Here is a 288,358-nt window from a genome sequence, read left to right as displayed (position 1 = left end):
TGTGCAACCTAATGTGACTAGATCTACACAAGTGAATGCTCAAAGGGAAACAAAAGACACGACCACTTCCGATTGGCCTAAGGACTTGACACGACAATCCACCAATAGTAGCCAGTCCATCGAACTAGCTACTACTACTTCCAATCATGAATCACAGCAGTCACTGTTTACCGCAGCACAGAGGAAAGAAAAATGGAGCAGAAGTGCGGGAGAAATGGAAGAAGGAGACAACCAAGAAGACACAGGACAAAGAAAGGAAAAGGCGTCTTGGATGGAGGTCAGACTCTAAAAATCTGAACGACGGTGTCACCTCGAGAAAAGAAAAGAGTAAAAGTACACCATTAAATATGAAGGCGCTCCCGAATCCCGATAAAAAGAGCGTTGAGCTCACTCCCGTGCCAATTGTATGCATTAGTGGGAATGTGATAAGTTAGAATGGTGGGAAATAGGAAAAGAAGGCCTAGACTGATGGCCGGCCATGTAAAAAGTGGGGATGACCGCCCAAAAAGTAAGGCATGTATATAAAGTTCAAAAGTGAATGAGAAGTTCATTCTTGGGTGTGGCTAAAGCTTCTTCTTCTTCTTCTCTTGCTTCTTACCTTCTTTCTTGTGCTTGAGTGAGGGATTGAGGGAGTGTGAGGGAGTGAGTGTGTGTGTGTGAGGGATCGTGGAGAAGAAGCTCCCCATCTTCTCTCTTTATCTTTCCTTCCCTTCTTCTCTTTTCTTGTCTCGCGTGGCTATGGAGGATGGAGCTTGATGGAGAGGGATTGAGGTTTCTTAACCTTTCCACAAGGATCGTGGAGCTACTGGAGTGCGAGAGAGAGGAGGGAACTCGATTGAGCGCATCAAGGTAAGCTCACTACACCCACAAGGTAGGCATTGCATATCGGCTATGTGAGAGGTAGCCATAGTAGCTCGGCTTGAAACGCTTGATCAATAAGCGGTCCGTAGGTCTCGGGGTAGAGCTCTGTAGCTCCCCCACATTTTGGTTCAGTTGTCGGGACCGACGGAATCAAGCCTTGAGCGCCACGCGCATCGTATTGAGCATGGCAGTAGTGTTTGTAGCCTGAACCGGTGCTCGAGATAGTTAGGAGGATTAGGAGGTTTTAATCCCTAGAGCAAATAAGTATTTTGATTTGTTGCTGCTGAATGTAGAGTAGGACTATCTATCTTTATTTCTGTTTCTGTTTTCTGTTGCAATAGGTTAAGGGTAGGATAGGAAAAATAAAGGGAACAGAAGGATTCTACTATTACTGGAGACAGGGAAGTTGGGGCGTAGATTCAAACATCTGGCTGGTGGAGTGTATGAGATTAGTCTCTAAGTCTACAATAGACTAAGGGAGGTAACAAGGGGCACAGCAGACTAGGGTGCCCACATTTGACACCTTGTTTTCTGAGACGACTGTGAGATTGGGAGCCCGGGAGCGAGCGAGAGAGAGAGAGAGCTGCGAGAGATCGTGAAGTGCTGACCGATCAAGCGCCCCATCGCTTCGAGGTATGCCAAACGTTTCCCTCTGTTGCTCGCATTGATTTGGAAAGTGCGGCACGATTTGATAGAGTAGGCATTGACCTAAAGGCGTCGTGCGCAACTTATGGGCTGTCAGACCAGTTCGTTCAATTTCCAGAATCGGACCGTCTGATTTTGAGAGTCGGACCGTCCGATTTTTAGTCCGGACCGTCCGATTTCCATAATCGGGCCAGTTGAAAATTGGACCGGTTGAATCTGGTTCCCAAAATTGGACTAGCCCACCAAGTCGGGCCACGTGTCCGAGTCCCAAACTTGAGCCACTCAACCCATTGCAATGGTCGGACTGCCCCCGTCCGACTAAGGAAAGCCGGACCAAAGTAAGAGTGGTCTTGCCCGTCCGATTCCAAGAATCGGACAATCGAACCAACCCGTCCGATTCCCAGAATCGGACCAACCCGTCCGATTCCCAGAATCGGACCAACCCGTCCGATTCCCAGAATCGGACCAGATCCATCTGATTCCCAGAATCGGACCAACCCGTTTGATTCCCAGAATTGGACCAACCCGTCCGATCCCCAGAATCGAACCAGAGCACCAGAACTTGAATAGAAGGTGATTCACCTAGGCCACAGTCCTGGGTGCCCTGGTGACGCCTCTGACCCCCCCAGGGAACCCATTTTGATCTTGGAAGTTGGATACCACACAAGGTGACCGAAGATTCACCCCAAATAACTAGACACCGGGCTAACATAATTGGGATTGGATGCAATGTTTGGCGACGAGCCAACCAACTAACCAACCCTAAAGCAAGATACGGAATGCAGCAGGGTCTTTCTGTAAGACTTTAGAGTGGCCAGGACCTACACCAAAAGCCACATCAGGCCACAACCATAGGCAGTGAGGTGGAGCCTGCATCAGGCATTTAGTGCATCCTCACCTCACCTTCTGATTTCATCACCTAGGGTGCACTACAAGGAAAGGAAAAGCTTGCTTCCACACTGAGCACTAGAAAGTACTAAGCACAAGTTGTGGATAAGATTAACGACGATTTTTAGTAATAAGGATCTTAACAGGAAACATAATAATATCAAGGAGCCCATTACTAGGAGAGGATCCTAGGGCATAGCAGGCTACTAGGGAACTCCATCTGTAGGGCCCTGAGAGGACACGAAGATCCGGAGGACCGCAACATAGAAAATCAGACGCCGGCACAAAGCTACTCAAGTTGATCAATGACCTAGTGAGACGGGAAGCGGAAGCAATGTCAGGATCCCAAGGCGGATCAGGAGAGGATAGACTAGACTTGGGAGAATTTCTAGTCATGGTGCAGGAGTTGGTCAACGAGTATGACTTGCTAGCTAGGACGGTAGTTTAGGGTAGGCCAGTAGAGGAAGTGGTAGCGACCCTAGAAGAGGAACGAAAGGCAATTAGAAGGGCGCTAGAGAGCATGATTGCCTATAACCACTAGCAAAAGGCTAGGAAACTCCAACAAGATGTGGATATGTACGAGGCCCTTGGCCTTGGCTGGAGCAGCAAAGGCAGGACCAAATGGGGAGAGAGAGCGGGCAGTGGAGGCTGACTTGTCATTAAGTGAACTTGTAGCCAGGTGGCTCATGGACAACATGTCCGCTGAGCAAAGCGCGGTAGCCTTAGCCACAGCCTTACTCTCAGGATTAGGGGTCACACAAGGGGCAAAGGGGCAATCTAGGATCCCTATAGTGGCAAAACAACTGGACAAGTACGAACCTAGCAACGACCCATATAGCTTTGTGAAGCAGTTCGAACAGGTTTGTGAAGCAAACGGCCTCACAAACCCTACGCAACGCTCCCAATCTTTTGGGTTGTGCTTAGGTGACAAGGGGAGGGTGTGGTACACCAGCCTGGATGCAGCTGAGTGCGGGAAACTTGCCCATCTTAAGGATCACTTTATCAAGAGGTTCTCTGAGGTAGGATACTCTGACAACCTCATCGTCCCCTTGATGAATGTCAGCCAGAGAGAAAAGGACGTAAGAGAGTACGCCACACATGTACGTAACCTCTTCAAGAGGATCCCGGCCAATGAGTGACCTAACGAAAAGGCTGTGTCTACAGTGTTCATAAATGGAATTTGTAGCGAGGAACTCTACAAGGCCTTGGCTAGTAACTCCACACTACACAAAGATGTGTTGGCTAGGGTTTTTGATGAAGCAATAAGGGTAGATGACTAGCTGAGGGAGCAAATCATGAGGAACGCCAGTCAGAACGATGCAGGCGAGAGGGCTTCAGAGGAGTCAATGACCTTGGGTGAGAGAGAGAGCTCTAGTGTGTAGGATAAGGGAAAGGGAGTCGACCAAGGCCAGGACTTGGCTGAGGTAAGAATGGAGCTTGCGTGTTTTCAAGAACAAATAAGGAAGCCTACACGAGCCCACGTGTAGTGTATATACTATGGTGGAAACCACCTCCCAGCCGAGTGTCAAGATCCTAGATCTAGACTATGTTCAAATTGTGGTAGGTTCGGACATGACGCGTTGCACTGCAGATTGCCCAGGAGGTTTCTGTATGCGCAACAATACAACCCTCCTTACCTAGGCAACAGGCCATCTAACTTCCTTGGCAGGGGAGCCTAGCTAGCACTCCTAGCACCAAACAACATGAGACCAGTCATCCCTAGGCTAGAGATGAACCCAACAGGTATACCTAGACCACCAGGACCCTATGTAACCCAACCACCGAGTGACGCTCTTGTTCATTATGTGGAGGAACCTAGTGAAGAAGAAAGCTACGTAAACCCATACATCTCCTATGATAAGGAAGGCAATCCAGTCCTGACGGTGACTGGTGCAGGTGATGGCGCTGGGCAGAGGAAGAGGCAGAGGCTTTGGAGGACCAAGCCAGGACCCAATCTCATGTTGGAACTGTGGTCATCCAGGCCATATATCATCACGCTACCTAGAAAGGAAACATGCAAATCAAGACAAGGTTGACCTTAGGTGTACCAAATGTGGGATCACACACTTGTTTCCTGACTGCCCTAGGTGAAAACCATCAGCTAGTTCGGCCAATGTGCCCTCTATGCCCTTGGGGCTATTTGGCATAGAGACCTTTGGCGGAGAAGACACACCCATCCTGCTGCATGTCATGATGCAAGCACAAACAAGACGAACATGCATCTCATTGCCTGGGCCAAGTAACCTGGATGCAGCCTCGCTGGGAAAGAAAAGCCAAAGGAGAAGGAGAAAGAGAGCAAACACAAGAATCACTCTTAAGACTGAGGAAGATACAACCTTAGTGGTGGGAAGAGGGGTCACAGACGTCGAGGCAGAGACCTCCGCCCCCAAGACGGTGGAACTAGGTAGTGCCAAGGTGGGGGAATACCCTCATCCTAGGCGGGAACTCGAGGCTATCGCCAAGGTAAAGGAGTGGTTCAAGGATTCCCAAGAACACCTTAAAGATGTAGAATCCATATTGGAGGATCCGATGGAGGACCTTTCTAGTGCAAGCACGCCCGATTCGCCATCGCAGCCTCAATCGGAGAATGCACTAACACCACGAGAGATGCCACAAAGGCAAGACTAGGAAGAAGCTTATCAACAAGCTAGCCACGAAATGTGGCCGAAGAGTGGTGACCGAGAAGAAAGCCAACTACCTAGCAACCTCCTCACCACCGTAGTAACCACCCCAGTGACCATTAATTTGGGAGACCTGCTTCGGCAGCACCCTTCATTGTGGCGAGAATTGAGGCACTGGGTGGAGGGAAAGGGGGAGCATGCTGCCGCTGACTTGCGCGAGCAGGACGCAGTCATGCAAATTCCAAGCCTAACGCTGCACTCGGCTCCAAGGTCATTGCACATCAACACTTTCTGGGAAGGCACGGAGATGCATGCAATCCTACTTGTCTTAGCCTTAGGGAACGGAACCCGGAAAGGAATTATGGACACCAGTGCAGGGGTCAGTGTCTTGAGCCACGCAGTTCTACAGGCTTGGAGAAACCCACCTGTGGAAGCGACTAGGTTCAATGTTACATTGGCCAACGGAATGAAGGTCAGACCATTCAGGATCTTAAAAAACTGGCTAGTGAAGATCGCAGGAGTGCAGTTTTCCGTAAACTTCATTGTCATGAAGGGGGTGGACTACGACATACTACTAGGCCGACCATGGATGAGGAATGCACGAGTGGTCGAATACTGGGGAAACAACCTCATATTCTTGGGGAATAGGACGGAGGCGGTGAGAGTTGAGATGGACACATGGAAGACTACCCCAGATGACCTCGATGCCATCTCGACCATGCTAAAAGACGATGCCGAGGCGCGCAAGCACTATGGGACGCTGACCAAGTATATTCCGTGCCCTGAGGACAAGAGGGATTGGATGCACGTCTTGGCAACCATTGACCTGCCATTCTCAGATGAGGAAGAGTTGTATAAGCAAGTGGCTGAGTCATCGAGCATGCCAGCAGAGGAGCCCACTGTGCCACTTTGCATGATGGCGGGGAGACCGGTCCCGTTCCACACACCCACGAACAAGCTCAAGCTTCAAGGAATCATAGGTTACCTAACAACTGAATTGAAAGGCAGCAAAGTGGCTAATCTAAAGCCCCTAAGTGATCTTTTGGCTCGGCCTGAATGGGAATGGACCAAAATGCATGATCTCAACCTATCATACAACTGGGCTTTAATCACCAACGAAGAGGAGATCGGAGAGGAAAACCTAGGGGATGATGAGCAGCCGGAGAGGCAAGATTTCGATGATGAGGAGTATGAGCACTGTCGCTCTCAGACGGATGAGAGCGAGGAAGGGTTTAGCACGATAGATTATGACAGTGAAGGGAGAGCAATCGAGCAGATTGAGACAGACTCTAGGCCAAAACAGGAAAGGGATGGAAAAGGAGTCGTGAGGATGGAATGCGATAGGACCTGGCTGGAGCAAGTGGGAGCTATGGACTATGAGCAGGTAGGGGTGGCACAATCACTGGTAGTCCCAATACTGAAGACGTAGTCACCCACTGAACTACGACCCCCGGGCGAAACCCCTTCCTCAAGTGAGGGATGCAAGTTTAACTCGGAGTTTGAAGTCAGTATAGAGAGTGATCCCGAAATACCCCAACCCTCTAATGTCAGACGCACTAAAGGGGACTTGCCAGTCCACTTAAGGCGCAAACAGATTAAGGAGGGGACCAGGAAGCAAACTAGAGACTCAGAAGGAGAGAGGCAAAAGAAACCACAGGACCTACCCAAACGCTTCACAAAGTTTAAGAAGGGTGATAGAGTGGTGGTTCTGCTAGGAGCAAAGAGACAAGGGCAAGCCAAGGAACCAATTGAGGGACCTGCCAGGGTCAAGGAAGTCGACCTGGCAGAGGAGGGCAAGAAACCACGACTCGTGTTCATTGCTGATGACCTGACCAAGGAGGAGGAGGCTAGGTTGGTTGCTCTCCTACGGGAGTATGTCAATGTGTTCGCCTAGTCCTTGGAGGAACTGAGAAGAGTCAATCCTAGGGTTGTGACCCATAACATTCCCATGGTTCCAGAAGCAGTGCCAACGAAGCAGAGACCTTACCCTATGAATCCCAAACACACTCATGCGATGAAGGAAGAGATGAAGGCGGGATTTATATATGAGATCGAGCACAGAGATTGGGTATCGTCCATAGTGATAGTTATGAAAAAGAACGGCAAGATTCAAGTGTGCGTGAATTACAAGAAGGTGAATGCTGCTACGAAGAGAGACAACTATCCTTTGCCATATACTGAGCACATGCTGGAGAGAGTAGCATGCAAAGAAGCTTACAGCTTTCTGGATGGATTCTCAAGCTACAATCAAGTGCAAGTGCATTGTGATGAGACATGCACAAGATTGCCTTCGCCAGAGAGTGGGGTATCTTTGCCTACATTGTTATGCCCTTTGGGCTAATGAATGCTCCTATAACCTTCCAACGATTAATGTGCATGATCTTCAAGGATATGCTGCGATGCGAGCTAGAGGTGTTTGTGGATGACCTATGCGTACACTCCAGTTGGGCTGAACACTTAGAGAGGCTGGGAGCCGTCTTCGAACAGTGTCGACTACACAAAATCTCGCTGAACCCCTTGAAGTGCCAGTTCTAGGTGAAGCACGGATGCATCCTAGGGCATGTAGTGTCACGAAATGGCATTGCCACTGACTTTTCAAAAGTCAAGGCCATTACCGACCTCCCACCGCCCACCAATTACAATGGTGTCCATTGTTTCTTAGGCCACATAGGATACTACCGATGCTTTGTACTAAACTACGTGCTGATTACTAGACCATTGTACAAGCTATTGATTTTATTCGAGTGGACTGAGGAATGCCAATGCGCATATGAACAGTTAAAGAAGACCCTCACCACTGCACCCATCTTACGAGCCCCAGAATGGAATGTAGCATTCCATGTACACATAGATGCCTCCAAATTTGCCATCGGAGCCGTTCTCTGCCAACCTGGCGAACATAGTCTTGATTACTCCGTGAGCTTTGCTAGCAGGCAGCTCACTGAAATAGAAATGAACTACTCCACTACAGAAAGGGAAGGGCTAGCCATGGTGTTCGCCGTGAAGAAATTTAGGCATTACCTGTTGGCCACACCCTTCCTCTTTTACGTGGACCATCAAGTCCTACTATATCTCGTAAACAAGCCATGCGCCACAGGCCGCATAGCAAGGTGGTTACTTCTCCTGCTGGAGTTTGATTTCTTAGTGATTGCGCGTAAAGGGAAGCATCACTACATGGCGGATCACATGTCCCGCATACCCATCAGGGAAGCTACTGGCCAAGGCATCCCTGATGATTTATCGGACGTGCACCTCTTTGGCCTGTCTAGTGTTAGAAATCAAGCTAACTGTCAGTGTGTCTTTATCTATGACCGACATCTATGACAGCTAGAGTGTGTAGCTATCTACATGTGACTACATTAAATAAGTCGGGTTAGTAGTCAGTTAGTGACTTGACTAGAGTTAGTCTGTCTAGTCTACACTTACAGTAGGTCACTTTATCTTTGTATTGTGTGTGTTTTTCAGTGTTAGTATGTGGAACATGAAGAAATGACCTTGAGAGCCTAAAGGCTCATGACAATGGAGTTTCCCTGTCTCTCTCGCTCTCAACTTTGAACATCTAGCAAAGGGGACTTGTTTAGAGCTGATTTGACACCCTATTGGGCAGATGATGTTGTCCAACTGTTAGAAAACGGCTTGCTAGAAGCCAAGCTAAGGAGACTCATCTTAAAAATCTATCCATACCAATTAATTACTGGCCAACTCTATAGGTTGGGACATGACAGGCTATTACGTAGATGTGTGTGTGAGCACGAGATGCATGATGTATTGACAGAGGCACACGATGGGATAGCTGGCAGGCATTTTAGTGGGGACACGACTACCCGTAATGTATTACAATCCCAACTCTGGTGGCCCACCCTATTCTGCAATGCCACTAAGTTCGTCAAACACTGCAACAAATGCTAGAGGACTAAGATACCTATGTGCAAAGATAAGATGGAGCTAACCCCCATAATAGCTCGACAACCATTCGAGAAATGGGGCATTGACTTCATCGGACCTATTAGTCCAGCGACTCAATACTCCCAGGCGCTCTACATCATTGTGGCAACGGACTACCTAACGAAGTGGGCGGAGGCGCGAGCCACCAGAAGGAATGACAGTACGAAGTTCCTGTGGGAACAAGTCTTTTCACGGTTTGGGTGTCCAATTGAACTAATGAGTGATCAAGGTGCACACTTCAATAACGAAGTAATATCCCACCTGCTCTCAACCTTTTTAATCATTCATAGAAGGTCTTCCCCCTACTACCCATAGGCAAATGGCCAAGTGAAGTTCACAAATAAAATCCTAGTCAACGTGCTTACTAAGGTAGTATCCACATCACAAAGAGACTGGGATAATAAGCTGATGGCTGCCTTGTGGGCTTATCAGACAGCTTATAAGATAGCTGTCGAGCAAACACCCTTTAGGTAGACCTACCGGACGGAGGCCATTCTACCTCTAGAATTTTTTGTCCCTAGCTTGAGAATAGCAGCGCAGGAGCGTTGGGAGGGGAGAGAGGCTTGGACTAACCTCTTAGAGGAACTAGAGTGTCTCACAGAAACTCGGCTTTTAGCCACCCACGCTCTAATCTGCGAAAAGGCACGATGAAAGCTGTGGTATGGCAAGCACATCAACCAGCGCAACTTTGATCACGGGGACCTCGTGTTACTCTACTCGGTGAAAGGGCATGAAGATAAAATGAAATTTTGAGGGCTGGGGCCTTTCCGGGTGCATGTAATTAGCAGAATGGGCAATGTCAAGTTGGAGACACTCGAAGGGGAAGGAATAGGCTTCTTCAATGGCAGTCGCATGAAAAAGTACTATCCCCCTTCCCATCTGCTGCACGAACCACCGATGTGCGAACCCCCCGTCGCTGTCTGCATGGCCACAATCACCGAACTAACCAATCACAATGAAGAAGCAGTAGCACCTGCCTACCTTCGAATCACGGTCACTGCAGAGTGGACATATTCTTTTGATGCTCTGATTGACGAAGGGGCCGACCGGAATGTCTTGACACATGACCATTGGACACGCATAGGTCAGCCCAAATTACAGCCCACGAACGCGAAACTTAGCCCATTTGGGGGCAACACTTACCCTCTCTTAGGGAAATGCCAAGCGGTTGTCTCCGTCGAGTTTGGGAGTATCCCAATCATCTTTTATGTGTTCCCAAACACTAAAGGGGCCGGTGATAAATCACTACTAGGGCGCACTTTCAAAAAGCAGACAAGTTGCAATGTGGACTACAACCTAGACCCCATTCACCTGACCATGGGTAGTGTGCATATAGTAACTCCTTTCAGCAAGGGCCATCTTACACCTTCTACAATTGCAGAGCCACCGATGGAGACCCCCGTAGCCAAGCCTAAGGAGAAGGGTAGGGATACCTTACCCCGTACCCCAACCGCCAGAGGAAAACCCACCCAAGCCGTCCACATGGCCAGGGAGCCCACACACATATGGGTGCCAAAACGGTGAGCACCGCCTCCTGCTAGACCACAGAAATACGCTCATAAATGCAAAAATTATCAGTCGCGGCCTAATAGACAGCCCATGCACCATCGAAATGGGTGCATCACCACGCCATGATGGATGCCGAAAGATCTCCTGCGAGCACAGGGATACTATGAGGGCAACCCCTGGATATGGGTGCCTAAGGTCAGACACCCAAAAGAGTCAACTTTGGGTAGCCCCACTCCAGCTGGACGAACCGACACAGGCAAAGTACAAGTCACACGGAACGTCAAACCAACAATGTTGACGGTTAAGGCCACCCAGCACCTTCAGTGCCCCAAATCGGATGATCCAGCACCATCCAGATCAAACAAGGTGCACACCCCCATGCCCGCTCAAATGAATTGCAGTACACTCCCTAGGGCACGGGAGCTCGCCGCAGCATTTCCAAATGATCCAAAGTGCACAATTCCATTAACGACTCCTGCAAGGGAGTCACTACTGTCTAGCCCAACTGTTCCATCGCCACCAGTGGGTCTGAAACCTTTGTACGAAAGACAATCCTTCCTGTCAGTGGCCAAGGATCTCGCTGAGACCTCCGGAAATGACGTAGTGACGTGCATCAAGGAGTTGGACGACACCTTCACTACATTCGCTAGAAGCTACGAGAGACTTGACCTAGGACTTTTTGACGAACCCCTTGCTTCCGATGTTTGCTCGTTGCCATGCACTTGGGAGGACTACGAGTTCATGACCATCAAGTTTCCCAAAATTGCAGCCGAGCTAATCGCTAATGGAAAGATCTCGAAGGAACATGCTGTTCTGAGACGACTAGTCACCTCATACCGCAAGCCCGCTCGCTCTATGCCGCAATGTGAACTGGAGGAGCTTGTGTAGCTTGCCAGCTCTGCTTCTCCATTCCTGCAACTGTGGTACGCCTTAGGACTCCAATGGGAGAAAAAAGACTGCAAGATCATGACTAATGCTGAGGAAAGGAGGGCAATCAAAACAATTGAACACGACCCTATGTACATGTCACCTCTTTCATTCAGAGTTTTGGCCATTACACGCAACTTACACTTAGATGATCAGCTACTAGCCCACCCGTACATCAACCAATTCCTCATATAGGAGGAGTTGCACATTGCTAGTCGCCTCAACTTGGGAGACATATTCCATGACGTCTTAACCTACATCACTCAAGCTTCCCTGCAACTAGGTGAACTTGATTGCCATGCCCAGTTTGAATACAACCCTAACCTGTATACCTGGCTTATAGCCAAGTAGCCCACCCCACACAGCCCATGCGAGACTTCTCTCCCCCATGCCACTTAGAAAAGAGGGAAGAAGAGCCAGTGATGATCAAGGGACTGACCAAGTGAGGTAACAAAAGGGTGAAGGCTAACAACGCTCTATTATACTCAAAAGAGGAAAGGAAGCAAGGAGGAAAATATGTTGGTTGTTAATTATTTCTAAAAAAGTTTCATCTCCTTAAATCTGCCCAGTAAATTGGCACACATGTTTTTTCTTGGTATATGCTAGGAATGAATCAAATTGTAACTCTAACATTGATTGGGGTAATGACAGGCACATACCATGGCAGGACACGGTAGACTTCCATTTACGGAAGCAGAGATGATGAAATATGGAATCAGCATCGAAACACAGGGATTCAGCCAATTTACTTTCAAGCATACCATGAACCTAGATGAGGCTATCTCGGAGGAACCGGCCGTAAGAGAGTTGGTGAACAAATGTAGCCTCCAAAAGTACGTAGAGAAAGTGACTACAGCATGTGCGCAGAGTTCTTGAGAAATTTCAATGAAGAACGAAGCTCTAGCACGGTCATGGTAAGGAAAGGTAATCAAGAAAGACACTGCCACTATTGAAAGAGCCTTAGGACTCGTGCCCAAAAAGGAAAGACGCCCAAAAAGGGATGTATACGCCATGCTGGGAGTCAAAAAGGAAGATGTACACACAGTCATCGATGGAATTAGTCTAGTCGACATTCCAGACCCGGTGACAAGGATGCAGGCTAAAACGATCCATTCTCTCTTCTCCAGCCCCACAGGTACAACACCCTCATGAATAGGATCAGCGTACCACTGTTGGAAAGCATCGTGGTAGGGGTCCCAGAGGAGGTGGACTGGAACGGTTTTGTCCAGAAGAATATAAAGAGTTCAACTATCCTTCTAGCTCCAGCCGCAACGCTAGCCGGTGGGGAATCCCCAGCCTCCATCGTGCGATCCACGAGGAAAAAACCTGCCATCAAGGCCTCCACAATCAGGTACGGAGGTATACTTACAGCAATCATTGATGAGGCCATCAAGGGTGCTGGCATGGAGGGAGAGCAAATTAAGCACCAAGACTCACCACGTCGAGAGGAGGAAGTCTCAAGGGAAAGAACGGCTAGTGATGTAGGGGACCCTGAAGTACCACCCCCGCAAAAGGCCGGGCCTCAAATGCAAATGAAGGACAACAAGGGCCAAAAGAGGGCGAAGACACTGAGGAAAAGGGAGCGAGGTGAGGTGAAGAGGGCTCAAAAAGAGTCATGTGGGTTGGAAGAACAACTGCAGAAGGAGGAGGAAGAACTCGCAAGAGTTAAAGAGGAGTAAAAAAGAGCAGAAGCGGAATGACAGAGAAGGGCAGAAGAGGAAGCCTACAAACTGAGCATGAAGGAATTGGCCGAGTTGGCTGAGGCCACACGCAGGTCTATTGAAGAAGCTCACAAACCAGGAGAAATCAACCCCTATGGTCCTCACCATGAAGCTGAAGCGAGTGGCAGCGCGAGGGCCACCCCAATGACCGCAGGCAAGGGAAAGTCACCATTACATCCCCTGCCTCCCTCCTTCATGCCGACGTCAACAGATACCCCAAATGTCCCATAGTCCGTGCCTTCTCCGAGCACGGCCCAACTAATGAGCATGATGCAGATGCTTGTCAGTAAGGTGGCAGAGATTGTCCCAGAACCTTGTGCGAAAAGACCTGCCACCCCTGATGTTGAATCCAAGAAAGACCCTAAACGACAAAAACTCAAAGCATCTACCACCACAGCTCCCATCTCCCTGTCACCGGGAGCAAACTACGACGCCTACATGGCCGAGCTCTTACCACAGCTAGAGGCAGCAAATGAGGAAAAGAAGGTGGCCCTATTGGAGCTAGAGAAAGAAAGGGAAAACTCGACGGCCCTAAAGCTCAAAGTTTCAAAGCAAGAGGCTAACCGACGAAGGGAGATCAAGGCCTTACAAGACCAGCTTTGGAGTCAAAAAAGAAGGAGGCTCAAGACAATGAGAACCACCTACGACAGAGGCTGGAGGACAAAGAACAGAACCTGGTGGCCGAGCAACGGAGTTTAAAGTTACTGGTGCAGTAGTATGCCGACTAGAGTAAAGAACGGCCAGACTAGAGGGGTATGGCCTATTGGCAACTCAAGAAGGTGAACCAAGCGAGGGGCAAGGGGATGCCATGGCAAAGCTTCAGTATGAGCTCGAGGAGCAAAATAGGCTAGAAAGAGAGATAGAATTCCTGGTACAGGGCCGGTCCACAACCCTCGCAATGGAAGTGCAAGAACAACAACAGGAGGTACAATGGCTGCAAGGGGCGTTGGAAGTTGCCAATGAAGACAATGAGGCTCTCATGGCCATGGCCTTCATGCAACAGAGACTGCACCTTACAGAAATCCAGAGCCATGAGCAGCTGACACAGGAGAGATCAGAACGAATTAATGAGGTAGAGCATAAATTCAGTATCAAAACTCAAGCAAAAAAAATCGCTGAAGCGCAGCTGGCTTGGAAGTCCAGGGAGTGGCATCAACTCTGGGCTTTAACGAACGAACAACAACAGATGATGACCACACTAGCGAGTGCGATGGAAGAGGAATGAAAAAAGATGGATGAAAGGGGCCAACGCTTGGGAAGCAAATAACTTTGACAGAATCAGGCAATTAACAGAGCACTTGGTGGTGGCAGAGTGCGAGAGAGTGCTTGCCGAATCTAGAGCTGAAGCAGCCAATGTATCACCCACGTACAAAGGCAAGCCTTCCTCAGCACCGTGCTCCATGTCATCCAAGCACAGGGTGATGATTTAGTGGAAAGGGTGAGAAGAAAATCGGAACTGACTACCCGGGTGCTAAGGTACGGTCTTCAGGAATGGGAGCTTCCCCCCAGTACGGGAATCACCAAGGAACAACAATTCAGCTACCTGCGCAGTGCCGGTCTCTCCACTGTTGAGCTCAAGGACCTGGGAGTCGAAGAGCAGGAGCTGCTCGCACCACCATCGCAAACAATCCCAGCTGTGGCCGAATAAGATACTGAGGAAGGCCTGGATTTGGACCAAGAGGCCGACAAAGAACTACGGAAAGTGCCCAGTCCCCCTCTACCAGACCTCCCACCAGACGAGACTGAAGATGCCCACATGCCGGAGCACATTGTGGCAGCCATAAGAAGGAGATACGAGCTGGCAGAGGATGCACGATGCAGAGCCTGGTCATTGCCAAGACAATTTTCTGACGAGCTAGTACCACTACGAAGGGACCTCAACCCCATTGATTGGCCGCAGGAATTGGGCATTTGGCGTGACCAGGAATTTCAGACGAGGCCTTTTGAGATGTCCTTCTCCTACCCACGCTCACTGGACCGGGCATTGCTGCTTAGTATCCTATCCAAAATCAAGGAGCTAGCCAATGACCTAGCAAACCATTGGCTGGAAGAAAGGAGCCTAATTATGACCCGGTGGAGGCAAGAACCTGCAAACTACTGGGCAGGACAAGGTGAACCAAGGCTAGGAGGTGCAACCAAAGTGGCGGCAGAGGATTTGGGACACCAATTTTGACGCCTGGACCGCCTTCTGCAACTCACTCCTCGAGGAGTGAAATGACCCCTCCCACATGCCCTACCCCCCGCTGGCATGGAGTGGACTATGACCGTGCCATTCACGGGGATTTTGACTTTCCTAAAATATATAATGTAAATTCCCAAACTCCCGAGGAATGCTTAGTCTTTAGACAACAGGATATTCTTCCATCCATCACCCGCTTCCTCGTGGACTTCTCCTCCTGCCCGGATCCTACCTTCCTAACCACCTGCAACTATCTTAGGTTGCTCAAATTCCTATTACTACAAAAGCCTACCACTGAAGAAGCTCACTTCCCCCCCTTTTTTGACATCAATCTAGGCATCGATAGTAGAGCCATGACTCGATTAATGATCAGGGCATCCCTCCTCCCCTCCTTTGCTTGGAGCTTTTTTCAAAACATGAATGACACCCACTTCACAAGGTGTAACCACCCCTTTTTGTCATCCACACCTCTGAAGGCCTGAGCTGCAATTAAAGAATATCTCCAAAGCCGTGCCTTTCTATCCTAATGCCTGCGACCTCCCCGTGCTTCAATTGACGGTGATCGGCACTAGCCAAACGCCTTCCAAAAAAAAGAGAGAGAGAGAAGCCCACACTTAACTCACGGCACCTAGGGATCACCCCTAGCCCCTCTCCCCACTCCATGCTTAGGACACATCAAGGGCAGGACTTTCAGACCTATCACCCTAAGCTCTGCACTGCACTACACCTCCAACAATGCACGAACTGGGTCCTCAAGTGTGAGACATTACCAAGGGCTTAGACCCACCTCCCAGTTCCACTACAGATGCACTTACACCTCACCGTGAGATAGATACCCCCTTAGGGAGTGCACAACTTTCTCTTGCAGCATGTTCGTAACTCAGTCGAGCCGCCATTGGCTACATCTTGGCACCATGTGTTCTTCAACTGATAATGGAGCCTCGGTTTTGGCAGTCATTGCCGAGACGACAAATTCCAATTGTGTAAACAAGGCCGAGCATCTTCATGCAGATCAAAGCAAGCCGGAACCTCTCCAAATCACCAGGAACAAACACCCCACCATCTCTCATTGCAGCACCGCCTTTTCGACAGTGGTCATCTACCTGCCATTTGCACTTAGCACCAATCCCAACTACCTTGTTGCTCCCCACCCCAATGCCATGGGACTGGCACTCCATTAGGAGGGGGTAATGTTTACCGCAGCACAATGGAGCCCCGAGAGGAACACCAAGGAAAAGGGAATTCTCTTGCAAGAAAATCTATCTTGTAACATCAACAAGCTTGTTTATCATGTTTCATATTATCACAATGAAGAAAAGAACACCAGGCACAACAAATCTTCATGCAGCATCATGTAAATCTCCCACGGTTTTTAATAGAATCAACCATATTCTTCAACATCCTCACAAAATCCATCAATGGAACAAAGGAATCAAAGAAGTACACCATCTTTGAATGGAAATACCTCACATAGTATTCATCTTCAATATCTTCATAGTCTTCTCTCTCAATCTCTCATATACAATCACTCTGTTTGAATAAAATTGGCTATCTCTGACTCTCTCTCACACACTCCATCAATAATACATCATATCCTCACTACAATCTCTCAAAAATCACACTCAATAATCACTCTTAGGTCGTGGATACCCCTCCCAAGAGGTATGTCTGATATGAAGAGTCACCAGAGCCACTACAGTGTCTCTTCACAGCTCACTACTGTCACTTCACTCTAGTCTTCACTTGAGTCTTTAACAGCTACTTCTTCCACTTCCTTCAGCTCTTTTGCACTTGTATTCACCTCTTTCCAAGGCTAGAAAACTTTTCCCCAAAGTCACACATACATTCCACAGAACAGTCTACAGAACAGTACCAGAACAGAGACAGTACAGAAGCAGAACAGAAACAGAACAGAACAGAACAGAAGCTCTACAGAAGACCTACAGAAGGTTATAGAAGGTCATCAAAACCTCATAACTCACTCTCAAACCATTTCAAACTCTCACAAACCATTCAATAAACTTTCACAATATCTCATTCTTCATCAATCAATACTCTATCCCTCCTTACAGAAGACAATCAGATCAAAACAGACCAAAACAGAACAAAACAGAAGGTATACAGAACCATTCAGAACCTATCAGAACATCACAGAACCATCAACAAACATCATGAACTTCCAAAACACAATCAATATCATCCAAAACACTCTCAAAACACTTCTAAATCAACCAATCATCCCATAAAATCAACCATTCAGCTCTCAAAAACAACAAAAAGCAGCCAAAAAACAAGTCATTTCAACACTCAACATATCCCCACACTTAATAAGGAAGCGTCCTCGCGACCCAGGAAAAAGGGAATACAAGTTCAGAGAAAAGCTTCACTGTGATCTTCATTATCTTTTCAAAAAGAATCCATCCACCACGACCCCAACTTATAACATGTTTCTGATATAAAAATACAAAGAAAGGAAAACCCTTTATAGATTAACACCTCTTATCAAACTAAAAAGCATCACAAATTTGTAAAGGATATAAAAGTTTTCTTCTTCTTCATCTGCATCATCTTCAATTCTCCAACCACGACCCCATCTCTACAAATCTCCAAAACATAGCTCGTACACAAAATCCAATAGGAAACCACCACGTTCGTTTGACATAAATGAACTCACAACACAAACACTAATACACAACACAACCATCTGAATGACTTCTTCAAAAAGAGAGTTGTTCATAAAAAGCTTTCAGTATACATTGGAAAGGTATCAATGAAGATGATCCCTCTTAAAAGATTGATGTTGTCGGAATCGATCCATAGATAAGGATTCATCTACAAAGTTTTTAGGAGGATTTTGAAAAAATTGGAGACAGCACATCCTTTCCAACAGGACCAAGTATCTGTTAGGCAAACAGAGGGCATGAAAATACAGTATCTCCAACTGTTGGGAATCAATGCTAACATTGACATTCATGCACAACTTTGGAATAGGCTTTGAATCAGTATGAGAGTGCCTATGCATATACGCCAGGTACAAAGCAAAGTGAGCAGTTAATCTCACTGAGGGATCTGCAGACTGTGAATATTGTTGGGCAAAATGAACATAGTTTTGATAAGCTTGACTTGAAGCTGTCCATTCCCCTGGAATTACTGGCCAATTAATATGCGGTCCTGTAAGGCAATCATCCGAACTCCATCCCCTTCTTCTGGAAATCTGAGTATCAAAACCGTCACAGTCACTAACCAACTAAGGTGGTTGAGATATGGAAGTGTTAGGAGAGGGTAGTGGAATAAGGGAAAGTGGATGTAGGGAAGGATAGGAAAAATCATAAAAGGAAGAAAAGGTTAAAGAAGGAGTGGCAGAAATTTGTAAGGAATCACTAAGGAATGGTGTTAACTGATAAATAGGAAATGTAGAGGGTACATTTATGAGGGGTGAAGGACAGGGTGGAGAAGGGGAAAATACCCTATCCTCAATAAAGGAACAGTAAGTGAAAATGGGAATTTGAGGGAAATGGGAAGGTTGGAAAAGAAGTGGTAAAATTACTGTGGAATTAGTTTGACAAAGGGAAATATATATAGCATAGCGGTGAGCCAATTGTTGGTAATAGAGGAGGGTAGGAACAGAAGGTCCCAAGAGAGATCGTCTATGATAGGCATCAAAGAAGGTAGCATCAAATGGATTATGTTTGGAAAGATAGGTTAAGAGATCCATCCTCAGTTGGTTAGTACTCTGGGCAAAGGTAGGAGCTGTGTTTTGTCTTTGATTTAGGACCACTGACTCAATCATGGGATGCCACGAATTATCCTGACAATTAGCCACTTTGGAGGAATAACTCTGAAACATATCAGCTATGCGCAACTCCAAATGATTGACATATAGAACAGCCTGTAAGACCACATCCCCCACATACCATGCCATATCTACCTCATCTGGAATTAACAAATCTCCTCGGAGATACATGTATGACATCAACATGGTGTCTGGCGTGACAGAATCTTCAAAAACCATTCTAACTACCTTTGTCAACAACTCAGCAGACCAAGCCCCACTCCAGCCATCCTCTGGAAGAGGTAAATCCATCGTGGAAAGCTTCATATAGAAGACCAACTTCTGTAAGTGATAGTGGACAAAGAAAGAATGGTCTGGTAAGACACATTCCTGAAATTGTTCAAAGGTAGACCATAACAAGTCCATTCTGGACTGCAATCTTTCCACTTTGTCTTGGAATAGAGGGCACAAAGTAGCCTGTCGCTGTAGGGCAGCCAAGTCCTGCTGTGAAAGAGAAGGAATTAATGAAACAGGAGGGCTTGGAGAAACAGAGCGGGACTTTGCAAGCTGATCTTGCAACTGCTGGATTTGGGAGGCTTGGTTGGCCACTGTATCATTAGCCATCTGTAAAGCTGAAAGCTTGTCATCTAAGAGAACTTGGAATTCTTTCGCTTCGCTGGACATCCTCTCCTTCTCTACTGAAAGGCTAGTAACCTGTGACTGAGCCTCGAATAACTGGGTCTTGAATGAAGAAATCTCATCACTTTGAGTGGCAACCAGTTGGGTTTGCTGTTCCATTTGCTTAAATAGATCTGCTAGGGTATCCTTAGCAGAAGCTAACTCAGATGTTGCCTTATGCAACTGGTCTTTGGACTGCATGAGCTCTTCATAGAAAGATGCGTACAGCTGTTGAACACAGGCTGTCACTGACAACTCAATGGAACTTTGAATATCCTTGCAGAGGAAAGGAATGGCATCTCCTGAGACGAGACTGTTCAGGGAGGGAACTGAGATCTCCAAGGATCCTTCTCGATGTGCTCTGAACAGGTTATTGCAAGTGAGATACCCAGGGAGTTCACTGCCAGAAGTAGCAGGGATAGGCACTGAGGGAAGTACAGTAGGGGCTTTGTCCGCTACCCTCTTCAAGCGTTTGCGCTGTATGACCAGGGGAGGCGGAGAATCATCATCCTCAATGTCAATGGGTGCTGACTCTTCTGAAGGTGGAGGAGGAGGTACTGGATCTGATGGAGGAGGTGGAGGCACAGTCTTCTATAAACCTGAATAGGTCAAGAAGGCAGACAAATATGATCCATAGGTAACATTGGTAACATTACCCCTCGTGACTTTAACAAAATGCTGATCCATTTTAGTAAGGAGGTATGTGCTCCAATCAATGGCAACTCCTTTTAGCACCATCCTGGAAGCTGTGAAAAGCTCTTTGGACAAATAGTGGGATGGCGTTTTGGCAGGCATGAACCGGTCCTGAAGGAACTGACACATCGTCTTCCATACGGGATCAGTGATCATAGAAAACGAAACTCCTGAAGAGTTTATCACTTTCTTAACATCAAGGACTTCCCTTGTCTGCTTCTGCAACAGCTTGAGAATCTCTTCATTAGAGAAGAGCTGACGAGTGGTCACAAAAGGTTCTCCTTTGAAGGGTAAAGACAGAGCCTTCCCTAAGCCGCGAGACGTCAATGTCATAGACATGCCTTGGACTACTCCTGTCTTCTTGCTGTAAGAGGCCAGGAACTCATCACATACGGACGGATCCTCTGGAAGTAATGGAAAAGGAGTGGCCACAAAAGCAGCAAGTCCTGCCTTCGTGAGGGGCTCAAAAGTAAGTAGGGACGAGTAATCCCTACTAACTAATGGGACGTACTGGATAGGGGGAGGAGCATGAGAAGGCGCCATTCAGATGGTTACACACACACCACAAACACAGACAATCAAGGAGAATGCCTGCAAACCAACAGACAAAAAACCAAGGATAAGAGAATTACCAATCAAAACGTGACACGACCTACTAACCCCAAGCAAACCACATCCTAGAAAAAATTTGACATGACCTTGAGACAAATGCGACCGAAAGCTTCATGCGATGCATCAGACAAACATCGTGAACCCCGTATCAGGCAATAAAAGAAAAAAAAAGTGCATACCGTACCCTTAACCGTAACTAAGACATGAAACCAAAACCATACCATATCCAACACATATCAAAACTACAGCTGTGATAGAACCAAGACTGGACCATGGAAAATAACACTAATGACTGCGCATACCCATCCCTCGAAACGGTTCATTGAAAAGGGAATTAAGTGCAGTGAGGGGGAATTAATTTAATGAAGAGTTGATTTTAATCAATTATTAAAAATGCGTGAAGTTTTATTAGGTGATAAACCTTAACAAGAAAACGACGGTTCCTTATTATAAATTTAATTACCAATTATTAGGTTAAACGGTGCAGTTATGCGATTCCCGGACTTCGATTCCCGACTGGGTCTCTAAATGCAATTCATTGATTATAAATTAAGGTGATGTGGAGCGCTTTTTTGCCAGCGCATGCTCATGTGACGGCTGGTTTATTTTATTTAAAAAAAATTAAAGTGCCTCTTTAGCGCACGTAGCGCGTGCTAAGTGAACGGCTGGTTGATTTTAATTTAAAAAAAATGTGTGTATTTAGCGCGAATGCGCGTGCCATGGTGGTAGTTAGGTTTGATTTAGGTTAAATATTGGTTTGTTGGTTTGTGTGTTTGTTTGTTCTCTTGTTGTTTTGTTTTGTTTTATTTTTTTAAAATTTAAATAATAGTAACCGTGGGTTTTGGGGTAGCTTGTGTGTATGTTTTATTTTGGTTTTTATTTTTAAACAAATAAAAAGGGCAATACCTGGTAGTGGGTGTATGAAAATGCAAAGAATGCGCTTCTCCGCTATCCAAAAATATCTGGATGTTTGCTCTAGACGGTTAGTTGGTGTGTTGAAGGAAAAAGGTTTGACTGATTATTGTATTGTATTTGTAAGGAATTTAGGGGGGAAATTAAATATTATGATAGCTAAGAAAAAGATACCCAAAATAAATAAAAATGTGAAGGGAAGTGTTAGGAATTTTTCAGAAATTAATTTGAAATTTTTTAGCATGTTAAATGAATTTTTAGCATATTTTTGGGTATTTTGAAGGATTTTGGAATTTAAAAATAGGCAAAAATATTTTTGTTGAAATTTATAGGTTGAGAAAAAGAGGGCCATGGATTGCAAAAATAAAAGGAAAGGTTTCTAGATTTTCTGTAATTTTTCAGAATATAAAGTGGTTGTTTAATGATTTATTTATATTTTTCAATGTTTTTGTGTGTTTTTTATTTGTTATTTAAATGGAAAAAAGAATGTACGGGTATGTTAATGAAAAATGTGGGAAAAATACCCAGCAACAGGCCGCGTGGCAGCTGCGTGGTCAGCAACCAATTATCAAAATCCGGCAGCCACGGACAATCAATCACGAACAGTCTCCAGCTCCCACACGTGCGTACACACTGGCACGTGTGTCGACGTCGCGAGGGAGAACGGGGGTGTATGGGGATGTCTGCGGGGGGGACGGGGGTGGTAGTGTGATAGGGAGTTCTGCAGTTTTGCAGGGGGGAACAAGGGCCTATGTAGGTGTCCGCGGTTCTGCAGGGGGAACAGGGGTTTAAGAAGGGTGGTTTCTGCTGTGTTGTAGGTGTGCGGGGGGAAGAACAGGGCTTAGGGGGGGATTTAGTGTGTCTTCGGGCCTTGGGGGGGGTAGGGAAGGTGTCTGAATGGGGGTTTGTGAGGTGGGAAGGGTTGTGTGTGTGGGAATGGGGTATTGTGGAGGGGGTATTTGTGACGGGGGGGGGAACAAGGGTTTAGGGTGGGGGCGGGAATGGGGCAGGAAGGGGGGCTTGTAGGGGGTAGTGGGAAGGGGTTAGAGTGGAATGGGCAGGGGGGTAGTGGGGGGTAGTTTAGTGGGTGGGAAGGGGGGCTAGTGGGGGGGTAGTGGGAATGGGGTTAGAGTGGAATGGGCAGGGGGGTAGTGGGGGGTAGTTTAGTGGGTGGGAAGGGGGCTAGTGGGGGGGTAGTGGGAATGGGGTTAGAGTGGAATGTGCAGGTGGGCACGTGGCAGGCGGGGCAGGCGGTCAACGGGCGTAGAGCGGGCAGGCGGGAGGACACCACCGTGGTGCTAGGCGAGGACGGCGGGGGACACGGACGATGTCGGCGGCGACAACGGGGCGCGAACGGCGGCGGCCAAGGCGACGGCAGGCGGCAAGCCAGGCGTGATGGCGTCGAAGGCGGGGACGGCTGCAGGCGAGGCGTGAGGGCTGGAGACGGGACGGGCGGCCCAGGACGAGCGGGAGGCAGGGCAACGTCGTCCGGGCACGACGGGCTGGAGGCAGGGCGGGCTGGAACCAAGGGCGGGGGGCGGTGTCGCGGGCGGGAGCTGCAGAGGCGGCGTGACGGCGGAGAAGGAGGCGGCCGACGAGGCGTCCAGGAGGCGGGCCGACGACGACGATGTTGCAGTGTAGGAGGGAGAGGAAGGAAAGGAGCAGGATGAGGGGAAGAAGATGGAGGAAGGAAGGCGGGAGAGGAGGGAGGGAGGAGAGGAAGGGAAGAAAGGGAGTACGCAGGGAAAGGAGAGGGAGAGAGGGGAGGGGAAGGAGGAGAGGCGATGGAGGCAGGGAGAAGAGGAGAGGGAGGTGGAAGCAATGGAGGGAAAAGAAGGGGAAGGAGGAGTAGGAGGAGGGGGGAATGCAGGAGGAGGAGGGAGTGGGGGGAGAAAGGAGAAGCACTGCGGGGGGCAGGGAGAAGAGGCAAGAAGAGAGAGAGAAAGAACGCACAGAGAGAGAGAGAGAGAGAGAGAGAGAGAGAGAGAGAAAAGAGGACGGGAGAAGAGAGAGAAGAGGACGGTTGGGGGGAAGGGGTGGGCAGTTGGGGGGGAAGAGGTGGGGGGGGGGGGCCCATGGGGGGGGGCCATGGGGTGGTCAGGTGGGGGGAAGGGATGGGAGGCCCATGGGGGGGCCATGGGATGGGGACAAAGGCGCGTACCCCCGTCCCGCGCTCGTGCGCGGGGCAGGGTAAAAAAATTTGCCGTGACGGGATTGAAATGGCACCGGGAAGATGGTACGGGTTACGCGGACACGACCGGGGCGCGTGAAGACGCGTTAAATCCAAAAAGGGCGCGTTCACACGCAAAACAAGCGCGAGAAAAAACGTAAAAATAAAGAAAAATTAATAACTCCCAATCCGGATGTCAAAACGAAATAGCGTAAAAACAAAAAGTAGGCAGGACGATAGGGAGAAAACAAGAAAAATACGGGACGGGGGTTCCGGGAGGGATAAAGGGTGGTCACGTGCAAAAAACACAAAAAACGAACCAAAAACGCAATTTAAAAATTAATATCGAAAAATCTGTGCATCGGAATGAAGTGCAGAAAAAAGGAAAACTGTGCAGAAAGATGTGCCCGACAATCGTATCACGTCAAAACATAATTCCGACTAAGGTAAGACGCGTTCACATGGGAAAAACCCAAAAAACAAACCCGAAAATGGGATCGGAAATTAATATCGGACAAACCATTCACCGGAATGACATGCAGTAAGAAGGAAAAATGTCTGCAGGAAGGAGGACACAGGGTTATCACGTTAAACTATAGTTCTGGTGGAAGGAGGAGGGGTTCACATGTGAAAAAACTCCAAAAAGACTCCCGAAAACGCATTTAAAAATGAATAATAAAAAATCCAAAAGTCGAAAGAGGGAGGAGGAAAAAGGAAAAAGGTAGGGGAAGGCACAGGAGACACGGCTGTCAAATCAATTTGGAATGCTGATGCAAATAGGGCAGGTTCACATGGAAAAATGTCAAAAATACGCACGAAAAAGTCTTAAAAACCCGGAAAATTAATAATGGACAAACCATATAGCGGAATGATACGGAATAAAAAGGAAAAATGTTAGGGGAAAAGCGTTGGTCAGGGCTATGACGTCAGATCACGGTTTCGAAGCAAGAAAAGTGCGTTCACATGGAAAACCGTCTAAATTGCGTAAAATGCTTCAAAAATTAATAACTCAAAAACCATGCACCAGAACAGGGGTAGGTAAAAAGGAAAAATGATCAGTTCAATGGGGGGAACAGGGCTATGAGGTTGGATGAGGACTTTGGTGAACGTAGGATGCATTCACATAACAGGACCTCAAAATCAGGGAATGAAGGAAAACTGCAGGGGAACAGCCCCAAGGGTGGGTGGAACATAACCGGGCGGGTGGGAAGGGACCCCAGGAGGGTAAAAGCAAGGCAAGGCATTCATGCATGAGCAAGATAAGGCATATGCAAATGAGTATGCAACATAGACGCGCAGGGACGCGTCCCCACACTTAAGACCTTAACGGATAGGGTTAACCGAGCATTAGGAACCTAGGACCACGCCACAGACCATCCACTAACGTCCCCACACTTAAAACATGACCAGCACGAAGAAACCAAAGTGTAGGGTTAGATAAACTTGGCCCGTTTCGTCAAGAATCAAGGTTGAGTGTCGATGGCACGTCCAGTGTTGTTGTCGGCGTTTGGAGGTACCAAGGCATCTTCACAGCACACGTCCGTCATGGAAGGGACCACGCGGCAGCACCCAGGGAGGCAGCTGATAGAAGGAATCGCAGGAAATTCGTCGATGATGAGGGATATTGCACTCAACTCACAGTCACTCAAATGAAATGAAAGAACAGTCACTCGCCCCATGACTAATATCACTTAAGGAAAAAGGATTGAAACCCGTATCTCATACCCGGTTGAGGAATCGACAAGGGGGAAATGGTGTAGAAAGGAGTATGCCAGGGTGCACAGTTGATGGTGCATTAGTGCGTCCAACCCGTCTGGCATAGGTGCAAGGAGGAAGGCAAGGGAGCCTTACAGTGCAGTGTACAAAATAGGGTGATGTGTCTTGTGATGATGGCAAAGACCCATCCCGTGGGTGCATAGGGAAACGGGAACATACCTGACTCCAAGTGTCGTAACGTCCCTCAATCTCACCTCTCGGTAATTGATTGAAGAAACTCCAGTCAAACTCAACCCACCCTCTGTCTCACGCTCTGTGGATAGATACAGCAGGGCAGCCTTTTCCTGAAACCCATTGATGTAATCCTCACAGTCACTTGTGCAAAGGTTGTATGCCTTGTGCGCATTTGATGGTGCAATTGTGCATCCCGCCCTGTGCCGGCATACGGTGCGAGAAGGAAGGCCAGGGAGCCTTATGGTGCAGTGCACAGAAACAAATCGTGCTTTGTGCTTTGAGAGGCCCATCCCGTGCATGCAACACTTCATTCACACTTCTCACCTCTCATTCGATTTGAAGGGAAAAGACTGGTCTCTCGCCCCACCCTCTGTCTCACTCTCTGTTGATAGATACAGAGGCCAACCCATACGCACTTCCCCATCCGGTTAGGATGAAAGCTCACATCACTCAAGGGGTGTGTCGATGAAGATCGCATCATCAGTTGTTGAAGAGGCGTATCCAGGGAGGTAGCCATCAAATCGAATATTGTGTTGAATAGGACATGTCATCCGCTAGAGGACAGTTAGTCACTTTGCAAAGAGACCCAGGACACAGCGTACCAAGGGAGGCAGCGTCGGAATTGGATCCTAGGGATATCAATTAATGAATCCACTTTCTGGACTGCTGGGTGTTACCACCTTTTCCACAGCCAGCTTCTCGCCCAAGGGTGTTTACCACCTTTCCTTGGAACGAGGCCTGCTATGACAGGGAATTGCTTCCTTTTCTCTCATAACAGATTTGTTTATTTATTTGTTTTTTTTTTCTTCTTTGTTTTTTTTTCTTTTTCTTCTTTTCTTTTTTCCCTATTCCCGAGGGTGTTTCCACCTTTTCTCGAAGAATAAGTCGGCATGACAGGGACCTAAGTCCTTTTCTCCCATGAACCAACCTCGCCACTGATGCTGGTGGAAAATAGAGGATAAGAGATCAAGACTAGAAGGGGGTTTGGAGGGGACAGAGGGTTGCACCCTCTTCATCAGAAGTGATTGAAGAACGGCTATCAGAAGTAGCATCATAACAAGTACAGTGCCGCGCCAACGAGGGAAAAGATCAAGTGTCCGTAATTGTCAAGATCCCCAAGGAGGAAAGTACTTCTTCAGGCGATATCCATTGATCAGAAAGGGATCATCAGAGGCATCCAAGGTCTGTACTTGGACAGAGCCATTAGGGTTGACTGCAAGTACCTTATAGGGGCCCATCCACCGCTGTTGGAGCTTGCCAGGAAACTTGCCAAATCATGAATCATAGGCTAGGACCAAATCACCTTCTTTGAACTCCTTGTGCTTGATGAAACTGTCATGGTAAGCCTTACGTCGAGCTTGCGTAGCTTCCATGCACTGTAGAGCCATCCGACGAATTTCGTCCAAACATTCCAAGTGCAGGAGACGGCGTTGCAGTGAATCATCTTCCCCCAAACGCTCTTTGATAGCCACTCTCAAAGAGGGTAGTTCTAGTTCAACAGGAAAAACTGCTTCTGTACCATACACCAACTGGAAAGGTGTCTGTTCCGTTGCTGCTTTATGGGAGGTTCTGTACGCCCAGAGGGCCTCTGTAAGTCGATCGTCCCAATCACGACGATGTGTGGCAATTGTTCTTGTCAGAATCGAGCAGAGGATGCGATTGGTGACTTCGACTTGGCCGTTAGCTCTGGGGTAATAAGGAGTGGACTTGCGATGGCGGATCTTATACAACTCTGTCAACTCTTCCATGAATTTGTTAAGGAAATGAGTGCCTTTGTCACTTACCAGCTCTAAGGGACTACCAAAACGGGTGATGATATTCTCGTACATGAACAGGGCCACGCTGTTACCATCGTCCCACTTGAGGGCTTTAGCTTCACACCACTTTGTGACATAATCCGTACATACGAGGATGTATCGGTTCTGTTTCCTTCTGGTAGGAAGATCGATTGGACCTACGAAGTCAATGCCCCACTTCTCAAACGGCTTCAACGGAAGGATAGGTTGCAATGGCATGGCACTTGTCTTCGTGGGTTTCCCCATTCTTTGACAAGCATCACATCTTTTACAGTAATCATAGGAATCTTTGTGGATGGTAGGCCACCAATATCCTGCTAGCAGAGCCTTCCTGGCTGTAGCTTCTCCTGCAAAGTGACCTCCACATGGCTCATCGTGGCAAGCCTTCAGAACAATCCCAATCTCTTTTCCTGCAACACATCTTCTGAGCACTTCATCTTTGCCTTTCTTGTACAGTGCACCGCCGAGCAGGGTGTAGGGGGCTGATTCTAGCATGAGCTTCTTCCTTTCCCGACTAGAGATACCCGGAGGGTACTGTTGGGTTGCTAGCAGATTAGCAATGTCCGCATACCAGGGAGTGACAGTTTCTACCAAAAATAGGGAAGCATCAGGGAGGTCTGGATGATCCTGCTCCTCGTCTGCAGTTTGTGGGATACACGACAGATGATCAGCCAGAACATGAGAACGACCAGGCTTAGTAATCACCTCAAAATCAAACTCCTGGAATAGAAGGAGCCATCTCATCATTCGTCCTTTCACATCTGCTTTGTTCATCAGGAAGGACAGGGCCTCATGATCCACATAAAATTTAAAGTGGGTGGATAGGAGGTAATGGCGGAACTTCTCCAGGGCAAACACCATTGCCAAGCACTCCAGCTCGGTCACTGTATAGTTCCATTCCCTATCAGTGACTTTTCGGCTTGCATAATAGATCGGTTGATCCAACTTCGAGGAGCCCTTTTGGCAGAGGACAGCACCTAAGCCTTCAATTGACGCATCAGTGTGTACGTGGAACTCTTTCGTCCAATCAGGAGGTTGCAGAATGGGTGCCTCTATCAGACACTGCTTCAGAGTGTGGAAGGCTTTGTCACAATCTTCCGTCCAAGTAAACTCTGCATCTTTCCTCAGAAGCTTGTGCAAGGAAGTTGCCTTTGTCGCAAAATGGGCTATGAACCTTCTGTAGTAACCCACATGGCCTAGGAATCCCCTCAACTGTTTGAGGTTGGTGGGTGCTACCAGAGCTGCAATCTTTTCGATCTTTGCAGGGTCTGTTGATATCCCTTGTGCAGAGACAATGTGGCCCAACAGAACTCCAGAAGAAATCCCAAAGATGCATTTGTCGGGGTTGAGGGAAATCCCATACTCCCGGCATTGGTCAAAGCATTGTTCCAAATGTCCCCAATGTTCACTGATCAAACTATAGACACAGAAGTCATCCAAATATACCTCAATGAAGTCGTGCAGATGATTTTGAAATGTAGCCATCATGACTCGTTGGAAAGTAGCAGGGGCATTGCAGAGCCCAAATGGCATCACTCGATAAGCGTAGGTCCCCCATTCTGTGGTGAAGGTTGTTTTGGATTGGTCTTCTTCTGCGATTTGCACTTGGTTGTATCCGCTGAATCCATCCAGAAGAGAATAAAGTTCATGTCCTGCCACTGTGTCCAACAGTTGGTCTGTGAAAGGGATAGGAAAGTGATCCTTCTTTGTCTTGGAATTAAGCTTTCGAAAACCCACACATATTCGCAATTTTCCATTCTTCTTGGGTACAACCACGATGGGTGAAACCCATTCACTATTTGCCACTGGATAAATGAACTCGGCTTCCAGAAGCTTCAGCAGCTCTGCTTTCACCAATGTGGAATAATTCGGGTTCATTTGCCTCTGTCGTTGCCGTACTGGCTTGGCATCAGGCTCCAAGTCAATATGATGTTGACATATTGTGGGATCAATCCCCTTTAGGTCTTTGTAAGACCATGCAAACACGTCCAAATTTTCTTTCAACAAATTGTACAAGGTTGACAACTCCTGTTCTGGGAGACTGCTACCCACCTTCAAGTGGCGTTCAGTGCCTTCTGAATCCACAAAGGTTAACTGCCTTTCACCTTCTACTTCACGGATGAAGGTCCCGCGGACTGCTTCTGGATACAGATCCAACTCCTTCAAGGGAGTGATGTCCTCTTCTGATGTCCCACTAGAACCAACTTCTTCTTTTGGTGGAGACTTAGGTTGCTCCTTAAGACGTTGGAATGGGATAAGCGCCATTTCGGATTTGGTTTCAAAATTAATTACCTCTTGGCTTGAAGGCTCATCTTCTGATAATGACACATCCAGGAACGTCACATAACAGGGACCCTCTGATGCTTGTTGGGTTGGTGGGACTGGTGCTTGTTGGCATGGTGCATCATCATCATCTTTCTTTGGCAAGGATTGGTTAGGACGGCAGGAGCCACTGCTGAAAGACGGCTTGCTCTTCTTAAACCATTTCTTATAAAGGTTTTGCATATGAGAAGATCCATTTACCAGACCAAATGGTACCATCACCATTCTGTCCCATAGCATGAGCTCGTCTGCTTCTGATGCTTCTGGAACTTCTTCCTCAAATGTATCCTCTTCGGGTGGGATAGACTCCTCTGGCTCACTTTCATAATCTTCTTCGTCCATATCATATCCATCCTCTTCTGTCTCTGTCTCTGTCTCTGCGTCTGTTTCTGTTTCTGCTTCTGCTTCTGCTTCTGCTTCTGCTTCTGTCTCTGTAGGAGCTCTGTAATAGAAGAACAGATTCTCTGGTTTCTCTCCTGTCTCTGTCTCTGTTTCTGCTTCTGCTGTGACCATGTAACAGGGAGAGCAGTACATCCATGCTTCTATCTCACTGTCAAAAGTGATTTCAGAAGGCATTCCTGATTCAGGCAGGAAGTATTCACCCAATGATAATGGCTTTGCATCTTTTGGAAGTCGGCTTACAGTATCCACTGTTAAGGAATGTGCCACTGTTTTCTTGGGAAGGATCTGTTTGACAGCATCTTCGTCTGCTGATGTTCCATCTGTAGCCTCTTTAGGGGAATTAGAAGATAATTCCAAGGAGGTGGAGCCATGTCCTTTTTGAGAACCATACAGTTTCAGCACCACTTTGTTGGGTCCTCTGCCCAAGGTCAAAGCTCCTTTAAACCAATCCGTCCTTGCTCGGGCTTCAAAAAGCCATGGTCTGCCCAGTAACAGAGGATAGGATGTACCATAAGAGTTTGGCTTCACCACCAAATAGGTCAACCAATAATCTTTTCCAGCCACTGTAGTCTTCACATATGGAAGAATGCCCAAAGGCTTGATTCTACTCTGATCCGCCAATCTGATGAGCCATTGGGTTGGTTGCACACCTTATAGGCCTAGATCCTTCATCGTCACATCCGTCATAATGTTCACTGATGAGCCTCCATCAATTAGTGCATTTGCGATGAAGTAACCTTCTATCCATACGCCAGTCTCTGGAGTACCCGGATCTAGGAAAGCATTAGCCACATCCACTTCTTTTACAGGCTTTGGAGCCTTGTTGGACTTTGTTGCTGTTGAGGGAGCAATCCTTAAACCACGTCTTTTCGTCAGTATACTTTTGAACCGTTTTCGGCAACTGGGAGACAACATCAATAATTGTCGGAATGTAAGGTTTAGTTTAAAGGTATCTAGATCTCTGACCAGATCGTATTCCTTAATAGGATCCACTGGCTTTTCTAATCGGTTAGGGAATGGGGCAATACCCATTTTCATTTTCCCTCTTTCTTCCATCAGAGGAATTACAGGAACTTCTTCTGCCACTTGTGGCACTTCCTCCTCTTCTGTATCCTGGACCTCTGGTCCTGTCTCTGTAACTGTCTCTGTAACTCTCTGTGGCACTGTAGGGCTCTGTACGGCACTGTTAGGCTCTGTTCTGTTCTATTCTTCTGGTGGAAGATTGAACTTCACTATTCTGGCAGGAGGGTTATTCTCTTTCTGGATAGGTGGTTCCTTCTGCTTTGCACGCGTGATGGCAGCAACTTCCAATTCTACCAAATTGGAGGTAGGCTCTTGGGCCTTGGACGGACTATCAGTAGCACTGTTTTTCACTGGGGCTGGGCTTGGACAATCTTTTGCAGTGTGGCATTCTCCTTTGCATCGACTGCATAAGGGCTTGTAATCCACTGACCTTCGAGGATTTGGACAGTTTGGTGAGATGTGTCCCTTTTCTCCGCATCTGTAACATTCCACTTCTGATCTCTGACCACCGCCAGACTGTCTTCCTCTGTAACTTTGAGAAGGAAATCTTCTGGGTCCGAAATTAGGACCAAACTCTCTAGGCTTGGGTCCAATATCTTGTGTTGTCATTTTGGATTCCAACAAGTTAAATCTTGCGTCTTCTTCCTTTCTTCTCCTATCATGCATCTCCTTCAGAGAGCAAATGTCCTCTGTATGATTCTTCCGCAAACAGTAGGAACAAAAGGCTCCAGGGATGGTTGGTTTTCGTGTACATTCAGTGGCTAAATGGCCTGCTTGATGACACTTACCACACCAAGTATTTGACCGCATCACATCTCTTCCTGCTCCTGCTACATTGGATACGCTAGCGGTATTCACTTTCAACGTCTGTAGTTGCTCTGTGATCACATCCATCAACTCCTTTTTGATGTTTGCAACTGAGTTGGATAAATAATCCTTCAAGCTTTCTCCTCCTGAGGCACTGGCAGGAGGGTTTTGAGGAGTTTCTATAATCACTGCATAAACTGGTTGGGCTGGTACAGAGGGGTCTCTGTTCTGGTTCTGATTCAGTGCTCCTGTTTGAACTGTTGGCTGTTGACTCCAGTTGGTAGGGTTCCACTGTTGCTGCTGATTTGGCATTGAGGAAATTGGTTGAGACCATTGTTGTTGTGGTTGAACCATCATTTGAGGCATGGATTGTGGCCACTGTGGATTGGGTGCACTGTACTGTGATACCGGGGGCATCTGTTGGTAGGGGTAGGGAACAGTCCCTGGGACTGCATTTGGTGGGTACATCATTCATGGCACCAGAGGAGGTAGGACTCCTCTTCCTGTATTCATTGCTAATCTAGCTTCCACTTCATCGTACAGTCTTGCACCTTCTGTTGCAGCTTGCAGGGTGGCTGGTCTTTGTAGCTCCACAAACTTACGGACTTCTGGTTGTAATCCTCTGAGAAACACTCCCTTCTGAATGCCATCATCTAGATTATGGTTAGTCCATCTCTTCAGGATGGATTCCATTCGTGAGACATAGGCTTCCACTCTTTCTCCAGAGGACTGACTTAGGTTCATAAATTCCTCTCTCATCCGCTCTTCAAAACCTTCACGCGTGAATTTAGTGAGGAAGGCCAACTTCAGGTCGTCCCATGTGCCAAAAGTTCCTGCTGCTTGTCTCTCATACCACTGAAACGCTGCGCCCTTGAAAGTGGTGGGGAATATCGCTAACCAATGCTCAGGGGTTCTGGCATTGTTAGCCACACACGCTACCATAAACTCTGCTATATGAAGATCGGGGTCTTCATTGTACTCTCCCTTAAAAACTGGCAATGGGACTACATTCGCTGGTCTGTCATCAATATTTCCAGGACGGATCTGGCTTGGAAGTGGACCTCCAGCAGGAGGAGGAAGGGCTTGATGTGCCATTGGGACTTCTGTAAAGAGTTCCGCAAGGGCGTCAAAGGCGGCTTCTACTGCGAGCTCGCTCTCAGCTTTGATTCTTGCTTTCTCTCTTCTCACGTACCTCTGGACTCGTTCTAACGCTTGCCTTTTTATTGCGTCATTCATCAGGGGGTTGACTCCACTATGTTGTTAGTGCTCCACAGAGGGTTAACAGAAGGCCTCAGTCTCTTGAGGACTCTCTTGCCAACATTTCTTCTACTTCTTTCCTCTCAACGTCCCTGAATTCTGCTTTCATGCCACTACACAGGGGAAGGTATTCAGTTCTGAAGGTGTCAAAATGCATACGTCTGAGCATTGTGGTAGTGCCATCATCATAGTAATGCCAACTTCTGATGGTTTCAATAGTGTATGTTGTGAAAAACACTCTGTCTACCAACTTCCAGTGGGTTGCTAATTGAACAAACAGAAGATTATCAGTACACCAAGCATCCCATGTATCTTGCTGTTGAGCGTCCACGAACAAATTCCAACTCTTTTCCTTCTTGTCCCTGTGAACCTCTACAGACCAAGACTCCTGAAGCTTCTTCACAATCTCCCACTTGATGTTGTCTGGAAACTTCTCAATGAATGCCAAATCTTCCATGGATGGTCATTCTCTCCGCTTTTGCTCTTCAGTTTGTTCCCAAACAGTTTGCCACCAAGATACAAGTTTCTGCTGCTTCAACAGGAAGAGGAAACTGTCCATCACATAAAGCATGCATCATGATGGTGATATGTTTCCGCCATTGTGGGATGAACTTCTTGTGGAAAGTGGCTTTGATTATGAGAAATTCCAACTCTTCAGTGGAAGAAGGAACTTTACAATCATCCATTGAATTCTTCTCTTCTTGGCAATGCCAATTCCTTCATTTTCAGCCTCTTCTGGTGCTTGTTGATGGCAATTTTCCCCGGCTGCGCACCAAAAACATGGAGCCCCGAGAGGAACACCAAGGAAAAGGGAATTCTCTTGCAAGAAAATCTATCTTGTAACATCAACAAGCTTGTTTATCATGTTTCATATTATCACAATGAAGAAAAGAACACCTGGCACAACAAATCTTCATGCAACATCATGTAAATCTCCCACGGTTTTTAATAGAATCAACCATATTCTTCAACATCCTCACAAAATCCATCAATGGAACAAAGGAATCAAAGAAGTACACCATCTTTGAATGGAAATACCTCACATAGTATTCATCTTCAATATCTTCATAGTCTTCTCTCTCAATCTCTCATATACAATCACTCTGTTTGAATAAAATTGGCTATCTCTGACTCTCTCTCACACACTCCATCAATAATACATCATATCCTCACTACAATCTCTCAAAAATCACACTCAATAATCACTCTTAGGTCGTGGATACCCCTCCCAAGAGGTATGTCTGATATGAAGAGTCACCAGAGCCACTACAGTGTCTCTTCACAGCTCACTACTGTCACTTCACTCTAGTCTTCACTTGAGTCTTTAACAGCTACTTCTTCCACTTCCTTCAGCTCTTTTGCACTTGTATTCACCTCTTTCCAAGGCTAGAAAACTTTTCCCCAAAGTCACACATACATTCCACAGAACACTTACAGAACAGTCTACAGAACAGTACCAGAACAGAGACAGTACAGAAGCAGAACAGAAACAGAACAGAACAGAACAGAAGCTCTACAGAAGACCTACAGAAGGTTACAGAAGGTCATCAAAACCTCATAACTCACTCTCAAACCATTTCAAACTCTCACAAACCATTCAATAAACTTTCACAATATCTCATTCTTCATCAATCAATACTCTATCCCTCCTTACAGAAGACAATCAGATCAAAACAGACCAAAACAGAACAAAACAGAAGGTATACAGAACCATTCAGAACCTATCAGAACATCACAGAACCATTAACAAACATCATGAACTTCCAAAACACAATCAATATCATCCAAAACACTCTCAAACCACTTCTAAATCAACCAATCATCCCATAAAATCAACCATTCAGCTCTCAAAAACAACAAAAATCAGCCAAAAAACAAGTCATTTCAACACTCAACACACAAAGGAACAAAAAATGGAGCAGAAGTGCGAGAGAAATGGAAGAAGGATACAACCAAGAAGGCACAGGACAAAGAAAGGAAAAGGCATCTTGGATGGAGGTCAGACTTTGAAAATTTGAACGACGGTGTCGCCTCGAGAAAAGAAAAGAGTAAAAGCGCACCATTGAATATAAAGGCGCTCGCGAATCCCGATAAAAAGAGCGCCGGGCTCACTCCCATGCCAATTGTATGCATTAGTGGAAACGGGATAGGTTAGAATGGTGGGAAATAGGAAAAGAGAGCCTAGGCTAATGCTCGGCCATGTAAAAAGTGGGGATGACCGCCCAAAAAGTAGGGCATGTATATAAAGTTCAAAAGTGAATGAGAAGTTCATCCTTGGGTGTGGCTAAAGCTTCTTCTTCTTCTTCTCTTGCTTCTTAACTTCTTTCTTGTGCTTGAGTGAGGGATTGAGGGACTGTGAGGGAGTGAGGGAGTGAGTGTGAGTGAGTGAGGGATCATGGGGAAGAAGCTCCCCATCTTCTCTCTTCATCTTTCCTTCCCTTCTTCTCTTCACTCGTCTCGCGCGGCTATGGAGGATGGAGCTTGACGGAGAGGGATTGAGGTTGCTTGAGCTTGCCACAAGGATCGTGGAGCTACCGGAGTGTGAGAGAGAGGAGGGAACTTGATCGAGCATCAAGGTAAGCTCACTACACCCACAAGGTAGGCATTGCATGCCAGCTATGTGAGAGATAGCCATGGCAGCTCGGCTTGAAATGCTTGATCAATAAGCGGTCCGGTCTCGGGGTAGAGCTCCGTAGCTCCCCCACAGTCACAGCCCTTGACCGTGACAATGCCCCTTGCGGAACGTGTCCTTAGCTATTCACTTGTGGAGGAGGTGTTGCAACCAACATTCTTGACAACTCCAGCACTTCCAAAGCACCTAAAGCCTAGCCTTGAGGAGTAAACAGAGAGGCAATTGTATCCTCAAAACCCTAGCGAAGATGTTCAGCAGGCCACATTGCCCCATAAGGACACACTAGAGAAAGAGAATGCTAAGGCCCAACCAAGCACATCAACGAGACCTAGTTCAAGGTCCCCAGTCTTCTAGGGATACACCTCGAATGCCTAAGAAAGAGAAGAGAAAACAACGAAAACAACAACGGAAGTTGCAAGAGGTTGTAGACCCCAAGAAGATTGAGACCAAGCGTGCCGAAGAGCTGAGGAATAAAGCATCGAGTCCACCCATGAATGAACCCATTGCCATCTCTCCTAGTAGTGGTGAAACCTCAAACACATCCATGTGCTCTGAAAAATCAAAGCAACCATTACCATAAATGGTTGCTTGCAACATTCAATCCATCAACAACAGAACTCGCATTGACCAATACAACATTGTCACAATAGGGTGATAAGACTATACCGGTCACATCCAAGGAAAACCATGACACAATAGAAGCAATGCCTCAGGAGAAACATGGAAACCCCAAGAGCATAAGAAATCCTAGTGTTGACCAATCTTGCTCATCTAGACCTGAGCCCCCAGCTATGCTAAAACCTAAGGAAGCTCCTAGAACCTTGCATGAGATAGCAATTGAGCAAGTCCCCATTGAACATAGAAGTTTCATAGAATGCTTAATTGAGTTGGATGCTAAACTCAAAGTATTTGCACATGTCTACGTCCTTGCAAACATGGGTTTATTTCCCAAGAAGCAGCTTGGGGAATGCTTGCCATTTCCCCTATCTTGGGAAGAGCAAGAACATCTTGACGAGCACTATGACATGCTCCTACATGAGCGCATACGACTCACCTCTGAGGAGGAAGCCGATGAACTACGCTTAATTGTCACATTTAATGATGTACTTTGCCAACCAAATCTCTTAGAGATAGAGCGACTAAATCAACAATCAAAGGGTTGAAGTCAATTTGAAAAACGTTGGTTTGAAAACCGTGTTGCAATGGCCGAACTAGGAGCCCAGATTATGACAATCTCAGAGGAGCGATTGGCTGAATGGCGTTCTCAAAGAGACCCAACCTATGTGGTGCCGACTTCCTTTCAAGTACTAACTGCCATTTGGGGTATGGACTTAGTCGGAAATATCCAAGAGCTCTCTAGCTGATAAGGTTCTCACCACTGAGGAGGAGTTACATGTTGCCAGTAGACTTGGACAAGGTACCATGCTACTCGATGTTGCAAAATATCTATTGTTATTGAGTAAGTTGGCATGAGTACTGGATGCGTGTGCCAACATCCAGTACAATCCTGAGTTCTATAATTGGTTTTTTATCCTCATGAAGTGACATAGATTCAGAAATATGTACATAAATAAACAATGAGTTTTGTGACCCTATATAGAAAATATCAACACACCCAAGCAATGATTGTCAAGCACAGCGAGAAGAGTTGGATTTGACAGGCTAAGCTCCTCAGGCCCTCCTCTCACCACACATCTAGAAGTTGTGTGACCATTTCCGCCTCTAGGTGGAGGGCATGCAACCCTCATTACCGCCATAGGAAGCCCTAACCAATACCTCTGCAAGCGTAGACGGGGCGTCGTTCCTTTCTATAGGCTCACCCCCATTTTTGATCTATCCTTCTAGGGATGAGACCTGCTCCACTCCATGACAACCAGTCCATGCAACTTAGCATAAGCCAAGATTTGCTAATGGCTGGAATATGCCCCACAGTCCAAGCAGGACAAACATCATCACGGGGGCCATCCCTTTATAATAGACACTGCATGCCTGACCTCGCCCCTCCTCCTCATATGTGCTTGATAATCCACTATTTAATCCCTTCCATGCAAATAATTCTACCCTGCCTCAAAGCCTAACCTTGGTTCACATTTTGCAGGTTCCTCTACAGTAGCCGTCATGGAGCACCTAGTGCAACTGGCTTGCAAGGATGCTATCCGCCATTGGAGGGAGCATGCAGCACAAGCTCCTCCACCAGAACGTTATGTGCCTACCCTTAAGAGGTATGCAAAGAAACGAGGCCCCAAGTGACAACGCCCCGAATGCAGGCCAAAAACTTCCCAGGCCAGGAAAACACAAGCTCAAGGGAGCACCCAGGGTGTGGCAACACCAGCCATGCAGGTCCCCACCAGACGCTTGAGCACAGGTGCTCGAAAGAGGAGAAGGAAGCTAGAGACAAGCGTGAATTTAATGAATTGTTTAAAAGCATTCTTGAAACACCTGCGGCTAGGGACCACACCATTCGGGTCCTGGTCGATATCTTCCCTGCTCAGCCTACTAGAAGCCCACCACCGGCACATCCCCAATCGCCTGATCACCCAAATTCACCCCGCCTTATACAGATCAAGTAGGACCTATATTGTATGAGCTGCTTGCCAAATGCCATCGTGCCACAACTTTGTGTTTTTAAGTGGTTAAAGGGCCAAGCCTCCCCCAACTATACAAACCTTCCTTACTATTAATGCATGGCACGTCTTTAACAAGCTCATATGAGATGCATTGCAATCAACACCATAGGGTTTAGATGAAGTAATATATTTTTGCATTGCAACTGTTCATCATAATTGACGCATGTGATTTACATATACTCTCACGAAGCGTCAAGTGGATGCCGGACGACACATGTCTTTGTACGAAAAGTGTTCAATGCCCAAGTCACCGTAAGACCACCAACCTCACAAAGAGTCATGACAAAGCCACAATGCCGAAAGCGAAAAACACCCTTGCTAATGGCCCATATCGCATGGCCCAAAGCATGATCAGTGTGACCACTCTCTCTTTCTGGGTCAAACTCTACACCTGGCACTTACGACAAGTGTTACCTCAATTGTACCAACATTGCACGTTACAAAGAGGTTTTACAAAATCTCTAGTGTATCTCCCCATCTCAACGACGGTTTCTCTAGCAACGAGGCTAGGGCACAATCATCGATATAATATCCATTTCCAGAGCCTTCGAATCTCGACATTTTCCAACCCATGGAAAGGTTGTGGCCTCAACGTATTGCAATGGTTGTACTCATGTTATTCTTTTATTTTTAAAAAAATGTGTGGGAATCAAAAGGAAAGAAGAAAAAGAAAAAGAAAAAGAAAAAAGAAAAGAAAAGAAAAGAAAAGAAAAAAACAGAAGCACTCACAAACACAGCATGACACTTAGGGATCCTCAAATTAAGTACGCCCAGCGACCTTGGTCGGCTGGCTTCGTCTCTAGTTCCCTAGCCCTCTACACATCCCCCACAATTGGTAAAGGCACGTCAAGGGTAGGACATACTTAGGGAGATTGTCTCACCTATGGTTAGACCTGTCACCCTGACCCATTTGCACGATTCCTTTTTGCACTCTGCCTTAGTATCATTGCAATCGATCGTGGTAAGCACTGCACGAATGGCCATGAAAAGTACACCATACTCGTCGAGCATGCCCAATGGCTACCAACGACCGAAAGTTTGGTGTCAATGTATTCGATTATGCTACATCCTGGTGTCACAACGCAAAGGATGTCTCATACACCTTCATGTATACTTCTTCTCAACATGGACAACTTTGCTTTATCCACATGTTGTTACGAGAAATCAGCCTACGGTCTTCTAATTATGGAATATCTAAGTATGCACGAGCACTCACATAGTATCTGCACTGAAATATATACATAGGTTGGGTCCTCGAGTTCAGGACAATACTCTCAGCTTACTTAGAGCTTGACCTGTATCCCAAACTAATTGAACTATGTCTTGTGCACAATAAAGAAGACTAGCACTATCCCAAGGGAGAGACCACATATGATAGGTTTTCAATTGCAGGTATTGAAGACTCCAACGAAAGTGTCGTTTGCTCTTCATCAACACTCAACTTTGAATTCTTATCCTTTATCATCCTGCAAGCCTGCCAAGAATCTTCATGTGCAGAATCTCCAGAAAGCCAATACCTGTGCCAGCCCAGTGCAATTCCCAACAGTGAACAATCCTACCCCCAACTCCAACCACTCTACCACCATCCCCCCATGCCAACAATGTGGCTCCAACAACCTTCATTTTCCCACCACTAGAAATCCTCCAAGGCAACCACAGATGTCCTTGCCACCCACTTCTTCGGTCATGCTAAAGCCTACTATCTACGACTGTGAGTGCCATGGGACTGGCACTCGTCTAGGAGGGGGTAATGTTAACCCTTAGACAAACAAGGTGGAAAATCTGGAAAATCTAAAGCAGAAGACAAAAGCCAAGGCAAAAGTGAAACGGAAGACGAAGGTACGCCAAGAAAAATATGGAAACATAAGAAGTGCAAAAAAGTCCTAAATAAACAAAAAAGGCGCACACGAAAAAGTGCAGGTTAATACTTTTGTAAAAGAGAGCCAGAGCATCATGATTTAATTTAAAGAGCTCCGGGCTCTCACCTGTGCCATTTGTAAAGGTAGATGGGCGGTAGGAAGGAAGCTAGGAGAATAGGAGGACAATGGAAAAAAAGGCCTAGGCCACGGTCGTGTTGAGATATCGAGCTCCACTCGTGATATGCCAGGGTAACCATTGTGCATTTATGTCACTGACTTGTTAGCTGCAGATGTGATTGGTACACCGCCCATGAATAATAACTAGATGACAGCTATCCTTATCTACTTTAGTTCGTGGCTCAGTTAGTATGCCACCTTAGTTAGTTGAGTTTGGTTTGAGACCCATATATAGGGTTCTTCTATTTCTCTGTACTAGAGTTCTTTTTGGCTTACACAACTAAGAAGAGGAAAACTGTTTTCAGCCTCCACCTGTGTGTGTATTCCCCCATTGTGCAAGTGAGAAAGCTACAAGTGAGACTCCTTCCTTCTCTCCCACAATCTTGAAATGGTATCAGAGTCTGGTTTGTGGTAAGGAGCTCAAGAAAGCAAACCAAGTTCGCGGTGTTCTGGTAAGAGGACCAATGTTGCTTTCATTTTTCGATTTTGGGAGCAAGTCTTTGCAGGTAGCACAGCTGAAAAGTGCAAGAGTGCATTGTCTCAGATTGAGACGCCCTTCGCTGTGTAGCCCTGTTTTTTTGATTTGAGGCCATTTCGGGGCCTGTTTTGGAGGCGAAAGTTTTCTGCACGCACTCAGTAAAAGGCCCTGTTTTTTGCTATGCAATCACTATTCTACAGGTCGGTGAAAAGTTACCGTAGAAATTGCATTGTATGCCTGTGCGCAGAGACATTGGGAGTTACAGAATCATCCTTGTTACTTGTTGATGCAAAATCGTCACTAGGAAGTGACTGTGTGGTCAAATACCACTTTCGTCAGTTTTGTAGATTTGCCCTTGTGAGGCTGAAGTTGTGTTTTTGCAGTGACAGAATTTTTTACAGTGTTTTGTAATGGCATCTGATTCTCTTTCACAGATTATCACTAAAAAGCTTGACAAGAACAACTTCCAAGCATGGAAGTTTAGAATGACAAATTTCCTTATGGGAAAAGGATATTGGGAATTTGTTGCAGGAAATGAAGAAGAACCAATTCTTCCTGATGTTCCCAATCAACAGCAAATGCAAGCATTTAAAGGATGGCATGAGAGAGCCAGAAAAGTTATGTACTAACTGTCTATCAGTATTTCAGACTCTATGATTGTGCATATTCAAGATGCAAGTATGCCAAAAGAGGCATGGGATACTTTGTCAAAAATGTATAGCACAAATACGCAAGCCAGGAAAATGCAGCTCAAGCAAGAGTTGCACAATGTGCAAAGAGAAAGTATGAGCATCAATGACTACTACATGAAGCTGAAGAAGATTGCAGATGCACTTGCTTCCATTGGGTTGCCAGTGGAAGATGATGATTTAGTTTCTGTGACTTGAATGGTCTAGGAAAGGATTATGCACAGTTCCGAACACTCATTTCCATCCGTGAAAGATTTCTTGATTTTGAGGAGTTGATTGCTCTTCTAATTTCTGAGGAGCAGAGAAATGGTGGTGCATCTTCTTCAGGAGGAATTTCAAAAGAAGCTGTCTTCTACTCAAATGCTGGAAGAGGTACAGGCAGAGGTAGAGGAGGCCGATTTGGAGGCCGTGGTAGAAATCAGAATATGCAGCATACTCAAGAAAACCAGTCCTATGGAGGAGGACGTGGTAACTCTAGAGGCAGGGGAGCCAAAGAGGTCGTGGTGGATGGCAAAGAGGGAAAAATGCAAACAGCAATGTTGAATGCTACTACTGTGGTAAAATGGGTCATATGGCTAAAGACTGCTATAAAAAGCAGAATGACATCATGAATGAAAAATTGCAACAAGGGAATTATGCATCTTCTAGTAGACAGGGTGATGACAGAAATGAGCATTTGTTTATGGTGCAGCACATGACCAATTCTGTGACAAGTGCAAAAGAAAGCAACGATGTGTGGTATGTTGACTCAAGTGCATCAAACCACATGACAGGTCATGCAGAATGGATGCAGGATGCAAGGAAAATGGAAAAACCAGCATTTGTGGAGACTGGTGATGATACTGCACATCCTATTGTGCAGATTGGAAAAATTTCTTTGTCTATGCAGGATGGGAAAAAGAAATACATGTAGGATGTATTTCATGTCCCGAATATCACCAAGAACCTGGTTTTTGTTGGTCAAATGGTTGAGCAGGGCTTGCAGGTCAGATTTAATCCTCATGGATGCTTTGTTGAGGATATGAAAAATAAAGGTCGCTTGATAGCAAAAGGAAAGAAGAAGGGCAGAATGTTTACGTTGGATGCAGACATGCCTGAATTGAGTGTAGCAATGTTTGCACATGGGACCGGTGTAGTTGCAGATATTGATATCTGGAATAAACGCATTGGTCATGTTATTATACAGCGACTTTAATCAATGTAAGCCCAAAATATCGTTGTAGGATTGCCTAAATTCAAGGTTGCAGAAATGCATAAGGTATGTGAAGCCTGTCAATTTGGAAAACAGGCAAGGAAACCATTTCCTAGACATGTTCGAGAGTAAGAAGCCATTGAAATTAATCCACTCTGATGTGTGGACTACTAAAGTTGCATCTATTGGAGGTTGTCATTGTTTTGTCACTTTTATTGATGACTATAGCAGAAAAGTTTGGGTGTATTTTATGAAAAAGAAAAGTGAAGTTTTTGGGCATTTCAAAACTCTTAAAGCTATGGTTGAAAAAGAAATAGGCCTGCAAATAAAATGCCTAAGGTCAGATGGAGGGGGAGAGTACCTCTCAAATGAGTTTGCAAGGTTCTTGCAGGAGCATGGCATAAAGCAGCAATATTCATGTAGTCATACCCCACAACAAAATGGAATTGCAGAAAGAAAAAATAGGAATATTGGACAGGTATCTCATGCCATACTCAATGAAAAAGACCTGCCAAATTTTTATTGGGCTGAGGTAGTTGCTACAGCAGTCTACATAATGAACAAGACTCCCACTACAACAATACATGGCATGACTCCAGAGGAGAGGTATACTGGTAGGAAACTAGATATTTCTCATTTGAAATTTTTTGGTTGCATTGCCTATATTCATGTTCCAGATGAGTTGAGATCCAAGTTGGATCCAAAAGCTGGGAAGTGCATCTTTATTGGTTACTCTCTGCAGAGCAGAAAGGGTATAGATGCTATAATCCTTCTACGCATAAGTTTACAGTGAGCAAAGATGCTGTTTTTTATGAGATGAGTAGTTGGTATAAACTAGTAAATGTGATTGATAATGTAGATGCACAAAATGGTAATGCTGCACAGAATTCACAGCAACAGTCACAAGATATTAGTGGACCTCGAGTGTCCTCTAATAGTGGTTCACATTCTTCGCCATGGACAGGCAGATTAAGATCAGGAGAATCTCCTCAAAGCAATCTAGATAGTAGTATGCAGGTATCACAAAAAGGAAAAGAGAAGATAGATGAGCCCATGTTTGATGTGAATGCAGGTCACTCTTATGTGGATGGTGAATCCAGTGGCTCAGAACAGAGCATTGATGATGAGTTGGGTATTCCTTCTATTAATACACCTGGAGTAAGGAAGACAAGGGATGTTTTGAGAGCACTTGGAAGTTGTAACGTGTCCACTAGTATCATCCAGGACACGTCTTAGCAGTCCATCGGAAAGGATGTCTAGAAAACTCCGCCCGGCACTCCCATGGAATGTTATGGGTTTTGCGATCTAGGTCTTCCCGCGTCTGCCACGTAGCGGAAGTATCCTGGCCGTTCCCACTTAGGATCGACCGGAATTAGGGTTTTCATGATTGGTCATTAGCTAACAGCAACTAGCGTCAGACCCGAGCAAACTACTTTACGTAGAAACGCCAGGTCCGAAGCGGATTCACGCTGCACTTAGTTCAAGGAGAATGGGAAACGAGAGGGATGCAAGGCTCAACCTCTCTGCCATAAGGCATAGTCCCATTCCATTCCCCTAAAACAGCGTAAATCGGGTAAGAGGTAACTCTAGGTCATCGCTCTCGTTATTCATTTTGATGATGATGATCATCCCGCTGTTCTTCGAGATTTTTGAGAAAAGTTCCCAGCTAACCGGGACCACCCAACCGTAGGACGGACCCATGGCCCATCCTCCGCACTTTCCTCGGTTTGGTTTTAGTTATGTAATTATCTAACACATTAATTTGACATATAACAATCAGCTTCTTTAATTAATCCTGTTAAGCACTGGTTCCTTCACGTAACCTTATCACGTGACATAGAAAAACAATATCAAGAAAGTTCTTTTTTTTAACATTTCATCATTTTATCTTTGAAATACAAGAAGTTCCGCCCGTAGGCTTGTCCATAATCCGCCCGAGGGCTATCCATTGATTCCCAGGGATCACAATTCCAAGCTTCCGCCCGTAAACTAGTATGCGGGCCTCGAGATCCAATCCCGAGTCACATTAGCCTCTTGTGCAGGACCCGAAAGGCGAGGGATTTACGGCCAGAGCCCCCCCTGGCACCCAAACGTCCTCCTACTCCAAGTAGAGCTCAACGGAGAGACCTCTCGTGGCGGGTTCAGTCCACGTTCCTGGCACGGTGAACAACCCCCTTGGTTAGGGTTAGGCAGATAGTCGGGGGTAATTGAAACTGCCTCTTCCTTCAGGCCTTTCACCTGAAGTATAGGTATTCATTTAATTTGTAATTCATAATTCAAACAGAGCCCTAAAATCTCTAGCAAGGACAAACATTTTCATTAATCAACTGTGTTGTTTGGCAAACTGCTAAGGAAGTGTTATTTCCTTTTGAGTGTATCAGCACTCGTTCCCAAGGTGTCTTGTAAATTGGCAAGATCCTTTACATTCCGGTGTAGGGCATACCTTATTAACCCAACTTGGTCAACCCTAAAGTTCCTTAGGTATGCTAGTTTCCGGTTTACAACTTTCCTTATTTAGAAGGATATCCAAAAATACGTCCTTTTGCAAGATAACTTGCATAGGGATCTGCCATCCTTATTGAGGGTTTTTTTTTACCCTTTCTCCTTGTGAATCAATCACAAGACTAAATGATTTCGTACTTGCTGTGCAAGTCCTGCGATGGAATAATCCATTTTAGATCCTTTAAGTTGATGTATGTCGAGCCTAGGGTTTCTTTTTAAGGATCTCGGGAATAGCCCTAGTTCTTTATCTTTACGAATTTTTTTAAACCCTACAATAAGGGAAGTAGTCAAGTGCTGGGGTATGAATATTTCTATGTTTAGATTGGTTTGGATATCTTTTGGAAGGTAATATTAATCGTCTTGTCACAGTTTTTCTATCCTTGTGACAATTTACTTTTCAGTCAATACAGTTCAAATTAAACTTCCTTTTTCCTTGCAGATGAACTCATGCCAAATAACAAATATTTCCCTTGCTACGATGTGCAATTAGCAATGATAACTTCCTAGTAATTTGAGCAACGAAAGAAACCTTTCATGAATTTAATCATTTACAATGATTCGTTGCGATAAGACTAATGGTGCAAGATATAATTTCTATACCTTTAGGATTTAACTAAAATATACTACTATAGTAAATGGATAATCTTGCTCGTAATTTATAATGCTTGATGCAATTCGAAGGAAACTAAGTTCTATACATTACCATTCACTCAAATAAGCTAAACTCCTTCATTACAAATAACTCGGACAAATATATCCTATCCCTAACAATTTCTCTTTGCATGATCGACTTAAAACCGAATTAAAGCCAAGAAGAAAAACCTGGTTTTGGGGTGAGATATCCACATGGATACCGGGAGATGACCCTCCCGCGGCACGCCTTGGACTTTCTTAGGAGGCATCGCAATTGTAGTTTTTTGAATGTGGAAGCAGCTTTACAACTCCTCCTTAGAATTCCACTATCGCTCCCTTGCACTAGTAGTTTTTTTGAAAGGCTCCCTCCTTGAATTCGGGAATTTGAAAGGGTGTTTTAGAATCTTTTACAACTAAGACCCATTGAATCCATGGGGAAGGCTTAATGGCCTTTGTAAGCTCGCACGAACGGGAATAAAAAGGTGTGGAAAAGAGACAAGGTGCAGGAGAGCTCTAAGGAAAACACGGGGGTTGGGTTCCAACTATGGGAAGGGGTATATAATGCTTTAAACACGGGGGGGTAATAAAAAGGGTTTCGTAAGGCACAAGAAGGGGGTCTTGGGAGGTTTTAGGACACAGGGCGTGAAAGGGGGCTTAAGGGTTTTAAGCACAATGGGGATAATAAGACCTTTAAGGCCTTAGATCTTTTGGGGGGACTAGGGGCTTATTAAGCTCCTTTTTAGAAGCTTCTAAGAGCTTCCATGTGTGGTAGGAGGAAAAAGGCAGTGGAAATGTGGACCCGTGCTGACGAAATGGTCACAGGCTGCGATGGCAGAGGCCAATGATAGCTTGGCGGTACGCGACGTCTCCACCTCTCCCATCTCGCAATAGCCGCGGCAGCCTTTCCATCTCCCTCATGATCCTCTCATAGCAGTAGCAGGTGCAACCCCTTTTTTTTTCCTTCGTCTTCTCTCCTGGCAGAATCAGCGGGCGGCAGCACTCTATTTTTGTTCCCCCCCCCCCCAGTGATTTAAATAGGGGGAGGGAGAGGTTCCTCCCTCCCCTTACGCGGCAGCACGCATGGCTAAGGCTCCACATGAGCCCCATCGTGCTGCTTGAACGTGGCTTCCCTCCCTCCCCTCCAGCATGACGTCGGCTGGGGGAGAAGGAGGGGATTAAAAAAATTTGTTTTTATTTTATTAAAAAGGGTTTTTCTGTTCTGAATTGTTACATTCTCTCCCCCTTAGAGGAATCAAGATGTCCTCATCTCGAGATAAATTGGGGATACTGATGGTTGAGAGTGCCTTCATCTACCCAGGTGGCATCATCTTTGGAATAATCTTTCCACTGGACGAGGCATTCTCTTAAGGTTCTAGATCTTAACTGTCTCTCCCTAACATCTAAGATCCTATCCGGCCTTAGTTCAAGGACTCCTTGACTAGGCATTACAATTTGTTGGTCATCAAGTACATGATTAGGGTTGGGTGCATATTTTTTTCAATAGGCTGATATGGAATACATTGTGAACCTTTAGGTTCTTAAGGAGTTGCAATCTATAAGCATTGGGTCCTAGGCATTTGAGGATTTTGTACGGTCCACAATACCTTGGACTTAGCTTCTTGCATTCTCCTAGGGATAGAGAACTCTTTTTAGGGCGTACACGAATGAAGACCATGTCTCCTTCTTCGAAGACTCTTTCTTGACGTTTCAAATCTGCGTATGCCTTTTGTCTATCCTTGGCCGCTTGTATATCTTGTCTTATTGACTTTATTTGATCATCCATGTCTTCCAACATCTGTCTTGACGCTTCAACTCTTAGGGTTGGATCAGAAAAGTTTAGGGGACTTCTGCAATCATGACCATATAATGCTTGAAAAGGGGTCATCTGAATGCCCTGCTGGTAAGAAGCATTGTAGGCAAATTCAACCAAAGGCAAGTATTGAATCCACCTCTTCGGCTCTCGACAGCAGTATGCCCTAAGCATATCCTTGATGACTTGATTTACTCGCTCTGTTTGGCCATCCGTTTGGGGATGGTAGACGGTGCTAAAACAGAGTTGAGTCCCAATAGCTTCAAAGATAGCTCTCCAGAAGTGTGATGTGAAGAGAGAATCTCGGTCACTAATGATTCTTCTGGGTAAACCATGTAGCTTGAATATCTCCTTGATAAATAATCTTGCAATGTCTGAGGCTTTATAGCTTGTCTTTACTGGAATAAGGTGTGCAACCTTAGTAAGCATGTCAACCACAACCATGATGGAGTTGTATCCTCCCTGGACTTGGGGTAGGCCTACAACAAAATCCACACTAATGAATTCCCATTTCATTTGGGGGATGTCAAGCGGTTGTAGTTTCCCTGGCATCATGACATGTTCGGATTTGATACGTTGGCAAGACAAACACTCAGTGACATACTTGAGTAGAGTTGTAAACTCTGCAAATTTGGTTGATATAGAGGATGACCAACGTGCTCAAGCAATCATAATGTTACACTTAGATGAATCCCTCATTCATCATGTTGATCAACTAAACACTGCTAAAGAAAAATGGGATGAGCTTGAAAATCTCTATGGAGCCACTAGTAAAAATACTAAAATCTTCCTTAAAATTGAATTCTTTAGCTTGGAATATCGATCAGGAGAAGATTTGGAAAAATTCATCTCTCACATCATGAAGGGACTTATGGCACAACTTGCCTCTGTACAAGCTCCAATACATGAAGAAGATGCTATTGCTATTCTCCTAAAAGCTATAAAACAGGTGTTTCCTATTGTTGTAACCACTCTCACCAACATTCCAGATCCTACATTGGCAAGTACCATTCAATCCTGTTTGGATGAAGAAAAGAGGAACCACAAAGAAAACAACAACGGTCAGGCATCTTCAACTTCCCGTGATCAAGTATTGGTACATACAGCTCTCACTAGATGTTCTTTCTGTAAGAAAAAAGGACATCTTGTAAACAACTGTTGGAAGATGTATCCCGAGAAGATGAAATGTAACAAATGCAAGAAGACAGGGCATATCACTAGTAAATGTCCCAACACTCCTGATATACCCAAAGAATTGGTGGCCAACTATGCCTCCAATCCATCTGAAGATCGACTGTTTTGACTCTTTAAAATCATCTACCTAAAAACAACCTTGTAAGCCTGATTTATAAAGGCATCCCAAGAAGGGGGGGAATATCTTACATGCCTTGTAATCCAATGCTGCCCTGGCATTGAGGGGGGTGTTAGAAGACAGGCATAGAAACCCACTATAAGCAAGGGAGTATAAGGGCAGATGAGTGTGAATAGCCCTAGGGGCAAGGAAAACCCTAACCCTAGCTTGGCAGAGGCTATATAAATAGCCTATGGGTCACTATCATGTGTGGGAGAGTGTACCCAAGTTGTACTCTAAGCAACTTAGTAAGCAAGATTTTGTTCTTGTACTTTGAGCTCTCTTCTCCCTCTTGTGCACACATTCCAATGCTACAACTCTAATTTCCAACACAAACAGTAGGGTTACTACTATAAATAGGGTAGAATAGGAAGAAAAAGGGACTTCAATGCATTGAGAGAGCAAAGAGAGAAGAAGCAGAGTGGAATACTAAAGAACAAGGGTTTAAGAGGCAAAGAGAGCAAAGGGGAGATCATTTTTGCATTCAGAGTTGAGAGAGAGAGGGATCTAGACAAGTTGTTTGCACGGCAATAATCAAGCAAGGAGTGCTTTGATTCACGCGACCAAATACATTCGTGGGCTATTGGTGAGTTGGCTTTGATAGATGGCCGATTGATCTTTAGTAGAGATGCTAGACGTGTAGTAGTAGATGCTTACCTTGAATCTCCTCAAATTGAGAGAGTTCATTTATCTTCGTCAAAGTTAGATATATTTGATGCTCCATCTACTACTGAGTCATCATCAACAAGTGACGAATCCAAAGAGGGGTCCACTGCAGAGAATATCTATCAAGTTACTTTGAATGAGCTAATAGAGGCTTAGGAGAGGATAAGGAATGCAAATATAATTGAGCTAGACCTTGGTATGATCAATGATTCATAGCCAATCAAATTAGGGTCCTTGCTCAGTCTGGAAGAAAGGAAGCACTATGTGTCCTTGATTCTGGAATTCCATGACATCTTTGCGTAGAGTTATTATGAGCTGAGTGGTATTTCTCCTAGCCTAGCTATTCATACCATTCCTCTAAAGGAAGGTAGCCACCCTATGCAACAAAACATAAGGCGTATTCCTTTCAAATTAAGGGACATGCTATTCAAAGAATTGACAAAACTACGAAAAGCTAGCATGATATTTCTGGTTCAACACACAGATTGGTGTTCACTAATTGTTATCAGGAAATGGAAGGATTAAAATATTTAAACTTAAGGATTGAGGTACCATGATGGAGAATCCTAGCTACAGTGTGTCCTCCTGTGCCGTGATGACTCCAACGCACCCCATGGATGTTGGTCCAAGCATCAACGCAATGCTGTAAATAGCCGTGAGCAAAGAAGAAGAGAAAGGGATCATGGCATCGTTGCAAGGTCACTAAAAACAAAGTCAAGGGATGACATTTTCTTAGTTGTGGAATGGTGATGGTGTAAGCAAACTCAAGGTCTCCTAGTGGGTAAGCTAGAGGATCTACTCTAGCTACTGCACTGCAAACAACCTTCTAGCTCTACAAAGCACGTGTATTACCTCTGGCATATTTGGCTGGGGGGAAATGCTTTTCTCTTTTCAGGACATCTCAAACCTCTCTGGCATCTAATATTTTATTTTACTTTACAAGGATTGTATCCATTTTTAGTTTTGCCTTTTGGTTCTTTTCCACAAACTTGGAGGGGGTTTTGTGTCTCTTTTTATGCCTTCGAAGAAACCCATGTAACATAGAGTTGAAATTAAAATGGAATATGAAAAATTGAAAGAAGAAAAGCTCGAATAGAGACACAACTGCCCAAGTGATTAGATTCTTGAACATCCATGAGATGACAGGCTTCAAGATTCACATGAATCAAACATGGCTATCCATGGGATTAGACTATCAAGTGTCCATGGAATGATTGGGCTTCTTGCATTTCTTATTCTTTCAGGTATGTTCTTCCTGATTGATCTTCTATTCTTCTTGCTTAGTGAGGACTATTGCATGGAGGGTTTTACTTCTTAGCATGGTTTGTGTCAACTAAAGGTGAAAATTTTCACACTTTCAAGATTCCATTTTCCACATTTGTTATGAAGCCACCAACACTCAATCACGCACTGAGGGTGAGCCCCAGAACCATTGCCCCGACATGGGAGAGGACATACAATCCCTTTGGTGAGACCATGAAAAACACCTCGTCTCAATAGCAAACATGTCAACAATGAGGATGAGGAACAAGTAGTTGCATTGTTGCTTGCATGATCACATATAGTTAGTTATAGGATAAATTTTGGGTGCTTTGCAGCAACTAATTAGATAGTTGTGCATTACAAGGACAAACAAAAGGTACGAGTATCCAGTACTCAACAAATTCTACTTTACAGCACAGGAATTACACTAGGATTATGGCCTGATCCTTGAGGGGAGGGTTTCTTGGGATGATCTCCTTAATGAACAATGGCTCTCACTATTTAAATTGTAGCATCAAAAGAATGCCAAGATATACCTGAACCATCTTAAGCCTAGATTTTTTGAGGACTACAATCTACTCTTCCACAAGGTATATCAAGTCCCCCCCATCGTGTGGGGAGATCAATGGCAAAGTTTTCTGGGCGTTGTGCATTTGAGAGGTGTAGTGCTGCAAAAGAAGACCCTTCCATGCATAAGATTGCATGGGCAAAGTTGGAGGCATCCATTCTATAAATGTTAAAAGCGAGCTTGGACAGCTAGAAAAGAAGTTGGACAATTGGAGGAGAGACATAGCGCAATTCAGGGTGGCCAACAAAATAGAAAGACTGATTACACAACGCAGGATGCAAGCAACATGTGCACTGAAGATGATAACATTTTCAAGTTAGAATCTTCTAAACTAGATTACATATTCAATTTGCAGGGCATTGCTGAGAGGGTTCTGACTAGCTACATGTAGAAGGTGAGCAAGTTACATGGATTGAGGATATCTCTTCGATGAAAGAAAGAGATCTTATCGAGGGTTGAGGGCTCTAATGCGGTGGCTAAGAGAATTAAGGATGGCATTTCCATATTTCAACAACACCTAGAGAACCTACACTAGCAAGGACCGCCTGATGCCAAAGAGCTAAATAAAGTGGAGGTCAATCTAAATACGTCCAAGTGCATGCTTTGTCAACTTAGCATGATTGAGGTTTCATATCTTCTTGCTGAAGATATGGAAGTTCAATAGGTACTTTTGCCTTACCTTTTGGCATCATCCTTTTCTTTTGGTAGTTATTGTGCTCTGTTGGTCTAGTATTGTATTTGTTTTGTAGTCTTTTGAAAATTTTGGATCATTTTTTAATATTTTTTGCACATTTTTGCCAAAATATTTTTATACATCTTTAAACCGATGGTAGATCTTGGTATATTAGGCTTTGTATTTAAATTCATGTGAACTAAACACCTTATGGGGTCACCACCAAACGAGGGGGAGCCCTATTGCAGCGGAGAGCACCCACATTGCTTGGTGGTGACCCCCATGTGCACTGAACTCCCTATGGGTCAGAACTAAGTGAGGGAGGCTCCTCACTAGAATGGAGGGCCCCCGGTATTGGTTGGTGGTGATCCCTATGTGTGTATGGGTCACCACCAAAAGATAAGGGGGGCCTTCAATGTGACAAAGGGTCCTCCCTCCCTCCCTTATGGTTGCTTGTGGTGGTGACCCCTGTGTGAATTTTATGAAGGATCCCCTATCACTTGGAGGACCACCCCCATCACGTGGTACCCTTAAGGTATTTTTTGTGCTATTTTTTACTTTTATTTTTAATATAAAATATTATTTGGTACTTCCATCACTTGGCTAACCACCCATCCCTTGGAGAAGGCCCCGCCTTGGTGGTGACTAATGAGAATGTTTTTAGAGGATTGGTACTTTGTTTTTCAAATATAAAATATTATTTTGTACTTCCCATCACTTGGCAGGTCCCCATCACTTGGTTGGTCCCCACGCCCTTCAAGGGGTCCCCCATTGCTTGGTGGTGATCATCGTGTGAACTTTATCGAAGGGGCCCCATGACTTGGTATTTTGTAGTATTGTTTGGTCCTTTTTTATTATTGAATATCAAATATTATTTGGTACTCTATGGTACTATTTGGTACTTTTTGCACACCTTTATTGCACACATTATAGTGCATTTTGCACCAACCTATTTGTGCATTTTAATACCTCAAGAAACATTTTAGTAAAACTTTTTCAATGTATTTTGGTACATTGTGATTTACCTTGTGGTTCTTTTTTATAATATTGGTATTTGTTGATACTCTTTTGATGACATTTTCATATTTTTCCTACAAATGGAATGTGATTCACTTGCAGTTGAGAGTTAAGAGGCTCACACCTAGAGTGATTTTCTTAAAATTTTGATTGTAGAACTAGAGGAAGGAAGAAGGTTCACATTGTTTCCTAGACCCCAAGATGTTGATAAAGGCAACACAATCCATGTTTTAGAGACTTGCGCTGCTTACGGGGAGTCTTTGGACACTACCTATGTGGTGGGTTCTTTCACGTTAGCCTGCAAGCACTATTACCACCCCCTTTGTTTCACTATCAATCTCATGAAAAATCAAACTTGTGTAAAGCTAAATACAATCATCAAATCCTAGAAGTAGCAAAGAGTTGGGTGCATAAGGAATATATTCAGGAGAGTTAATAACTATTGCTTCTTTCTCAAATTGTCAGCCTTTTTCTTTTCCTCTTTTTCTATGGGTCATCTTGTTGAACTTTGTAGATATGAGGGTGCTAATATGGCATATGTAGACAACCATGCTGGAGACAAGGACCCAAAGGGTCTCGGACATGACTTTAGTGATGTCAAGGAAGAGGTGCTTTGCGACCCTAAAGAAAGCAATGACTCAGGGGATGTCTATGAAGAGCAAAAGGGAGAGGTGGAAGGAGAGGAGGATCCCGCTATGGTTCCTCTCTTTGGAGAGATGAAGGGAGAGCTGGAAGGAGAGGAGGAGCTTGCTATGATTCCTATCTCTAGAGATTAGAAGGGGGTGCCAGAGGGAGAAGGTGAGCCCACTATGATTTCTGAAAATGAGTAGAGACCAAGTGAAGATAATATGTAACTTAGCCACTTTTGAGTTTAGCTATTTGTTTAGTCTTCTGCACACACCTAATTTGTTAGCTTATTTTGTAGACCTAAGAGCCTAGTGGCTCAAAGAGAAGTCTTCCGTGAAAAGTAAGCTTACATGTGATGTTATTGCAACCAAGGGCATATTGATAATCATTGATTTCAATGCAGTTCTCTTGAAGGAATCAAAATGGCATTTTAAATAGGGCTGGCTATTGTAGAGGTCCAAACTAGTTTAGGTTAGTGAGGATTGTTACTATATATTGAGGCCTAGAGCCAAACAGTTCCTACTGTCCTTGGGGGCTAAAGCAACTATCATGGTTTGGAGCTATTTTAGCAAGCCAATGCTGATGCTGATTTTGTTTGCATGCTTCCCCTACACAATGAAAAACGATAAAATTCTTACAAATAAAGCTACTTGGAGGCCGTTGATATTTCTATGTCATTCTATAGCCTTCCTATTGATTAAGTCTTATGTTCTTGTTTTCGTATGAGCAAATGTATTCTCTTGGAAAGATTGTAAAGTGTGGCGAAAGAGTTTTTTCCATATCCCTCATGTTGATGAGGAACATTGGAAGAAGCCTATGTTATTGAAGAGCTTGCAAAAAGTGTGGAAAAAACATCCTTCATTCGACACCAGCAATGCCATACTCTTGGAGGACTATTGTTACAAGTCTCTAAATAATGAATATGAAATTATTTTTGCTATCCATTCCTATATGCTACCAAAGCCTCGTAGTAGCATTCCATCATATCTAATGGTGGGTACTCTTGAGCCTTGGCTTCAAGGGTTGATCAAAAATCCCTACCCACTAGCCTATGGAAGGATACGGCCCATGTGTGATGTCGAAGAAGACTTGTCTTTGGTAGTGACAAATTACTTCATTCAGATGTATGAGTTATTCTAGTTGATTGTGAGGTCATTAGTGTTAGATCTATTCCTTTCTCAAAATTGGCCAAGGTGCTAGTTGTTGACAATCCCAACTAGGTCTTTAGTTCGTGTACACATATATTATTCTCTCTTCATAATACTAAAATTACCCCTCAAATGCTAACTATAGCATGAGCTTGTTAGAAACATATCTTCTTAACATTTCAAATATTGGAGTTGAAACTTCTTTGCAATTTGTAATAGAGTTCCATGTTATTAGAAGTGATTGCATCTCAAGGTTATATTTAGTTGTGGAAATATTTATAGGAGGAAAACTCTAGACAATGTGTTTAGGGCCATGATGGAATGATGCAATATATCTCCATCATTAAAAGGATTGAGTATATATTCTTGTTGAATTTCCATGGAGCTACTGGCAACTTCTCTTAATATATGCTTGTATATCTATTCAAGTTAGAATAATTTTCTTAGTGGAATGAACATTCTATTTTTGCTAACTTGCTATAAAGCACATTGACTTTACTTGGTTGGATTTGGAATTACGTGCAATTGTAAGTTTATTTGAAGTTGTGTTATTGCCAAATTTTGGAAACTTCTTCTTTTGGTTAGGGTAGTGAGGTAAGGGTTTACTTTGACCTCATTTTTATTTAATATGAGCAAAAAATTATCTAATGATTTTGCATGACATTGATGAGCCTAGATTCTTATGTGGTAATCTTTTCTAAATTGACCTATCTTGTTTGAAGTTCTTAAGTAATAATGAATGCACATGGAAGCTAATGTCAATACAATAGTTGATGAACTCTAATCAAAGAGAAGCATTTTTCTATAGAAAAAATGAAGTGAAGCCATCACCATGATTCACAAATGAAGATACATATTGGTATGTCCCCATCACTCGTGAGGGGTTGAAGTTGTTTTTGGTGGAAAAGGGACCCATAGTAAAAAGGCCCCTAAAATGGAATTTTGTCAATGCATTTGGGATTTGAGTGGGCTATAAATCTCAAGCATCAACCAATATGCCTATCTATGCATTTGAAGAACTATGAAGAAATATTAGATTCAAACTTGAATCAATTGAAAAGGGACCTATTCCTCCATTCGATGGACTGTAGTATTTAGACTCATCCCAATTGTATTGTAGTCCCGTGAAGGCTACCTTCATCTATGCTTGAGTTTGATGAGCTAACATTCTTATCTTTTCCATATCTAGCTAAGCCACATGATCTTTGATATGGGCACAATTAGTTTTTTTTCCTTTTTCTCATAACCTCAACTTATGGTTGGTGACTAGCTAGTGGCTCGATTGATGGTGCTATCTTTAATACTTAAAAAATGGATGGTACCAACTATAGCTACTACTAGAAGTCCCAATTTTGGCAAGTTTTACCATAGATAATGCAGGTTAAAGCCTTTCAAATGTAAGGGTATGAAGCCCAAACTTATTGATATAGATGATTGGGCTAAATTAGATGAGCTATATAAGTCCACCATCATATTATCCCTCTCTAAGTAGGTATTCTATAATGTTGTCTTTGATGGCCTATCTGCATGGAAATCATATAATGTTGTCTTTGATGGGCTATTATATTATGTATTGACTGAAGCAACTCATGAACCTTCACATGAATGAGAGCACTTCTATATCATCCAACTTAAATGAGTTGTATTCTATTATATCTACCATTTGTCTTCATAGGAGATTTAATTCAATGGCACTCTTCTTCCCTTGTTCCTCTTAGTTACACTACTGAAACACGAGATACATTTTGTAGTGCTATGTGTGCCAACATACCTACTGATGGGTTACAATTGTTGCAAGACGTAGAGGATACACTCTTTACTGAAGAGGTTAACAAGAAGAATATTGATGCTTCCCATACCTCTTATGCTTTGAAAGTTAGAGGCAATAATGGTACGTGTGGTAATGATCACTATGGCAGAGACTCTCAGTAGTCTTGCTCCGAGTTATGTGGATAGTCTTGCAATAAGTCCCATAGCCATAAGTCCTCATTGACTTGTCATCATTGTGGAAAAGCAATGTATATTCAACAAAAATGCCATAAAATGTAGGAGTACAAGTGCAAGGAAAAGGGAAAGGGTAATTGCAGCATTGTTCCTAGCAAGTTCAGTGTTAAGATTAAAGAGATTAATGTTGTGCAGATTGATTCTCATGACGATTTGATACTTGCAACTTGTTCTCTTGATAATTCACAGTTGACTGATGCTTTGTTAGTATATACTCAGTGTTGGTTGATAGATTGTAGGGCTCGTTTTCATGTGACCTCTTATAGAGAGTGGTTTCACTCTTATCGCAATTTGACTGGATCTATCCATTTGGATAATGACTTGGTACATGAGATAGTTGGTATTGATGATTTGCAGTTGCTGTAGTTTGGTTCAGGTTACATGTTTACCCTTCATGATGTATGTCACGTACCGGCTCTCATAAAGAGCCTTATCTCTGTTGGCACTTTGGATGATGCAAGTTATATGATTTCTTTTGGTGATTCCTCATGGAAGATTACCTTTGGGAATCTTATCATTGCACGTGGTGCTAAGTCCAACACTTTCTACCCCTTTCTTACATTTGGGTTAGTTGACCCTATTTTGGTAGTGGATGTAGTTTCACATGTATCTCTTTGGCATGATCACCTTGAGCACATGTCCTTGAAAGGAATGAAAATGCTTATCATTTGAAGTATCTTTCGCTCCTTCACTATAACTGCTTTAAGTCTTGTGATCATTGTTTATATGGCAGGTAGACATGTAATATGCATAAAAATTCTAGCATGATATGCATGGGTGAGCCATTGACTCTTGCTCATTCGGATGTATATGGTTCCATACCTTGAAAGTCATTCGGTGGCATAAAGTACTTCCTTGCTTTCATTGATGACTATACACATAAGGTTTGGGCTTATCCTATTAAAGGAGAAATCAAAAGTCTTGGCTACATTTCAACATTCTCTTAGTTTAGTTTAGAACCATTATAGGTAAATTTTGGAATGCCTAAGATCAAATAATGGAGGTGAGTATGTCTCAAAAGTCTTTGAGTTGTTTTGTGATTAGATAGATATCAATATGGCTTTCCTTCACGGGGACTTCCACAATGAGATTTACATGGAGTAGCCTAAGGACTTTGCAAAACATGGCAAGGAACACCTAGTGTGCAAATTGAAAAAGAGTCTTTATGACCTTAAGTAGGCACCTAGGGAATGGTACCACAAGTTTGATGCCTTTATCCATTCATAGGGATATTCCTACAATAATATGGATCCATGTTTATATAGAAGAAATCTCATGATGGTAGCCTTATAATATTGATCCTCTATGTGGATGATATAGTGATTGCTAGGAGTGCTCATGATGAGTTGGATGCCTTAAAAGATCAGCTCAAGAAGAGCTTTGAGATTAAAGACATGGGACAAGCCTCACATATCCTTGGGATGCACATTACATGTGATCACTCTAAGGGGCTCCTCTACTTGTCATAGGAGTACATCCAATAGGTCCTTGAGCGGTTTCATCTATAGGATATTAAGCCTATTGGCTATCCTTTACCTTCTTCCATGAAGGTTAGTCAGGCCGATTTTTCCACAGTCTATGTCCACTATTTGATGAGAAAAAGGCTAAGATAGCCAAGATCCCTTATGCATCCATAGTGGGCAGTTTGATGTATACCATGAGAGCCACTCATCTTTACATAGCATTTGCAATGGGAATTATGGCATGCTATATGGCTACACCTAGTACAAAGCATTTGGATGCCATCAAGCGTATCATGAGGTACTTAAAGGGAACAACGTATGTTATGACTTCATATGAGAGGTCATTAAGGACGAGTCCATTGAGCCTATCAAGACCTCAATTGACCAAAATCCTATAAATTTTCTCAATAAAGGTCTCTTAGTAGTAGAGAATTTTACATTTCTTAGGAAAATGATGGGTGTTGGATGAGATGACATCTTTCCTCATCTTGTCATACTTTTGTACATTTGCACTTTGTCACTATTTTCTTGTTCACTCCTCACTAGGGACACATTTGCCTTTAACTAGGAGTTTTATGGGGGTAAAGACACCTATGCCTACTCACCCATGTATTAGTTGAACTAGCAACACTCGCATATCCGCACATCTATACATTGCAGGTGGTGGGCACCCATCATTGTCACCTCATTCTATATACTTTCCCTAACATTTGAATAAAGAGAAGGCGGGTCACACATTGTGACTATTGGAGTTCCCATATTATGTGTCTTTCTCTCTCTTGCTCTTGCTTCTTCTACCATATCTCTTGCTTTCGCTCCATGCTTCCACTTCAGGGCTCACTCCCTTTAGGAGCTTGGTCATGAAGGAATGCATACTCTGAGAGTGTTTTGACCTTGATTTAGTATACAACCAAGGCATTAGAGGCTTGGAACGTATTGAGGAGCTAGTACAAAACATGAAATCAAACAAGAATTCATAATTTGGAAAATCAACTAAAAGAAAAGAAGTTTTCTGAAGGAGAGGCAACTCGAGAATTCATCACTCGAATTAGGAATCTGCATGACCAGATGGTTGGCACTAGGATACAAAAGACTAGTGATGAGCCAACTTGAAGGTGCCTTCAAATTTTTCCACCAAAATTTTATAGACTTTTCCACCAAAGTTTGATGGATGGTTCCTCTACTAACACTGACAAAAAGAAGAAGGGTGGTAAGAAAAAGTTTCAAGGAGGGCACTTCTACTACAAGAAAAAAGGACATGTAATTGCAAATTGTTATGTCAAGAAAGTAGATGAAAAGAATGGCATCCTGAAGACTAAAGGGAAGGAGACAATCAATACAGCTAAAGCAGAGTTAGATTTTTTGCCTTAGATACAGCACAGGGGAAAGATGCAACAATTAGAGTTAGCTATTGCAAGTCAAAGAATACAAAGAGAGATTGGTAGGGATGTACTACTAGTATGGACACTTACTCAATTTATGTCTTCTTGACAATGACTCAGGGAACCAAAGTATAGGTAGAGAAGAATAGTAGATGAGATGATGAGGCTCCTAGTACATCAAAAAAGTCTAGAGGGAGTGAGTCTTCTACTCTTCCTTCTAGGCCAGTTCTAGAGTAGGTTATGGATTATGTTTAGCCCAATGAGAAGAAGCAAGATACATGGCCTAAAAAATAGATTGGTTAAAAATTATTTCTACCATTGAGAATGCTACAGACCTCAAGAAGGTACTTGAGGATCAGATTTTAAATTAAAAAGAGGAGTTTACCCTTGGTGAGATCTTGGGCATCACTAAGAGAGAATTTCATGATGAGATTATCAACATAGTGAAAAAGACGAGTTGTGCAAACTTCTGAAGGACAAGGAATTCAAATAGAGGAGTTGTTTGAAAAGACTGGTGATGAGTCGCATGAGGAGTTCTTTTATGCTCAAATGCAGTCATAGCCAATTTTGATGAGGACATTGACACACCTATCCTTGTATCTCGTAGTCACTTTTCTAGGCCTCATTGGGCTTGGGCTACTACAAAGACTATGGTGAAAATTGGAGAGAGTGCTACTCCAGGAATTGCTTTACTAGACCATGGCTTTGATATTAATGTTATTGTACATAAGATTTATGAGAGTGAGAGATGGCTAGTGGATGTGGATCATGGTTGACGCATGACAACATCCAACAATATAGTAGGAGATTTATATGCAACATGTCCAAACATAGAAGTATCCATAGGTGATGTGTAGAATGAGTTTCATGTTTTTGTAAAGGACAATTATTCATATAAAGCCACCTTGGTTAGCCATTCATTACAAAGACCCACATGGAGACAAAGGTGATGGACGATGGCTCCATCTATGCACGAGTCCATAGTAGAGATGGGATGAGAGGAGTTTCAATTTATGATAGTATGTGTCAATCATCCACGGGAAGTTCACTATATGTATACCCTCTATATCATGTGTGTTCAAGGCCTATTTATAAATATTCTTATATGTGAATTTTTTCTTAATAAAATATAAGATTTTTCTATTCAATTTTTAAGTAAACCCTTTATATGGGACCCTTCTCTATATGTAAAAAAAAGTGTAAAATTTGTATTTCTAAAATCCCTTATGTTGAAGCCATGTGATACATACATATATTTATGATTGACGTCCTTGGGAAATCATCCAAGGAATAGGGACTGTTTACAAGATGCTCCTTTGCGAGTGGTAGACATCAATTTCTGTTACCCTGCCTTCTAAGACGATAGGAGTACGAGGTGGTGTGAATTCAATTCTCACCTCCTAGCAGTGGTGTATTTGCTTCTAGTTTTGATAGGTTTTATGCACATAGTGTAGTCTCTTATCAAAGGGTTTCCAACATGTCAAAGAGTGCTAGGAAGTACATGCAAAAAGGGAGAAAAGTATTCAGGGAGACAAGTATTTTACCAGATGATGAGTGTATAGATGGCTTATTTGATGTCTTATCTTAATGTAGATACAATTGCAAGATTTGAGATCATGCTAAAAAATGGGGACTTAGATTGTTCTAGTAATGTCTTAGTACATTCTTTGGAGGTCTATTGTGAGATTGCTAGCTAGAGGCTGAGGCAGCTCAACTAAATGAGTATAGAGCTTTCTATGTTCAATCCATAGATTTGTATGGGATGGGATGCTATAAGATGTAAGAGATGGAGAACATATAAAGACCAAGGTGTTCACTAAGTATAAGACTATGGGACAAGAAAATTAAACCGATTGCATGTATGCTACCCTCAGATAGTGAGGATCAGGTGAGGAGGGCTACATGGTAGCCAAGTTTGCAAGATCTTGGACAAAGTGGTCACAAGTTCTCAGCAAAGGCTTTAGCAAAGTTGAAAATTGGAAATGATGAGTTTTTTCTTTCTAGAGAGGCACTACTTTTTATGGATATGTTGGAAAATCATGGTAGGGTGTTTGCATTTTTTCCTCAAGAGATTGGGTGTATTAATCCATAGGTAGTAGCTCCAAAGAGTTTCTTTACTAGTCCCTATATTCTCTAGAATCTTTGGCCCATTATAGTGCCAAAGATGCACCTACTAAAGTTGATAGCATTGTTGAATGAGTAGTTCAAATGAGCATTCTTGAGACTTCCCAAGTGCCCTATTCAAATTGATGGCTTACTGATCCTAAAAAGAATGGTGCTTTGAGATTCATATAGGATTTGCAACTAGTTAATAGAGTGATGATAAAAAATGTTGGTGGAGGTCTAGTTGTGGATGATTTTATAGAGGCATTTATAGGTCAATCTATCTAATATCTTGGCAATTTGCACTCTAGGTATGCTTATTTTTATCTTGCCTTAGAGAGTAGGGACTTGATCACTATGAAGTTGCCATTGGGAGTTGTTGAAGAAGCCTATGCCCTCTTCATCTCGGGTTCTGAGCTCTACACATTGTTAGTTTGGCTGATAGTGTGGACTCAAAAAGGCCCTAATCCCCTAAACTTCATATTCTGTTAATGGCCTTTTACTGAGTATAGCAACACTAAGTCACCCTAATTGAATTCTCGTTGCTTGATGTGTTCGTCAAACCAACTCTTTGCATCATGCCTTTTTGCAAATCAACACATTGGTGGCTAGAAGTTGAGTCTTTGATAAGCGTTCTAGCTTTATTAGGCACTCCATCCAAGCCTCCTTTGAACAGATTCACATTGTCTTTGATATATTGCAAGAAAATCATTTGTATGCAAGTCTATTATTTTAATATAAAGTAGAGTATCTAGGATGTAGTGTTGGTTGAAGAAATAAGTATGGGTCCTATGAAAATTCAAAGCATAAAAGAGTGGCCTACTCCTAAGAAAGTTCATGAGGTTAGATTATTCCTTGGCTTGGTTAGTTTCCATATGAAATTTGAAAGGAATTTCTCACTCATGTCTCTTTCTTTGACAAATAATTTTTATAAAAATACTATGTTTGGATGGGGAGCTAGTCATTAAAGGACTTTGATGCATAGAGATATATTTAGACTCGTGCACCAATTTTACAATTACGTGAGTTGGAGGAGGTTAATTTGACCTTATTAGGAGAAAAGTCTATTTTTTAATAACTATGTGCTTATAATTGGACACATGTGTGGTTATTATGGCAAGAAACCATCTCCAACTAAAGTGGATGCCATAAAGAAGATTGAATATTTTTGTATATCAGTTTTTGAGGTGAGGAGATTTCTTGGAGCACATGTGTTTTATATGATATGGATTTTTTGCATTTTTCCCATGTTGTAGATGTTTTGTATCAGTTGCTTCGTAAGGGGAAATTTTTCTTTTGGATTGAAAGTCATGCTAGGGCTATGAGATAGCTTAAACAATTATTGCAACTTGCTCCAACTCTTAATAAGGGGGATTATACTTATGGGAGACATATTTTGGTCACAGTTGACACTAGCCCTATTGGGATAGGATGGGATGTTGGCCAAGATGATGAGAAACAACACATGTATGCAATTTTCTTTGGAGCAAAGGCCTTCAATAAAAAGCAATGCACGTATCCACTATTAAGATGGCAAGCTCAACACGTGTAAAATTGATGATGGACCACTTGGCTAGATGGGTATGCATGTCTACACTTAGCATGTTAGTGGTCATTACAATCCTCACATGACCACTAACTCATCACTTATTATATTTGGTTTGTTGCACCTACCTACAACTGGCATAGTTATAGCATTAGTCGATTAGTATAGTCAATCATGCACTATTTGACTTAGCATGCCACTTTTCTTTATGTTGTATCTTATCTATAATTTATGTACATTGTATTGTGTGTGGAAGAAGAAAAAAAAACCAATAAGAAAATGTTTTGGTCTTCATCTCTCTTCTTGTGTTCTTAAGTGAGCTTTTTATTATGTGTATGGTGTGTGTTTGGTACAGCAGCTGAAGTAGGTCCCCCCACCACATGGTTCTTGTGACATACCCGCCTTTGATTTTATGACGAGTAATGTTTTAGTAGTCGCCTAGAGTTTATCTTCCAGCCGTCGCCATCCGTACTCTAACCAGAATGATCGGATTTTGTCTAGCTAGTTAACCCTAGGTGTACCCCGCAAGGGAAGTGTCTTGTCGTTACCCACGGAGGACCAACCTAAAGGTTCCTAATTGACCTAACAGTCACCTATCAATAACTAACTCACATCTGGAGGTGTCCTTGAGAGACTTCTTGTCTGGAAGGAGCAACTGCCATTACCCTTGGTTCATGGAGTACAAGTTTTTTTCCAGTAGCAGGTATGTCAACGAATTTATAGTTCTATCCAGTAGCAAGTTCGGGTTCTGAGACCAAACCCTAAGTAAGTCAACGAATCAGCCCTTCCTAGAGTTTCTTCCTAGTGTTTGTTTTTGGGGAAACCTCTTAGCTAACCGAGACCACCCTGCCATAGGATTCGATTCGTTAGGAATCCATCCACCCGCTTCCCTCTCTGGAAGTTCTTAGTTATCTAATTACCTACCACATTATGTGAAACATATAAAAACAACTTTATTAATTAATATCCTTATATGTACAGTTGTTCATTTACGTAATTTACTCATGGACATACAATCATAATAAAACAATTCATTGATTATATTCCATAATGTGTATTCTCCCACCCATACATGAGAAAAATTACAATTTCACGTGCTACCTCATCGGGCGTATCTGCACGTCATGTGTTGCCTCATCTGGCGCATCTGCACGTCACCAAGATCAAATCCACCTATAGCTAGCATTCATAGGTGTCCCAAGTAGAACTCGGGCCATACAGGGGACCAAGTAGTTCTTAAGTGTGAAAAATAATTTACTAGCCAGAGCCCCCCTAGCACCCTTCCACCTCCTACTTAATATGATCCCTGCTGGGAGACCTCTCACCATCGGAGCCAGTCCATGCTTCCACGGTAGTAAAAACATCCCCTCTTGGTATGGGGATTCAGCACCTATCCTTGGGGGAGGCATAGGGCTCCTCAATTTTTATCTATTCCAATATCTAATTCAATCAGGATCTAATCTAGAAAATTCACAAACAAGGTTGATGTCTTCAAGTGGTTATGACTTCAATCAATCATGCAACTTTCAAGTTCAAGTGATGCTTAATCTGGTAGCAATCGACACTTGAGTTTTAAAGTAATGAACTCTTCCCCTTGGAATTTAACTAGAGGTATCTAAAATTTGAGTCTCTAACTTCCCAATTCTTGTAACCAAGTTTCATGACCTTAAGTCAACATTTCTTAAGAGACTTATCTGATTTCTATTGAACTTGAATAGAACTATTTTAGAAAAAAAAACCTATGGTATCACAGTTAGTAAAGGGTTGTCATCCGCAGCTGCGACTCCATTTGTGACTCCCGTGCTCGCAACTCCAACTGTCTCTTCTACATTAGTAGGGTTATTTGTGATTTCCGCTTCTGAATTCTTTTTCTTTGGGGCCATGATAGAATAGAGATGAGAGTAGAGGTATGATAGAATAGGATAGAGTTCTTCAGTGTCTTCTCTTCTCGGATCAGAGTAGAAGAGGATGAGAGACCTTCAACATATATCGGGCAGAGTCTCCTCCTTCTCAATCACCGTCTCCTTCTCGTCAAGATTGCTCTTGTTGCTCCTCCTTCTCGATCAGCGTCTTGCCCTCGTCAAGATTGCTCTTGTTGCTCTCTATGGTCATTCCCAAGCCCTCAATTTATAGTTTTTTCCAGGGGGTAAAGAGAGGGCGCCTGCTTTTTGGCATTTTTGATTACATCATTAATGACAAGATTTCATTTTCTTTTTCTATCTTGCAACTTGTTTGGATCATAACTTCGTCGTATGAACTCGAAATATAGATGTTCAGGTACTTAAAATGATTGGAACACATCTAATCAACAAGCTAGCATGGGAAGAATTACAAAGATCCATCAAAATTAGGTGAAAATGATGATTTTTATAAGTCGTGTTATTTTTATCCATCTTTTGTCTTGGACGACTTATTCCCTTCAAAATAAGTCACAGTATATATTTGAATCCATCTAAAGTGGAAATTAAGTCATCTAAACATGATACTAGAGATTTTAGACTATTCTAGTCAACCAATCCTGCTTCCTATAAATCCTATAGAGATTCTGCATTTTTTGTTTTATAAAAAAATGTGTGGATATACAACACCACATATACACACCTTAAAATAAACTAAGTAATGGGGACATTACAGTTCTTGACATGGTATCAGAGTAGCGCCACTAAGAGAGATTCGTTTTGATGGGCTGAAGTGAAGCAAAAGAAGCATGTATTCGAGCAAACAAGAAATTGATAAGAAGCTCTCCCATTCTTCCACTCTTTCGCTTGGAGATAGTGCCAATGGAGGCATCGGAAGCAAGGTATTGTGAAAACCTCAGATTGCAATTATATTTTGTAAGATTTTTTAGAGTATCTGAGGTTATTTTGGGCCCCATTTTAAATTTGCAAGGTTGGTGACAATAGTTTCAAGATATACTACAATTTTGATTGTATCAACCAAAAGTGGGTGTACAAGTTGCAGATTTCGAATGTGTATCATTTTTGTGATCATGGAAAAGAATAGTGGAAATCCCATCATTGAGAAGCTAGACAAGAACAACTACCCTTCATGGAAGTTTCATGTGACAAACTTCCTCGTTGCAAAGAGCCTTTATGAGTTTGTTTCAAGTGAAGAAAAGGAGCTAGAGTTGAGTATCCTCGTGACTACAAATGAATTAAAGATGTGGAAAGAATGGAATGCAAAAGATAAAAATGTGATGTATTGCAGTGATTTATGATACTATGTTGGGACATATCAGAAATGCAAAAACTTCACATGCAGCTTGGCCAATTTTTGAGAACATGTTTTCGGTAAATATAAAGGCATGAAAGATTCAACTCGAGAAAGAGTTGAATACCTTGAAGAAAGGAAAAATGTTTGTCAATGAGTATGTTTTGAAGGTGAGGAGTACTGCATATGCTTTAGCAATGATTGATGCAATGCCTAACGATGATGATTTGGTTTCATCTACTTTGGGTATCCTTAATAATGAGGAGGCTTGGAAACCATTTGTAACTTCTATATATGTACAGAAGCCATTTTCACATTTTGATTAGTTGGTCTCTCTCATGATTACCAAGGAGATCAATATGAAGGGTAACTCATTTGAAATAAATGGTGAAAATTTCCAAGAATTTTACTCAAGTTTAGAAAGGGGATGTGGTAGATCCTCTTTGAGAGGCCATGGTATAGGATATGCTAGTGACAACCAACAAAATATGTTAAATCAGTAGTTTGGTAAATTCAAGTTTCAAGAAGCTGTGGAAACTTTAGAGGGAGGGGAAGCTCTAGAGGAAGAGGTGGATAGTAGAACAACAAAGGTTTTGGAAATTCTACTATTGTGAGCCATTATTGTGGAAAAACATATCACATTATAGCCCATTATTATGCTGGGAATGATAATATCTATAGTGGTAAATTGCAACAAGGAAACTATGTGTCATCTTCATGACAAAATGAAGACCAAAATGAGCATTTTTTTGTTATGCAGAATATGATGAATGTTATTACAAGAAAAGGTACACATGATGATATATTCTATGTTGATTTAGATGCATCTAATCATATGACTAGTCATGGTGAATGGTTTGGAGGGATGCAAGACTAAAAAAATCCAGGTTATGTTGTGCAAATGGGTGATGATTCTTCATGCCACCCAATTTCACACATTGGAAAGGTTTCCTTGTCCTTGCATGATGGCTAGACAAAGAAACTATCAAATGTATTACATGTGCCATCAATCACAAAGATTTTAGTGTCTATTTGTCAAATGGTAGAATGAGGGTTGTAGGTTCAATTTAATACAAAAGGTTGTTTTGTAGAAGACTTTAATGATAAGTGTAGGTTGGTCGCAAAAGAAAGTAGAGTTGGTCACATGTTCAGTTTAGATGCTAGAATTCTTGCAATGAATGCTACTATGTATGCTAAAGGAAAAGGAGCTGTTGTAGACATTGAAATATAGCATAAATATATTGGACATGCAAATATACAAAGGATAAAATTAGTGCAATCCAAAGGATTGGTTACAAGGTTACCTGGTTTTAGAGTTGTAGAATTTCATAAAGTGTGTGAAGCATGCCAGCTTGGTAAGTAGGCAAGAAAACCCTTTTTTCATGACAGAGATGTGAGTAGAAATATACTTGATGTTGTGCATATAGATGTTTGGTGGCCTACACAGAATGTATCTCTTAGTGGTAGCAAATACTTTGTCACTTTTATTGAAGATTGTTCAAGGAAGCTATGGGTATATTTCATGAAAGAAAAGAGTGATGTATTTGAGCACCTTAGATCTTTTAAGGTGGCTGTTGAAAAAGAAATGTGCTTGAAAGTTAAGTGCTTGAGATCGGATGGAGGGGGATAGTACCTCTCTAATGAGTTTAGTGGCTTCTTGTGATCTCAAGATAAAGAGATAGTTTACTTGTAGATAATATCCCACATCAAAATGGGGTTTCAAAAATAAAAAATATGTATATTGTAAAAGTTGCATGGGCATTGATGGCCAAAAAGAATATGACAAATTATTTTTGGTCTGAAGCTGTTCATATTGCTGTCTATATTATGAACAAAACTTCCACAATTGCAGTTTATGGGATGACAACCGAAGAATGCTTTAGAGGCAAGAAGCCTGATGTATCACACTTGAAAGTGTTTGGTTGTATTTTATATGTTCATATGCCTGATGAGTGCTAAGATTTGTAGTCACATCCATGCTATCTCTTTGTATGAAGCATATGGGAAAAATATATGTAGGCTACTTGAATCTCATAGGCATAGAGGGGAAGACTTCCACCTACCCTGTTCTATATAGCATTGTACTTGGATGTCACTTTGTATATGATGAATGCAATTTCATTTTCTTTTTGTTCTTCAACTTAGTGTACTTGATTTGCTTGTCTTTGTACTTCCAGTCAAGTTTTGATTTCTATAATGTCTAAGTACTCATGAATCTAGTGTTGGTGGTCTATGAGCCATCATAGTTGCCATGCTCTAGATCCTTGTTTTTCACATGGTATCAGAACATATCTAAGCATGGATTAACATGTTTTAGCTCACCTCTCAACTCCTACAGGTCTCCTCTCACTCCTCTTAGCTCAGGTCCAACTTGGGTTGACTGCATGAACTCATTTTACACCTCCATCTTTACTTTGTCCTCTTGTCTGCCATAGCCAGCTCACTTGGAGCTTCTTGATCTACTCCTACATCACATATCTCTTCATGCTTCCTTCTAGGTAAATGTTTGTGAAGTCAGGGTGTAGCTTTTTATTATGAAAATGTTTGACATTGATCACGATGTAGTCCAGCATTATGGAAATTTGTGTTCGCAATCCCTGAACAAGCACAACCCGTTTATACCATCTCTGCGCTTCCTGCATACTGCGATCTAGGCTGTCACCATGGGGCTTTGATAGCCTATGAGATATCTTTCTATCCATTGGAAAATAACCAAGTCTACAATACACACAGAATAAAAAACCAAGTGCTTCTTGGCACTTGTGCTCAACTCTTCTGCTGCTAAAATCTAAAATTTTTGGAGCTGATTTGCTACTGATCTTACAGCCTCAACATGGACAAGGACTCACTAATAGTTTGATTCAAAGGGGTCGGGTTTTAGACCTAGCAAACACATGTCAAGCTCATCCTAATAATGAAGAAGGGTCCCTAGGCCATCACAAATGGCAAAGAGAAGAAGCCTCGAGATGGAGACCTTGCAGTCACATGGCAAAAGAATGATGCTAAGGCACATGCCATTATCAAACTATAATTGGATGACAGCTACATCCACCATGTGGATACTTATGAAACCTCTAATGATACATGGAAGAGATTAGACACTTTGTTTGGTGCATAATCAAAGTCATCTATGGATTACTGATTGAATTTTTCAAGCTAGATATGAAATCAAACACATCTCTTGCAACTCACTTAAACTACATGGAAAGTCTCTTAACTCACCTTGTAGGAATTGATCTTAAGATGGATGAAGATATTTGTATTTGTGTGTTGTTAAAAATCCTGCCTCTCTCCTGACTATAATAATGTGTCAACTACATTGATCAAACATATCTAGTCCTAAACTAGTTGACATTAGGGGCTTCTTGCTAGAAGAAGAAAATAAGGTAAAATCCAAAGAAGAACCGAGCACCTCTAAAGATGAAAAAATGTTATATGTAGGTATCAAGTACAAGGGCAAGAAAGATCAACTAGTATGTGACTTCTGCAAAAGGATCGGGCATACATAGAAATTATGTCATGCCAGGAAGAGGTCCCAAAAGGCCTATCTAGTTGCTATTAAAGAAGAAGAAGAAGACCATGGAGCAACAACAGAAGAAGAAGAAGACCACCAAGAGAAGGACAAACCTCATCAGTCCTTCTATTCTGATAGACTTTTTTAGCCTTGTATTGCATAGCCTTAATGCTTCTAACATAATCTTGTAAACTCCTTATGTAACCTTGTACTACAGCCTCTGTACACTTTGTGAGGTCCCTATTACAACCTCTAGATGTCCACCATGTCATTGGTACCCACACTTAGCCTTTTCTGCAAAGCCTCTAGTGTTTACCATGTTTATGGTGTGTGCCCACACTTTTCAGGTGGTTGCTCACTGAAGCCTCTACACACTTTGTACTTCTCTAGTTGTGATTGAGGAGCGGTGTTGAGATTTGTAATCACATACATACTTCCTCTTTTTATGAAGCAAATGCGCAAAGGATATGTAGGCTACTTGAATCCCATAGGCATAGAGGAAAAGACTGCCACCTGTTAGATATGATCAATGCCCCACCCTCATTAGGTGCTACCAATGATCCATGGTGCTCAAAGTTGTAAGGCCCCCATTATGAGGAGAAGCCAAATGTGAGCCCGGACATTGGTTGAGTCCTGACTTGTATATCAGATGAGGTCTATGTGACCGGATGGCAAAAAGGTGACTGTTGTGGGTCTAATCTTTGGGTTAGACGGAGTGGTTAAGCTGGTAGCAACTCGAGGCACATTGCATTGAGTTGCGTGGTAAGGGAGTTAAAAGGGGCCCCGGCCCGATGGTAAAGGGAATATTCCCTAGCCGACTAGTGGAGGCTCATATGGTAGGTCGGTCAGCAGGCCGACCTAACGACCTTCGCGGGCTATAAAAGCTAAACCCCTTCGCAGCCATCTCACACTCATCTTTCACCCAGTCAGAGTTGTTGTTCCAGCTAGCCTTAAGCTCTTCACCTATCTTCTGTCTAGATCGCCATCTAAGCTTCACACAGTGGAAGCGCACGGGTGGACAGAGCCATCTTTGTATCAGTTGTTTGGAGTTAAAGAATTTTACTGATTCTCCTCTTATCTGTTGTGTACTCTCTATCTCTTTCTCAGATTCTGTTCGCTGCGCCGTGTAATATTTTACATGGTATCAGAGCCCAGGGGGCTCTAGAGATCGGAGAGCGTGCAAGAGGCAAAGGCTTCAACAGCAAAGAGAAACGATGTCGACTCCGGGAAGCAGTTCTGGCGCATCAGGAAGCAGTGCAGGAGGTGGTGCTGCTGTACCGGCTATTCAAACACTGAGGATTCGTCCACCAACCTTCAGCGAAGGCAAGTTAGATGGTACAAACTACACCTTGTGGAAGTTCAAAATTACAACTATCCTTGATTCTTATGAGCTTCTGGAGACTGTGCTGGGGACTGACGCAGAACCACAGCCTACCCCCGACCCATCAAATCCTAGTGTGATGATTCCTCCGAATGCAGATCTTCTACGAGCTTGGAAACGAAGGAATGCAGATGCATTGTGTGCCTTAGTTACAAGCTGTTCTGATAGTGTTTTGACTCTGATTCAGCATACAACCAAAGCGTCAGAGGCTTGGAATGTACTAAGGAGTCAGTATGAAACACGAAACCAAACAAGGATTCAAAACTTGGAGAATCAACTAGCAGCGGAGAAGTTTGCTGAAGGAGAGACGGTTGAAGCATTCATCACTCGGATTAAGAATCTGCGCGACCAGATGGCTGGCGCTGGGATACAAAAGACTAGCGAAGAGCTAGCTCGGAGGTGTCTTCGGATTTGTCCACAAAAGTTTGATGGACTAGTAACTGCCCTTAATACTCAGGTGAGACCTCAAGCTTTGACTTTTGAGGAGTTTTGTGCATTATTAATGGAGGAGGAGTTGAGGCTGAAAGCCCGAGAAGGAAGCAACAATGGAGATGCTGCATTCTCTGCCAATGCAAAAGGCAAAGGTGTTTCCTCCACCAAAAATGATGGTGACAAAAAGAAAAAGGGCGGCAAGAAGAAGTTTCAAGGAGAGTGCTTCTACTGTAAGAAGAAAGGACATGCAATTGCAGATTGTCGTGTCAAGAAGGCAGATGAAAAGAATGGTACCCTTAAAACTAAAGGGAAAGAGACAGCCAATACGGCTGAAGCAGAGTTGGAATTATTCATGGCGACCATTGAGGAAGTGTGCTCCTCGGCGCAAGAAGAATCTACCACTGACTCTTGGGTGTTGGATAGTGGGGCCTCCCGTCACATGACCAACAAGAAAGGTCTATACAGTTCTATGCAGCCTCTACAAGAATCCATCACTGTGACGGTTGGAAATGATGCTAAATGCCCTGCTGCGGGCACAGGTACTATTTCTTTTGTTGCTGCAAATGGTGAAGTCAAAAAGCTTTCAAATGTGTTGTATGTTCCCGAAATCAGGAGAAATCTCTTATCAGTTGCTGCCATAACTGATCTTGGTCATGAAGTGAGGTTCAAGAAGACAGGTGCAGAAATTATTGATAGTGCTGGCACAATTGTTGGCAAAGGAGAAAGAAGGAACAACCTGTATGAGCTAAGTGCTCTTACAGCCACCGCTGGAGTGGGCACAAGTAAGCTTTGGCATGAAAGGTTTGGACACATCGGATTTGCAGTATTGAAGGAGATGCAAAAGCAAGGTATGGTTGCTCACCTACCTACAATAACTGAATTGAAGGAACCATGTGAAGCTTGTATGATGGGCAAGCAACAGAGAAAGGCATTTCCACAAGAAAGCAAGAATAGAGCACATGCTCCTCTAGAGTTGGTGCATGCTGACTTGTGTGGTAAGATGCCTACACAGGCCTTGGGGGGATCTTCTTATTTTATGTTGATTGTCGACGACTACAGTAGGAAGATGTGGGTGTACTTCCTTCGTGATAAGGCTCAAGCTTTTGGTAAGTTTAAAGAATGGCTAATACTTGTTGAGAATGAAACAGGGAAAAGTGTGAAGAAATTTAGAACAGATGGTGGTGGTGAGTTCAACTCAAAGGAGTTTGAAGGCTTTTGCAAGAGCAAAGGGATCAAGCGTCAATTGACGACGCCTCACACACCTCAGCAGAATGGTGTTGTGGAACGCAGGAATCGTACCATTGTGGAGATGGCAAGATGCATGCTAAAGGGCAAGGGATTGCCTAACCATTTTTGGGCTGAAGCTGTTAATACTGCAGTCTACATTCTAAATCGGAGCTACACAAAGGCTCTCAAGGGAAAAACACCTCATGAGGCTTACACTGGTAAGAAACCATCTGTTTCACATTTCAGAATTTTTGGATGTGAATGTTATGCACATGTTCCAGATGAGAAGAGAAACAAGTTACAACCAAAAAGCAGAAAATGTATCTTCTTGGGTTATAGTGATGAGCAGAAGGCTTACAAGTTATATGACCAAGAGGCAAAGAAGATCATCGCGAGCCGTGATGTGGTGTTCAAGGAGGAGCCGCATACAGTGGAGGAGGAGAAGGCAAGGTCTTCCACTTTATCATCAAGCGAAGAAGTAGTCCACTATGAACCTGTCCCGAGAGCTATCCCTATCCTTAAGGAGGAGGAAGCATCATCTTCAGATGATGAGGAAAAAGTTCACCAACCTGACATCACCCCACCGGAAAAGCCATTGCCGCGCTGGGTGAAGCAGCTCTATGACCACAATAATCCTATGCCTGCATCTGTTGAGGAGAAGGCAGACGGACCAAGGAGGTCTCAGAGAATAGAGGAGCAAAGGAGGGCTTCTGCTCACATAGTCAACATGGCCTTGATGGTTGAGATTATGAGAGAAGTAAAGGAGCCAACTGACTTAGAAGAAGCACTTGCAGATCCATCATGGAAGGCTGCTATGCAGGCGGAGTATGACAGCATAATGAAGAATGACACTTGGGAGCTAGTGGATCGGCCAGCAAAGCGGAAGATTATTGGCACCAAGTGGATCTGGAAGGTAAAGTACAAGGCTGATGGTACCTTAGAAAAGTACAAAGCTAGACTGGTTGCCCAAGGATTTTCACAAGTTGAAGGGTTTGATTTTCAAGAGTCATTTGCCCCAACTGCCAGAATGACCACTATTCGCACGGTACTTGCAGTGGCTGCCCACAAGAAGTGGCCAGTGTACCAAATGGATGTTAAGTCAGCGTTCTTAAATGGTGACCTCAAGGAGGAGGTGTACGTGGCTCAGCCACCAGGGTTTGAGGCCCCCCATTCTGAGAACAAAGTGTGTAAACTGAAGAAGGCATTGTATGGGCTGAAACAAGCCCCCAGAGCATGGTACCAGCGGATAGATAGGTTCCTTTTAAACCTAAACTTCAAAAGATGTGCCTCAGATGCTAACTTGTATGTTTACAGGGATGGTAAAAAGTCTGTAGTGATTGTCCTATATGTGGACGACCTTCTTATTACAGGTGACTATGAAGATATGATCAACCAAACTCGAAAGGCTTTGAGTTCTGAGTTTGAAATGACAGACTTGGGCTTGCTGCACTATTGTTTGGGGATTGAAGTCTGGCAAGAGCCAGGAAAGATCTTCATCTCTCAGAAGAAGTATGCATGGGAGATCTTGAAGGCATTTGGCATGACCGAGTGCAAGGAGATAGCTACACCTATGGAGGTGAATGTAAAGTTATCCGTTGAGGATACATCAGCACTAGCAGACATTGGGAGGTATAGGAGGTTGGTCGGCAGTCTAATCTACTTGTGTAACACCAGACCAGATATCAGTTTTGCTGTTGGTGTTTTGAGCAGGTTCTCAAACAAACCTCATGAGAGTCATTGGAAGGCTGGGATGCGGGTGCTCAGATACTTGAAGAAAACTCTTGACTATGGTATCACATACAGTTTCGGAACTTCTCTTGTGGGGAACTGTGACTCAGATTGGGCAGGAGACATTGATTCCAGGAAGTCAGTTTCTGGTTATTGTTTCTCTTTGGGTTCAGGAATTTTCTCTTGGATTAGTAAGAAGCAACCAACAGTGGCATTGTCTTCTACCGAAGCAGAGTACAAGGCAGCATGTTTTGCTGCATGTGAGGCCGTATGGTTGAGAAGGGTTCTATGGCATATGGGAGTGCAGGATGAAGAACCAACTGTGCTGAGATGTGACAATCAGAGTTGCATCGCCATTGCCAAAAATCCAGTGTTTCATGCACGCACCAAACATATAGAGATCCAGTATCACTATGTGCGTGATTTGATGGAGGATGGGATAGTGGAATTGGTCTACTGTCCAACAGAGGAGAATGGAGCAGATATCTTCACCAAAGCACTTACGAAGGATCTGCTTCAAGTTCATCTTCATAGACTCGGCATTGGGCCGAGGAGATAGTTCACCTATGGGTGGACATTGAGGGGGGGTGTTAGATATGATCAATGCCCCACCCTCATTAGGTGCTACCAATGATCCATGGTGCTCAAAGTTGTAAGGCCCCCATTATGAGGAGAAGCCAAATGTGAGCCCGGACATTGGTTGAGTCCTGACTTGTATATCAGATGAGGTCTATGTGACCGGATGGCAAAAAGGTGACTGTTGTGGGTCTAATCTTTGGGTTAGACGGAGTGGTTAAGCTGGTAGCAACTCGAGGCACATTGCATTGAGTTGCGTGGTAAGGGAGTTAAAAGGGGCCCCGGCCCGATGGTAAAGGGAATATTCCCTAGCCGACTAGTGGAGGCTCATATGGTAGGTCGGTCAGCAGGCCGACCTAACGACCTTCGCGGGCTATAAAAGCTAAACCCCTTCGCAGCCATCTCACACTCATCTTTCACCCAGTCAGAGTTGTTGTTCCAGCTAGCCTTAAGCTCTTCACCTATCTTCTGTCTAGATCGCCATCTAAGCTTCACACAGTGGAAGCGCACGGGTGGACAGAGCCATCTTTGTATCAGTTGTTTGGAGTTAAAGAATTTTACTGATTCTCCTCTTATCTGTTGTGTACTCTCTATCTCTTTCTCAGATTCTGTTCGCTGCGCCGTGTAATATTTTACACACCTATACCCTGTTCTATATAACATTGTACTTGGATGTCACTTTATATATGATGAATGCAATGTCTTTTTTTTTTGTTCGTCAGTTTAGTATACTTGATTTTCTTGTGTTTTTACTTCTAGTCAAGTCTTGATTTCTACAATGTCTAAGTACTTATGAATCTAGTGTTGGTCTATGAGCCACCATAGCTATCATACTCTAGACCTGTGTTTTTCATAATGAGCTACAAAAGAAGCTTGATCCAAAGGCTGAAAAATGCATTTTTATTGGGTACTCTTTAGACTAGAAAGGGTATCATTGTTATAACTCTGTTAGGTGAGTTCAGAGTAAGTAGGGATGTAATTTTTTATGAGATGAGAAGTTGGTATGCATCTATTGGTAATGTACTGGATGATGATAATGATCATGATAGCTATGTGTAGAAAGAAAAGCAATAATCACAGAGCATTAGTGGACCAAAAATATCATCTAGTACTACACCTAGAGTTAGTGCTTCGTTTGAGAGACTAAGGAGTAGCCCCACATCTTCATGTGGATTTACAAGTATTGCAAGTAAAGACAAATGAAAGAAGAAAGTGTTGGATGGTAATGATGCATATACTAGTCATTTGGGATTTGATAGAGATTCTAGTGATTTAGAGAGTTTGGATGATGAGCTTAGTATTCCTTTAGTCAAGTCACCACATGTATAGAGAGTACATAGTAATGTAAAGGCTCCACTGAGTGATCCAATGGTACATAGGTCTAGTAGGGTCAAATATCATGTTAAAAGATTTGGATTTTAATGTTATGCAACTCACCATTATGCTTATGTGGTGAAGGTAGTTGAGGATGTTGAGCCCACTTGTTTTGAGGATACTCCCAATGATCATGCTCATTGGGATGCAACAATGGATGAGGAGATGGTTGCATTAGAAGCCAATAAAACTTGGGATTTGATACCCTTGCTTAAGGGCAACAAAGCTATTGGATGTAAGTGGGTTTACAACATTAAGCATAATGCAGATGGTTTGGTTAGCAAGTATGAGGTTAGGCTGGTTGCAAAAGACTATGCTCAAACATATGGCATAGATTACGAAGAGATGTTCAGTCCAATTGCTAGAATGGCAATTGTTAGATAATGATTGCTTTGGTAGCACCGCCACAGGTTGGAGTTTGTAACAAATGGATAATAAGAATGCCTTCTTGTATGGTGAATTGCATGAAGAGGTGTAAATGGAGCAAGCAACACGTTCTGAGAATTCAGAGCATCTCACATATGTGTGCAAGTTAGAAAAGGTGCTCTATGGGCTAAAGCAAGCACCTACAACATAGTTTAACAAGATCAGAGAGTATCTTGTCAAAATTGACTTTTATATTTTTGATGTTGATCACTCACTTTCTGTGAGAAAGGGAGATGCAAGTTTGGCCATTATAGTCATCTATGTGGATGACTTGATTATACAAGTGACAGTGACTATGGGATTGCTGAAGTTAAGGATTTTTTAAAGAAGAAGTTTGAGATGAAGGATTTGGGTGAGTTTAGATCCTTTTTTAGTATTGAGGTGATCAAATTTGATGATGGTACATGGCTATCCCAAAGGTAGTATGGCTTGGATATATTATCCAAGTATGGTATGATAGTATGTAAACCTCTTTCAGTACCATTGGAGAAAAATGTCAAGTTGAGTGTTAACATTGGGGATGAGATAAAAGACCCTATTATATTCAAGAGGATAATAGAGAGTCTAATTTACATGACTATCATACAAGTAGACTTGAGCTATGATGTTGGCCTTGTCAATCAATTTATATAGATGGCTAGAAAGACTCATTTGGATGAAATTAGATGCATATTGAGATATTTGAAGTCCACTTTACATTTTGGACTATTTTATGAGGTAGTTAAGGATATACGGGTGTTTGGATACACATATGCAAATTAGGTTAGTAGCAAGTCAGACAAAAGATCTACTAGTGGATTCATGTTTTCCCTTGGTATGTAGCAGTTACATGGAGAACCAGAAAGAAACCTATAGTTTCTTTATTGAGTGCACAGGCTGAGTATAGAGATGTTGCTATATGGCAACACGTGAGGTGGTATGGCTGTAAAAGTTATTGGGTGATTTTGATGTGTAGGGAGACGCTCTAGTTGTCATTCACTATGACAACATGAATAGCATACAACTAGCTAGAAACCTAATGTTCCATGCTAGGACAAAAGACATTGAGGTGCACTACCACATTGTGAGACAGAAGGTACTTGCAGGAGAGATTTGTTTGGTATACGTCAGTACACAAGATTAGATGGCTGACCTTTTCACAAAGGCATTGGGTGTAGAGAAGGTTTGAAAGTTTTGAAGCTTACTTGGATTTGCAGAGATATAGTTGAGCTTGAGGGGGAGTGTTGAGATAGCAAGCTCAACACATGCGAACATTGACGATGGACAGCTTGGCTAGATGGGTCCCAACATCTATACTTAGGACATTGGTGGTCATTATGATCCTCGCATGGACATTGACTTATCACTTATCACTTATTATATTTTGTTTGTTGCACCTACCTACAATTGGCATAGTTATAGCACCAATCAATTAGTATAGCCAGTTATGCATTATTTGACTTAGTAGGCCACTTTCCTTTATGTTGTATCTTATCTATACTTTGTGTACATTGTATTGTGTGTGGAAGAAGAAGAAAAAAGTAGTACAAAAACATTTTGGCCTCCATCTCTTTTTTTGTATTCTTGAGTGAGCTTCCTCTTATGTGTATGGTGTGTCTTTGGCATAGCAGCTCAAGCAAGTCCCCCCAGCACCACGTGATTCTTCACATCCACAAATCAAGTAAAAGATTTTGGATATTGTGATGACTGCACTCAAATGTGATAATGAGTATTTTATTTGTGCTTTAGTGGTTTTGAAGACTAATTGCTTGCCTCTCTTGGGGACGATTACTAGTTGTTCTACTCGCAATATAGCAATGCTTCATTGGATTGCATATATTAAGTCAATGAATGTAATATTTCTGCATGAAATATTAATGATCCTAGAACCCTCATACCCCGCGCAAAAAGCGGTTCAAAATAATCTCCCGCATTAATAAATGTTGATGGCTAAGTGCTCCCTCCACGTGCATTAATAAACTCCAGCTCCATGTCGCGTATGGAAGACCGTGGCTAAAAACCCATAGTTCCACGCAGGAACACGCTTCACGAGAAAAGGTAAATGGATAAAGGATAAAATTTTGCAATTTTTTTTTACTATTAATCCTCTCGCCTTCAGGTTATCGAAGGGTTTTCGAAAGCAAAGTCGCGTCCACCACAGAGGACCTTGACAAATTTCAGGATAGAAGATTCAACATGTGAATATTCCTATTGACCAATTTTCCACACAGCAACAAGTTCCAGACGGGTTTGTTTTATGGTTGTGAGTGTATGCTCAAGCATATGATTATGGGGAGCATCTTCCATGGAAAAGTCAGTTAATCCTTCAGATTTCATGACAGCATTACAATATGAATGGATTATGGCATCTACACATGGCTCTTGTAAGTTTCGCAACTTATCACCTCTTTCACTTTCCTCTGATTCTCTTCCTTCCTCTCTGCAACTTCTCCTTTTTTCGTCGAGCTTTTTCCTCTTTTCATAGCGTGAGTAAAGCTTGTCAAACTCCTCACCCCAGCAATCTGCCAATCCAGGTGCTTCATTCGGACAAAACAAAGACCACATGCCATTGTCTTGCACACGCCTTATGCACAAATCTGGAGTCCATAACCCGTAAACAAGTCCCTGGCTCTTGCTTCCTCCTCACTTAGCTTCATTTCGGCCTCCTGCTGTCGTCTTTTCTTTTCTGACTCATCTTCTTCGCTTTTTCTTTCTTAGAGCTTCCTCTATCACACTTTCTACATCCCTATCGTCTACAATCTTGCACCGGATCTACAAATTGTGTGGCCTTGTCTGACTTGTGCTTCAGTGAGATGAGAAGGTAAGTTCCCTCTACATCTTCCATACTACAGTGCCGACAAGGGATGGGGAAGAAGGAAGTAAAAGAATTGATGCAAAGGCGGCCTCCTCTTCAGGCTCCTCCCTTTTTCCAGAAAAGCTGCCTTCCCCCCACAATAGCCATCAGAAAAGCAGCCTTTTTCCCCCATCTTCTGTTGTAGCCTCCCAAGCAATGGCATCAGGTCATCTATGCTCAACCTTTACTTTGTGCATCCAAATGCAATGCTTGCCCTATGATCAGTGCTATTGCTCTGCTCAACTGTCCTGTCTCAGCCATGGCTTTATCCTTCTATGTTAGAATGCCACATGCTTGAAGCTCGACCACATATGTCTGTAAAACTGAAGTGCCTTCTCCCCCCCGGTCTAGCTCTACATAGGTGGTGAGCACTGCAGTCCACGAGACAACATCCGGACTTGATAAGCCATCAAACACTATCTCTGCTTTCGCAATGCTTCCACACTTTCCATACATAGAGATCATGGTATTCTCAATAAGTATGTCTAGATGAATATTTCTGCAAGCATCAGCATCTGGTAGGTTTCTATACTCGACATACATGCCAACTAGATAAGTTCCTCTTGCTCCAAACTCCTCTCCACTATACTGCCCACGCAGAACAAAAATGCAAACATAACTACTAAGTATGTACAAAATATCAAATCCCACACACAACTTTTGGGTGGATTTCACACCTCAAATGCGCACCAATACGACACCGTTGCATGGCAGGGAGAGGGAGTATGAGTAGATGTGTGGTGGGGGAGCATGGGGGAGGGGATCATGCACCGCCACTTGTGTGGCTACCCCCCCTTTACAAGCCTATAAGACCCCCCCTTGCAGCTTGAGGAGGGAAGAGAGGGAGGGATCATCGTGCTACCTATCGCCTACTGCCGCCATAGCTGCTGCCATCATGTTGTCATGCCGCCAGGCCACGCCTCCACCCATCATCATCATTGTCAGTATCATTATCATCATCATCCTCATCATCATCCTCTTCATCATCCTATCCCAATCATCCTTTCTCTCTCCACATCATTTTCTATCACAAAAGCATTAGAAGCTTCTAAACAAGGCTTCCATAAACCTTATTCATCCACACCTCTCGAGCTTTTCAAAAACTGCGACTGTAAGGCCCATTCCTGCACAGAAGAAGGGAACCCTGGGCAGAAAGAGACTTCGGAACGCATACAAAGCTGGGGGAAAGTTTGCTAAGCCAAAAAGCTACTACGTCAATGGCTCTGAAGCTAAAGGCCAGAGGAGCACATGTGGGAGCTTCCACCCCGAGCACGCATGTGGACAATGCTCCGAATCTTAATGCCCAAGTTCCGATTGTATTCTCGCATGAAATGAATGCATTAAGTATGCCATTAATTCTCGTAGGTAAGTTTGAACACATTGGAAAATTCATATACTCGCATCCAATTACCAAGTTAAGTTGCATGACGAACACTTGCATGGTCAAGAGTAGCTGCAAATTTCAAACGCATGATGCATAAGTTATATTACGAAATTGTGCAAAGTCCTCCTTGTGGAACCTCGCAAGGGATAGGATATATAACTCGTAACACATTTATGTAATTAATTCTTGGTTGTGTCTTGCGATTAAGGTAATTCATAGACGGACATTAAATGTTGTCCAAAATAGTCGCAATGCATGGAAAGGAAATTATGAACTTTGCAAATTGCATGATAGTTCATTTTGGGTTGGGTTAAGTGCTAAAAGAAGGATTAAGTCAATTATGGACTCATGGTATTCGCTTGTGCATATAGTTTCTTTATCAAAGTTTGAATGCATCTCATTAAAAAAATATGAAAGCTTTGATTTCGTTGCATCAATGTAGGGTTTATACGAGTTAGCACTGAATTGTCAATCATTACAGTTTAGGCAAGGAAAAGAAATGATCATTGTAAATCTTATAGTTGCATTGAAGGAAAAAGGTTTATAATCCTGAAATCGCAAGTTTGCATGAGATGATACATCGCATACATCTTGTAGTTCCTTGCATATTTTAGGGAAAAGTACTTGCAAATCTAGAAGAATGTAATAGAAAGATCATCTTAAATCGTGGGTTGGTTAGAGCAACTAAATAATTCGCATGAAAATCATAGAGGTACGATTAGATTGCAAAAACAATCACCTCAAAGTGCTAGGTAGGGTTAAGTTACATTAAAATTCTGCCTAGTATCGCACTTGGGATGCCAATTTAGGACTTTCGATCCCAAAGATCCTACCCACATTCACGGAATGTTAGGGTTAGCTAAACGTTCGTGCAAGATTGATCTAGAGTTCTTACCCTAAGGATTGGATGACCAAATGCTAGATTTTTGTATGAAACTAGGAGCTCGGTTTGGATTGGGGCAAGAGGACTCCCAAACCCTACATCTTGACCAAAGGTATTCTTGAACAAGGAATATCGTGTGATGGGAAAATTAATCCCACAAGTTAGGTGTGACACTTGTCTTGTGCAATAAGTTGCAACGTCGCATGATTTTGTGACTAAATCACAAAATAGTATTGCCACTCCTTAGAACAAGGTTGGCAAGTTCTAAATGCAAGTCTAATTTGCAAGAGGATGAGTAGTCATCCTGCTACATCACCCTTCCTTGAGGCTAATTTACCAAGTTAGGGTAAATATGAATTGCCTAGCAAGATATTGACCAATCAAGTGTGGACAATGGGGTTGTCCAGGATTTATTGACCTTAATGTCAGGAAACCTAAGGTATTGATAAATTAGGTTAACAGGGTATTAACCCTAACCCAAGGAAAGAGGGTAAACTAGCAACACAGTTTACAAAACCCTTGGGACCTTGCCAAGTCGTGATTGATCCCGGATCGAATGCTGGATGTATTCGGAGAGAAGGAATTATACCTTAGTAGTTGGCCATATAAACGACCATTGGAGTGCTTGTGTTTGTACACTTAGGAGCACTGTTTGTTCTTCTTTGCTCAAGGAACTAATGCTGAAAAATAACTAATGCTTCAGGTTGAAGGCCTGGAGGGAGAGGCAGCATGAGTTACCCCCAACTGTTTGCCTGACCCTATCCAAGGGGGTTGTTAGCTGCGTCGGGTACGTGGACCAAACTCGTCGCGAGATGTCTCTCCGTGGGTGCTACTTGGAGCAAGAGGGCGCTTGGGTGTCAGGGGGCTCTAGCCGTAAATCCCTTGCCTCTGGGTCCTGCACAAGAGGCCGACGTGACTCGAGATTGGATCTCGAAGCCGGCATACTAGTCTACGGGCGAAAACTTGGAATAGCGATCCCTGAGGATTGCTGGAATAGCCTTCGGGCGGATTATGGAATTGCCTTCGGGCAGATTATGGATTAGCCTTTGGGTTGGATTATATGATATATTCCAAAGGCTGATAAATAAAGATCAAATGTTGAAAAGGAACTTGCTTGACATTGTTTTTCTATGTGAGTGCCTAAGTTACGTAAAGAAACCGGTGATTAATCGGTTAATTAAGAAAGCTATTTTTGCTTGTCAAACTAAATGTGGTAGGTAATTAGATAACTAAAGCAACCTGAGGAAAGTGTGGTGGATGTGACCATGGGTCCGTCCTATGGGAGGGTGGTCCCGGTTGGCCGGGAACTTTTCTCAATGGAATTGACAACAAGGTAACGATGACCTAGAATCTAGAAAGCTAGAGTCCCGATTTATATTGTTTTAGAGGAACGGGATGGGACTATGCCTTATGGGCAGAGAGGTCGAGCTTCGCATCCCTCTCATTTTCCATTCTCCTTGAACCAAGTGTAGTATAAATCCGCTTCAACCCTGATGTTTTTGCGTAAAGTAGTTCGTTTGGGGCTCGACACTAGTTACCTTCTAGGAACTTGACCATTAGGAAAAACTCGATTCAGGTCGGTCCTAAGTGGGAACGGTCGGAATGCTTGCGCTTCGTGGTAGACTCGAGAAGACCTAGATCGCAAACCCCGTGACATTCCATGAGAGTGCCGAACGACGCCTTCTGGACTCTCTTCCTGATGGGCTGCTAGGACATGTGGATAGGGAAACACGTTACATTTGGTATTAGAGCAAACCATCAGATCTAATATTTACAAGGAAACTTAATGAGGAGAAGTAAAGCAAATGTTGCTGTTAAGGACATTTTCTTACTTATTGATGCTGGTTTGCTGAATCGCGAAGCATGGAACAAATTCTTGGTGTTCCAGGTTATGTTTATGACTGCGATACGTGCTTCGGATTATTGACGAAGGCTAGGTATGATGAATATCCTAGACCGCATCTACAATCCTTCACCCCTGTACATGGAACGAAGATGGACGGGTGATTCAGGAATTTATTACATAGCTGCCCACCGACTTGCCTACCTTCAGACCAACTTGAAGAGAATCAAGCGGATGGAGGACTTAAAGATCGTGAAGATGTTCATCTTTGTTGAGGCTCACGCAAACGCAACCCTACATCCTGGTGGTTGTTCCCATGCTTTTAGATTTTTTTCGGGCCCACTCTCTTGTAGGGCGCCTTTTCCTTTTTTTTGCCTTGCGCTTTTCCTCTTAATGCCTCGTTTTCTTCTTCTTTCACTTTGCATTAAGACACCGCATATGTTGATGGAATATTAGTGGACCATGCCATTGTGGACATAGGATCCTCTGTCAACATTATGAGTTCCAAATTGATGGAGAGACTAGGGTTGAAAATAAAAAAAGATGCCTCCATGATTCTTAGAATGACTGATGACAGTTTAAGACAACTCAAAGGTTGCATTACTAAAGTCCATGTGACCGTTGCCAATGTAGAATGCATTCTGGACTTTAGGGTCATTATTTTAATGCTTGTACAACTGCTAATAGTTCCTTGTCATAAGTGGAATATTTGAGCTCAGAGGGTTTCAGCTTAGAACTAGAATATGCTATTGGATGGTTGTCTTGCATTAATACGGCTCCTATTCCTGATCCGCTAGCATCGGTCACAACTAGAAAGAATGGTCTGTTAAAGTCAAGCAATTGTAGAACAGGGGCATTGGTTAATGCACGTTTCAGTAAGTCAAAGGATTTCTGCTGAGTTTCAGTCCATTGATAAACAATTCCTTTTTTAAGAAGTTTTGTTAATGGTAAAGCAAGTAATGAAAAATTACGTACAAACTTCCTATAGAAACTAGCAAGACCAAGGAATGAGCGTAATTCATGTACATTTTTAGGAACAGGCCAATGCAATATTGCATCAATTTTCTTAGGATCAACTTTAATTCCTTCTTTTGATACAATATGACCTAAATATTCTATTTCTGTCTTAAAGAATTCACTCTTGTCAGGATTTGCAAACAATTGATTTTCTTTCAGTAATTGAAAAACTAATGATAAATGCTCATAATGCTCTTTTTCACTTTGACTAAACACCAAAATATCATCAAAGAAAACAATCACACAATACTGATATTTCAGAAAGATACGGTTCATCATTCTACTGAAAGTAGTAGGTGCATTAGTTAATCCGAATGGCATGACTAAGAATTCGTAATGGCCAAACTGTGTCCTGAATGCAGTCTTAAATATGTCGGATCTATCTAGCCTCACCTAATGATATCCAGACTTAAGGTCAATTTTACTAAATATAGAAGATCCTTGCAGTTTGTCCATAAGGTCATCAACTCTAGGTATAGGATACCTATTCTTTACAGTGATTTTATTTAATGCTCGGTAATCAATACACATACGATAGGTATTATTCTTTTTCTTGACTAAGAGTACAGGTGCACCGAATGGAGAACTGCTAGGTCGAATTAAGCCTCTATTTAGTAATTCTTCAACTTGACTCTGGATTTCCTTTTGCTCTATTTGATTGTGCCTATATGGTGCTTTGCAAGGTGGTTGTGTGCTAGGTATTAGATCAATCTTATGGTCTTCTGGACGTGAAGGTGGTAAACCTGGTAGTAGGTCTTCTGCAAAACAGTCCTTAAAATATGCAAGAAATTCCTTATGCCTAGGGTGCATATGATTTTCCTTTGCGTGCAATTCATTCACCCAAATGAGATATGATTTAGTATTCTTGCGTAGTGCACGTTTTGCTTGAGTATGCGAAAGCAGTGGAAAAATATGAGATGCATGCATACCATATAATGTAATAGATTTTCCTTGAAAATTAATATTCATTGTGTGTGTAGAATAATCTATATTTGGATTATGCTGGTGTCTCCATGGCATTCCTAGAATAATGTCGCTTGACTGTAATGGAACAACTAAGAAATTTCTTCTTTCAATATATGAACCAATTTGAATTTCTAAATCTTGTACTTCTTATGTGCCATTGTACCTAGTGCCTAAAAATGCAGCTTTTATGCGATAATGCATAGGTACTGTATGCAATTTTAATTCCTTTACCAATTTTGCTGAAATAAAGTCATGGGTACTACCATCATCATGCAAGATAGTTCTTTCTTTTCCATGCACCATACATTTCATAGTCAACAATGAATGTGAAGTAGGCATACCTGGTAAAGTGTCGGAAGTAGTAGTAATATCATCCTCTTCTTCAGTGAAATCCGGCATATCCTCATGCTCGTCTTCGTCCATAGCTCCAAGGTAGTTGATATGTGCTGGTGGCTTCTTTGAGTGACAATTTGCTACGAGATGCCCTGGTTGGTGACACTTGTAGCATACTATTGGCTTGGCTTTGGTTACATTATTTGCAATGGCTGGAAGTCTAGGTACATTTGGATTTGCTTGTGGAATAGGCTTTGGATTTGGATTGACAATGGATGGTAATGCAGGTGGTTTAGGCCAATTCTTGCGGAAAGATGGTGATGAGAAACGACCTGGATTAAACCTTCTAAAATTGAAATTGAATTATTTAGATCCATAATTACCGTTGGCTTGGAATTGTTGTGGTCGTCTATCTCTTCCGCGTAACTTATCTTCAGTGTCGTGAGCTAAGGAGATGGCGTCTTCAAGGATAGCAGGCTTGAACATGTTCACTTCAGCGTAGTAATGTCCAAGAAGTCCAGACATATACTTCCGCTTATGCGTCGTCTCTGGTACGTCTTCAAGCATGCGTAGCTGTAAGAGTGCATTCCAAAAACGCTCTGTATACTGTGGAATAGGCTCACGATCTCGCTGTTGAAGTAAATCCCATTGCTTAATAGCCTTCTCATGAAATTGCGGTGGAAGGAAATTTTGCATGAACTTCTTCTTGAAATCTTCCCAAGTAGCAGGACATTCTATGCCCTTGCGGACTACAGTCCACCAAAGTGATGCTCTGTCTATCAGATGATTAGTAACACACTTGATTTTATCTTTTTCGGGATAAGTTTCCTCATGGAAATAGTCATCAAACTGGCTAATGAAAGATAAAACAGTCTTTCCTTCTCTTATGCCATTGAAAGTGTGAAACTTGAAACTTCGTTTACTTATCTTGGATTCCTTGCGAATGGTTTGTGCTTCAAGAGTGGCGTCGATGGTACGGCGAATCAAATCTTCAGCTTGTGGTTCTTCTTTGTCAGTGGATGCTCTTTGTAGTTTTGTCAATTGCGCTTGCAATGCTTGCCTAGCCCTTCGCTCTTCTTCCAATTGTAGCATGATTAGATCCAGCTTTTGTTCCATGGTAGGCTCAGGTAAGTCGTCTTCAGTCATAGGATCATCCATATGTGGGGTCGTCATCCTGTAAAACTCAATAAACCTTTCTCACTCAAAATCAGATTAGCGGGATGAGCGTAGCTCAAATTCGGGGTTACAAGGCTATGTATTTTTGGGTATTTCTTCTTCAATTTTCAGAAAATCTGCAATATTTCTGTCTTCGTTTGCTGAAAGTACTTCAACGAACTTGTAGATAGGTAGAACAGCTTGCTGCGAACAACTTTCCAGTTCAAAGTTTTTGCATACGAACAAGTCTTCTAGGAGTTTTAAGCACTAGTCAGTTCTGATTTAGTCTGACTTGCAGAGTTGCAGACTTAGCAGACTTGCAAAGTTGTTGACTTGCTGAACTTAGGCCGACTTGCAGAACTTGCAGAACTTGATTTCACCTGACTTGTAGAACTTGACTTTGGCAGCGCAGGACCTGGAGTTTGCCAACTTGTCTGCCCTGTGTGACTTGCAGTGACTTAAGCTTAAGTGATTAAGCTTAAGCTTAATAAGCTTAATGGTGGACTAGTAGGCGGCGTCAAATTTTCGTGGGGGGGGGGCCCGTTTTTTATCGCGCGGATTTTTCGGGGCCACACTTTGACATGCCGAGGTGAATTTTGAAGCACTAAGCTTCCTTTAAGCTTATAAAGCTTGATAATTAAGCTTTTGATTAAGAAGATTAAGATTTTTTTTTTTTCACTATTTTCAACGACTTGATGAAGGAGATGTATGCGTGGTCCTCCGCCTGCAGAGCTTGGTCCTTCGTGATCTGACAGTGGAAACAGGGGTTCTTGATCACTAGAGGTCTGCCTGTATCGACGGTTCACGATGAGATTGACTGTAGAGCCCGTTTGTTCCTGGAGCTCCGCCTTCGCCCGAGATTGGTAGCGATTGGAAGCTCTTGATCTCTGCTCCGCTCTGATACCACTGGTGCGCAGATCGGTCGCAGATAGCTCACGTAGTGAATCCTTGAAGGTCCCCAAAAACAATGAACTCTACCTTTTTGCACAAAAAACAATGTAAAAGCATGCACGACAAGAGGCAAGAGATAAATTGGGTTCAATCTCCCCCATGCCTTGTGTGAGCGCTTCACAAAGCATGTATTTAATGTATATTTCCAATCTTCATGCTCAATAATAGCCCAATTACAAAAATATGACAAGCTTTTTAGCTTCTGAGTTTGCTTTCTACAAAAATAGGAAAATAAAGCTAATGGACGGTGCCCTTAGAGTCTGGCACGCCCAATCTCAATGTCCAAATAGAAATAACATATCCGGGCGCATAAGCGCATACAAAATAATAATCAATAATCGATGTCTCAATAGACATAACAAAATATAGGCGTGGCGCCTATCAAAATATAGTCCAAATGTCGAATACCCGCTAGACTCCAATGCTTTCCTCCGCCACTGCTGCTATCTCTACACATCATCTGAAGCATTCACAATTGTTAGTAAAATAATACAATTAAACCGACAAAAGTGAATACCTAGCAGTCTTCAGCTACATAAATAAATCAACTGGTTAGAAATAAATCCTAACCTTAATTTATTACGAGTGCGTACTCTAAACTCATAAACGTTTAATTTAATATGCATTTTGCGGAATCACCCGCTATGGAATCACCCATGTACACACTAAATTAATGAAACGCCCGAAAAGGACAGGCGTCCCCATCAACTTCTCGCACAAAGAATCCTCTTTGTGTATGAGCCCCGGTCATCTAAGTTTACGGAATCCACCGTAAAACCTCACGGAATCCACCGTGGAATATGCCTCTTGGCATCAATGCTGTGGGCAAGGGCTTTAGCCCTTGGTTGCCCTGTTTTTTTGATTCAAGGCCATTTCGGGGCCTGTTTCGGAGGCGGAAGTTTTTCGCACGCACTCAGGAAAAGGCCCTGTTTTATCTGTGCGACCACTGTTCTACAGGTCGGTGAAAAGTTACTGTAGAAATTGCATTGTATGCCTGTGCGCAAAGACATTGGGAGTTACAGAATCATCCTTGTTGCCTGTTGATGCAAAATTGTCACTAGGAAGTGACTGTGTGGTCAAATACCACTTTCGTCAGTTTTGCAGATTTGCCCTTGTGAGGCTAAAGCTGTGTTTTTTGCAGTGACAGAATTTTTTGCAATGTTCTGTAATGACATCTGATTCTCTTTCACAGATTATCACTGAAAAGCTTGACAAGAACAACTTCCAAGCATGGAAGTTTACAATGACGAATTTCCTTATGAGAAAAGGATATTGGGAATTCGTTGCAGGAAATGAAGAAGAACCAGTTCTTCCTGATGTTCCCAATCAACAGCAAATGCAGGCATTTAAAGGATGGCATGAGAGAGCCAGAAAAGTTACGTACTGGCTGTCTATCAGTATTTCAGACTCTATGATTGTGCATATTCAGGATGCAAGTACGCCAAAGGAGGCATGGGATACTTTATCAAAAATGTATAGCACAAATACGCAAGCCAGGAAAATGCAGCTCAAGCAAGAGTTGCACAATGTGCAAAGAGAAAGTATGAGCATCAATGACTACCACATGAAGGTGAAGAAGATTACAGATGCACTTGCTTCCATTGGGTCGCCAGTGGAAGATGATGATTTAGTTTTTGTGACCTTGAATGGTCTAGGAAAGGATTATGTACAGTTCCGAACATCCATTTCCGTCCGTGAAAGATTTCTTGATTTTGAGGAGTTGATTGCTCTTCTAATTTTTGAGGAGCAGAGAAATGGTGGTGCATCTTCTTCAAGAGAAACTTCAAAAGAAACTGTCTTCTACTCAAATGCTGGAAGAGGTAGAGGCAGAGGTAGAGGAGGCCAATCTGGAGGCTGTAGTAGAAATCAAAGTATGCAGCAAACTCAAGAAAACCAGTCCTATGGAGGAGGACATGGTAACTCTAGAGGCAGGGGGAGCCAAAGAGGTCGTGGTGGATGGCAAAGAGGCCAAAATGCAAACAGCAATGTTGAATGCTACTACTGTGGTAAAATGGGTCATATGGCTAAAGACTGCTATAAAAAGCAGAATGACATCATGAATGGAAAATTGCAACAAGGGAATTATGCACCTTCTAGTAGACAGGGTGATGATAGAAATGAGCATTTGTTTATGGTGCAGCACATGACCAATTCTGTGACAAGTGCAGAAGAAAGCAACGATGTGTGGTATGTTGACTCAGGTGCATCAAACCACATTAAAGGTCCTGTAGAATGGATGCAGGATGCAAGGAAAATGGAAAAACCAGGATTTGTGGAGACTGGTGATGATACTACACATCCTATTGTGCAGATTGGAAAATTTCCTTTGTCTATGCAGGATGGGAAAAAGAAATACCTGTCGGATGTATTTCATGTCCCGAATATCACCAAGAACCTGGTTTCTGTTGATCAAATGGTTAAGCAGGGCTTGCAGGTCAGATTTAATTCTCATGGATGCTTTGTTGAGGATATGAAAAATAAAGGTCGCTTGATAGTAAAAGGAAAGAAGAAGGGCAGAATGTTTACGTTGGATGCAGACATGCCTAAATTGAGTGCAGCAATGTTTGCACATGGAACCAGTGTAGTTGTAGATATTGATATCTGGCATAAACGCATTGGTCATGTTAATGTACAATGACTTAAATCAATGCAAGCCCAAAATATTGTTGTAGGATTGCCTAAATTCTAGGTTGCAGAAATGCACAAGGTATGTGAAGCCTGTCAGTTTGGAAAACAGGCAAGGAAACCATTTCCTAGACATGTTCAAGAGAGTAAGAAGCCATTGGAATTAATCCACTCTAATGTGTGGACTACTAAAGCTGCATCTCTTGAAGGCTGTCATTATTTTGTCACTTTTATTGATAACTATAGCAGAAAAGTTTGGGTGTATTTTATGAAAAAGAAAAGTGAAGTTTTTGGGCATTTCAAAACTCTTAAAGCTATGGTTAAAAAAGAAGTAGGCCTGCAAATAAAATGCCTAAGGTCAGATGGAGGGGGAGAGTACCTCTCAAATGAGTTTGCAAGGTTCCTGCAGGAGCATGGCATAAAGCAACAATATTCATGTAGTCATATCCCACTACAAAATGGAATTGCTGAAAGAAAAAACAGGCATATTGGAGAGGTATCTCGTGCCATGCTCAAGAAAAAAGACTTGCCAGATTTTTACTGGGCTGAAGCAGTTGCTACAGCAGTCTACATAATGAAAAAGATTCCCACTGCAGCAATACATGGGATGACTCCAGAGGACAGGTATACTGGTAGGAAACCAGATATTTCTCATTTGAAGATTTTTGGTTGCACTACCTATGTTCATGTGCCAGATGAGTTGAGATCCAAGTTGGATCCAAAAGATGAGAAGTGCATCTTTATTGGTTACTCTCTACAGCATAAAGGGTATAGATGTTATAACCCTTCTACTCGTAAGTTTACAGTGAGCAGAGATGTTATTTTTTATGAGATGAGTAGCTAGTATAAACCAGTAAATGTGATTGATGATGTAGATGCACAAAATGGTAATGCTGCACAGAATTCACAACAGCGGTCACAAAATATTAGTGGACCTGGAGTGTCCTCTAGCAGTGGTTCACATTCTTCACCATGGACAGGCAAATTGAGATCAGGAGAATCTCCTCAAAACAATGCAGATAGTGGTATGCAGGTTTCACGAAAAGGAAAAGAGAAGGTAGATCAGCCCATGTTTGATGTGAATGCAGGTCACTCTTATGTGGATGGTGAATCCAGTGGCTCAGAACAGAGCATTGATGATGAGTTGGGTATTCCTTCTATTGTTACACCTGGAGTAAGGAAGACCAGGGATGTTTTGAGAGCACCTAGGAGTGAACCTACTTTGCGCAGATCTACCAGAGCTAGGTATCATGTGGATAGATTGAAATATGATGGATTTACAGCCATTCACTATGCCTATATGGTCAAAGTGATATAGGAACCAGAACCCGCTTCTTTTGAGCAAGCCATGGGAAAAGAAAAATGGGAGAAAGCCATGGATGAAAAAATGGATGCCTTGGAAGCAAATGCTACATGGGAATTGGTTCCTTTGCCTAAAGATAAGTATGCAATTGGTTGTAAGTAGGTTTATAAGGTGAAACACAATGCAGATGGTTCTGTGAATAGATACAAGACAAGATTAGTAGTCAAGGGGTATGCACAAACATATGGCATTGATTATGAAGAAACATTCAGTCCGGTTGCAGGGATGGCAATCGTAAGAGTAGTCATTGCTATGGCTGCATCAAAGGGATGGTCTTTACATCAGATGGATGTAAAGAATGTCTTCTTGCATGGTGATTTGCAAGAAGAGGTCTATATGGAGCAGCCACCAGGTTATGTGCATGCTGTTCATCCTGAGTTTGTTTCCAGGTTGAAGAAAGCCTTGTATGGCTTGAAGCAAGCACCTAGAGCATGGTCTGACAAGATAGGACAGTATCTTGTCACTATTGGCTTTCAGATTTCCAAGGCAGATTTCTCACTTTATGTGAGAAAAACAGAGAAAGGTATTATGATACTTGTCATTTATGTTGATGATTTGATTATGACATGTGATAGTGATGAAGATATCCTTCATGTGAAAATGCTATTGAAGCAGAAGTTTGAGATGAAGGATTTGGGAGAGCTGCATTATTTCTTGGGCATTGAGGTGATTAGATCACCAAGTGGGATACGGCTCTTACAGAGGCAGTATGGATTGGACATGCTATCCAAATATGGGATGATAGGCTGTAAGCCTATTTCAGTTCCTTTGGAGCAGAATGTGAAGCTAAGCGCAGATGCAGGTGAGCTTCTGGAAGACCCTACTATGTACAGACGCATAGTAGGAAGTTTGATTTATATGACTATTACCAGGCCAGATTTGAGCTATGATGTTGGATTGGTAAGTCAGTTTATGCAGGCTCCAAGGAAACCGCATTTGGATGCGGCTAGATGCATACTCAGGTATGTGAAGTCCACTTTGCAGTATGGACTATTTTATGAGACTGGGGTTCAGATACAGTTGCATGGATACACTGATGCTGATTGGGCGGGTAGTATTTCTGATAGACGATCTACCAGTGGATATGTGTTCTCTTTTGGGAGTGCTGCAGTCACTTGGAGGAGCAAGAAACAGCCTACAGTTTCCTTGTCGAGCACAGAGGCTAAGTACAAGGGTGCAGCAATGGCTGCATGTGAGGTAGCTTGGTTGCATAAGCTACTTTATGATATGCATCAGCCTACAAATGGGCCAGTTGTCATTTATTGTGACAACATGAGTAGTATACACTTGGAAAATAACCCAGTCTATCATGCTAGAACAAAGCACATTGAGGTGCATTATCACTACGTGCAGGAGAGGGTTTTACTAGGTCTTATTGATTTAGTTTATGTCAGCACAGAGGATCAGGTAGCTGACATATTCACGAAGGCATTGGGCGTAGAGAAGCTATGCAAGTTCAGAGACCTGCTTGGTGTGCAGGAATTGGGATTGAGCTCGAGAGGGAGTGTTGAGATATCGAGCTCCACTTGTGATATGCCAGGGTGACCGTTGTGCATTTATGTCACCGACTTGTAGTGCGGTTGGTACACCGCCCATGAATAATAGCTAGATGACAGCTATCCTTATCTACTCTAGTTCGTGGCTCAGTTAGTATGCCACCTTAGTTAGTTGAGTTTGGTTTGAGACCCATATATAGGGTTTTTCTATTTCTATGTACTTGAGTTCCCTTTGGCTTACACAACTAAGAAGAGGAAAACTATTTTCAGCCTCCACCTGTGTGTGTATTCCCCCATTTTGCAAGCAAGAAAGCAACAAGTGAGACTCCTTCCTTCTCTCCCACAATCTTGACACATATTGCTTAATTTTGTTCTAAAATGACAAAATATGACAAATTTAAAAGCCGAATGAGCTTCACAAGAAGCCTTTGATGCCACAGCATGTGAATGGAGAAAATAACTGTGAAGTATACCATCATAGTATTAAAAATCTCCAATCCCTTGGCATTGCTAATCTCTCTCTCCTCTTATTCTTCTAGCTAATTGCATGTCTCTTTACATGATGGTCACGTGCTTGGCATGAATTATACACAAATATATAATCTTAAAAAGAGTGATAAAATTCTCTTTTGTAGCTTCCTAAATAGTCTCCATTGCAATCAATTGCATGCAGAATGGTATATGTAGTGAGAGTGAAATGTTTTCTTTACTGAGCACACAAAGGGAACTTTCATGGTCAATAAGTTATGCTCTACTCGTACTTGCACATCTCCCTAAGGGCTACTAGGTGATAGTTCTTCCTTTGCTTTAGCCTTTTCCCTAAGACTCATTCTAGTTGACCTCACCATGGTTGTTGTCCCTATGCTTGTCGAGGCTGAGGTTGGGAACTAGATGCAAGTTGCTCCACCAAGGACTAGGTTTGGAGCAAGGAGGAGGGGTAATCGAGGAGGAGGAGGAAGTACTATGGATCATTTTGTTAGTAGCTTGGTGAATCACATGGGGCCATTGGCACCTATTGTGTGCCCATCAATTGCATATGCACTAGTCTTAGACCAACTAATCCTATCATGAGACCTATTGATGTTGTCATCAATGTTGTCCTCATCATTATTATTTTTCACCTTCTTCATTTATATAAGCATTACCCTCATTGTTCTCTAGCTGGTTGTAACCTTCCACATCCTAGCTTAATTCTTCCTCTCCAAAATGATATTCTTACTCATGAGCTCTTTTCAAAGACTCCAAGGGTGACTTTGGGAGGGTCTTCCAACCTTTGAATGGATGGTGGGTGAAATGACTACAAGACGGTGAGGTTGTGTTACTATTGGAGTCCTCCCACTAGCTAAAATTGGGGATCTCTTTGCCTTTCCATGGTGAGTAGGTAAATAATTGCCTTTGGACTTGGCTTGGTAGTGGATGTCATCGAGAAGTTTGCTTGGTGCAGGCCATGAGGTGGATTGGAAGATGAGAAGAGAAGACAATAATAGAAGCATGAAATAAGAAATGAACTAAAATATCTCTATTAATTTGAAACCTAGTATTAGAGAGGATTGACACATGGTTTTACATATATGTCCATTTTGACCCTTTTCTTCACCTTGTCATGCACCATGCTACATGTATATTCACTACAAATATGTTTCACCACTTTTTCTTATTATAAACATGGATTTCTTTCCTAAGAGATTTATTCAATGCGCTTGGAATTCTCTAATGTGATGGAGTGACTAAAGATATATCTATAAACTAATCCAATATTTCTACAAGGTAGCTTTTCTTAACGCGACCATATCCATGGCAAGTGTTCTTGAAATATGCACCACTAATGAGACTTCTCTATACCTTTGGTGCTCCACAATTCCAAATACTCATACTTCTTCAAAAAATATGATCCATGAGCATATAATATATGTAAGAAAGGTATAGAGCACATAATATAAGGACAATGTTGGCTTCTCCCTATGCATTTACAACTAGCTTGTGGGAGCTCTTCAAGCTCTATCCCGAGACCTACGGACCACTTATTGCTCAAGTGTTTCGAACCGAGCAGCCATGGCTACCTCTCACATAGCCGACGCGCAATGCCTACCTTACGGGTGTAGTGAGCTTACCTTGATGCTTGATCGAGTACCCTCCTCTCTCTTGCACACCGGCAGCTCCACGATCCTTGAGGCAAGCTCAAGCAACCTCAATCCCTCTCCCATGAGCTTCATCCTCCATAGCCACGCGCGAGACAAGAGAAGAGAAGAGAGGAGGAGAAGATGAAGAGAGAAGATGGAGAGCTTCTTCTCCAAGATCCCTCACTCTCACACAATCACTCCCTCACACTCTCTCAATCCCTCTCTCAAGCACAAGCAAGAAGGCAAGAAACAAGAGGATAAGAAGAAGAAGCTTTCTGCCACACACAAGAATGAGCTTCTCATTCACTTTTCAACTTTATATACATGCCCTAATTTCCATGGGCGGTCATCCCCCTTTTTTTACATGGCCCATTAGCCTAGGCCCCTTTTCTCATTGTCCTTCTATCTTCCTAGATTCCTTTCCACCGCCTGTCTACATTTACAAATTGCACGGGTGAGAGCCCGGCACTCTTTTACAATATTTCAGGGTGCGCCTTTTTATTTTAAAATGCGCCTTTCCCCTTTTGCAATTGCCTTGGACTTTTAAGGTTACCCTTGCCCTTTTGGTTTTTTTTCCTATTCTTTCTTCAGTCGGGCTACCTTTTTTCCGCCTTTGCTCTGCGTCTTTTCCACTTTCTTTTGCTTTCTTCGTGTTGGAGTTAACATTACCCCCCTCCTAGACAAGTGCCAGTCCCATGGCACTGTGGTGGAAAGTAGTGGGATAGATGATGCTATTGCTAGGTGTAACTGGTGGGTAGAGGACACTGAGGCTTGTGAATGAGAGGTGATAGAGTTTGATGACGATGAGACCAGGAGAGATTCCAGCGTGCTTTAGACTTCCTGACGATTCTCGGCATCTTTCTCACTGTTCTAGCGCCCCTATGGAGCCGGTCGTCTTTTGAGTATCCAAAATGCTTGAAATAATAAGCAATCCCTTAGGAGGATGGTATTGGAGGGATTTATTTTGGAAAAACCCCCCGAACGCTGTTTGCCTTGAAAAGCTGTGGCCTGGGCTGAAAACCCTTGTCTGGGAGTAGAGGATCTTCGGTTTTGAGTTGAAAGTCTTCAGGCTTGTGGTGCTAATAAGCGATCCGTAGATCTTGAGGCGGTGGGCATGGATCATCGGACGGTGAGGTTCCAAGATCTATGCCAATGGCAGCCCATCACGGGGTTTTCCTTCGGCTTGATTTGGTTCAGTCATGGCAGCCCATCAGTAGGCGGATGATTGGCAACATGAAATCTGTTGAGCCATTGAAACCTTCGCAGCGAAGCTCCTGAAGTGGCAGTAATGGGGTCATGTCGAACTCCTGGAAAAATTCCTTGTCATTGGAGGATGTAGTAGATGATCGCCTTCAGCCAAGCATCCCGTTCTTGAAACATGAACATAACCTACAAGAGAAGTGGTGCACTTCCTAGGGGGTGTGTCTGTCTCACTGTGTAGTGCATGGTGCCCATGGCAGTGGAACTGGGGGATGGGTCTAACCTTGGGCAAGCCCTTGGTAATGTCCCACACTTGAGGACCCAGTTCATGCAGCTTCTGAGGTGTAGTGCAAAACTCAGGGTGACAGGTCTGAAAGTCCTGCCCTTGATGTGCCCTAAGTGTGAAGTGGGGGAGGGGCTAGAGAGGACTCTAGATGCAGTGACTATGGTGCACCATAATAGTGAATGAAGACTACAAGCACTTTCTTTTCTTTTCTTTTCTTTTCTTTTCTTTTCTTTTTCTTTTTCTTTCTTTTTTCTTTATTTCTTTTTTTTTTTGTGAATGAGAGAGAGTACATTGGGCAAGGTATGGGGCACCTATTTAGTCACGGGGCGGTCACAGGCATTGTGATAAAAATGCGCGACTTTGTAGGTATTCCTTAATACCGGCTCTAGCTCTTAAAGGAGTGGTGGACAAAAAGGGGTGATTACACCTTGCAAAACGGGTGTCATTCATATTTTCTAATAGCTCTAAGCAGAAGGCAGGGAGGAGACTAGCACACATCATCAACCTCATCATGGCTCTACTATCTATTCCTAGGGTAAGATCAAAAAAGAGTGGAGGGAGATGGGCTTCCTCTGCTGCAGGTTTCTGGAGTAGCAGGAATTTGAGAAGTCGGAGGTAATTACAAGTGGTTAAGAATGTTGGATCGGGGCAAGAAGAGAAATCTACAAGGAAATGATTTATGGAGGGAAGTATATCTTCTATCCTAAATACTAACCACTCCTCCGGGCTTCTAGCATTTACATTATAGATTCTCAGGAAGTCAAAATCCCCATGCAAATCTCTGTTGTAATCCACTCCATGCCTACGGGGGTAGGGCATGTAGATGGGATCATTACGCTCTTCGGGGAGGGAGCTACAAAATGCAGTCCAGGCATCAAAATTGGTGTCCCAAATCCTCCTCCACCATTTCGGCTATGCCTCGTAGCCTTGGACGGATTTGGGAACCAGACTGACCTTGTCTTCCCAGTATTCTCGTGGCTCTTGTCTCCACCTAGTCATTATCATGCTTCTTTCTTCCACCCATCTGTTTGTGAGTTCGTTAGCCAGATCTTTGTTCTTGGCTACGACTCCTAAAGGTAGGGCCCGGTCCAGGGAGCGTGGAAAAGTGAATGAAAGCTCGAATGGCCTCTTATGTAGCTCTCGCTGGTGCCATATGACCAACTCTTGGGGCCAATCTACAGGATGTGTATCATTTCTCAATGGCATGGGCTCCTCACGAAGTTTTCGTGGAAGTATGTGTGCTCGATGTTGGGCCTCCTCTGCTAACTCTTGCCTCCTTCTCCTTGCTGCAATTATGTGTTCAGGTAGCTCGGCATCGGTAGGTTCCTCCCGTGGGATCTCGGGTTGAGGCGGACTCGGCATCCTTTGTGGCTCTTTGTCATCATCTTGCTCGAAGCCCGAGCCCTCTTCGACATTTCGCTCTACCACAGGAGGAACGACTGGTGGCGGTGGCGGTGGCTGCTCCTGCTCCTGAAAACCCAACTCCTTGAGCTCCGCAGTGGAAAGGCCCGTACAGCGCAGGTAGTAGAACTGTTGCTCTTTAGTTATTCATGTACTTGTTGGAAGCTCCCGCTCTTGAAGACCGTATCTTAGCGCCCGGGTGCTTAGCTCCAACTTTCTTTTTACCTATTCCACTGCATCATCGCCCTCGGCTTGCGTCACGTGGAGCACCGTGTTGAGAAAGGCCTGTCTTGCTGGGTCTTAGTGGTTATCTCTGCAGCCTCAACCCTAGCTTCGGCCAGCATTCTTTCACATTCTGCCACCGCCAGGCGTTCTATTAAGTCCCTCACCCTGTCAAAGTTTTTTCTTTCCCACTCCATGGCTCTCTCCTCCATCTTTTGCCTTTGTTCCTCTAGTTGGCCTGCTAGGGTGGTTAACACCTGTTGCTGCTCATTTGATAAAAACCATAACTGGTTTCTTTCTCTTAGTTTCTGAGCAAGCTGTTCTTCATCGATCCCTCTTGCTTGATCAACAATGCTGAGCCTGTGGTGTGCTTCGGCCAGGATTTCTGATTTCTCTTGTACCAACTATTCTTGGCTCTAGATTTCAGCGCGGAACAGCCTCTTCTGATTAAAGGTCATGGCCATGAGGGCTTCCACGTCTTCCTAGGAGGTCTCCAGCGCATCTTGCAATCTCTGCACTTCATCCTGTAGTCGTTTTGCTTCAGCTGCTGAGACCCCTGGCCCTTCATTTTTTAGGAATTCGATTTCCCTTATTAGCCTGTTCTGTTCTTCTTGCTCGTGCCATGACTAGGGCTCCGTGGCATGTTCTTGTGGAACAGTGGCTTCGCCAACCTCAAACCTCCCCGTAGAGCTTTTTCACTTGGGCCACCCTTTGCTGGAGATCACTGTATTATTGCATCAATAGTTTTAGGTTCCTTTGTTCCGCCACCAGGCTCTGCTCCTCATCCTCTAGCTTTTGCCTAAGGCGGCTTTCATTGGTTTGGGCTTCCTTCGTTTTCTCTTCTAACTGGTCTTGCAAGGCCTTTATCTCTCTCCATCTGTCAGTTTCCTGCCTTGAGACCTCTAGCCTGAGGGCCGCTGACGTCTCCTTTTCTTTCTCTAGTTCCAGCAGGGCCACCTTCTTTTCTTCTTTTGCCTTGTCTAGTTGTGTCAGTAACTCGGCCACATATGCGTCATAATCTGCAGCAGGCATGGGAGTATTGGGCGTGGTGGTGATGCCTCCAGCCTTTGTTGTTTGGGGTCTTGCCATGACTCTGCATCTGCGGCGACAGGCCTTTTCAATCGAGTTTCAGGGACAATTTCGGCCACCTTGCTCACGAGCATCTGCATCATGGTCATGAGCTATGCCACGTCGAGAGGAGGCGTGGGTTGTGCAGCGGTTGCGGTCATAATTTCAGCTGTTGTTGGCACAAAGGAGGGAGGGAGTGGATGTAGGAGGGACTTCCCTTGCCTACGACCACCGGTGCTGCTTCTACACTTGCGCTGGCTTTGTCTTTATGGCGAGGGCTTGCGGGTTTGAGTTCTCCGCCCCCATGGGTCTCTTCCACCAACCTTCGGGTAGCTTCCACCAGTTCGGCCAATTCCTTGAGTCGCTGCTCCTCGACTTCTTCCTCTGCCCTCCTTTTCCTGTCCTCTTCCGCCTTCTTCGACTCCTCTCCTATTCTGGCGAGCTCCTCCTCCTCCTCTTTCCTCCTCCTTTCTTCCTCGGCCCTTCAAGACTCTTTTTTAGCTTTTTTGATGTCAGTCCGTTCTTCCTTACTTAATTTCTCTTTCTTCTCCTTCTGTCTCCTATCACTTTTGCTTTGTTCTTCGGGTTTGCTTGCTCATGGAGGCGGCACTTCCTGCTCTCCCTTGTTGCTTACTATTCTTTCGCTTGATTCCCCTCCTTCGTGGTGAGCTGAGCTTTGATGCGCCGCTTCCTCCTCCATGACGCCCTCATTCTTTATTGCTTCGTCTATGATGGCTGTCAGGATGCCCCCGTATCTAATTGTAGCTGCTTTTGATGCAGGTTTCTTCCTTGTGGAGCGCGATGTTGAGGTAGGGGACTCTCTTTTTGCTGGTGCTTTCACCGGAGTGAGGAGGGCAACTAAACTTTGAATGGTCTTCTGTACGAATCCATTCCAGTCTATTTCTTCAGGGGCTCCTGCTGCTATGCTTTCCAACAGTGGGACCCCGATCATGTTCATCAGCGCATTGTAATGTTGGCCTGAGAAGAGGGTATGGATCATTTTTGCTTGTAGTTTCACCGCTGGGTCCGGGATGTCAGCCAAGCTGATTCCATCCATAGTATACACCGCTTCTTTCTTGACCCCCAGCATGGTGTAAACATCTCGCCTTGGCCTTCTCTCTTTCTTTGGCACAAGCCCTAGGGCCTTTTCTATGATTGTTGCATTGAGGGGCACTTCGATTCTTCTTTCTTGCTCCCCCGTCCTTACTGTGACGGTGCCACAGTTCCTGCTTTTGTCGAAATTCCTCAGGAAGTCCGCACACATGCTGTAATCCACCGCCTGCCCCACCTTCTCCACGTACTTGTGGAGATGGCATCTGTCCACTAAGTCTTTGATTGCGGGTTCCTCCAGGATGGCTTCGTCTAGATTTAGTGTGTGCTTGAAAGTGAAGTGACTGAATCCACGTGTCTCGATGGTGATGCCGAATTTGGTCATCTCCTCTTCTGAGAATGGTAGTTTGCCTCCTTTGTCCTATCCTCCCATGGTGGTGACCTGTCAACACACCATGCCAACATTAATGCCTAATAATTGGCTTATTTCTAATTAGAACTAAGTTTGAGAGAAAAATATATGGGCCCAAAGTGGGTACACTTGCTTAGAGGCTTGACCATTGCTACTATTTTATTCTGCAGTATTCTTCCATAGAAACTTTCTTAATTATAACAATCTGCTAGCTAGATAGCATAACTTTTCATCTTTGCTCTGCTCTTGCTTACCTTGCTTCCCCCCTCCGTCAGGGATCTTTCAAAGAATCCTTCCTAGGATTAGCACAGGAAGGGTGAGGTAAGCACTATTTCGTGTGGGTTGACTTACCTAGGCAATAGCCAATCATAGAAGCTTGGATTGTATTCAAGTTGGGCATGACAATCCAAAGTAGATGGTTGGATGGAGACTTGGGAAATGTAGGTCAAAACGTCGTGGAAGAGATCTCCAGTACTGAGGCGACTGGCAACATGTAATTCCTCTTTGGTGAGGAATTGGTCAATGTAGGGGTGGGCGAGCACATGGTCATCCAAATGCTAATTACGGGTGATGGCCAAGATCCTAAACGAGATAGGTGCCACATAAGTGGGGTCATATTTGATAGTTTTGATTGCCCTGTGTTGCTCAGCATTGGTCATTATGCGACAACCTTTTTTCTCCCATTGGATCCTTAGCGTAAACCACTGCTGCAAGAATGTGGAAGGTGAGCTTGCCATCTGCTTGAGCTCTTGCAGCTCCTATTCAGGAGAGCAGAACGAGAAGGCTTACGATAAGAAGTGATAAGTCTTCTGAGTGCAGCCTGATCCTTCGAGATTTCATTGTTTGCTATCAGTTCGGCAGTAATTTTGGGAACTTTAGTGGTCATAAGTTCGTAGTCCTCCCAAGTGCATGGTAATGCACGAACATCCGAAGCAAGTGTTTCATCAAGAAGACCTAGGTCTAGCCTCTCGTAGCTTCTAGCAAATGTAGTGAAAGTTTCATGTAACATTTTGATGCAGGTTATTAAATCATCCCTAGAAGTTGCGGCAAGGTCCTTAGCCAAAGAGAGGAAAGGTCGTATTGTGTATGAAGGTTTAAGACCCGCTGGTGGGCCTGGTGCAACTGGACTGGATAGTTGTGACTTGCTCATCGGTGTCACTGGTTGGGCCTCGCATTGTGAAGCACTTTGAGATGCTACAGGAAGCTCTAGAGTCATGGGGGTTGTACTAGGTTCTGAGTGAGCAATCATAGTGGTTTGTAAGTTCTCAGGATTAGGTAGGGTTAAGGCCTGGGGAATTTGCTTTGGTCGATAGATGAGCTGAGGCTTGCTAGCCACCGCTGCCCCTGGCCTGCTAACTGTGTTCTGGGAGCCACTTGTGCAAGCCTCTCTCGTTAGGGTGAGGTTTCTTGTAGATGAGCTTCTTAGCTGGCCATTTTTAGACACCCAAATTTGGGGATTGCCCTCGTAGTATCCTTGTGCCTGCAAGAGGTCTTTGCGAATCCAGCGCGGCGTGGTTGTGCGTCTACGGTGATAGTGCCTAGACTACTTCTTGGGTCGGGACGGTTGATAATTTGGACGTTTAGGATCATACTTGGGTGGTTTACCCAGATGTGGTTTTTACCGTTTTGGCACCCATAGAAACTTGGACTCTTTGGCCTTGTGAGCGCTCTTGGTGGGCGTGGGTCTGGGGTTGAGAATTCGGCACGAGGCCGTAGTTTTCATCTGTTTAGACTCGGGCTGAAGCGTGGTCGTAGGGGTTTCTACCGGTGGCTTCGTAAAAGTGGGGGAGTTAAGACAGCCCTTGCTGAAAGTCGTCACTATGCGCACATTCCCGATAGCAAGATGTATGCAATTTAGGTTGTAATCCACATTACAGTTGGTTTGTTTCTTGAAAGTGTGACCTAATAGTGATACATTACCAGCTTCCTTAGTGTCAAGTAACACATGGAAGAAGGCTGGTAAACTTTCAGACTCGATGGAAACGACCACCTTGCACTTCCCTAGGAGTGGGTAAGCGGTGCCCCCAAACGGGGTGAGTTTAGCGTTAGTGAGCTATAGTTGCGGTTGACCAATGCGTGTCCAATGGTCATGTGTTAGGATGTTGTAGTCAGCACCTTCATCAATTAAGGCTTCGAAAGAATACACCGCTCCTGCTGCAACTGTGATCCGCAGGTATGCCGGTGCCACTACTTCTTTATCCTGATCTGTAAGGTCAGTTATAGTAGCCATGTAGACGTTCAGTGGGGGTTCTAGCATGGGTGGCTCATGTAATGGATGTGAAGGAGGATAGTACTTCTTAATGCGGCTGTCATTAAAAAAGCCTATTCCTTCACCGTCAAGTGTCTCCAACTCGACACTCCCAGTCCTACCGATCACATGTACTCTGAAAGGCCCCAACCCTCGAAACTTCATCTTATGTTTATGTCCTTTCACCGAGTACAGCAGAACAAGGTCCCCTTGTTCGAAGTCCCGCTGCGTGACATGCTTGTCAAACCACATCTTCCGTCAAGCCTTTTCACAAATCAGAGAGTGAGTGGTGAGGATTCGGGTTTCCGTTAAGCGCTCGAGTTCCACTAAGCGGTTGGTCCAAGCCTCTCTTCCCTCCCAACGCTCCTGGACTGCTAGTCTCAAACTAGGGATGAAGAATTCTACGGGCAAAATGGCTTCAGTTTTGTAAGTCCGCCTAAAGGGCGTCTATCCTACAGCCGTTTTATAAGCTATGCAATAGGCCCACCAGGCCGCCATTAGCTTGTTGTCCCAGTCACTTCTCGAAGTAGACACGACTTTTGTAAGAACATTGACTAGGATTTTTTTTGTGGATTCGGCTTGGCCATTAGCCTGAGGGTAATAGGGAGAGGACTTCCGATGAATTATTAGGAAGCTAGAGAGCAAGTGGGCAATCACTTCATTAATGAACTGCGTGCCTTGGTCGCTTACAAGTTCGATTGGACAACCAAACCGTGAAATGACCTGCTCCCACAAGAACTTTGCGATGGTCCTAGCATCGTTCTTCCTCGTGGCTCATACCTCTGTCCATTTTGTTAAATAGTCGGTCGCCACTATGATGTATCGAGCTTGGGAATATTGTGTTGCAGGACTGACAGGCCCAATAAAATCGATGCCCCATTTTTCAAAGGGTTGTCGGGCTATGACAGGGGTCAACTCCATCTTGTCCTTTCACACAGGCACTTTGGTTCTTTGGCACTCATCGCAGTGCTTTACAAATTTAGCTACATCGCGAAATAGGGTGGGCCACCATAGCTAGGATTGTAGCACCTTTCGGGCTGTTGTGTCCCCACTAAAGTGTCCTCCAGCGATTCTTCCATGTGCTTCGTTTAGTGCGTCGTGCATCTCGTGCTCACACACGCATCTGCGCAATAAACCGTCTTGTCCCAGCCTGTAGAGTTGACCAGCTATCAGTTGATATGGCTGAATTTTCAAGATAAGCCTCTTCAGCCTGGCCTTCTCAATGGGTCGCTCTGGTAGTCCATTTTCTAGCACTTGCACTATGTCATCGGCCCAATATAGCATCAGATCCGCTCTAAATAATTCTTCTTCACTATACAAGTTAAAAAGATGGGCATCCGGTAAATCATCATGCATGCCTTGTCTAGCGGTTTCTCCTGTGGGTATGCGGGATATGTGGTCAGCCATATAGTGCTGCTTTCCTTTGCGTACAACCACAGAGAAGTCAAACTCCAGTAAAAGGAGTAACCATCTAGCTATGCGCCCCGTAGCGCAAGGCTTGTTCACAAGATACAATAGGGCTTGATGGTCAACAAAGAAGACAAAGGGAGTGGCCAACAGGTAATGCCTAAATTTCTTTACCGCAAATACCATGGCCAACCCTTCCCTTTCCATCGTGGAATAGTTCATCTTAGTCTCTGTTAGCTGCCTGCTGGCAAAACTCACCGGGTAATCCAAATTATGCTCACCAGGCTCGCATAGCACGGCTCCAATAGCGAACTTAGAGGCGTCTATGTGCACATGGAACGTTACATTCCAGTCTGGGGCTCGCAAGATTGGTGCAATCGTAAGAGCCTTTTTCAACTCCTCATATGCGCTCTGGCATTCTTTCATCCACTCAAACACTATCAATAGCTTGTACAAAGGTCTAGCTATTAATGCATAATTTAGCACAAATCGTCAATAATATCCAGTGTGTCCCAAGAAGCACTGAACTCCCTTGTAGTTGTCGGGTGGCAGTAGGTCAACAATGACTCTGACTTTGGAAAAGTCAGTAGCAATGTCGTTCCTTGATATGACGTGCCCCAAGATGCATCCGTATTTTACCCAAAACTGGCACTTTATGGGGTTTAGCGAGAGGTGGTACAGCCTACACCTTTTAAAGACAGCTCTCAATTTCTTCAAGTGTTCGGCCCAACTAGAGTGTAAACATAGGTCGTCTACGAACACTTCCAGTTCGCGCCTAAGCATGTCCTTAAAGATAGTGCACATTAGGCGTTGGAAAGTTACAGGTGCATTCATTAGCCCAAAAGGCATGACAATGTAGGCGAATACACCCCATTCCATGGCAAAGACAGCCTGTCGTCGGGGTGCACTTGCACTTGATTGTAACCCGAGAAACCATCCAGAAAACTGTAGGCTTCCTTCCCTACTACCCTCTCCAGTATGTGCTCTGTGTAAGGTAAAAGATAGTTATCCCTTTTCGTAGCGGCATTCACCTTTTTGTAGTTTACGCACACTCGGATTTTTCCATTTTTCTTCATGACAATCACGATAGGTGACACCCAGTCTGTGTGCTCGATCTCATATATGATACCTGCCCTCATGAGTTTATCAATCTCCTCCTTCACTGCATGGGCGTGTTTAGGATTCATGGGGTAAGGTCGTTGTTCTGTTGGCACTGCATCTAGAACCATTGGGATGTTATGAGTCACGACCCTAGGGTCAACTCCCTTAAGTTCGTCCAATGTCTAGGCAAACACGTCAACGTACTCTTGCAGGAGCGCAACAAGTTTGGTCTCTTCCTCCTCCGCCAAGTCATCTGCGACAAACACCGGTTTTGGTTTTTCGCCTTTCCTAGCCAAGTTAACCTCTTTGACTTTGGCGGGTCCCTCGATCGATTCACTAGTTTGACCTTGTCTTTTTGCACCTAACAGGACCACCACTCTATCACCATTTTTAAATTTTGTAAACGGTTTGGGTAGATCCTGTGGTTTCCTCTGCCTTTCCGCCTCCGAGTCCCTTGCTTGCTTCCTGGCCTCCTCTTTTAGCCTCCTGTGCCTCAGGTGGACTGGCAAGTCTCCCTTAGTGCGTTTGACCTCAGAGGGTTGCGGTATCTCGGGATCACTCTCAATGCTAAGTTCCGACTCTGAGTTGAACTCGCATCCTTCGCTTGAGGAAGGTGTTTCCCCAGGGGGTCTTAGTTCCGTAGGTGAATCTGTCTTGAGCACTGGGATTACCCATCGTTGTGCTACTCCAGCTTGCTCGTAATCTATGGCTTCTATTCGTTCCAGCCAGGATCTCTCACACTCCATTAGCATGACTCCTTTTTTGTGTCGACTGATCCCTTCTTTCATAGGCCTTAAGTCTGCCCTGATTTGCTCTATCGCTTTTCCCTCCATGTTGTACTCTATCGTGTCTACTTCTTCTTCACTCTCTTCTCCCGTAGAGCGACAGTCCTCATACTCGTCATCGTCCGAGTCCTGTTCTTCTGACTGCTCATCATCCCCTAAGCTTCCCTCTTCAGTCTCCTTATTGTCAGTAACTAAAGCCCAGTTATATAACAAGTTCAGGTCGTGGACCTTGGTCCATTTCCATTCCCGTTTAGCTAGAAGGTCACGTAGAGGTTTTAAGTTAGTAGCCAAATTGCCGTCCAATTTATCGGTCAGATACTCTATGATTTTCTAAAGCTCTAATTTGTTGTTGGGGATGCGGGATGACGCCTGTTTGCTTGGGTTGAGTGAGCTTCCTACCATCATGCAAAGTGGCACAACTGGCTCCTCAGTTGGCATGATAGCGGTTTTAGCAGCCTATTGATGTGGTCCTTCCTCATCCGAGAATGGTAGGTCAATGGTTGCCAACACATGCATCCAATCCCTCTCATCCTCAGGGCAAGGAATATATCTAGCGAGTGATCCATAGGGCTTGGTCATTTGAGTATCGCCTTTTAGCATAGCCGAGATGGCAGCTAGGTCGGAGGGTGTCGTCGTCCAAGTGTCCATTTCTATTCTCACTGCACTAGTTCTGTTCCCTAGGAAAATCAATCCATTTCCAATTCTTTAAGACCCCAAATGGTCTTACCTTCATTCCGTTTGCTAGTGTGACATTGAATCTAGCAGTCTCTACAGGAGGGTTTCCCCATGCCTCTAGGACTGCATGGTTTAACACACTAACACCGGCGCCTGTGTCTACAATTCCCTTCCGAGTCATGTCTCCTAAGGCTAGGATGGGCAAAACTGCATGCATTTCAGTGCCTTCCCAAAAAACATTGATGTACAAGGACTTAGGATCTGCGCGTGCAGAGTTAGGCTTGGGATCCGTGTAACTGCATCATGGTCTTGCGGATTAGTACCCGCAAGTTCTGTGTGTCCCTCGATCGAGTCTTTTAACTCCTGCCACAAGGAGTGATTTTGCCTAAGCAGATCCTCCAGGCTTAGAGTTACTGGGGTGGACAGCAAAGTTGTGAGGAGGCTATTGGACCCTTGTCTTCCTCTGAGGCTGGCAGTTCTAGGCCATGCATTTTGTCTGCCCTGGTAAGCTTCCCCCCGGCCTTGCTGCTGAGTCACTCCTAGTGGTGCAGGCATGCTCCCAGCCTGTGGTTTTGAGGGTCAGACTAGTGTGCTAACAATGGAGAAGTCGTCCATAGGGTCTTCCAATATGGGTTCAGCATCTTCGAGGTGCTTTTGGGCATCCTTGGCCCACTCCTTGACCTTGGCTATAGCTTCGAGTTGCTGTTTGGGATGGGGATATTCCCCTACCTTGGCACTCCCTAGCTCTATTGTCTTAGGAGCCGAGGTCTCTGCCTCTGCGTCTGTGACCCTCTTTCCCGTTACCAGCGTAGTCGTTTCCTTGGTTTTAAGGGTTATCTTCGCATCGATTCTCTTTTTCCATCTCCTTCGGCTTTTCTTCCCTATTGAGGTTGCATCAAAGTTACTTGGCCCTGGCAAGGAGATGCCAGCTTGTTTCGTTTGAGCTCGCATCATAGCATGTAGTGGGATGGGCGTATCCTCACTACCGAAAGTTTCAACTCCAAAGAGCCCCAAAGGCACCGATGGCATGTTGGCAGTGCTCATTGATGGCTTCTGCCTCGGACAGTCAGGAAACAGATGTGTGATTCCACACTCTGTGCATCGGAGATCTGCTTTGTCCTTGTTAGCTTGTTCTCACTCTGGGCAGTGTGATGAAATGTGGCCTGGGTGGCCGCAAGTCCAGCATGTGACTGGATCCTGGCTTGGCCCTCCAAAGCCTCTGCCTCGTCCTCTTCCTAAAGCCATCACCAGCACTGGCCGATAGTCCATCAGGACTGGGTTGCCCTCCTCATCATAGGATACATAAGGATTGACATATGCCTCTTCCTCATTAGGCTCCTCCACAAAGTGAACAGGAGCATCACTAGGTGGTGTCACAAAAGGCCCTGGTGGCCTAGGTATACCAGTTGGGTTCATCTCCAGCCTAGGCACGACAGGTCTTGGGTCAGTTGGTGCTGGAAGAGCTAACTAGGTTCCCCTGCCAAAGAGATTAGGTGGCCTATTACCTAAGTATGGAGAATTGTACTGCTGCGTATATGGGAGTCTCCTCGGCATTTTGCAATGCGTTGCATCATGTCCGAATCTACCGCAATTTGAGCACGGCCAAGATCTAGGATCTTGGCACTCCATTGGGAGGTGATTGCCGCCGCAGTACACACATTGTACATGATATCTCACCAGCTTTCTAACGAGCTCTTGTAACCGCGCAATCTCGATTCTCATCTCTGCCATCCCTTGGTCGTGGTCTGCACTCTTTCCTTTGTCATGCGCGCTAGCAGTTGCTTTTTCCCCTAAGGGGGTTGATCTCTCAGGGTCTCTCTAGCTTGCATTATCTATGTTGGTAGCCCTTATGCTTCGCTCCCTAAGTTGATCACTTGGGCCTCCCCATGCCTCATATTTATAGTGAATTAGAGAAGAAGGGTTGTGGGTAAGAAGAGGAGCTCTTTGTGGAGGGGATCTTGGAAAAAGCAGTGATCTGGTGCTCAAATCATAAATCTGATGGTTCAATTGGCTTTGAAAGGGGGGTAAAACCCCAAGACACTTGATTAGAAATCTTTCAGATCACTCCTTCTTTCTCTCCCTGTTCAAAGTGTTGTCTACTGCCTGTAGACTACGATCACAGCGCACACGATTTCACCAATCTCTCTCTTTATTTTTATCTTTTTATAAAATCTCCAAAACTAACTAAAAAATCACTTGCTTTTTTTCTCATGACATCCAGTTCTAGAAATTTCCATCTCTCTTTAGGATATTTACAATAAGTAATATCCAAAATATCTAAAATATGCTAGTTTCACCCAAAATCTAATATATTTGGACCATCCATACTATACACATTAATACTAGTGATTAATATGGCTCATAAGTCTGGTTCACATTGTAACTTCCGTGAAGGGTGGCTACCGTATTGGCTGTAATAGAGTTGTTCCATTGAGCTATAGATGAATCAAAACATTTTGATTGCACCTCTATCCATTTCTCATGAACCTATAACTCCCTACAACCTCCTTACTTGAACTCTCATGGTTAAGGAATTCTTCCTTATATGCCCTAACACCACCACATCAACATGCTTACATGGGGGCATGGTAGCTGAGAAAGGGTGTTAGAGAGAAGAGAATCATAGGCAAGGTGTTAGCATGCAAACACATGCTATCTCCTTATCGTAAAAATTTATGGCCTCTTGTTAATCTCATATTTTTTACTCTCCCATTGAATCTCACTCTCAAGAGTAGCCTCCTCTCAACATTGAGATGAATTGTGAATTAGTCAAGGGGAGATTTTTTTTTGTTACCTAGGGGCGATTTTTTTTGTTTATAAGGTTTAGAAAATGAGAAAAGTCCTTAACGATAAGGCAAAACTTTTTCTTCCTTTTTTCCCTAGTGTTTTATTTTGGGAGGAAGGGAAGTCAACATTCTTTTCCCTAGAAAAAGGGGGCTTTTATGTTTTATTAAGGGTGGATTTTAGACTAAGGTTTTTTTCTCTTTGAAATTTTTTTATGTATGTTACATTCTCAAATGGAATAAGATAGAACCACCTAGAGACCTTGAGGAACCTTAATGGCTTAGCAAATACGCTACATAATGGAACTTATCCTAACCATCATGATATTAAATTAACCCCTGGAGCTGAGCGGGTTGCAAAAAGGATCTATAAAATATCTATTCTTGAAGCCCTTGAACTAAAGGAATGACTTAAACAACTATTAGAACAAGGATTCATCTAGCTTAGCAACTCACCTTGTGGTGCCCTTGTGTCTTTTCCAAAAGAAAAATGATGGAACCCCAAGGCTTTGCATTGATTATCATAGATTGAATCAAGTAACCATCAAGAACAATCATCCTATCCCTCATATTAATGATTTACTTGATAGGCTTGAAGGAGCATAGATATTTTCAAAGATTGATCTAAGACCAAGATGCTACAAAATCGAAATAAAAGTTGAGGATATCCCAAATTCTATATCTTTCAACACTAGGTATGGCCATTTTGAGTTCATAGTTATGTTCTTACTTTAACGAATGTTTCAACTACTTTCAACAAATTAGTATATGATATCTTCAACCTTCTTTTTCTACATGTTCAAGAATCAAGATTAGTTTACATGAATAGTATTTCATGATATAGTATAAGTCAACATTGACAAAATCATTATTGTATTCTTTGATGACATTGTGACTTATTCAAAAGAAGGAGACAATTGAAATCGCCTCCAAATCATCCTTGAAACCTTGAGGGGATGAATAACCTCTATGCAAATGAAGTAAATGCTCATGGAGATTAGTTATAAATATATGTATGTATAATGTGGGTTTAATATAAGGGATTTAAAAAATACAATTTTTACATAGTTTTTATATACAGAGGGGTCCCATATAAAGGGGCTACTTACATATTAAATAGAAAAGGGTTATGTTTTATTGAAGGAAAATTCTTTTGAGCTTGTTATAATCCATCCCCACTGTGTGGAGAGACTAGGGATAGTATGCAGTCCAGAATCAGTTTGCTAAAGTAAACTGGTCATAACTTTTGATAGGCCGCTCCAAATAGGGCGCACCATATGTTGAAACAGAGCTTATGACAAGTACTTTCAGCTATGTAGAATGCACATGCATGTGATTTGAGTAAGTAAAAAACTTTTCTAAAATAGTGTGCAGTCTGCGGGTAGAGGGTGGGCAGTTTAGGGCATGACCGGCTAGTCTTCTAGCCGTTGGGGTTCACGGAGGTAGGGAAATTCATTGAGGATAGTGGCTGGGCACCAAGAGGCTTCTTCCAAGGGTAGGCCTTGCCATTTGATGAGGTATTCTTTGATGGATCAGGATCATAAGTACTTATCTCACTGCCCAATGATTGCTTCAGAGACATATTGAGTGATGCCCTCTTCATCTATGGGGGGAAGTTCTTCCACATAGTCCACTGAGGAGCCTACAAAGTGTTTGAGCTGACTGACATGAAACACATTATGGATTTTGGTGGTAGGGCGGAGTTCTAAGCAGTAGGTCAAGTCGCCAACTCTCTTCAGGATTCAGTATGGGCCATAGAAGCGATGGGCTAGCTTGTTATTGCTGCCCTCTTTGAGAGTTGAGTATCCAGACTTAGGCACTTTCAAAAGGACCAATTCCCCCTCTTGGAATTCCAAGTGCCTTCGTTTTTCATCAGCATAGAGTTTCATGTGTGTTTGGGCCTTCTAAAGATCCATTTTGCATTGCTGAAGTAAAGCTTGCATGTGATCAAATTCAGCTTGACTCTAAGGGTTGATCTTATCAGTAAACAAGACTGTAGGCTGTATAAGGCCTCAAAAGGGAAAAATCCAATGCTAGAGTGTGTGGAGTTATTACATGCAAACTTAGCCAAGTGAATCCACATATCCCAACTGTGATGTACATCATGGCAAAAGTGCCTCAAATATGTCTCAAGCCATTTGTTCACTATCTCAGTTTGGCCATCAGTTTGAGGGTGGTACGGAGTGGATGGAGGAAGCTGTGTCCCCATGGAGGTGAAAACTGTCTGCCAGAAGTTGCTCATAAACTTTGCATCCCGAATCATGTACTATGAATTGTGGTAAGCCATGCAGCTTGAAGACATTTTCCATAAACTGACTGGCCACCTAAGAGGCAATATATTGGATCTTAGTGGGGATAAAGTGGGCAGCTTTGGTGAGGATAGGGAGAGGCTGCAAGAGGCCAGTAGGACTGAGTGTACTATCCTTGTTCTGTTGGCATGGAACACATTTGGTCAGAAAGTCCTTGACGTCCCTCCGTAAGCCTTTCCAATGAAAGCTCTTGGCAATCCTGTCATACGTTTTGAAAACACCCAAGTGACCGACAGTGGGGCAAGAATGCATTTCTTCCATGATCTTTTGCATAAAGGAGGAAGTGTGTGGCATGACAATCTTGCCATGGGATCAAATAAGGCCATGCTTGAGCTGATATTGGGAGTTTTCAGCCATAACCCCATGCTGTAATTTTTGAAATGTGTGGCTAAAATGATCATCTAACAGGTAAACCTCTTGGAGCTCCTCAACCCAATCATTGTGCAATTCTGAGATAGAGGACACTATACATGTCCACATTCGAGAGAGAGAATCAGCCACAATATTATCCTTGCCCCACGGGTGTGAAATGTCAAATTCATAGTTCTGTAAGGTTGCCACCCATCGCCTTTGCTTAGGAGTCAAAATAGATTGAGTCAAGAAGTATTGGAGGACTGCGTGATCACTTTTCACTTGGAAGCAGCTGCCATACAAATAGTGGTGCCATTTCTTGAAGGCATGGAGGATGGCCAACATCTCTTGGTCATATACATTCATTTGCATCTCCTTCTCATCAAGCTTGCGGCTTTCAAATGCAATCAAACCATGCTCTTGCAACAATACTGTACCAATACCCTAGCCACCACTGCCATCACAATGAATGGTAAATAGCTTAGAGAAGTCAGGACAAACAAGAATGGGGGTTGAAGTAAGCACATCCTTTAACTGTTTGAAGCTATGATCCGCAGTGGCATCCCAAAATAATGACTCTTTTTTTAAGCGATCAATCAAAGGTGCTGCAATGGTGGCATAGTGCTTAATGAAGCGTCTCTAGAATGAAGAGAGACCAAGGAAGCCACGCAAGGAAGTGGTGGTGGAAGGAGTGGACCAATCTTTAACACATTGCACCTTTTTTGGGTCAGCCTGTATACCATTTTTGCTCACAATGTGTCCCAAGTACTCCACAGATGTCGATGCTCTCTCAATATGTCAAAGACCCTCCGAACATGTGTCAAGTTCTCCATAGATGACTTGCTATAGATGAAGATGTCATCAAATAAAAAAAGCACGAACTTGAACAGAAAGGATTGTAGGATTTTGTTCATGAGGCTTTGAAAGGTGGCAGGGGCGTTAGTCAACCCAAAAGGCATATCAAGAAAATGGTAAAGTCCACGATCAGTCCTGAAGGTCGTTTTGATCTCATCTCCTGCCCGCATACGAATCTGATGATAGCCAGAGCGCAAGTCAATCTTAGTGAAAAATCATGCCCCTTTTAACTCATCCAGCAAATCATCAATCTGTGGTATGGGGTAGCGGTTCTTCACTATAATTTTGTTTAAATCTCTGTAGCCAATGCACATGCAAAAGGAGCCATCTTTCTTCTTGACTAAGAGGACAGGGGATGCATAGGGAGAGGAACTCGGTTCAATGAAACCCATCTCCAACAACTCCTTGATTTTCTTTGCAACGTCTTCATGCTCACACTTGGAGAGTCTACAGGGGGCTTTGTTCACTGGCTTGGAATGGGGCTCTAGGTCAAGTGGGTGGTCCACTTGTCTCTTGAGAGGGAGGGATGTAGGCATCTGAAATAAGTCATTCTATTCCTCAAGTAAGGCCGGCAAGGCAGAGTCGTGAGATACTGCAGAGGGCTGATCAGAAGTGTCCTTATTTAATTGCAAAACAAAGATTTGTGAGTTTTTCTTAAACTTCTATTTGAGTTGCTTTGCTGTAATGAGCTGAAAATCAACATGATCTCGAACTCCCTCTAGGTGGATAGGCTGTCCATGCATCATAAACTCCATGTAAAGCTGAGAGAAGTCCATAGAAAATTTCCCCAATTATTTCAGCCAATCACAGCCCAAGACAACATCAATGGGGCCCATATCTAGGGCAATCAGATCAAACAATGTCACATAATTTTTAGCCAAGCATAAGGGAATTGCGGGACATACATGTGTGCTGATTTCTTCTTCTCCATTTGCTACTTGGACCTTCAAGGGGTGGTGTAATGCCATAGGGGTACATTTCAATCGATCAATGGCTGATTTATTGACAAAACTGTGAGTGTTTTCACTATCCACAAGGATAAAAACATGCTTTCCATTGATATTGCCTTGAATGTGAAGGGTACTAGGGCTGCGACGAGAACCCATCCAAGCATCCAAGGAGATCGAGAAAAGGGAAGTGGGAGGTTGGTGGGATGTCAAATCAAGCATCTGTGAGGAAGCATCGCCTGGGTCAAAGGGAAACCCATCCTTCGGGTCATAGAACTACTCATGATCAACATCCTTCGTGGGCTCAGCCTGGTCAATGGCCAGGTCATCCTTCTCATTGTGCCAATCTTCCATGACATACATGCTATGAACTTTGACCTTGGCTGTTTTGTACGGGCATTTGGAGGCATGATCAACAGTATACTTATCTCCGCACTTAAAGCATAGGCCATTTTCTTTTTGTTTCTGATGCCAGGAGGCATATTTCACGGTGGATTCCGTGCCACGGTGGATTCTGTGAGGTTTTACAGTGGATTCCGTAAACTTTGATGACTAGGGCTCATACACAAAGTGGATTCTTTGTGTGAGAAGTTGATGGGGACGCCTGTCCTTTTCGGGCATTTCATTAATTTAGTGTGTACATGGGTGATTCCATAGCGGGTGATTCTGCAAAATTCATATTAAATTAATAAACGTTTATGAGTTTAGAGTGCGCACTCGTAATAAATTAAGGTTAGGATTTATTTCTAACTAGTTGATTTATTTATGTAGCTGAAGACTGCTAGGTATTCACTTTTGTCAGTTTAATTGTATTATTTTACTAACGATTGTGAATGCTTCAGTTGATGTGTAGAGATAGCAGCAGTGGCGGAGGAAAGCATTGGAGGATAGCGAGTATTCGATTTATGGATTATATTTTGATGGGCGCATACCTTAGGCATGGTGCCTATATTTTGTCACGCCTATTTATTAAGGCATCAGATATTTATTATTATTTTGTATACGCATGGGCGCACGATTATGTTATTTCTATTTGGACATTGTATTGGGCGTGCCAGACTCTTTGGGCACCGTCCATTAGCTTTATTCCTATTTTTGTGTTAAAGCAAACTCAAAAGCTAAAAGCTTGCTATTTTGTAATTTGGGCTATTATTTGAGCTTGAAGATGAATAATACATAAAATACATGCTTTGTGGAGCGCTCCCACAAGGCATGGGGGGAGATTGCACCCAATTGGTCTTTTTCTCTTGTCGTTCATGCTTTTTACCTTGTAATTTGTGCAAAGAGTAGAGTTCTATTGTTCTTGGGGACCTTCCGGCATTCACTACGCGAGCGTACAGCATCCGATCTGCGCATCAATGGTATCAGAGCAAAGCTGAGATCAAGAGCTTCCAATCGCTACCCATCTCGTGCGAAGGCAGAGCTCTTGGAACGATCGGGCTCTACAGTCAATCTCGTCGCGAACCGTCGATACAGACAAATTTTTGGCAATCAAGAACCCCTGTTTCCATCATCGGATTGCGAAGGACCGGTGTGCAGAGGCGGAGGACCACTCCTACATCTTCTTCATCAAGTCGTGGTTACACAGAGATAAGTCACCATTTTCATACCTTCCAAGCTTTAAACTTTAAAGCTTAAAAAGCTTAAGAGAAGCTTTAAGCTTCAATTCGTCATCACGAGGTATCCAGCTATCTCCGAAAATTCTGCCGCGTTCAGAAAAACGGCCCCCCCCATGAATTTTGCCTTTGACAGTAGCCTTAAGCTACCAAGCTTAATCACATAAGCTTTTTAATCAAACAAGTCCTCACAAACTTCAAGTCACACACCACCAATCAAGTTCAGCAAGTTCTAACAAGTCAAAGTTCTGCAAGTCCGACAAAGCAAGCAAGTTCTGCAAGTCAACAAACTCTGCAAGTCACATTAGTCTGGTACTCTGCAAGTCAGACAAGTCAACTGGAGTCAAAACTGACTTCTGTACAAAACTCATAGAAGGGCTGTTCCTGTGCAGAAACTCCGAACTGCAAAGTTTTTCATTGGAAGGTACTCTACCCATACGCAGGTTTGCTGAAGCATTTTCAGCATACGAAGAAGGATAAAACACAGATTTTTCGAAGATTGTGAAAGCCACACCCAAAAATACATAAGCCTTGTATTCCCGAACTTGAGCTACGCTCATCCCGCTAACTTGATTTTGAGTGAGAAAGGTCTTTTGAGTTTTGCAGGATGATGGAACCACATATGGATGATCTTATGGCTGAAGGCAACCTACTTGAGCCTATGATGGAGCAAAAGCTGGATTTAATTATGATGCAATTGGATGAAGAACGAAGGGCTAGGCAAGCATTGCAAGTTCAATTGGCTAATCTACAAAGATCGTCTACCAACAAAGAAGAACCTCAATCTGAAGATCTTATCCGATGTACCATCGATGCAACTCTCGAAGCTCAAACCATCCGCAAGGAATCAAAGATAAGTAAAAGAATTTTCAAATTCCGTACTTTTAATGGCACTCAAGAGGGAAAAACTGTTCTTACATTCATTAGTCAGTTTGAGGACTACTTTCATGAGGAAACCTATGCAGAAAAAGATAAAATCAAGTGTGTCACTAATCATTTAGTGGACAGAGCATCTCTTTGGTGGACTGTAGTACGCAAGAGTATAGATTGTCTCGCTACCTGGGAGAATTTCAAGAAGAAGTTCATGCAGAATTTCATTCCTCCACAATTTCATGAGAAAGCCATTAAGCAATGGGATCTTCTTCAGCAACGGGATCGTGAGCCTATTCCTCAGTACACAGAGCGTTTTTGGAATGCACTACTCCAGCTACGCATGCTTGAAGACGTACCTGAAGTGACACACAAGCGCAAGTATATGTCTGGACTCCTTGGGCATTACTACGCTGAAGTTAACATGTTCAAGCCTGCTACTCTTGAAGACGAAATTTCACTAGCTCATGACACTGAAGACAAGTTGCGAGGTAGAGACAGACGTCCACAGCAATTCCAAGCCAATGGTAACTATGGATCTAAGCAATTCAATTCCAATTTTAGAAGATTTAATCCAGTTTGTTTCTCTTTATCATCTTTCTGTAAACATTGGGCAAAACCACCTGCATTACCAACCAATGTCAATCAAAACCCTAAGCCTATTCCATAGCCCAATCCTAATGTCCCTAGACTTCCTGCCATTGCAAACAATGTAACCAAAGCCAAGCCAATAGTATGCTATAAATGCCACCATCCTGGACATCTAGCAGCAAATTGCCATTCAAAGAAGCCACCTGCCCATATTAACTACCTTGGAGCAATGGAAGAAGACGAACATGAAGATATGCCTGATTTTACAGAAGGTGAGGACGACACTACTACTCCTTCGAATACTTTACCAAGTATTCCAACTCCACATTCTTTATTGACTATGAAATGTTTGGTGCATGGAAAGGAAAAGATTATTTTGCATGATGACAGTAGCACTCATGATTTTATTTCAGCAAAGCTAGTAAAAGAATTGAAGTTACAGACTGTATCTACGCATTATCGCATCAAAGCAGTATTCTTAGACACTAGGTATAATGGTACACAGGAAGTGCATGACTTAGAGATTCAAATTGGTCAATACACTGAAAGAAGAAATTTTCTAGTTGTTCCATTATAGTCGAGTGACATTATTTTAGGTATGCCTTGGCGTCACCAGCATAACCCAAATATAGATTATTCCACACATTCAATGAATATTAATTTTCAAGGAAAACCTATTACATTGTATGGTATGCATGCATCTAATGTTTTTCCACTGCTTTCGCATACTCAAGCTAAACGTGCATTACGCAAGAGTAGTAAATCTTATCTCATTTGGGTGAATGAACTGCAAGTAAAAGAAAATCATATGCATCCTAGGCATAAAGAATTTCTTGCACATTTTAAGGACTGTTTTGCCGAAGACCTACCACCTGGTTTACCTCCTTCACGTCCAGAAGACCATAAGATAGATTTGATTCCTGGCACACAACCACCTTGCAAAGCACCATATAGGCATAACCAGATAGAGAAAAAAGAAATTCAGAGTCAAGTTGAGAAATTACTAAATAGAGGATTGATTAGACCTAGTAGTTCTCCATTTGGTGCACCTCTTCTGTTAGTCAAGAAAAAGAATAATACCTATCGTATGTGCATTGACTATCGAGCTTTAAATAAGATCACTGTAAAGAATAGGTATCCCATTCCTAGAGTTGATGACCTTATGGACAAACTACAAGGATCTGCTATATTTAGTAAAATAGACCTTAAGTCTGGTTATCATCAGGTGAGACTAGATACGTCAGACATATTCAAAACTGCATTTAGAACACAGTTTGGTCATTACGAATTTTTAGTGATGCCATTTGGATTGACTAATGCACCTGCTACGTTTAGTAGAATGATGAACCGTATATTTTTGAAATATCAGTATTGTGTAATTGTCTTCTTTGATGATATTTTGGTGTTTAGTCAAAATGAGAAAGAACATTATGAGCATTTGTCATTGGTTTTCCAATTATTAAAAGATAATCAACTGTATGCAAATCTTGAAAAGAGTGAATTCTTTAAAATAAAAATTGAGTATTTAGGTCGTATTGTATCATTTGATGGAATTAAAGTTGACCCTAAGAAAATAGATGCAATATCGAATTGACCTGTACCTAAAAACGTGCATGAGTTACGCTGATCATTCCTTGGTCTTGCTAGTTTCTATAGGAAGTTTGTACGTAATTTTTCATTACTTGCATTACCATTAACTAAACTTCTGAAGAAAGGTATTGTCTATCATTGGTCCGAAAATCAACAGAAATCCTTTGACTTATTGAAACATGCATTAACCCATGCTCCTGTCCTACAGTTGCCTGATTTTAATAGACCATTCTTTCTAGTAGTGACCGATGCTAGTGGATCAGGAATAGGAGTTGTACTTATGCAGGATAATCATCCTATAGCCTATTCTAGTTGTAAGCTGAAACCCTCTGAACTGAAATATTCCACATATGACAAAGAACTATTAGCAGTTGTACAAGCATTAAGACAGTGGAAACACTACTTAATGGGTTCAGAATTCATGATTAAGACCGATCAGCAAAGTATTAAACATTTACTTAGCCAACCCCAAATCTCTGACCGACATATCAAATGGGCATCTTTTATTCAAAGTTTTCATCCTATCATTTAATACCAACCCGGAAAAGAAAATGTAGTGGCTAATGCATTAAGTAGAAGACCTGCCATTCATAATATTTCTGTTATATCTTTTGATTCTTTGATTGCTATGAAAGATACTTATCATCAGGATATTACTTTTCATGCTGACTGGAATAAATTACTTCAAAATAACTTGATTCCTATTGATTCATTGTCATATAATGATGGATTTATGTTTTATGAAAAGAGATTGTGTGTTACAATTCCATTCCGATCTTTTTTTTTGAATGAGATTCATTGTTCCCCATATCAAGGTCATAGAGGTATCATATCTACTTTACGTACATTAACTGAAGATTTTTATTGGCCGCATATGGACACTGATGTATCTAGCTTTGTTTCTCAATGTTTGATTTGTCAAAGAGTTAAGAGACATCATGGTAAACAGTATGGATTACTTATGCCTTTGTCTATTCCATCTAAACCTTGGAACAAATCTCTATGGATTTTATTACTGGTTTACCTAATACTAAATCTAACCATGATATGATTGGACAGTCGTAGATAGATTTAGTAAACAAGCATATTTCATTCCATGTAAGAAAACTTTAACAGCATCACAAGCAGCACAATTGTTCTTGAAAACTGTTTTTACTAACCATGGATTGCCAAAAGTTAGTATTTCAGATCGTGATTCTAGATTTTGTAACAACTTTTGGATTACTCTGTTTGCTAACCTAGGCACAAAGATTGATTTCTCATCTGCATTTCATCCAGAAACTAATGGACAAACAGAAGCCACTAATAGCACTATTCTAGATCTCTTACGTGCATATACTATCTCTAAACCTCAGACATGGGACACACATTTGCATTTATTACAGTTTGCATATAGCAATACACCACACACATCTACAAAGAAAGCACCGTTTGAAGTGATTTATGGATATAGATTATCTACACCTATTGCATCTTTGTCAAATAGAATTCAGAGTGCTGATGATATTGCTAGTATGCATAATACTATTTTTGATGAGGTTAAAGATATGATTGCCAAAGCCCAGCAATCATATACCAAACAAGCCAACAAGAAAAGACAAGCAATGAATTTTAAAGTTGATGACTATGTTTGGTTGAGAATAGAAAAACGTAGACTACAAAGTGTAGATAGACACCCGGTTGTGAAATTAGCCCCTAGATTCTATGGACCATTTAGGATCATTCATAAAATAAATGACAATGCATTCAAGTTAGAATTACCACCTCACTGGAAAATTCACAACACATTTTACATTAGTTTACTAAGACCATTTAGAGGCCAATTACCTGTACACCCTGTTTATGAAAACCCACCTTTGTTAGAGGAAGAGACTGAAATACTTGAACCTGAAGCTATCATAGACATTGACTTTATGACCACTAGAACTGGCCGAAGATATTCTAGATATCTAGTTAAATTTAAGAACCATCATGTAGAGGAAGCACAATGGATGCACGCTAGAGACTTAAATGCTTTCCCCACTCTGTTAGCTCCACATTGAGCTAATAGCAATTGAGGTCAATTGCTATCCCACCTTGGGGGTATGATGCCAGGAGGTATATTTCACGGTGGATTCCATGCCACGGTGGATTCCGTGAGGTTTTACGGTGGATTCCGTAATCTTTGATGACCGGGACTCATACACAAAGTGAATTCTTTGTGTGAGAAGTTGATGGGGACGCCTGTCCTTTTCGGGCATTTCATTAATTTAGTGTGTATATGGGTGATTCCATAGCGGGTGATTCTACAAAATGCATATTAAATTAATAAACGTTTATGAGTTTAGAGTGCGCACTCGTAATAAATTAAGGTTAGGATTTATTTCTTACCAATTGATTTATTTATGTAGCTGAAGACTGCTAGGTATTCACTTTTGTCAGTTTAATTGTATTATTTTACTAACGATTGTGAATGCTTCAGTTGATGTGTAGAGATAGCAGTAGTGGTGGAGGAAAGCATTGGAGGATAGTGAGTATTTGATTTATGGATTATATTTTGATGGGCGCATACCTTAGGCATGGTGCCTATATTTTGTCATGCCTATTTATTAAGGCGTCAGATATTTATTATTATTTTGTATGCGCATGGGTGCACGATTATGTTATTTCTATTTGGACATTGTATTGGGTGTGCCAGACTCTTTGGGCACCGTCCATTAGCTTTATTCCTATTTTTGTGTTAAAGCAAACTCAAAAGCTAAAAGCTTGCTATTTTGTAATTTGGGCTATTATTTGAGCTTGAAGATGAATAATACATAAAATATATGCTTTGTGGAGTGCTCACACAAGGCATGGGGGGAGATTGCACCCAATTGGTCTTTTGCTCTTGTTGTTCATGCTTTTTACCTTGTAATTTGTGCAAAAAGTAGAGTTCTATTGTTCTTGGGGACCTTCCGACATTCACTACGCGAGCGTATAGCATCCGATCTACGCACCAGTTTCTTCACAACATCTAGGGAGATGAACCATTGACTACTGGATCCATGGGCAGGTGATGCAGTGGACTGTTTATGTTCAGCATACCTATTTTTAGCAACAAAGCCCGATGTTTTCCCAAAAGTGCCCATTTTTCTTTCAGCATGGAAGGCGGGGTAAGTGGGTACTTTGGGGCTATTATTAGGCATAGAAGTGCCTCGAAAAACACCTCCATATGGGGCTGATCGTGAAGGGATGCAGGGAGGTCCAACACCTTGCTGAAAATGCTCATTCTTACGATACTTTCTTGCATATCTCTCAGCCAACCGTTCTTTTTCCACAGGGGACACAAAAACTTGGATCATATATTCATTTTGAAATCTTCCCAATCAATGAACTGTTGATTCTCTTGGTTGATATAGCACCATCCAGTGTGGGCAAAACCTTCCAAATGGAGAGAAGAAAAAAGTATTTTCTGATCATCGGTGCGGGGGTAGATGTTGAAGTAGGACTCCAACTTGGACGTCCATTCTTCTAGGTCAGATGGTGAGGGGGATTGCCCATTGTACTTTGTTAGGATGACCTTGTCACGCAGATCGTAGGCGCCATGCTACCCATGAAATCCTTGTTGTCCATGCAGTCCGTGGTGGCCATACATGCCCTGCTGTCCATACATCCCTTATGGTGCATTTAGCCCATGTTTTCCATTATAACCATGATGTCCATGATTGCCAGGCTGGCCATTTGTACCATATTGTCCTTGATGGGGCTGATTCATATGGGGTGCATGGGGGCTCCTAGGTAGAGCGGGTGAAATTCGACCCAAGGTGGGAGAAGGCCTCAAGTGAATGTTGCCAGCATGGTGGACGGGGGAATTTAATAGGAGCTCATCATGCATATGAGAGGGTTCCCCGATCTCATAGGTAGAAGGGGAAATTCCCTTAGTGACAAGTATACCCTATGGGCCATGCGACGGTTCCTGATGTGGAGGACGTCTAGACTCATGCCTAGAGTCATTGGTCTTCTCTTGGGATGAAGCAGTCGTTAACTGAGCAACAAGAGCAGCGAGCTGTTCCAAGGTCTGCTGAGTCTTTGAGTTTGAGATAGCCATGTGCTCGATCGCTTTATCAAACTTGGATATCATTTGGCAGTGGTTGGTGACCATATCATTGTGGCGTTCCATATGACAGAGCTCATGTTGGTAGAGGGTGTGATTGAGAAGGGTATATGGGTGCGTTTCAAGCATTTCCTCTTGTATATCACCATTGTAATCTTTCACTGAGCTTAGTTCCTCATTCATGGAGGTCTGGGAGTCTCTAATCTCCCTCTAGAGTTCCTCTTGAGCCTTGCTTTTGCCTTTCTGGCCAACCATCTGGATGCAGTCCACAGGACCTACTGTCAGTAAAAGGGGCGTAACTCTTTGTAGAAAACTCCGATTGATGAGGTTTTGAGCTCAAGTTAGAGGGGACAACGGCCTCTTTGAGATGAGATATTAAACTTTATGACAAAAAATGATCAAAATTTCCTGTAAGGGTTTTACTGTGCCTTGTCTGCATCCTGTCCATAGTGACCCTAGTGCACAAAAATGGGCATAACTTTCATAGAGCAGAGCTCTGATTGGGGAGGTTTTCAATTCAAACTGGAGAGGACAAAGCCCTCTTCGAGGTGAGCTATAGGGTTTACCCCCAAATTCAATACATAATTTTTTGCAATGGGATCTTTGTGATAGTCCTATAGGATTGTGACAAAAAACACTGCTTGTGCCTTAGTACCAATGTCTTACATGGATATAGCAAAGTTCAAGGGGCCGGATCTGCCACATCAATAGCATCTTGAGCATACTGAACAAAATCGCGAGCATCATTGCATACCCATCAACTCTGACATTAATGCATAAGTACATTCATTGTCATACATCTCCTTTGACTGCATGTACTTCAAGTGTCATACATGGGTGCCATTATCATTGTGGGGTATCCAAGAAGGATCATTGGGGCAGGGGATTGGAGCTCATGAAAGTACCTACACTTGCATACAAGTATTGGGCTTTGGATCACCGGGAGGTGGGCAAAGTTCCCCCCAGGCCGGGTTGTGCACCCCTTGAGGGTCTTAAGTGGTAAGGGAGGGTCATCTCTCTTTTGTCTTACCACCTCGCCTGGCATCGGCCTTTTTCCTCAGCCGGAGTATACATGGCAGATATTTTTAATAAGAAATCAGCATGAGATGAATTGGAAAGAAGACATTGGGCCTTTTCATGATATGCAAGGAATGATAAAGGTTGGGGTAGGGGTTACCTTGGCAGTGGAATGACTCACTCGGTGCTACTTACCCAATTTACAATGCTATTATTCATCCAAGATCACAAGGCAAGGTAGGGGGTCAATGTGAGCCATTACAATGAATTTTAGGAAGAAGTATGATGCTTGCACACGAAGAGGATTGAACTATTAAACCTATGCAATCTTGAATCTCTCCAACAATGGATTAAGCTCAGAAAGTGGCTAGATTGAGAGATTAAGATTAGAATGGCGTACCTCTTTAGTGCTTGGGAAGACTGTTGAAACATGAATCATCGCAATGCCGCTTGCTCCCTTGATCAAGTCTAGTTGTTGGTTGGGCATCCGTGGAAGAGTACTTCAGCATTTGAATGCTCCTGCTGATGAAGAAGGCTCCCATGCTTATCCCCGAGCTTGAGCTTCAAGAATGGGAAGCTTCAAGTAAAGCTTTCATGGTTGCCCACAAAACTCCCATGCATGCTAAACTCAATGTCTTCATCCAGGCAAGAGGAATCATTCATGGGCTAAAGGGATTGTGGGGTATAAGCTCTCAAGGTCAAGGATGGATTCAGCTTGAAGAATCCATGGCTGCCCCAAACTGTATCAAATAGTCCAGCTGCTGTCCATCTTGAAGGTTGAATCCTGAGGTCAAAAATGCCAAGGAAAAAGAGGAAGATCAGTTGAATCAATGTCCAAGAGTGGCAGGGAGTGGCTACGCAGTAGTGGAGGAGTGGCAAGAGGGCTAGGGAGGGGCAGGACAGCCAGCTCAAAATGCGCCGAAAATTACGGGGCTATCCTATAGGCCTTCCTGGCAGCAAATCCCCCCAGTCCACTACTTGATCAGTAGCTTGGGGGGCCAAGGAAGGAGTCCCAGGGCTACTTGATGTCGGGGAGCACCCTCAGGTAAGATCTTGGGGTTTCTTTGGATTGGCAGCCATGGCAACTTGCAGGAGAAGAGAGAGAGAGAGAGAGAGAGGGCTGGGCAAAAAGTGACTAAGGTTTTGCCCTCTTCCAACTCTTGGGACTCTGAACTTGACCTGGAACCCTTAAAATTTGCATGAAAAGAAGTGACGACCTGCTATTTTAACCATTTTACCTCCAGATATGTCTGAGTCTCCAGCCATAGCTCCTGCTTGCTCCAAAAAGCTGAAGTTAACTGCAGTCCTTCTTGCTGTACCTGTACCTATAAGCTGAGTAACAAGGGTTTTTTGGGATTTGAAAAGGGAGAAAGGGGGAAGAGGAAAAAGATTAAAGCCTAAAGCTCTGATACCACTTGTAATGAAAGAAGCTGAGAGGAGAGAGAAGAAGTGTTGAGGAGAGAGAAAGAGAACAAGAAGAAGAAGAGAGAGAAAGAGAGAAGGAAGGAGGAAGTCATGGAAGCTGGAGATGAAGGTGAAGAGTATGATCTTGATAATAACTGCTTGCCCTAATCTAGGGCTCTTACACCTTAAATACCCCAGTCAGTGTGACGGGGTATATAAATCCTAGTCGGTGTGTATCCCGCTTGTTACATAATACTCCTATAAAGAAATGTTAAAGAGTTTGAAACTTGTTGTATATTGTTGTAGTATGAGTTCAAGGTCGCAAAGAGTATGTATATGCTTTGATTGATAGAGTTTTGTTTGATATATTGCCTTGGCTACAGTGGCTAGTTTGTAGAGGGTAACACTAAAGCGTTTCTCTTCAGTAATCATAATACAAAAGGACTCTTACATGGCATCAATTGCTTTCCTTCTTCTTTCTTGCTATCAAAATTAGAGTAGTGACAACTCTTACATCAACAAAAATAATGCAACAGTTGCAATTGCAAGCTAATGCACTATATGAGAATGCAACAACTAAAGTTATGGAAGCTATGGCTAATGAAAAGAAATTATTTGATGGCATGAATGTCTCTAGTTGCTTAAAATTTTAGAAGGCACAAATGAATTTCCTTGGGGTCCCTACACATTTGATGAGTCAGTATTTTATTCTTATGAATTTTGCATTGAAGATGCACATAAATGAGATCTACGAAGATAATGAGTGATAGCCTTGAATCCAAGCATAGAGATTGTGAATCATTCAGGGATGTTTTGCAAAAGAATTTTGTTTTTTGGCAAGATGGGAAGATCTATGCATCCTTGACAAGTAAGCCTATTGTTATCAATTTTAGTAAAAGAATAATAATAAATATTTTTAAGGATATTCCTACTCAAAATTGTTATGTAGCCACATGAGATACTTTTGATTATGGTATTTAGATTGAGAAGAAACTAAAATGTAAGTCATAGTTATGGAATTTTTCTTTGCAGGCTAAACTAAGGGCAAAGTGTAGTAAGTTGATTTATCTAGTGCAGGGAGAAGCACCACATTAAAGACTAGGTGGAATTCCCTAGTTGACACTATTGAGAATCTGCCAATCACACCCTATGTATGCCCCTTTGTATGGAACAGCTAGGCTAGGAAGATGCAGTTCATTCTAGGAAGAGAGACAGATCCCATAGGCACAGTGGATGTAGTGTGCTACCAAGCAATCCTATAAAATGATGTACTTGACTATCACTTTCATATATGATGACAATGCAATAGTACTTGTCTCTTTCTATCAAGTGTCTGTGCCATTGTTAGTCCTATACAAGAATGTGTTTATGAGTTCAAGTCTCAATCTTGAAACCTAATTCACTTGTGTTACAGTCTTGTCTACATTGTCATGTCAACATGAGTTCTCTCTTTATCTTCCATCCTCCATAGCTTCCGCCTCTGCCATGCTCTAGATCCCGCATCTCTGACATGGTATCAGAGCACAGCTGAGCATGGCTTAACTCTCCTCTACTCTCTCTTAGCTCATCTTAACCTCAGGTCAGTTCAAGTCCAGCTCATGGTTCCATTTCTCACCTCCATCTCTACTTGACCTTCCTTGGCAGCCATAGCCAGCCTACACCCTGCCTGCTTCAAGCTCTTGTATCTCACTCCACAGGTCAAATCTCTTGGAGCTTCCTTCTGGAAAAGTGTTTCCCTACTTCCAAAGGTTCTTCTTGACACCTCAATCAGTGAATTGGGCTCCTATAGCTCCAGCATTGTCATTCTTCTTTGCCTCTGTGCTATGGCCACCATAGTCAACCTGGACATACCTCGGATATAGGGCTGAGATCTCCCTTTACAGGTCAAATTATCTTATGACCTCTTCTTGGAAGATGTTTTCCAACATTATGCGCAACTCCCTATCACATTAATTGATGACATTGTTGCTCTCTGGCCCTGGCATTGGAGAAATCGACTGTGCCTGTCCTGATCTGCGCCCGATCTGATTTCGTCACTCTACATGCCCTGCGTGCGACGCAATCATGACGAGTACTATAGGGATTTGACATTTCATGAAGTAAGCTATCTTTCTATAAATTTTTTTTTGAAAATCATCAAGTACAACTACTACAATCTGCAAAAAACTAGGCCCTATCTAAAACCCTAAACTGTCAGCCATAGCCATTCTCATTAAAGCTCAAAAATCTCATCATTTTCTCTCTCCTGCCACCTGAACCAACCCACTGCCACTCTGATCTACTGTCCCAGCACCAAATCAAGGAGGGGAAGGACCTGGAAAGATTGAAGGACGACGAAACGACCCCGAACAAGAAGATTCAAGCTCAACATCAACACAGACATAGTGTGTTTTCACACTCTCATTACTTGTGTCTCTTGACACATTGTAATCTGCTCTTCCACTGATAAAATCTCAGAATTCTGGAGTTGATTTGCTACTCATCCTTGGTCATGACAATGACGAACAAGAAGATCTTAATGCAAAGCAACATAGAAGTCTTGTTTTCATCACTTGCAGGTAATGATGGAGCTGCCTACACTCAAGTGCAATCAATGATTCCATCTGAAGACTTTCAGGACACTCCAGCCACCTTGGTCATCATACAAACCCTAAAAAAGAATGAGATGTCTTTGCTTGAGGGGGACATAGACATGAAGATTGAAGCAGCAAAGTCCATGGGGAACCAGACCAAGAAGACCATAAGATCAAAGAGCAAAGGAAGAAAGACAAGAAGATTTTCCATGCTGACAAAGAAATAGCAGATGCTGAAAAAGACCACAAGGGCCTATCGGTCCTTGTCTCTCATTTTTTGTTTTAAAATCATTGTACCTGCCTTAATGTTCCTTTCATAAGCTTGTAAAAACTCCTCATGTAGCCTTGTACTACAGCCTCTGTACACTTTGTGAGGCCCCTGCTACAGCCTCTGGATGTCCACCATGTTTATGGTACCCACACTTAGCCTTTTCTGCGACAGCCTCTGGTGTTTTGCCATATCTGTGGTATGCCCACACTTTGCAGGTGTTGCTCTCACTAAAGCCTCTATACACTTTGTACTTTCAGGTTGTGATTGAGGAGGGGTGTTGAGAATCTGCCAATCACACCTATGTATGTCCCTTTGTATGGAACAGCTGGGCTAGGGAGATGCAGTTCATTCTAGTGCTACCAAGAAATCCTATAAAATGATGTACTTGACTATCACTTTCATATATGATGATAATGCAATAGTACTTGTCTCTTTCTATCAAGTGTCTGTGTCATTGTCAGTCCTACACAAGAATGTGTTTATGAGTTCAAGTCTCAATCTTGAAATCTAATTCACTTGTGTTATAGTCTTGTCTACATTGTCATGTCAACATGAGTTCTCTCTTTATCTTCCATCCTCCATAGCTTCCACCTTTGCCATGCTCTAGATCCTGCATCTCTGACAGACACATATTCGGTTTATCCATCACGAGTGGAGCTCAATATCTCGACACTCCCCCTTGAGCTCAATCCCAATTCCTGCACACCAAGCAGGTCTCTGAACCTGCGTAGCTTCTCTGCGCCCAATGCCTTCATAAATATGTCAACTACCTGATCTTCTGTGCTGACATAAACTAGATCAATAAGACCTAGTAAAACCCTCTCCCGCACATAGTGATAATGCACCTCAATGTGATTTGTTCTAGCATGATAGACTGGGTTATTTGCCAAGTATATACTACTCATGTTGTCACAATAAATGACAACCGGCCCATCTGTAGGCTGATGCATATCATAAAGTAGCTTATGCAACCAAGCTACCTCACATGCAGCCATTGCTGCGCCCCTGTACTCAGCCTCTGTGCTTGACAAGGCAACTGTAGGCTGTTTCTTGCTGCTCCAAGTGACTGCAGCACTCCCAAAAGAGAACACATATCCACACTGGTAGATCATCTATCAGAAATACTACCAGCCCAATCTGCATCAGTGTATCCATGCAATTGTATCTGAACCCCAGTCTCATAAAGTAGTCCATACTGCAATGTGAACTTCGCATACTTGAGTATGCGTCTAGCCGCATCCAAATGTGGTTTCCTTGGAGCGTGCATAAACTGACTTACCAATCCAATAGCATAGCTCAAATATGGCCTAGTAATAGTCATATAAATCAAACTTTCTACTATGCGTCTGTACATAGTAGGGTCTTCCAGAAGCTCACCTGCATCTGCGCTCAGCTTCACATTCTGCTCCAAAGGAACTGAAATAGGCTTACAGCCTGTCATCCCATATTTGGATAGCATGTCCAATCCATACTGCCTCTGCAAGAGCCGTATCCCACTTGGTGATCTAATCACCTCAATGCCCAAGAAATAACGCAGCTCTCCCAAATCCTTCATCTCAAACTTCTGCTTCAATAGCATTTTCACATGAAGGATATCTTCATCACTGTCACCTGTCATAATCAAATCATCAACATAAATGACAAGTAGCATAATATCTTTCTCTATTTTTCTCACATAAAGTGAGAAATCTGCCTTGGAAATCTGAAAGCCAATAGTGACAAGATATTGTCCTATCTTGTCAGACCATGCTCTAGGTGCTTGCTTCAAACCATACAAGGCTTTTTTCAACCTGCAAACAAACAGAGGATGAACAGTATGCAAATAACCTGGTGGCTGCTCCATATAGACCTCTTCTTGCAAATCACCATGCAAGAAGGCATTCTTTACATCCATCTGATGTAAAGACCATCCCTTTGATGCAGCCATAGCAATGACTACTCTTACGGTTGCCATCCTTGCAACCGGACTGAATGTTTCTTCATAATCAATGCCATATGTTTGTGCATACCCCTTGACTACTAATCTTGCCTTGTATCTATTCACAGAACCATCTGCATTGTGTTTCACCTTATAAACCCACTTACAACCAATTGCATTCTTATCTTTAGGAAAAGGTACCAATTCCCATGTAGCATTTGCTTCCAAGGCATCCATTTCTTCATCCATGGCTTTCTCCCATTTTTCTTTTTCCATGGCTTGCTCAAAAGAAGTGGGTTCTGGTTCCTGTATCACTTTGACCATATATGCATAGTGAATGGCTGTAAATCTATCATATTTCAGCCTATCCACAGGATACCTAGTTCTGGTAGACCTGCGCAAAGTAGGTTCACTCCCAGGTGCTCTCAAAACATCCCTGGTCTTCCTTAATCCAGGTGTAACAATAGAAGGAATACCCAACTCATCATCAATGCTCTGTTTTGAGCCACTGGATTCACCATCCACATAAGAGTGACCTGCATTCACATCAAACATGGGCTGATCTACCTTCTCTTTTCCTTTTCATGATACCTGCATACCACTATCTGCATTTCTTTGAGAAGATTCTCTTGATCTCAATCTGCCTGTTCATGGCAAAGAATGTGAACCACTGCTAGAAGACACTCCAGGTCCACTAATATCTTGTGACTCCTGCTGTGAATTCTATGCAGCATTACCATTTTGTGCATCTACATTATCAATCACATTTACTAGTTTATACCGGCTACTCATCTCATCAAAAACAACATCTCTTCTCACTGTAAACTTACGAGTAGAAGGGTTATAGCATCTATACCCTTTTTGCTGTAGAGAGTAACCAATAAAGATGCACTTTTCAGCTTTTGGATCCAACTTGGATCTCAACTCATCTGGCACATGAACATAGGACCAAAAATTTTCAAATGAGAAATATTTGGTTTCCTACCAGTATACCTCTCCTCTGGAGTCATGCCATGTATTGCTACAGTGGGAGTCCTGTTCATTATGTAGACTGCTGTAGCAACTGCCTCAGCCTAGTAAAAATTTGGCAGGTCTTTTTCATTGAGCATGGCACGAGATACCTCTCCAATATGCCTGTTTTTTCTTTCTGCAATTCCATTTTGTTGTGGGGTATGACTACATGAATATTGTTGCTTTATGCCATGCTCCTGCAAGAACCTTGCAAACTCATTTGAGAGGTACTCTTCCCCTCCATCTGACCTTAGGCATTTTATTTGCAGGCCTGTTTCTTTTTCAACCATAGCTTTAAGAGTTTTGAAATGCCCAAAAACTTCACTTTTCTTTTTCATAAAATACACCCAAACTTTTTTGCTATAGTCATAAATAAAAGTGACAAAATAATGACAGCCTCCAAGAGATGCAACTTTAGTAGTCCACACATCAGAGTGAATTAATTCCAATGGCTTCTTACTCTCTTGACCATGTCTAGAAAATGGTTTCCTTGCCTGTTTTCCAAATTGACAGGCTTCACATACTGCCCTTCTTCTTTCCTTTTGCTATCAAGCGACCTTTATTTTTCATATCCTCAACAAAGCATCCATGGGAATTAAATCTGACCTGCAAGCCCTGCTCAACCATTTGACCAACAGAAACTAGGTTCTTGGTGATATTCGGGACATGAAATACATCTGATAGGTATTTCTTTTTCCCATCCTGCATAGACAAATAAATTTTTCCAATCTGCACAATAGGATGTGTAGTATCATCACCAGTCTCCACAAATCCTGGTTTTTCCATTTTCATTGCATCCTGCATCCATTCTACAGGACCTTTCATGTGGTTTGATGCACCTGAGTCAACATACCACACATCGTTGCTTTCTTCTGCACTTGTCACAGAATTGGTCATGTGCTGCACCATAAACAAATGCTCATTTCTATCATCACCCTGTCTACTAGAAGGTGCATAATTCCCTTGTTGCAATTTTCCATTCATGATGTCATTCTGCTTTTTATAGCAGTCTTTAGCCATATGGCCCATTTTACCACAGTAGTAGCATTCAACATTGCTGTTTGCATTTTGGACTCTTTGCCATCCACCACGACCTCTTTGGCTCCCCCTGCCTCTAGAGTTACCATGTCCTCCTCCATAGGACTGGTTTTCTTGAGTTTGCTGCATACTTTGATTTCTACTACAGCCTCCAGATTGGCCTCCTCTACCTCTGCCTCTACCTCTTCCAGCATTTGAGTAGAAGACAGTTTCTTTTGAAGTTTCTCTTGAAGAAGATGCACCACCATTTCTCTGCTCCTCAGAAATTAGAAGAGCAATCAACTCCTCAAAATCAAGAAATCTTTCACGGATGGAAATGGATGTTCGGAACTGTGCATAATCCTTTCCTAGACCATTCAAGGTCACAGAAACTAAATCATCATCTTCCACTGGCGACCCAATGGAAGCAAGTGCATCTGCAATCTTCTTCACCTTCATGTGGTAGTCATTGATGCTCATACTTTCTCTTTGCACATTGTGCAACTCTTGCTTGAGCTGCATTTTCCTGGCTTGCGTATTTGTGCTATACATTTTTGACAAAGTATCCCATGCCTCCTTTGGCGTACTTGCATCTTGAATATGCACAATCATAGAGTCTGAAATGCTGATAGACAGCCAGTACATAACTTTCCTGGCTCTCTCATGCCATGCTTTAAATGCCTGCATTTGCTGTTGATTGGGAACATCAGGAAGAACTGGTTCTTCTTCATTTCCTGCAACAAATTCCCAATATCCTTTTCCCATAAGGAAATTCGTCATTCTAAACTTCCATGCTTGGAAGTTATTCTTGTCAAGCTTTTCAGTGACAATCTGTGAAAGAGAATCACATGCCATTACAGAACATTGCAAAAAATTCTGTCACTGTAAAAAACACAGCTTCAGCCTCACAAGGGCAAATCTGCAAAACTGACGAAAGTGGTATTTGACCACACAGTCACTTCCTAGTGACGATTTTGCATCAATAGGCAACAAGGATGATTCTGTAACTCCCAATGTCTCTACGCACAGGCATACGATGCAATTTCTACAGTAACTTTTCACCGACCTGTAGAATAGTGGTCGCACAGCATAAAACAGGGCCTTTTCCTGAGTGCGTGCAGAAAACTTCCGCCTCCAAAATAGGCCCCGAAATGGCCTCAAATCAAAAAAATAGAGCAACCAAGGGCTAAAGCCCGATCCCGCAGCATATACTACCCTCTTGCTACACCGCGAAGGACGTCTCAATCTGAGACAATGCACTCTTGTACTTTCCGGCTGTGCTACCTGTAGAGACTTGCTCCCAAAACAGAAAAATGAAAGCAACACTGGTCCTCTTACCAGAACACCGTGAACTTGGTTTGCTTTCTTGAGCTCCTTACCACGAATAAGGCTATGATACCATGTCAAGATTGTGAGAGAGAAGGAAGGAGTCTCACTTGTAGCTTTCTTGCTTGTACAATGGGGGAATACACACAAAGGTGGAGGTTGAAAATAGTTTTCCTCTTCTTAGTTGTGTAAGCCAAAAGAACTCAAGTACATAGAAATAGAAAAACCCTATATATGGGTCTCAAACCAAACTCAACTAACTAAGCTGGCATACTAACTGAGCCACGAACTAGACTAGATAAGGATAGCTATCATCTAGCTATTATTCATGGGCGGTGTACCAACCGCATCTGTAACAACTGACAAGTCGGTGACATAAATGTACAATGGTCACCCTGGCATATCACAAGTGGAGCTTGATATCTCAACAGGTGTTCCTAGCACTTCCAAGGAGACTAGAGGGAGTGAGATTACAACACTGCCTTCTAGATGAGGGCATAACCAAAGTAAAGAAGATATACAAAAGAACGAGCATGCTAGACTGAAGCAATAACTAGGCTATAAGCTTGCTTCAAACATTGAGTGTGCGATAGATCTTTAAAAAGTGCTAGAAGAGAGGATCTTAAATAGCAATAATCTCACATAATTCCAACCAGTATCTTATAAGGTCCACATCGGGGTTGATTGCATTCCAACCTCGTTTCCTTGAGGTAGTTTACCACCTATTGAGAATAGCTCTTTACTTGCCATTTCTAGATTTTGCCAATCATTCCTTCTTTAAACCATTGGAAGTGTTTCTTTTGGGTGATCCCCACACCTATAGGGTAGCCCAAGTATCTTATGATCTTTCCTTTCTTAAAAACCTTGCAATTGTACTATTGAACCAATGTAGATTACCTTCAAGGCCGAGGTACATTGGCTCTAGTTTTTTGTGACTCAGCTAAGATCCCAATAGATCAGAGAAGTCTTGAAAGAATTTCAACAAGGATTGAATTCACCCTAGAAGAGGTTTTGGGGATTGCACCTAGGGAGTCTACCTTATACAACATGTAAGATACCACATGAGTTCAAACAAAAAGATATTTTATTTAGTAAAATTTACATGATTATATTTGCAAAAGAGGTTTTTTAATTATAATTTGAAAAAAAATTATAAGTTGAGTAAAATAAAAGGGGTCATTTTATGGTCTTATAGCATGTAAAAAAAGGGTATTTCTTAATATCCTTTGAACACATGTTATATAGATGATTTTTTATAAGTGCATCCCTCGAGGGATTACATAGAGGAAAAAACACGTGATTCAGACTACATAGGTACCTATCATGTAAGGTATCATGATTGATAAGCTGAGTGAGCTGAGTGATGATGCTACTCTTGTTGAGGATTTTACAGAATATCTAAAGATTATGAAGAATGTACAACCAGTGCACTATGCAAAGGACGATGCACATGCAATGTTTTCTCCTAAAACACCATATTGAGGAATATGGAAATTTCCCATAAGTTTGGAACATGTGGTCAAATCTTTGGATTTGTCATAACTTGAACATTATAACTCCAAATCAAGCGCTTTATAGCTCAATAGATTCCATTTTTCAAGTGTTTTTCAATGATAGGTCACATCATATGGTTTTGAGAAACTTATGGGCATGTTATCTGTGTGCCACCTTTTCAATATTCAAAAAATGAGAATTGGGAGATTCCCAAACTCACTAATATTGTGCTCTAATCATTTTTCTAGAAGTCATTGGGCACAAGCGATCACATTGAAATTGAAGTTAAGATTGGAGGGATGGAGAGACCATGTGTTACCTTGCTAGATCCTGGAGCAAAGATAAATGTTATAGTTCATAGTTTGTATGAGAGAAAGAAGTGACCCTTAGATGTTGAGCATGGCTCGCGAATGAGAGTTGATAATAATATTGTAGGAGAGCCATATGCATCATGTCTCAATGTCAGAGAGTGGACTAGAGAGAGAGAAAGAGGAGAGAGAGGACTGTATGAGAGAGAAGGAAGAGTGGAGGAGAGAGAGAAATAGAGTGACGAGGAGAGAGAAGTACTAGAATAGGAGAGAGAAAGATAGCAAAGAGAAAGAAGCCATTGAAGTTGTGAGCAAGGTGAGAGAAGAAGGACAATAATGTATTAATGTGTTAAAAGATAGGAAAAATTACATGTCCTCTCCTTTTATACCAATGTTAGTGTGACATGGCATACCATCAATATTATTCGCACACTAAATCCTTATTCTTCCTATCTTCTTACAATCCATCCCATCCCAAAGGTTTTTGCCTCAAAAACAAATGTAGAAAGACTAGAAAAGGATAGATAGAACAGAGTACTACTTACAGCTTTACAAATGGGAAAATCAATGAAAGATGATTAACATATGGACTAGAATGAAAGAACCAAAGTGAGCCTCAGCTATATACATGATGAGGAATGCTTTAAAGGTATATGGAGCCATAAAGTATTCAAGTGATGAGCCCAGAATGAAGTAGACAGCTTGCTATGTAAACAGACCCTATTGGACCAAATCTACCATAACTTCTAGTAGAAGTGTCCAAATGAGGCATGCACATGTCAAAACATAGATCTTGAAGAGTAATTTGACCCTATGTAAGTGGCTTAATTCTAAAAATTAGGCCCCACAATAAAAACTTTTCTAAAACATCGTGTTGTCATGTCCCTGTCTGCACCAAAACTAGCTCCATAGGCAGTAGGCTTCAGCCACCAATGTGTCCCTTAGAAAAGGAAACTCATCTAATATAGACTCAGGACTCCAAGAAGCTTCTCACGTGGTAAACCTCTCAATTTGATCAAATAGTCAATGATAAAACGATATCAAACCTTCTTCTCATGCTGGCCTATGACAGCATTTGGGATGTACTAAATAAGACCTTCTTCATCAATAGATGGCAGCTCATTAATTGTATCAACTGGATCACCATAGAAAGGCTTGAGCTGACTAACATGGAAGACATTATGAATCTTTGTGGAAGAGGGTAACTCCAATCTATATGCTAAGTCTCCAATGCACTTTAAGATCCGATAGGGGCCATAAAATCAGTTAGCAAGCTTGTTACTAGATCCATCTTTCAAAGTAGAGTACCTAGACTTGGGCACCTTCAATAAGACCGATTCCCCTTCTTGGAACTCTAAAGGCCACCTCTTCTCATCAGCATACATCTTCATTTGGTCTTGAGCTTTCCTAAGATTCATCTTACACTGCTAAAGAAGGGTTTACATTATTCCCAACTCTTCTTTCCCATGAGGATTGATTCTTTCACTAAAGATGATTGTGGTAAGGGCACCTTATAGCCATACATAGCCTCAAAGGGAGAAACTCCAATGCTAGCATGAGTAGAGTTGTTGTAGGCAAACTCAGTCAAGTCTAACCAAGAATCCCATGAATTTTGGATATCATAGCAGAAATGGCGAAGATAAGTCTCTAACCATTTATTCACCAGTTTTGTCTGTCCATTAGTTTGTGGATGATAGGCTGTAGAAGGAGCCAATTTAGTGCCCATAGATGTAAATACCGCTGCCAAAAGTCACTCATGAACTTTGAGCCTCGATCATGAACAATGACTTGCGATAATCCATGTAAGCTAAAAATCTACTCTATGAACTGACTGGACACTTGAGAAGCAGTAAACTAGGCCTTGGTTGGAATGAAATGGGTGACCTTGGTGAGTCTATCCACCACCACATATATACTATTCCATCCCTTCTTGGTAGTAGGCAAGCCAATAATGAAGTCCATAGTAATGTGCATCCATTTCCCTGTAGGAATGGGTAATGCCTGCAACAAACCACCTGGCTTATGGGCACTATCTGTATTCTACTGACAAGGCATACACTTCATAACAAAGTTCTTGACATATTTCCACAACCCTTTCCAATAAAAACTTCTACTGATCTTTTCATAGGTCTTGAAAACTTCAAGATGTCCAGCAAAATGCAAAGAATGTAGTTCCTCCATAGTTTTCCATGTAAAAGAAGAGGTAGAAGGAATGACAATCTTGCCATTTAATCCAAATAAGGCCATTTTTAAGTTGATAATGTGAGTTTTCTTCTATGAGACCTTGCTGTAATTTCTGAAAGATATGGCTCAGCTCTTCATCCAAAAGATAAGCCTCATATAGTTCTTCAATCCAATCACTATGTAGTTTAGTCATTGCTGAAACTTTGCAAGTCCACATACGAGAAAGAGAATCAACCACTATATTGTCTTGACCCCTTGTATGAATGATGTCAAAATCATAATTTTGTAGTGTAGCTACCCACCTACACTGCTTAGGAGTATGATTGGACTGAGTAAGGAAATACTTAAGAACCCTGTGATGACTTTGGACTCTAAATCGACTGCCATACAAATAATGGTGCCATTTCTTTATTGCATGCAAGATAGCCAACATCTCTTGGTCATAAACATTCATGGCCATTTCTTTATATGTAAGCTTACGATTCTCAAAAGTAATGACTCCATGCTCCTGAAAAAAATAGCCCCAATGCCAAGGCCATTGGCATCACACTGTATAGTAAATTCTTTGGAGAAGTTTGAGCATACTAAAATAGGAGTGGATGTAAAGAGTTCCTTTAACTGGTTGAAGTTACTATCTGCAAGAGTGTCCCAAAAGAAAGCTTCCTTCCTGTCAGTTAAAGGAGCTACAATATCCGCATCAATTGGCGGTAGAATGAAGATAGACCAAGAAATCGTCTAAGAGAAGTAGTAGTAGGTGTTGGCCAATATTTTGTACCTTCTTAGGATCAGCTTGTATCCCTTTTTCACTAACAATATGTCCCAAGTATTCCACTTCAGTCTGCATGAAAGAACATTTCTTCTCAATACATCAAAAATCTTCCTCATGTGTGATAAGTGATCATGTAAAGTCTTGCTGTAAATCATAATGTCATCAAAGAAGACTAAGACAAACTAGAAGAGGAAAGTCTGCAAAATCTTATTCATCAGGCTCTAGAAGGTAGTTGGAACATTTGTAAGCCCAAATGGCATCACTAAGAAATGATAGAGCCCTCGATCAGTCCTAAAAGCAGTCTTGATTTCATCACCCTCTCTCGTGCCAATTTGATGATACCCTAACCTCAAATCAATCTTTGTAAAGAATCGAGCCCCCTTGAGCTCATCAAGCAAATCATGAATCCTGAGTGTTGGATACATATTCTTCACTATGATCTTATTCAGATCCTTGTAGTCAATGCACATCCTGAAAGATCCATCTTTCTTTTTTACTAATAAAACTAGAGATGCATAAGGTGAAGAACTTGGTTCAATGAATCCCATCTCAAGAAGTTCCTTAATTTGCTTGGCTACTTCCTCTCACTCACACTTAGACAATATGTAAGGTGAATTATTGATTAGCTTTGAGTTGGCTCCAAATCAATAGGGTGATCTACTGCTCTCTTGGGGGGTAATGAAGTAGGCACCTCAAACAAATACCTATACTCCTCAAGAAGAGCGGTCAAGGCTAGATGACTTGCTAAATTATTGGCATTTCTTTATTCAAATGCAAAACAAACATATGTGAATGCCTCTTGTACTTCCTTTTGAGTTGTTGAATGGTGATAAGCTGAAAATCTAATCTACTAGGAATTTCCTATAAATGGATGAGCTATCCATTGAAGATAAACTCCATATACATATGTGAGAAATCCATAGTGATTTTGCCTAATGTCATCAACCAGTCACAACCGAGTACAATATCTATAGGCCCCATTTCCAAGGTAACCAAATTTACTTTTGCTTCAAAATTTTCAACTAGTTGTAAAGAAACCTATGGGCATATTTGTGTGCTGCTTTCTTCTTCACCATTGGCCACTTGAACTGGTGTGGGATGATGTAAATCAGTGGGAAGATAATCCAGCTTGTCCATAATGGACTTATTCACAAAACTATGGGTAGTACCACTATCTATCAAAATGAACACAGCCTAGCCCCTTCATACGGAGCGTATTACGGCTCTTAGAACCTATCCAAGAACCCATGGAAATAGAACAACTAGTGGCAGCAAGTGGCTCATGATAAGTCCCACCTAGATCAAAAGAAACACTCCCATGTGGATAAAAAATAAAAGAGTCAACTAGATCATAAAAATACTCTTGCCCTGTTGAGATGACAAGCTCAACACATGCGGACATTAATGATGGACCACCTGGTTAGATGGGTCCTCTACATTTAGCACGTCAGTGGTCATTATGACTCTCACATGGCCACTGACTCATTACTTATTATATTCAGGTTGTTACACCTATTTACAGCTGGCATAGTTATAGCGCTAGTGGACTAGTGTAGTCGGTTATGCATTGTTTGACTTAGTAGGCCACATTTCTTTATTTTGTATCTTATCTATACTTTGTATACATTGTAAAGTGTGTGGAAGAAGAAGAAGAAACTAGCAAGAAAACGTTTTGGCATCCATCTCTCTTCTTGTCTCTTGAGTGAGCTTCTCCTTGTACATTTTGTGTGTGTTCGATGCAGCATCTTGAGCAAGTCCCCCCACCATGCGATTCTTGACATAGTATTAGAGCCGCACCACTAAGAGATGCTGATTTGGAAGGCTGAAGTGAAGGAGAAGAAGCAAGGTTCGAGCAAGCAAGCCACGGGTAAGAAGCTCTCCCATTCTTCCACTCTTTCTCTTGGACAGTGCTTGTGGAGGCACCAGAAGTAGGGCAGAGTAAAAATCTCAGTTTGTAGTGAGATTTGGTGTGCGCGATGTAATATATTAAATATATATAGTTCGCCTTCGCGGCGGCGCTTCGAGCTGGAGCGTGAGAGGGGGGATAGAGGGGCCAGCAAGCTCCTTGCTGGAGCTTGCTCAAGCCCCTCGCCATGCAGGCGGACAGCTCAAGGGGGGGAGGATTCCCTCCCCTCCACTATTTAAAGAGGGAGGGCCACAGGGTTTCAGGGAGAGAAAGGACGAAAGGAGATATGCCGCCACCCTGCTTTGTATGCTACCGCCTGATGTTGTCGCCATCACCGCCGCCTGCAGTCCATTTTTCCCCTAGTCGTCGACGCTAAGATTCTTTTCCCCACCCACGTGGCTCCTAAACAACCCACAGAAGCTTCAAGAAGCTTCTTGAAGCTTCTAAAGGGGGGCCTCTCTAAGCCCCCCTTCCTATACCCATCACCCTTCTACTCCATTTTTTCTCGGGTTTTTAAAACCCTCAACCCCCCCTATACTCATATTCCTTTTACCCTTCACCCCCCTCATAATCTTTTTTTCCCTTCCACCCCCCATACTCCTTTTAACACACCCCCTAAGCCCTTACCCCCGTGTACCCTTTTTCCTTCACACCTTCTCCCCGTGCTGTAATCCCTTGTGTTACCCTTCAAATTTTCCCCTTAGGTTTGAAAACCCCCAAGTCCTTTCACTCCCATGCCCAAAAATCTCTCAAGAGAGATGGTGGAAATCCGGAAGAAAGAATAAAAGCTGTCTTCACGTTCGAATTGCAATGCCGCCTAAGAAAGTCCAAGGAGTAGCTGCGGGAGGGTCATCTCCCGGTATCCATGTGGATATCTCACCCCAAAACCAGGTTTCTCCTTCTTGATTTTATATCGGTTTTAAGTCAATCATGCAAAGATGAATTGTTAGGGATAAGATATATTTTTCCGAGTTATTTACAATGAAGGAGTTTAGTTTAATTGAACAAATGATATTGTATAGAACATAGTTTCCTTCAAATAGCATCATGCATCAAAACGAATTACGAACAAGATTATCTATTTACTATAATAATATATTTCGGTTAAGTCTTAAAGGTATAAAAACTGCATCTTACACCATTAAACCCTATTCTTTTTTTGCAACATAGAAGATAAAATTCATGAAAGGTTTCTTACGTTGCTAAATTCTAGGAAGTTATCATTGCTAATTGCATATCTTAGCAAGGAAAAGATTGTTATTTGGCATGAGTTTTGTTTGCAAGGAAAAAGGAGGATTAATTGAATTTACCTAACCTCAAAGCATTAAAGTTTAGGACTGAAAAAATCAATTGTCACAAGGATAACAAATCGTGTGGAGGTGATCTCAATATTACCTCCTAAAAGATAACCGATTTTAATGTAAACTTAGAAATACCTATGCTGCGAAATATGCCTTGGGAATGATTTAAAGGCCAAGAAACGTTTATACCTTAAACACTTGACTATCTTCCCTGATTGTAGGGTCAATAAATTCGTAAAATGTAAAAGAACTAGGGTTTGTCCCTGAGGTTCTTAAAAAGAGACCCTAGGTCCAACAAACGTCAGCTTAAAGAAACGAAAATGGATTATTTCATCATGTATGAGTATGCAGGACTTGCGCAACAAGTACGAAGTCATATAGTCTTGTGATTGATTCACAAGAAGAAAGGTTAAATACCCTCAACAAGGATGGCAGATCCTTACGCAAGTTATCTTGCAAAAGGATGTATTTTCTGATATCGTTCTAAATAAGGAAAGTTAAAAAAACGGAATCTAAAGTATCCAATGAACTTTAGGGTTGACCAAGTTGGGTTAATAAGGTACGCCCTAACCCAGAATATAAGGGATCTTGCCAAGTTGCAAGACACCTTGGAATGAGTGTTGATGCATTCGAAAACAAAGAATCATTCCTTAGCAGTTTGCCAACAACAAGATCGGTTAATGAAAGTGTTTGTGCTTGCTAGAGAATTTAGAGCACTGTTTGATTTATGAATTACAAATTAAATGAATATCTACGCTTCAGGTTGAAGACCTGAAGGGAGAGGCAGTTTCAGTTACCCCCCACTGCCTGCTTGACCCTAACCAAGGGGGTTGTTGACCGCGCCGGGAACGTGGACCGAACTCACCGCGAGAGGTCTCTCCGTTGAGTTCTACTTGGAGTAGGAGGACATTGGGTGCCAGGGGGGCTCTGGCCGTAAATCCCTCACCTTCCGGGTCCTGCACAAGAGGCTAACGTGACTCGGGGTTGGATCTCGAGGCCCGCATACTAGTTTACGGGTGGAAGCTTGGAATAGTGATCTCTGTGGATTATGGATAGCCTTCGGGCGAATTATGGACAAGCCTACGGGCGGAAACTCCTTGTATTTCAAAGATAAAACTGATGATATGTTAATAAAGAACTTATTTGATATTGTTTTTCTATGTCACGTGATAAGATTAAGTAAAGGAACCAGTGCTTAACGGATTAATTAAAGAAGTTGATTGTTACATGTCAAATTAATGTGTTAGATAATTACATAACTAAAACAAACCAAGGAAATTGCGGAGGATGGGCCATGGGTCTGTCCTACGGTTGGGTGGTCCCGGTTAGCCGGGAACTTTTCTCAAAATCTCGAAGAACAGCGGGATGATCGTCAAAGAAAACGAATAACGAAAGCGATGACCTAGAGTTATGTCTTAACCGATTTACGCTGTTTTAGGGAAACGGAATGGGACTATGCCTTATGGCAGAGAGGTTGAGCTTTGCATCCCTCTCGTTTCCCATTCTCTTTGAACCAAGTGCAGTATGAATCCGCTTCGGACCTAGCGTTTCTACGTAAAGTAGTTCACTTGGGTCCGATGCTAGTTGCTGATAGATAATGACCAATCAAGAAAACCCTAATTCCGGTCGATCCTAAGTGGGAACGGCCAGGATACTTCCGCTACGTGGCAGACGCAGAAAGACCTAGATCGCAAATCCCGTAACATTTCTTGGGAGTGCCGGGCGGAGCTTTCTAGACATTCTTTCCGATGGACTGTTAAGATGTGTCCTGGATGATACTAGTGGACATGTTAAAGTTGGTATCAGAGTCGACCAACAATGGAATTGTTTTTATGAGATCTCAATAAAATGAAATAAAGAAATTGTTGCTGTCCAAACATTTTCTTACCTTCAATTCTGTCTTGCAGAATTATGAAGCGTGGAACAAGTTTTTGGTATTTCGAGTCATGTTTATGACTGCAATGCGTTCTCCACTTTATAGACAAGGAATTGGGATGATGAACATCCTGGAGCAAATTTATAATCCATCACCTTTATACATGGAGTGAAGATGGACGGGTGCTTCAAGAATCTACTATATAGCCGCCCACCGGTTTGCTTATCTATAGACCAACCTAAAGAGGATCAAGTGGTTGGAAGACTTGAAAGTCATGAAGCTGTTCGTTTTTGTGGAAGCTCACGTAAATTCGACTTTACATATTTGAGGTCGGAGGGTTGAAATGAACTCATATGTATATGAGGAAGTAACCCGTGTAATCCCCACCGACAGGGTTTAAAGTGTTGGGCCGCCATGAGAAGTATGGATTCCAACGAAAAGGATATCCTAAACTTCTAATGACTTATCAATTCCTGAAGATCCATGACCCAAAACCCTACTATTACACAGTTCCTGTAGATAAATGCAATACAACGTTGTTCTCCCCAAACTAAATGTAACAATTGACTTATCATCACAGGGAACGTTGTATTCGAAATGGCTATGCCCATGTAAATACAAATAAAGATTTCTTTTTATCAATGTCTGGCTGTGCATAAGAGTTGATAAAAAGTTTAGTAGCTACATTGTTTACGAGATAGCTAAGCTAACGTCGATTATCGTATAATAACGTTCAGAAAACCTTTATTCAGGCACAACCCCAGGTACAGGTTCCAAACTCGCCTCCTACATCAAGTACTGTTGTGATCCAGGAGAAGAAGTTCCTCCTCAAGCAAATTAAGCCACCCGAGTTTGACGAGAGAGGCAGATTCGTTCAGGCTGATGCTGAAATTTGGATTGAGTCCATGGAGGATTACTTCTAAGCAGCCGGTACTACACCCACCAATCCGGCTATGCTCACCAAGTTAAAACTCACTGGTGAAGCCAGACTTTGGTGGAAGCAATGGTGCAGGGATCAAGGGATTGCAGAGGGATCCGTTACCTGGGAGAAGTTGAAGAAAGCCGTGCAGGAAAGATACTTACCACCTGCATATTGCACACAGAAAATGAACGAGTTCTACGAGCTAAAACAGCTAGGACTCACTCTTCACGCATACTACTCTAAATTCGTTTCACTTTTAAAGTATGCGCCACAGATGGACATGACGCAGCAGGTGTCCAAATTTTGTGCGGGCTTAAATCCACCAGTAAATACCCGTCTCAAATCTATGCGTCCATCAGTTCTTCACGATGCACGCATTCCAGCGGCGCCTATAATTCAAGAGGTGCAAGCTAGACCAAGGGGTAACAAAACTTGGTCTTATAATGACCCGAACAGAGGAGCATTCCATCCTCAAATGAAGAGAGTTCAAGGTCATAATTTGGGACAAAGAAAGAAAGCAAGGATGAATAACATCAACAACTTTGTTCCTACTCAAAGTAATGGCCGAAACCTCCGTTCTTTCCACTGCAATGAACGCGGTCACTTCAAGAGGCAATGTCCCAAGCTTGCTGGAGGACATCGCCAAGTACCTTTTCAAGAAATAGGCCGTGGTCAAGGAGCCGCTACCCGTGGAAGAGGAAGAACCACCTGCATTGCCAATAGGCAAAGATGCGAAGAAGAAGAAGAGGAAGATCCGACCATGAAAGCAGAATTCGAAAGAGCGACAGTCCATGCCGCTTTACACAAGAAAGGGCCGAATCGCCAGTTCTCGGTGATTCAGACATCGTCGGACTATCAAGATAAAGGTTTCAAAACCTTGATTGATTGTGGCAGTACACATTCCTTTATCTCACCAGCATGTGCAAAAAGATTAGGAATAGCCACAGTAGAAGCACCTATCTTGCTTGTGGAATTGGCAAATGGTCCTGAAGTAACTTGTACCAGGCAAACTGCTAAGGTGGAATTCTTTCTGGGAGGAAAAAAGACTTCAGTCAAATTCAGAGTCATGAATTTAGGTATCCATGAGTGTCTACTTGGAATGGATTGGCTTAAGCCCAATGACGCCCACATTCACTGTGGAAAGGGTCAAGTTTCCTTTTGAAACTCTGAAAGGGAATTTGTCATAACTCAAGGTGAGGCAGGAGTGCCAAGAATCCAATTGGCCAATGTATCTCCGATCATAAAAGGAGTCAGAAAAGGATTACCCATTTACTTGATCAAACTCAACAAGTTAGATCAAAAGCAAGTGTCTCATGAAGGGCCTTCTTGGCTAAAGGAATACGCAGAGGTATTCCTTGAAGAGTTGACCGAACTTCCACCTCAAAGAGAAGTGGATCATGAGATTAGGTTAGTGCCTGGAGCTGCACCAATTGCAAAGAGACCTTATAGAATGTCCATACCAGAAGTAATAGAGTTGAAGGAACAACTCAAGCAACTGTTAGATCAGGCCTACATCCAGCCTAGCAATTCACCGTGGGGAGCTCCAGTACTATTCCAGAAAAACAAAGATGGGACACTTCGACTATGTATTGATTATCAAGGGTTGAATCAATCAACAGTCAAGAACAAGTATCCTATTCCTAGAATAGATGAGCTTCTTGATCGTCTTCAGGGTGCAAAGATCTTCTCCAAGATTGATCTCAGGTCAAGTTACTATCAGATAAGGATCAAGGAAGAAGATATCCCAAAGACGGCCTTCAATACAAGATATGGGCACTTTGAGTTCCTGGTTATGTCATTAGGGCTTACGAATGCACCTGCCACCTTCAATAGATTAATGCAGGATATCTTTAGACCATATCTTGATGATTTCGTACTTGTCTTCTTCGATGACACTTTAGTCTATTCTAAACAGGAAGAAGATCATGAACCTCAACTTCGGATTGTCCTTGAGACAATGAGGTCACATAAGCTGTATGCAAAAATGAAGAAGTGTGCATTCTTCAAGCGTCAGATTGAATATCTGGGATTCATAGTATCATCAAAAGGAATATCAGTAGACCCAGCCAAGGTCAGAGATGTGCTTGAATGGACAACACCAGTATCTGTCAAAGAAATACGCAGATTTCTTGTATTGACAGGATGGTATAGGGTCTTCATAAAAAACTATGCTTTGATTGCAGCACCTCTGACGGATTTACTAAAGAAGCAGACTTCCATTACATGGTCAACTCCCGAACAGAATAGCTTCGACAAATTGAAGCAAAGTTTGGTATCAGCACCTATTCTAAAACTTCCAGACCTCAATAAAGAGTTCGAGGTAGTAACAGATGCTAGCATTCTTGCCTTGGGGTGTGTACTTATGCAGGAAGGTCATCCAGTAGCGTACTCTTCAAGGAAATCGAAGAGTCATGAAAAGAATTATGCCACGCATGATCTGGAATTACTAACTGTCATCCATGCTCTAAAGCTTTGGAGACACTACCTACTGGGTAACAAGTTTACTCTAGTAACTGACCATAAGAGTCTCAAATGGATCTTTACCCAGAACGAGCTCAACATGAGGCAACGTCGGTGGATTGAAGTGTTGGAGGAATATGATTTTGAAATCAAGTATCGACCAGGGAAAGAGAATGTAGTTGCCGATGTACTTAGTCGCAAGGCATTCCTAAATTCCCTAATCTTGTAGAATCCATCAACGGCCAGATCTCTAGCTACAAAAGTATCTATGCCAAACAACCCTATACTTGAATTAGCTAGAGAGGAAGCATGCCATGATTTGGCCTACCAAACAATGCTAAAGGAAATATCTACCAAGGGGCAGAATCAAAAGTTGCAAGCTAAGTATCAGGAATTTTCCATTGATAATGGACTTGTCTACTACAAAACAAGGTTGTGTATACCAGCAAGCCAGTCACTTAAGCAAAAGATCATAAAAACAATTCCATTGTTGGTCGGCTCTGATACCAACTATAACGTGTCCACTAGTATCATCCAGGACATGTCTTAACAGTCCATCGGAAAGAATGTCTAGAAAGCTCTGCCCAGCACTCCCATGGAATGTTATGGGATTTGCGATCTAGGTCTTTCCGCGTCTGCCACGTAGTGGAAGTATCCTGGCCGTTCCCACTTAGGATCGACTGGAATTAGGGTTTTCTTGATTGGTCATTATCTATCAGCAACTAGCGTCGGACCCAAGCGAACTACTTTACGCAGAAACGCCAGGTCCGAAGCGGATTCAAGCTGCACTTGGTTCAAAGAGAATGGGAAACGAGAGGGATGCAAAGCTCAACCTCTCTGCCATAAGGCATAGTCCCATTTCATTCCCCTAAAACAGCATAAATCGGTTAAGACATAACTCTAGGTCATCACTTTCGTTATTCGTTTTCTTTGACGATCATCCCGCTATTCTTCGAGATTTTGAGAAAAGTTCCCGGCTAACCGGGACCACCCAACCATAGGATAGACCCATGGCCCATCCTCCGCACTTTCCTTGGTTTGTTTTAGTTATGTAATTATCTAACACATTAATTTGACATGTAACAATTAGCTTCTGTTGCTGTCCAAACATTTTCTTACCTTCAATGCTGTCTTGCAGAATTATGAAGCGTGGAACAAGTTTTTGGTATTTCGAGTCATGTTTATGACTGTAATGCATTCTCCACTTTATAGACAAAGAATTGGGATGATGAACATCTTGGAGCAAATTTATAATCCATCACCTTTATACATGGAATGAAGATGGACGGGTGGTTCAGGAATCTACTATATAGCCGCCCACCGGTTTGCTTATCTATAGACCAACCTAAAGAGGATCAAGTGGTTGGAAGACTTGAAAGTCGTGAAGCTGTTCGTTTTTGTGGAAGCTCACGTAAATTCGACTTTACATATTCGAGGTCGGAGGGTTGAAATGAACTCATATGTATATGAGGAAGTAACCCGTGTAATCCCCACCGACAGGATTAAAGTGTTGGGCTGCCGTGAGAAGTATGGATTCCAACGGAAAGGATATCCTGAACTTTCAATGACTTATCGATTCCTGAAGATCCATGACCCAAAATCCTAGTGTTACACAGTTCCTGTAGATAATCGCAATACAACGTTGTTCTCCCCAAACTAAATGTAACAATTGACTTATCATCACAGGGAACGTTGTATTCGAAATGGCTATGCCCATGTAAATACAAATAAAGATTTCTTTTTATCAATGTCTGGCTGTGCATAAGAGTTGATAAAAAGTTTAGTAGCTACATTGTTTACGAGATAGCTAAGCTAACGTCGATTATCGTATAATAACGTTCAGAAAACCTTTATTCAGGCACAACCCCAGGTACAGGTTCCAAACTCGCCTCCTACATCAAGTACTGTTGTGATCCAGGAGAAGAAGTTCCTCCTCAAGCAAATTAAGCCACCCGAGTTTGACAAGAGAGGCAGATTCGTTCAGGCTAATGCTGAAATTTGGATTGAGTCCATGGAGGATTACTTCTAAGCAGCCGGTACTACACCCACCAATCCGGCTATGCTCACTAAGTTAAAACTCACTAGTGAAGCCAGACTTTGGTGGAAGCAATGGTGCAGGGATCAAGGGATTGCAGAGGGATCCGTTACCTGGGAGAAGCTGAAGAAAGCCGTGCAGGGAAGATACTTACCACCTGCATATCGCACACAGAAAATGAACGAGTTCTATGAGCTAAAACAGGTAGGACTCACTCTTCACGCATACTACTCTAAATTCGTTTCACTTTTAAAGTATGCGCCACAGATGGACATGACGCAGCAGGTGTCCAAATTTTGTGCGGGCTTAAATCCACCAGTAAATACCCGTCTCAAATCTATGCGTCCATCAGTTCTTCAGGATGCACGCATTCAAGCGGTGCCTATAATTCAAGAGGTGCAAGCTAGACCAAGGGGTAACAAAACTTGGTCTTATAATGACCCGAACAGAGGAGCATTCCATCCTCAAATGAAGAGAGTTCAAGGTCATAATTTGGGACAAAGAAAGAAAGCAAGGATGAATAACATCAACAACTTTGTTCCTACTCAAAGTAATGGCCGAAACCTCCGTTCTTTCCACTGCAACGAACCCGGTCACTTCAAGAGGCAATGTCCCAAGCTTGGTGGAGGACATCACCAAGTACCTTTTCAAGAAATAGGCCGTGGTCAAGGAGCCGCTACCCGTGGAAGAGGAAGAACCACCTGCATTGCTAATAGGCAAAGATGCGAAGAAGAAGAAGAGGAAGATCAGACCATGGAAGCAGAATTCGAAAGAGCGACAGTCCATGCCGCTTTACACAAGAAAGGGCCAAATCGCCAGTTCTCGGTGATTCAGACACCATCGGACTATCAAGGTAAAGGTTTCAAAACCTTGATTGATTGTGGCAGTACACATTCCTTTATCTCACCAGCATGTGCAAAAAGATTAGGAATAGCCACAGTAGAAGCACCTATCTTGCTTGTGGAATTGGCAAATGGTTGTGAGGTAACTTGTACCAGGCAAACTGCTAAGTTGGAATTCTTTCTGGGAGGAAAGAAGACTTCAGTCAAATTCAGAGTCATGAATTTAGGTATCCATGAGTGTCTACTCGGAATGGATTGGCTTAAGCCCAACGACGCCCACATTCACTATGGAAAGGGTCAAGTTTCCTTTTGAAACTCTAAAAGGGAATTTGTCATAACTCAAGGTGAGGCAGGAGTGCCAAGAATCCAATTGGCCAAAGTATCTCCGATCATAAAAGTAGTCAGAAAAGGATTACCCATTTACTTGATCAAACTCAACAAGTTAGATCAAAAGCAAGTGTCTCATGAAGGGCCTTCTTGGCTAAAGAAATACGCGGACGTATTCCCTGAAGAGTTGACCGAACTTCCACCTCAAAGAGAAGTGGATCATGAGATTATGTTAGTGCCTGGAGCTGCACCAATTGCAAAGAGACCTTATAGAATGTCCATACCAGAAGTAATAGAGTTGAAGGAACAACTCAAGCAATTGTTAGATCAGGGCTACATCCAGCCTAGCAATTCACCGTGGGGAGCTCCAGTACTATTCCAGAAAAACAAAGATGGGACACTTCGACTATGTATTGATTATCAAGGGTTGAATCAATCAACAGTCAAGAACAAGTATCCTATTCCTAGAATAGATGAGCTTCTTGATCGTCTTCAGGGTGCAAAGATCTTCTCCAAGATTGATCTCAGGTCAAGTTACTATCAGATAAGGATCAAGGAAGAAGATATCCCAAAGACGGCCTTCAATACAAGATATGGGCACTATGAGTTCCTGGTTATGTCATTAGGGCTTACGAATGCACCTGCCACCTTCAATAGATTAATGCAGGATATCTTTAGACAATATCTTGATGATTTCGTACTTGTCTTCTTCGATGACACTTTAGTCTATTCTAAACAGGAAGAAGATCATGAACCTCAACTTCAGATTGTCCTTGAGACAATGAGGTCACATAAGCTGTATGCAAAAATGAAGAAGTGTGCATTCTTCAAGCGTCAGATTGAATATCTGGGATTCATAGTATCATCAAAAGGAATATCAGTAGACCCAGCCAAGGTCAGAGATGTGCTTGAATGGCCAACACCAGTATTTGTCAAAGAAATACGCAGCTTTCTTGGATTGACAGGATGGTATAGGGTCTTCATAAAAAACTATGCTTTGATTGCAGCACCTCTGACGGATTTACTAAAGAAGCAGACTTCCATTACATGGTCAACTCCCAAACAGAATAGCTTCGACAAATTGAAGCAAAGTTTGGTATGAGCACCTATTCTAAAACTTCCAGACCTCAATAAAGAGTTCGAGGTAGTAACAGATGCTAGCATTCTTGCCTTGGGGTGTGTACTCATGCAGGAAGGTCATCCAGTAGCGTACTCTTCAAGGAAATCGAAGAGTCATGAAAAGAATTATACCACGCATGATCTAGAATTACTAGCTATCACCCATGCTCTAAAGCTTTGGAGACACTACCTGCTGGGTAACAAGTTTACTCTAGTAACCGACCATAAGAGTCTCAAATGGATCTTTACCCAGAACGAGCTCAACATGAGGCAACGTTGGTGGATTGAAGTGTTGGAGGAATATGATTTTGAAATCAAGTATCGATGAGGGAAAGAGAATGTAGTTGCTGATGTACTTAGTCGCAAGGCATTCCTAAATTCCCTAATCTTGTAGAATCCATCAACGGCCAGATCTCTGGCTACAAAAGTATCTATGCCAAACAACCCTATACTTGAATTAGCTAGAGAGGAAGCATGCCATGATTTGGCCTACCAAACAATGCTAAAGGAAATATCTACCAAGGGGCAGAATCAAAAGTTGCAAGCTAAGTATCAAGAATTTTCCATTGATAATGGACTTGTCTACTACAAAACAAGGTTGTGTATACCAGCAAGCCAGTCACTTAAGCAAAAGATAATGTGGGAAGCTCATGATTCCCCTTTCGCAGGACATCCTGGCTATGCTAAGACTCTTAATGCAGTTAGAAAGAGCTACCATTGGGAGAGGCTCAAAGGTGACGTTCTCAAATATGTCACTGAGTGTTTGTCTTGCCAACGTATCAAAGCCAAACATGTCATGATGCCAAGGAAACTGCAACCGCTTGACATTCCCCAAATGAAATGGGAATTCATCAGTATGGATTTTGTTGTAGGCTTACCCCAAGTCCAGGGAGGATACAATTCCATCACGGTTGTGGTTGACATGCTTACCAAGGTTGCACACCTGATTCCAGTAAAGACAAACTATAAAGCCTCCGACATTGCAAGATTGTTTATCAAGGAGATATTCAAGCTACATGGTTGACCCAGAAGAATCATTAGTGATCGAGATTCTCTCTTCACATCACACCTCTAGAGAGCTATCTTTGAAGATATTGGGACTCAACTCTGTTTTAGCACCGCCTACCATCCCCAAACGGATGGGCAAACAAAGGGAATAAATCAAGTCATCGAGGATATGCTTAGGGCATACTGCTCTCGAGAACCCAAGAAGTGTATTCAATACTTGCCTTTGGTAGAATTTGCCTGTAATGCTTCTTACCAGCAAAGCATTCAGATGACCCCTTTCGAAGCATTATATGGTCATGATTGTCGAAGTCCTCTAAACTTTTCTGATCCAACCCTAAGGGTTGAAGCGTCAAGGCAGATGTTGGAAGATATGCATGATCAAATAAAGTCAATAAGACAAGACATACAAGCGGCCAAGGATAGACAAAAGGCATACACAGATTTGAAGCATTAAGAATGAGTCTTCGAAGAAGGAGATATGGTCTTCATTCGCGTACGCCCTAAAAAGAGTTCTCTATCCCTGGGAGATTGCAAGAAGCTAAGTCCAAGGTATTGTGGGCCGTATAAAATCCTCAAATTCCTAGGACCCAATGCTTATAGATTGCAACTCCCTAAGAACCTAAAGGTTCATAATGTATTCCATATCAGCCTATTGAAAAAATATGTACCCAACCCTAACCATGTACTTGATGACCAACAAATTGTAATGCCTCGTCAAGGAGTCCTTGAACTAAGGCCGGATAGGATCTTAGATGTTAGGGAGAGACAGTTAAGATCCAGAACCTTGAGAGAATGCCTCGTCCAGTGGAAAGATTATCCCAAAGAGGATGCCACCTGGGTAGATGAAGGTACTCTCAACCATCAATATCCCTAGTTTATCTCGAGATGAGGACATCTCGATTCCTTTAATGTAATATATTAAATATATATAGTTCACCTTCGCGGCGGCACTTCGAGCTAGAGCGTGAGAGGGGGGATAGAGGGGCCAGCAAGCTCCTCGCTGGAGCTTGCTCAGGCCCCTCACCATGCAGGCGGACAGCTCAAGGGGGGGAGGATTCCCTCCCCTCCCCTATTTAAAGAGGGAGGGCCGCAGGGTTTCAGGGAGAGAAAGGACGGAAGGAGATACGCCGCCGCCCTACTTCGTATGCTACGCCCTGCTGTCGCCATCACCGCCGCCTGTAGTCCATTTTTCCCCCAGTCGTCGATGCCAAGATTCTTTTCCCCCCCACGTGGCTCCTAGACAACCCACAGAAGCTTCTTGAAGCTTCTAAAGGGGCCCCCCCTAGGCCCCCCTTCCTATACCCATCACCCTTCTACTCCTTCATTTTTTCTTAGGTTTTTAAAACCCTCAACTCCCCCCTATACTCATATTACTTTTACCCTTCTCCCCCCTCATAATCTTTTTTCCCCTTCCACCCCCCATACTCCTTTTAACACACCTCTAAGCCCTTACCCCTGTGTACCCTTTTTCCTTCACACCTTCTCCCCGTGCTGTAATCCCTTGTGCTACCCTTCAAATTTTCCCCCTAGGTTTGAATACCTCCAAGTCCTTTCACTCCCATTCCCAAAAATCTCTCAAGAGAGACGGTGGAAATCCGGAAGAAAGAATAAAAGCTGTCTTCACGTTTGAACCAGGTTTCTCCTTCTTGATTTTATATCGGTTTTAAGTCAATCATGCAAAGATGAATTGTTAGGGATAAGATATATTTTTTCGAGTTAATTACAATGAAGGAGTTTAGTTTAATTGAACAAATGATATTGTATAGAACATAGTTTCCTTCGAATAGCATCATGCATCAAAACGAATTACGAGCAAGATTATCTACTTACTATAATAATATATTTCGGTTAAGTCTTAAAGGTATAAAAACTGCATCTTACACCATTAAACCCTATTCTTTTTTTGCAACATAGAAGATGAAATTCATGAAAGGTTTCTTACGTTGCTGAATTCTAGGAAGTTATCATTGCTAATTGCATATCTTAGCAAGGAAAAGATTGTTATTTGGCATGAGTTTTGTTTGCAAGGAAAAAGGAGGATTAATTGAATTTACCTAACCTCAAAGCATTAAAGTTTAGGACTGAAAAAATCAATTGTCACAAGGATAACAAATCGTGTCGAGGTGATCTCAATATTACCTCCTAAAAGATAACCGATTTTAATGTAAACTTAGAAATACCTATGCTGCGAAATATGCCTTGGGAATGATTTAAAGGCCAAGAAATGTTTATACCTTAAACACTTGACTATCTTCCCTGATTGTAGGGTCAATAAATTTGTAAAATGTAAAAGAACTAGGGTTTGTCCCTGAAGTTCTTAAAAAGAGACCCTAGGTCCAACAAACGTCAGCTTAAAGAAACGAAAATGGATTATTTCATCGTGTATGAATATGCAGGACTTGCGCAACAAGTACGAAGTCATATAGTCTTGTGATTGATTCACAAGAAGAAAGGTTAAATACCCTCAACAAGGATGGCAGATCCTTACGCAAGTTATCTTGCAAAAGGATGTATTTTCTGATATCCTTCTAAATAAGGAAAGTTAAAAAAACGGAATCTAAAGTATCCAATGAAATTTAGGGTTGACCAAGTTGGGTTAATAAGGTACGCCCTAACCCAGAATATAAGGGATCTTGCCAAGTTGCAGGACACCTTGGAACGAGTGCTGATGCATTCAAAAAGAAAGAATCATTCCTTAGCAGTTTGCCAACAACAAGATCGGTTAATGAAACTGTTTGTGCTTGCTAGAGAATTTAGAGCATTGTTTGATTTATGAATTACAAATTAAATGAATATCTACGCTTCAGGTTGAAGGCCTGAAGGGAGAGGCAGTTTCAGTTACCCCCCACTGCCTGCTTGACCCTAACCAAGGGGGTTGTTGACCGCGCCGGGAACGTGGACCGAACTCACCGCGAGAGGTCTCTCCGTTGAGTTCTACTTGGAGTAGGAGGATGCTTGGGTGCCAGGGGGCTCTGGCCGTAAATCCCTCGCCTTTCGGGTCCTGCACAAGAGGCTAACGTGACTTGGGATTGGATCTCGAGGCCCGCATACTAGTTTACGGGCGAAAGCTTGGAATAGTGATCCATGTGGATTATGGAATAGCCTTCGAGCGGATTATGGACAAGCCTATGGGCGGAAACTCCTTGTATTTCAAAGATAAAAATGATGATATGTTAATAAAGAAAATTTTTTATATTGTTTTTCTATGTCACGTGATAAGATTACGTAAAGGAACCAGTGCTTAATGGATTAATTAAAGAAGCTGATTGTTACAAGTCAAATTAATGCGTTAGATAATTATATAACTAAAACAAACCGAGGAAAGTGCGGAGGATGGGCCATGGGTCCGTCCTACGGTTGGATAGTCCCGGTTAGCCAGGAACTTTTCTCAAATTCTCGAAGAACAGCGGGATGATCGTCAAAGAAAACGAATAATGAAAGCGATGACTTAGAGTTATGCCTTAACCAATTTACGCTATTTTAGGGGAACTGAATGGGACTATGCCTTATGGCAGAGAGGTTGAGCTTTGCATCCCTCTTGTTTCCCATTCTCCTTGAACCAAGTGTAGCATGAATCCGCTTTGGACCTATCATTTCTGCGTAAAGTAGTTCGCTTGGGTCCGACGCTAGTTGCTGATAGATAATGACTAATCAAGAAAACCCTAATTCCAATCGATCTTAAGTGGGAATGGCCAGGATACTTCCGCTACGTGGCAGACGCGGAAAGACCTAGATCACAAATCCCGTAACATTCCATGGGAGTGTCGGGCGGAGCTTTCTAGACATTCTTTTTGATGGACTGTTAAGACATATCTTGGATGATACTAGTGGACACGTTACACGCGAAGAGCGCTGTGTATTTTGCAAATAAAGCCCTTTAGGGATTATCCATTGCTATTTTGGCCATCCGAGGTCATTTCAGGCTCGGTTTTAGAGTCGCAAGGTTGCGGACATATACCCTGCAATTTTAGTTGTGTCTATCGTATACAGGTGCACAGGTTACATATTTCAGATTTTAAGTTCAAATATGTTTACTAGCAAATAAACACAAGGTTTATCTGCAAACTAGTTGCATATTGCATGTATTATTGAGCAGACAGTGAAAAAGGCTGTCCGGTGTATTGTTGTGCACTACAAGTCGAGGGTTGTAGAAGATTTGCTTACTATTTGGTATTAGTTTTATGATAATGGTAGAGAACAGTGGAAACCCCATCATTGAGAAGCTCGACAAGAACAACTACCCTTCATGGAAGTTCCGTGTCACGAACTTCCTCATTGGAAAAGGCCTCTACGAGTTTGTGTCAACAAGTGAAGAAAAGGAGCCAGAGGTGAGTGATCCTCCAACTGCAGAAGAGACAAAGGCACGGAAGGAATGGAATGCAATAGACAAAAATGTCATGTATTGGCTGTCTGCAGTAATTGACAATAATATACTAGGACATAACAGAAATGCAGAGAATTCATATGCAGCTTGGACCATACTTGAAAGTATATTTTCCGTAAATATAAAGGCACGAAAGATTCAACTCAAGCAAGAGTTGAATACATTGAAGAAATGGAAGATGTCTGTCAATGAGTATGCACTGAGGGTAAGGAGCATTGCAGATGCCTTGGCAGCAATTGATGCAATGCCTGATGATGATGATTTGGTATTGTCTACCTTGGGTGGACTTAACAATGAAAAGGCTTGGAAGTCTTTTGTAACTTTCGTATATGTCAGAAAGCCATTTCCCGATTTCGATGAGTTGGTCTCCCTTATGATCACTGAAGATATCAACATGCAGAATGAGACATCTGAAAAAAGTGGTGAACAGGTCCAAGTTTTCTACTCTAGTTCAGGAAGGGGACATGGTAGGTTCTCTTCAAGAGGCCGTGGTATAGGACGTGGTAGTGACAACCAGCAGAACAGATTGAATCAACAATTTGGCGATATGCAGGTTTCAGGAGGTTGTGCTAACTTTAGAGGCAGAAGGAGCTTTAGAGGAAGAGGTGAATGGCAGAATAGAGGTTCTAACAACTCTGGTATTGTGTGTCACTACTGTGGCAAAACAGGTCATATTGTAGCCCAATGTTATGCTAAGAAAGATTATATTCGCAATGGTAAGTTGCAGCAAGGAAACTATGCATTGTATTCACGATAGAATGAAGACAAAAATGAACGTCTGTTTGTTATGCAACATATGCTGAATACTGTTACAGGAAAGGGAACACATGATGATGTTTGGTATGTTGATTCAGGTGCATCCAATCATATGACCAACCATGTAGAATGGTTTAGAGAGATGCAGGATTTGCAAAATGCAGGTTATGTGCAGACGGGTGATGATTCATGCCACCCAATTTCACACATTGGAAAAGTTCCCTTGTCCTTGCATGATGGTAAGACAAAGAGTCTTTCAGATGTATTACATATGCCATCTATTACAAAGAACTTGGTGTCAGTCAGTCAGATGGTAGAGCAAGGGCTACAAGTCAGATTTAATGCAAAGGGCTACTTTGTAGAAGACTTCAATGACAAGTGTAGGTTAGTTGCAAAGGGAAGTAGAGGTGGATGTATGTTTACTCTAGATGCTGGAATTCCTACTATGAATGCTGCTATGTATGCTAAAGAAAAAGGTATTGTTGCAGATATTGAAATTTGGCATAAACGCATTAGACATGCAAATGTATAAAGGCTGAAATTAATGCAGTCCAAAGGGTTGGTTACAAGTTTGCCTACATTTAGAGTTGTAGAATTTCATAACGTATGCGAAGCATGTCAGTTTGGTAAGCAGGCAAGACAACCCTTTTCACATGATAGAGATGTAAGCAGAAATATCCTTGATGTTGTGCATATAGACATTTGGGGGCCTACACAAAATGTATCTCTTGGATGCAGTTCATACTTTGTCACATTCATTGATGATTGCTCTAGAAAGCTATGGGTATATTTTATGAAGGAAAAGAGTGAAGCATTTGAGCACTTTAGAACTTTCAAGGCTGCAATTGAAAGAGAAACAGGCTTGAAAGTAAAGTGCTTGAGGTCAGATGGAGGGGGAGAGTACCTCTCGAATAGTTCAATGATTTTCTGAGATCTCATGGAATAAAGAGATAGTTCACATGCAGGTATACCCCACAGCAAAATGGTGTTGCAAAAAGAAAAAATAGGCATATTGCAGAAGTTGCATGGGCATTAAGCTGAAAAGAATATGCCCAAACATTTTTTGTCTGAGGCTGTCCATACTGCTGTCTACATTATGAATAGAACTCCCATAGCTACAGTTCATGGGATGACTCCTGAAGAATGCTTTACTAGCAAGAAGCCTGATATATCGCACTTGAAGGTATTTGGCTGTGTTGCATATGTTCATGTGCCAGATGAGCTACGGAAGAAGCTTGATCCAAAGGCAAAAAAATGTGTCTTTATTGGATACTCTTTAGAGCAGAAAGGGTATTGCTGTTATAACCCGGTCACATGTAAGTTCAAAGTGAGCAGAGATGTCATCTTTGATGAAATGAGCAGTTGGTATGCATCTAGTGGTGATGCATTGGATGATGATGATGATCATGACACTCATGTGCAGGCTGAAAAGCAAGAATCACGGACTCTTAGTGGACTAGAGACATCATCTGGTAGTCCTTGGTCTGGGAGACTAAAGAGTAGCTCTACATCTTCAAGTGTATCTAGTAGCACTACATGTAAAGACAAAGGAAATAATAAAGTGTCATATGGCATTGATGCAGTTCTTGATGGAGACTCTAGTGGCTCAGAGAGCTTGGATGATGAGCTTGGCATTCCTTCAGTGAGGACTCTAGGTGTGCAAAGAGCACACGTCAATGCAAAGACTCCATTGAGTGATCCAGTGGTACGCAGGTCTAGCAGGGTGAGATACCCTTTTAATAGATTTGGTTTTGAAGGTTATGCAGCTCATCATTATGCTTATATGGTGAAAGTGATTGAGGATTTTGAGCCCACTTGCTTTGAGGATGTTGTTGGTCATACTCATTGGGATGCAGCAATGGATGAGGAGATGGCTGCATTTGGGATCTAGTATCATTGCCAAAGGGCAAGAAAGCTATTGGATGTAAGTGGGTTTATAATATTAAGCACAATGCAGATGGTTCTATTAGTAGGTACAAATCTAGGCTGGTTGCAAAAGTCTATGCCCAGACATATGGCATAGATTATGAAGAAACCTTCAGTCGAGTTGCTAGGATGGCAACTTTCAGATGTGTGATTGCTTTGGCAACAGCCAAAGGTTGAAGGTTGCAACAAATGGATGTGAAGAATGCCTTCTTGCATGGTGATTTACAGGAAGAAGTGTATATGGATCAGCCAATAGGTTATGAAGGTTTAGAGCATCCCACGTATGTGTGTAGGTTGAAGAAGGTGCTCTATGGGCTCAAGCAAGCACCTAGAGCATGGTCTGACAAGATCAAAGAGTATCTTGTCAATATTGGCTTTTATGTTTTTGATGTTGATCACTCACTTTATGTGAGAAAGGGAGATGTAGGTTTGGTCATCATATGTGGATGACTTGATTATTACAGGTGATAGTGATAGTGGGATTGCTGAAGTCAAGGACTTTTTGAAGAAAAAGTTTGACATGAAGGATTTAGGTGAGCTAAGGTACTTCCTTGGCATTGAGGTGATAAGATGTGATGATGGTATATGGCTGTCCCAAAGACAGTATGGCTTGGATATGTTGTCCAAGTATGGTATGACAGTATGCAAACTATTTTTAGTCCCGTTGGAGTAGAATGTAAAGTTGAGTGCTAATGTTGGGGATGAGATAGAAGACCCTACTATGTTCAGGAGGATAGTGGGAAGTTTAATATATATGACCATTACAAGGCCAGACTTGAGCTACGCTATTGGTCTTGTGAGTCAGTTTATGCAAGCACCTAGAAAGCCACATTTGGATGCAGTCAGACGCATATTGAGATATGTGAAGTCCACATTACATTATGGACTTTTCTATGAGGTGGGTACAGATGTACAAGTTTTTGGATACACAGATGCAGATTGGGTTGGTAGTATGTCTGATAGAAGATCTACCAATGGATACATGTTCTCTCTTGGTAGTGCAGCAGCTACTTGGAGTAGCAAAAAGAAATCTATAGTTGCTTTATCGAGTACAGAGGCTGAGTATAGAGGTGCTGCTGTTGCAGTATGTGAGGTAGTATGGCTGCAAAAGTTATTGGTTGATTTAGATGTGCAGGTGGAAGGTCCAGTTGTTATTTATTGTGACAATATGAGCAATATACACTTGGCTAGAAACCCTGTGTTTCATGCTAGGATAAAACATATTGAGGTACACTACCACTTTGTGAGAGAGAAGTTACTAGCAGGTGAAATTGACTTGGTGTATTTCAGCACACAGGATCAGATAGCTGACATCTTCACGAAGGCATTGGGTACAAAGAAGTTTCAAAAGTTTTGAAGCTTACTTGGAGTTGCAGAGATACAGTTGAGCTTGAGGGGGAGTGTTGAGATGACAAGCTCAACAGATGCAGACATTAATGATGGACCACCTCATTAGATGGATCCACACGTCTACACTTACCACGTCGGTGGTCATTATGACTCTCACATGGCCACTAACTCATTACTTATTATATTCAGGTTGTTACACCTATTTACAGCTGGCATAATTATAGCACCAGTCGACTAGTGTAGTCGGTTATTCATTGTTTGACTTAGTAGGCCACTTTCCTTTATGTTGTTTCTTATCTATACTTTGTGTACATTGTAAAGTGTGTGGAAGAAGAATAAGAAACTAGCAAGAAAACGTTTTGGCCTCCATCTCTCTTCTTATCTCTTGAGTGAGCCTCTCCTTGTGCATTCTGTGTGTGTTCGGTGCAGCATCTTGAGCAAGTCCCCCCACCACGCGATTCTTGACATGCCCAACTTCTTCCTCAAGATCTTAATTTTCGAAATTAGGTACAATTGCATTAGCTTCATCAATCTCATCTTCAGGATTGTCAAGGACTAACATACTCTAAATTTTGGCTTTGGCATACTTTTTCCCACACTTGAAACATAAGCATTTTTCCTTTCTTTCCTTATAGAGGTCCATAGGGATAGACTTAGGATTCATGTTGGTTGAAATGGATTTAGGCATGCTATCCTCTTGTTTGAAGTCAACTCTAGGACTGCTTGCTATCCTGAAATTACTTTGAGATATTGAAGCATTGAACTGTGGATAAGTTGGCATCCTTAAGCCTCCATTGGCGCATGATTGTTGCCATAAATGTTGCCAACTTGTCCATGTTTTAAAATAGTTCTTAGCTATCCAAAACCAGGCTAAAATGAAAACTCTCTTCTATATTTCCTTCCATAGCGCTCTGTAATCTCAATAGCTTTAAAAAGAGAAGTAGGGTTTTGTGCCATGACATCATCTGATAAAGATGGATCTAAGCCATACATATACTTGTGGAGCTTACCCTCATTACTGATGCTCTCTATATACCTAGTTAGGTTGAGAAATTGGTTAGTGTACTCTCTTACACTTAGGTCTCTTTGCTCCAAACCATACCATTTCTGTGCTAATTTGTCCTTTTCAAGAGGAGAGACAAAGACTTCAGCCATAAGTGTCTTGAAAGCTTTCTAATTCTCTACAAATATATTCTCCTTTTTAATATACCTCCACCAAGTATGCGCAAATCCCTCCAAGTGCAAGGAAGAAAAATGAATCTTCATGTCATCAGTTCTAGAAAATATGTCAAAGTAAGATTCCATTTTGGAGATCCACTTCTCTAAATCAGATGGTAAAGATGACTTACCATTGGACTTGGCCAAAATGATAGTGTCTTTTAGTTCTCTTTCATGGAATGGTTGTTGTCCTAAAATAGAAATATCATGAGTGCCAAGCATTGAACCCCCAAATTGAGATGGAAATCTCCCAATAGGTGGCTAAGAACCACTATGCAATCTTCCCATTGGTAGAGAACCTCTAGGAAGTTGAGTATTCGGCCCAAAAGCTTGGGAGTTGGCTCCATTCAAACTGCCCAAATAGTCATCATGCCTTTCTGAAGTCTCACCTACTTCATATTGGCTATTTGGGATATCTGTTTGTCTAATAATTCCATGACCTTGACCATTTTGGTTGGGTGGTTGAAGTGGAACTGAAGGGTCACTGTTCGAATAAGCTTTCTCCTTTGCTTCTATAGATCCCATTTGCATTTGCATTTGCATTTGCATCCATTGGGAAAATTGAGCCATTATTTGAGCATTGGATTCCACCAAATTTTCAATAGAAGCCTTTTTTTGAGATGTTGAATCCACTAATTTCTCAATAAAAGACTTCGTTTGATCAGTAGATAAAACCATATGTTCCACTCTTGATAATAGGTCCATACGACGTTGTTGATGCCTTTGTTCATGTGCACACAAGGTATTATTAAGTGCTCTAATTTCTCCATGTTGTTGAGGCTCTTTAGGGCTCTCCTCGAGTATATTCTCCAACATAGAATCTTTGATTTTCTTAGCATAATCATCCTAGACCTTATTTTTGCCTTTATGCCCTACAATAATAGTGTTGTCCTGCAATACCCCTTGTCAGAAACATGGTTATCACTTGGGCTGGGAAACTCCGATTCCAAAATTTTTTAGTTTAAATCAAAGCTAAGAATGCCTCTTTGATATATGAGTTATAGCGTACTATAATAGGTTTAGGATAGAAAATTCTGCAACTCAATCTGAGTTTGAACTATCTAGGCCTACACCCTGTTTTAACTAATGAATGCCATGTTTCCACCCTGTAATGTAAAATAGTAACCCCAAATGGCTACCAAACCATGTAGAAGGCTAAGTATGACCTATGGGTACCCTGTAGTGCCTGCACTTGTACTTCAGTAATGAATTTTGTACCTGTAAGGACCAGTAAATGCCCTACAATGTCCTGTAAAGTCCCTGTCTTACCTTATTTTGCTCTTGCAAGTACTTAAGCCTTTGGAAACTCTTGAATCTTTAATTATCCACTTGATGTAACTATGTGAGGGATAAAATGGCAGGACACGCTCCCTACACGGGCTCCAAATCACTAGGAGGTGGGCAAAGTTCTCCTTGGGTCGGTTGCTTGCACCCCTTCGGGATCTTCAATAGTGGGGGAGGGTCACCTCTCTTTTGTTCCACTATCTCCCCCGCATCCAGTTTTTTCCTCGATGGGTATATAAACATGGCAAAGACATTCTATTCTAATCAACCAGCATGAAATGCATTTCTAAAATATTCATTCAACCCCTTTCATGAGATGCAATTAGATGAAATATGGAAAAACTGGATAAGGTGAGGATCTTACCATTGCAATTCAGTGACTCACTAATTGCTAGTACTTATCATTTTACAATATTTTAGCTTGGGAAAAAGAGTTCAACCAAACAAATCAAGGTTATGCATCAAACTTGGTAAATGATATCTACGATGAGATATGCTTGAATCAATGCTGAAATTCAATGAAATGGACTAAAATTAATAGGAATAACACTAATCTCTCATCTATTGATCAATTCAGAGAATCAATTGATCAATAATCTCTCATCAACAAGTGGAAAACCATTAGCAAGTGGATTATTGAGAGATTTCAGAGATTAAGCAAGATAAATACCTTGATTAAGCTTGAAGAGGATGGTAAATGTTAGCTCCAATCCCATTAATAAAAGAATTCTCCATAATCCACCATGAATCCACCATAAAACTTGAAAGATCCATGAAATCAGTCCATATGAGCTCCAATATGACCAAATCCGGGAAGAATTGATAACATGAGCTTGCTTGAACACTTGAATACCAAAGATTCAAGCCTCTTGAAGAAAGGCCCCAAAATAAGCCTTCAATATGAGCTCTAATGTTCTCCATGAGCTGAAATCTTTGCAATTTGTTGAAGAATCCTCATTGAAATTGTACCATGGGATAAATTGATGAAGAATCGTCAAGAAATTGTTGAGACATGAAAGCTTGGGCTGAAGCTTTCATGGTTGCCATAGACTGTTCATCTAGGGTTTACAGGAAGGCTAAAGATTCAAAGATAGAGTACAATCTTGAGAGTTTGTTGAAGGATTTCACTTGCCAAAGGTCTAAAGTAATGTCAGGAGCTAAAGAATAAGCATGTATAGTAGGAAGCAGGCTGAAATTAGCCTGAAAAATACGTCACATTTTTTGGGGTTGTTCCTGGCTCCATACCTAAGCTCTCAAGTGACAAATGGATTATCATGCAGACGATCTTGAATTAGGAAAGCTATATCATGTGTTGCTTGACCAAGAAGAACATGGATTTGGGAGTTATGAAGAGATCTTGATGGTAGACTCCATGAAACTTGTAGGAAGCTCCGAGAAAGGGGAAAGAGAACCCTCTCTTTTCTAAGTAACCACAACTTGTTCCCAAACTAAGCCTGGTTAACTCTCATTTAACCTTGTTACCTCCAGATTACATGAAAATTTGATGACGACCTGCTACATTAGCCATCTTCCGCCATATCTAACCTTGAAGATAGTCTCTTGCTAACTGTAGATGGTCTACAACCCTCCACTAGTCACTGTCTTTGCCAAGTACTTGTCTAAAATTGATTTTGATGAAGAAAAATAGGATAGAAATAGAAGGAAAAATGGATCAAAGACCAATGCTCTGATACCACTTGTTAGAGAGTGGACTGGAGAGAGAGAAAGAGGAGAGAGAAGACCACAAAAGAGAGAAGGAAGAGTGCAGGAGGGAGAGAAATAGAGTGAGGAGGAGAGAGAAATACTAGAATAGAAGAGAGAAAGATAGGAAAGAGAAAGAATCCATTCAAGTTGTGAGCAAGGTGAGAGAAGAAGGATAGTAGTGCATTAATGTGTCAAAAGATAGGAAAAATTACATATCCTCTCCTTTTATACCAATGTCTGTGTGACATGGCATATCATCAATATTATTCACACACTAAATCCTTATTCTTCCCAGCTTCTTACACTGAATATGAGGGTGACAAAAGGGGATGTTGAAGATGATTATCATTTTTTTGCGCAAGATTCATAATGTTATTATGTTATTTTGGACAACCATTTATCACTGAGTCATAGATGGAAACAAAAGTTATAGATGATGGTTCTACATATGCATGGGTCCAAAGCAAAGATGGAAAGAGTTGCACATTTTATGACAATCTATGTGGATCACACAAGATACAAAATACATTGTGATATTCCTCTCTCACTGCCACTACAAAAGAGCTAAATTTTCACTAGGTACTATTGTCCAACAGAATGAGGTGGTATAGCAAGGGAAAAGTTATCCCTCTTCATAATGATGCTTTTTCTTCAAGATTTATTGATCTTAGGGTTAAGAGTTCTATTTATTTCCATAAGGTTGCAGAGCTCGCTAAAGCTACCAGAAAATATGTGTGCAAAGAAGAGAGGGAGTTGAGAAAAGCAATTTTACTGTTGAATGATGAGTGTATTCATGGGCTGTATGATGGGTTGTCTTGTGCAGATACTATTAAAGATAATGAAGTTATGCTAAAAACTGAAGTGTAGAGTGGTTCCACTTTTGTGCAAGTTTATTTCTTGGATATTTATTATGAAATTACAGACTTTATGCAACAGAAAGGGTTGGATCCTGAGTCTTTTCAACAAAAAGAGTCATTGGCCAATGTATTTTAGCAAACTAAAAAGTAGATTGAATTATTTCAACCAACAAGGTTGTAGGTGGTTGAGTTATTTCAACCAAAAGATTTTGATCTCAATTCATGTCAGCATACAAAGTTTAGGGTTGGTTGTATGCAGCACAAAGAGAAGAGGAATGATTTATTTTATCCAACATAGTTGGGTGCTGCTCATTTGTAGCAAGAGTTGCATGTACTAGGGAAAAATAATGAAGCTAGGGCTCAACAAACCAAGCACAAAACTATTGATAAGAAAGTACAACATATTGCATGGCATTTACGTCCTAATAGTAATGAGTAGATAAATAGGGTTGCAAAAAATAGCCAAATTTGAGGAATCCTAAAAATGTTTCTCCCTCTTCAATGTCTCTTTTTCTCCAATTCTCTTTCTAGCTCTCTTTTTTTTCCCACTATCCTTCTTCTCTTTACTTCACCCTTTTATCCACCTCTCCCTTCACTCTCCGTTTTGTTTTCTCTCCCCCATCTCTTTCTTTCTCTCTTTCTTTTTCTTTGTTGCCCCTCTCTTTGTTTCTCTCCACCCCCTCGTTTTCTCACTCATTCTCCTCTCTCTTTCCCTTTCTCTCTCTCTCTCTCTCTCTCTCTCTCTCTCTCTCTCTCTCTCTCTCTCTCTCTTTCCACTATCCTTCTTCTCTTTACTTTATCCTTTTATCCACCTCACTCTACACTCTTCGCTCCATGTTCTCTCCCCTTCTTTTTCTTTCTCTCTTTCTCTTTCTTTGTTGCCCCTATCTTTGTTTCTCTCTGCTTCCTCATTGTTTTCTCACTCATTCTCCACTCTCCCTCCCTTTCTCTCTCTCTTTCTCTCTTTAATCTTTGTTATCTTTCATGTTTACTCTCTCTCTCTCTCTCTCTCTCTCTCTCTCTCTCTCTCTCTCTCTCTCTCTCTCTCTCTCTCTCTCTCTCTCTCTCTCTCTCTCTCTCTCTCTCAATGCATCTCATTCTCAAGAAAAACAAAAAAAAGAAAAGAAGAAAGGACAAGAACAAGCCAAGTGGAGGCAATGTACTTACCGCAAAGGCCCGAGGATGGATTTTTCGTCTCCTCTTCTTGACATCCCCTCTTTCTCCTTCATGCACTTGTCCCTCTTCTTCACAAATGGTGGCAGTGGTGGCGGCGGTGAGAAGCTCTCCTTCTCTCTCTTTCTCTCTTTGAGAGCAGAGTTTTGATGCAGATAAGTGCTTAAAAATAGCTAAAAATTACGAATATCAAGGGAAAAATATTCAACGTCGAAGGCGGCGGCTCCAGCTAGGACAATTTTAAGCGTCAAGTGCTTTAAAGGCGCCCGAGCAACACTTGTTGATTTTTGATAATTTTTCAGATTATCGTGCGGGTTGTCAGGATTTTCCGGCCAATGCGGGATGTCAAGCCAGACGCGTAGAAATTTACAGCACTCGATTTGGAGCCCGGACGGGGAAATGGCCACAAATGGGGCAAGATATGAAAAGGTGGAGATTGGAGAAGACCAAAAGGGGTGCCCTTTGGGACATTTTAACCCCCCTTCAAATTTTTGATCAAGAAGCATGAAAAAACGTGGAGAGAGAATGAAGGAAGAGAGCGCCATTTTCACGCCATCTTGCGCCTCCATGGATGGAGATGGAGATGACAGGCTGTGAGTACCCCATACAACCGATCTTGGGGCTGATCTTCTCCTTCTTGGCCGATCTTATCGCCTGTCTTCGCCCGTCCAATGGTGGCCTGAATGAAGAGAGCCAATTCTAGTCTTTCTCTCTCCTCCCTCTCTCCCTTAAGGGGCTGTTCTTGTGTGGAAGAAGACAATGAAGAATGGTGGAGGAAAGTTTGTATGGATGAGACCGGATTGCTTTCGGATGGATGAAGACATAAAGAGTGCTGTTCTTGAATATGCTGAGCATTGAATGCATGCTGGAAATCAGTCCCATAATCAAGACCAAGAAATCAAGACCTGAAAATAAGCGGTAATGCTATTTTTATAAAGAAAAATGATCTTTTTATACTATTTGCTTTATGAAAACTTGTTCATAAGGGATGAAAGTTCATTATGATATTTTTTGCCATGATTTTGATCAGTTTATGCTCTGAAAATCAGAAAATATAAGGCTACATGGCCGGAATTAGTGTTAAAATACATGAAAACATGTGTTTTAAGGGTAAAATTGGGGTTTTTGCTATATAAATGAGAAATATGATATGTCACACCAACTACATCTGAGTTTTGGCTATCAATGAACCTAAGGGCCACATCCCACAATCAATTTTAATTTTTAGTCATTATTTATTAAAGAAAAATAGGAAAAAATGCCTAAAAATGGGAAAAATAGGTTTAACATTAGGGGAAAATGGAAAATGGACTGAGGAAAATTAGGAAAAATTATATCTATGTTTGTGCAATGTATAACAATGGAAAAGCACGAGGTTGGCCTCGGTTTGTCCCCGTTTCTATGTTTTGTGCATATTTATCGTTCTTTTAAGAGGAAAAAATGCATAGAAACCCTATCTAACTGATCAATGATGCAAAATGCTAAGAGTTGGATGAAAAGGGGCTGAAACATTGAAAGATAAGAAAATATTTGATTTATGCATTACACTTGGAAAATAGGAAATGGTTTAAATAAAGAGGATGGTAGCATGAGCACATGGCTCAGTGCCTCCTTTTAACGCAGCACGCGTTAGTGAAATTCATGGAAAGAATGCTTTGTGCACCATGCACGATGCTGATTTTTCTTTTGTCTGAGCACATAGCCATACACGATTTACATTAAGCATAATAATTAAAAGGTATCAGAAAAACCTCCTGGATGCATGGCACCTGTCTTCCTTAGGTTGTGACCAACGATGAGCGTGAGAGGACGTCCCAAGCTATAGGTTACTCGTTGGGTCCTAAAGGGAAATTGTTGTGAGGAATGGTACATCCTGGAATGTAAAACATTGGTACCTTGAGAGGAGTTGGTGCTCGTATGTGTTATATGTCTAGTAGCGCATCAAAGGGCCAATCCCTGAGATATAGGAGAGCTGCAGTGGGGCTCCGACTATTAGTCGGTGGAGTGCCTCCTATATGTGTGTGACGAGGCATTATGCCTAAGTACTTTGGGATCTCCCTCTGAGGAGTTTAAGGGAAATGTTGGACTATAAACTATAAACACATGAATTAAGCTTTAGGGCGGTTTGTTCTTTAGCATTAGATTGACGCTCCTGGTCCGCGAGGCCGTGAGGGTGTTTGTGTGTCATGAGCATGAGGTCTGGCTAGTGCTATAGCCAGCGCCGGCCCATTTCAGGTCCCATCAGTGGTGCGTCTGTCGGGAGCCGCCTATAAGTGGTGGTTTTTGGATCTAGGGTTTCTAGGGACCAAAAGAAAGTTGGTTTATGTCCTCTGACAAGGACCGTCAAGCTGAAATCCAAAAAGCAGAACGTGCTGAGAGGGCTAGACGGCGGTTAGAGATTGTAAGTCATTATTCTCCTCAAAGGAGTAGCCCAATACATATAAGAAGCAGTGGTCTTAGTCACCCAACTGCTCCACATATTCCGTTAGGTGCAGGAGGAAGCGTAAGTTCTTCCTCTCCTCCACCAAGTCTACCCACTTCAAGTGGGGGGGTGAAGGCACCCGTTCAAGCTCCTGTTGTTAATCCGATTGTCGCCATGGCACAGCCTATTGTGATTCCTGCAGGGACACCGAATTTACCAGCCTTAGGAGTTCCCTTGCCCATTTTTAATGGGTTAGTGGAAGAGGATGCATAATTTCACATTTGTGAATTTCAAAGATTGATGTTCAATTATCACATCCAAGACGAGGGACATCTCATGATGTTCTTCAATATGACGTTAAAAGGAAGGGCTGCGGTATGTTATCACAGCATAGAGTTTGGAATCATAACCACCATTGATCAATTCTATGCAGCTTTCCGAGCAGAATATGCCCCTGAAAGAGGTGGCCAATTTTGGTTGCGGGTCTTGAATGTAACACGCCAAGACCCTCTGAGAATGTGAAAGCTTATGCCAAGAAGCTTAAAGAAGTATTCCGTAAGTTACAAACTTACATTCCCATTTCGCTGGCTGCCCAATTGCAATACTTTTTGCATGGGTTGGATTTTAACATCCAAGTACAATTGAGCAGTGTGGCCTTGGCAGATATAGACATCGCTATTATGCGGGCAGAGGGAGTAGAAGCACGATTACAAACGGCCTACTCCTCTCGAATGAATGTTAATGGGGGTTTAGTACCTGGCAGCAATCCATCATTGACGAATGGAAGTCAAGGGATGCCTATGACTAACCCTAATGGGAGAGGGAGTGTGGTTTCGAATGTACCTTTACTACCGGCTCCTCCCAGTGTGACTATGCCTATGGCAAGTTAGTTGGCTCCATCAAATGTTGGAGGCCAAGTTTTGAGTTCTAATGTTGTTCCTGTGGGTCAATAGCCAATGCCAAATCAGATTGTTAGGCCAATGGAATGACGGGTCGACGATCGAGGCTACAAGTTGAGTGCATCTAATGTCCTTGGCAAAGTTAAGGACATGATGAAGCATTATACCGATATGATTTCCGAACAATATCGACAAATAGCTGTCGACGTTAATTTCTTGAAGAAGCAACAAAATCTGATAGGGAGTCAATGCTCTGAAGAGGGTGGACCCTCAAGATTTAGCTGTAAGTGGTGTGGTGGACAGCACTTCCCCAGAAACTGTCCAAATGTGAAATGTGACATTTGTGGGAAGTCATGCCACTTAGCTGCTACCTGTTGGAGTAAGATTAGTTCCCTCCAACAAGGAAGTAAACAGAAGGGCCCAATGAATCATAGAGCACAAGAAAATAACTTGCAGCAGAATGATGCACCAAGACAAATATTGCAGAGGGGAAAAACAACTATAGAAGAGCTGCCACAAGGCAACGGAGTCAGCCTTATTGAGGCTATACGAGTCAATGATGCTAAAACCTCTAACTTAAGAGCCGTGACAAGAGGCCAAAAGGCTAAAGAGGTTGACAAAGATAAGGAAAAATCGATTGAGGCAAACCCTAAACAAGGGGATAAGGGAACGCAAGTCCAGAGTCCTAGCATGGAAGGGGGACTGCTAAGGTCAGTTGATAAGAAAGTTGACCCTAAGAAGGATGAGGAAGTGCTAAGAAAGAAGGCAAGAGCAAAGAAAGAAGCACCCAAACTAGTACAAAGACCAAAAGAGAGAATGGTTTGGCGAGAAAAGAGAGCTTTGGCTACTTATCATGATTTTGATTTAGCAAGTTCTCTTTGTGAAGTCAAACCAGAGAACCTCTTGCAATTGATCAAATTATCTCCAGGAGTACGCAAGGAATTCAAGAAGATCCTGCGTATTGGATATATTGTAGAACCTGTAACGTGTCCCCTAGTATCATCCAAGACACGTCTTAGCAGTCCATCGGAAAGGATGTCTAGAAAGCTCCACCCGGCACTCCCGTGGAATGTTACGGGTTTTACGATCTAGGTCTTTCCGCATCTGCCACGTAGCGGAAGTATCCTGGCCGTTCCCACTTAGGATCGACCGGAATTAGAGTTTTCCTGATGGGTCATCAGCTAACAGCAAAACTAGCATCAGACCCGAGCGAACTACTTTATGCAGAAACGCCAGGTCCGAAGCGGATTCACGTTGCACTTGGTTCAAGGAGAATGGGAAATGAGAGGGATGCAAAGCTCAACCTCTCTGCCATAAGGCATAGTCCCATTCCGTTCCCCTAAAACAGTGTAAATCGGGTAAGACGTAACTCTAGGTCATTGTTCTCGTTATGCTTTTTGATGATGATTTCATTCCGCTGTTCTTTGAGATTTTTGAGAAAAGTTCCCGGCTAACCGGGACCACCCAACCGTAGGACGGACCCATGGCCCATCCTCCGCACTTTCCTCGGTTTGTTTTAGTCATGTAATTATCTAACACATTAATTTGACATATAACAATCAGCTTCTTTAATTAACCTTGTTAAGCACTGGTTCCTTCACGTAATCTTATCACTTGACATAGAAAAACAACATCAAGCAAGTTCTTTTAACATTTCATCATTTTGAAATACAAGGAGTTCCGCCCGTAGGCTTGTCCATAATCTGCCTGAAGGCTAACCAGTAATCTCCAGGGATCACTATTCCAAGCTTCCGCCATCAACTAGTATGCGGGCCTCGAGATCCAATCCTGAGCCACGTTAGCCTCTTGTGCAGGACCCGGAAGGCGAGGGATTTACAGCCAGAGCCTCCTTGGCATCCAAGCGTCCTCCTACTCCAAGTAGAGCTTAACGAAAGACCTCTTGCGGCGAGTTCGGTCCACATTCCCGGCGCGGGCAACAACCCCCTTGGTTAGGGTCAGGCAGGCAGTCGAGGGTAACTGATGCTGCCTCTCCCTTCAGGCCTTTTTAACCTGAAGTATAGGTACTCATTTAATTTGTAATTCATAATTCAAACAGAGCCCTAAAATCTCTAGCAAGCACAAACATTTCCATTAATCAACCCAGTTGTATGGCAAACCGGTAAGGAAGTGTTCTTTCCTTTTTGAGTGTATCAACACTCGTTCCCAAGGTGTCTTGTAACTTGGCAAGATCTCTTATATTCCGGTGTAGGGCATACCCAACTTGGTTAACCCTAAGGTACCTTAGATATGCTAGTTTCTGGTTTACAACTTTCCTTATTTAGAAGGATATCCAAAAATACGTCTTTTTGCAAGATAACTTGCGTAAGGATCTACCGTCCTTGATGAGGGTTTTTCCCTTTTCTCCTTGTGAATCAATCGCAAAATGATTTCATACATGTTGCGCAAGTCATGTGATGGAATAATCTGTTTAGATTCTTTAAGCTGACATATGTCAGGCCTAGGGTTTCTTCATTTAAGAAGCTTAGGGACAAACCCTAGTTTCTTATCTTTATGAATTTATTGTCCCTACAGTAAGGAAAGTAGTCAAGTGTTCAGGGTATGAATGTTTCTATGTTTAGATTGGTTCAGTTATCTTTTGGAAGGTAATATTAATCGTCTTGTCACGATTTTACTATCCCTGTGACAATTTACTTTCCCAATCAATACAGTTTAATTTGGCATATAGCATAATGCCAAGGTGATACAAAGAGCGACAATACTCCTTGGGACAAAAAGGCCTAGCTGAGAAATTGGTGTATACACACTTTATTAGTCCCAAGTCCTCAAATATCAGGGGAAAAGTGTTAATAGAGTGTCATCCAGCAGTCCCCTTTTACATTTTATTTCCAAATGAATTCGTATATCTAATTTTTATACTTGTTAATTCCTAACATTTAACTTCCGCCTCCTTTAAAGTTGAACTCATGCCAAATAACAACAATTTCCTTGCTAAGATGTGCAACTAGCAAGATAACTCCCTAGTAATTTGAGCATTGAAGAAACCTTTCTTGAATTTAGCTATTTACCATGAATCGTTGCGAAAGGGAATAAGACTAATGGTGCAAGATATAATTTAAACAGTTTAGGAATATATTACTATAGTAAATGGTTAATCTTGCTTGTAATTTTATAATGCTTGATGCAATTTGAAGAAAGCTAAGTTGTATACATTGTCATTCATAAGCTAACTCCTTCGTTTAAAAATAACTCGAACAAATATATCCTATCCTTAACAATTTTTCTTTGCAAGATCGACTTAAAACCGAATTAACACCAAGAAGAAAAAACCTGGCTTTGAGGTGAGATATCCACATGGATAACGGGAGATGACCCTCCCGCAGCTACACCTTGGACTTTCTTCGGCGGCATCGTAATTCGAATGTGAGATAGCCTTTTCCTTTTTCTTCTTGGAATTCCACCGTCTTCTCCTTCCTTTTCTTTTACCTTTTTCCCACTCTTCCTCCTTCACTCCCTCTTTTCACTCCCTCTACTTCCCTCCCTATCTTTTATCTCACGGCTATTTCTTCCTTACGGGATACCATACGAGGCCATGATGATGAATTGGATTTTTAGGACATGGGAGTGTGTGGACACCGGCTTGTTTGATAAAATTAAGAACAGAAAGCTCAACTAAGAGAGCACTTGCACAAAAAGATCTAAAAAGTGAGTGAAGGAATTAATGCAAGAGAATGGAAGTCCCCAAGGTAGCCTAAGGACAAAGTAGGCCTATGGGTGTGACTTGAATAGTCTAAAGAGCTAAGAGGGGGGGAAAAGAACAAGGGCTTAGGGGGGGGAAATTGAAACCGGGAGGGGAAACAAGGGGGCTTGGGGGGGGATTTAAAACCCGGGGGGGGGGGGGGGGGGGGGGGGGGGGGGGAAACAAGGGCTTAGGAAGCCCACCTTGGAACCTTCCAAGGAGCTTCCTGGAAGGGCCACGTGGGGGGGGGATTGACTCCCCCAGGCGATGATGGCTAGGAGGTGGATTGTATCAATGTGGCGTGGGGTCTTTAGGCGGCGGAAGGGTTGGCGCATACGGCAGCATCCAACGATTGATGGCAGCGATTCCTGGTCCACAGCGGCACAACAAACTGATGCCGTCTCCTCTCTTCTCACAGGGCTCAGCCCCCCTTTTTTCAACGGCCCGCTCCCCTCGTTTAAATAGTGGAGGGAGAGGGATCTTCTCTTCTTGCGTGTCGACACGCATGTCCTCCATCCCTCCAAAGGCTCCACCAAGGAGCTTAGTAGCTCTTTCTATTCCCCTCCCCCTCCAGCTCGTCAGTTGGCTGGAGGGATAAGGGGGGAATAATAATAAAAAAATTTCCATTAACTAATTCATTTTTATTAACGCGGGATATTACATTCTCTCCCCCTTGGAGGAATCGAGATGTCCTCATCTCGAGATAAACTGGGGATATTGATGGTTGAGAGAGCTTTCATCTATCCAAGTGGCATCCTCTTCGGGATAATGTTTCCACTGGACAAGGCATTCTTTCAAGGTTCTAGATCTTAACTGTCTTTCCCTAACATCTCAGATCCTTTCTGGCCTTAGTTCAAGGACTCCTTGACTAGGCATTACAATTTGTTGGTCATCAAGTACATGATTAGGATTGGGTACATATTTTTTCAATAGGCTGATATGGAATACATTGTGAATCTTTAGGTTCTCAGGGAGTTGCAATCTATAAGCATTGGGTCCTAGGCATTTGAGGATTTTATACGGCCCACAATACCTTGGACTTAGCTTCTTGCATTCTCCTAGGGATAGAGAACTCTTTTTAGGGCGTACCCGAATGAAGACCATGTCTTCTTCTTTGAAGACTCTTTCTTGACGTTTCAAATCTGCATATGCCTTTTGTCTATCCTTGGCTGCCTGTATGTCTTGTCTTATTGACCTTATTTGATTATCCATGTCCTCTAACATTTGTCTTGAAGCTTCAACTCTTAGGGTTGGATCAGAAAAGTTTAGGGGACTTCGACAATGATGACCATACAATGCCTGGAAAGGGGTCATTTGAATGCTCTGCTGGTAAGAAGCATTGTAGGCAAATTCAACTAATGGCAAGTATTGAATCCACCTCTTCGGCTCTCGACAGCAGTATGCCCTAAGCATATCCTCAATGATTTGATTTACTCGCTCTGTTTGTCCATCCGTTTGGGGATGGTAGGCGGTGCTAAAACAGAGTTGAGTCCCCATAGCTTCAAAGATAGCTCTCTAGAAGTGTGATGTGAAGAGAGAATCTCGATCGCTAATGATTCTTCTAGGTAACCCATGTAGCTTGAATATCTCCTTGATAAACAATCTTGCAATGTCGTAGGCTTTATAGTTTGTCTTTACTGGAATCAGGTGTGCAACCTTGGTAAGCATATCAACCACAACCAAAATGGAATTGTATCCTCCTTGGACTTGGGGTAACCCCACAACAAAATCCATACTGATGAATTCCCATTTCATTTGGGGAATGTCAAGTGGTTGCAGTTTCCCTGGCATCATGACATGTTCGGCCTTGATACGTTGGCAAGACAAACATTCGGTGACATACTTGAGAACATCACCTTTAAGCCTCTCCCAATGGTAGCTCTTCCTAACTGCATTAAGAGTTTTTGCATAGCCAGGATGTCCTGCGAAAGGAGAATCATGAGCTTCCCATAATATCTTCTGCTTAAGTGACTGGCTTGCTGGTATACACAGCCTTGTTCTGTAGTAGACAAGTCCATTATCAATGGAAAATTCCTGATACTTAGCTTGCAACTTCTGATTCTGCTCCTTGGTAGATATTTCCTTTATCAATGTTTGGTAGGCCAAATCATGGCATGCTTCCTCCCTAGCTAGTTCAAGTATAGGGTTGTTTGGCATAGATACCTTTGTAGCCAGAGATCTGGCCGTTGATGGATTCTGCAAGATTAGGGAATTTAGGAATGCCTTGCGACTGAGTGCATCGGCAACTACATTCTCCTTCCCTGGTCAGTACTTGATTTCAAAATCATATTCCTCCAATACTTCAATCCATCGACGTTGTCTCATGTTGAGCTCGTTCTGGGTAAAAATCCATTTGAGACTTTTATGATCGGTTACTAGAGTAAACTTGTTACCCAACAGGTAGTGTCTCCAAATCTTTAGAGCATGGATGATAGCTAATAATTCCAGATCATGCGTGGCATAATTCTTTTCATGACTCTTCAATTTCCTTGAAGAGTATGCTACTGGATGACCTTCCTACATAAGTACACACCCCAAGGCAAGAATGCTAGCATCAGTTACTACCTCGAACTCTTTATTGAGGTCAGGAAGTTTTAGAATAGGTGCTGATACCAAACTTTGCTTCAATTTGTCGAAGCTATTTTGTTCGGAAGTTGACCATGTAATAGAAGTCTGCTTCTTTAATAAGTCTATAAGAGGTGCTGCAATCAAAGCATAGTTTTTGATGAAGACCCTATACCATCCTGTCAATCCAAGAAAGCTACGTATCTCTTTGACGGATACTGGTATTGGCCATTCAAGCACATCTCTGACCTTGGCTGTATCTACTGATATTCCTTCTGATGATACTATGAATCCTAGATATTCAATCTGACGCTTGAAGAATGCACACTTCTTCATTTTTGCATACAGCTTATGAAACCTCATTGTCTCAAGGACAATCCGAAGTTGAGGTTCATGATCTTCTTCCTGTTTAGAATAGACTAAAGTGTCATCGAAGAAGACAAGCACGAAATCATCAAGATATGGTCTAAAAATATCCTGCATTAATCTATTGAAGGTGGCAGGTGCATTGGTAAGCCCGAGTGACATAACCAGGAACTCGAAGTGCCCATATCTTGTATTGAAGGCCGTCTTTGGAATATCTTCTTCCTTGATCCTTATCTGATAATAACCTGACCTGAGATCAATCTTGGAGAAGATCTTTGCACCTTGAAGACGATCGAGAAGCTCATCAATTCTAGGAATAGGATACTTGTTCTTGACTGTTGATTGATTCAACCCTCGATAATCAATACATAGTCGAAGTGCCCCATCTTTCTTTTTCTGGAATAGTACTGGAGCTCCCCACGGTGAGTTGCTAGGCTGGATGTAACCCTGATCCAACAGTTGCTTGAGTTGTTCCTTCAACTCAATTGCTTCCGGTATGGTCATTCTATAAGATCTCATTGCAATTGGTGCAGCTCCATGCACTAGCCTAATCTCATGATCTACTTCTCTTGGAGGCGGAAGTTCAATCAATTCCTCAGGGAATACGTCAGCCTATTCCTTTAGCCAAAAGGTCCTTCATGAGACTCTTGCTTTTGATCTAATTTGTTGAGTTTGATCAGGTAAATGGGTAATCCTTTTCTGACTCCTTTTATGATCCGAGATACTTTGGCTAATTGGATTCTTGGCACTCCTGCCTCACCTTGAGTTGTGACAAATTTCCTTTCAGAGTTTTGAAAGGAAACTTGACCCTTTCCATAGTGGATGTGGGCGTCATTAGACTTAAGCCAATCCATCCCGAGTAGATACTCATGGATACCTAAATTCATGACTCTGAATTTGACTGAGGTTTTCTTTCCTCCCAGAAAGAATTCCACCTTAGCAGTTTGCCTGGTACAAGTTACCTCACGACCGTTTGCCAATTCCACAAGCAGGGTAGGTGCTTCTACTGTGGCTATTCCTAATCTTTTTGCACATGCTGGTGAGATAAAGGAATGTGTACTGCCACAATCAATCAAGGTTTTGAAACCTTTACCTTGATAGTCCGACGGTGTCTGAATCACTGAGAACTGGCGATTCGGCCCTTTCTTGTGTAAAGCGGCATGGATGGTTGCTCTTTCGAATTCTGCTTCCATAGTCGGATCTTCCTCATCTTCATCTTCACCTCTTTGCCTATTGGCAATGCAGGCAGTTCTTCCTCTTCCACGGGTGGCGGCTCCTTGACCGTGGCCTACACCTTGGAAAGGCGTTTGACGATGTCCCCCGCTGAGCTTGGGACATTGCCTCTTGAAGTGACTGGGTTCGTTGTAGTGGAAACATCAGAGGTTTTGACCATTACTTTGAGTAGGAACAAATTTGTTGATGTTATTTGTCCTTGCTTTCTTCCTTTGTCCCTGATTGTGACCTTGAACTCTCTTCACTTGAGGTCTGAATGCTCCTCTGTTTGGGTCACTATAGGACCAAGTTTTATTACCCCTTGGTCTAGCTTGCACCTCCTGAATTATAGGTGCCGCTCGAATGAGTGCATCCTGAAGATCTGATGGACGCATAGATTCGAGACGGGTATTTACGGGTGGATTTAAGCCCGCGCAAAATTTGGACACCTGCTGCATCATGTCCATCTGTGGCGCATACTTTAAAAGTGAGACGAATTTAGAGTAGTATGCGTCCAGAGTGAGTCCTAACTGTTTTAGCTCGTAGAACTCATTCATTTTCTGCGTACGATATGCAGGTGGCAAATATCTCCCCTGCACGGCTTTCTTTAACTTCTCCCAGGTAACGGACCCCTCTGAAGTCCCTTGATCCTTGTACCATTGTTTCCACCAAAGTCTGGCTTCACCGGTGAGTTTTAACTTGGCGAGCATGGCCTGATTGGTAGGTGCAGTTTACCAGCTGCTTCAAAGTAATCCTCCATAGATTCAATCCAAATTTCAGCATCAGACTGGACGAATCTGCCTCTCCCGTCAAACTCGGGTGGCTTTATCTGCTTGAGGAGGAACTTCTTCTCCTGGGTCATAGCAGTACTTGATGTATGGGGCAAATTTGGAACCTGTACCTGGGGTTGTGCCTGGATAAAAGTTTTCTTAACGTTATTATATGATAATTGATGTTAGCTTATCTTTAGTTCAGCTATCTTGTAAATAATGAAGCTACTTAACTTTTTAACAACTCTGATGCATAGCCAGATATTAATAAAAGAAGCCTTTATTTATATTTACATGGGCGTAGCCTTATACAACGTCTCGTGTGATGATAATCCAATCATTACATTCAGTTTGGGGAGAACAACGTTGTATTGCATTTGTATACAGGAACTGTGTAATAGTAGGGTTTTGGGTCATGGATCTTTAGGAATCGATAATTCATTGGAAGTTCGGGATACCCTTTTCGTTGGAATCCATACTTCTCATGGCGGACCAACACTTTAATCCTGTCGACTGGGATTACACGGGCTACTTCCTCATATACATATGAGTTCATTTCAACCCTCCGACCATGAATATGTAAAGTCGAATTTACGTGAGCTTCCACAAAAATGAACAGCTTCACGACTTTCAAGTCTTCCAACCACTTGATCCTCTTTAGGTTGGTCTATAGATAAGCGAACCGGTGGGCAGCTATGTAGTAGATTCCTGAAGACCCCGTCCATCTTCGTTCTATGTATAAAGGTGATGGATTATAAATCTGTTCCAGGATGTTCATCATCCCAATTCTTTGTCTATAAAGCAGAGAATGCATTGCAGTCATGAACATGACCCGAAACACCAAAAACTTGTTCCACGCTTCATAGTTCTGCAAGACAGCATTGAAGATGAGGAAATGTTTGGACAGCAACAATTTATTTACTTCATTTTATTGAGATCTCATAAAAACAATTCCGTTGTTGGTCAGCTCTGATACCAACTATAGCGTGTCCCCTAGTATCATCCAAGACACATCTTAGCAGTCCATCGGAAAGGATGTCTAGAAAGCTCTGCCCGGCACTCCCGTGGAATGTTATGGGTTTTACGATCTAGGTCTTTCCGCGTCTGCCACATAGCAGAAGTATCCTGGCCGTTCCCACTTAGGATCGACCGGAATTAGAGTTTTCCTGATGGGTCATCAGCTAACAGCAACTAGCGTCAGACCCGAGCGAACTACTTTACACAGAAACGCCAGGTCCGAAGCGGATTCACGCTGCACTTGGTTCAAGGAGAATGGGAAACGAGAGGGATGCAAAGCTCAACCTCTCTGCCATAAGGCATAGTCCCATTCCGTTCCCCTAAAACAATGTAAATCGGGTAAGACGTAACTCTAGGTCATCGTTCTCGTTATTCTTTTTGATGATGATTTCATTCCGCTGTTCTTCGAGATTTTTGAGAAAAGTTCCCGGCTAACCGGGACCACCCAACCGTAGGACAGAACCATGGCCCAGCCTCCGCACTTTCCTCGGTTTGTTTTAGTTATGTAATTATCTAACACATTAATTTGACATATAACAATCAGCTTCTTTAATTAACCTTGTTAAGCACTGGTTCCTTCACGTAATCTTATCACTTGACATAGAAAAATAACATCAATCAAGTTCTATTAACATTTCATCATTTTGAAATACAAGGAGTTCCGCCCGTAGGCTTGTCGATAATCTACCCGAAGGCTAACCAATAATCTCCAGGGATCACTATTCCAAGCTTCCGCCCGTCAACTAGTATGCGGGCCTCGAGATCCAATCCCGAGCCACGTTAGCCTCTTGTGCAGGACCCCGAAGGCGAGGGATTTACGGCCAGAGCCCCCCTTGGTACCCAAGCGTCCTCCTACTCCAAGTAGAGCTTAACGGAAGACCTCTCCCGGCGAGTTCGGTCCACGTTCCCAACGCGGTCAACAACCCCCTTGGTTAGGGTCAGGCAGACAGTCGGGGGTAACTGATGCTGCCTCTCCCTTCAGGCCTTTTTAACCTGAAGTATAGGTACTCATTTAATTTGTAATTCATAATTCAAACAGAGCCCTAAAATCTCTAGCAAGCACAAATATTTCCATTAATCAACCCAGTTGTATGGCAAACCGCTAAGGAAGTGTTCTTTTCTTTTTGAGTGTATCAACACTCGTTCCCAAGGTGTCTTGTAACTTGGCAAGATCTCTTATATTCCGATGTAGGGCATACCCAACTTGGTTAACCCTAAGGTACCTTAGATATGCTAGTTTCTGGTTTACAACTTTCCTTATTTAGAAGGATATCCAAAAATACGTCTTTTTGCAAGATAACTTGCGTAAGGATCTGCCGTCCTTGATGAGGGTTTTTCCCTTTTCTCCTTGTGAATCAATCACAAAATGATTTCATACATGTTGCGCAAGTCCTGCGATGGAATAATCTGTTTAGATTCTTTAAGCTGACGTATGTTAGGCCTAGGGTTTCTTCATTTAAGAAGCTTAGGGACAAACCCTAGTTTCTTATCTTTATGAATTTATTGTCCCTACAGTAAGGAAAGTAGTCAAGTGTTTAGGGTATGAATGTTTCTATGTTTAGATTGGTTCAGTTATCTTTTGGAAGGTAATATTAATCGTCTTGTCACGGTTTTACTATCCTTGTGACAATTTACTTTCCCAATCAATACAGTTTAATTTGGCATATAGCATAATGCCAAGGTGATACAAAGAGCGACAATACTCCTTGGGAACAAAAGGCCTAGCTGAGAAATTGGTGTATACACACTTTATTAGTCCCAAGTCCTCAAATATCAGGGGAAAAGTGTTAATAGAGTGTCATCCAGCAGTCCCCTTTTACATTTTCTTTCCAAATGAATTCGTATATCTAATTTTTATACTTGTTAATTCCTAACATTTAACTTCCGCCTCCTTTAAAGTTGAACTCATGCCAAATAACAACAATTTCCTTGCTAAGATGTGCAACTAGCAAAGATAACTCCCTAGTAATTTGAGCATTGAAGAAACCTTTCTTGAATTTAGCTATTTACCATGAATCGTTGCGAAAGGGAATAAGACTAATGGTGCAAGATATAATTTAAACAGTTTAGGAATATATTACTATAGTAAATGGTTAATCTTGCTTGTAATTTTATAATGCTTGATGCAATTTGAAGAAAGCTAAGTTGTATACATTGTCATTCATAAGCTAACTCCTTCGTTTTAAAAATAACTCGAACAAATATATCCTATCCTTAAAAAATTTTCTTTGCAAGATCGACTTAAAACCGAATTAACACCAAGAAGAAAAAACCTGGCTTTGAGGTGAGATATCCACATGGATACCGGGAGATGACCCTCCCGCAGCTACACCTTGGACTTTCTTCGGCGGCATCATAATTCGAATGTGAGATAGCCTTTTCCTTTTTCTTCTTGGAATTCCACCGTCTTCTCCTTCCTTTTCTTTTACCTTTTTCCCACTCTTCCTCCTTCACTCCCTCTTTTCACTCCCTCTACTTCCCTCCCTATCTTTTATCTCATGGCTATTTCTTCCTTACGGGATACCATACGAGGCCATGATGATGAATTGGATTTTTAGGACATGGGAGTGTGTGGACACCGGCTTGTTTGATAAAACTAAGAACACAAAGCTCAACTAAGAGAGCACTTGCACAAAAAGATCTAAAAAGTGAGTGAAGGAATTAATGCAAGAGAATGAAAGTCCGCAAGGTAGCCTAAGGACAAAGTAGGCCTATGGGTGTGACTTGAATAGTCTAAAGAGCTAAGAGGGGGGGAAAAGAACAAGGGCTTAGGGGGGGGAAATTGAAACCGGGAGGGAAAACAAGGGGGCTTAGGGGGGGGGAAATTGAAACCGGGATGGGAAACAAGGGGGCTTAGGGGGGGATTTAAAACCCGGGAGGGGGGGGGGACAAGGGCTTAGGAAGCCCACCTTGGAACCTTCCAAGGAGCTTCCTGGAAGGGCCATGTGGGGGGGGGGGGGGGGGGGGGGGGGGGATTGACTCCCCCAGGCGATGATGGCTAGGAGGTGGATTGTATCAATGTGGCGTGCGGCCTTCAGGCGGCGGAAGGGTTGGCGCAGACGGCAGCATCCAACGATTGATGGCGGCGATTCCTGGTCCACAACGGCACAACAAACTGACGTCGTCTCCTCTCTTCTCACATGGCTCAGCCCCCCTTTTTTCAACGGCCCCCTCCCCTTGTTTAAATAGTGGAGGGAGGGGGATCTTCTCTTCTTACGTGTCGACACGCATGTCCTCCCTCCCTCCAAAGGCTCCACCAAGGAGCTTAGTAGCTCCTTCTATTCCCCTCCCCCTCCAGCTCGTCAGTCGGCTGGAGGGATAAGGGGGGAATAATAATAAAAAAATTTCCATTAACTAATTCATTTTTATTAACGCGGGATATTACAGAACCCTTGGGCATAGCACGAGTAGGGGAAGATTGGTTTGATCATGCTGAAAAGAACTTCCCTAGGGTTCCAGCTTATGTGGATGGAATATTAGTGGAACATGCCATTGTAGACACTGGATCCTCCATCAATATCATGAGTTTAGAGTTGATGGAGAGGCTGGGTCTAGGTATCCAAAAAGACAGCTCCACCCTTCTTAGAATGGCTGATGATAGTCTAAGAAAACCAGAAGGTTACATTACTAGAGTCCATGTTACAGTTGCGAGTGTAGAATGCTTCTTGGACTTTAGGGTGATAAGATTTGCAGGACGTCCTAGCTATCAGGCTTTGCTAGTGATCCGGGTTTTTTACAACCCGGATTACTACCACAAAATTTTGGCCAAAGCCCCTATCAAGATCCTACCATATCACTCTGGGTTTACTCTTCAAGCACTAGGTATGCTACATTGCTTCTCGATTATGATAACTCTAGCAAATGGGAGGAACAAGTTCTTAGAAGGCATGTCAATGTAAAGGGTCAAAGGGATGGTTATCTTAGTGAAGATGAAAATGGATTACACCTAGGAGTTGAGTGAATGCATAGATTTTTTCAAAGGACTAGCCTCCAACTACACATGGGCCCCGTCTGCATCACTAAGATTTGGAATCTATCACCATCATTAGAGGACACCTCACCCTTGCACACAAGTCAATATCCACATCATGGTGTCATTTGGATCTTGCACAAAAGCTTACAAGCATGGACCCCTTTTGTCACATGCTTATATGTATTTATATACATATGGGATACTAAAGTCAAAGCAGCTTTTGGAAGCCTTTTTTATAATCTCAATAACTCCCAAGAAAAAGCTAATTTCAAGAAAATTCCCGCGAGGGCCGATCGGTTTCGACCTGGTCTACAAAGTTGCAGAAGAAACTTTTTTCAAATTCCTCACGGATTTGAAGTTACGAAGGCGCAGACTGCTGGCTACATGCAATTTTCTTCTCTCTTTCACCACACCAACTTTCCACTCTATCCTTCTTGTAAATATATTATAATAATGTGCTTTGGCCACCCACCTCTTGTAATCTAGCTCCATTTATCTATTTTGTCTACCACCACCCTTGGCTTCTTGCATGATGACCAAGGTGGGGACTTGTCCCATCCACTATGCTCCATATTTTCAAAGATGCCATACATCATCTAGGATTATGTTAATCAAGAAGATTAGCTTAATCTAATCCCTCATGGAGGCTATATAAAGAGCCCATGGAGGGAGGGGAGGGGGGAGAATGACAAGTCCATGAGAGCATTCTAGAATACCCTCATCTCTTTGAGGGAAGCTATGAGTGAGTTCTTTTATTATGTAGCATAATGGCAAGCTTCCTCTACCTCTTCTCCTATTATCTCCCTCTCTTCTCATCTTCTCATTTCATGTAGCATAATGGCAAGCTTCCTCTACCTCTTCTCCTCTTGTCTCCCTCTCCTCTCATCTCTCTCTCTTATATTCCAATATGGTGTCTAGTACATGTATTCTCTCTTGTAAATTTGTGTCTTGGTTCTCTTGATTCTCTTTTAGAAAAGAGGGAGGAGGGACAATGACAAGTCCATGAGAGCACTCTAGAATATCCTCATCTCTTTGAGGTAAGCTATGAGTGAGTTCTTTTATTATGTAGCATAATGGCAAGCTTCCTCTACCTCTTCTCCTATTATCTCCCTCTCTTCTCATCTTCTCATTTCATGTAGCATAATGGCAAGCTTCTTCTACCTCTTCTCCTCTTGTCTCCCTCTCCTCTCATCTCTCTCTCTTATATTCCAATATGGTGTCTAGCACATATATTCTCTCTTGTAAATTTGTGTCTTGGCTCTCTTGATTCTCTTTGAGAAAATGGATGTCCTAGCCCATCCTCCCTTTGGCTAGGTGGTGCCCCTCTTTAGTTCTCTTAGTGAGGATTGGAGGTTGGATGGGTAAGAGGCAACCCGTTCATCATTTCAGCCCTCATTTTTGGTGCCCCCGCTGAGGAGTTCTCAAGCTATGCTCTACAACTTCCATGAAGAAAGAAACATCTAAGGAGTTGTCCTCTTCTTCAACGAGTGTTTGTCAAGAAATCACTAAGGAGGAATCTTCATCAAACCCTATTCAAGGGATTCGCCGCTCAAGAGTACCGCAATGGTCTCCAAAAGAAGCTCATGAGAAGAAGGATCTTTATCGACAAACGGCACGTATGCGGGTAAAGCAAGTTAATTACACACATCCTTCTTTGCTTCATGAGAAATCTTGCTCTCATCAAGTCTCTACGTCAAGGCATTGTGTTGAGTGCTTGGTGTCTAGTGTAAAGACACTCCCTATGGAGCTTCGTCTTCAAGTGGTGAAGGCGCTTTCAAATTCGGGGATTAACAAGTTTTTGGAGGGTGAGTTACACATCAATGGTGTGCGGTATTGGCGAGAGGCTACATATGGTGATGCGCTTCAACTGCTACTAGCAAGAAGACTCAAAGTAATTGAAAAGATAGCTATCGAAGCCTATGAACTTTACAAGGCTGATGATGGTCACACAAAAGCTACGCTAATCAGTGGTGAGCAAATCCTTCGCATCTCTCAAATGGTGGGATCTAAGAGGCCATAGCTTCAACGACACGCTTCATGAAAGTTTGTAGTGTAAATTTGTAGTTAATGCATAAATGACTACTCCTACTTTCTACAACTTTCAATCGGTTCAAAACATTCGGGTGGATGTGTGCATTAGTAGAAAGATACATTTTCAGCAAAGGTTGGTCTTCTATTTTGGAGCTGAGAGGTTGAGAGAGATCTTGTTGTCTCCTGATCCCATAATACTCCCTATTTTGGATTATAACACCTCCTTTAATGTGCACATATTCATTCTACTCTAAGTGTATCCCATGAACCATAGGGACTTGTACGGACCTATCCGTCCACTTGCTAGACAAACCGTGCATATAATCGTTAGCACAAAGATCAGGTTTCAAAATGTTATAAGGGTCTTATTGGGCCCTCGTCGTCTTGCTGAGATTAATGCATCTGTAAATCCATTTATTCTACCCTTAATAAGATATGACTTGGGCCTAGACGTGTTCATCTTTATTTTGTATTGAGCTAGATCAACATCTTCCTATCATGGCTTTTCCAAGTTTTTTTGGGCACAAAGGGGAGAAATCTCTGGACTTTTTGGATGACTTAGAAATGGCCTTTCTAGTCACAGGCCGGGATGATGAAGCAACCAAAGTACGGGCCTTTCCTTTAGTTCTAAAGGGTGATGCTCGAGTGTGGTATCAAGCTCTCCCAGAGGCTACAAGGGGTAATTGGGAGAATCTCAAGACCGCATTCATGCACAAGTACCAAGATACAGAGCCACCTGAAGATATTTGGAGACAACTCTTAGATCTTCGCTAAACCATAGCAGGGGAGTACCAAACCTATGAAGGCATGTTTATAAAATTGTGGGATAAATGGACAGCCTCTTTAGCCGAGGGAGAAAGAGTACCTGATTGCCTTAAGAAAGATTGTTTTCTAGCCGGACTCCATCCTCTACTAAGGGAGAAGGTCAAAGGAAAGTTTCCCACATCATATGAAGAATCAGTCACTTATGCGAGAGAGAAAGATAGAAAATTGAAGTATCAAGCCCAATTGAAGGGGGGAGTTGATCCCATACAGGTTTTACCAACCATGCAAAGGCCTAGAGAAATAGCAGAGGCCCCACCTGAACCAGAGATACCACAGCAAGAGCTCCTACAACACATTACTAATCAACTCGAAAGCCTTTCATTAAATTTGGTGCAAGGAGTGCGGCCCCCTCCCCTCATAAATGAAGGCAATCGAGGTCCAAGAAGACAAGAAAGAGAGTATGTTTGCTATAATTGTGGGGAGACTGGCCATGGTATGTACTTTTGCCCTCATCCCAGGCGTTTTCCAGGAAATGGGTTCCAACCAAGAAGGAGGGGACAACAAGTGACACCACCTAGGGAAAGGTTTGTTCCACCGAATCCAAGGCCTCCACCACCGGTTCAAGTTCTCCAGCATCCTCGACCACTTGCAGAGGTGCCGCCCTTGCCTGTTCAACCGCTAGAGAATCATGATGTTAGGATAATTAGTTTAGATGAGAGTGATGTCAAAGGGAAGGCCAAAGTAGTAGAGGTTGAAGCAATGCCGGTGAAGAAAGCCCGGAGAATTGAGAAGATGGAGCCTACACCACCAAAGGAGGTTGAAAATATGGAAGAGGAGGCAGAGTCATCAGTGGCTGCAAAGACACGCACCAGTAAAAAGAGGAGGGCTCGCTCACGCCGACACATTGAGCCAGATGATTTTCCCTTGGGTAAAGGTACTAGAGCTTATGATTTGCTTGCTGATGTGAGGAATCAAGGGCCAAAAATTTCATGGCCACAATTACTACATCTATCTCCAACAGTGCGGCGACAATGGTCAAAGATGGTAAGCATTAGACCCATGAAGAATAGACATGTGAATGCAATCCAGGCTAGAAAGATGAAAGATATTGTACCTCTAGTGGAAGCCGAAATCAATGGGCAGAGAGTGTCAAAGACATATGTGGATGGAGGTGCAGAGATTTGTGTCATGACGGAAAAGTTGATGCATCGTTTGGGATTAGAGGTAAATGAAACTACTAAATTTGGGGCCAAAATGGCTAACAATGTGGTAGTAAATTGTTTGGGAGTTATAAAGAAAGTCAAGGTAAAGGTGTGTGGAGTGCAACTGGAGCTTGACATGTATGTGATGCCAGTGAAGGGGGATGGCTATCCGCTCATTCTTGGGCGACCATGGCTAATGGGAATGAAAGCCAGACAAGATTGGGAGACAGGGGCTTTAGAGCTCAGGCCACAAAAAGGGCTGCATAAAAAATGGAAGAGCACTATCTACAACATGAAGGAGGGCCGACAGGAGGATCTTGTGTTAGAAACCACCGCTGATGAATGGAGTTCCAGCGAGGGTTGGTCATCTATGACAGAGGGAGAGTCTTCTAATGAGGAGGAAGAAAGCTCTCTAGAAGTGATGGGGATTACATTAAAAGGGCCTTCTAGTAGTGAAATTCCGCAGCAGCTTCCAAAGGTCGAGAAGGAGGGGTTAGAAAAAATGTTGGCTAAGGATCTATCAGTTGAGGAGAAGGCAGCCTACATGGAAGTGGTGATAAAACACTCTGCACTTTTTATTTCTGAGTATGAACACATCACAGGTGTGACAGCAGTACAACATCACATTAATCTAAAAGAGGGAGCACGGCCAGTGGTGCAGCGACTACGACGATTGGGAGTAGTTCAACAAAATGCTCTACTCACTGAGGTACAACGACTTTTAAAGGCAGGCTTCATCTATCCAATAGGGGACTCAGAGTGGGTTTCACCTGTGGTGGTGATACCCAAGAAGAATGGAAAATGGAGGATTTGTGTGGATTACAAGCCACTAAATGCTGCAACAAAGAGAGATCACTTTCCTCTTCCCTTTCAGGATGAAATACTCAACGAGGTGGCTGGGCATGAGAGATACACTGTTTGTGATGGGTATTCAGGTTATTTCCAGATCCGAATAGCTGAGGAGGATCAACAGAAGACCACCTTCATTACACCTTGGGGTTGTTTTGCTTACAAAGTAATGCCATTTGGATTAACAAATGCCCCAGCTACCTTCCAACGATTCATGAATTATGTCTTCCAGCCATATTTTGGGAAATCCATCAGGGTCTTTATTGATGATTTTTGTATTTATAGTTCCAAGGCTCTACATCTAGGGAAGGTGGATGAAGCTTTCAACCGACTCGCACAAATGGGGGGGCAATTAAACCATGAGAAGTGTTGAATTGGCGAAAGTAGTGTAACTTTGTTAGGGCATGTCGTAAGTGAGAGGGGCATTGAAGCAGATCCAAACAAAGTTAAGGCCCTATTGGCGGTGCCATCACCATCTTCTGTGAAGCAACTAACCTCTTTCATTCAGAAGGTGCGATATATGGGGCGGTTCATTCATCTCCTCTCCCAATTAATATTTCCACTGCAACAGTTAACCCACTCTGAGGAGCTCCTGTGGAGTGACGAAAGCGAAAGGTGCTTTCACGAGGTGAAGAAGGCTCTTAGCACCCTTCCTATAATTTTACAGCCTTGTTGGGATCAAGAGTTTTTTGTCAACCCGAGTTTTGGGGAAGATGCTCTAGGGGCAGCACTAATACAAAAGGATGCTAAAACTGGACTAATGAGACCGGTTTACTTTTCTAGTAGAGTAATGACAGCATCAGAACGAGGGTACAAGATGGTCGAGGTAATGGTTTTGTCTCTAATGTTTGCTATAAGAAAGTTTCGTCCTTATCTTCTCCCTAGGCCATTCACAGTGATCACGACAGAAGAGCATTTTCCCTATGCCTTACAGCACATGGATGTTTCAGCTAGAATCGCTAAGTGGGTGATACAACTCCAAGAGTTTAACTACACCTTCAAAGTGGAGGATTCTACTCGAGCTTGCCTAGCTGATTTGTTGACCCATAGATGCCATCAAAAGAAGGAAAATGAGAAGGGAAAGGTAAAAGAGGAGACACCTCCTCTTGAGGAGCCGCCACAGGTGGAGAATGCCCATGCCCTCTACTTTGATGGAGCCTACAAGCGTATTAAAGACAGAGCGGCAGCAGGAATAGTGGTGTTCAGTCCCATAGGTGACAAACTTTATGGAGAAGGTATCAGCTTGGAGGATGTCCATTCTAACAATGAGGCAGAATATCAAGCCTTGCTTTTAGGTTTGAAGTGGTGTCTCTCACATGGTATCACTCGGCTTAATGTTTTTGGGGATTCTATGCTCATTGTTAAGCAAATGAAAGGAATCTGGGCTTGTAAAAATGATAACTTAGCAGTGAAAATGAGGGAAGCTAAAACTCTCATGAGAAAGCTACAGAAAGCCCAAATCTATTTTGTGCCAAGGCGCGCAAATGGCGACGCAGATGCTCTAGCAGCTGAAAAATTGAAAGAGGCAATGGTGGGCATCATTGCCGTAAAGCTTCCCTTGTTTCAAGGTAAGTTTCAACTACAAGATGTGCTTTATTTTCTTGAGCAAGGTGAGGCACCTGCACATATGAGTAAAAGTGAGAAAAGGTGGCTAGCTACTAAGGCCACTAAATATCGCTTGATAAATGATGTGTTGTACTGCAAAGGAAAGGATGCAGTGCTTAGAAGGGTGCCAAGAACAAAGGAGATTATAGATGTGATTAAGAGCTGCCATGAAGGGGTTTGTGGCGGACATTTTGCTCAAGAAATAACCAGCAGAAAGATTCTCCAAGCCGGTTTTGTGTGGCCTAGTCTACATCGAGATGTGCAACATTGGTGCCGCACTTGTGACGATTGCCAAAAGGCCGGACCAAGGAAGCTAGTGCATGAGGAACAAAATCCCATAACTACATATGGCCCATTTGAGAAATGGGGGATTGATGCAATAGGACCACTCCCACGAACTCAATCTGGCAAGGAATACATCATAATGGGAGTGGACTACATGACGAGGTGGGCAGAGGCTTCAGCAACTAGTAGGATCACAGCCCAAGAAGTGGGAAAATTTGTGTTTGAAAATATTTGTTGCAGGTTTGGCACACCTTTGGAAATTATCTCTGATCGGGGTCCTGGTTTTAGGGCGAACCTAGTAGGGGAGCTAATGGAAAGGCTAAAAATCAAGCACATGCATTCTACTCCCTACTATCCACAGTGTAATGGTTTGGTCGAAAAAGTAAATGGGCTAATTTGTAAGATAATTACCAAGCAGGTACACATGCACCCCAAGCACTGGGATAAAAAATTGAATGCAGCTCTTTGGGCCTACAGGACTTCATTTAGAACCTCGCTTGGCTATACTCCATTTCACCTCGTCTATGGCCAAGAAGCTTTGCTTCCTATAGAGGTGGAACTGGCCAGTTTGCGTGTTTTAGTAGCCAGTCAAGAGAAGAATCAAGATAAGAAGTTAGAGGAAAGGATCTTGGATCTAGAGAGGCTGGAGTTAGATAGAGAAGCAGCAGTCCAACACTATTCCATGCAGGCTGAAGAGAGGAGGAAGACCTTTAATAAGAAGCTGGCTAGCAAACACATAAGGGAAGGATCACTTGTGCTACGTTATGATAATCGCTTTGATAACAGAAAGGATGCTAAACTTGTGTTCAAGTGGGAAGGGCCATTCATGGTCATAAGGAGATATCCAAATGGCAGCTATAAGCTAGGTGACATGGATGGGAAGGTTCACAAGACAAGGGTAAATGGATGGCGACTGAAGCCTTATTTTCAAAGAAATATGAACACTTTGGAGCAGTCATTCAATGAAGAGCCACCAATGAGGGGGTGCAGTCCTCCTTGCTCTATTGGACCATCATTATCAAGCTAGAGGCATGAATACCTCTAGCCTAAGGGGAGGGCTAATGATCCGGGTTTTTTACAACCCGGATTACTACCACAAAATTTTGGCCAAAGCCCCTATCAAGAGCCTACCATATCACTCTGGGTTTACTCTTCAAGCACTAGGTATGCTACATTGCTTCTCGATTATGATAACTCTAGCAAATGGGAGGAACAAGTTCTTAGAAGGCATGTCAATGTAAAGGGTCAAAGGGATGGTTATCTTAGTGAAGATGAAAATGGATTACACCTAGGAGTTGAGTGAATGCATAGATTTTTTCAAAGGACTAGCCTCCAACTACACATGGGCCCCGTCTGCATCACTAAGATTTGGAATCTATCACCATCATTAGAGGACACCTCACCCTTGCACACAAGTCAATATCCACATCATGGTGTCATTTGGATCTTGCACAAAAGCTTACAAGCATGGACCCCTTTTGTCACATGCTTATATGTATTTATATACATATGGGATACTAAAGTCAAAGCAGCTTTTGGAAGCCTTTTTTATAATCTCAATAACTCCCAAGAAAAAGCTAATTTCAAGAAAATTCCCGCGAAGGCCGATCGGTTTCGACCTGGTCTACAAAGTTGCAGAAGAAACTTTTTTCAAATTCCTCACGGATTTGAAGTTACGAAGGCGCAGACTGCTGGCTACATGCAATTTTCTTCTCTCTTTCACCACACCAACTTTCCACTCTATCCTTCTTGTAAATATATTATAATAATGTGCTTTGGCCACCCACCTCTTGTAATCTAGCTCCATTTATCTATTTTGTCTACCACCACCCTTGGCTTCTTGCATGATGACCAAGGTGGGGACTTGTCCCATCCACTATGCTCCATATTTTCAAAGATGCCATACATCATCTAGGATTATGTTAATCAAGAAGATTAGCTTAATCTAATCCCTCATGGAGGCTATATAAAGAGCCCATGGAGGGAGGGGAGGGGGGAGAATGACAAGTCCATGAGAGCATTCTAGAATACCCTCATCTCTTTGAGGGAAGCTATGAGTGAGTTCTTTTATTATGTAGCATAATGGCAAGCTTCCTCTACCTCTTCTCCTATTATCTCCCTCTCTTCTCATCTTCTCATTTCATGTAGCATAATGGCAAGCTTCCTCTACCTCTTCTCCTCTTGTCTCCCTCTCCTCTCATCTCTCTCTCTTATATTCCAATATGGTGTCTAGTACATGTATTCTCTCTTGTAAATTTGTGTCTTGGTTCTCTTGATTCTCTTTTAGAAAAGAGGGAGGAGGGACAATGACAAGTCCATGAGAGCACTCTAGAATATCCTCATCTCTTTGAGGTAAGCTATGAGTGAGTTCTTTTATTATGTAGCATAATGGCAAGCTTCCTCTACCTCTTCTCCTATTATCTCCCTCTCTTCTCATCTTCTCATTTCATGTAGCATAATGGCAAGCTTCTTCTACCTCTTCTCCTCTTGTCTCCCTCTCCTCTCATCTCTCTCTCTTATATTCCAATATGGTGTCTAGCACATATATTCTCTCTTGTAAATTTGTGTCTTGGCTCTCTTGATTCTCTTTGAGAAAATGGATGTCCTAGCCCATCCTCCCTTTGGCTAGGTGGTGCCCCTCTTTAGTTCTCTTAGTGAGGATTGGAGGTTGGATGGGTAAGAGGCAACCCGTTCATCATATCAGCCCTCACTAGGTAGGCCTTGGATCTTACGAACAGACTGTCAAGTCGATATACCTGCCGGTCGAGTGGTTCTAGGTAGAGGTGCTAATCGAGTAATAGTCGATGCTTACCCTGAGTCTCCTCAAAGTGAGAGAGCTCCTTAATCTTCTACTAAATTAGAGATGGTAGATGATCCATCTGGTAGTGAGACATCATCCAGCGATGAATCTAAAGAGGGGTCCACTACAGAGGATATTTATCAGATAACTCTAAATGAGCCAATAGAGCCGCAAGATAGGATAAGAGATGCGGATGTGATTGAGTTGGACCTTGGCACGCCGAATAATTCGTGGCTAATTAAATTAGGTTCCATGCTCAGTTCAGCAGAAAGGGAGGACTATGTGTACTTGACCCAAGAATTCCGTGACATCTTTGCTTGGAGTTATGATGAGCTGAGAGGCATTCCTCCCATCCTAGCTATTCATACTATTCCTGTAAAAGAAGGCAATAGTCTTGTGCGTCAGAAGGTAAGGCATATGCATTTTGAATTGAGGGACGGGCTGTTTGAGGAGTTACAGAAGGTAAGGAAAGCTGGTTTGATCTTCCTATTCAGCACATAGAATGGTGTTCACCAGTTGTTATCAGAAAGAAGAAAAATAACTAGATCCGATTATGTGTGGATTTTAGAGAGCTGAATAAGCAAACGGTTAAGGATTACTACCCATTGCCATTTATTGACCAGATTTTGGATCAATTAGCGGGTAGGGAGATATATTCATTCATGGATTGCTTTGCAGGATATAACCAGATGGCAATTGCAGAAGAAGACAAGTTGAAAACAACTTTTATTACTGTATTTGGTACTTTTGCGTACCATGTGATGGCCTTTGGTTTGTGCAATGCACCTGGATCGTGGCAACGAATAGTAGATAAGATCTTTGGTGACATCTTCCCAAACGAGCTGAAAGTATTTATTGATGACCTGGGGGCAGCCACTGTAAGGGAAAGGATGTTGATTATTTTAAGAAAGTGTTTTGAGTGCTGCAGACAATTTTGTATCGCTCTTAACCCACGGAAGTGTGTTTTTGGAGTGCCTTATGGGCTATTGCTAGGTCATGTGGTCAGTTCAGTAGGGATAGCAACTGACCGTGAAAAGATCAAGGTTATAGTTACTATGAGTCCACCGCGCACTCCAAAAGAGGTACATAGCTTTCTGTCATCGATAGGCTACTATCGAAGATTTATAAATGCCTTGGCAGAAAGGACGTTGCCATTAACAAACTTATTATCCTTTAGCTGTTCATTTGAATGGAGCGACCCTTGTAAGGTAGATTTTGAGGATGTGAAGCAGGAGCTAGTAAAAGCACCCATTTTAAAAGCACCTAAAAGAGGCAAGGTGTTCTACATATTTTCAACAGCCACCATGCATAGTATTAGCTGCTGTTTAGCCCAAATCTGAGAAAAAGTGGCATCATCCGATAGCTTTTGCTAGTCGAAAATTGGGCATTTCAGAGATCAATTATACCTACATGGAGAAGTTGTGTCTTGCGATGGTCTTTGGGACTAAGAAATTTAGGCACTACATCCTCTATGAAAAGGTAGTGTTCTATACGAAGGCGAAAGGACTTAGATTGCTTATGAACAAGCTGCAGCTGCCTGATCATTTAGCAAAGTGGTTAATCACTTTGCAGGAGTTCGATTATGAGATTAAGAGTAAGCCACCGAGGTTGCACGGTATTGTGGAATGCCTTGTGGATTTCGGGGAGCCAAAAGAGACTTTGGCTGAAGGAAGTGATATTGAGGAAATGTTTAAAATTGATACAGCTTCTATCCCATCTTGGTAGGGACACTATATCGGCAGGGTGTTGATGATATCTACCGCAGATGTGTGATGCCTGACGAGGTTCCTTTCATCTTGGAGGAGTGCCATGACTTTGCATGTGGAGGGCACTTTGCGGGACGGTTGACAGCGCAGAAAGCTTTACGAGCCCGATATTGGTGGCCGTCCATCTTCCAAGATTCCTTTGAGTATGTTAAGAGATGTGATACCTGTCAAAGACATGACAGCAGAGAGAATAGGAAACACCCACTTATGCCTATCATGGCTATCCTTCCATTTGAGAAGTGGGGCATTGATTTTGTGGGTCCTATCACCCCGTCGTCTACTACACAGAAGAGGTATATTATAGTAGCCACTGATTATTTTACAAAATGGTCTGAAGCGCGGGCGACGAGGCAGGATAATGCAAAAGAGACTGCAAGTTTCCTTTTAGAGGAGATTATCTACCGTTTCGGTCCACCAAAAGAATTAGTGTCGCACCGTGGAACCCATTTTTTGAATAAAGTGATTAAAAGCTTGACTGAAGCTTGGCAAATCAAGCATAATAAAACGACCCCTTATAATCCGTAAGAAAATGGGCAAGTTGAAAGTACTAATAAATAGCTTGTGGGGATCTTGTCTAAGATAGTCTCTAAGAAGAAACGAGACTTGGATAGGAAGTTGTATGTGGCAGTATGGGTGTATAATACCACGTTCAAGCGAGCTACCGGCCATACTCTATTTAAAGTAGTTCATGGGGAAGAGTATGTGTTACCCCTTGAAATTGAGTTGCCAACCATATGGTTTGCAATTAACCATTCTTTGGGAGATGAGGATTCCCTTTTTGAATGGTTCACGACCATGGCCTATCTGCATGAGCTGAAATTGCAGAGCTTATTACACCAGGAGGTAGCTAAACGTCGGATGAAGCAGTTGCATGACCTTAGAGCAAGAAGTATACCTTTAAAAAAGGGCAATTAGTCTTATATTATGATACGCGTAGGGAGCTGTTTCCAGGGAAGTTGGAACCTAAATGGGATGGCCCCTACAAGATTGTCAGGTTAGGGAAAAATAGGTCTATGGCCCTATTAGCTGATCTACAGGGAGTCGAGTTTAAAAATAAGGTTAATATTAATAAGATTAAACCTTATTATTTCTAAGTATGCTAATACAAAGAAAATGCATTGCAGGTCCACTCTGGGGATGATTTGAGACCTGCAAAAGAGCTTAAAATCTGGTTGATGGGGCGTGGATGTGGATGAGGGCGTAAGAAGAAAGAACAGTCTATCGTAAATCTGCGAGAGGCAAGAGTAGAATAGATCATCGTGGATGACAGAGTAGGAGAGGAATACGTCCCCATCAATCATCATTTATTCTGCTTTGTTGTGGAGGGGCCAAATCTTGGGCCACTCGGAAGAATGGTTCTAGGACCACGCCTAAGTTCCTTTGGGAGCAGGTGATCTTGCCATTCAAATGTCTAATTGAACTAGTTAGTGATCAAGGCATGCACTTCATTAATGAAGTGATTGCCTATTTATTGTTGACATTCTTGATCATCCATAGAAAATCATCACCATAACACCCTCAAGCCAATGATCAAGCGGAATCCATGAACAAAATCCTAGTGAATGTACTAACTAAGATAGTTTCTACCTCACACATAGCGATTGGGATAATAAACTCATGGTAGTGCTATGGGCCTACAAAATAGCCTACAAAATGGGAGTAGGGCAAGTAGGGAAAACACCATTCAAGATTACCTACAGGACTGAAGAAATCTTACCAGTAGAGTTTTTCATTTCAAGCTTGAGAGTGGCAGTGCAAGAGAGATGGATGGCAAGGAGGCGTGGACGGAATGCTTGGTAGAGCTAGAATACCTTTCTAAGACCCAACTCCTATCTACCCATGTGCCAATCTATGAAAAGGTAGGACCAAGAGCTGCTTAACAAACATGTCAAACAATGTGATTTTTAGCACGACGATTTAGTGCTACTATACTTTGTAAGGGGCCATAAGTAGAAGATGTAGTTTAGAGGATTGGGACCTTTTAGGATCCGCAAGATTAGTCAAAATGGCAATGTAGAGCTCAAGACCCTAGAAGGAAAGGGTGTAGGCTTCTTCAATGGAAATTGCCTCAAGAAGTACCATCCCCCAATGTATCCACTACAGGAGCCTCCAATTCAAGAGCCTTCTATAAATGTGAGAGTTGCCACTATCACCAAGATAGAAGATGGGGATGAGGAAACTGTAGAACCTACCTACCTATGCATATTGGTGACTATCCAAAAGACACACATCTTTGACATTCTTATTATTGATGAGGAAGCTAACTATAATATCCTTATGCACTATCATTGGACCCTCATTGGTCAACCTACTAATGCCAAACTCAATCCATTTGGGGGACAATCCTATCTAGTAATGGGGAAATGCAAAATAGTGGTTTCTACTGAGTCTAAAAGCCTAACTATGATATTCTATGTGATGCCTAACACCAAGGCCACCGGTAAGGAATCAGTGCTAGGACATGCATCCAAAAACAAGCACACTACAATGTCAACTATGACTCGTAGTGCATTCACCTCACCATTGGCAGTGCTCAAATAGTGTAATGGCTTTCAACAAGGGCAGTGCAATTCCATTGCAGCCCTGCAGTGCCAATGGTAAAGGAACCAAGTACAAAGTCTAAGGAGAGGGGTCATGACTTGTTCCACCCTGCCAATACAAACTAGCTACAATCTAAGGGAGCCATACCCAAGTACAAGGTCTAAGGAGAGGGGTCATGACTTGTTCCACCCTGCCAATACAAACTAGCTACAATCTAAGGGAGCCATACCCAATACCACTGAGAAGTAGCTCAAATGGGTGACCAAATGGGTGACCAAATGACAACCATAGCTGCCTAGAGGCCAAACCACACAACCTCATAACCATATACAATCACACTCTGCACCAAGGAGACAAAGTTGGCGCTACAGAAGTAGACAAATGGTCAAGCAGCGATGGATGCCCAAAGACTTATTGCACGCCCAAGGCTGTTATGAAGGAAACAACTCGATTTGGCTACCCAAGTCTATGAGCAATACACATGTCCCTCCATCCCATCTCCACCAAAGGGTAAGCTAACAAGGACTAAGAAACCAATTGATCCAAAAGGAACCAAACCCATCGAGCCACAACAAGTCTATCGACCAAAACCACAACCAGTTGCCCCTAGACCCCAACTCAACCTATCACTTCTAGTGTTCCCACTACTCCACAAGTAGAGAGCAATATATCAACTGAGTTGCAATACAAACCCATCACACAAGTGGCCAACAAGCACCCCACTAAACAACCTAGAAAGGCATGCATCAATAGTGGAGTTATCTAGCTCATCCAAACCCCAACCTCTTGTAGGCCTCAGACCCTCCTATGAGTGTAGATCTATCCTTACCTTGGCCTCAGACCTAGCCACTAATATAGGGGATGACCTGATCACCTACATCAAATGCTTGGATGCCACCTTCACCATGCTAGGTGGGAGCTATGAATGGTTGGATTTAGGCTTTCTCAACGAGACATTAGCAGCGTAAGTGCACTCCTTGCCATGCACTTTTGGGAGGAATATGCGTTCGTGTTTGTCAAGATTCTTGAGGTGGCCAAAGCCTTGATTGACAAGAGATTTCTCGAGAGCTCAAATAGAGGTTGCTCACATCCTGTAGTAGGAGCAAAGTCTCTACAACAAGCCAAGAGCTAGAGGAGTTGGAGTGGTTAGTCGACTCTAACTCTTCCTTTCTATGACAATGGTATACTCCATCTCCAATGGGAATAAAGGGGCTGCCAAATTATGACTAATGCCACAACAGAGATGCGTAATCAAAACTGTTGAGTATGACCCTGCGAATGTGTCTCCTACCTCATTTAGAGTCTTGGCCATGATTCACAAACAACCTTTAGAGGAATATGTCATGGCCCATCCCTATTTGGAGGATCAACTCTTGATTGAGAAAGAACTACACATTGCTAGTGCAAGATGAACTCTAGAATCTTCTCTAACCGATGTCCTGACCTACATTACGCAAATAGGCACTAGGCCTCAAAACATGGACAATCACTCCCACTTGGAGTATAACCCAAACTTCTACAATTGGCTCATGATGAATGTAATGTTCCCACATAATTAAAAATTAGTTGGTTAGTTCGAAAGTTAGTCAATTAATAAGTTAGTAATTTTACTAACTAAAAATTAACTAAGGTAAAAACTAACAAACGTTAATAATTAACAATTTTTATTTAATTAAAAAATATATATTTAAAAATTATATAAAAATCGAGAGTCGTAAATCTGATATTTTTCTCGGATTGACAAGGACCTTTGACCAGTATATAAGCATAAACACTAACTTGGGACAATTGCCCAAAGTAATCTGAGACTATACCTTAGTAGATTCCATAATAAAAGTTAAGAATCTGCTATACATAAACCATATCCAATGCTAAGCTCCTCAAAATACATGCCCAATCCAAGAAAACATGACAATTCAAGAGGCTACCAACATCTGAGCATAAGAAGAAGAGTTAGTATGTATTGATTCTAATGAAAACCTTGTATGGGCCTCTATTCTTCACTTCAACCCTATTATTTATTATAATGAATAGTAGAAAATGAGCTCCAAATCCTATTAAAATTTCTTTCTTGAATAGCCCAAAGCTTCTACCTATTGTATAGAGATCGATGCTTTAAGCTAAGACCCTAATTCAATGAAAATGGCTTTATAAACCTCTATATATAGCAAAACTTTGTTATATACTCTATCAAAACCTTATGTATTTCAGCCCAAAGAAGCCAAAAAATTCCCTTTTGATGACTCCAAATCCTTCATTCAGTGTCAAAGAGTATTCAACCTTGTTCTTGTTTGGAGATCCTTGAAGAAATTGAAGTAAATTGAATTTAGAAATCATACAGTATTTAGGATAGCATATATCCTCTTCAAATTAGTCCATAACTCCTCTTGGAAATCCACAATCAATCCTTGAGAAGGTGAAGAAGTATCAACACTTTCTTCCTTGTGTTCTCATGGATGCAAAAATGCCTTCTTTTGCTTCAGCCCCCCCTTCTCATGAGCAGCATGCAATGAGCCTAGAACACATGGAAAACAAGGGTCAAAATCCCTTCTCCTTTACTAATCATGACTTCTCTCCCACCAAACTCTCACTTTATTCCCACTTACTCATGGACACAGTCCTTATTTTGGTCACTTTTAAGCTTGTCCATGGACATTGGACACTCCACAACCCATAAATCCATCCCCTTTCACACTATAACTTGTGTTTTTCTTCTACTTTTTTGACCATGATGGAAAGTCTCTAAATACTACCACTTAGACCACCTAACCAGATACTAAGGAATTTGGGAAGTTTCATAAAGTTTGGAAATTCCTAATGTGATTAATATTTGGACACATGGTCAAATCTTATCCCCTTACTTGAAGGTGAAACTTTTCCTAGATACTAGATAAGTAATCCTCCTAAGTTTCGATAAACTGGATTGCTTTCCAGAAGCACACTGCTCATGTTATCACAATATAGCTTGACTAGTTTATCCACATGAATCCCCAAGTCATCCATCAACTTAATGAGCCACAAGTAGCCTCGTAGTAGTAGCTAATGATGCACCCCTTTATTCTACTTCAGTACTTGAGAAAGCCATAGTAGGTTGTTTTTTACTACTCCAACTAACCGTGATGCTTCCAAGACCAAAATTATATCAACTACTTAATCCTATGTCATACATAAAGCCAATCCAATCTGCATCACAATAACTTGTAAGCTCAACATGCTTACCATGCTCATAGAACAACTCATAAGATAATGTACCCTTCACATTTCTCAAAATCCTTCTCACAACATCTAGGTGAGGTTTCCTTGGTTGTTGCATATTATCAAACCAATTGCATAACTCAAGTCCAATCTAGTGATAGTGAGATAGATCAAACTATCAATCAACCATCAATCTATACATAGTCACATTCTCTATCACATTTCCTGTATCAATAGCCAGCTTTACATTTTGCTCCAATGGTGTGTCCATGGGTTTGCATTCTAGCATGCCATACTTCTCTAACATATTATATGCATATCATTTTTATATCATCCATATCTCATGACCTCTATGCATAACTTCAATGCCTAAGAAAAATTTAGCTCTCCAAAGTCTGTAATCTGAAATTCTTTCTGCAACATCACTTTTATATAATCAATGCTCTGTATGTCATCACCTATAATGATCACTAGATTATTTACATAGAGCACCACAATCACATATCCTATCTCTATTTTCCTAGTAAATAGGATGTGATCAGCTTTTCCTAGCTGAAATCCAAGTGTCTACAAGTAGGAAGTTCTTAGCATTCTAGGCTCACGGAGCTTACTTTAAGCCATACAGTGCTTTCTTCAATATGCATACATACAAAGGATAGTCAAGATCCACATAGCCCTCTATGTGATCCATATAAACCTTTTTTTCCAAATCACCATTTAAAAAAGCATTTTTAATGTCCATCTAATAAGGATTCTAGCCTTTGGATGCAACTAATGCGTAACACTCCATACAATTGCTATCTTAGCAACCAGACTAAAAGTTTCCTCATAATCCAACCCATATTGTTGGGCATATCCTTTCACTACCAATCTGGCTTTGTACCTCTCAAGCTAGCCACCCCATCAAACTTATATTTTACTTTATAGACCCACTTGCATCCAACAGGAAGTTTGCTCTCAGATAACTCAACCAAATCCCATGTTCTATTTCTCAACAAAGCCTCACATGCATAGTGTCTCACCAAGTATCCACTATAGGCAAGCCTATCCATAGGCTTCCTTTCTCTCTATGATATCTGAAATGGAGGTAAATTAGATTGCACTCTCTCATGAGAGGCACTACATATCTCTGCTTAACTCCAAGTGTAACCACTATAGGTATCCCAAACTCACTATCAAGACTCACACTAGAGTCATATCCTAAAGTCAATGGACTTGCAACAACAATAGAGAAACCTTCTCTTTTCCTATATCTCTGCCCCTCACCAATGTATCCATGTTAGTGGTGGGTGGAGACCCATGGCTACGTAGCCTATGTGTTTAAGGACTTACACTGCCAAATGCATCCTAAATAGGTCCAATGATAGAAGAAGTGCATTGCTATCCATTTTCAGCATATGTGCCCTGTGAAAAAGTGACATCATAAATTGCAATGTGCTTCACACCATACCAAGATGCTAAGTCATCAAATATGACATTATGGCTAAGAAATATCTCTCAGTAGTTGGAATAATGCACTTATATGTCTTTTTTCCTATGAGTATCCAAGGAAAACACACTTCACTGCTTCAAGGCCAAGTTTCTTATGTTTGTCATCGTGAACATGAACATAGACAATACTACGAAATACTTTCAAATGTTGTATGTTAGGCTTGTAGCCATATAGTTTTTCATAAGGTGTATTTTCATGTATTCCTACAGTAGGTGCTCTATTCATAATATAGACAGTTGTAAGTGCTACTTCAACCCAATATGACAAAGGCATATCCTTCTCATTTAACATGTCCCAGGCTACCTCCATAATCACCCTATTCTTTCTTTTAGCAACTTCATTTTGTTGTGGATTGTAGCTACAAGTCAATTGCCTCCTAATTCCATGATTTGCTAATTATCTGTTAAACTCCTTTGAGACATACTCTCCACTACCATCATATCATAAGGATGAGACATAATAGTTAAGCTCTTTTTCAACATCAGCTTTAAAATCCATAAAGCTATCCAACACCTCATCTTTATGCTTTAAAATGTATATCCATGTGTGCCTGCTATAGTCATCTACAAATGTCACATAGTATCAATACCCATCAAGTGATGCATTATGTGCAGGTCCCCCTAAACATTTGAGTGCACAAGTTGTAAAGGCTTGCTACTATTCTATGTATTCCTGGCAAATAGAAACCTAGTTATTTTCCAAACTAACATGTGGAGCATACATGTCCCAAATCAGAATACTTAAACCTTGGTAACCCTGTAACAAGCTCCTTATGTTGCATATTTTTCACCTTTTGAACATTTATATGTCTAGTCTATTTATGCCATATATCAATGTCTCGGATACTTGCCTCATCATGAGAAAACATAGCAGCATTCAACTTTGGTATGTTTGCATCTAGAATAAACATCTTGGCATGTCTTTGGGCTTTAGCAACCAATCTACATCCTTTGCCATACTCCTCTATGAGCTAGCCATCTCTATTAAATCATATCTGCTTGTACTCAACCATCTGACCTACAATAGATTCTTGGTAATCGATGGTACGTGTAATATACCATGCAAGTGTTTTTTTTGGATTTTTTTGCCATCAGGCATAACCAAAGGAACAATCCTTCTATGTGCTATGTCATGCTAAGAATCATCTCCAATACATACATAGCCATTAGCACCTAATTTCAGCTTAGCAAACCACTTGCCATATGGTATCATGTAGTTTGAGACACCAGAATCTGTATACCAAACATCATCAGACTTTTCTTGATGCTTGCCTTTGTTGCATACATAAGTAGTCATAGTAAACAGTCTCTCACCACTCTCAGAATCTACATGACTAGAAGATGCACAGTGTCCCTGCTTTCTACCCTTCTGAATCAACTTGCTTTTTCCAGCACTCTTTTGCAATGTGGCCATGCTTACCACAATAATGGAAATCTTTATCCCTATTAGCATTTTCATGACTAGACTGAGTATGCTAGGATCCTCTACCCCTAGGCTGAGATCTCCCCCTCTTAAGGGAGTTTCCACCACCTCTACCAACAAATCCATGCTGTGCTGACCTTGTCCATGCTAAGATGCATGCTGTTGAGTTCCCCTGCCATGGCTAGAACCTCTGCCACGATAACCACGGCCTCTTTGACTAGAGTAAAAAGCTGCATCTTTACTTTTAGAGCTAGTTGAGATCGTAGACAAAACCTAATTTCACTTCTTCATTGATCAACAAGGATACAAGTCCATTAAAGTCAGGCATTTCACAATTTACTGGAATTAACGTATCAAAGGACTTGTATTCAGGTCCTAGACCATTCAAGGTCAGAGCCACCAAATCCTCATCATCTACCTCAGTCCCCATGGATGCTAGCTAATCCACAATACTCTTTATCTTAGTCACATAGTCCTGAATGAACCATCCTTTCATGTCCATCGAGTTAAACTTCTACTTCAACTGTATATTTATGGCACTAGTGGTAGTACCATAGTATCTCATCAAAATATCCCATGCATCCTTTGTGAGCTGCAATTCATTATTTTCATAACCACAGCAGCAAAAATACATGGGGATAGCCAATGCAAAACCCTATGAGCTCTCTCAGTCCATGCTTGATGTGCCCTAAGCTGATCAAGAGTTGCATTCCATTCAGGGAGTTTGGGCTCAACCTCTGCACCTGTAACTAAGTCCTAGTAGCCCTTGCCAATGAGAAAATTCTCCATTGTGAACTTCCAGATAGCATAGTTATTATTATCTTATTTTTCACCCACTATTTGAGTTATGCTATTAGTTCTTTCAATATTTTCCATCTCTGCAACTCTATGTATTCAATGCATTCTAAATTAGACAGTGTTTGACTCCCTGCGCAAACCAAGTACACTTTGCATATGACAATTTTAATCCTCAAATTTATGATAGTAAATTGATTGCAAAAATCAATGATTTCTCAGCTCAAAAATATGGAAAGCATCTTGAGACATATGTCATAACAACCATGTTTAGTAGCATGGTAAGTAGGTTTCGTTCACTACATGTAGGACATATATGTATGTTTCTAAAACCATTTATAGATCACCGTCTGCAATTTCCAGCAACAATTCTCTATGAAAAATTGAAGCAATTTCAAGCCACAAACATCCTCAAATCACATTAGACATGTGTCATGACTCATAGGGAACAATACATGATCGCATATGCATAAATGCTTGCTCAATTTTCCATAATAGTAATAGACATTTTTCAGCCAGTTCAATGGCATAACCAATAGTAAATTCTCTGTGTAATTCAAAGTATTTCTAGCTTGAAATAGCCTCAAGACATCATAGGCATGTCCCATTACATCAGGGATTCAATGCATGATTAGACAAGCATCAATGCTTGCACCGTATACAAGTAGCAGTGCCAAATATTCTTCTCAGAGGCTATTTATAGTTAGTCCACTATTGTAATTAACAATATTTTAGTCTAGATCAAAGCATTTAATGCTCATTTACATCCACAAAACGTCTTACATTCATGGACCAACATCCAAGCATTTACGGGTACCAAATAGGTGTTAGGATGCTCCAAAACTTCAAGTGTAAGCTCTCATAGATTTGTAAAGCATTCTAGAATTGAATTCTCAGCCCCTTTTAATCATGCCAAATTCATAAAGTTCAAGACATATACATTGCCAAACATATTATGTACATATGTGTGCCCAACACAAGCATTTTAGGGTTGAATTCTTCCCACAATTCTAGGCAGGTACAAGCACAATTTCAGCCTATTTACAATGGTTTCTAGGTTCAAATGGGGACTACTCCTACTATGCTTAGTGCTGCCAATAATGCTTGCTTTGTTTAGCTACTTACTCAGCTTCATAACCTTCATTATATCAACCCTTCAAGTTGTCCATTTACCCATTCTGGAGTAGTCATAGATCTGTCCACGTTTTTGGGTTTGGTGCTATTCTTCCACTGAATGCTCATGCAAGAGAGCTCATTCAAGTGGCAAAGAATCCTCTTGAAAATCCTCAACAAGTTATAGGCACCTCAGGCACAAGATACATACCAATGAACAAAGCTATGGTTGCCTTTGCTGCATGACATTTCAGGATAACTCTCTTTTCTCTTGTAGACCACTTCTCTTCATTCTAGCTCCTAACGTTAGACTCCAGCTCCCACAATGCCGATACCAAGCTCCTAGGATTCTTAGGCTTCATAGAGTCATGGGATTTCATGGCTCTAATACCATGTTCGAAAGATGAGAGAAAGATAGGGGCAACAAAGGGCAGACAACTCTCAATGTTCTTCTTCTTTGTTATTCATAACACTTACTCTAACTAAGTAACACAAAGTACAATGTACTAAAACCTAAGTCAAGTAGTGTAAGAGACATATTCTTATTGTACCAGCTAAGTCTAATCGACTTTATTACACACACATATCATCTAGCTACTCTACTACTGAATAGAGTCAACAGGTAGTAGACAGATTGAGCTTGCATATCTCAATACCTACACCCCAAGGATTGGCCCCAAAATGCATTATCTAAAATATATAAAACATCATAACATACTCCTCTCTTGATATTTATCATTCCAATAGATTTTTTATAACCTCACATAATCTTTCTCCCAAGAATAAATATGCTAACTTACAACTAGGGATCCTCTTCTACTCCATGTGGATCAACGGATTTTTCAAAAAATTATTATGCATTCAAGAGGTTTATTCTGATATCATGCTTTTATGCTCTTTCCATACAAGGTAGAATGCTCTAAAGTGTACAAACAATAGAAAATGAGCATTGTGTTTCATATGCACAATTATCTCTTTTCATGCTTTTCACCATACATATTACGATAATGTAGAAGATAGCACCGAGAAAACCCGTGCTACTATCTTTCTTACACTTCCTTGTCACCATCCCCTATTCATTGGTTTGGCAAGCATTATCATATTCTTAGGTATGTAGTGAAATGAGAAAAACCGCATATAGGAACACATCTTAACACATGATATGAGGCTATGCTAAAGCAATATTCATGCTATGGAATCCATACAAACATTGCAAAAATATATATTTATTTTTTCACAACATTAGGATCCATCTCATCATTCATTACCCCTTAAAACTTTATTATTTGTAATTTTACTCAATTTTACTCATATGAATGCCTTTTAAAAACCAATTACTATTATAGAAAGCACGCTAATCAAGCATTCAAAAAATATTTTTTTGCTTTTTTTAAAGCAAGAACCATACTATGTACATACACGATTCTTTTTTTATTTTTAATTAAAATGAGACTTACTATTAAATATTCACTTAGCCACCCCGTTGATATCCACATAGCCACTAACAATCAGCTCCATGCTTCCTCACTTTATTACTCACGTCATATCATGCTCCGGTACCCTTTTCCCTCTCCCTCTCAACTTGTATGGACACCCACTTTGAGGAGAGAGAGAAGGAGGAGAGCAAGAGACTAAAAATTGATATTTTCATAGAATGCATTGTTTCAAGCACTTCTTGCAGCAATCAAGAGCAAAGAAAATTAGGAATTTATAGCCAAGAGTACTCCCTACATCTTTGATAGTTGCAAAATCCCGAATTCATGAGAAATGAGGAGGCAGAAAAAAATGCACCCCCCTCATTGTGATGTTTCTTTTTCTTTTTTAATCTCTTAATCATCTAATCAAGAATTATCTAGTTCATTTTTGAAAAGTTCATACTACTGACAAGTGGTTTTTGTAAAATCGGAGGGTAAACAAGCTCAGATTCAAAATCTGACGGTTCAACCATTGTCAAATGTTTTTTTGAAAACTAAAAACCCCTAGAAAATGGGTAGATAGGTTGGATTTTTGCTAGCTTAGTCATTTTAACGACTATTCATTTTGTCATTTCGTAATTGGGTTTTTTGTATTTGTCTAGCTTAGGATTTGTTTTTGCCGTTTTGTTTGGATTTTTGAGTGTGGAAACTTGATAGCCTTGGTTGATTTTGGTATTTTTTCCGATAGGTTGGAGTTGGAGTTTGCCGCTATTGAACATTGTGGAGCAGGTATGTTTTCTTGCCAAGACTCTTACACATCACGGGGATTATTGGTTCATGAGCACTTCATGTTGCACTTGTTTTATGCATTGCACTCGAGTGTCATCTCCTGATTTTATCAAGTAATTCCATGCCATGGTTTGGGTTGATGCACATTTTGCACCATTGTTGAGCACTAGCGTAGCATGAGGCCCATTGTAGATATATGTAGTAAATCTTAGATGTACACGGACTTGAGAGAGTACCTTTTAATGAGCATGCACAATTTCTTGCAGGCACAAGAGTTGGGATATCCATCATCAAGTTAGGAATCTCTGGTTGAGTGGGAAATGTGCTTGGATGAGTTTGGGGATCATGAAGGACGTCGCCAATTCTGAGATGGGTTGTTTTCTTGGTCGTTATCTTAAGGACCATTATTCTCCTTAGTGATTATGAGATTTTGGGTGGGTGGAGCGGAGTACAATTTTTTCTTATTGAGTGTTGAGAGGTGAGATTAAGGATTAATCCTAATAAAGAAATAGTGTTTGCATTTTGCATGGCACATGAGCACACATAGATAGGCTAGGCACAATTATTCAATGCATTCATATTTTCATGTGAAAACATCGCTTATTTGACTACATAGCATGGATTTGTCTTTGTATGTCTTCTTCAATTCATATGAACGATTGAACACAGTATACGTTTTTTGAAGTATATTATTTAGGACACATTGCATGGAAAATTAGGTACGTACGAAGAAAATGTCAATCTTAGAAGACTCGAGAGGAGTTCATGTGAGCCACAGCTTTTGATCTTCGAGGAGACTTCTTCGATTAAGGCTAGAACTAGTGTGGAATATTATAATGCCAAAAGGAAAGTAAGAAGTAATGAAGTTCTCATGCTTTGTTAGAATGTAATAACCGGGAGAAGTTACTATTTGAACTTGATGAACTTTTTGGAAGAAGCATATTCTCATGGTGGCCATCACTTGAAATTCAAAGTGAGATTAAGGAGCATTAAGAGTTTTGCACCTCATCACAATCCTAGTTTACATAAAGACAAGAGTTGGGTGGGGTTTGAAGACTAAAAATTCTAGATATTCTAATACTTCACTAAAAGAAGCCTAGTTTTGGAAGAAACCTATCAGGTGGAAGCTGATTTGAATGACGGAGGGAAATGACAATTGATCCTATAAGAGATGCCTTTGGAGATGATGACATGGCAGCTATTGAAGAGTATGAAGACCTTTATGATTATGTCAATGTAGGCTATTTTCAAGCCTCTTTGGAACTAGAAAAATAGGCATGCAATGGCTTAGGGCTAGGTTATGAACAAGAGCAAGGGTACAATGGAATGGAGGGACAAGGGATTGGTGCCTGCACAATAGAGAAGCCCAACAAACCTATGGAGAGAGAAGTGGTGCGATTGATCCATGTACAAAAGTGAGATCATGTATGACAAAACAAAGGGTGCAACAACTGCTCCACCATGACATTCTTAGTCTACAACATAGAAAGAATCTTCAACAAACATAACCCTTGACAAAGCTTCCAGGCATCTTGTCTAGCATATATATTTAAGTGATGGCGGCCTGGTGAATGTGTAGCAAGATAGCATGTTCATCAAGAGAAGAGAGCTTAGGCAATAATGACACAACTACGTCTTTGACAAGTAATCTAAGTGCAAAGAATTTGATGGTTTGAAGGATAACATCATTCAAAACATAGATCGATAACACATGCAAAGATAGCGGCACTTTGTGAAACAAAGGTAGGGTGGCATTTTAAAATGCTAAAAACTAATAGCCTTTAAGGCAATTTAATTCGATTTTAAGCCTTTAAGGCTTTTCGTTTTTGCCTAAAAGTTAAAAGTTTTTAGCTTTAAGGTGAAGCATGAACATTGGAAAAGCTTTCATGCTTTTCAAAGAGCATGTTCAACGTGAGAAGTGAAAAAACCTATATAAGGAAGGAGAGAGTGACTGTTAGGGTCCTTCTCCCTTTGTATGCAATTTATTGTCATGTGAGAGGAGGATCCCATATGCGAATATGGTTTTTGTGAAGGAGTTCGTTGAATCTTGTGGAAGTTTTGGACATAATTGAATTGATGCATATGGTGTATGAAAAATTAAAGAGGTATGAAGATTTTTTTTGAACTTAAGATTTTCATGTTTTAATGTTGTTGATGCTCTACTTTGAGATTGATTTTAGATGCATTTGAGGCTATAAAAGGCATTGTTGATCCTTTGGTTTCGCATGTGGCTTGTGTGGTGTTTGTAAAATTTATTTATTTTTCCATGTTTGTTTGTTTATCAACAAAGTCAATTATCCTAACTAGCACTCCTTAACGTCTCGTTATCGAGTTGTGAGAGAGGCTTGCTCTCAATCACCACTCGCATAACACCATGTTCATAGAGTCATTGTCTAGTGACTTGGCCTCCTAGATATTGTTTGTGGCCTCTCAATCATGTAGATGCTTTGTAATACCAAAGTTTTATCTCTTTAAATGGGCCGTCTAACAAAGTTCAATTGGCAAACAGATGTTTCCAATGCATTCTAGGCAACCCACTTTTACTTCAAAAACTCCAACACATCTTTATTTTTACCATAAGTGCTTCATTTTGTACTTTCGTTTTGGCACTTAGTTGTACCTCTTAAATAAACACAAGATACATTTAATACTATGGTTTTTGTACCTTTTGAGAGACATTTGAATATATTTTTTGGCACCCATTGTATTTTCATTAGCCTTATTTGGTACTTAAATGCTGCAAGCCACCATATTTCATTCTCTAATTGTACACTGAAGTACAAATGATGGTTTTCATTGATGTTGGGATCCAATGCTTGATTCATAAGTGTTATACTTACACATTCAAGTTTTCTCCCCTTAATAATCTCACTCTCATTAAATTTGAGGACTATATTCTACCATAGATATATAATTGTAGAACTTGACCATAGCAATTTGAACCCTACATATATCCAATACAAAGTTGTTGGATGCATTCAATACACATGCAACTTCTCTGGAACCATACTTCAATATGTGTGTATTTTCCAGATGCGTTGGCTCACCAATTAGTTCTAAAACTTTCTGATTTAGTTGTGTTTGAGCCTTCTTCACGTGAAATGGTTTTGGCAGAGCGCTTAGTTTTTAAGACTTGCTTAAAACATATATCCAATTATTGATAGAGCATACTATATGACTCAGAACTCATTCTCACCTTGTTACATAATCCTTGAGCATTTGTAGCAGTAAACAAGTTACTCACCTCTGTAAGATGTTCACTTGCAACACCATCTACAATGTCCCCGAATTTACAATTTTCCAATGCATTTTTTACCATATCCTTGCTTAGGACTTTGGCAATAGTATCATTCTTTGCATGAGGGAATATATTTCTCATTGTAGCAGATTGAGCATATATCCGACCATGAGATTGTCCACTTTCTTTAGTTAATTATTGAATTGTTTTAACTAATCGTATGTGCTGATATGCTTCTTTGGTTTTTAAAGTGGGCCCAATCTCCAAAGTTTTTGTGAGATTTCTCTTTATGTTTCGATTCTCCTTCTCCAAGTCCATAACTTTAGATTGTAACTCCATATTCTTCACGTGTGTAGCATGCATAACATCTTCAATGATAGACATTGCTTGTTGTAGGCTCTAGTTCTCCCTGTCCCTCTCAACCAATAATTTATCATTTTCCATCAAAGACTGTATATTCCCTTGTTATCTTGTCTGTATATTTGTCAAGGATTGATGAACCCCTGCTAATCCTTGTGTGACAAGTCTACATGTGTATCCATACAATCCTTCATTGCCTTCACAAACAAACTTTACAAATGATGTAAGCTCTTCAAATTGTGGTGGCCTTTGAGTGATTGGATCGGGTGGATAATTGCACCAATCAACCCGAAGGTTCACATTTTTTTCTTGTTGCATCCTATATCTTATTGTATCATCCCTTTCCACAGTTCTTTTGAACATTGGTACATATTCATCCTCTAATTGAAAGTGAATATCTCTCATTATCTTGGTACGTCTTGCACCGACATCTTGTAAAGAAAAATATATGCAAATTTTAACTTGTATTAACATTCAAATCACACAATTACATCCCTTTGGTTCACTATATTTGTGTTCTTTTTTACCTAGTTGGATCTTATCTCTTTTTTTTTATTTCAGTCATGATAGACCCTAATCAACCCCTAATCTACCTATAATCTTAGCTTTTAATCTACCTCTAATTAGCATTCAATCTTATCTTCTCCTCTATCTAAAATATTCTCTCTCTCTCTCTCTCTCTCCCCTAAGAAGAATTGATCAAAGATATTTAAACACATTTATACAAAAGCTTGGCTTGTGGAGAACAATAATATCATCTTATATTTTACCCTAATTTACTATCTGTCACTCTATCACTTATTTTCTTGGTTCATCTCACACAATCCTCTCTCTTCTCCCCTTTTCCCTCCCTCCCCTCTCTCTCTCTCTATCCCCCTCACTCTCTCTCTATGAATTGACACTTAAGTTTTAAACAACAACTATGAAGAATAATAACATCACAAATATTAAAAAAATAAAGATACCTCCATTATCACTTGATTACTTGTAGTATAGAGTGTTGAAGAGGAAGATATCTTATAGCATAGTACTAAAGAGGGAGATTGCTTGTAGCAGGATAGAGAGTGTTGTAGATAGAGATTATTTGATTTTAGAAAATGCTATCAAAATCACTCCTAAGATTGCTTGTAGCAGGGTAGCAAGTGTTGTAGATAGTACTAAGTGTTGCTTTAGAAGAATTCGTATACAAGAAACCATATTCTGGAGGGAAGGAGAAGAGTACACAAAATTTTGGACAAAACTAGAGCTTTGAGAGGGAATGAAAAAATGCCCAAAAATAGAAGATAAAAATTTACAAGGAAACTCTCGAGTAAAAAATGTGTCTCTGGGTAAAAAATAATCTTAAGATATGATGTGTACGTTATTTTATATCATTTTTTAACTTCCGCCCTTTTAAGAAGCAAGAATGAGAATGATTCTAATATATTTTCATGTTGAAAAGTCACAAGGGCATTAAAGAGTCGTATATTAATGATTGGATCCGTTTTTAGAGAAAATAGAATTGTATTTTTTTAGTTATTAGGATTTTGAGAAAAAGTAATCTTATCCTACAATTTGGGAATAAAATAATAGGTGAAATCTATTGAAAATACAAATATGAGATTTTCTTGATTGTAGAAGATATCTTATTATAATATTATTTTGGAATCTCTTTTTAGAGAGAGAGAGAGGTGAGAGAAACCCCTTAAGGGGCAAAAAAGAGAGTCCACATTTCTCCTAATGTACCCTTATTATCAACTTGCTTTTTCCAACACTCTTTTACAATGTGGCCATGCTTACCAGAGTAATGGCAATCTTTATCCTTATTAGTATATTCATAAGTAGATTGAGTGTGCCAAGATCCTCTGCCCCTAGATTGAGATCTCCCCCTCACACGGGAGTATCCATCACCTCCACCAACAAATCCCTACTAACCTTATCCATTCTAAGATGCATGCTGTTAAGTTCCCTTGCCACATGGCTAGAATCTCTGCCACGATAACCATGATCTCTTTGATTAGAGTAAAAGCTGCATCTTTCATTGAAAAGCTACTAAGATCATAGCCAAACCCAATTTCACTTCTTCATGGATAAGCAATGATACAAGTTCATTAAAGTCAAGCATTTCAGCCCTGACTAAAATTGAGATATTCAAGGACTTGTATTTAGGCCCTAGACCATTCAAGGTCACATAGTCTTTATCTTAGTCACATAGTCATGAATAGACTATCCTTTCTTGTCCATCGTGCTAAACTTTTGCTTCAGTTATATTTTTCTAGTACTTCTGGTAGTACCATAGTATCTCATCAAAATATCCCATGCATCCTTCAATAGGTTGCAATTCATTATTTGCACAACCATAGCATAAAAAATACATAGGGATATCCAATGCAATACCATACGTAATCTTTCAATCCATGCTTGATGTGCACTAAACTAATCAGGAGTTGCACTCCTATCAAGGAGTTTGGGCTCGATCTCCACACCTGTAACTAAGTCCTAGTAGCCCTTTCCAATGAGAAAATTTTCCATCCTAAACTTTTGAATAGCATAGTTATTATTGTCTAATTTTTCACCCACTATTTGAGTTATGTTATCAGTCCTTTCAACATTTTCCATCTCTGCGACTCTATTTATTCAATGTAGTTTGAATTAGATAGTGGTTGATAGCATGTAGACCAAGTACACTTTGCATAGGTACAATGACAAATTTTAGCTTGTAGTTTTAGATCTATAAAACATTATAGAATTGAACTCTCAATCCCTTTTAATAATGTCAAATGCAAAAATTCCAAGTCATATACATTGCCAAACATATCTTGTGTGTATTTATGCCCAACACAAGCATTTCAAGGGACTAAATACTTCCCACAATTCTAGGCAAGTATAAGCACAATTTCAGCTTGTTTACAATGGTTTCTAGGTTCAGATGGGAGCTACTCCTACTATGATTAGTGCTACCAATAATTCTTACTTTGATTAGCTCCTTACTGAGCTACATAATCTTCATCATATCAACCCTTCAAAGTGTCCATTTACCCATTCTGGAGAAGAGGCGCATACTTGTCCATGTTTTTGGGTTTGTTGTTGTTCTTCCACTCAATGCTCATGAAATAGAGCTCACTCAAGTGGCAAAGAATCCTCTTGAAAAGCCTCAACAATCTATAGGAACCTCAAGCACAAGGTACATACCAATGAACAAAGCTATGGTTGCCATTACTCTAGGATATTTCAAGATAGCTCTCTTTTCTCTTGTAGACCACTTCGAATCTCTTCATTATTCCAAACCCTAACTTTGGACTCCAACTCCCCCAATGCTGATGCTGAGCTCCAAGGCTTCTCAAGCTTCATAAAGTCATGGGGGTTCATGCTCTGATACCATGTTAGAAAGATGAGAGAGAGATAGGGGCAACATAGAGTAGACAACTCTCAATGTTCTTCTTTATTATTCATCACACTTAATCTAACTGAGTAACACAAAGTACAATATACTACAACCAAAGTCAACTAGTGTAAAGAGACTTAGTCTAACTATACCAGCTAAGTCTGACTAAATTTATTACACACATATGTCATCTAATCTACTATTCAATAGAGTCGTTAGATAGTAGGTAGACTAAGCTTGTATATCTCAATTCTCATATCCCTAGGATTGGCCCCAAAATGCATCGTTTAAAATATATAAAGTATCGTAACATACTCATATATTGATATTTATCATTCCATGAGACTTTTTATAACCTCACATAATCTTTCGCCCAAGAATAAATATGCTAACCTATAGCTAGGGATCCTCTTCTACTCCAAGTGGATCAACGCGTTTTTCAATAAATCATGCATCAAGGAGGTTTATTTTGATACCATGCTTTAATGCTCTTTTCATACAAGGTGGAATTAACTAAGTGTATCATGTTCACAATTATATCTTTTCATGCTTTTCACCATACGTATTGTGACAATGTAGAAGATAGCACAAAGAAAACCTGTGCTACTATCTTCCTTACACTAAACAAAACCTACCTATATGTATATTAAAAATATCAATAAATTAGCATATTTAATCTCAAATTTTCCTTTTCACCATCGCTTATCGATTGGTTTGGAAAGCATATCATAGTCTTAGGTATGTAGTGAAATGAGAAATACCACATAGGAACACACCTTAACACATGATACGAGGCCATGCTAAAGCAATATCCATGTTGTGGAATCCATACAAACATTGCAAAAGTATATATTTATTGCTCGACAATATCTGGATACATCTAATCATTCAATTCCCCTCAAAACTTTATTTTTCATCATTTTACTCAATTTTACTCATAGAAGCCTTTTAAAAATCAATTATTATTATACAAAGCATGTTAATCAAGCATTTAGAAAATAAATTTTTGTTTTTTTCTAAACAAAAGCCTTTATATGCATATACACCACTCATTTTTTATTTTTAATTAAAACGAGACTTATTGTAAAATATTTCATGAAACTACTTTATTTTTATTATTTTGAGATCACTTAAGCAGCCCACTAATATCCACATAGCCGCTAACAATCACCTCCATGCTTTCTCAATCTATTGCTAACATCATATCATGCTCTGGTACCCTTTCCCCTCTCCCTCTCAACCTATATAAACACCCACTTTGAGAAGAAAGGAGGAGAGAAAAATACTAAAAATTGATCTTTTGTAATGAAGGAAACCTAACTGTCCTAACTAAGGGGAAAGAGAGAGAGGACTACAGAAAAAGAGAGAGAGGAGAGAGAAAGAGGGTGACGAGGAGAGAGAAATACTAAAAGTAGAGAGAGAAAGGCAAGAAGAGGAGAGAGAAATTGCTAGCAGCCATGGAAGGACAGGGAAGAAGGTGAAGAAGGTGAAAGGACAAATGTGTATTCATCAAATGGTGCCTATGCAGTGTCCCTTACACCTTTTATACTTAGGTCAACTTGACCTAAGTATTTCCCCTCCATTACAATCCATCCCCACTCAAAATGAAGTTTTTGTCCTCAAAAACAAAGATTGAACTTATTGGTATAGCCCAGTAGTGGGCTGCAGAGCACTACTCTGTACAGCATTACAAGTGGCAAAAGATAGGGGGGGTTCTTGGCATAGACCCAGTAAAAGATTGCCTAATATTCAAGAGTAGTACTAGTCTATGCAGAGTGTCAAGGTCAGCCTGTAGCCACCCGAGTCAAAAGGGAAAGTGGTATCGCTGCCATGCATTGGATCAACATTCATAAGGTCAAAGTCATGTACAACTGGAAGCATGATCAGCATGGTGGTATTCTCTAGCTCTTCCATAAGCCTCTCAAGCATCACCATGCTATAAGGCTGAAGTCACCATTGCATGGACTGCATCAACCCCTAAGTGCTGCGTATTCGTGGACCCTGCATTCTTAGTGATGTCCAAGCATTTAAACTGCAGGTCTGTGGACTGAAGGGGCTCCCACATGGGGTCATGATCATCCAAATCCACATGCTGCCCATAGTCTTCTTTCTTAAACTGAGGTTCTTGTTGTGGACCCATACCAAAATGGTCTTCAACAATATCTTCTCCATCTTTTGCATCATAATAATCTAATACCAAGAGTATTTTGGCAATCTTTGCCTTGCATGTGGCTTGATGATTACAAGATATTTGCTTAGCACATCGATAGCATAAGCCCGCAGCATGCAATTCTCGTATCGTATCACTAGTAAGATGTCTAATGCATTTAGCCTTAGATAGCAATTTACACACCTGCTCATTACCATTGGTCAGCTCAGTAATAGTTCTGACATGCTGCTCATAGTCATCTTGCTGCTCATGTACAACAGATGGCTGTCCATGCTCATGACCATAATGCTCATGCTGTCCATATGGATGGTCATACCAATGTGGCTGCTGCTCATACTCGTATTCATGCTGTCCATACAACATATGGTGATAATAGCCCTGTTGTGCATCACATGCATAATCGTCATAAGCATGCTGCCTTTGATCATTGATCCCATAGCATTGGTAATGCTATCCATAATCTCTATGAGAATGCATGTCACAAAAATGCTCATGCTACTGCCCAAATACATCTATTTGCTGTTGCCTACTACCAAAACTTTGATCATGTTGTTGCCCATAAACATGCTGCCCAAGATTGCATGATAACTGTCCAACATGACTACAACAATATCCTTGCATCCTAGGCTGACCATAAGTATGATGATTGGCAAGTCCATGAGCATAGGTAACGGCATGATGTCAGTCATAATCACTTGCTTGCCACTCCTGCATTCCGGGTGGCTGTCCACACTCACTCCTGCACAATTCGATCTCAATGTTTGCATAGAGTCCCCTTGAACTTCTACATCAGTCCTAGCAATCAGATCAATCAGCATGTTCTTGTGTTTTACGTGATCTAGGCCTTCTCGCAAAACAATATTGCCATAGAGGTTTACAAGAGCCTGCACGATACATTGGTGTACTAACTGAGGGGTATTAAGTGTTAATTGTTGTACAAGTATCCGCTCAACCAGAAAAACATCTACTATTTCTGCAGCCATCATTGTATCATCAAATATCATGAGCGCATGTGCCAATGCAACCATCATATCAACCATTCCAGCATCAAGCTTGCTGAACATAATTTTCTCTATGGTACTTTTGATGACCTTTCCATATGCACACTATTGCCCATGAGAGTAAGCATGAATATCATACATATAGGCATAGTGTTGCCCAAAACCAGATGATGGCTGCTATTCGTGCATGGATTGAAGCCCATATGGGGGCCCTGTGCTCTCTGCATGCATTCCATACAATCCAAAATTACTAGCAATAGGTGATGCATGGTTGTCATTCACACCTGACATAACCATATTGCTGTAACAAGGTGCTCCTGGAGCATTGCAATAGCCATAATCCTCTGGATACCCTGCATGTATTTCCCTTGCCATGTTTGCTACTGAATGAATGAGTGATCCTCCTTAACAAGGGTTGAGTTGGTCCTGTTTTATGCAGTAATATTCAGCAACTGTACCAATTACTGCAGCGAGAAGTTCACTGTTGATCACTTAACTGCTTGCCAAGATAGGTGCATGCTTTGCTTCATCTACACTTGCTGCTCAGCACTATCTGAAAGAAATGCTTTTCTCCCAACTATGAAGGACAAGGAGCAAACCATTCTTATCAAAAGGGCTGTAACTAGTAGGACTTTCACTGGTGTTGTATTGGATTTTCCTGCGATGATCACCCCATAGTTCTCTTCCTAGCACAGTGTTGTCCAAGCAAGAAGTACATATAGGGATTTATAATGGTCTCGTACGCTGGATGTTCAGTTTTCACTGGCAGTTGCCCCCTTCAATTTAGACATATGTCTGCTCATGCAAAAGCCATTCAGATTGTACTCTTTGCATTTGTCTGGTTGTTGATAACAAGATCAGTGTATTTATGGCTCTTCAGTTGACATATGCAGATATCGACACATGCATGTAACCCACAGGCAGCCTGAAAACATATACTGTAGATGAAACAAGTGTGAGTGATTACATCAAACATCAACTGTTAGGACATGAAGTTGAAGCCCAAGTTATTCGTAATGCACTGCCTTGTCGATTTGGTACTCTAGGTCTGCCAAATTGAATGCTTCCCAGGTTTATGCTGGTAAGAGTATGCTTCAAAAGCCAGTCAATCAGATTTACAGACCTTCTGGAAATGGAAAAACTGGTTGTAACATCAGCTGCAATTGTGTATCATCTTGTCAAGAAAAATCAGGGCCACGTGCTAGTTTGTGCTCCTAGCAATGTGGCAGTTGATCAACTAGCTGAGAAGATTAGTGCCACAGGCTTGAAGGTTGGAGAAGCGAAGGCAATGGAACATGCACTACGAGAAGGTGTCATGAGAGAGACCGGTCCAATTCATCCTGCTAAGCATGCCACAAAAAATCCTGTTGAGCCGCAAGGAAATGATGTGGCCATTAGGGATCGTGACTTCAATGATGTCAATTATTGGAGGAGTGATTATAGTCAGTCAGTAATAACTGAAGTGGAGTCAGTCAGTCTCACTGTGTCTGTCTATGCAAGCAATCTGTGCAAGCAATCTATGCAACTAAATTTGCAGACTAGAGAATGTCCCACTGTAAAATAGTCTGCTTCAATGGTGGTATTTCACGTTGGGCACAATCAAACTTCTCGGCCCTTCCCGCAACTCAAGGATGGCAACCTTTCATCATCCACACATGATACCAATGCAAGATTGTCATTACTGATGGAAGCAATTATGCATGTGTGAGGTTCTCCTCCATCAACATCAAACACAACAAATTCAGGGCCAAAGTCACAGAGCACACCGCCAAAAGCCCATGTATATCTGTCTTGATAAATGTTGTTCCCTGACTTCTCCAATCATTTTCACCTCCATGCTGTTCCCTGTTTTGTGACCAGCTTTTCTGATTTGTGACTGACTGGAACGCATGCCAAAAGGAACTCCAACCCTTGGTATTCGTCCCAACCAATCATCTCTGAAGCATCAAGTAGCTATATTAAGGGGCCAGCAATGTGGCAACTGTAGGATTGCGACATGATGACTTACACTGCTCATCAGAAGCCTATGTTTCCTTCCAATTGGACTGCCCACAAATCTAGCAGTTTGGCGCCTTGGCAAGATGCCCTGGAACCCACTTGTGGGAGGTCAATTTGGTGCTACAGGCCCACCTTATAATTCACCGCAAGGGATAGGAAACACAGCTGGTCCTCTTGCTAGCCCCGTGTATGGGATGTCACCAGAAAGTCCTACTGCATATCAGAGTGCTCCTTATGGGTAGTTTTGTCACTGAACATTCCTTTGCAAGCAAGAGTGCCTTCAGGAAACCTGTCAGTCAAATACATATGCATCTCAAGGCATCCAAGTTTTGCATACAGATCCGTAAGGGCAATCCCTGCAATTTCTCTGTCATACAAACACATATGCATCCTCAAGTATGGACAGGCAGTAGCACTCGGTTGGCTTCATTAACTGAAGAGCGGCCTCCTTTATCAACTGAGAACAAGTCAGCGTTGACCAAACTTGAGAGTGATGCGAACCCCAAGCGCTCAACAAAAGGCTCCATTGTGTTCAATGATCCAACTACAATAGACGTTTTGCTCTTCCTTCATGCTCGTGTACTGGAGCAATGCAGGTATTTTGCAACTGCCTTGTCAGAGCGTTGGTAGCAGTTCAGAAAATTTTCTAAAGGCTCAAATCATGAGAAACACAACCATATCAATATGACAATTCCTACTTCCCGTGGAGTAGAACCCTACCTTCCGGTCTTGCAGCTATTCTGTTCAGAGGAACTTCTGAAAGACAATAATTTATGGTGAGAAATTTTGGGGCTGCAATTGTACTAGCGCCCCTATCGACTGAGGAAGGCTATTGTTTTGGTGTGATTCTCAAGAGGATTCAGCAAGAAACCACACTGTTAACAGGGTATGGCAGAGGGATTTTCTGAGAGGGTGCTTGGATTATGCAAGATTTAGCTATGATAACTCAAGGCAATCAAATACATTGCTCAAGAGAGAGCAGGACAGCTTGGGATATTCCTGGAGCTTCTCAGCTCATCACAGTCCGATGAGGCCCAGGCACTTACGCCCTCTCAACAGCATTCACGACCCGGATTCCTCCCCTCATTTTTTTGACTTGCACAAAAGCTCTCAATCGGGATGGAATCGTGAACTTTCCCTCTCTGATGATGCGTGGTTCGATAGCATGAATGATGTTTGGCGAATTCTTGTATCACTGCTCTTGCCCTATTGTGGACCCAGCACAGATTTTTTTTCCTGTTTTGGACACACCCTGCCTGGCTTGTTGGCAGAGAGAGATAGAGAGACTCTATAACTTGATAGGCTACAAAAGAGAGATATCTTCTTGAGTCAGCCTTCAAGGATCTATAGATTCGGCACTATAGATTTGACACTTGGAATGTGCTATCCAGAATCTTGGGAGGGACCGGAGCTTGGTGAGACCTAAGGGCCTTGATATGGGAGGCATCAACAAGTCGGTGGGACTCATGTACCTGTCTGTAGGAAAGCCTGTGAGCTTCTTGGAAGGAACCTTGACAAGATCCACAGGATTGGTGGGGATGACCTTTCGTTCCTGATTTCGACGTACCTTCAACAAGACGGGGGAGACGAGCTTGTTGACGGGGAAGACGGGCTTATTGTTGTTGCAGCCATGGCATTTGGAATCAATGTTACCTCCAGATCCGGCATATCCAGAACCCTATCAGTCACGCCAAGTCACGATCTGCAAGCGCAGGAAGGGCCTCCTCAAGAAGGCACACGAGCTCTCCGTCCTTTGCGATGCACCTCTCTACCAATCCGCCATTGTCAGTGACCCCCCCCTTGCCTCCTCTGCGCCTGCCTGCCCGGCAGAGGGCACGGACAACACAGAGAAAAAAAAAATAGCCCAGAGGCTTTTCTTTTGCCGCAGGTGGTGGCCTGCCAACCTTCCTCCAGTGGCCTTTGTGCTCCGCCTGATGAACTTGCAGACCATCTTGAATGGCTCTCTGCATTCACTGAAGATAGCTCCTACTCAGGTAACTCCACTCTTGTGTCTCTCGCAACTGCCGGGTGCCTTAGTAACCATCCTGATAGCATGAGCTCTCCGTCCTTTGCGATGCGCACGTGGCGGCCATAGTGTTCTCTCCTACTGGCAGGCTCTACGAGTTCTCCTTCAAAGAGTTCAATCCCTGCCTCTGGAGCCGTCTCGTATTCTCAAATCCACAGGAGAGGCTCAAGGCGAGACTAGAGTGCAGTAGCTAATTCTTCTTAGCAAGGGCTCCACGTCTTGCTCACTGTACACATGTTCCACAGGTTGACCTTGAGGGAGACTGCCAGGACAGTGCAAGCTCTAATGATATTGCAGGCTGCTCACGTGGCCTGAAAATTGCCAAAATGGTGCTCTACATCCTATATATGACATGTAGGATCCCTTACACAAGCCATTGCTCTAGGAAGATGAAGATCTTGAAGGCAAAAGAATGAAGTTGCTGGCATAGGTTTGCCATGGAAGCTTGAAAGAGAGCTCGCGAAGAGGAAAGAAAAGGCCTCTCTTCAAAAGTAACCCTGACTTAAGCCTTCCCTAATTGCTGTTACCACTCTTTTTAACAAAATACCTTCAAAATTGACCTGAGCATGCAAAAGGAGCTGCCATCTTTGTCTGTCTGCCTCCATTTTTGGTCCAAGGTCCATTTAAGACTCCAAGAAAGGCTGTCATGGTCTGTGTGGTCTTCAAGAAAGCTACCATGTCTAGTACTTCTTGACTGTGGTGGTTCTTCAATGCTGTACCTGTGCATAGTAAGGTTCCTGAAACTGACAAGGAACTAAATGTAAAGAAGCAGAAAGAAAGCAAGGATCTGAAAACTAAGCTCTGATACCAGCTGTAATGAAGGAGACCTAACTGTCCTAACTAAGGGGAAAGAGAGAGAAAGACTACAAAAAAAGAGGGAGAGGAGAGAGAAAGGTAAGAAGAAGAGAGAGAAAGAGGGTGATGAGGAGAGAGAAAGACTAAAAGTAGAGAGAGAAAGGCAAGAAGAGGAGAGAGAAATGGCTAGCAGCCATGAAAGGACAGGGAAGAAGGTGAAGAAGGTGAAATGACAAATGTGTATTCATCAAATGGTGCCTATGCAGTGTCCCTTACACCTTTTATACTTAGGTCAACTTGACCTAAGTATTTCCCCTCCATTACATCTTTTCATAGAATGCATTGTTTCAAGCGCTCCTTGCAGCAATGGAGAGCAAAGAAAATCAAGAATCTATAGCCAAGAGTACTCTCTACATCTTTGACATTTGCAAGTTTCCAAATTCATGAGAAATATGGGGGAATTAAAAAATGCACCCCCCTCATTGTGATGTTTCTTTTTTTTTTTGATCTCTTAATCATCTAATTAGCAATTCTCTAGTTTATTTTCAAAACGTTGTTACGCGAGCAGTGATCGAGAGCAAGCCTCACTCACAACCCGGTAACGAGACGTTAAGGAGTGCCGGTTGGGGTAATTGACTTTGTTGAATGCACAACACAACTTGAAAAATTCAAATATTTGATAATACACCACAAGCCACATATAAAAACAAAACAAAGCCTCTTATAGCTCAAAAAAAATTTTAAAACCTGTATGGGGGTAGAGCATCACACAACCACAACACAATAAAAATACCAACAATTCGAAACTAAACCAAGTGGAATATATTTTCATACCTTAACAACCTTGAGCCGATGCTCGGCGCTTTGACACCCAAAAGCTCTAACTTCCAAATTAGCATGACAAGAGCTCACTCTAGCATGCGACCCTTCACTCTCCTCTCTCACAAAATACAATTATAATCAAGGGGGAAGGCCCTTAACTCTCCAATCTCCTCTCCTTATATAGTTTTCTATCCACACTCACACACATTAGGCTTTTTGCTTTCAGCTTTTGGCTTTTGCTTTCCTACTGCTTTTTACTATTTTCGTTTTTTCTACTTTGTCTATTTGCAACTTGTTTGGATCATAACTTCGTCATTTGAACTCCGAATATAGTTGTTTGGGTACTCAAAACGATTGGAACACATCTGGTCAACAAGCTATCGTTGGTAGAATTATGAAAATCCGTCAAAATCAGGCAAAAATATTGATCACATCATTTTTCTCCATCTTTTATCTTGGACGACTTATTCCCTTCCTTGGCCTATTGTTCTTGTAATTGCGAATACTTTCAGCACACATATCCTCTTTCTCTTCAAGAAATACTTGTTGATGATGTAAAACGTACGATCTTTTTCCTTTGATCCTTGAGTCTTCAAAATAAATGTTGTCTGGATATGAACCTGTTTTTTTATGCAGTGTGCCCTAGCAGGAATATGGTTTGAAAGAGAACTCCGTGCACAACCATATATGATTTGAAAAACTATGCAATGTTGGATCTATGATATGAAACCAATCAATCGATGCTCACACAAAAAATATATGGATGCACTAAAGAACTGTGCCTAGCCTATCTATATGTGATCGTGCGTCATGCAAAATGCAAACAAAAATTCCTTGATTATTTAAATTTTTATCCTCACCTCTCAACTCTCTTCAAAAAGATATAATATACTCCGCTCCACCCAGCCATAATCTCACAGTCACTCAAGAAAATAGTGGTCCTCAAGATGTTGACCAAATATGAACAACCCTTCTCACAATTGATGGCATTCTTCACGACCCTCTAACTCATCCAACCTCCTTACACACTCAACCAGAGGTTCCTAACTTGGTGATGAAAATCCCAAATATCGTGCATGCAAGAAATATGCGTGCTCAATGACAGGTGCTCTCTCATGTGCACGTGCATCTAAAATTTACCGCATATAGCTGCAGTGGACCTCATGCGGTGCAAGTGCTCAATGATGGTGCTAAACGTACATAATCCCAACCCATGGCATGGAAGTATTTGATAAGAATAGGAGATGACCCCCAAGTGTAGTACATCAACAAGTGCAACGTGAAGTTCTCATGAACCTATTATACCCGTGATTTGCAAGAGTCTCGACAAGAATACATACCTAGCTCCTCAATGTTCAGTAGCTATTAGCAAACTTCTACTTCAACATGTTCAAAAAAATACCATGCTCGACCAAGGCTATCAAGTTTCACACTCAACAAATCAAACAAAATGACAGAAACAAATCCTAAGCTAGACAAACACAAGAAATCCAATTACGAAACAACAAAACAAACTGTCACGCAAATAACTAAGCTAGCATAAATCAAACCTAACTACAATTTGACTAGGGCTTTTCAGTTTTCAGAAAAACACTTGACATATTTAGCCCTCCCCCTAGTCTGCAAACATTCATGTGCACCAGCTATTTTCATAAAACAATGAAACATTTATGAGCCAATCAAAAATTAAATCCAATTATCTATCGACAATCTTCTTAATAAACATAAATGGCACATTTCTCTCAAACAACTCCTTTACGGGTAGACAAAACTCATCCATGAAATTCTCATCAAAATCCTTGAGACAATCCTCTCCATCTAAGGAAAATACATCATCCTCCAAATTTTTCAAATCCCTCAAATCATAAGCACACTCAAAAATGTTCAAATCCCACCCATCCTCCCTAGGAAAAAACATGTTACTTTTAGAGTCTCTAAATAAAGTCTTGACCCTTTCTTTGTTGTCAATATCAAATTCATGCACTGCTTCATCTACAACTTCTCCTAAAGATACTATGCAAGGATCGTCCAACTCAATATCCAAATCAAACACAACATCAAAAGGAGTCAACTCCAGCTCATAACACCACAAAAACCAATAACATCCACAAATGGGGTCACTTCATCATCAACAATACAAGACTCCATCGAGTCTTTCACACACAAAGAGTGGTAAACACCTTCCATAGTACCCTTACAAGAAACCTCATAAGAAACTGAAAAAACTTTCACATCTACATCATCACAAATAACATCTTCACAATACAACAATTTTGGGTCTAAAACCTCAACCAAAGACTCATCAACTACCAAATCCCCAACTACCTCCTCACAAATACCTTTCAAATCTATTCCCTTGGTTTTAAATCTCTCTTCCCTCAAAGTTTCAATTCTTTTTAAAGCCTTACTCAAATTCTCTCTCACATCCTCATCAATGTCACTCTCAATATCCTCAAAACCCCAATCAGAATCATCACAAACAACATCAAGACCTTTAGGAGAACTCAAAGAAACTAAAATACTATCAAATGAAGTTTTCTCTTCGACATTGTTGCCAAAATCAACCAAACAATTATCTACACAACTATCAAGGAGTAAGAGATTAGGTCTACTCAAAATAACATCATCAACACCACAAATAAAAGCCTCTCCAGGGCTACTCAAAACATCAACAACCAACTCACAAGACATCAAAGTCAACAACACCAATACCAAAATCACAACAAGAGTTAGAACCCAAAACATCAATACTCTCTTGATCATCAAACTCATAACAAATCTCAACAAACTCATCACGCAACAAATTCGAACCCTTAACTTCATCTTGAAAACTTATAGTTTCTAAGCCCTCCCCCTCATGCTCTTCTAACAAACTCAAAAATTCATCCTCTATTCTCTCTTCATCTTTCAAGCAATCAGATCCATCTACAAGGCAAACAAACTCACTCTCTAAATTGTCTTTACTCTCTTCAACATTGCCATGACTATCAGAACTTTCATCACACCTTCTCTCATAAGAAATATCAAAACTTTCTTTACTCTCATCCTCTCCCAAAGAACATGAAAACTCTTGGTCCTTAAAACAATCTGGTCTCTCATTTTCTTCTTCACAACTCAGATCCGAATCTAGCTCATCTTTATAATCCTCAAGCTGCAAAGTATCATCAGTTGATCCCTCTTCTTTAGTTAAATCACTAATCACTAGACTAGAAGTATCCGTGGTCAATGGGTATGAATTCACACTCCTAGACTCTTCACTCCAATCAGTCAAACAAGTATTTTTCTCCTCAACCACCCTAGGGAGTTTCTCCTCACAAACTTCAATTGATTTCTCACAAGTCAACTTATTTCTCCTAAATAGAGAATATAGTATACCTCCTTCAACCTTTCCATTGGTTCATCAAACCCTAACTCTCTTTTTTTTTTGTCTTCCTTTCTTGATATTGAGCTATCTTCACCACTTTCTCAAAAGTCTTAGGGTTTTTTATCTCTAATTTCACTCTCTAATCTTCTAATTTCAACCCATTTACAAAATACATTATCTTCAATATAACTGGGACTATCTCACCATCTAATAATGTTAAACTCCATCGGTTCCACAATCTTTCAAACTCCCTAGCAAAGTCCTCAACACAGTGATCATCTTTCTAAACACAAGTTTCTATTTTCGCCCAAATCTCACTTTGACTTTCTCTTTTTTTAAACCTAGATAGAAAAGCATTTTTAATAGTCTCATAGTCCAATTTCTGTCTCCTAAATTTCAAGCTTCTCTCAAAGTCAAGCAACCAATTTCGTGCTTCTCCTTGCAATTGATACCTAAGAATTTAGAGTTTATCCTTAGGGTCAATCACTCTCTCTATCAAACAACACAGCTCTATTTTTTAAAAAAATCTTTCGGGATCTTCAGTATGATTACCATGGAACTCAGGAAAATTATCAACCATTTTCAACAATCACAAGAAATCAAAACAAACTCACATTCAAAACAACAACAATGCCAATTTCGGCACTCCTCAACGGGGGCACCAAAAAAGAGATGTTACGCGAGCGGTGATCGAGAGCAAGCCTCACTCACAATCCAATAACGAGACGTTAAGGAGTGCCGATTGGGATAATTGACTTTGTTGAATGCAAAACACAACTTGAAAAATTCAAATATTTGATAATACACCACAAGCCACATATAAAAACAAAACAAAGCCTCTTATAGCTTAAATTTTTTTTAAAAACCCATATGCGGGTACAGCATCACACAACCACAACACAATAAAAATACCAACAATTCGAAAACAAACCAAGTGGAATATATTTTCGTACCTTAACAACCTTGAGCCGATGCTCGGCGCTTTGACACCCAAAAGCTCCAACTTCCAAATTAGCATGACAAGAGCCCACTCTAGCATGCGACCCTCCACTCTCCTCTCTCACAAAATACAATTATAATCAAGGGGGAAGGCCCTTAACTCTCCAATCTCCTCTCCTTATATAGTTTTCTATCCACACTCACACACATTAGGCTTTTTGCTTTCAGCTTTTGGCTTTTTCTTTCCTACTGCTTTTCACTATTTTCGTTTTTTCTGCTTTATGCCTATTTGCAACTTGTTTGGATCATAACTTCGTCATTTGAACTCCGAATATAGTTGTTTGGGTACTCAAAACGATCGGAACGCATCTGGTCAACAAGCTATCGTTGGCAGAATTATGAAAATCCGTCAAAATCGGGCAAAAATATTGATCACATCATTTGTCTCCATCGACTTATTCCCTTCCTTGGCCTATTGTTCTTGTAATTGCATATACTTTCAGCACACATATCCTCTTTCTCTTCAAGAAATACTTGTTGATGATGTAAAACGTACGATCTTTTTCCTTTGATCCTTGAGTCTTCAAAATAAATGTTGTCTGGATATGAACCTGTTTTTTTATGCAGTGTGCCCTAGCAGGAATATGGTTTGAAAGAGAACTCCGTACACAACCATATATGATTTGAAAAACTATGCAATGTTGGATCTATGATATGCAACCAATCAATCGATGCTCACACAAAAAATATATGGATGCACTAAAGAACTGTGCCTAGCCTATCTATATGTGATCGTGCGTCATGCAAAATGCAAACAAAAATTCCTTGATTATTTAAATCCTTATCCTCACCTCTCAACTCTCTTCAAAAAGATATAATATACTCCGCTCCACCCAACCATAATCTCACAGTCACTCAAGAAAATAGTGGTCCTCAAGATGTTGACCAAATATGAACAACCCTTCTCACAATTGATGGCATTCTTCACGACCCTCTAACTCATCCAACCTCCTTACACACTCAACCAGAGGTTCCTAACTTGGTGATGAAAATCCCAAATATCGTGCATGCAAGAAATGTGCGTGGTCAATGACAGGTGCTCTCTCATGTGCACGTGCATCTAAAATTTACCGCATATAGCTGCAGTGGACCTCACGCGGTGCAAGTGCTCAATGATGGTGCTAAACGTGCATAATCCCAACCCATGGCATGGAAGTATTTGATAAGAATAGGAGACGACCCCCAAGTGTAGTGCATCAACAAGTGCACCATGCTCATGAGCATCTGGAAGAGGTGAATGTTTTCCATGATGAAGAATAGTAGGAGGACTTCAAGGCTAAGGATCAGGAGAAGCTAGAGTTTTTGACTATCATATGATATGGCCTCAGCTAGAGGGTGAACAAGAATCTCTAGAGGCATTGACAAATCCTTTGGAACATCTTGGCCAAAATTTTTCTCTATAAGGATATTAGAAGCCTTTGGGGTTGGCTATTGTACATGGATTTTCCTTGTAGTCTTCTTGGTCCTCCCCATTGAATATGTGTGCTCTCATAAGAAAGAGGAGGCAATAAAAAATAGAAATCTAATATATTGGAAGAAGAGAAAAAACAAGATCATGCCAACAGTTTATTGCATCTATATGCTAAACACACTTGATACCATGTGAGGAGCTTGTGGAGCTCATCAATAATACAATGCAAAATGCTTCTTTAGCATGAAAGTTGCCAATTTACTCCATTTACTCTCTTGCCTCACATTTCTTAATGAAACCACTCAGGAACACAAGCAATTATAAGATATGTGGATTTGCATGTAACGTGTCCACCTGTTCGCTTGCAGAACATGTCTTAGCAGCCCATCAGGAAGAGAGTCTAGAAAGTGCCCGCTCGGCACTCCTACGGAATGTCACGGGGTTTGCGATCTAGGTCCTCCCGAGTCTACCACGAAGCGGAAGCATTCCGGCCGTTCCCACTTAGGACCGGACCTGAATCAGGGTTTTCCTAATGGTCAAATTCCTAGAGAAGCGGAAGCATTCCAGCCGTTCCCACTTAGGACCGGACTTGAATCAAGGTTTTCCTAATGGTCAAATTCCTAGAACAACAGCTAGCGTCGAACCTCGGGCGAACTACTTTACGCAGAAACGTCAGGATCGAAGTGGATTCATGCTGCACTTGGTTCAAGGAGAATGGGAAACAAGAGGGATACAAAGCTCGACCTCATTGCCCATAAGGCATAGTCCCATTCTGTTCCCCTAAAACAGCATAAATAGGGACTCTAGTATCCTAGATTCTAGGTCAACATTCCTTGCTGTCAATTCTTGTTGAGAAAAGTTCCGAGCCAACCGAGACCACCCATCCGTAGGATGGACCCACGGCCACATCCACCGCACTTTCCTCGGGGGTTGCTTTAGTTGTTTAATTACCTACCACATTTAGTTGGACACGCATAAAACAGCTTCCTTAATTAGCCAATTAATCACGGGTTCCTTCACGTAATCTTAGCACCGACATAGAAAAACAATGTCAAACAAGTTCCTTTTCAATAATTTATCTTATTAATCAGTCTTTAGCATGCATCATAATAATCCAGCCCAAAGGCTATCCATAATCCGCCCGAAGGCAATCCATAATCTGTCGGAAGGCAATCCAGCAATCCTTAGGGATTACTAATCCAAGTTTCCGCCCGTAGACTATTATGCGGGCCTCAAGATCCAATCCCGAGTCATGTCTGCCTCTTGTATAGGACCCGGAAGGCAAGGGATTTACGGCCAGAGCCCAGGCACCCAAGCGTCCTCCTGCTCCAAGTAGTGCCCAACGGAGAGACCTCTCACGGCGGGTTCGGTCCATGTTCTCGATGCGGCTAACTACCCCCTTAGTTAGGGTCAGGCAGATAGTCGAGAATAACTGATGCTATCTCTCCCTTCAAGCCCTCAACCTGAAGCATTAATTATTTTTCCATCTTTAGTTCTTTGAGCAAAGCAATACAAACAATGCTCCTAAACTGTACAAACACAGTCAAACCAGTGGTCGTTTATTTGGCCAACTGCTAAGGTGTGAATCCTTCTCTTCGAATGCATCCAGCATTTGATCCGGGATCAATTGCGACTTTGCAAGATCCCCAAGGGTTTGTTGGTTTACCCTTTTATCCTTGGGTTAGGGTTTATACCCTGTTAACCCAATTAACAAACACCTTAGGTTCCTTAAATTAAGAGAGTAATTCTTGGGCAATCCTCATCGTCCTAACTTGATTTTTCAATTGCTCGTCACCCTAACTTGGCAACTCAATAGCAAGATTACTCATCCTCTTGCAAGATAGACCTGCACTAGAACCTGCTAACTTGTTCTAAAGAGTGGCAACTCTACTTTGTGATTTAACACAAAACCATGCGACATTGCAACTTGTTGCATAGGAGTCGCATCTGACTTATGGGATCATTTTTCCCATCAAACAACATTTCTTGGTTAAGAAATATGTTTGGTCAAGATGTAGGGTTTGGGAGTCTTCTTGACCCAACCCAACCCTGACCTTATTAGGTCACAACACTTGGCCCTAGGGCTTCTAAACTCAATCGAAAGTCTAGTATTAGGTCATTCGATCCTTAGGGTAAAACCCTAGATCGTTGTTGCATGGGCGTTTAGCTAACCCTAACGTTCCATGAACGTGGGTAGGACCTTTGGGATGGAAAGTCTTGACTTGGCATCCCAAGTGCGATACTAGGCAGATTTTTTAACGTGACTAAACCCTACATAGCACTTTGAGGTGTTCCTCGTACCAACTAGTTTTGCTTTCCCGAATCCCTTGAGGGTTATGCCATTGCAAATGATCTACCTAAATTGATGTAATTGTCTTGCAACAAGAGTGGTCTTTGCTTAGAAGAGATGTAAGAAATACCTTTCCTAAGAGATGCAAATGAATAAATTCAAGGTACAACATTCCGAGCAAGTATGCAAATCATAGGCTTTTACTTCTATGCAACTATAAGGTTCGAAAATGACCATTTCTTTTCCTTGCTAAAATCATAATGATTGATGATTTGGGGAATAACTTGCATAAAACCTACATAGATTTACATTGAGAACTTTGCCTACAAACCTTTCATTTAATGCAATTGAATTGCAGACTTTAATATGACATGCAACCTTTTCTAGATACAACTTCGATAAATGAAGTTCATGTATGACGAAAGTCATAAGACTTATGCAGACTTAATTCGTTCTGCGGCACTTAATCCATCTTAAAATGCAAGCATCTTTGTATGCAACAGGCAAGTTCATGGTTTCATTTCCATGCAATGCAACTACTTGGACAACATCGACAATGATTATGTCATATGAATCTACAAGTAGAAAATTACTTCCTAAATGTCTTATTCGCTTTTCTTTTCCATGGCCAATCAAATATGCATTTAAACAATTTCATCTTTTTAAATCTAAGCAATATGCGCTTACGATTTGCAACTTGGAAATGCAAGCAAACCCAAATGCACGACATGCACTAACTCTTATAAATTGTCCAAGGAGATAAATTCCCAAATGTATTTTAACTTGACTACGTGAATTAGAGACATGCGTAAATGCATTCTTCCCATGAAAATTAAATGTGCCTAATGCATTGCTTTAATGTGGAATTATTCTTTTAAGAACCTAGGCATGAGGACTCGCAGCGATGTCCACGTGTAAACTTGGGTTCGAGGCTCCTACGTGTGCGTCTTACGTCTTTGGCTTTGGAGCCATGGTTGATGTAGTGGACTTAGACTCCACGATTTGTCCTCGCCTTTATGCAATCTCTGAATTCCCTCCAATCTTGGCAACTCAGCCTCAAAAGCCTACCTACTTCCCCCTCGCATAAGAATTCCTTTTACAGGATGTGGGTTTTAAGAAACCGGGGATAAGCTGTGTGGACAAGGCTTATGAAAGCTTTGTCTTTATAAGCTTCTAAAGAAGCTTCTTGTTCTCTGTTACAGTAACGTGGCATGGAGAGAGAAGGTAAGATGATGATGAGGATAAGGATGAAGACAATGATAATTGTGATGATGATGACGATGGGGTGGGTAGGCGGCTGCAGCGCGGCAACCGGCGGCAGCAGGTGGACTTAATGGCGGCAGCTCCCTGGCGTGGCGATGGCGATGGTGGCAGCACGACTAGCAGAGTCTCCCTTTTCTCTCTCTTCGTGCCTCCCTCCCAAGCTCCAGGGGGGAGGTCTTATAGTGTGTAAGGGGGGGGGATCCACACACGTGGATATCTTGCATGCCCCCTCTCTCCCCCATGCTCTCCACATAACACTACTCCTCTCACACTCCCTCTCCCCCTGCCATGCATCGACTGAGGGGAGGGGTAATTAATAAAAAAATTTGCACCAAAATTACCCATTATCCATTTACCTTTCCCGTAGAGAGTGTTCTTGTGCGGCTTGCAGGTTTTAACCTCGGCATTATTTACACAACGTGGATGGAGATTATTATCCCGCGCGCGGGGTAAGCGTTTAACTGTCAACATTTTTCGATGTGGGAGATCACTTTGGGGTGCCTTATTGCGCGGGGTTTAGGGTCGACTTAATATTTCAAGTGAAAATATTACATTCTCTCCCCCTTAGAAGAATCGAGATGTCCATCTTGAGAAGAACTGGGGTTATTGTTGGTTGAGAGTACTTCCATCCATCCAAGTGGCATCCTCTTCAGGATAATCTTTCCACTGGACGAGATATTCTCTCAAGGTTCTAGATCTCAAATGCCTCTCCTTAACATTCAAGATCCTGTCAGGCCGTAGCTCAAGGACTCCTTGGCTAGGCATTACAACTTGTTGATCATCAAGCATGTGTCTAGGGTTAGGTACATACTTCTTCAATAGATTGATATGGAATACATTATGAACCTTTAGGTCCTCAGGGAGTTGTAGTCTATAAGCATTATGCCCTAAGAACTTGAGAATCTTGTAGGATCCACAATACCTTGGACTTAGCTTTTTGCATTCACCCAAGGATAGGGAACTCTTCTTTGGGCATACACGAATGAAGACCATATCTCCTTCAACGAAGGATCCATCTTGACTTTTCAAGTCCATGTAAGCCTTATGTCTATCCTTGGCGGCTTGGATGTCCTATCTTATTAACTTCATTTGGTCATCCATATCTTCCAGCATTTGCTTTGAAGCTTCAACCCTCAAGGTTGGATCCGAAAAGTTTAAGGGACTACAACAGTCGTGCCTATATGTAATATTTCCTGCTGAAAAATATTACGTACTCGTGAGTCTCACGCAAGGACGATGCCATCATTGAATATATGGATAGTGCGACCTTTCACTCGACGTATCCTTGGCAGAAATGAGACCAAGGGTTTAAAGAAACCCGCACATCCTCATATGAACCTCCTCTTGGGAGGAGGTCATGAGGATAATATTTGGAATAATGGCAAAATTTTTTTATTATCACTCTCTCCCCTCGCCGACGGTCATGCTGGAGGAGAGGGAGGGGAGGCGGGATGACTGAGCATCCTTGGGCTTGCTTTGGTAGGCTTCAAAATTTGGCATAGCTAAAGGTTTACCATGCTCATGAGCATCTTGAAGAGGTGAATGTTTTCCATGATCAAGAATAGTAGGAGGACTTGAAGGATAAGGATCAGGAGAAGCTAGAGTTTTTGACTATCATATGATATGGCCTCAGCTAGAGGGTGAACAAGAATCTCTAGAGGCATTGACAAATCCTTTGGAACGTCTTGGCCAAAACTTTCCTCTATAAGGATATTAGAAGCCTTTGGGGTTGGCTATTGTACATGGAACTTCCTTGTAGTCTTCTTGGTCCTCCCCATTGAATATGTGTGCTCTCATAAGAAAGAGGAGGCAATAAAAAATAGCAATCTAATATATTGGAAGAAGAGAAAAAACAAGATCATGCCAACAGTTTATTGCATCTATATGCTAAACACACTTGATACCATGTGAGGAGCTTGTGGAGCTCATCAATAATACAATGCAAAATGCTTCTTTAGCATGAAAGTTGCCAATTTACTCCATTTACTCTCTTGCCTCACATTTCTTAATGAAACCACTCAGGAACACAAGCAATTATAAGATATGTGGATTTGCATGTAACGTGTCCACCTATTCGCTTGCAGGACATGTCTTAGCAGCCCATCAGGAAGAGAGTCTAGAAAGTGCCTGCCCGGTACTCCCACGGAATGTCACAGGGTTTGCGATCTAGGTCCTCCCGAGTCTACCACGAAGCGGAAGCATTCCGGCCGTTCCCACTTAGGACCGGACCTGAATCAGGGTTTTCCTAATGGTCAAATTCCTAGAGAAGCGGAAGCATTCCGGCCGTTCCCACCTAGGACCGGACTTGAATCAGGGTTTTCCTAATGGTCAAATTCCTAGAACAACAGCTAGCGTCGAACCCCAGGCGAACTACTTTAAGCAGAAATGTCAGGATCGAAGCGGATTCATGTTGCACTTGGTTCAAGGAGAATGGGAAACGAGAGGGATACAAAGCTCGACCTCATTGCCCATAAGGCATAGTCCCATTCCGTTCCCCTAAAACAGCATAAATAGGGACTCTAGTATCCTAGATTCTAGGTCAACATTCCTTGCTGTCAATTCTTGTTGAGAAAACACTACAACACAATGCCGCCATACACGCGTCCATTACACGCGAAAAGTTACGGGCGCGTGTATGGTCGTTTATACTTATAGCAATATCGAGCGCGTGTATACATGCATGTAACAGCGCGTGTATAATTGCATGTGAGGGCGCGTGTATTTGCGCGTTAAGTCTGTCATAATACACGCTCTGTTACACACGACACAGAGCCTAACTACAGAAATCCATTTCTTTTCAAAACAGAAAACCATTAAGTTTTAAAAATGTCATTGTGCATTGCAGTGTTTACAAACCATTACAAAATCCCACTACATGCACTTACAACAACGTAATATATTGAAAAATATATCTTCATATGGTTATTGAAAGACAAAGTATACAATAGAAATGTCATGAATTTGGAACAATGCAGTGATGGATTGGTTAGGGTTCGATCTCATCTTCAATAAGATCCATCCTTGCCAAACGATCAACATCAATATCCATTTGATCAATTTGTAAGGCTACGATTAAATTTATTCTACTATCGCTATTTTGCCCATTGATAATGGTACCGATGCCTTGATCATTCTCATCATCATCACCATCATCCTCAATGGAAGGGTCATCCTCATGATCATGAGAAATGGCACGCTCATCCTCATTATCATGATCATCTACATTGGCATGTTCGACATCATCTTCTTTGCGGCTTGCCACATCCTCCATATGCTCCATATCAGTGAATGTATTTTACATTACTTTGGAACGTGGTGCAATAGGGATGACATACCACCATTTACTGTCATGCACCATTGGCAGATAGATAACCTGCTCAAATACACATAATTCATTAATTAATTAGCATATCAAAAGTCAAGGGGTGCGCGAGTTTAGATATATATGTACATGAAACACATTTGTAAAAAAATGCATACCTGCTCACATTGTTGTGGCAATACGAGCCTATCTTTCTTTGTTTGCCAAAACTTTGTAGAGTCAATAGTTACATAGCCACTTGCATGGCGTTTTATCGTTGCGTTAGGCCCTTTTTCCACCACGTTCATTTGCCATTTGACATCCAAAACATACACAAAGAAGCGGCGAAAGTCAAGTCTGTATATGTCTTGGATTGTGCCACAATAATCATCAATTTTTCCATTGGCTCCCTCAAAGCTACTAATGACACCGCAATCTTGTGTATTCCTCTTTTCATCTATTCTTTGTGTTCGAAAATGCTTGCCTTCACACCATATAGCATTGAACATAGTGCACTGGACCAAAATATAAGTAATATCTATGTAAGCAATTAATGTGAATAAATATGAAAAGCCAATCACTTACAAAGAATGCAAATTTACATTTGTTCTATGTACCTTTAACATGCATCCTCGTGCATACTCCCATTCTTCCGCCGTGATATACAGCCCCTCATCTCTCTCTGCTCTCTCCATTTCCTCATGCAACCAATCAACATGAATATCATTTGGAAGTGTTGCTAGATGCTTAGGGTACGCCTTACGAGAGCCATGTTGCCTCCGAAAGAGAGCTCTATCTGCTTGCCTTTTTGTCTTTGCATCCTCGTATCTTGTAACCCATCTGCTCATCACATCACTATTAAGGATGCAAGTGAAATTAAGATCATCAATCAATGTTCTCTCAATTACTTTGCTCTGTCCTTTTCCTTGAGGCACAATAGACGTCATCCTCAAGTCCTCTTCATTGCTCCATAGTCGCGGCAAAGAGCTATCCACCTGATCAAGAAATTCTGATATATATACAAGAGACTCTTGTATCAACCAACCCTCAGCCATGCTTCCTTCGGGCCTTGCACTTTGCCTCACAAAGTCTTTTAAGGTCTTCATGAAGCGCTCTAGGAAGAACATCCAACGGGCATGCACAGTACCACATAAAGCAATTTCATCCACTAAATGCACAATGAGATGTAGTTGACTTGTGAGAATGGTTCGCGGAAAAGTCTCCTCTACCATACAAACCACCTCCACTGCCATAACACGCGCATCATCCAATGTGGCTGGATCAATTGCTTTGGAACTAACATATCTGAAAAATAAATGCACAGTACGTTATACCTCATGCACATTCATTTTGCAAGGTATAATGAAGGGTGATCTTACATGGGATTTACATACCTCACAAGCTCGCCCATCTTATAAATACATCTTTTCAAACTCCTGTCTGCACAATGGTCGATGCTAGTAGGTAGTATGAACTGCGCACATAAGAGCACATGTATATTTGGGTTAGGGCATTACAAAATTTAATTTCAACCTACAATAATTGGAAAACACTTACTTGGAGCATCTTGTGCCAATCGTGGGACTTCAACCCATGTAGTTGCTCAACCCCTCTTTTCTTAGTGGTTGTAAACGCTCCCTTCAACGATCTCATGCATCCAGTGGGAGTACGCAAAGTGGTGATGGCTTGCTTTACCTGCTTCTCCTCCTTCTTTGATATAATCCAGGGAGCAGGCGGAAGACGAACGTGCCCACCCTCCTCTCGTGGCCAAGCTTGACGCATACGTCCTGCGACCTGCAAGTCCTCCCGTACGCTAACATTGTCTCTTTTACCAATAACATGTTCCCAAATACTAGATCCCACATTCTTGAAGATGTGCATGGGATCAAGAAGATGGTTGATCTTGAGATGGGTCCAATATGGTAGCTGGAAAAAAATGGAGTACCTACACAAGGGATTGCAGACTGTCATCTTTATTCCAACTTTAGAGACTACACAAAACAAGATTGAAAACAATGGAGATGTACCTGTTCATGCCATCTGGAGGAAGAACATTTGAAGACTCCCAAATACGCTTCCAATCTTTTGCACGAAGTGTCTGTGGATGAATGTTCCTCTTACTAGGAGCATATTTAGGGTGATCTGATGGGAGAAATCGATGATGATTATCGAATATGGTCTTACACAAACCATCAGCATACTCATGTACCAATGAAGGGCCACATATAGGACATGCATGTTTACCCGATGTCCTCAAACCTGTTAAAATAAAAAAAAAGTTAGAATAATAAAGTCAATAGTTATAATTGATATAGCTAGTAGTATTAGAGTCGGGAGGTAGTTAGAATTCTTACCAGAACAATCGCTGTATCCTGGAAAGTCATGCATTGTCCACATCAACACTGCTTTTAAGTCGAAGTGTCGAGAGGAGGGAGGCCTACTAATGTCCACTACCGCAACACCTCTCCATAGTTCCTCCAACTCATCAATCAACGGTTCAAGATAAACATCCATATGCTTGACTTTATGTTTCCTGGAATCAGAAGGGATAACATAAGATGTCCCTTCTTGATCGCCATTGATGGTGGAAGGTTGTAATTCACCAACACAACCGGCCACACGCTGTATGCGGTGCTCTTGAAACCAAACGGATTCACTCCATCCATACCTAGGCCAAGTCTCAAGTTTCTGGGCTCTGTTTTAAAGCTGGGCCATTCATCTTCAATATGCTTCCAAGCAGGAGTGTCTGCAGGAATTCTCCACATGCCATCGTCCGATCAATGCGAGGAATGCCATGACATGAGCTCTGCTATGGATTTGCACTTGAACATGTGTTTGATGCGAGGAATTATAGGAAAGTGTCGCAAGACTTTACGAGGTACATCAAAACTCTTCACATCTGTTCTATACCTTGCTTCACCACAAGTGGGACACTGTCGAGCCTCCTTATGCGTCCCACGAAAGAGAATGCAATCATTGACGCATGCATGTATGCGATCATAATCCAATCCTCCAAGAGATGTCACATAGCGCCTCGCTTTGTCTCTTGAGGTGGGTAGTCTATTCCCCTTTGGAAGCATGTTTGATAATAGCCTGCATCCAATATCATCAATTAGCCCATAACCCTAAACCCTATACTGTAAACCAAAAACCACTAACTCAAATTTGCAAGTTACAATGCTTACTTCAATAATGCGTCAAGACTTGCATTGCTCCATCCATAAACTGTTTGTATATTGAGCAGTTCAAGTGAAGCACGTAAAATAGAGAATGTGCACCCTTCAAAAACCGGTGTCGATGAAGCGTTGTAGAGATGCTCTTGTTCCATATCATTGTCGTCCACACCTTTGCGATCATCCCTAAAAAGATTCCGCACCATGTCATCAAACACTTCCTCTTCCACAACTTCGTGGGGTGCAGGGCTATTGTCATCCCTTTCCCACTCATCTCCGACAACAGATCCCGAAGCTCCAGCATCATCTCGTCGACGCTTTGCATGCTCTCGCCGTGCATATGGCACCATGTTAGGGTGTGGTACTGCATCCTGCCTCAATCACAGTATATATATTACAACGCGCTCCATTAATTTGCACACCATGAATTATTTTAATACTTTCAATTCACATCTTCTCACCTCTAAACCTGTTTGAATCCATTCTCCATACATCGAGATGTGATTCAATGTAATTCGACGCGCTCGTACAATGCACCCTTGACATCGATTACACGTACACTTGATCCTTTGTGCCAGCCACACGTCGCGATCACGATGACGCATTGTCTCATCCTCACCAGAACTGCTTGAAGAGGATGATGACATGCTATGTCCAAAATAACCAATACAGAAGTAGGATCAGTTTTTAGTGAAATCATACACATCCTATGCACAAAACAATGGATACACAAGAACAATCAGTTTTTAAAAAAAGTATAAACAGTCTCTGTGTCGCATGTACAGGCGCGTCTACAATGTATTCTGCTGCGCTTTTACACGCGTGCTTTTTGCGTTTACCTACCGCGCGCATCGCTTTCTTTCTTTCAAAAGCCCTCTTTCAAAACACTTCTTCTTCTTCTTTCTTTGTCGCTACAGTACCTCTGCCTCCAGCTCTTCCAAACCCCCGAACCTGCCTCTTCCAACCAGCCTTCTCCCTCTTGGACTACCCAAAAGAAGCAAAGGGTGCAGACAACACAGAAAGGGAGAGAGAAGCAAGAATCAACGAACTCACTTTTCAAAGACTTTTCAAAGAGGTTGGTTGTCGTTTGTTTGTTTTGGCAAATCTGTCGCTTTCTTTCTTTCCACCCGTGCTATGTGTACTTGAAAGCGACAGAGGATAGAATTCACACACATTGTATATGTGCTTAACTATTTATTTCTTGACAAACGACATCTGTCAAGATAGAGGAAAGAGAGAAGAAGGAACCCTTGTGTATGTGTTTAGTCATTTCTCCCTTGATGGACAATGTCCGTCAAGATAGAGGAAAGAGTTTTTGTTTTTCATGAATTTCGTCACTAATTCGAAATGAACTTCTTCTTTTGGCTTATGATCTTCTACTAATTCGATGTTTGGTATTGTAAGAGATATGTTTATTTTCTAGAATGGTAGATATATGTTGTAGGTTATATATTGTAGGAGATATATTGAGGAGATATATTGTAGGAGATATGTTTATTTTTTATATGCATGTTTTGCTTGGTTCATTGAGGCGGAATTTCGACGCTTTGCAGATTCTTCATGGATCCAGGCTCTTCCTCCGATCCGTGGGCATACGCCACTTGGATGATGGAGATGATAAACCATTTTGGGCGCCATCCTAATCCAGTGGAGCTGACAGAGTATATGTATGCCCATCCTCCTCCTAGACTCCCAGGTCACACCGCGCCCCCAAGTACACAAGCCTCTCCACTGCCGTCTACGCCTGCGAGTCCGGCGAGACGTACCCCTGCGCATACACGCTCATCGAGGAGACACACCCCTGCACGGACACACTCACGCACACCCTCCTCTGTACCGTCACGTGAGGGCTCATGGCCACCATCACGTGCTCCCTCACAGCCACAGTCACGTACACAGTCACGTGCAGCCACCCCTAGTCATGGCTACTCCCGCAGTACAGATGAGAGCCGACGCCGCAGTAGGGAGAGCGGGAGTGGAGGATTATGCGGCGGGTGCTTTGGTGGGGGGGGTAGTAGGGCACGCGGTGAGAGAGGGCATGGAGGGAGGCATGTACGAGGAGACAGTGAGGAGTCGGAGGAGGCGAGAGAGGTGGAGGGAGAGATTTTCTACGATGTTACGGATAGGGGCGGGGTAGTCATGGATGCGAGAGGGAAAGAGGTGATGGAGTATATGCGGGGGGTAGTTTCAAACATGTATAGAAACTGTTTTGTAAAATTTAAAGATCAGGATAGCCGGTTAGTTAGGGAGGTCCTAGATAGTGTACATAGTCGGTACCCCAATCCCCCACGAGCGACATTCTCGGATGTATGGGGAAGGACACGAATAAGGGAGATCTTAAGTAATAAAAGATCTCACCTTAAGAAACTCGCGTACGATGATGGGGTGAATGTAGCTGCGGGTGGCTATCCTTGTGAGAAACCTGCCACTGCCCACAAACGCGAGTGAAAGGAGGCAAAGAAGCGCGCAGAGGGAGGCGTGAAGAGCAGGCAGCATGTGGAGGCACGACGGATCCAGATGGAGACCATTGGATCGTCGCATTTCGGATCTGGCGGCGTCGAGTCGTGGGAGGCAGAGTTCGTAAGTAACTTGCCTCTTTATTTGATTGTTTGCCAAATTCATTGATTCTATGATTGTTTTGATCTTACAAACTATCTTGATTATGTTACAGCGACGGGTTATGGGGAGGAGGCCCACAGCCCACGAGACTGGGTATGCTCGCCGCAATAGCAGACGTGACACGTGGGCCATCTTCAGAAATGAGGGACGTATTACGGATGCGCAGTTTGACACGGCCATGAGACCATACGGTCGACAGGTACTTGAAAACTCTAAATGAATGATTTCGGTTTATTTAATTGCATATATATGTATACTTACATACGGTATATTTCTTGAACAGGCACAAGCTGCTGATGCTCCTGCCCCTGATGATCCAGCCGCCACTGCTGATGTTCGTGCCACTGCTCCTGGTGGAGGCGAGCACCACTCATCGGAATATACCGATGCGAGCTCCTCTGATCATGGAGAGAGCACATGGTCCTCATCATCCTCTGATTAGCTTTCAGAATACTGTAGGATGTGGTTGTACAAAAAAATTTTGTAACTGAAGCCATGGGCTTTTTTGCACCTAGCTCCCTATTTGACTTTGTATATATTTGTTCCTAATTAAAGCCATGGGCTATTTTGACATATGGACTCCCTTGTACACAAATGTATCATGTATTGACAATGTATTGAATCGTGAGTCTTGAGTCGTGTATTAAGTTTTAGATAGTAATATTGAATCGTATATTCATAGAGAGTGAGTCTTGATTCGTGTCTTGAACTCTAAATCGCTTTTTTTTTATGGTGCAATGCACCAAAAAAAAAATCCAGAGAGTGCCTTTGGGTGGCTGGATGCTGGAACAGCATCCAGGCACCCAAAAGCACTCTCTGGATTTTTTTTTTCCCTCTGTAATCGCGTGTATAAGCGCGTGTCATCTGTCAAAATCGCGTATATTTGCGCGGATAGTCTGTTAGATTCGCGTGTAAATTTGCAGCAAAACTGCGCAGAACGCGTGTATGGGGTCGTGTATTCGCGCGACTGGCTGACACTGTACACGCGCTTTTACACGCATGTCTCTGGCCGCGATGATACACGCGCTATTACACGGGCCCGACACTTTTTTTCCCAAGTCATTTTGTGCGGCTAGGAGCGCGGGTATCAGCCCGATCCCTTGTAGTGAAAGTTCCGAGCCAACCGAGACCACCCATCCGTAGGACGGACCCACGGCCACATCCACCGCACTTTCCTCGGGGGTTGCTTTAGTTGTCTAACTACCTACCACATTTAGTTGGACACACATAAAACAGCTTCCTTAATTAGCCAATTAGTCACGGGTTCCTTCACGTAATCTTAGCACCGACATAGAAAAACAATGTCAAACAAGTTCCTTTTCAATAATTTATCTTATTAATCAGTCTTTAGAATGCATCATAATAATCCAGCCCAAAGGCTATCCATAATCCGCCCGAAGGCAATCCATAATCTGTCCGAAGGCAATCCAGCAATCCTTAGGGATTACTAATCCAAGTTTCCGCCCGTAGACTATTATGCGGGCCTCAAGATCCAATCCCGAGTCACGTCCGCCTCTTGTGTAGGACCCGGAAGGCAAGGGATTTATGGCCAGAGCCCGGGCACCGAAGCGTCCTCCTGCTCCAAGTAGTGCCCAACAGAGAGACCTCTCACAGCGGGTTCGGTCCACGTTCTCGGTGCGGCTAACTACCCCCTTAGTTAGGGTCAGGCAGATAGTCGGGGATAACTGATGCTATCTCTCCCTTCAAGCCCTCAACCTGAAGCATTAATTATTTTTCCATCTTTAGTTCTTTGCGCAAAGCAATACAAACAATGCTCCTAAACTGTACAAACACAGTCAAACCAGTGGTCGTTTATTTGGCCAACTGCTAAGGTGTGAATCCTTCTCTTCGAATGCATCCAGCATTTGATCCAGGATCAATTGTGACTTTGCAAGATCCCCAAGGGTTTGTTGGTTTACCCTTTTATCCTTGGGTTAGGGTTTATACCATGTTAACCCAATTAACAAACACCTTAGGTTCCTTAAATTAAGAGAGTAATTCTTGGGCAATCCTCATCGCCCTAACTTGATTTGTCAATTGCTCGTCACCCTAACTTGGCAACTCAGTAGCACGATTACTCGTCCTCTTGCAAGATAGACCTGCACTAGAACCTGCCAACTTGTTCTAAAGAGTGGCAACTCTACTTTGTGATTTAACACAAAACCATGCGACATTGCAACTTGTTGTATAGGAGTCGCATCTGACTTATGGGATCATTTTTCCCATCAAACAGCGTTTCTTGGTTAAGAAATATGTTTGGTCAAGATGTAGGGTTTGGGAGTCTTCTTGACCCAACCCAACCCTGACCTTATTAGGCCACAACACTTGGCCCTAGGGCTTCTAAACTCAATCGAAAGTCTAGTATTAGGTCATTCGATCCTTAGGGTAAAACCCTAGATCGTTGTTGCATGGGCGTTTAGCTAACCCTAACGTTCCATGAACGTGGGTAGGACCTTTGGGATGGAAAGTCTTGACTTGGCATCCCAAGTGCGATACTAGGCAGATTTTTTAACGTGACTAAACCCTACATAGCACTTTGAGGTGTTCCTCGTACCAACTAGTTTTGCTTTCCCGAATCCCTTGAGGGTTATGCCATTGCAAATGATCTACCTAAATTGATGTAATTGTCTTGCAACAAGAGTGGTCTTTGCTTAGAAGAGATGTAAGAAATACCTTTCCTAAGAGATGCAAATGAATAAATTCAAGGTACAACATTCCGAGCAAGTATGCAAATCATAGGCTTTTACTTCTATGCAATTATAAGGTTCGAAAATGACCATTTCTTTTCCTTGCTAAAATCATAATGATTGATGATTTGGGGAATAACTTGCATAAAACCTACATAGATTTACATCGAGAACTTTGCATACAAACCTTTCATTTAATGCAATTGAATTGCAGACTTTAATATGACATGCAACCTTTTCTAGATACAACTTCGATAAATGAAGTTCATGTATGACGAAAGTCATAAGACTTATGCAGACTTAATCCGTTCTGCGGCACTTAATCCGTCTTAAAATGCAAGCATCTTTGTATGCAACAGGCAAGTTCATGGTTTCATTTCCATGCAATGCAACTACTTGGACAACATCGACAATGATTATGTCATATGAATCTACAAGTAGAAAATTACTTCCTAAATGCCTTATCCGCTTTTCTTTTCCATGGCCAATCAAATATGCATTTAAACAATTTCATCTTTTTAAACCTAAGCAATATGGGCTTAGGATTTGCAACTTGGAAATGCAAGCAAACCCAAATGCACAACATGCACTAACTCTTATAAATTGTCCAAGGAGATAAATTCCCAAATGTATTTTAACTTGACTATGTGAATTAGAGACATGCGTAAATGCATTCTTCCCATGAAAATTAAATGTGCCTAATGCATTGCTTTAATGTGGAATTATTCTTTTAAGAACCTAGGCATGAGGACTCGCAGCGATGTCCACATGTAAACTTGGGTTTGAGGCTCCTACGTGTGCGTCTTACGTCTTTGGCTTTGGAGCCATGGTTGATGTAGTGGACTTAGACTCCACGATTTGTCCTCGCCTTTATGCGATCTCTGAACTCCCTCCAATCTTGGCAACTCAGCCTCAAAAGCCTACCTACTTCCCCCTCGCACAAGAATTCCTTTTACAGGATGTGGGTTTTAAGAAACCGGGGATAAGCTGTGTGGACAAGGCTTATGAAAGCTTTGTCTTTATAAGCTTCTAAAGAAGCTTCTTGTTCTCTGTTACAGTAACGTGGCATGGAGAGAGAAGGTAAGATGATGATGAGGATAAGGATGAAGACGATGATAATTGTGATGATGATGACGATGGGGTGGATAGGCGGCTGCAGCGCGGCAACTGGCTGCAGCACGCGGACTTAATGGCGGCAGCTCCCTGGCGTGGCGATGGCGATGGCGGTAGCACGACTAGCAGAGTCTCCCTTTTCTCTCTCTTCGTGCCTCCCTCCCAAGCTCCAGGGGGGAGGTCTTATAGTGTGTAAGGAGGGGGGGATCCACACACGTGGATGTCTTGCATGCCCCCTCTCTCCCCCATGCTCTCCACATAACACCACTCCTCTCACACTCCCTCTCCCCCTGCCATGCATCGACTGAGGGGAGGGGTAATTAATAAAAAAAATTGCACCAAAATTACCCATTATCCATTTACATTTCCCGTAGAGAGTGTTCTTGTGCGGCTTGCAGGTTTTAACCTCGGCATTATTTACACAACGCGGATGGAGATTATTATCGCGCGCGCGGGGTAAGCGTTTAACTGTCAACATTTTTCGATGTGGGAGATCACTTTGGGGTGCCTTATTGCGCGGGGTTTAAGGTCGACTTAATATTTCAAGTGGAAATATTACATTCTCTCCCCCTTAGAAGAATCGAGATGTCCTCATCTTGAGAAGAACTGGGGTTATTGTTGGTTGAGAGTACTTCAATCCATCCAAGTGGCATCCTCTTCAGGATAATCTTTCCACTGGACGAGATATTCTCTCAAGGTTCTAGATCTCAAATGCCTCTCCTTAACATTCAAGATCCTGTCAGGCCGTAGCTCAAGGACTCCTTGGCTAGGCATTACAACTTGTTGATCATCAAGCATGTGTCTAGGGTTAGGCACATACTTCTTCAATAGACTGATATGGAATACATTATGAACCTTTAGGTCCTCAGGGAGTTGTAGTCTACAAGCATTATGCCCTAAGAACTTGAGAATCTTGTAGGATCCACAATACCTTGGACTTAGCTTTTTGCATTCACCCAAGGATAGGGAACTCTTCTTTGGGCATACGCGAATGAAGACCATATCTCCTTCAGCGAAGGATCCATCTTGACGTTTCAAGTGCATGTAAGCCTTATGTCTATCCTTGGCGGCTTGGATGTCCTATCTTATTGACTTCATTTGGTCATCCATATCTTCCAGCATTTGCTTTGAAGCTTCAACCCTCAAGGTTGGATCCGAAAAGTTTAAGGGACTACAACAGTCGTGCCTATATGTAATATTTCCTGCTGAAAAATATTACGTACTCGTGAGTCTCACGCAAGGAGGATGCCAGCATTGAATATACGGATAGTGCGACCTTTCACTCGATGTATCCTTGGCAGAAATGAGACCAAGGGTTTAAAGAAACCCGCACATCCTCATATGAACCTCCTCTTGGGAGGAGGTCATGAGGATAATATTTGGAATAATGGCAATTTTTTTTTATTATCACTCTCTCCCCCAGCCGAAGGTCATGCTGGAGGAGAGGGAGGGGAGGCGGGATGACTGAGCATCCTTGCTAGAGCTCATGGAAGGGTTATAGCCATGCGTATGGCCGCATGGAGGGAGGGAGGTACCTCTCCCTTTGGCTATAAAAACCAAGGCTATGGGAAGGGAGAGGTGGAGCTAGAAGAGGGAGTGTGACACTGCAACTGAGAGGGGAGTGAAGGAGGAGCCATAACGTCAGGCCGTGTGAGAGAGGGAAGCAATTCTGCTTCAATCGGTCGTTGTCATGGAGGAGAGGAGCTGCAAGGCTGAAGGAGGAGCTCGCGAAGCTGTCGCAGGATGCCGCCATTTGCCGCCTTCCTTTTTCTCCCACGTGGTGAACTCCACAATCCCAGAAGCTTTTAAATCCCCCCCCTTAGGAAGCCCCCCTTCCCGTGGGTTCCCCCCCCCCACAAAAATCTCTCCTTAAAGTCATTTAACCCCCTTTCCTATTTCCTTTACAAAGAGGGTTTTTATAACCCCACCCCCGGGACTTTTACATCCATTTCCTTACAAATTTCCACCTAACCCCCTTTTCGTGAAATTCCCACCCAAGTCCCCTTTCTCCTCAAAATTTCCACCTTAATCCTTTCTTCTTGAAATTCCCACCCAAGTCCCCTTAAAGTTCGACTTATCCCGGGAATTAAACATTTTTTCCCCTTTTAGCATTTCACAAAGCCCATTTAAAACTACCTTCCTTGGACTTCCATGAGCTTTCCCAATTGGTCCTTATAACCCTGGTCTCCTTTTAAAAGCCCTCCCTCTCAAATCCATTCCCTACTTCGTGGAGGCAGCCTTTAAGGCTTTCTAAATCCGGTTCCAACGGTGAAATTGGTCAAGAAAGCCGAATCTCAAAAGGGAGGTTTCGCGTGCAAAGGAGACGAGCCAAGATCATAGGTCTGCGGCCAAGTCGAGAAGATCGAAATCTTGATGACTCCTAAGAAGGCACAAGGCACAACCGTAGGAGGATCATCTCCTAGCATCCATGTGGACATTTCACCACAAGTTGAGGTTTTCTTCCTAATTTTGATTTACGTCGTAATAATTCAATTGTGCATGATTCATTTATGAAAATTAGGATGCATTTTTTCGATTGAAATACCTTGGCTAAATTAAAGGAAATAACTTTGATCAAACAATTGGTCATTTGTATTAAATGAATGAAAAAGAAGAGCATAAGATCTCTATGCATTCCTAGTAAGTGGGTTTTATGCATTGCAAAGTAACGAACTTACATTAACTAATGCCCATCTTTACAAGTCAAAATAATGATAGTACACTTCGATTATGCATGGAAGGACTAAATCGCATGTCGCAGTATTAGACATCTCTTCTTCGCAATGATTCATTAGAGAAAGTTGCTAATAATCTGTAGGAATTTGCAAGGCATGAAATGGTTCTTGAGCTGCATGAAGTAGATTAAACTCTGGTCAATTGGAATAAATATCATTTCAAATGCGTAATTGCTAGAAAAGGCTGCATGGTTCAAACATAAAACCCTAAAGCTTAATAGCATGAATCTTGATTGCATGTTATAGAGGGATCAATAGGAATTATGCCATAACTTAACTTACGCATGGATCATAACTTGGCATATGCTTTGAAAAGTTAGGGATTGTAAATCTACTCATACATAGAGGCAATAAATCATGTGGTTACTAAAATGGTATCGTAAATATCTTTAAGAATAGACAAGTAAATTGGTTTAACCTAAATACCTAAATCGCGAGGAACCCGTTTAGGAATGGTTAAATCGATACAACATATCCCAAGTACTAACTGGGATTTAGCACGTTGAGGACGTGACCTAATCGCTACTATTGCCAAAGCTAAAACTCTTATACCCTAAAGACTTACCCACATTCACGGAATGTAAGGACAATAGGACGTACTTGCGAGAGACGATCTAGGGTTTCTACCCTAAGGATCACTCGCTAAAAAGATGAAACTCGGTTTGAATTTGGAACCTTAGGACCGACAATGTCAGCCTAGTGCAATCAGGAACGGATTGTTATATCTAATCATGATTTCATGATTAGAAGACTCCATTCGATGGGAAAATAGTCCCATAGTTTTGATGCGACACTTGTGCAACAAGTTGCAGAATCGCATGATCTTGTGATTTGATCACAATGGAATGGCCAATTCCTCCGAATGAGATTGGTAGATTCTTGCGTAAGTTTATCTTGCAAGAGGATGAGTAGTCATCCTGACATAACACCCTTCTTGGGAAAAGTGACCAAGATAAGGGAATTAGATAATTGCTTGGAAGCAAAAGACAAATCAGTAAATTGGAATAACATATTTGCTGCTAATAGAACTTAAGGTATTGGTTAAGTTGGGTTAATAGGGTACGGCCCTAACCGAAGGATATAGGGTTAACAAACGAACCCTTGGGAATCTTGCCAAGTCGCAATTGATCTCGGATCGAGTGCTGGATGCATTCAGAAAGAAGCATTCACTCCTTAGCAGTTGGCCAAATAACGACCACTAGAAATGATTGTGCTTGTAACAGTTGTATAGAGCACTGTTTGCTTTGTTTGCTCAAGGAATTAAAGGATGAAATGATATCTAATGCTTCAGGTTGAAGGCCTGAAGGGAGAGGCAGTCTTAGTTACTCCTAACTGCATGCGTGACCCTAACCAAGGGGGTTGTTAACCGCATCGGGAAGGTGGACTGAACCTGCCGCGAGAGGTCTCTCTGTTGAGCGCTACTTGGAGCAGGAGGATGCTTGGGTGCTAGAGGGGGCTCTGGCCATAAATCCCTCGCCTTCTGGGCCCTGTACAAGAGGCCAACGTGACTCGGGATTGGATCTCGAGGCCTACATACTAGTCTACGGGCGGAATCTTGGATTAGTAATCCCTGTGGATTGCTCGATAGCCTTCGAGCGGATTATGGATAAGCCTACGGGCTGGATGTTATAAATGTATTCTAAAGATAAATATGATAAGCTGTTGAAAAGGAACTTGTTTAACATTGCTTTTCTATGTCAAGTGCTTTGATTACGTGAAGGAACTGGTGCCTAACGGACTAATTAAGGAAGTTGTTTGATGCATGTATGTGGTAGGTAATTAGATAACTAAAACAACTTGAGAAAAGTCACGATCACTAATGATTCTTCTGGGTAACCCATGCAGTTTGAATATCTCCTTGATGAACAACCTTGCAATATCAGAGGCTTTATAGTTTGTCTTAACAAGAATAAGATGTGCAACCTTGGTGAGCATATCCACCACAACCATAATGGAGTTGTATCCTCCCTAAACTTGGGGCAGGTCAACAAAAAAATCTATACTAATGAATTCCCATTTCATTTGGGGAATATCAAGTGGTTGCAACTTCCTTGGCCTTTTGACATGTTCGGCCTTAATTCATTGACAAGACAAGTACTCTGTGACATATTTGACAATGTCACCTTTAAGCCTTTCCCAATAATAGCTCTTTCTGACGGCATTGAGGGTCTTGGCATAGCCAAGATGTCTTGAGAAAGGGGAGTCATGAGCCTCCCAAAGTATCTTTTCTTTGAGTGACTGGCTTGCCGGTATACATAATCTTGTTCTATAGTAGACAAGTCCACTATCGATAGAGAATTCTTGATACTTTGTGTAACGTGTCCACCTGTAATATTCAGGACACGTCTTAGCAGTCCATCGGAAAGAATGTCTAGAAGCTCCGCCCAGCACTCCCATGGAATGTTGCGGGGTTTGCGATCTAGGACTTTCCGCGTCTGCCACGTAGTGGAAGTTTTCCGACCGTTCCCACTTAGGACCAACCTGAATCAGGGTTTTCCCTAATGGTCATTTCCTCAATGGAAACTAGCGTCGAACTCAAGCGAACTACTTTATGCAGAAACGTCAGGTCCGAAGCAGATTCACATTGCACTTGGTTCAAGGAGAATGGAAAATGAGAGGGATGCAAGGCTCGACCTCTCTGCCATAAGGCACAGTCCCATTCCATTCCCCTAAAACAGCATAAATCAGGATTATTATAGCTTAGACTCTAGGTCAGCGCCCTTGCTGTTCGTGTCCTATGAATGATCTTCTTACTGTCCATCATGATTGAGAAAAGTTCTCGGCCATCCGGGACCACCTATCCATAGGACGGACCCATGGCCACATCCATTCCACTTTCCTTAGGTTGTTTTAGTTGTCTAATTACTTACCACATTTAGTTGGACAAGCATCAAACAACTTCCTTAATTAGTCTGTTAGGCACCGGTTCCTTCACGTAATCATAGTACTTGACATAGAAAAGCAATGACAAACAAGTTTCTTTTCAACATGTTATCATATTTATATTTGAAATACATAAAGTCCAGCCCGTAGGCTTATCCATAATCCACCCAAAGGCTATCCAACAATCCACAGAAATTACTAATCCAAGATTCCACCCGTAGACTAGTATGCCGGCCTCGAGATCCAATCTCGAGTCACATTGGCCTCTTGTGCAGGGCCCGGAAGGTGAGGGATTTAAGGCCAGAGCCCCCTCTAGCACCCAAGCATCCTCTTGCTCCAAGTAGCGCTCAACGAAGAGACCTCTCGCACCGGGTTCAGTCCAACTTCCCGGCGTGTTTAACAACCCCCTTGGTTAGGGTCAGGCAGGCAGTCGGGGGTAACTGAAGCTGCCTCTCCCTTCAGGCCTTTAACCTGAAGCATTTAAATATCTTTTTATCCTTTAATTCTTTGAGCAAACAAAGAAAAATAGTGCTCTTAAAACTGTTATAAGCACAATCATTTCCATTGGTAGTTATTTGGCCAACTACTAAGGAGGGAATCCTTCTTTCCGAATGCATCCAACACTCGATCCGCTATCAATTGCGACTTGGCAAGATCCCCAAGGGTTTGTCCGTTAACCCTTATATCCTTGGGTTAGGGCCGTACCCTATTAATCGAACTTAACCAAAATCTTAAGTTCTATTAGCATTAAATATGTTATTCCAATTTACTAATTGGTCTTTTGCTTCCAAGCAAATATCTAATCCCCGTATCTTGGTCACTTTACCCAAGAAAGGTACTATATGAGACGAGTATTTATCCTCTTGCAAGATAAACTTGCGTAAGAATTCGCCAATCTCATCTCAAGGAATTTGTTATTCCCTTGCGATCAAAATCACAAGATCATGCGACTCTGCAACTTGTTTCCAAGTGTCGCATAAAAAATATGGGACTATTTACCCATCGAATGGAGTCTTATACTCACGAATTCATGATTAGATATAGCAATCAGTTCCTGATTGCACTAGGCCGACATTGTTGGTCCTAGGGTTCCAAGTTCAAATCGAGTTTCATCTTTTTATCGAGAGATCCTTAGGAGAAACCCTAGATCACTTCTCGCAAGTATGTCCTAATGTCCCTACATTTCGTGAATGTGGGCAAGTTTTTAGGGTATAGGAGTTTCAGCTTTGGCAATACGAGTGACTAGGTCACATCCTCAACATGTTAAATCCTAGTTAGCTCTTTGGGATATGTTGCATTGAATTAACCCTTCCTAAACGAGTCTCTTGCGGTTTTTAGGTGTTTAGGTTTAAACCAATTTAACTTGTCTAATATTGAAGATAATTGCGCTACCATTTTCATAACCACATGATCCATTGCCTACGTATAAGTTGATTTACAAACCCTAACTTTAAGATCAAAGCATAGGTTAAGTAATAGCATAATTCCAATTGATCATCCTATAACATGCAAACAAGATTCATGCTACTAAGCTTTAGGATTTTATGTTTAAACATGCAGCCTTTTTCTACTTTCATTTCTGAATGAATTTGTCGTATGCTGAACTTACAGAACCTTTCGTTGATTTGAGATTTTAGGCCACTAGCCTAGAGTTAAATCTTCTTCATGTAGCCCTAGCAATATCCTATGGTTGCTAGCAACTTTCTTTAAGAATCATTCGAAGAAAAGATGTTCAATAATGCAATATGTGGTTTATTCCTTCCATGCTTAATCGAAGTATACTATCATAATTCCATTTTGTAAAAATGGGCATTAGTTAATCTAATTTCATTACTTCGCAATGCATAAAAATCACTTGCTAGAAATGCATTGAAATCTTATGCTCACTTTATTTTGTTTGTTCTATTGAAAAATACTAATGACCGAATCCCCCGATTGTGAGCTATTAGCCAAAGTATTTTCAATTGAAAAAACATGCATCCTCATTCCTCAAATGATTCATGCATAATTGAAATATTATGACGTTAATCAAATTTAGGAAGAAGAACCTGGACTTGTGGTGAAATGTCCACATGGATGTTAGGAGACGATCCTCCTGCGGTTGCACCTTGTGCCTTCTTAGGAGCCATCGCGAATTTGGTCTTTTTGTCTTGGATGCAGATTTATGACCTTGGCCGATCTTCTTTGAACGTGAAACTCCCTTTGTGATTCGGCTTTCTTGATGAATTTCACCGTCTGTTGGAATCGAACGTTAGAAGGCTTTATAGGTTTCCTCTCAATTTCCAAGAATGCAAGGTGAAAGGACGCTTCAAGCCCTGGTTTGTAAAGCCCGCTTGTAGGGGTAAAGGAAAAAGGGTCCATAGAAAGGGGGTTCAAAACCCGGCCCAATGGAATGATAAAAACAAAAGGGGAAAAAGGGGCTTATTTCTCGGGGTAAAATGGGCTTTTAAAGCCACTTGAGAGGGCAATAAGAAAGGCCCATGGGAAGGGGTTTAGCACTCAGGCTACTGGGAGCTTGTGGAAAATCCAAGGGGGAAAAAATGGCTTAATTGGGCTTTTTTTTAGAAGGCTTGGATGGGACCCCACGCGAAGGGGGTTCCAAATGGTCTTTAGTGGAATGAAAAAAAAGGGGGCAATGGGGTGTAAAAGACCTTCTAGGGGGATTTTTGTGGGGGGTGAAGAAAACCCATGAGAAGGAGTTAAATCCCGGGGAGGGGGGGTTTAAAAATGCTCTTGGTGGAAAAAAATGGGGGAAAGGGTTTAAAAAATCTTCAAGAGGAAGGCTTTTAAGAAGCCATAGGAAGGGGGGCTTAGCTCCTCCCCTTAGAAGCTTCCAAAGCTTCCAGGAAAAAAAACACATGGCGTTGGGATGGCGACCAGACGAATTCAAATGGCGGTGTTCCGGTGGCTATGGAGCAGTCTCCCCTCTCCTTCTCTTGGCCAAGCGGTGTTATGCAGCACCTCCCTCCTCCCAGCAACACACGGCTCTCACCTCCCTTACGTCTAGCGGCGATATGGCCCTCTCCCAGCTCATGCAGCGTCTCGATGCCTCCTCCTCTCTCAATGGAAGCGTTAGCAGTGTGTTGGCTCCTTTTTTTTTTCCTACTTCCCTTCCACAGTCTTTTATAGTTGAGCGGAGGGGATCCTTCCCGCCCCCATGCGGTCATAATGCATGGCCTTCTCCCTTCTGCAAGCTCCGACAAGGAGCTTGCTCACCCTTGCTATTCCCCTCTCCTCTAGCACGACAGTCGACTGCGGGAAAGGGGGAAATTTTTTTAACCATAATTCTAACAATTAATCTTTTGGAATTTTTTGTAAGAGGAGGTTCTTGTGAGGAGTGCAGTTTAGAGATCGGAATTGTTACATTCTCTCCCCCTTGGAGGAATCGAGATGTCCTCCTCTCGAGATAAAATGGGGATATTGATGGTTGAGAGTGCTTTCATCTACCCAAGTGGCATCCTCCTTGGGATAATATTTCCACTAGACGAGGTATTCTCTCAAGGTTCTTGATCTCAGTTGTCTCTCCCTAACATTTAAGATCCTGTCAGGCCTTAGTTCAAGGACTCCTTGACTAGGCATTACAACTTGTTGGTCATCAAGTACATGTTTAGGATTAGGTACATACTTCTTCAATAGGCTGATATGGAATACATTATGAACCTTTAGGTTCTCAGGGAGTTACAGTCTATAAGCACTAGGTCCTAGGCACTTGAGGATCTTGTATGGTCCACAATACCTTGGACTTAGCTTCTTGCAATATCTTAAGGATAGAGAACTCTTCTTTGGGTGTACGCGAATGAAGACCATGTCTCCTTCCTCGAAGATTCTATTTTGACACTTCAAATCCACATATGCCTTCTATCTATCCTTGGCGGCTTGGATGTCCTGTCTTATTGACTTTATTTGGTCATCCATCTCTTCCAACATCTGCCTTGAAGCTTCATGTAATATTCCCACCCGTGAATATTGACTTCCCGCACACTGCGTAAACCTTGTACAAAGGTTATCCCACATATTGGATTTACCGGCAGTATAATGTGTAACCTGCACGTGAGAAATCGAGACCATTCGCATTGGCAAAGCAAGCCGAGGGTTCAAAACCGAAATTCCCGCGTAAACACCCTCTTGGGAGGGCAAAATAGTTATTATTAAAGCAATTTTTTTTTATTTTTATCCCTTTTCCCCAGCCAATGCACGGCTGGAGAAGAGGGAGTGTGGGGGAATGGGTCAAGGAAGAGTCGTGGGCTGCATGGGAGGGGGGGAACCCATGCAGTGGCCACGTGGTGGAGCTCACCTCTCCCCCCCCTAGGCCTATAAAAACCCCCTCCCCAGGGAGCCAGGGTCTGCTGGTGGCGTGAGAGAAAGGACGATCGAAAGTAGAGAAGGGAGCGTGACCACCGTTGCAGCCAAGGAGATCGCCATCACAGTCCGCCAGATCGCCTCCAAAATCCGCCAGATCGCCACCACAGTCCGCCAGGCTGCCGCCACGATCACAGGGGTCTTCTTCACAATTTCTTTTCCCCCCTGCCGTCGTAAAATTTCCCTCCCCAATCATTACTTCTCCCACCCACGTTTTCTGTAAAGGATAGAAGCTTCCTAGAAGCTTCTAAAGGGAAGGCCCTAAGCCCTGTGCACGCGGTCTTTGCCCAGTGAGCTTAAAATCCCACACCTTGTGACGGGTATTCCGGCATAAGGGAGAAGCGGATAGACGTGGAGGTTGTTTTGCCAAGGATAGGAGGAATCCGCGGAGTTAGAGTCATCAACGATGGCGCCCAAGAAGACACAAGGTGCACCTGCGGGAGGTTCTTCCCCGGACTTACACGTGGATATCACCGCGGATCCACAAATCCAGGTTCCGTAAATATATTTCCACATGAAGAGATGTTTTAAATACGCTTAACTCCATAGGGAAATTCATACTACGTTATCATTAATTCATGGGTAGTGATAATAGTACGTTCGATAATTATAGATAAAGGATCCGTGCATATCATGCATCTACAAAGTTATGAATGAAAAGCACTTATTCTCCCTATGAACTTAGTTGCAAACTGTCTTGTCGTGCATTTTCAAAGTGAAAGCCACATATGGCCTAGGGTAAAAGGGGAAATTGTTAAAGTGCATTGGTCATGTAGGAAAAGAGTATTTTGCATTTAGTCAATAACTCCCTTCGTTATGATTCGTGTGAGAGATTTATTAACTTGTGTTTCACGGCATGATAAAGAACCCCGATCTTATAAATGGCATGGAGGATGATGCTTGCAAATAGATTAAATCGACTCTTGCCTTAGTATTGCATGAACTTCACTCACGATGTTGTTGTATCTAAGGGTCGCACTTTTACTTTCGCAAACTTCATTTCATCATGTAACATTTAGGAATGATTGCATGGCTTATAAAAGCAGGAAATACAAATACTTAGACACAAGGTTGTAGGTGTTATCCCTTGACCTAAATCCTAGTAAGCCCTATGTAGATTACCCTTCAAATTATCTTGTCTTTTGACTTTAACTAAAAGGAAGGGATAGGACTACTGCGGATCTTATGGCATGTGAAAGTAATGTATTACAGGTTTACATGTATGGTAGCATTTTGCAACTATTTTCCTACTTTAGATAAAGTATATCATCTCTAGGAAAGAATTGTCCTTGTCAAAAGACAAGTAGGTCAATTTACCCAAGTCATTTGTAGTATCACGACTGCTAGGGTTTCGTATAGGCATAGCTAGCCGATTCAATAAAAACTTCAAGTACTAGCTAGGGTTTGGCACGTTAGAGATGTGGCCAAGTAACGTAATTGGACACCAAGTCGAAGTCCTCAAACCCAAAGGTCCTACCCACCTTCCCGGAGAAATTGAGCCAATGGGACACGCACGCAATTAATGATCTAGGGTTTCTACCCTAAGGATCATTCGACCTAGTGCTAGAACTTGGTTTGAGTTGGAATCCCTAGGACCGAACATTGTCGGTCTAGTGCAATTAGGATTGGGGTGAGTGAGAAGACGCCCTAAACCCTACTTCGAGTCTAATCATAATTCTTGACCATAAAACACCATTCAAAAGTGAAATGATCTCTTGGAATGGAGGCGACACTTGTGCAACCAGTTGCAACGTCGCATAGCCTTGTGGTTCGATCACAAGGAAGTTTTGCCAATCCTTGGAATGAGGTTGGCAGGTTCTTGCGCAAGTTTAACTTGCAAGGGGATGGGTAGTCATCCTGTTACATCGCCCTCATTAGGGGAAATTTGCCAAGTTAAGGGAAGTTAGGTATTTGCTTGGACGCAAATGATTAATCAATAAATTAAAGCGACATGCCGCTGGGATTCACTATTAATAAAACCTAAGGTATTGGTTAAGTTGGGTTAACAGGGAATGACCCTAACCCAAGGACAATAGGAATCTTGCCAAGTTGCAATTGATTCCGGATCGAATGCTGGATGCATTCGGAGAGAAGGAGTCACTCCTTAACAGTTTGCCAAATAAACGACCACTGGAATTGATTGTGCTTGTAACAGTTTAGAAAGCACTGTTTGCATTGTTGTTCAAGGAACTAAAGGATGAAAAGATATATAAATGCTTCAGGTTGAAGGCCTGAAGGGAGGGGCAGCTTCAGTTACCCCCGACTGCCTGCCTGACCCTAACCAAGGGGGTTGTTGACCGCACCGGGAACGTGGACCGAACCCGCCGCGAGAGGTCTTTTCGTTGAGCTCTACTTGGAGCAGGAGGACGCTTGGGTGCCAGGGGGGGCTCTGGCCGTAAATCCCTCGCCTTCCGGGTCCTGCACAAGAGACTAACGTGACTCGGGATTGGATCTCGAGGCCCGCATACTAGTCTACGGGCAGAAGCTTGGAATAGTGATCCCTAGCGGATTACTGGATAAGCCTTCGGGCGGATTATAGACAAGCCTACGGGCGGAACTCCTTGTATTTCAAAGATAAATGATGATATGATAATAAAGAAGTTGTTTGATATTGTTTTTCTATGTCACGTGGTAAGATTACGTGAAGGAACCCGTGCTTAACAGGATTAATTAAAGAATCTGTTTGTTATATGTCAAATTAATGTGTTAGGTAATTACATAACTAAAACAACCGAGGAAAGTGCGGAGGATGGACCATGGGTCCGTCCTATGGATGGGTGGTCCCGGTTAGCCGGGAACTTTTCTCAAAAATCTTGAAAAACAACAGGATGATCATCATCATCAAAACGACTAACGAGAACGATGACCTAGAGGTATATCTTACCCGATTTGCGCTGTTTTAGGGGAACGGAATGGGACTAGGCCTTATGGCAGAGAGGTTGAGCCTTGCATCCCTCTCGTTTCCCATTCTCCTTGAACCAAGTGCAGCGTGAATCCGCTTCGGACCTGGCGCTTCTGCGTAAAGTAGTTCGCTCGGGTCTAACGCTAGTTGCTGTTAGCTAATGACCAAACAGGAAAACCCTAATTCCGGTCGATCCTAAGTGGGAAACGGCCAGGATACTTCCACTACGTGGCAGACGTGGAAAGACCTAGATTGCAAAACCCGTAACATTCCATGGGAGTGCCGGGCGGAGTTTTCTAAACATTCTTCCCGATGGACTGCTAAGATGTGTCCTAGATGACTCTAGTGGACACGTTACACTTCAACCCTCAAGGTTGGATCTGAGAAGTTTAGGGGACTTCGATAGTCATGACCATACAATGCTTAAAAAGGGGTCATCTGAATGCTTTGTTGGTAAGAAGCATTGTAGGCAAATTCAACCAAAGGCAAGTATTGAATCCACCTTTTTGGCTCACGGTAGCAGTGCGCCCTAAGCATATCCTCGATAACTTGATTGACTCGCTCTGTTTGGCCATCCGTTTGGGGATGGTAAGCTATGCTAAAATAGAGTTGAGTCCCAATAGCTTCAAAGATAGCTCTCCAAAAGTGCGATGTGAAGAGAGAATCATGATCACTAATGATTCTTCTAGGTAGCCCATGTAGCTTAAATATCTCCTTGATAAACAGTCTTGCAATGTTTGAGGCTTTATAGTTTGTCTTTCCTGGAATAAGGTGTGCAACCTTAGTAAGCATGTCAACCACAACCATGATGGAGTTTTATCCTCCCTGAACTTGGGGTAGGCCAACAACAAAGTCCATACTGATGAATTCCCATTTCATTTGGGGAATGTCGAGTGGTTGTAACTTCCTTGGCATTTTGACATATTCGGCTTTGATACGTTGATAAGACAAACACTCAGTGACATATTTGAAAATGTCACCTTTAAGTATCTCCCAATAGTAGCTTTTTCTAACTGCATTGAGAGTCTTGGCATAGCCAGGATGTCCTGAGAAAGGGGAATCATGAGCTTCCCACAATATCTTCTGCTTAAGTGACTGGCTTGCCGGTATACATAGCCTCGTTCTATAGTAGACGAGTCCACTATTGATAGAGAATTCATGATATGTAGCCTATAACTTTTTCTCCTGGTCTTTGATAGGGATCTCCCTTAGCATCTTATGATAGGCTGGATCATGGCATGCTTCTTCTCTAGCCAGCTCAAGTATTGGATTGTTTGGCATGGATACCTTTGTGGCTAGAGATCTAGCTGTTGATGGATTTTGCAAGATTAGTGAGTTAAGGAATGCCTTGCGAGACTGAGTGCATCAGCAACTACATCCTCCTTTCCCAGTCGGTACTTGATTTCAAAATCATACTCCTCCAGCAGTTCAATCCACCAACGTTGCCTCATGTTGAGCTCGTTCTAGGTAAAGATCCACTTGAGACTTTTATGATTAGTTACTAGTGTAAACTTATTACCCAACAGGTAGTGTCTCCAAAGCTTTAGAGCATGGATGACAACTAACAATTCTAGATCATGGGTAGCATAATTCTTCTCATGACTCTTCAATTTCCTTGAAGAGTATGCTACAGGATGACCTTCCTGCATGAGCACGCATCCTAAGGCAAGTGCACTAGCATCAGTTATTACCTCGAACTCCTTACTGAGGTCTGGAAGTTTTAGGATAGGTGCTGATACCAAACCTTGCTTTAGTCTATCAAAGTTGGTTTGTTCCGGAGTTGACCATGCAATGGAAGTATGCTTCTTTAGTAAGTCTGTCAGAGGTGCTGCAATCAAAGCATAGTTATTGATGAAGACCTTATACCATCCTGTCAATCCAAGAAAACTGTGTATTTCTTTGACAGTTGTTGGTATTAGCCATTCTAGCACATCTCTGACCTTGGTTGGGTCCACTGAGATTCCTTCCGGTGATACGATGAATCCCAAATATTCAATCTGACATTTGAAGAATGCATACTCCTTCATCTTAGCATATAGCTTATGTGCCCTCATTGTCTCAAGGACAATCCGAAGTTGGGGTTCATGATCTTCTTCCTGTTTAGAATAGACTAAAATGTCATCGAAGAAGACGAGTACGAAGTCATTAAGATATGGCCTAAAGATATCCTGCATTAACCTGTTGAAGGTGGCAGGTGCATTCGTAAGCCCGAATGACATAACTAAAAACTCAAAGTGTCCATATCTTGTGTAGAAGGCCATCTTTGGGATATCATCTTCCTTGATCCTTATCTGATAGTAACCAAACCTGAGATCAATCTTGGAGAAGATCTTCGCACCCTGAAGATGATCAAGAAGCTCATCTATTCTAGGAATAGGGTATTTGTTCTTGACAGTTGATTGATTCAACCCTCTGTAATCAATACATAGTCGAAGTGTTCCATCTTTCTTTTTCTAGAACAGTAAGGAGCTCCCCATGGTGAACTGCTAGGATAGATATAGCTATGATCTAGCAGTTGCTTGAGTTGTTCCTTCAGCTCAATTGCTTCTGGTATGGACATTCTATAAGGTCTCTTTGCAATTGGCGCAGCTCCTGGTACTAGCTTGATCTCATGATCCACTTCTCTTTGAGGCGAAAGTTCTGTCAACTCTTCAGGAAATACGTCCACGTATTCCTTTAGCCATGAAGGTCCTTCACTAGACTCCTGCTTCTGATCTAACTTGTTGAGCTTAATCAAGTAGACAGGTAGTCCTTTTCTGACACCCTTTATAATCTGAGATGCCTTGGCCAATTGAATTTTTGGCACTCCAGCCTCACCTTGAGTTGTGACTAAATCCCCTTCAAAGTTCTGAAAGGAAACTTGGCCCTTTCCACAATGAATGTGGGCGTCATTAGGTTTAAGCCAATCCATTCTGAGTAGACACTCATGGATACCTAGGCTCAAGACTCTGAATTTGATCGAAGTCATCTTTCCTCCCAGAAAGAATTCCACCTTAGCAGTTTGCCTGGTACAAGTAACCTCACGACCATTTGCCAATTCCACAAGCAAGATAGATGCTTCTATTGTGGCTATTCCTAATCTTTTTCCACAAACTAGTGAAATAAAGGAATGTGTACTGCCACAATCAATCAAGGTCTTGAAACCTTTACCTTGATAGTCCGATCACCGAGAACTGGCGATTTGGCCCTTTCTTATGAAGAGCGGCATGGACTGTCGCCCTTTCAAACTCTTCTTCCATGGTTGGATCTTCTTCTTCTTCGCACATTTTCCTGTTGGAAACACAAGCGGTTCTTCCTCCACCTTGGGTAGCGGTTCCCTGACCACAGCGAGTTCCTTGGAAAGGTGCTTGGCGATGTCCTCCTCCAAGCTTGGGACATTGCCTCTTGAAATGACCAGGCTCGTTGCAGTGGAAGCAATGCAGGTTTCGGCCATTGCTTTGAGTAGGAACAAAGTTGTTGACATTATTAGTTCTTGCTTTCTTTCTTTGTCCCTGATTCTAACCTTGAACTCTCTTCATTTGAGGCCTAAATGTTGCTCTGTTTGGGTCATTATAAGACCAAGTTTTGTTACCTCTTGGTCTAGCCTGCACCTCCTAAATTATAAGGGCAGCTCGAATGAGTGCATCTTAAAGATCTGATGGGCGCATAGATTCGAGACGGGTATTCATTGGTGGATTTAAACTAGTACAAAATTTTGACACCTGTTGTGTCATGTCCATCTGTGGCGCATGCTTAAGAAGTGAGATGAATTTAGAGTAGTATGCGTCAAGAGTGAGTCCCAGCTGTTTTAGCTCGTAGAACTCATTCATTTTCTGCATGCGATATGTAGGTGGTAAGTATCTTCCCTGCACGTCTTTCTTTAGCTTCTCCCAGGTAACAGATCCTTCCGCGATCCCTTGATCTGTGTACCATTGCTTCCACCAAAGCCTGGCTTCACCGGTGAGCTTCAGCTTGGCGAGCATAGCCTGATTGGCGGGTGCAGTACTGGCTACTTCAAAGTAATCCTCCATGGATTCAATCCAAATTTCAGCGTTTGCTTGGATGGACTTGCCTCTCCTGTCAAATTCGGGCGGCTTAATCTGCTTGAGAAGAAACTTATTCTCCTGGATTACAGCAGAACTTGATGTAGGAGGCGAACTGGGATTCTATACCTGGGGTTGTGCCTCGATAAATGTTTCTTAACGTTATTACTCATTAATCATTGCGATTTATATTTCATATCCATTTTAGTTATGAACGAAGCAATCTAACCACTTAACTTCTTATCAATTCTCATGCACAAACAGACATTGATAAAAAGAAGTCTTATTGTATTTATATGGGTATAGCCCTTTCGGAATACAACATTTCTTGGGATGATAGGGCAACTGTTTACATTTATTTTGGGGAGAATAATGCTGTATTACATTTATCTACGGGAACTGGATAATAGTATGGCTTCGGGTCATGGATCTTCAGGAATTGGTAAGTCATTGGAAGATCAAGGTATCCTTTCCTTTGGAACCCATTCTTCTCATGGTGCCCCAACACCTTGATCCTGTCGTCCGTGGGGATTACATGGGTCACTTCCTCATATACATATGAGTTCAGCTCAACCCTCCAACCTCGAATATGTAAAGGTGATTTTACGTGAGCCTCCACAAAAATGAACATCTTCACGACTTTCATGTCTTCCAACCACTTGATCCTCTTTAGGTTGGTCTGAAGGTATGCAAACCGGTGGGCAGCTATATAGTAGATTCCTGAGGCACCTGTCCATCTTCATTCCATGTAGAAAGGCGATGGGTTATAAATACGCTCTAGGATGTTCATCATCTCAACCCTTTGTCAATAATCCAGGGAATGCATCGCAGTCATAAACATGACTCAGAACACTAAGAACCTGTTCCATGCTTCATAATTTTGCAAGACAGCATCGAAAGTAAGAAAATGTTCAGATCGCAACATTTTCTTTACTTCTTTTTATCAAGATTTCTTTAAAAACAATCCTTTGTTGGTTCGCTCTGATACTAACTGTAACGTGTCTGCATGTAATCTTCAGGACATGTATTAGCAGTCAATTGGAAAGAATGTCTAGAAGCTCCGCCCGGCACTCCCATGGAATGTTGTGGGGTTTGCGATCTAGGACTTTCCGCATCTGCCACGTAGTGGAAGTATTCCGACCGTTCCCACTTAGGACTGGTCTGAATCAGGGTTTTTCCTAATGGTCATTTCCTAAACGGCAACTAGCGTCGAACCCGAGTGAACTACTTTACACAGAAACACCAGGTCCAAAGCGGATTCACGCTGGACTTGGTTCAAGGAGAATGGAAAACGAGAGGGATGCAAGGCTTAACCTCTCTGCCATAAGGCATAGTCCCATTTCGTTCCCCTAAAACAGCGTAAATCAGGATTATTATAGCTTAGACTCTAGGTCAGCGCCCTTGTTGTTCGTGTCCTATGAACGATCTTCTTGCTGTCCATCATGATTGAGAAAAGTTCCCGGCCAACCGGGACCACCCATCCGTAGGACGGACCCATGGCCACATCCACCACACTTTCCTCACGTTGTTTTAGTTGCCTAATTACTTACCACATTTAGTTGGACAAGTATCAAATAGCTTCCTTAATTAGTCCATTAGGCACCGATTCCTTCACGTAATCATAGCACTTGACATAGAAAAGCAATGTCAAACAAGTTTCTTTTCAACATGTTATCATATTTATCTTTGAAATACATAAAGTCCAGCCCGTAGGTTTATCCATAATCCACCCGAAGGCTGTCCAGCAATCCGTAGGGATTACTAATCCAAGATTCTGCCCGTAGATTAGTATGCAGGCCTCGAGATCCAATCCTGAGTCACGTTGGCCTCTTGTGCAGGGCCTAAAAGGCGAGGGATTTACGGCCAGAGCCCCCTCTGGCACCCAAGCATCCTCCTGCTCCAAGTAGTGCTCAACGGAGAGACCTCTTGCGGCGGGTTCGGTACACCTTCCAGGGGCGCAGTTAACAACCCCCTTGGTTAGGGTTAGGCATGCAATCGGGGGTAACTGAAGCTGCCTCTCCCTTTAGGCCTTCAACCTGAAGCATTTACATATCTTTTCATCCTTTATTTCTTTGAGCAAATAAAGCAAAACAGTGCTCTTGAAACTGTTACAAGCACAATCATTTCCATTGGTCCTTATTTGGCCAACTGCTAAGGAGCGAATCCTTCTTTCCGAATGCATCCAACACTCGATCCGGGATCAATTGCGACTTGGAAAGATCCCTAAGGGTTTGTCTGTTAACCCTTATATCCTTGGGTTAGGGCCGTACCCTATTAACCGAACTTAACCAAAACCTTAAGTTCTATTAGCAGTTAATATGTTATTCCAATTTACTGATTGGTCTTTTGCTTCCAAGAAAATATCTAATCCCCGTATCTTGGTCATTAACCCAAGAAAGGTACTATATGAGACGATTATTTATCCTCTTGCAAGATAAACTTGCATAAGAATTCGCCAATCTCATCTCGAGGAATTTGTCATTCCCTTGTGATCAAATCACAAGATCATGCGACTCTGCAACTTGTTGCCAAGTGTCGCATCAAAACTATGGGAGTATTTACCCATCGAATGGAGTCTTATACTCACAAATTCATGATTAGATATAACAATCCATTCCTGATTGCACTAGGCCGACATTGTTGGTCCTAGGGTTCCAAGTTTAAACCGAGTTTCATCTTTTTATCGAGAGATCCTTAGGAGAAACCCTAGATCACTTCTCGCAAGTATGTCCTAATGTCCCTACATTCCGTGAATGTGGGTAAGTCTTTGGGGTATAGGAGTTTCAGCTTTGGCAATACGAGCGACTAGGTCACGTCCTCAATGTGTGAAATCCTAGTTAGCTCTTTGGGATATGTTGCATTGAGTTAGCCCTTCCTAAACGAGTCTCTCGTAGTTTTTAGGTGTTTAGGTTTAAACCAATTTAACTTGTCTAATCTTGAAGATAATTACGCTACCATTTCCGTAACCACATGATTCATTGCCTACATATAAGTTTATTTACAAACCCTAAATTTTCGGGTTAAGATCAAAGCATAGGTTAAGTTATAGCATAATTCCAATTGATCATCCTATAACATGCAAACAAGATTCATGCTACTAAGCTTTAGGATTTTATGTTTAAACATGCAGCCTTTTTCTACTTTCATTTCTGAATGAATTTGTCGTATGCTGAACTTACACAACCTTTCGTTGATTTGAGATTTTAGGCCACTAGCCTAGAGTTAAATCTTCTTCATGCATCCCTAGCAATTTCCTACGGTTGCTAGCAACTTTCTTTAAGAACCATTTCGAAGAAAAGATGTTCAATAATGTGATATGCGGTTTATTCCTTCCATGCTTAATCAAAATGTACTACCATAATTCCATTTTGTAAAGATGGGCATTAATTAATCTAATTTTATTACTTCGCAATGCATAAAAACCACTTGCTAGAAATGCATAAAAATCTTATGCTCACTTTATTTTGTTCGTTTTATTGAAAAATACTAATGACCGAATCCCTCAATTGTGAGCTATTAGCCAAAGTATTTTCAATCAAAAAAACATGCATCCTCATTCCTCAAATGATCCATGCATAATTGAAATATTACAATGTTAATCAAATTTAGGAAGAAGAACATGGACTTGTGGTGAAATGTCCACATGGATGTTAGGAGACGATCCTCCTGTGGTTGCACCTTGTGCCTTCTTAGGAGCCATCACAAATTCGGTCTTTTCGTCTTGGATGCAGATTTATGATCTTGGCCGATCTTCTTTGAATGCGAAACTCCCTTTGTAATTCGGCTTTCTTGATGAATTTCACCGTCTGTTGGAATCGAACTTTAGAAGGCTTTATAGGTTTCCTCTCAATTTTCAAGAATGCAAGGTGAAAGGACGCTTCAGGCCCTCGTTTACAAAACCCACTTGTAGGGGTAAAGGAAAAAGGGTCCATGGAAAGGGGGTTTAAAACCCGGCCCAATGGAATGATAAAAACAAAAGGGGAAAAAGGGGCTTATTTCTCGGGGTAAAATGGGCTTTTAAAGCCACTTGAGAGGGCAATAAGAAAGGCCCACAGGAAGGGGTTTAGCACTCAGGCTACTAGGAGCTTGTGGGAAATCCAAGGGGAAAAAAATGGCTTAATTGGGCTTTTTCTTTAAAGTCTTGGATGGGACCCCACACGAAGGGGGTTCTAAATGGTCTTTAGTGGAATGAAAAAAAAGGGGGCAATGGGGTGTAAAAGACCTGCTAGGGGGATTTTTTTGGGGGGGGGGGAGAAAACCCATGGGAAGGAGTTAAATCATGGGGGGGGGGGGGGGGTTTAAAAATGCTCTTGGTGGAAAAAAAAAGGGGGGAAAGGATTAAAAAAACCTTTTAGAGGAAGGCTTTACAAAAGCCATAGGAAGGGGGGCTTAGCTCCTCCCCTTAGAAGCTTCCAAAGCTTCCAGGAAAAAAAACACATGGCATTGGGATGGTGACCAGAAAAATTCTGATGGCGGCATTCCGGTGGCTACGGAGCAATCTCCCCTCTCCTTCTCTTGGCCAGGCGGTGTTATGCAGCACCTCACTCCTCCCAACAACACATGGCTCTCACCTCCCTCACGTCAGGTGGTGATATGGCCCTCTCCTAGCTCATGGCAGCGTCTTGATGCCTCCTCCTCTCTCAATGGCACTGTTATAGTAGTGTGTTGGCTCCTTTTTTCCTCCTACTCCCCTCCCACAGGCTTTTATAGCTGAGGGGAGGGGATCCTTCCCGCCCCCACACGGTCATAATGCATGGCCTTCTCCATTCTGCAAGCCCCAGCAAGGAGCTTGCTCACCCTTGCTATTCCCCTCTCCTCCAGCATGACAGTTGGAGCCCTAAGAGGAACACCAAGGAAAAGGGAATTCTCTTGCAAGAAAATCTGTCTTGTAACATCAACAAGCTTTTATTTCATTCTCTTGATTATCAAAACAAAGAAAACAACAATTCTTCACGCAGCATCATAGTAGATATCTCCCACGGATTTGATAAAATCAACCATATTCTCCAACATCTTCACAAAATCCATCAATAGAACAAAGAACACAAAGGTATACACCATCTTTGAATGGAAATACATCACATATTATTCATATTCAATGTCTTCATAGTTCTCTCTCTCAATCTCTCATATACAGTTACACTGTTTTCATAGAATTGACTATATCTGACTCTCTCTCTCTCTCTCTACATCAATAGTACATCATATCCTCACTACAATACTCTCATAATAACCCTCAATAATCCTCATTAGGTCGTGGATACACCTCCCAAAAGGTATGTTTGATATGAAGGGTCAACAGAGACATCATAGTGTCCTGTGAGATCTGTCTTCTGTCAATGTCTTCTGTAACCTTCTGTAAATCTTCATTAGCTACTTCTTCACTTCTTTTAACTTGAATAGAGCTTCCATTCATCCTTTTCCTAAGACAATAACACTTCCCAAAACATCCATACATCCATCATAACACTCAACAGAAACAAACAGAATAGACCACAGAACAACAAAGTAATAGGACTACAGAGCTACAGAAGCACAGAAGCTACAGAACTTTACAGAAGATCAACAAAACCCATAAAAACCAAAACAAAACCAATTCAATCTCTCATAAACCTTTTAACACATCCTCAATTATCTCTCAAAACATCCATTCAACCATTTCAACTACCAAAACAAAACAAAACAGAAGAAAATCAGGCCTTACAGAACCATACAGAGAGAATTACATAACTCTTCAAAACAACATATTTCATCAAAAACCAACATAAACCCTTTCAAACATACTCAAAAACCAACATAAACCCTTTCAAACATACTCAAACCACTCCAAACACTTCAAAACATCTTCAAACTCAAACAATCAACCACCAAAAACAACCATTCAACAAAACAAAAACAACAAAAAATCAGCCCAAAAACCAATCATTTCCACACTCAACATATCCCCACACTTAATAAGGAAGCGTCCTCGCGACCTAAGAAAATGGAAGAATAAAAGATCTATGATTTGCTAAAAAGAATCTTCAATTCAGTATAAATCACCCACTTTGATTACGACCCCAACATATCAGCTTCATAATTTGGATCTGAAACACATATGAAAGGAAAACCAATAACACAAAAAAAAAACCATTCCAATATTATAAAAACCAAAATAACTCAAACTATTAAAGGATATAAGAGTTCTGCATCTAAATCTGCAACTGCAACCATGTGATAACCAACTGCATCAATCTTTACAACTTCATCTTTATTAGCTCCATACAATTGAAAAAAAAAACATCACCCAATACAAAAAATACCCATATACAAATATAGTCTGAATGGCATGGATCCCCAAAAATTGGAGAGCAAAAAGAATTTTTCCATTAATAAAGGAGGAATGATACAATGAGGAAAAAGATCCATTGCTAAGTAGGATGAAGGTATTTCTTCTTAAACTGCATACTAAGCTTTAAACGCTCCAAATCTTTACTCTTATCAACAAAATGCTGAGGCACGTTCTGGAGGAACTGTAAGAAACACATCCTTTCCAGTAAAATGAGGAACCTGGTAGGAAAGGCCTGTGCAAAGTAGTAGAGAACATCCATCTGAGCAACAGTCACATCTACATTTGGATTGATGAGCAACTGAGGGATACTATTTCGAGTATTCAGCTTTGACTGCTGCTGATGCATGAAAGCAAGATACCAACAAAAATGAGTTGGAAGGCGAACAGTGGTTGAAAGTAGATGATAGGTTCGATGGGGATGCACAATGAAAGATAGTTGATAAGGAGAGACTCAAGCTTTCTTCATTCTCTTCTTCTTCAATATTCTCCCACCATATCTCCAAAAGACTGTCCACTCACTAAAGTGGTATCCTCAAAAGATAGATGTCCCCAAACTTAAGGACACTTTACATACAACAATATGATAAGGCTTAGACTATACCTTAGACTTTTGGCTTATTTCTCAACACTCCCTCTCAAGCTCAGAATGAGCTTGCACACATAAGACTCCAAGTGCCTCTTGAAGTACTCAAACTTATCTTTACCTAATGCTTTGGTAAAGATATCAGCAACTTGGTCATTGGTCTTCACATGGACCAAGTCAATCTCTCCATCAATGACTTTTTCTCTAATGAAATGATAGTGCACTTCTATATGTTTTGTCCTTGCATGATAGACTGGGTTCTTTGCCAACATAATGCTGCTAACATTGTCACAATACATAATAACTCCACCATCAATCTCTATCCCCATGTCATATAGGATCAATCTCAGCCATGTCTGCTCACATGCTGCCAATGCAATGCCTCTATATTCTACTTCAGTGCTTGATAAAGCAACTGTAGGTTGCTTCTTGCTGCTCCAACTTACCATGGCTGACCCAAATGAGAATGCATAGCCACTAGTAGATCTTCTATCCATAGAACTACCTGCCCAGTCTGCATCTGAGTATCCAAACAGTGTAGGCTTGATTCCTTTTTCATAAAACAACCCAAATCCAGCTGTCTTTTTCACATATCTAAGAACTCTTCTTACTACATCCAAATGAGATTTGCATGGTTTCTGCATAAACTGACTTACCAATCCAACAACGTAACTTAAGTCTGGTCTTGTAATGATCAAGTAGATAAGACTACCAACTATCTTTCTGAACATAGTAACATCCTCAACATAAGATCCATCATCAATCAACTTAGCATTTTGATCCAATGGTGTATCAACCGGTTTGCATCCTGTCATGCCATATTTTTCCAACATCTCCAATGCATATTGCCTTTGTATCAGTCATATACCATGAGGTGTATCAATAACCTCAATACCCAAGAAGTATCTCAACAAACCAAGATCTTTTATATCAAACTCTTTATGTAACCCATACTTGACTTCAGTAATCTCCTTCTCAAGTGTACCTGTAATAATGAGATCATCAACATAGATGACCACAACAACCATACCATCTTCTGTATGCCTCACATAAAGTGAATAATCAGCTTTGCTCTGTTGAAATCCCATACTGCATAAGAATTTGCTGATTCTATCACACCATGCTCTTGGTGCTTGCTTCAGTCCATATAAAGCCTTCTTCAACCTGCATACATAATGTGGGTATTTTGGATCCACATAACCCTCTGGTTGATCCATGTACACTTCTTCTTCTAAGTTGCCATTCAAAAATGCATTTTTCACATCCATTTGATAAAGCCTCCAACCATAGATAGAAGCCAAAGCAATTACTGATCTTACTGTCGTCATTTTAGCTACTGGACTGAATGCTTCTTCATAGTCCAAACCATAAGTTTGTGCATATCCTTTTGCAACTAGCCTTGCTTTATACCTTTCAAGAGAACCATCCGACTTACATTTGACCTTATAAACCCATTTACATCCAATGGACTTCTTGCCATAAGGTAGTTTCACCAAATCCCAAGTCTTGTTTTTCCTTAGTGCATCCATCTCTTCATCCATTGCTTATCTCCACTCTTTGCTCTCTACTGCTTCTTCAAAGCAAGTAGGTTCCACATATTGTACATAAGAAACCATGTATGCATAATGCATCTTCATGAACCCATTATACGTCAATCTATCAACTAGATACCTTACTCTTTCTGACCTTCTCAATTGAGGTGCACTACCGTGTGTCTCATCTGATCTAGCATGTGGTGGCACATACTTTCCTGCACTTCTAGTGCCAGGTGTTTTAACATGAGGAATGCTATACTCATCATCTATAGATTCATCTTCTAAACTTTCAGTCATTGGTCTCTTACCTTTTGCAACTTCTGCACTCCTTTGTGCATTTCTCAATCTACCACTCCATGGACTGTAGCTACCACTGCTTTCCACATTCTCTTGAGGTCCTGAAGCATCTTCCACATGCTGATTTTCAGCCTTGCTGTTTGCTGAAATTTTCCTTCCATAGCCATTATCATCATTTCTTTCATAAGAATCAACATCCACTACAATTTTGGGCTTGTACCATGATTCATATTCACTGAATTTGACATCCCTGCTTATGTATACTTCCTTACTCATTGGATCATAGCATTTGTATCCCTTCTTCTCATCAGGATATCCAAGGAAAATGCATTTTATAGCCTTAGGTTCCATTTTCTTCCTCAAATCATCCGGAACATGAACATAACAGACACATCCAAAGACTCTAAAGTATACAACAGTAGGTTTCATGCCATACATTCTCTCATATGGTGACATATTATGAATCAAGGCTGTAGGTGTTCTATTCATAATGTGAACTGCAGTATGCACTGCTTCTGCCCAATATGACAATGGCATGTTCATTTGGTTCATCATTGCCCTTGCAACCTCTGCAATAATCCGATTCTTCCTTTCAGCCACACCATTTTGTTGAGGTGTATACCTGCATGTCAATTGCCTTTTGATACCATGATCTCTCAAGAAGTCACAAAACTCATATGACATGTACTCTCCACCATTATCTGACCTCAAACATTTTATGTAGCATCCAAACTGCTTTTCAGCCATAGATTTAAATTCCAAGAACTTTTCAAACGCTTCACTTTTATGCTGCATAAAGTACACCCAAGTCATCCTACTGAAATCATCAATGAAAGTGATATAGAATCTACATTTTCCGCTCATGGAAACATTCTGACGTGGGCCCCAAATATCTGAGTGTATTATTTCCAAAGGATAGTTGCTTATTCTCCCCCTCTTTGGAAATGGCAATTTGGACTGCTTGCCAAATTGACAAGCCTCACATACATGATCAAAATTTACATATCCTAAATGCGGTAGACCACGGACTATCTGTTTTGATTGCATTTGCTTCAATCTTTGCAAATTAACATGACCAATCTGTCTATGCCATAATTCCACATCCTTATCTTGCCCATGTCCTCTCGCAACATACATAGAGTTTTGAATCACTGGAGTACCTGCATCCAAGGCAAACAACCTCCCTTTCTTTCTACCATGAGCGATCACCCTGCTAGTTCTCCCATTATGGAACTCTTCAATGAAACATCCAAACTTATTGAATCGCACCTGCAATCCTTGATCTTTCATTTGACCAACCGATGCTAGGTTCTTAGTTATTGTGGGCACATAAAGTACATCACCAAGCTTGTTCTCAATCCCATCTTTAGTAACAAGTGGCACAGTACCAATATGAGTAATTTTGTGTAAAGTATCATCACCAATGGCAACATATTTATCATTTTGCACTTGCTCCTTGCTGTCAAACCACTCAGCATGATGAGTCATGTGGTTTGTAGCTCCTGAATCCAAAAACCAGTCATTCTCACGAGAAGGATGAGTCATGCTCCCAAGCACATGCTCCATAGCAAATAAATGACCTCTAGGCGATCCACCTCTAGGTCCATAACCTGTACCACCATAAGTGCCTGCATAGTGGCCATATTGGGTCCTTCCACGACCCCTAGACATAGCATTCTGTTTTTGATAACAATCCCTCTCAAAGTGACCAAAATGCCTACAATAATGACAAGTGCCATCTCTTTGTGAAGAAGGACTAGACCGTCCTCTACCTCTAGGGAAAGATCTCCCCCTGCCTCTATGCATGAAGTCACCACGACCAAAGTTGCCTCTTCCATGGGCAAAACCATAATTACTACGACCAGGTGAAGAGCCTCTAGCTCTAGATGAGCTGCCACGACCTCTCTAGTGATAGAAAACACTATCTCCACCTGCATTTTTGCCACTGCTAGATGCATTCAATCCCAACTTGATTTGCAGCAATCCAATAAGCTCCTCAAAGTCAGGCATAGAGCCTCCCCTAACAGAAATAGAGGTATCCAAAGATTTAAAAGCTGGTCCAAGCCCATTTATTGTCACGAACACTAAATCATCATCATCAACAGGTGCATTAATGGATGCAAGGTCTTCTGCAATTTGCTTGATTTCTACCACATAGTCACTGATACTACGATTGCCTCTCCATGCACCATGTAATCTCTGCTTAAGCTATATCTTACGAGCCTCTATACATGTTCCATACATTTTTTCTATGATTTCCCATGCCTCCTTACAAGTACTTGCCTTTTTGATATGAGGAATCAATGTTTCTGAAATACATATGGAGATCCAATGCAAAACCTTCCTATTCTTCCCAGTCCAATCCTTGTACGCTTTCTTTTGCTCTTCAGTTGGATGTTCGGGAACTTCTGGACATTCATCATCACCTGTTATGAGATCCCATAGACCTCTACCCAATCAAAAAATTCTCCATCCTGTAGGACCAAACACTATAGTTGTCTTTGGTCAATTTGTCCCCCACGATCTGAGTGATTTGTGCCGTGTTGGACATTATGACTGCTGCAAATTTAGAAGAATACAATAATCCAGAAGTGGTATTCAGCAATATGACTGTCATACATGTGTCCAAAACTGGTTATATACATCCATCCATGATGCCAACATGTCATACATTCAGTTCCCAACAAGAAACATCCAAATCGAACCTCAAATGGTGTCCGTATGACCCAAAAATGCATCAAAACACGGGCTTAAAACTGACCATTTTTCCTGCACTTTTTCTATAGTTTTTCATGCCAGGCTGGAAGTGCATATCAAGAGGAAGTTGCATAAATTTTCCTGGAATTTTTTAAGCAAAAATTGGCCTTCAAATGGCCTCCTGTAAATTGCATAGAAACTGCCCTTTAAGCCTTAATAGTAAGGCTCTTTAAGCCTTACAAAAATATTTCGTGGCAGGCTCTCTATTTTGTGGATAAGGCTTAATAGTAAGGCTCTTTAAACCTTACAAAAATATTTCGTCGCAGGCTCTCTCCCTCTCTCTCTCTCGGTCTCTTCTGCCTGCTCTTCCGTTCTGTGCGCATCTCTCTGTGTGCCTCTCCCTGTTGTAGCTGCAGGCGGGGGGTTCCGATACCAATCGCCCCATAATATTGGGCATCAAGGTAATTCTTCAATGCGATGACATCAGTGGAGCCTGAGCCTAATCGGTCGAAGTAACGGTGGGCACAGTCCTGGAGGCGAAGCCGAGCGGCATTAAGCACATCATTGTCGATGGGCTTCTTCTTGATGGAGAAGAGATCCAGCGGACCTGCCCGCAGACGCCATCGGATGCATGTTCTTTTAGTGAACTGAAATGGCGGAAAAACCAGGAGCTCCTACCGTTACGCAAAAGCTGTGTGGGTACACTACCCTTGGTGCGAGATTAGCTGATAATAGAAGTTCGCAACTGTACACTCCAACAGTGTCCCGGTTTGCTAGATCCACCCACATAACTTAGCCATGGGCCTCAAACATGCATCCCATGGATTTTAGGGCCTGCTCGCAACTTGCCGCTGCTCTAACAATAACTTCCTGACCAACCTGAACTGTGAATCGAGACTTCCAACTGATCCTTTATACAAAACCTCCATGGCTTCCAGAAAACTCTCAATGCGAGCTCAAATAGCCCACAAATTCAAACCCCAATGGTTCTTCCAATTGATGTACCTGCTTTGAGTGGTTTAGATAGGGATTTGTATCTCAGTTAATGATGGACAGCAAGCTTTCAATCTGATGTAGACCTCGATTCGACGCGCTCCTCTCGTCAATCCTTCACTCTCGCTCTGATACCAAATGAAAGTAAATGATAGGTTCGATGGGGATGCACAACGAAAGATAGTTGACAAGGAGAGACTCAAGCTTTCTTCATTCTCTTCTTCTTCAATATTCTCCCACCATATCTCCAAAAGACTGTCCACTCACTAAAGTGGTATCCTCAAAAGATAGATGTCCCCAAACTTAAGGACACTTTACATACAACAATATGATAAGGCTTAGACTATACCTTAGACTTTTGGCTTATTTCTCAACAGTGGTATCCTCAAAAGTAACATGCACTTTGGCAAAATGAAGGTAAGAGTTCGAACATGCTGTAGATGTATCCCAAGACCCTGGAATGAGAGGCCAATTAAATACCAGTCCTGTCACACAATCATGTAGTGTCCATTGTCTTCGACGGAGTATATCACTGTCATACCCTGGAGTATCCAGCACTGACTGGGGAGGAAGATTGATATAATCAGATGAAGGGGGCAATGGAATAAGAGGAGAACATTGTAAAGGAGGATAAGATAAATCATAAAAGGAAGGCAAATGAAGGGATAAGGAAGATGGCAAAGATGGAGAATTCAACAAAAAGGTACAAAGGGAATCCACTGAGAAAACAGAAGGAATAGGAGGAACAGGAGGTGGAGGGTCAGAAGGGGTAGGTGATGATGTAGGATTAGCAATAAAAGGACAGATAGTAAAAACTGGGATATGAGGAAATCCAGAAGGGGTAAAATATAAAAGTGGAATGATATCAGGACTTGAGGAAAGAAGGGAAATATAAAAAGGGAAATGATACGCCATAAGAGAATAAGAAAGGAGATCACCAGGATCCAAAGGATAGATAGAACAATGGAAATTAAGGTCCTGGAAAAAGGAATCAGTAAATAACGGATGATCAGCAATAAAGCTTAACAACTGAGATTGTAATGGCTGGATATCAGATTTATGGAAAACACTCCGAAGACGACGAGGTTCTAGCGTCAGCCTCCAAAGGTGGATGCCAAGCATGTCCCTTACACCAAGACGTATGCTCATGATAATACTTCAAACTATCTGCTAGCAGGAGCTCAACTGAGTGCACATACATGACTGCCTATAAGATGACATCCCCCACATAAACATTCAAGTCCTCTTCATCAGGAATTTGCAGATGTCTGACAAGTTACATGAAAGATAATAACTGAACCTCATGGGAAACCAACTCATCCACAAATCTATCAAAAACTACTCTCAAGAGACCCGCAGACCAAAGATTTGATCACCCATCCTCTGGAGGTTCCAAATCCACATTGCTTAAGGAGATGTACAGGGCAAACCTCTATTGATTATATTTGATCCAAAAGGATGGAGGAGGTGACACCAATTCAGTATAGCGGGTAAAATCTTCCTGCACACAGTTCATCCTCTGCTGAAGGCGTTCCACTTTAGCGGAGAACCCATCACATAATTTAGCTTTATGGTGCAACTGATCAAGCTCTCCTTTGGAAGATATGACTGAAGAGACAATAGGAGTTGGAGGAGGAACAGAAAGAACAACCACTTTTTGGTTAAGTTCTTCAATAACTTTCTGTTGGGACTCTACAGTTGCCTGAGAGTGCTGCAACTGACCTTCACTAGTGCCAAGTTTACTAGCCAAAGTGACCATTTCCTCAAGGGAAGAATTTTTCTCAAGCTGTAAGGATGCATTCTCCTCTTCCAACTTAGCAACCTTAGATTCTAACTCTTGGATAGTTGCCTTCTGGGAATCCATTAAGGATGTGGCAGCAGTCATTTGAGTATTAATATCACCGAGTGTAGCCCTTTCTCCAGACAAATCCTCCAATGCCTTAGTCAACTGACTAGTCAAGGAATCCACCTTGTCTTGCAAGGAAGTATAAACACTAGTATACATTGTCTGAAGACAAGAGGTAAGGGAGGTTTCCAGAGTGGATTGGACATTTGAAACTAGCTGTGAAAGCATAGGTCCAGATAATATAGTATGTAAGGATGAAGGCATCTGCTGATCGATTTGTCCTTCCTTTTGGGCTAAAAATAAATTAGGACAGGAGAGGAAAGAAGGAAGGGCACTACCAGACACAGCACGAACAGGTGCCAGTATAGGGGAAGCAAGTACAAGAGGGCTAGAAGGACCCTTTGTACGAAGGCGTTTCTTGCGAGAAAATATAACAAGGGACTCCTCATCTTCTGAATTTGGTTGCATAGGTGGAGGGGAAGGGACTGATGGTGGAGGCTGCGGCGGTAAAGGAATAGAATCAGGCACTAGCACACCACCAGGAGGAGGTGCAAAAGTGATAATGCGCTGTAAGAAAGCACCATAGGAAACATTAATGATCTGACCCTTCCGTACACGCTGGAAATGTTGATCCATCTTGGAGAGTAAGAAGCTTTCCCAGTTGAACTTAACACCCTCTAGGATCTTCACAGAAGCTGTGAACAGTTCCTTAGAAAGAAACTTAGAAGTTGACTTACTCATCATAAATCAGTCCTAGAGGAACTGACATAACTGCTTCCATACTGGAGAAGAGATAGGAGCAATAGAGACCCCTAAACTGTTAATAAGTTGATTGAGAAGCAAGGGGGTAGAAGTTTCCTTCTTCAAGAGCGTAACTATCTCTTCAGCAGAGTAAGTAATTGGTTACCACTGGGCACAAAGGAAGCAAAAAGGGGCAAGCACAGTGCTTCATGGATATTAGCTGTAGGTAAGCAGAAGGTACGATTATAAACCAGGCCAGACTGGTTTTTATAAGAAGCCAAGAAGGAGTAACAAAGCTTCTCATCTACCGACGGCAATGTAAGGGCAACAAATGGTCTGAGGCCTGCACGTCGGATACAATCAGCCTCTAGAAGGAGAGAATAATCATGAACTGCGAGGGGAACATGCTGTATCACAATCGGAGGGGAAGAAGAAGAAGATGATGCCATTCAGACTATAGCAAAAGCCACACTCACAAACCAGGAATCAAAGAGAAAACCTGCAAAACCCACAAACAAAACCACCACTGAGACCATCGACAGGAGAAAGATTTAGGACAAGACTGACTAGACTAAACCACCCCAAGCAAACCACATCCTACCGAAAACTCGACATGACTTACCCACATATGTGACTGAAAGCTTGGTGAATATGCAGTACAAACAGGCACCCGAATCACACATACCGTAACCCAGACACTGACCAGACTCAAAACAGAATCACAGACTCGGACTAGTAAAATAGACATGAACAGATATGACTGACATCTTTGACCAAGAAAACCCAATCCCCGTAAACGTTCAGGGTCCTGTAGTGCGGTGAAGTGGATGGGTGAAACCAACGACTCATTTTGTTTAAATAATCAATTAATCATAGTTCATTATTAATGTTTAATCCATTAATGCATGGTGAGTCGGAAATGTAGCCCAGCCCCTCTCAGACTTGACACGACTTTACTTGACTGGGTCTCTACTAATGTAGTTCATTGTTATCATGACATGATCTGTTGCACTTGAGTGCATGCATGCATGACTTCGGGGGTTTCATTTTATTACAAGTGAAAGGTGTCTGTAACACGTGTGTGTGTGCATTGGTGAATGGGTTTTAATTTACAAAAATTAAGTGGGTTATGGTGCAAAGGTGCTCGTGCAATGGCGGGGTTCCTTTTACAATTAACGTTCAGGTTCGTTTTATTACAATTTTTTGAAGTGTAGTCTATTAATTTTGTGTATGTGCAACGGTCAATTGATTTTAGTTACAATTTAAATGTGTGTTATGGTTCAACGTGAGAGAGGGAAAAAGAGAAAAAACCTGGCAATGTGTGGGTCTGTCTGCAAAGTCTGAGACGACGGCCTCGAAAAGGGAGAGATGCAATCCACCGATAATCCACAAAACTGACAAAAGGCCGACTAAGACTAGTCATCCTGTCGTACAGGAAAACGGAAAAACAACTAACACATTGACTAAAAAGAAATAATAAAACAAATGCGACGTGTGACCAAAGAAAAAAAATGGAGATGTTGGGGGTTTGGATTGATTGGGATTTAAGATTATGATTGTTTGGTTTTGTGGGTTGTTTTTGTTGTTTCTTTTTTAAAAGTTTGGCTTGTTTGTATTGTTTGTTTGTTTGTTTTTTAAAAAAAAAGTGATGTGGACATGAAATTTCAGCAACCAATCATGAGCGTCAAGTGTAAAGAAGGTGATCGGATTTAACTCATTTTTTTCAGCTCATTTGTGGGATTAAAAATGATTTTTTTCATTGATTTTTTTTAAAATTAGGGTTTTGGCTCCAATTAATACTTTTAACAATTAAGGAAAGCATTTTCAATGAGAAAATATTGGCAAAATGTACAAAAGAATTTGTAGATTTTTTTTTTAAAAAAATGACATTATTTCGGCATTTTTATGAAATTTTAAGAAATTTTTTTCATTTTTTCATGGTTTTGAAAAGAATTTAAATTTTGATTTTTTTTGTAAAATTTTTTAATATGTTAGTTTGGAAAAATATGTCAATTGTTTGCAAAAATATTGGGAATTTTTAAGGAAAATTTTTGTAACTTTTTTATTTTTAATTGATTTTTAAATGTGTTTTTAGGGTTTTTCGGGATTTTAAATTAAGAGGGCGGTACCCGGTTGCGTGTGAACCGCTAATAAGGACTGCATGTGAACGGCTGGCTGCAGCATACCACCGCACGGACAAGGCGGAAGCGTGTCCTCGCGCGTGAACGGTCGGTAAAACAAAGCACAAACACGATCACGAACACGCAGAAATGGTGTGGCAGGCCCACATGCGATGACAGGGGGCCTAGAAGGGGGTGTGGGTGTTTGTGTTGTTTGTTAAATTAATGATGTGGGTTCTGCGCTGCGGGGGGGTTGGGTGGGAAAAGGGGCTTAGGAGGGGGAGGTGAGGGGGAGGGGTGGGTTTGGGGGGTGGGACTGGGGGCTAAGGGGGGGTTAAGGGTGGTGATTGGGGGGGTTTGTGAATGCGGGGGAATGGGAGGGTGGTGTGTGAATGGGGGGGGAATGGGAGGGTGGTGGGAGGTGAGAGGGCAGAGGCCTAGCGCGAGGAGCAGAGGAAGGAGGTGGGGGAGGAAGTAGGAGAGGAGGAGGGCGAAGGGTGGCGGAGTAGGGGAGGAGAAGGGCAAAGGGTGGCGGCCTGAACCAAGGCAACGGCGCAGCGCCTAGCGACGGCGATTCTAGACACCAGGCGGCGGCGATTCTAGACACCAGGAGGCGGCGCACCAGGTGCAGGTGGGCGGGGCGACACCAACAGGCGGGCGGCACCAGGCAGCCGAGGGCGTCAGCGTGCATAGGCGGGGGGTCAATGCCCTGGCAGAGGGTCGAGGGGGGAGAGGAGGAAGGGAGAAGAAAGAGGAGGAGGAGGATAAAGGGAGGAGGTGGGGGAAGGAGGAGGGGCGAGAGGAGGAAGGGAGAAGAAGGAGGAGGGAGAAGCAGAAGGAAGGGGGTGATGGAGGGAGGAGGAAGGAGAGAGAAGGAGGAGGGAGGGAGGATGAAGGAGAAGGAGGAGGGAATCAGAAGGAGGGGAGAGAGAGGGAGGGGGTTACAGGGAGAGAGAAAAAGACAAGAAGAAGAAGAAGAAGAAGAAGAGAGAGAGAGAAAGAAGGAGAGAGAAGAGGGAAGGGGGGAGGTGGTTTCAACGGACGCAGGAGGGGGGGGTTTAATAAATTAATAAATAAACGAATAAGTAAAGTAATAAAATAATTAATAAAAAGAAAGGCGTGCCCCCACCCCGCGCATAGGCGTGGCAGGATTGGAACGGCGTCGGGACGTCGGCACGGGGTGTGCATAGGCGATCGGGCAGGGCAAGACGCGTAAAACCACAAATGCATGCGTTCACGCGCAGGACGAGTCGCACGAAACACGTCAAAATAAAGAAAAATTAATATCTCACAATCCGATCGTCGAAACGAAATAGCGTAAAAATAAAAAATGTACCAGACAGCAGGGGGAAGATAGGGGAAAAGGTCAACGGGGGTTCTAGGGGGAATAAAGGGCGTGCACATGCAAAAAACACGAAAAACGGCCCCAAAAACACATACGGGGATTAATTTCGGGAAATCCGCTCACCTAAATGCAAGGCAGAAAGAAGGAAAAATGTGCAAAAGAACGTGCCAAATAACCTATCACTTCAAAACACAGTTTCGATCACGAGAGGACGCGTTCACATGGGGAAAACGTAAAAATGACACACAAAAACGAGGTCGGAAATTAATAACAAAAGATCGGTTCACCGGAACAGGGGCAGCAAAAATGACAACTATGCGGGGGATGGAGTTTCACAAGCCTGTCATGTTAAAACGCAATTCAGATAGAGTTAGGAGGCGTTCACATGCAAAAAACTTAGGGAAGTCGAAATAGGGGGGAGAAAAAAGAAAAAATTTAGGGAAAGTTGCGGTGGACACGGCTATCAAGTCAAATTGGAATTCCAATGCAAACAAGGCAAGTTCACATGGAAAAATATCAAAAACACGCATAAAAAGTTCCCGAGAAACTGCAAAAATTAATATTGGACAAACCGTGCATCGGAAGGACACAGAGTAAAAAGGAAAAATATCAGGGGAAAGTGGTTGTCAGGGCTATGATGTCAGATCACTATTCCGAAGCAAGAAAATCGTGTTCACATGGAAAATGGTCTAATTTTCGCAAAATCCGTAAAAAATTAATAACTCAAAAATCCTGCATCCAAACAGGGGTGGGTAAAAAGCAAAATTGGACAGTTCGAAGGGATGAACATGGCTATAATTGTGGATTGGAAGTTTAGTGAACGTAGGGTGCATTCACAAGGAAACACAACAAAATAAGAGAAAAAGAGAAATGGAGGAGGAATAGCCCCAAGGGAGGGGAGACAGTGGACGGGTGGGTGGGGAAGGGACCCCAAGAGGGTAAAAGAAAGTCATGGCATACATGCATGATCAAAGTGAGGCATATGCAGGGCAGTATGCAAGGTAGACGCGCAGAGACGCGTCCCTACACTTAAAACCTTAACGGGTAGGGTTGACCTGAGCAACAGGGATCTAATACCACACAACAGATCAACCGCTAGCGTCCCCACACTTAAAACATAAACGTCACGGACAACAAAAAGTGTAGGGTTAGAAAAACTTGGCCCGTGTTGTCGAGAATCAAGGTTGACTGCCGATGGCACGTCCACTGTCGTTGTTGGCTGCAGGAGGTACCAAAGTATCTTCACAGCACACATCTGTCGTGGCAGGGACCACGCAGCAGCACCCATGGAGGTAGCTGGTTGAAGAAAATGTATGAAATTCATTGATGGCGAGGGATATTGCACTCAACGCACAATCACTCATATGGAATGAAAGAGCAGTCACTCACCCCATGACTAATATCACTCGAGGAAATCAGAATGAAAACCCATAGCTCACACCCGGTTTAGGAAGCGACAAAGGAATGGTATAGAGGGAGTATGCCAGGGTGCACAATTGATGGTGCATCAGTGCGTCCAACCCGTCTGGCATAGGCGCAAAGGAGAAAGGCCAGGGAGCCTTATAGTGCAGTGTATAAAGCAGAATGATGTGTCTTGTGTTGATGGCAAAAACCCACCCCGTGGGTGCATAGGAAAAAGAGAACATACCTTGCTCCACAGATCGTAACGTCCCTCAATCCTCACCTCTCGATAATTGATTGAAGAAACTCCAGTCACACTCAGCCCACCCTCTCTCTCACACTCTGTTGATAGATACAGAAGGCAACGAGGTCCTAAAACCCGTTGATGTAATCCTCACGGTCACTTGTGCAAAGGTTGCATGCCTTGTGCGCATTTGATGGTGCAACTGTGCATCCCACCCTATGCCAGCATACGGTGCGAGAAGGAAGGCCAGGGAGCCTTATGGTGTAGTGCACAGAAACAGATCGTGCGTTGTGCATTGAGAGGCCCATCCCGTGCGTGCAACACTTCATTCACACTTCTCACCTCTCATTTGATTTGAAGGAAAAAGACTGGTCACTCGCCCCACCCTCTGTCTCACTCTTTGTTGATAGTTACAACAGGCAACCATACTCACTTCCCCATCCGGTTAGGATGAAAGCTCGCGTCACTCGATTGTTTGTCGATGAAGATCGCGTCGTCAGTTGTTGAAGAGGCGTATCTAGGGAGGTAGCCATCAGATCGAACGTGGGGTTAGATAAGAACATTGCGTTTGCTAAAGGACTGTCAAACCCTCTGCAGAAAGGCACATGACATAGCGTACCAAGGGAGGCAGCTTCAGAATTGGATCCTGGGGATGTCAATTGAGGAATCCACTTTCTGGACTGTTGGGTGTTGCCACCTTTTCCACAGCCAGCTTCCCGCCCAAGGGTGTTAACCACCTTTTCTTGGAACGAGGCCTACTATGACAGGGAATTTCTTCCTTTTCTCCCATAACAGTTTTTTTTCTTTTCTCTTTATTTTCTTGTTGTTTTTCTTTTTTTTTCGTGTTTTATTGTTGTTGTTTTTTTTTTCTATTCCCAAGGGTATCTCTACCTTTTCTCGAAGAATAGTTTGGCATAACAGGGACCGAAGTCCTTTTCTTCTATGATCGATATGTATATTTTTTTCTTTTTTTTTTCGAATTAAGAAAGGGAATGGTGGAAATACCATTTGTCAGAACCCACCTCGCCACTGCTGGTGGTGGAAAATAGAGGATAAGAGATCAAGGGCGGGAGGTGGGGCTGAGGGGACAGAGGGTTTCGTCCACCTCATCAGGAGTGGTTGAAGAACGGCTATCAGAAGTAGCATCATAAGAGTGACAATGCCACGCCAACGGGGGAAAGGATCATGTGACCATGATTATCAAGTTCCCCAAGGAGGGAAGTACTTCTTCAGGCGATATCCATTGATCAAGAAGGGATCATTAGAGGCATCAACGGTTTGCACTTGGACAGAGCCATTAGGATTGACAGCAAGTACCTTATATGGGTCCATCCACCGCTGTTGAAGCTTGCCAGGAAACTTGCCAAGTCGTGAATTGTAGGCTAGGATCAAATCACCTTCTTTGAACTCCTTCTGCTTGATGAAACTGTCATGGTAGGCCTTGCGTCGAGCTTGCGTGGCTTCCATGCACTGTAGAGCCATCCTGCGAGTTTCGTCCAAACATTCCAAGTGCAGGAGACGTCGTTGCAGTGAATCATCATCCCCCAAATGCTCTTTGATAGCCACTCGCAAAGAGGGCAATTCCAGTTCAACAGGGAAAATAGCTTCTGTACCATACACCAGCTGGAAGGGTGTCTGTCCTATAGCTGCTTTATGGGAGGATTTGTATGCCCAGAGGGCCTCTGTAAGTCGATCATCCCAATCACGATGATGTGCAGCAATCGTCCTTGTCAAGATTGAGCAGAGGATGCGATTGGTAACTTCAACTTGGCCGTTGGCTATGGGGTAATAAGGAGTGGACTTGCGATGGCGGATCTTATATAGCTCTGTCAACTCTTCCATGACTTTATTAATGAAATGAGTGCCTTTGTCACTTACTAGCTCTAGGGGACTGCCAAACCGGGTGATGATATTCTTGTACATGAACAGGGCCACGCTGTTACCATCATCCCGCTTTAGGGATTTAGCTTCACACCACTTTGTAACATAATGCGTACATACCAATATGTATATGTTCTGTTTTCTTCTGGTGGGTGGATCAATGGGACCCATGAAATCAATCCCCCACTTCTCAAACGGCTTCAAAAGAAGGATAGGCTGTAGTGGCATGGCACTTGTTTTGGTGGGTTTCCCCATTCGCTGACAAGCATCACATCTTTTACAGTAATCATATGCATCCTTGTGGAGGGTCGGCCACTAGTATCCTGCTAGTAGAGCCTTCCTGGCTGTAGCTTCTCCTATGAAGTGGCCTCCACATGGCTCGTCATGGCAAGCCTTCAAAACAATCCCAATCTCATCTCCTGCAACACAACTTCTGAGCACTTCATCTTTGCCTTTCTTGTACAGTGCACCGCCTAACAGGGTGTAAGGGGCTGATTCTAACATAAGCTTCTTCCTTTCCCGACTAGAAATACCAGGAGGGTACTGTTGTGTTGCCAGCAGATTGGCAATGTCTGCATACCAGGGGGTTACAGTTTCTACCAAGAATAGGGAAGCATCGGGGAGGTCTGGATCATCCTGCTCCTCGTCTGCAGTCTGTGGGATACACGATAGATGATCAGCCAGAACATGGAAATGACCAGGTTTGGTAATTACCTCAAAGTCGAACTCTTGGAATAGAAGGAGCCATCTCATCATTCATCCTTTCACGTCTGCTTTGTTCATCAGGAAGGACAGGGCCTCATGATCCACATAAAATTTAAAGTGGGTAGACAGTAGGTAGTGGCAAAACTTCTCTAGGGCAAACACCATTGCCAAGCACTCCAACTCTGTCACTGTATAGTTCCGTTCTCTATTAGTGACTTTTCGGCTTGCGTAATAGATCGGTTGATCTAATTTCAAGGGGCCCTTTTGACATAGGACTGCACCTAGCCCTTAAACTGTAGGACCCTTTTCCTTCCGACCAATCAAGGGTAGTATCACCAAATTGTTTGGAGGAAATGGTGGTGGAGACAGTCCTTCATGACATCGTTTGGGCTATAAGAAGGATTCCATCTCGCATATGTGTACAATATCAAGGATGGTTGGGAGCTAGAGAAGGAAAATGCAAAAAATCTATTAAAAATATGTCATATGGGGTGCTTGCACCTTCATTTTGGGGCATCATGGAGTGGTTTAGTTCAAGAGGAGAAGTTAGCAATCAACATGGAACGTGGCGCCAGTTCATGTGGTTTTGTAATGAAACTCCTTCGTCCAATCAGGAGGTTGCATAATGGGTGCCTCAATCAGACACTGCTTCAGAGTGTTGAAGCCTTTGTCACATTCTTCCGTCCAAATAAACTCTGCATCTTTCCTCAGAAGCTTGTACAAGGAGGTTGCCTTTGTTGCAAAATGGGCTATGAACTTTCTGTAGTAACCCACATGGCCTAGGAATCCCCTCAACTATTTGAGGTTGGTGGGTGCTGTCAAAGCTGCGATCTTCTCGATCTTTGCAGGGTCTATTGATATCCCTTGTGCAGAGACAATGTGGCCCAAGAGAACTCTAGAAGAGACCCCAAAGATGCATTTGTCGGGGTTGAGGGAGATCCCATACTCTCGGCATCGGTCAAAGCATTGTTCCAAATGTCCCCAGTGTTCATGGATCAAACTATAGACACATAAGTCATCCAAATATACCTCAATAAAGTCGTGCAGATGATTTTGGAATGCGGCCATCATGAGTCGCTGGAAATTAGCAGGGGCATTGCAGAGTCCAAACGGCATCACTCGGTAAGCGTAGGTCCCCCATTCAGTGGTGAAGGTTGTTTGGACTGATCTTCTTCTACTATTTGCACTTGGTTGTATCCACTAAATCTATCCAGAAGGGAATAAAGCTCATGCCCTGCCCCA

General features: G+C 42.3%; 1 protein-coding gene across 1 annotated transcript; it reads left to right on the top strand.

Moving 5' to 3' along the window:
* Positions 1–223,238: 223,238 nt before the first annotated feature.
* On the top strand, positions 223,239–223,862 carry LOC148030864 (MADS-box protein AGL71-like). The gene is made up of 2 exons (XM_087684396.1): positions 223,239–223,381; positions 223,692–223,862. Exons 1-2 carry the CDS (start codon positions 223,280–223,282, stop codon positions 223,851–223,853), a joined length of 264 nt encoding a protein of 87 aa, XP_087540522.1. The 5' UTR covers positions 223,239–223,279; the 3' UTR covers positions 223,854–223,862.
* The last annotated feature ends 64,496 nt before the right edge of the window (positions 223,863–288,358 follow it).

Source organism: Lygodium microphyllum, chromosome 9 (assembly GCF_053477565.2).
Source record: "Lygodium microphyllum isolate KBCC chromosome 9, Lygodium_microphyllum_v1.1.10, whole genome shotgun sequence".
Classification (NCBI taxonomy): Eukaryota; Viridiplantae; Streptophyta; class Polypodiopsida; order Schizaeales; family Lygodiaceae; genus Lygodium; species Lygodium microphyllum.
This window is presented reverse-complemented; position numbering and strand designations above follow the sequence as displayed.

Excerpts from the sequence above, each read along its gene's own strand:
- LOC148030864 (XM_087684396.1), top strand. The coding sequence starts at position 223,280 with ATGTTACCTCCAGATCCGGCATATCCAGAACCCTATCAGTCACGCCAA. Across the intron at positions 223,382-223,691 it reads AGAAGGCACACGAGCTCTCC|CTCTCCGTCCTTTGCGATGC; the intron begins GTCCTTTGCGAT and ends TGATAGCATGAG.